Genomic DNA, 222,990 nt, shown 5'->3' with positions numbered 1-222,990 from the left:
CACCTTTCCCCATCTGCCACCTACCTCTGGCTTCCAGGTCTGTGACTTTGCCTCCGTCCTCCCTCAGCCCCCACTTCCAAACACTATCAGCGTGTGATAGGTTCTACCTCTGGGGACAGCTGCCGTTTCTCCCTGCCCCGTGGCCTGGCCACCGCAGCTCATCCCCACTGCTGTGCTCTGAGGGTGGCCTTGCGCCCCGCTTCAGGCTCTCGGGATTTCCCACCACACAGAGGTGGCCTCTGAGCCCTGCTCACCCACCACACCGCTCGGCTCAACGCGGCTCCACACTACCCCAGCCACCAGAGGCCGCTCCCAGGAAGGGCTGCCCTTCACAGCACATAGCTCTCAGCTTAGGGACCTTCTCTGACCCTCCATCCTGATACCACAGCAGGAGTCTCTCTGGGGACCCCTGTCACCCCTTCCCCCAGGCCCCGCCTGCCTTGACTAGTGCCTTCTGTGCCCCTGGCACTGGGAGGGGCACTCAGGTCACCGATGTCGAGAGGAAATGGAAGGCCATCTGGGGCGCCAGCCCCACCCAGGACCCTTCCGAATCCCAGTCCCGTTCGTCGCCTGCCTTCCATTGCCCTTTGCCCTGCGCCAGCTGCATCTCCCCGGAGCCGCTGTGACCAGGTTATGTCCAGCCACAGCTCCTGGCACACACGGCACACGGTCCACATTCAAGGTCACACCTGACCCCATCTCCTCCTAACTGGCCATCCCCCATGCCCTGGTCATCGCTGTCCACCGCCCAGCACATCCCACAGGCATCCCCGTGCTGCCAGCTCGCCCGGTGTGGTGGCAGGAGAGCCGGCTCTGGCAAGTCCTACAGGCGGGCATTCCTGATGCCAGGGCCCAGCAGCGACTCAGTTCCGCAGGCCAGCAGGCCAGGTGCCGGGGAGCCTGTGGCTATATCTGGTGCACCAAGGCTGACCCTTGTTCTCCTCCAGGCGGGGGAGGGAGAGGCTCCAGGCCAGCCGGTTGGGGATGGGAGGCTTTGTGGTCCCTGCTGGGATGGAACACGGGGGAACAGAGCAGGAGCAGCCGGCAAAGGAGGGGCCCAGGCTGGGACGGGGCCGTGGGTGAGGGGAGCACCGGAGAAGGCAGGCCAGGCAGTAGCAAATGCTTCGGATGCGACCCCAGGGTTACGGCCCCTGAGGGAGGGAGCAGCAGGACAAGGGGGCAGGGACAGGACCGGCTGTCACAGGAGTGAACACCAGAGGAACACAGGCAGCCCCGGCCCCTGTCCCGGTATGTGGACACCCTCGGCCAGCCGGCCTTCTCTCTGCCACCAGGGTCTCCTCTGAACCCCTGGCCCAGCCTTGCACACATGCCTGCCCTTCAGCCTCACTGGGAGCTCTCAGTGGAAGCAGCCCTAGGCTTGCTCTACTTCCCTTCCTGTTCAGCCAGAACAGCCCCTCCTGCATGGGACAGCCACCCCTCCACTCCTGGGGACAACGTAGGAGACTGTCCCTGAGCCTGGAAACACTTGATCCAGGCCCGGGCCTGAGGGTCTGCACGTTCATCCCTGGCAAGGCAGAGAGACCCCACAGCAGGTGCTCAGAGCTTGGTAGCCCCTTTGTTATCAGCCTAACGGGAGCCTGTATCACATAGGGAAAGGGAAGGGAGGGCACCCAGGTGTCCCCTCTTTGGGATCTGGGACGGGGTGACCAGACTACCACCTGCCTGGGGAGCCCGTGCTTCATCCCCTCCCTGTCCCAGCACCCTGCCCCGCTTCCGCTCTGCCATTCATCCGTCATGGAAAGGAGCCTTCAGACGTCCAGACTACACGTGAACAGAAGGGCCGGGGCAGCCACCCTCAAAGCCGGAAGGACACCCGCCCATCGCAAAATACAATCCCCCAGAAAAACTGGAGTCTTCCCAAACCCCCAGGCACGGCTCATGGGAGCTATGAGGCATGAGAATGTGTCCCCACCCTCAATGCTTCGTGGGACTTGGGTACCCCTGCAGGCGTTGGATGCCGTGCCAGCCACCACTGTCGGTCGGGGAACGCTCAGCCCTTCGCGAGCTCCGCCCGTGGCCCTCCCACCCACTAGTGGGCTTCCGGGTAAAGGCACCCTCACAGGGAGGACACGGAGCCTCCCTTCCCTGACCGCTGTGTCTGCAGGACCCCCGAGGCTGACCGGGCTCTCTCGGGATGGAGGGGCCCCTGCAAACTCATGTGTGGCCGTGGCCCACAGTCTGTCACCGCCCACCGTGAGGCTATCACACTCATCCCCTGACCAAAAGGGGCATTGTGGGTCCCACCCCTGCACGTGGCGGCACAGACCTCAGGGCCAGAGCACAGGTGCCTGTGCCACCAGCTCAGTAAGGACGAAATGCCCCCGGAAGTGGCCACAGTGTGGGCTCCACGCTCACGGGTCTACAGGAGCCCGCCCCAGCCCCCGCACTGGAGGAGGCCAACCCCGCCCTAGCATGCCCGACCACAAGGGTCTGGAGAGGCCACGTAGAGTCCAGCCATCGGGGATGGCCACCACACACCTTCACAAGGTCGGAGGTCAGATCAGTGGGGGTCATTAGGGAACTAGGAAGAAGCTCAAGACGGCATGCCTATGGAGACCCGAAATATGTTAAAAGCTTTGTACGGCAGGAGGGAGGAGAGGGTCTGGCTGGGTCTGTGTTCTTACCCCCCCCCCCCCGCCCAGAAGTGCAGGCACGCGCCTCATTCCCAAGGACTCCAAGTGCATTACCTTGGACAACCTCCAAATCTGAGGACCATGTTTCTTAGGGACATGGTGACCCTGACCGCCCACCGGGGAGAGCAGGACCCAGATCTCTGAGTCAGAGTCAAAGCAGACGCTGCATGGATCAAGGGAGGGCCACGCCCCCGGCACCTGCAGGCTCAGACAGTCCCTGCTTACGTGGACTCCAATGGCTGAGCCTGCCCGTCTCCGAAGGACCACCGCCCAGGCTCAGCGGGACACCAAGGATGAAGCCCGGCTCTGATGTGGTCCCATAGGTCTGTCTCTTCTTCTCCACCACAACCCAGACAGCCCCGATTCAACCCCAGTGCACGGGGCCCCAGCAACCCCCATCCAGAGACGTCTCAGCAGCCCTCGGTCCAGGACTTGGAATTCCATCATTAAGGGCTCTCCGGGCAGTCGCACGGCAAGAAAGGCAACGGGCTTCCCAACCTGTCTGCGGACACTCAGAAACAAAACCCACCCCAGACCAGGCCCGGCCTCCGCCCGGGGACTGCACAGATGGTCCTCCACGGAGAGGCCGTGCTTCTGCAGAGATCGCCTCAGCCCTGCTGCAAGCCACGGCCCCATGAGGAGCACACCTCCAGCAGCCTGTGCTCAGCCCCAGAACACAGAGCTCGGGCGGGCAGAGAGGAGAGCGAGCCCACCCGGTGCCCGCCCCCTCCCAGTTAGTGGAGCATCTGCCACCACGGCCTGCTCCCTGTCCTCTGCCAGCGGCACATGCCCTGAGCCTGGGGGCAAAGACGCAGGCCCGCACACCCTGGCAGGGACGAAGACGGGCCCAGCTGCCTGCACCAGGAGCTCGGTCGCAGGAGCTCCTTGGCGCTGTGGCATAGCCCACTGTGAGTTTCTCTGGGCTTCCTGAAGGTCACCTTTGCGCTCCCCCAGGGTTCCCTGCAGTGACATCACTTGTGGGCAGGTTTCTAACACTTCACAATGAGAAAGCGAAAGCAGGCTCCCCGAGGTCCCGCAGGGTCCCTGTGGGCCGCCCCGGCTCCAGGCAGCTGACGGAAAAGCCATTTATCATGTCGAGGTCTGAGCCGGAGAGGGACCAGCCACTTCGTCCCGTCCTGCTGAAACGGAGCCGTCTCTCAGCTCCATAGAAATCACATCTCCGCACCCCAGAGTATGGCGGGGTGGCCCTGTGAGCCCGCAGGGAGAGCGCTTGGCAACGACACGAGTGGGGAGGGCATGGTGCACAGAGGGGCGCACACAGCCAGGCTACGGAAAGCTGCAAGGAGCTGGGTGTGATGGGCGGAAAGCTGTCTGCCTTCCGCTCCCCAGAACCCGCTAATTATGTTGCCTACACAGAAAAGGGGCATCCAGCTGGCTGGTCAGGTGACCTTGAGGTGGGTGACAATCTCAGAGAGACAAGGATGGACAGAGAGCAAAGGCCCAGGCAGACTGGCCGCCTCAGAGCAGTGAGCCTCCTGGTGACCTTGGCTTGACTAGGACGAGCTGGGAAGAAACCTGCCGTACTTTCCCCCAGCCACGGGCTGCTGTGCCCCACCCGGGCGTGGAAGTACCCAGACTCCACGCTCCCGCCTGGGGTTCCCTGAGTTAGCAGCGAGCCGGAAGCAAGAGGACGTCTGAAATCCCGCACGGGGCAGAGCTCGGTCCAGGCCCCTGCGTCATGCAACGCAAGCTCGCCTTCTGGATGTTCACAGCCCCGGGCAGAGGGGGTCAGCCAGAGGGATGACCGGTAACCCCCCACGGCCTCGGCTGCCAGAACGAAGGCGTCTCCCCTGCAGCGGCGGGCAGGGGTGCAGTGGCAGAGAGAACCGCCGCACAGGCTCTGAGCTGGGTTCCGAGCCCCTGCCTGGACCACAACCCACTCCAGAAACAGCCAGCGGGGCCTGGGGAGCAGCCAGGAGCTCCAGCTGTGTCCCCGCCCCCCCGACACCAGGGTGGGAAGGAGGACGACACGACCCATGCTGTCTTCAGGTCAGAGTGTGCTCCAGGGAACCCAAGGGAGACCCAGGACCCCCTCTGGGGCTCTGCACGATCCTGGCCCGACCCACTGGGCACGAATATGGTGGCCCCATGGATCCAGGCTGCAGCCCAGCCCGAGGGGGCGGCTGCCGCTCTCCGCCCCGTGCTCGCAGGAAAACACCACAACCGAGGTTTGGTTAAGAAGCTTTTGATGACGGGGCGCCTGGGTGGCTCAGCGGGTTAAAGCCTCTGCCTTCAGCTCAGGTCATGATCCCAGGGTCCTGGGATCGAGTCCCGCTTCGGGCTCTCTGCTCAGCGGGGAGCCTGCTTCCTCCTCTGTCTCTGCCTGCCTCTCTGCCTACTTGTGATCTCTGTCTGTCAAATAAATAAAATCTTTAAAAAAAAAAAAAAAGCTTTTGATGACAAACGGTGAAAATTATTAATTGTATTAAATCTCCACTGTCGGGCACAGGCTTCTTACTGCCCGTGTGATAGACGAGAACACAAGCCACGGCTGCCGTAGGGATGGTGGGGGTGGGGGCATTGAGTCCCGGATGATCCCGGGACCGTCAGCACCTGACAGACCGACAGACGGAGGACAGAGCCAACTTGGGCAGCGGGAAGACGCTTTCAGAACGTGAATGGCTAGCCCGTGGCTCCGAGGAAGACGGTGGACAGCATTTGTGGCATTCAATGAAAATGAGAATTTGGGGACGCTTCCAGCCATCATGGAACAGCTTCTCAATATTTAAAGACTTTCCCGATGCGATGGGGAGAAATACAGATTTCTCCTTTTCTTACGTCGTGAGACGAAGGTGGTTCTTCCTGGGAAGCCCTGGATGTCTCCGTCTTCACGGGGCGTCAGCAGGGGGGCTCAGGGAAAGGATGACGTGCACGTCCAGACCACACATGGCAGGCTCTGGTCCATCCTGATGCTGGGACCCTCACCCAGGAAGAAGACAACCGTCCCTCTCACCCACAGGAACACGGCTGTGGCGGCGCCCAGGCAGCACCGAGGAAGGGTGTGAGTCGTAGCGGACCACTCGCCCGCCGGGAGCCAAGGATCCACACAACTGACCCCCAGCCCGTCACTCTGTGGAAGAGAAAATCAGAGCGTTGGGCGTGACCATCCCACCCACCAGATCATGGGTGCCTCAAGGTGCTGGCGGGCCGCTGAGGAAACCGCTGGGCATGGAGGGACCCTCTAGGCACTCGGCTCCCCCAGAACAGGGCGGCTTCGAGGGACGTGCGGGCAGAGGGCCTCGGGGACTAGAGCCCACAGGAAGGTTCTAGAAGCCTGGAACTCCCTATTCTGCATGGCCCAGGGTCAGGACATCTGGGGATGCCGTGGGGAGAGGACACAGGACCAGAAGTCAGCCTGGACTAGGGGTACTGCCTCCCCTGCCTCTGAGCCCCTCCCCCATGCAGCCCCTTTCCCCAGATGTGTGTCCTAGGACCCAAAGAGCAGATGTATTCGTTCCCAGTTTGGGGGGCCAGAGTCCAAAATCAAGGTGCAGGCAGGACACCCCACCCCGAAGCCTCCAGGGACAGTCTGTTCCAGGCCTCTCCTCCTGATGCTGCCGATGGCCGCCGTGCCTGGTGTCCCTCGGCATGGAGATGTGTCACTCTGCTCTCGGCCTCCCGAGGAAGTCCCCTCTTCTGGGTCCGTCCGTGTCTCCCGTGTCTTTTGTAAGGACACACTCATGGGAGTTCAGGACACCTGGATCGGGGGGACCTCACCGCGATGCTTCATTGCAGACAGATTCCACACAAGGACACATTGGAGGCTCCGTGTGGCCATGAATTTGGGAAGCCACCGTTCTGCCCATTTCACCTGGAGGCCCCGAGGAGGAAGCCGCCTTCCCTGCTCCCCGAGGGGCTTCTGAAAGGGCAGGGCGTCCACCTTCTCTGCCGGTGGTCAGCCTCCAGCCTGTCCCGAGCCCACGGCATGTCCAGGCTGTGAGCAGGATGGTCCTCAGAGACCCTGCGACCACCAACCAGCTGGAAGGCTGGCACTGTGGGGCCATGGGTGCTGACGAGCCCTCCGCCCTGACGCGCGGGCACACAGCCACACTCCCGCCCTAGGGACACGGGAGGAGGTCCCTAGGCTTTTAACCATCCTGGTGGTTTCCAAACTCTGCCCCAGGGCCTTTGAGGTCCATGAGGCACCCCAGGCGGGGGGGGGGGGCGTGGAAAGGGGAGGGAGGCAGCTGCAGCCTCATGGACCAGAACACCGCAGGGTCCCACGGTTTCTTGTCAGGACAGTGTCCCACAGCCACGGAAGGGGAAAATCAGGACACTGGCTGGCCCACCTCCAGTCCACAGAATGAAGGTCACTACATGTCATAAGACCGCATATCATCTGGACCTCACCACGTCGTCCCATCAGCACCCACGGGTCCACAGACACACGGCTGTGGCTGCAGTCCCCGTGCATGTATCTTGGGCATCCTGGCTTCAAATTCAGCCCTCTCTGTGCTTAGCGACCTTGGCCTGCACTCCTGATGGCCCTAACCTAGGGCTCTGGGGCAGCCTCATCCTCCACAGAAAAAGGAGCCCTTGTCCCCACCATGGGGCAAAGAGGGTGGCCTCCCTCCTCCCCTAGCCCATACCCAAGTGACCGGAGTCTACTGCCAGCCATGCTGCACCCCTGGGAGGGAAGGGGCAGGAACAGGGAGAAAGGAGGGAGGAAAAGAGACAGGGAGGAAGAGAGGGGAGAAAGAGGGAGGAAGGGGGGGGATGGCAGAGAAGGAGGGAGAGAGAGGAGGAACGTAGGAGAGAAGGAAGGAAGAAGGGGAAGAGGGAGGGAGGAGGGAGGGGAGAGAGAAGAAGGGAAAGGAGGAGGGAGGGAAGAGGAGGGAGGGGAGAAAGAAGAGGAGGGAGAGGGAGGGGACTTGTGGGGGGAGGGAAGTTTTACGGAGAACCTGCCACCACCCCCCACCACCAGCCCCGCCCACTACTGGAGGTGATGGGTGCAGGGCACCCTGCATGGGGCTGCATGATCATCCCTGGGGGGGGGCAGCCCCCCACCCTCCGGAGCCAGGGTCTCACAGACTGTGCCTCCCCTCCGAGGGGACAGTGAGCCCAAGCTCTGCCCAGTCATGCCCTGGACCACCGGGCACCTCGGGGACCAGGCTCTCCAAAGCCCCGATGTGCGGATCCTCAGCGTCTGAGGACGATGCTGGGAGGCTGGGGCAGCTGGTCCTCCTAGCAGCTACCCTGGGATACCCACTACCTGCCACGCAATCCACCCACGTAAGTGGACCATTCAGTGGCCGTCAACACCCCAAGGAGCCCCTCAGCCGCCACCCCCTGGCCTGTCCCCACCCAGCCCTGGGCCACCTGCGTTCTGACCCTGTGGACCTGCCTGTCATGGGCACCTCACAGACGCGGACCCCATAGCTCACAGCCACCCTCCACGCCGTGGTGCGTGTCAGGGCCTTGCGGGTCTAGAGCTGGACACGACCACATTGTGCGGGTGGACCACATCCCGGGGCTCATCAGGTAACAGACACTGCGGCTGCCGGTGCCGTCTCGCTGTTACCAGTAACGTGGACACAAACACCCACGTGCAAGCATTTGCGTGGACGTGGCTCTGGTTTCACGTGGGTGGACGCACCCATGGGGACGCAACGGTTCCCCCACACAGGACCCGGCAGACGGTCTGGCGCAGCAGCTGGCCCCCCGCCACGTCACTAGCCGCCGTCCTCGTGGGAGGGAGGTGGGTCTCGTGGGGTCCTGACGTGCCTTTCCCCACTGGCCCTTGGCCGTCGTGCAACTTTGGAGAACCACTTGTGCAGACCCTCTGACCATCCCTGCGACCTCTGCGCTCATCCCACGGTGAGAAAACAAGCTGAAGAGCCTCTGAGTCTAGAAATCACAGGAATGACCTCCGGCCTCAGACCCCACGGCTTGTCCCTCCTGGCCCAGTCTTGGGGGGCCCTCCTGCCCACTGCCCCTGCGATCCAGCCACACCGACAGCTGGGCCCCCAGCCCCTCCCTCCCCACCGGGCCCTCTGGGGCCCATCTGAGGGGGTCAGCACTGGGTCTCGGAGCTGGACGCCGGAAGGACATGAGCCCCCAACAGCAGGGTTTCGGGCTTTAGAAAATCACCAGCCACGGAATGACCAGCAACCGCTCTGGGGTCACACAGGCCTGACCTCTTTCTTTCCTGTTTTTCCAGATACCGAATTTAACCACTGGTGAATCATTTCTATGTTTCCTAATAACACATTTTGGCCTCAAAAATGTTAGAAGACAGAACTCAGAACAAAAGACAGTTTTTATAAGAAATTAACTCAACTTTGTGAAACCCCCACTTCCCTTTTCCTCGTTCCGCTGCAGAAACTCCACACGCGGGTCCACGGACCAGGGCTCGGAAACGTCTGCTCCTGCCAGAACGCTTCCAGCCCCCCTCTGTCTCACGGAAGAAGAATCAGAGGGTCCCAGTGACTGAAGGCGCAGGCAGCTTCGGCACCAGCAAGTCCCCCGCCCGCCCCCGCCCAAGAACTGCTGTGACTGTCTCGTGAGACAGAGAAGCAGTGGAGGTTTCAAAATACACTCAAAATACCAGAGAGGAATAAAAGTCCGTTTCTCCGTCCAAAAATAGGTCCCGTGTCAGAGTCCACGGCCCAAAAGCAGTCACCCCGCCGTCTCACGTTCACGGTCACGTCTGAACTACTTGGGCTGATTCTCAAATGCTCAGAACAGCAGAGGCAAGTCGTGTCACCCGTGTTAGCTCGTCAGTAATGCAGTTTTCTCGGAAACGCCCGTTTAAACTGCAGCGAGAACCTCTGCGGTGCTCAGGGGCCTGGGAGGGGCGAGGGGCCCTCAGGGGCCCAGGAAGCCGTCCCTAGAGACCAGGGCTCCCCTGGGGCCGGCCCTGGTCCTGTCCCGTCCTGAGGCCTGCAGGCGGCTCCCCGACCCTGATGGGGACCCTGCTGTCTGGGAAGACATGGGATCCGCTCATGCATCGGACCCCTGCTATGCCCTTGCCTCGCCCTGGAAACACGCGTCCGCGGGCGACCCTTCCGAAGCCCCCACACCTGCTCACTCCCTCCAAGCCAGCTCCGCCCCACCCAAACTCTGCTTCCTCTGTCTCCGCCGTGGGGTACGTCCTGGTTTGGGGTCTCCTGCCCCCAGCACTGTGCATGCCTCCATCCCCCTCCCACCCGGGCCTAGTGCCCCCCAAACTCCACTCTGCCACCAGCATGGGCGAATGCGTTCTGCTCCTACCAGCCCCAGCAGGACAGAAGTCACCCAGGGACCTTGGGGTGGCGTCCCCACTCACATCTCCTCTCGGAACGTCTTGGAGATGAGATGCGACTGTCAAGACATGAGGTCCACACTTCACATGCACGACCCAGCAGCATCTAGCCGTCGGCAGGGACGTGCAACGCCACCTCCCATTCCATCGCCCCCAAGGAGACCCTGTACCCACTGGCGTCACTCCCCTCGTCCCCCCGGCCCCACACCCGCCCTCCGCTCCTCCACCTCCCAGCCTCACGGTTTGCCTGTTCTGGACATTTCGTGCCCATGAGATCAAGCACACGGGGCTTCGGGCCTGGATCCCCTCACTCCCACGCTCCCGGGTCCATCCGAGTCACAGCTCTGCTCTGCCATGTGGATAAGCCACATTTTGATGGAGCCCATCCGTGGACGGGTGTCTGTCCTGTTTTAAATGTGTTCGCAGCCTCTGAGCAGGGATAGCTCTGAGTCACGAGGCTGGGAGGGCTGAACCCTGTCATCTTCCTCAGGGACAGGGGATGCGGCCGGCTATCTGTCCAGGAAGCAGGGGTTCTGATGTGGGATGCCCAGCCCACAGCATCCCCTCAGGGTCTAACTCCTCTTGTGACATGTGACACGTGCTCACAAGCTCTGTCCCAGGAGCCTCACCCTCCCCTCCCCACACCCACCGGCCCACGACGCCCCCCACTCCCCCCACCATAGTGCCCCACACATTCCTGCGTGCTGCCCCCTCTGCCTGGGGGGCCCTTGTAGATCATCTCCACACCCAAATCCTGCCTGCTCCTCAGAAGCCTCATGTGGGGACCGTGGTAGGGTGAACTGTGTCCCCCAGAGTGATATGTCCACGTCCTAACCCCCCTACCTGTGACTGTGACCATTCTGGAAATAGGGTCTGTGCAGGGACCATCAGGTTAAGAGGGGGTCGTGCTGGAGTGGGTGGGCCCTATCCCACCAGGGGGGTCCTAAGAGGACAGACACAGCACCCCATGGGACAACGAGGCAGAGCTGGTGGCCACAAGCCAGGGGACGCCAAGGATGGCCGTACCTGCAGGCGCTGGGGGAGGACAGCACGGCCCCCTCCCCCCTGAACCTCCAGCGGCGGCCTGCCCGTGCCGGGACCGCAGACTCACGGCCACCGGGATGGGAGAGAACCCGGTCCTGAGGTGTCAGGCAGTTGGGGCCCTCTCTCCCCGCAGCTGCAGGAAGCACCTGGGCCCTAACTTTAGACCCAGACCGATCGCTAGTTACGTGCAGATGTTACCTCCCACGTCAGACACAAGCCTCCCTGAAGACAAAACCTGCATTTCCAATTCTTACGCAGGTGGCCAGCCCCCCCGCCAGCCGGTCTCCCGCCCACAGGGCCGTGGGGGAGACTCGCCCTGGCCGGACTGCACCCCGCACACAAGGACCAACCCGGGGAGGCTTGTGGTCCCAACAGCCGTCATCCTATCTTCTACGCTTTTCCCCAAGGCCACTCTTTTCAGCACCGTGAGGGAAGGGGCGCTCGGGCCTGGCCCTCAAAGCCGCTATGGAAAACCAGCTGAGATGGCACGGAAGCCATGGTCTCGCCGTTCAAGGAAGCCACAAGGACTCATCATGTAGGCCGCAGAGTCAGCAGATAGAAAACACTGACAGCCCCCAGCAAGGACAGGAGCAGATGTCCGAACCGGTCACTGGGGCCCCTGGTTAGACCCAGATGCTGTCCCTATAGGAGTATCCTGGGGCTGCTGAGCACCCCCCCCCCATCCCCCGTCCAGGTCAGGCCTCGCCTGGAGGCTCCTCTCGCATGGGTGACGTGATGTCCAGGGTCCCTCGCTCAAGCCTGTGTCCCCTCACGGTGGTGCTAAGGTGACTGAGCAACTGAACAAAGGACTCCCACTTCTGGTTGGTCTGTCCCGTCCTCACTGGATCCAGCTCCCTCTCCTGCTGCCTCTGGCCTCCGTTCCCCTCCTGGGTGGCGCCCATCTGACCCACCCGTGCCTGCTGGCCCCACCGCCTGCACCCCTCCCCACGTTCCTCACCTCCAGCCAGCCCCGATGCCCCACAGCCCCCTTCCCAGCAGCATCTCACTCCCTCCACCTCCTTCTGCAAACACTGACCTTTTTCGTCCTGCTGAATTATGGCTGGACAGAGCATGTCAGCTTTAAGCAGAATTTTGTCTGAATTCCCACTTTTCTGTCCCAGATCTAAATATTCCTCCTCTCTGCGTCCTCCTCCAGGGGCTTTCTCTCTCTCAGCCTCCCGTCTCCCATCTCCCCATGCCCTGGGGCCGCGAAGCTCCTAGGTTTTGCCTGCTAGGTGGGAGGTCAGGGGAGCCCCAGCACGGTCTTACGTATCCCCCGGTGTCCCCAGAGCCCAGGCAGAGGTGCACACAGAGGTCAAGTTAGAGTCTGTGGATACCCGCTGCCTTGTGTCACCACAGCAATACCCCAAGTATCCAGCATCGGCAAAGGAAGCCCAAGGGGCCCCTTGACATGCTTGGGGTAGCTGGCCTTGGTTCGAGAGCAGAGCAGTGACCAAGAGCCCCCCAGAGAGCATCTGACCGGCCCCCCCCTTTCTAAACACCTGTTTGCCGCAGAGAAATGCACGCCGGCCTGACGGCCTTCACCACTGCCAAGCGCACAGCCCCAGGGTGCAAGCGTGCACAGCCACGTCCATCTGGCCACGGAATGTCTCCTTCTTCCCCAGCTCCATCCCCAGGACACCCTAACTCCCCGGCCCCGGCACCCTGTCCTTCGCTGGCTCTGGGGGCGACTCCTCGGGGGACCCTATGCAAGTGGCACCTTGCCGTGTCTGTCTCCGTGACGGGCTGACCTCACAGGGCCTCGTGCCCTCCAGGTCCACCCATGCCGCAGCTGGCGTCCGCATGGCCTTCCCGGCGACGGTGGAGTCCTAGGCCACAGCACGGATAGACCACACTCTGCCCGGTGCCCCATCCAGACATGGACCCTTGCATTGCATCTGCCCTTGGGCTGCTGTGAGCGACGCTCTTGTGATCATGGGGTGCAAAGGGGTCTCCAAGACCCGGCTCCCAGGGCTCACAGGTGCGCACGCGGTCCTGCAGCTGCTGGGTCGTGTGGGAACTTGGCGTTGGTGTTCTTAGGAACGACCGCCCCACACACCGTCTCCCACAGCAGCCACACCTCCTTGCCTCCTCATGGGACATGAAATTCCCAGTCTCTCCACATCCTCACGGCGCTGGGTTTTCTGCCGCCATCGTCAGGGCTGCGGAGGTGTCACGATCATGCATGACGACCATCCCTTCGGAGCTCACTGGCTATCTGCACGTCATCTCCAGGGAAACCTGGAGTCACATCCCTCACCCATTCTACCTCGAGTGTCTGGTTTTGTGGTTGGGTTTTGATCTCTGGTCAGATCGGTGGCTTTCTCCCTTTCTGCAGACCGTGACCTGGGCAGCAGCCTTGACCCAACAGATGCACCTACCAGGCACGCCGTGCATCTGAGCATGGGCAGACTGGGGGCTCGCTCCAGACCAGCTGGGCACTGTGACACAGGCCACTGCCAAGGCGCACATCCAGCCCTGTGGTCCCACCGTGAAGCCCCCCCAGCCCGCGGAGGAGCACACCTCCGTTCACAAAGCACTTGGGGGCAGAACTCACTCCTCTGACCTCACAAGGAGCCCAGGCCTTCCTTCCCGCATGGGTTCTCAGCCCTGTTTCGTGCTAAGAGCTGCCCCTCATGAGGAGCTGCCGTGGGCCAGGCTGCTACCGAGCCCTGTGCAAACAGCGTCTTGCTCTAGGGCACCCAGGGGAGGCTCTGCGTGTAGCCCCGTTTATAGGGAAAGGACAAGAAAGCTCAGAGGGCTCAGGGAGCTGGTCACCGGGCTCAGGAGTGGGGCGCAGGGGCAGCGAATGACTTGGATGTGGGGCCTGGCCTGAGCTAACCACACCACTGGAGGAAGAGACATTAAGGCACAGACACACCCAGAGCCACATGACGTGCACTAAAGGGCCACGGTTCATACTCTTCATCTCTGGCATGGAGCACAGACCGCGGGGTGGCCTCAGACCACAGTCTGGTCTGGTCGTCCACGCTTGCTGTGGTCTGCGGGGGCGCGGCCCATGAAATAGATGCTCGCCCCAGAACCCACAGATGTGACTGGATTTGGAAAAAGGGTGTCTGCTGATGTACGTAAATCAGAGATCTGGACATGCGGCCATGATGCTGGCCGCCCTGGGGGACCCCGTGCCCCTTCACATCACAGGACAGAGGTGGGGGGAGATGAGGCACACATGGAAGCTGGAGGCCGTGGGATGACAGAGGCAGAGACTGGGGTTTGTAGCCACAGCCCAGGGACACCTGGAGCCCCTGGGAGTCCCCCAGGAGCTGGGAGAGGTGGACAGACCGTCCCTGGGGCCTCGGAGGGAGTGTGGCCCTGTGACACTTGAATTTCAACCCAGTGCAACAGATCTCAGACTCAGGTCTCCAGGACAGTGAGGGTCTCCAGCTCTGCTGCTCTGAGCCCCCCCACCCCCTGGCTTGGGGCCCTTTGTCACAGCAGCCCTGAGACAGAGACACCCACACAGTCCTGACCTCAAGGCAAGTTTTGGAGTTGTCCGATCGGTCTGGCGGGAAGGGGGCCTATGTGGATTTGGATTGTCTTGTTGACGCTGGGATGTGGAGCTGGGGATGCCCAGGCCATGGCCAGGGGCACGGCTGAGCCCCCAGGGCGCCTCCCCAGCCTGGCCGCAGTGTCCAGCTCCAGGGACACTCTGGGTTAGGCGGGCTGAGAGGTGGGCAGTGGCGGCCGCCCTTCACCAGCTCGAGAAGGACAAGGTGCCCGGCCTGCTCTCCAGGATGACTGAGCCCACGGCAGATGCCTCTCCATGTCCAGCGAGGACACACACACTGCCACCGAGCCGTGGGAGACACCCCGGGAGCATCCCGGATCTGGGCAAAGCTTTGCTGTGACAGATGCCATCCCAAGAGCACCAGGACCGCTGGGCCTGGACCATGGCCCGTGTACAAACTTCAGCCTGTCCCTTCCTTGCCTGGGGCCTCAGTTTCCCCGCCGTGAAACAAGAGCTGCATTCTGCTTCGTGGTCCTCAGCCTGCGGGCAGGGACCAGGGACCCTGGGCGTCCGGCCATGAGTCGTGCCAGTGCAGTACGACTGGGCTGTGTCTGCGAGACGTGTGCTGAGTGTTTCCGAGTCCAGCACCACTCTCCTGATGCCCCACAGACACTCTTGTTCAACAGCCACATCGGGCAGCGCTCACGGTCGTCTTCTTAAAGCTTCGGAAGCTTTGAAGTGTGGGGAAGGCCCGGAAAGCCGGGGCGTGCGGAGGACACAGGGAGGGCAGAGGGCTCAGAGCCTAGGGCCCTGCTAGGGAACATGGACTTGGGTGTGTAGCTCCGTGACCGTCCTCCCCCACTGCTGTCAGCCCAGCAGCAGCCGTCCTGCCCCCGGGTCATGGCAGCGGACCCCTGAGCACATGGGCCAGGCTCTGTGGGAGCGCTAGCTGGACCGCTCTCATGGTGGGAAACTTAACTCTGATGCCGGGCCACGGCCGGCTGTGGAAGGACTGGCTCAGCCTAGCAGTCTCCAGGCTTGGAGCCACGGGAACAGGCCCTGGGCTCTTTCCCTCCTCCCTCCTCCCGCCAGAACTTCACGTCAGGTGACCCATCCCAGAGTGAACCACGCTGCATCCCAGACCTTTTTAGCCCCCAAGGGAGGCCGTGCCCACCACGGCTCACTCCCTTCCCCTCCCTGGCGCTGGCCACCGCCAGGCTGCTTTGTGCCTCAGTGGAGAGTTTTTCTGAACGTGACCTAGGAATGGCATCACAGGTCACGTGGCGCTCTGGGCCCAGCTTCCGTGGTCCGGCACGTTGTCCGGGCTCCCCCATGCCACATGTGCCCGTGGTCCGTCCCTTCTTATGGCTTAGCAGCCTTCCCCGCACGGCTGATCTCCACACACACCTCGTGAACCCCCTTGGTCACTGACGGGCTACGGCCATGTCCACCTTCTGCGCGGGGACACCTGTTTGAGAGCCTGGTTTCCAGTTTCTCTGGGGGCCACCCCAGAGCAGAGCTGCAGGGCCCCGTGGTGTTCCGTTCCGGGTTCCGAGCGCATCTGTCTGCACCTGTACCACATGTTTCACTCAAGCGAGTGGAAAGCACGCGGAGGAGAGCAGGACACCGCGGGCGCACAACTCAGCCTCCGGAGCCCCTCACGGCACCGCTCCTGGGCAGCCCCATCCGCCACACTGTGCGCTCATCCGCTGCTTTGCTACCAGTGATCAATGCCACTGTTTTGGGGACTTCCCATCATATCACTACAAAACATGAGAAGGAATTCAAGGGGCTCCCCGGGTAGCTGAGTCAGTGAAGTGTCTGCCTTCGGCTCAGGTCATGATCCCGGGGTCCCGCGTCAGGCTCCCTGCTCAGTGGGGAGCCTGCTTCTCCCTCTGCCACTCCCCCTGCTCGTGCTCACTCATAAATAAAATCTTCTTGGCCTTGGCAACCGCACGGTGCGATGTGGTTCGAGATCCTGCCCAGGATCAACCTCACAGCCACGTGCTTGGTCACCCCTGGCACGCTGCGGCGCACATCCACAAGTCCAGTACCGGGGGCAGGAGAAAACAGTTGCCTATTACCCACGTCAGTGGAGTTTGCTGCAAAGAGACAGGCTCATCTCTGGAATTAATTGTTACTACGTATCAAAGGGTTTGGAGAATATCGACTAAGGAAGCATTTTCCTGATTGATGAAAAATTACTCGGTCACGCCCATCTAGCCCTTCTAGAAAGTGACGCAGCATATTAACATGCATACTAAAAACAAAAAAGTAAATAAATAAATAAAATCTTAAGAAAAGTTCAAGACCTAATACCGCTGGTATCTGTCACTGCCTCGGGTAGGACAGTCCCTGGGAAAGCCGTGTCTCCTTCGTGGCGCACGCAGAGCCCTGAGCTCCGTCTGGGGCTGCAGCCACTCTGTCCCCACAGGGCGAAGGTCAGCTTGTGGAAGAGACAAGGCCAATGGTTTTTGGTGTCACAGACCTTGAGGGTTCCCTGGGCCACACTTTGAGGATTGCTAAACATGCACCCACACCCACCCCCCACTGCAGGTCGAGGGTCTGTGCCCTGCTCTGCTGAAGAAGGAAGTGGGGGCTGGGAGACTTGAACGCGGTGCGTGTGGAGCCCGGAGCCCTCGTGCCTCATGAGCTCGGGGGACCCTGGAGCCCCCCATGCCCGTCTCCATGGGCAGGAATCTGGGAAGACCGCCTACCCTACATAGGGCCAGGCAAGGTGGGGGGCAGGGGGACCTCTGAGGCCCCCAACCGCACAAGTTCAGCCCTCCATGCTGACCCCCTTGCCTCTGCTAAGGCCTCCCTTCCAGGTCACTCTCTGGGGCCTGTGTCCCTGCACAGGAAGTGGCCTCCACGGGGCCCTGCCCACGAGTGTGCACTCCAGGACTCTCCTCTCTCATTCTCTCACCCAGAGAGACGAGGCTTGGAGAGGCGCTGGCTGCCCAGCCCTCCTGCTGCCCAGGCGACTCTCACGCCCCCTCCCCCGCCTCGGTCCCTCCAAGCTGTAATTCTGGGAGCTGCCACTGGGGTCAGAAGAGGGCTGGGGGCTCATGTCCTAACCGGCCCCTCTCCCTGGCTCGCCCAGCAGCTGTCTTGCCTTGGGCTGGGAGTAGCCCCTTGACCCCAGGCTCCACCACAGGACAGGTTCAAGTTTGGGCAAGTCCCCAGGCCCTTCTCAGTGGGTGACCGAGGCAGCATCACTGCCCCTGGATGCCAGCTTCCCACCTCCTGGACAATTCCTCTGGAGCCTCCAGATCCCTCTCCTTAAGCCGGATACTCAGAAGCCTAATGGACTCAACCTTGTTCCCTGATAAAGCGCTGGGAACTCCGTGCCCGGGCTGGATGGAGTGCACCCGCGGAGAACCACCCCCTCCTCCTAGGCTGCAGCAGCCGTCCCTCCCCCGCTGCTCCCGAGGCCCGCAGCTTGGCCTGGACCAGGGCCCCCATGCTCCTCATCAGCACCTGGTCCTTGCAGGAGGGGGAAGGAGAGGTCACCCCTGCTAGAAGCAGACGGTGGGTGCAGGGTGACAGGCGCCTTCAGAAAATGCGCACCTGGAATGAACAGCAGGTGCGCCGGGCCGGGGGGGGGGGGGGGGGGGGGGGGCGGCAGAGGGCTCTGAAGCCATCTCAGCTCGTTCTGCCACGGGAGCGCGGGAGGGCGCTGTGGGCAGCTGCTGAGGGCCCAGAATGTTCCTGAACCGAGCAAGGCAGTCGCCGTCCTGCCCACCCCTAGCCGGCTCCCGTGGCGGTCACCGGGCTTCTAGGATGGCATGGGGCCACCTACAGGTGCGCAATATAAGGGGGCTGGGAGCGCATCAGGCTCATCTGCATGTATTACACGTTGTCATTCTGTCTCCCAGATGGACGTCCTGCCCTGCGCTTTTCTCTGGGATTTAATTTGTGGGTTTTCAGGCCCCTTGGACTCCCCAGAACCAGCTCTGTTTACGACACAGGGCATCGAGAAGACCCCAAGGCTTGTTGAGGGCAGGGCCTCACCATGAATGCACTGACCCAGGCCAACGTTGGCCGCGGACCCGGGGCACCGCCACGCCTCAGCAGAGCCCCAAGGAAAGGGGCCTCCCCAGGCCCACCTGACTGCACATGCCGCCCCCGTGAGACCCGGACCCAGCGCGAGGGGACGTTCGTGCCGCCAGCCCCAGAGGCAAGAACTCAAAGGCACGAGCCAACTGCTCATACCCCAGCATTTCAGTCTCGAACAACAGGGAAGCCACGGAAGTCAGCAGCTGGGCCCGAGGTGGAAAGTATCAGGGTCTTCGGAGGGGCGGAGGGGCGCGTCAGGCTGGGAGCTGCCCCCGGGGCTTCCTAGAGGAGGCTCCTAGCATCGCCCTCAGGGGCAACCCCCGTGGCTGCCTGTAAAGTTTCGCGGCCGAGCGCGGTCTCCCCTTGGCCGCACGGGCCTGCCGTCCCCGAAACTGCGGCGAAAACGCTTCACATTTGGACGCGGAGCACGTGAGATCGCAAACCGGCGTCCTACCTCCACACGGGTCCGGCCGCGGGGACGCGTCGTGGCGTCACTGTGCCCCCGGAGGACTTCAGGCGGCTCCACCGCCAATGGCTCCCCCCGGTCCTGAGACCAGCAAACGCTGTGGGAAAACACCGAGACGCCGGTGCCGGCCGAGGAGGCGCAGGCGAGGTGGGCCAAGGGGAGGCGGGAGGAAAAGGGCCGCGGGGCCTGCTGGGAGCTCGGGCTTCGGAGGGGACACACTGGGCACACCTGCCGGCCCCCTGGGCGTCGGGGGCGGGGCGCGAGGAAAGGCCACTGGAGCGCCGCCTGCCTCCAACAGAGCCCCGTGGGCAGACAGGGTGTGGGGGTGCCCAGCTTTGGGGGAGCGGAGGCTGCTTGGAAAGGCACAAGAGGCCAAGAGAGTCTTCAGCTCAGGGACGCCAGACGAAGCAGGAAGCAGACCTTGATTCCAGTCGGGCCGTTGCAATAGGGAGCGCTCTGCGGGGCTGGAGACCTCGTGTCCTGTCAGGGGATTCTGCCCGGGCTCGCAGGGGGAGGAGCAGACGGGGGCAGGGTGGTCCGCGGCTGGGCTGGTCTTGCAGTCGGGGAACCTGGGTCAGGGGCCTCCACGTCTAGCAAGTCTCAGCTCATCAACCGTGAGACCAAGGATGGGGAGCTGCAGGGTCTGGCCTGGCATGGTCCCAGGTGACCCGGGGAGTCTTCTGTGGGTCTCATGGAGCCATGAGGGGTATCCTGTAAGTCGTTAGCGGAAGGGGTTCTCTGCAGCAAGCCGATCCCCAGGGGACTTTGGAAAACGAGAGATTTGTGGAAGTTTCCTCATGGGCCCTGTTTTCGGGCTGCTCGGGCGCAGGTGAAGTTCTCCATTGTCCTAAGAAGCTCAGAGGGGCCCAGCCGGTCCAGCCATCTCCCCGAGGGAGGCCCACGGGTGCCCGAGCCCCACACCGTGCCAGAAAGCATGCAGCCCCTCACACCCCCTCTGTCCTCACAGCTGTCCCCTGGGGGAGAGCAGGTGCAGCCTCTGCCAGGGTCACACGGTCTGTGTGCCTGGGGCCTGTCCCCTCCCCACGTAGGCCACACACTCCCACTGGAGAGCAGAAGGCAGGTGGTGAGCGCCAAGTGACCCTTAACATGTGAGCCCCACGACAGTACGAAGCCTGCCCCAGGCCTCCCCCAGCCTCCGCCGGCCCTGGGGGCTTGCCCTCCCACACTCCCTGGACGCACGTTCTGGGCACGTTCTGGACACACGCTCGCCCTCCCGGTGCCGTGGCCTGACCGCTGTGCCTGCGCCCTGCGGCGGGCGTCATGGGATGCGGGCACCCGGGCTGTAGCGGTGTGGATTTCACGAGAAATCAGAGCTCAGCCCATGTCTGTACGGATTTCACGGCCACCTGTGAACCCTGCTGATGCCTCCACACACCAGCGCTTTTCCACTCTCAGCCACTTGGGGCGGGAAACAGACCCAGAGCATCGTGCCTTGAACCAAGGCCTTGCCTTTTAGCGGGCGCTGGCCGTTTGGGGGTTGGGGGCCAGCCGTCAGCCCACCCCTCCACCCCGCATGCTTCTTAATGCAGGCTGCTGGTCCCAGTCTTCTCCCTCCTGGCGACTGTGGCTCATCGCGGGGGCCACCGAGCAGCTCCCCCTGTCTGTCACAGACGCCCAGGCCTCGGCGCCCCGGCCAGCGCTCTGCATTCCTGACCCAGTCCCCAGGAGACCGCCAGTGATCGCTGTCCTGTTCCCTGCACAGAACCAGCACACAGAAGCCGGGGCACACGAGGGCCTCTGCTCAGAAATGGGGAGGGGCTGGTGCGTGCCGGCTCTGGGGGCCCTGACGGCTGTGTGCGAGACAAAGGCAGGAGCAGGAGCAGGCCACTCCTGGCCGTCATCCTGTTGAGCTCCCAGACGACTGGAAGTCACTTTTTGTTGGCAGGGAAGGGGGGGGGCGGGGCACACCTCCTCCCAACAACTCCGCAGAAATTATTTTTTAACCCACCCCAGAGAAGCCAGGAGGAAAGTGCTCTCCAAAGGAATAGGGACAGGGTCGGGGACACGTGCCCATCTCAGAGGTGGGGACACAGCGGCTTCCTGCCTTAAGGTGTCCAGGGCTCACGCACATAACCGGGACAGTGGGAGTCCCGCTCAGCAGGCTGTTGCTGGGGTGAGGGTGGTGGGCTCGGCCCAGTGCCTAGAGCCTCCCGTCATTGAGGAGCACCCCATGGGGACGGTCCTGCCTCCTCAGGGGCTCCCTGCTCACCCCAGCACCCCCCGCTCCTGCCTAGCTCACTGGGAGGGGCAGGGACATGGCCGTGGGCTAGGGAGGGGGCCAGCCCTGCAGACCCTTCCACGGGGAGATGCTTTCCAGGCTGGGGCACCAGGGCATGGGGGTGGCCCGGCTCCCCTGCCCCATAGAGTATCTCTGGGTGTCAGCGGAGGAAGCTGGGGCCTCCCGATGTGGCCCCGGGCAGCTTCTCTCTGCAGGGAGCAGGTGGTCCTGGGCAGACCCCACACAGCAGAAGACAGTGTTGACAAACACTGGACACTCGGCCTTTAACACCCCCCAGGGCTTTCCCCAGGAAGGATGCTTAACACAGTGCTGGTTTGTAGAAGGTCACACCGTCACCCCCATGAAGGCCGGTGGTCCTCCAGACTCTCCTTCCTGTCTCTCCCCTCCCCTGCTTCCCGAGGAGGGGGAGACCCCACATGGAGTCCAGACTTGAACTTGAAGCACCTGGACCCAGGCCGTCCTGCTGTCCTTGCCCCCTGGGGAGGGAAGCCACAGGGGGCCCGGGAGCTAAAGGGGTGTCTGTGCCTGTCCTGGCCCAGGGCGCGGTAGAGCCCACACAGGAGCAGACAGAGGGAGCAGAGGCAGGGAGGGGCAGGGAGGGGCAGGCGCCGGGCAGGAGGAGCGCTGCCCTCAGACCGCGCTGACCCAGGGCTCCTGCGGGGGATGGCAGTGACCCTGTGGCCTGATGACCCCAGCCCTCACTTCTGGTGGTCTGTGGCTTCTGGGGGGCTCTCGGACCGCACTGTGGCGGGGGGCTGCCCCAATGGACCTCGGCACAGGCACCAGGAGGCCTCACAGAACTTCTGGGACAAAGGCTATAGATTCTGGGGTTGCGGCATTGTCGGCGGAGACACAGGTGTGGCAGGAGAGGAGCACCAGGGGTCCAGGAAGGGCCGGGCCACCAGGGAGTTGTGCAGACCCCATGTGCACAACTCCAGGAACAGTGCACGACCACCACCAGCGTCCTGGTGGCCCATGGGACAGGGGGACAGGCTGGCCGCCAAGCACAGGCCCCAAGAAGGGGCCCGGGCCACTCCCATGGTGGAGCACTGACAAGACTGTTGCTAGCACACCAGCGGGCAGCGTGCCAGGCCCTCCCTGTGCACTGCTAGTGCACGAGGTCACAGGACAGGCTGCCTGGGAGGCTTCCTGGTCACGACCTGCATCCCCAGGGGCACCCTGCCCCCACTCCGCTTGGACTCCCCGCTGCCAAACCCTGATGCTGGGGGCCCCAGCGGCTGCAAGCCCGGGACGGCTCCCCTCTGGGCCAGACCCCCACCCACACCCCACCCCATCCTTCAGTTAAGGGGTGAGTCACAGACCCAGAAAGGCCTGTGGGGGATTTGAAACCCACCCCCGTGCAGCCGAGGACAGTCTGCGGGAGTTGGGTTCATCAGGAAGGGGAAGGGACACCTGTCCAGGCCTCTGGGGGGACTGCTATCAGACTGACCCATGCCGGGAGCCTCCTGAGGGCCCCGGAGCTGAGGGGAGGTCTCCAGGGGCCCCCTCCCTGCTGCCATCTCCAGGGGGAGGGTGTGATGCTGCTGTTTGCCAGGTCGAGTGAGATCCCAGCTCCTGCTGTGTGACCCTGGGCAGCCCCCGGCCCTCTCTGAGCCTCCCTTTCCAGCTTCCAGCTTCAGGATGTCAGCAATTGCCTTCCTGAACTGTGCTGAGGAAGGGGAACCGTGCAGTCATCGCTGGCTTTTGCCCAGGAGGTGCGACCACCTGTGTGTCCAGAGATTTGTCCCTGAGAGTGGACACAGGCCTTGGCCATTGTATGTGCCTGGCTCTGTCTCTCTCCCTCTCTGACTCTGAGCCTGCCCCTCTGTCTCTGTCTGTCTCTCCCCTTGCAAGACTATGGCTCGGTCACAGGTGTCACCTCTGCTCAGTGCTCTCTCTCCCTCCGTGTCTTGGAGTGTGCACCTTCTCAGGCTCCCCGCGTGGGGGACTCCCACTGTCTCGGAGCCCCGTGGCTGCCCCGTCTCCCTGCAGTCAAAGCCATGAGCCCTTGGCCATTCACACTGGCCCCTCCCAGCTCAGGGCGCCAGGCCTGCCTCTACCTCCAGGCGTCTCTCTGCCACCCCTGGCATGTGCTTGGCCCGTCCCCTTGCCAGCTTCAGACCTGTACTCTGCTGTCAGCTCCATGAGGCCTCCCTGCCTGTCCCTGACCCCATCCCATGTCCCGTGTCCCCCAACCGCCACAGACTACACGTGGGTCTTCCCTGTGGTCCCGAGTCCCAACGTCCAGGCAGGGCCCGCAGACACTGGAGGGTGAACAACTCTGCGTCCCGCCCCCATCCCCTCTCTGCCGGGCTCTGCCTTGTGCCTCTCCCTGCCCTCTGCCCGCCAGCCCTTCTCTCCTGCCCTCCAGCTCCCCTCCGGCCACCCCCGTCCAACCCGCCTGGAGACCTCACCCGCTTGCCTCCAGAAGACCTGGGGCCCCCATCTGGCCACCGGGGCTGCTTCTCCTGGGTTCCCCGCTCCCTCCAGGCCTCGCTGCACCCGGCTCCCAGCTTGGGGCAGTGTGCTCCGGAGCAGGACTCTCCCGATGAGCCCATAGAGGACGGCGGCCTCCAGCAGGGGCGTGATGAAGAACAGGGTGAAGGGTGAAGAACAGGGTGAACAGCGGGCCGCTCTGTAGCCACACTGTGGGCCGTGGCTCTCGCTGCCAGGCAGGTCCACCAGGGAGAACCGGAGCAGGCAGTAGACGCATGTGACACCCGGGCAGCTGCCATGACCCGCTGGGCCTGGGATGGTGCACAGGGTCTGTACCCACATCGGGTGGCAGAGGGCAATGTACCTGCAGCCATGGGGTGGCCATGTTGGGGGTCCTGTGTGGGTGTGGGCATGTGTGCGTGAGCGTGCATCGGGGGGGCACGTGCTCATGACCCAGCCTGCTCCTATCACGGGAGGACTGGAGGGCCGAGAAGATCCAGGAGCCAGGAGGCCATGGAGGGCGTGTGGGAAGCACCACTGCAGAGGCCCCCAGGCTCAGCCGTGTCTGCTGCTGGCCCAAGGACCCCAGGGACCTTTCCAAGACCTTTGACCTCTGAGAGAGACCTGGTGGGTTTTTAGTTGCACACCTCCAAAGCTCACCAACCGGGGCAGCCAATGACATCACACACCCCTCACAGCCAGGTTCACAGCCTGGACCCCGGTCCCCACCCTGCCATGTCCAGGCCATGGGGTCAACAAGTATGGGCAGGAGATGGGGGCCGCAGGAGCCCAGACAGCCAAAGCCCAGGAGAACCAGGACCGGGCCAGCGTTTGGATGTCAGAAAGCCTCAATTATGTCCCAATTCTGTGTGGCCCTGGACACGCCACCCAGCCTCTGGGTTCACCTGCCCAAGACCATGCGGGCAGGAAGGGGAAGAGCTGGGTGTGAACCCAATCTGCAAGCTTTGGGGACCACAGGCCTAACTCTGGGCTACACTGCTTCTTAGGACTAAAATCAGAGCGGGGAGAAACCCAAGGGAATGTCCAGTCCAGATGCCTACTTCCCAGGTAGGAAAACCGAGGTCCAGAGATAGAGGATTGCCTTGGCTTCTCAAGGCAAGATAGCCCCAGAGATGAGAGAAGAGCCCTTCTGACCCCTGCTTCCCAGGTCGGGGCTTCTAGGGACCCACCCCACTCCCCTGTCTGGAAAGGGGCCCCGGCCCTCCTGCCCAGCGGAGGCTCAGCTCCCGAGCCCCCCGGCCAGGGAGTCCTGGCTGCCTCACTTTGTGGTGAGGGAGATGCCTGCAGGGCCAGGCTGGGGAGCCCCCAGCTCTCCACCATGAACGCCAGGATGGGGCAGGAGGACACGCTGAGGCCCAGGCACCGCAAGTAGATGATGGCCAGGCAGCCAGCACACCTGTAGACCCAGCCAGGCTGTCGGAGACGTTGGGCAGCCCGGCGGCCACCCTCACAGTGAGGCCAGCCAGGGTCAGGCTGACCAGGTAGCAGTAAGTGGTGGTGTGCTTGTCGAGTGTCGTCAGCACCACTAGGATGGCCATGGCGATGCCCACGACGCCTGCCACACCCACCAGGAGCACCGGGAAGACAGACGGTCTTGTACTCGGTCAGGCCAAGGACGGCCTCTCCACGTCCCCCGCCTGCATGCTAGGCTTTCTGCAGAAAGCATTCCACCAGGTGGGAGGCCGCCACCACTGGCTCCCAGCCCCCAGGAGAAACTTGGAGAACTCGCCCGGTGATGGAGCCTTACCGCCTTCTTTCTTCCAGAGTCGGAGAGAGGGGGCGACAGCCCCAACACCTCAGGCATTCCACGGATGGAGGCTTCTCGCCCTGCAGGCTGCAGTTCGAGGCGAACACGCACCGTGTGCCCACACACAGACGCACGGGGCCCTGCCAACATCTCTCTGCTCCTGCAAGCCCCTCGCCCTCCCCCTGCAGGAGTGACGGCCAACCCAGCCAACCCGCCTGCTGCTAGTGCAGCTTCCCCAGCAGGAGACCCGCTCTGCCATCCCTGCCTCCACTCCCAGGCCAGGGGAAGGGGCTCCCTGGGAGTTTATTAGGCCGAGAAGGACCCTGCCAGCCAGCTGAGCCATTGGCGGGCTAACAGGAGAAGGCGGAAATCCAGGGAGGAGGTGGGGAGGGCACGAACAGGCCCCCTTACCCTGAGAGGCCAGGCTGGGATTAACTGGGAAGCGCTCCAGTGTCTACAGTCTGCAGGCAGCTCTGGTGAGGGGTCCAGCGCTGTGCTATGGAGAGGACGGAATGACTTCGGCGTGTGCCGGGGGAGACTGAGGTGTGGGAGGGGGAACAGCTATCTTGGGCTGAGAGGCAGGTCTAGAGCCTGAGTCCAGGGACTATGGGAAGCAGGGGTGCCCCGGTCCCTTGCTGCAGGGTGCCCCACAAGGGGGCATGTTTGGCACATCTTCTCTTGGCTAGCCCTTGGGAGAAGACCACAAAGGAGCCTGTCCACTGGCCCAGGAAGCACAAGTCCCAGACTGTTTCCCCCATACGGTCAGGGGCCTGGCTCTTCCAAGGCATTTAAGAGGTAGATCTCAGGGGCGCGTGGCTGGCTCAGTCCTGTAGAGCCGCAACTCTTCGTCTCGGGGGCCTGGGGTCATGAGTTCGAGGAGCCACAGGCACAGGCCTCAGAACCAGGGAGGGACAGTTAGTGTGCGAGTTCCTGGCCAGGAATTGAGCAACCAGTGACCCTGCCCTTGAATACGGGTTTTAATAGCCCTCTCCCCAAGAAAGTCCAATGGCCCCACCCCAGGGACTTTCTGTCTTTTACTTTTTCATCTTGAAATGGAATCAGCACAGGAGCAAGTACATCAAACATAAACCGGTGATTGAATGAACAGAAAAGAGCCCCGCCCTCCCCGCCCCTGCCTTCCCTCTGCAGCCCCAAATGCCATTCTTCCTGTCACCTGCCTGGGAGCTCTCTGTAACCAGAACCACACGTAAGGATTTACATCCTGCTTATCCCAGCATCATGGTGAGAGATGCATCCCTGCCGAGTGTGACTATCCCTTACCCATCTCCACGGCTGCGTGAGACAGGGCTGCGGGGCTCCCTGCAGCGTGTCCACACACGATGGGCTGTCAGGGGGCTTTTGGGTGGTCTCCGGTTTGGGGGACTCACAGACGACACAGCTAGAGTGTTCCTGCACACAAGCTCAGCCTGAGCGGCATTTTCATCTGCTTCTTCCCAAAACTGTGATTTCCAGGGTCTGACTGAATTCAGGACCACAGGAGAGAGGCTGATGCGAGGGGATGGACGAAGGGTGGCTGAAGGCCCTTGAACAGAGCTGGCCCCAATCCCTCATGCCCCTAAGCATGGCTGCCGGAACCTCTGGAAAGGCTGTGATCCCGCAAGCCACCATCGTGTGGCAGGGTCATCGTTCCCAGGTGCAGAACACGTGCCCGTCTCCCACCATCCCTGCTGCTTCCACCCCGCGCCCGCACCTCTGCGGCCCTCTTCCAGTGGGGGTCTCCCACCCCCCGCCCCGTGAATTCAGCCCATGGATAGCTCCTGGCGCTGTCCTCCCTCGATGGTGCTGAAGCCACCAGCAGCCTTATCACGCAGCCTTCCAGAAGGAGCCACTGGCACAGTGACCTTGGGAGAGAAAGCGATCAAGTGCCTACAAGCCCATCTCATCCAAGGCCCGTGGACGTGACAACGGAGGTGCAAAGAGGGAAGGCGGCTCGCCCAGCTGTGCAGTTAACAGTAGCAGATGAAATCAGCGGGGGCAGCTACGGTTAGAGGACCCCTTGCTACACCCTGCATGCCGCATTGTTTGTGTGCACGGTGTCTCCGTCGAGCCTGAAGAACAGGACGCCATTGACAGAGGAGAAGCTACATCAGCCTCATGCTGCGCCTTTCTTCTACCCCACCCCCCTTGCCCCTGATCTTGGGGAGTCCTCCTCCTTTCCGGGAACCTCCCAGAACCTGTGTAGAGAGTGCTTTCACCCTGCCCTGAGTTCTCTCAGCCACTAGCCCGCCTGCACTGTAGAGAGACCACATCTCACAGATGCTGTGCCCCTCCCCGACCGTGTGCCCCCGGAGCCCTGCAGCCAGCAACCTCCCAAGAAACCCCCAGTGGCACCTCCTGGTGTTACGGAGCAGTTACATAGCCTTTGTTTGCAAGGAGACCATTCACCGACAGCTTAAATGTCCATTCAGAGTGGAAAGAACTCAATGCTGTGTCCCCACAGCAGAATATCAGTTAAAACCGATGTCATGGGGCGCCTGGGTGGGGAAGCGTCTGCCCTCGGCTCAGGTCATGATCTCAGAGTCCTGGGATCGAGCCCCACTTCAGGTTCCTTGCTCAGTGGGGAGCCTGCTTCTCCCTCTCCCTCTGTGTGTGCTCTCTCGCTCTCTCTCTCTCTCAAATAAATAAATTTTAAAAAGAAAAAAAAAAACCCGATGTCGTAAGAAGTACCAATTGGCATGGCAAGACGTGTGTAACAGAGTGAGCCAAAGCCGTCTGTAAAGAGCTGGTGCGTGTTGTCTCCTACTCGCGAATGGATTCACATCTACCAGCAACCATCCTCCAGGAGCGTGCCATATGCCAGGCCTGGGCATGGCCTGTGGCATCTTTTTTTTTTTTTTAAAGATTTTATTTATTTGTCATAGAGAGAGAAGCGAGAGTGAGCACAGGCAGAGTGGCAGGCAGAGGCAGAGGGAGAAGCAGGCTCCCTGCCAAGCAAGGAGCCCGATGTGGGACTCGATCCCAGGACGCTGGGATCATGACCTGAGCCGAAGGCAGCTGCCCAACCAACTGAGCCACCCAGGCGTCCCGGCCTGTGGCATCTTGTGTGGCTCGTGCAACCATCCCCACATGCTAGCAACTGTTAGTACCACTGTTTTCCAGAAGGGAAAGCAGAGTCTCAGGAAGGCGAGGCTGTAGCAGGCAGAGTAGGGATTTGAACCCAAACCTCTCCTTCTACAAAGTTGTGTCTTTAGCCACAGGGCTGGGCAGCCACTCCTCCCCTGAGACTCTGGAAATGCCTGGATCCTGGTACACACTCAGGGCCCAGATCCCCTTATTTTCTTTAACTGTCTGCCTCTGGAAGGGTGGATTGATTCCGTAATTAGGAAAAATGCCAAAAAGTTTGCCGTCTTCATGGCAGTGTTCCTACATTCGGTCCCAAGGACCAGAGCAGGCGTGGGCTGGAAAGGCCACTTTACCATGCTCTTGGGAGCGAGGATTTGGGGATGAGCCACAGTGAGATTTCCTAGAATGTCGCCTCTCAGTCCTTAGACTTAGGAGGTTGGCAGCTGGTGAAAACCCGCAGCTGGGAGGTGGAGGCTCAGGGAAGGAGGTGTTCCAAACATGTGTTGCAGACGGCACTCCTGGGGCATGCCCCAGTGGACCTGGGGAGGGAGGGTCTGTGTCGGAGTGGGCCCCCAAAGAAGCATGCAGGTATTCTGCTGTGTCAGTGCTAAATGACCACACGACTCCCATACCATCTGTCCATAACCGAGGACCCTCTACCTCAGCCAGCTGGACTCTTCTTGGGGACTTCTGGACCTCTTCCATGGCCCGGAAACTGAAGGGTTCATGTCTGGTCCCACGGCTGTGACCCCTCTGGCTGGTGGACAGTCATGCCGTCCGGCTGTTGACCAGTACTTGGCCGTGGGTTCTGCTGAAGGTACGAGGTGCTCCTGGAAGCTCAGGGGGCTTTCATATAAAAGAGGGTTGGGGGTGGAGGTATGAAGCTGTCGGCATAGAGATGTAGGCAGGCTGGCACCAAGAGAAAGCAAGTCTTATTCTGGTGGTAAAGTCATCACAGGGCTGGGGGGCCGTGTGGGTGCAGAGCCCGGGTCCCAGGTGCGGCAGAGTCCCCGTGGCCTTGGTTTTCTGGGGCTGGGCCCCAAGGACAGGCACTTCCTCATTGTCCACACTGCTGCAGCAGGCTCCCCTGGGTGGTCTTCTGTGTGTGGTGATGGTGGGGCCTCAGGTGTCTTGGGTCAACAACCCAAGGCCAGTGCTTGTGCACCTGCTGTCTCACAAGGAAGACCAGCAGGCTGGGCTAGCTGGGATGGCAAAGCCTGGCCCTCTCCATGCAGCTGTGCCTGTGAAGAAGCCGGAGTTCCTACAGCACCTCAGGGCTCCAAGAGCACACAGTGCCTTCCCCCACCCCTGCCAGCTTAAGCCGTCATGACCCAGCCCAGATCAAGGGACTGCTCCAGAGCACGAGTCCCAGCAGCCAGGGTTCCTCGGGACCATCTTGGAGACTGGCCACCACAGTCTTGTGGTGTCTTCTAGAAAGGGCGTCCCTGACAGCTGGGATGGGGAAACCACGGGCTGCACAGTAGCATGAAACGAGAGTGCTGTGCCCATGCTGTTACTGGGGGAAGAAGTCCTTGCTCTTGGTAAAGGCTGTGAGTTGGGAACTAAACTAACATTCTTTCATGCAATCATTCATTCATTGACTCACTCGGCCACACCAGAGAGGAGGGGGCTGGCAGCCACTGCTCGGCTAGGACCAAGGGTCATCCCTGAACGTCTCCAGGAAAAGAAGGGAAGAGGCTGGCAGAGTCAGTGCTGGGCAGCCCTCAGGAATCAGGGACAAAGCCTGGAGAAGGCAGGGGTCCTGCAGGAGTCAGGGTCTGACACAGAACCAGGGGGCCCTACCTGCAAGCCGCGTCCATAGCTGTCTCCCAGAAGTTAATTCCAAACACATAAAAGAGCTGAAAAGAAATGTGTACTCCATCGATTTTCTCATGAAGCTGAAGAAAGAGCTTCTGGATGAAGACGAAAGGGAATGTGTGTTTGTGCACACATGTGCCCCTCGCCAGGTGGGAATGGATAGCACTGGAACGTCCAGGAGCCTGAGGTCATACAAGAGGCCACCCGGAGAATGAGAAGGGCTGAGGGCCACTGGCAGCCAGAGCAGCACCCATCAGCCCCCACCCCAGGCCTGGGAGCGGAGAACACCGGGGTTGGCGCGCCCTCTGGTGGCATCTTGGGAAAACAGCAGCGGCTCGCACTGGCACTGCTACCTTGAAGAAGTGAGAATGTAGGTCCCACCCGCCCAGGAGCCCCACCCCACGCCCTCCTCTAAAGACAGCTGTAAAACCCGGACGTGCTGAAATACGTGCATGTGCGCATTTGGAGGGCCGCCAACATGCACAGCTGTGCAGCTACCACCCATGAGCAAAGAGAAACAAGGTGAAGCCGGCATCTGCCCTGTGGGAGGCTGGGAGGGAGACAGCTGCACGCACGGCCCTGCTGAGCTGAGTGGACAGAGTCTAAGCCATCTGGAACATGAGGCAAAAGCCTGGAGAAGAGAAGCCCAGCATCCTGAGTGCAAACCCGCGGCGTGGTGGCTGCCCATGCTGGGGAAACCGTGAGAACAGGCAGAGACGTGCAGCTGGGGAGACCGGGAGCTGGAAGGAGGGGCGGCAGCAGCATGAAAGCGGGAGAAGCAGGTTGCAGATCAAGCCTGCGGACACGGAGTTGGTGCGGACAGTGCAGACCGTCCTCTGAGAGTGCAGACGTTCCACTCCCAGAAGTACTGGCGGGCCACACTCTCAGAAACAACCAGCCCTTGCGAATCCTAGAAGCAAAGCTTAACAGGCCCAGTGATCTGCTGAAACCAGCCACTTGTACGAGTAAAGCCTGACCCTCTTTGGGAGCAGATAAGGCCATCCCAGCACCCCATAAAAATGTATCCATTGTGTCTAACATCAATAAGAAGTACAAGGTGTGCTACAAAGCATGACCAGATCACTGAAAACCAAGAGGGAAAGCCACAGACCCCGGGGGCGACTCAGATGTAGGAGCTTCGGATGAAGCTTTAAGATGACCAACATGCCACCTTTCTTCATGTCACTCCCCTGCTCAAGATCTACTGTGCCTCCCCATCACTCCTCAATGGGGCAGTCAATGCCATGCTTGAAACAGCTTCCCAGAGTGGAAAGAAAACAGCACCATCCTTATAGACATCATGTACATGCAGGCGAGACTCATCTGTTGCAATGTGTAACACATTATACAATGTTGCACTCAGCTATAAACATCTGGGCCACTTCTGTTCTCTCCCCTTTGTTCTTTTGGTTATTATCAAGAAATCTCCTGTAAGTATCCTTGCTCATGTTTCCTTGTGGCCACAGGCAAGAGAGTCCAGTCCTGTGGTCTCACCCTCTGTGGGGCATCAGATCCCCAGGTCTGTGAAAACGCAGCCTGCCAGCCCCACAGCCAGAGTTTCTGGCACAGCAGCACAGGGTGGGGCCTGAGAATGTGCATCCCTAGCTGGCCCAGGGATTCTGCTGCCGTCCAAGGGCTCCACTCTGAGCATGCCTGTCTAGGCTTGCCTTGTTTGGTCACAGAGCACTGCTCTCAACGTGCCCGTGGTTTTCCAAAGTGGTTGTCACCTGGGGTAGACTTGTTCAACTCAGACTCGGTGACCCCCATGACAACTGTGCAAACACCTGTCACGGTTTGGGAGAGTCGTACCAGCTATCTTAGCCCGTAAGTGGTGTTCAGGCGGGCCTGTTGGCTTCGACCAACCCCATGACCCCAGCCAGATGGGACCACGCCTGCCAGCACATGGACCATGGAGGTGTGCACGCCTGCCAGTTAGCGTCAGAGCAACAACTAGTGACGGCTGACTCCAAATGACCTGGTTTCCCCAAATAAGAGATTTGTGTTTCACCTTCAGAATGGTCACTGTTCCGGAAGCCGGAAGTCCAGGAATAGGGTCCTGGTATGGTCAGGCTCTGGCGGAAGCCCCCTCTGGGGAAGCAGGTGTCCCCTTCCTGTGCCCCCACCTAGTATGTGGAGGAGGAGGAGGAGGAGAGAGGGAACTCAGTGCTATCTCTTCTTGTAAAGACTTCATTGCTTTATACGACTGAACATATCCTGTTGAACAGATAGACCGTATTTATCTATCATCAGTTGATGAACATGTGGGTCGTCTCCTTCCAGGCTCTTGTGAGTAGAGCTGCTACCAACCCCCGTGGGTGTGCAGGCGTCTGTGCCTGTTCCGTTTCTCGTGTCGGTGAAGAGGGTCATTGCTGGGCCATGTGGTAGCTCTGTACGCGCCCCATTTCTTCCTCTGCTCATTTGTTCCGGTAACACCGGGCGAACCTCTACAAGTTCATGCAACTTCGCTGTCGGCCAGACGCTTAAATTCGTGGCTCAACCGGGGCAGGCGGACCAGGGAGGAGCTCTTCCTGCGGTTTCCTGTGGGCCCTCCGGAGGAGGATGGGCTGCGGGAAGGCCTGCTCTGCCCCGCGTCTCCCAACACCCTTCACCGCACCCAGGACCAGGTACATAATTCGCAGCGTCCAGTGCAAAATGGAAACACGGGCCCCTGTTCAGGAATGATGAAGAACCCAGCCCGTGGGGCGTCTGGAGGGCTCAGTGGGTTAAGCCGCTGCCTTCGGTTCAGGTCATGATCTCAGGGTCCTGGAATCGAGCCCCGCATCGCGCTCTCCGCTCAGCCCCGGACCTTCCCCTACAGAGCCGCGTCCCGCCCCTGCTCTCCCGGGTGTGAGCTGCAGCCCCACGCCGGGGCTCACGTCACTTAAAAATCAAGTATCTTCTCAGAAAGCGCCGTCTGACCCCCCGCCGGCGGCCCCACGCGGAGCGGCTGCGCGGCCCGACCCCCGCGGGATCCCGGACCCGGAGAGCGCGTCGCGGCCGGCCGGAGCCGCTCCGTGAACCTCGCACCCACGACCGAAGCGGCAGCGCGTGGAGCCGACGACCCGCACGAGAGCCGGGACGGTCCCAGCCTCGCTCCGGCGCAGACCCCGACGCTCCACCGGGACCGAGTCTGGGCGGCACCGACCGGAGCCCGCGGAGTGCAGGGGACGCGCCCGGGCTGCCCAGACTGCGTGCGCGGTGCGGGGCGGAAACCACCCGCCGCCGCCGCCGCTCCCACCCGCTGCGCGGGCCCCACGCGGGAACCGGCGGCGCGCGGCGTCACGTGAGCGCGCGGCGCGGCCCGCCTCCCCCCGACCCCCCCCCGCCCGCGGGCGTGGTCAGGAGGCCGGGGGCGCGCGGGCTCGGAGACACACCCTGGGGCGGGGCCTTCGGCGGCGCCTGCGCCGTGGCGGGCTCGGGCGGGCGCGCGGCGCGGGGGCGGGACCGCGCGGAGGCGGCCGCGAGGAGGCCGGAAGGAAGCGGGCGGAGGGCGGGGCGAGCGAGGGAAGCCCGCCGGCCCGCAGGACGACCGTCGCGGCCTGATGACGTCGCACAATGGCCGGCCCCCGCGGGTAGTGGAGCCCGTTTGTTCCGCCCGCGTCGCGCCTCAAGCCGGAGCCTGTGAGGAGCGGAAGGGCCGAGGGACGCCTTCCCCGCGCCGCCCCGACGCCAGCGGAGCCGTGGCCCCCTCCCCGCCCTCGCGCTGAAGTAAGTGGAGGCGGCGGCGGCTGGGAGGCCGGGCCGGCGGGGAGGAGGCCGAGGCGGCCGGGCGGGGAGCGTGGCGGCGGCGCGGAGCCGAGGCCCGGGAGCCCCGGCGCCGCTGCCTCCGGGGAGCGCTCCGGGCTGTGTCCCCGGCCGAGCGTGGCTTTCGGGTCGTGGGCAGGGGTCGCGGAAACAGGCACGATCCCGCGTCCGGTCCGCGGCTCGCCGGCCCGGGCGGCCCTGGAACCTGCTTGGAGCCCGGAGCTCCGCGCCCCGCGGTGGACTCCATTCTCCCGAAGCTGTCATTTCTCTTCCGGGACATCGCGTGGCACATGTTTGCCGCCCACGGCGGGGGTGGGGGGGCGAGGCTCGCAGGGGCATCCTCCCGAGGAGACCGGCCCGGCCTGGGGATGGGCTCCCCGGGAACTTTGAGCTCTCGGGAGCCTCCCGGAACTTGCTCCCTCGTCTTCGGCGCGCACAGGTTGGGTGTGCTGGCCGAGCCCCAGCGCGCGCGCCGCGCTAGGCATGAACTTCTTGCTCCTTCAGCGAGGAGCCCGAAGGATGCCGAGTCCTTTGGATAAGCTGTAGCCATCGTGCCGGGAGAGCCCAGGACTCCGCCTGAGCTCTCTCGAGCACTTTAGGGTAGCGCATTTGCCGCGTAGAGTGGTCGGGCGTCTTCGGAGAGCTCCGGTCCGCAGGCTCTTCTGCGGAGTAGGTCAGTGCTCCATCCGCCGGGGGGATCTGGAAGAAGAGGGTGTCTGGTTCCTGCCGTGCTGCCTGGGGGCCCAGCAGAGTCTCACCATCTCTTCGTTGAGACTCCCCTCCCTCCTGTGCTCGTGGAGTGGAGTTGGAGTCTGCTGGAGAATTTTACAGTCTGAGCACGCATGTGTGTGCCAAACTCCTCGCTGGTTTTGGGTGGGGAACGCCCAGAGTTGTAAGAAAGCTTTGTGGGGTCATTCCAGGGAGCCAGCAGGTAAGCTGTGAGCTTGCTCGTGTGGAAGAAGGGTTTTCACTTTTTCACAGTTGCCTGTCGTCTCGAGGTGAGTGCTGCTTTCCTGGGGAGTTTGGGGTCAAGTTTAGTCCGTTTGGGGTGGAGTCTGTCATCTTCTTTGACATTCCTCCTTTAGATGCTGTAATCCATGAGGTCATGAATCAGAATTTTTTTTTTAAGATCTTATTTATTTATTTGACAGAGATCACAAGCAGGCAGAGAGGCAGGCAGAGAGAGAGGGGGAAGCAGGCTCCCCGCTGAGCAGAGAGCCCGATGCGGGGCTCGATCCCAGGACCCTGGGATCATGACCTGAGCTGAAGGCAGAGGCTTAACCCACTGAGCCACCCAGGCACCCCATGAATCAGAATTTTTAAGCAGAGGTACCAGAACTTAAACATTCAAATGGGGATTGCTCTGTTAAAAGTTGTTGTCCTAAAAGGTTATGCTTACATTTCATGGGTGCTCCTTTGCCTAAACCGCCTTCTAACTTGTGTATCGGCAATAAATACGAAAGCCGTGTGATAAAATTGGTCTCATTAATAGCCGTGCCCCATGTTTAAGCAGCAGTCGTCTTACCTGGCTCAGTAGCGTACCTCATGCACTACCACACCAGGCTCTGAGTGGTTTCCTGTGATTTCTCAAAGTGACCTGCCTTGACAGGAGGGATACCTGCTTCTCCCAGAGCCCCAGGAAAGAACATTGCAGGTTCGAAAGGTCAGTCAAGCAGAGAAGTTCCCCAAATGGTCTGCACTCCAGTATTGTCAGTGGAGTCAGCATGCAGCCTTCCAGAGTGGCTGCTGGGACATGAGGCAGCACCCACTGCGTGTCGAGGTCTGGGCGGTCTTCTAAAACGGGGCACTCACTTCCAGTTTCTTCCTGGGATGCAACAGGTAGTTTATCAAGTAACAAGATTTTGCTACTTACTCAACAAGCATATGTCGACCGTCGTCTGCTGAATGCAGTAGTGGAAACACAGGGACGGACACTTGTCGTTCAGTTCTCTGGGCAAGTTCACCATCTTGTGGGTCAAAGAACCGAAGAGGTAGTTCTAAGGTTCGCCAAGAATCGTCAGTTACAAGGTGATCACGTGAGAAGAACAACTGAGTAAAAACCATGAACTGGGAGTTGATGCAGATGGGACGAGAGGACCCTCCGCGTCATCATCTGCACGCGATAGGCTGCGCGTCCTCCCTAGCGCCGGACCGCACGTGCGTGCTCGGGGTTGCAGGACTGGATTCATCTCAGAACAGGATGTAGAAGCCCAGAGAGAGCGCGAACCAGCCCAGCCCCGGGCCTGACACACAAACCATCCTCTGACCCCCGCTGACACTTCTCTTTTGTGCCACAAGCTGCGACTCAGGTTGTTTCTAATAGGTAGATTCTCGGGCACACTTTTCTCTCCAGAGTGCTCGCCTGCGTGTGGCCTCCTACTGTCAGATCGCAGGGGTTCCATCGGAAGAGAAGAGACGGGACTCTTCAGGAAATTGTCAGCTCCTAAGGGTGATTGTGTTTCCCATTGTGCCTAGGGCAGCCCCTCTTCATGCCTGTTGTAATTGTTTTTTGTTTTTTTAAGATTTTGGGCGCCTGGGTGGCTCAGTGGATTAAGCCGCTGCCTTCGGCTCAGGTCATGATCTCAGGGTCCTGGGATCGAGTCCCACATCGGGCTCTCTGCTCAGCAAGAAGCCTGCTTCCCTCTCTGTCTCTCTCTGCCTGCCTCTCCGTCTACTTGTGATCTCTCTCTGTCAAATAAATAAATAAAATCTTTAAAAAACAAAAAGATTTTATTTATTCGTCAGAGAGAGGGAGGGATACAGGCAGGGGGAGTGGCAGGCGGAGGGAGAAGCCGTCTCCACTCTGAGCAGGGAGCCCGATGCGGGGCTCGATCCTAGGACCCTGGGATCATGACCTGAGGCGAAGGCAGCAGCTTAACCCACTGAGCCGCCTGTTGTAATTGTTAATAGTGACCCCTTTACAGTCTCAGGTGTGACCCAACTTAGACAATAGTTTACATGGAGCACTGCCACCAAGGGCTAGCTGTTCGCTGAGCTTGGGAAACGCAGAGGTGATTCTGAAGCCTTCTACTCAGGTACTTTGTGGAGGGGAGGGATCTGCCGGCCGACTTTTAGACAGTTGTGCGTGGTGTGGTCAGTCTGGATGTGTACTAGAGCGACGTATAATATACTTAGGGCAAGATTCTCAATTTGGGAGTAGTAGGTAAACCTCAGGGGATTTAGAGCTCCTGAAAGTGGGAGCTAAGTTGCATACATTCAGTTTTTTCTAGGGAGAGAAGCCATCCCATCCCCTTCATCAGATTCTCAAAACGACCCGTGCTCCGCTAAGGCTAAGCACCGCCACCTAGAACAGCAGGCCGCCCTCCTAGTAGCAGGTGCGCCCGGGACCTTTTGCCCTGCCCCCTTCTGGTCAGCACTGGAAACTGCCTTTGAGAGTCAGGAAGTTCAGGGCCTTTGTGTCCTTGGCGTGTTGAAGTGATATCCGAAATTTAAACTGTGGGGGATGTACTCAGGACTTCTTAAAATTACTTGTCCTGCCACAGTACACCGGCCTCTCAGGATTGATTCCAGTTGGCATTTCCCGGGGCGCCCGTGTAAAGGTGTGCCCCTCTGTGGTTTCTTTTCTTGGATTCGTGTTTAGTTTACATGCCCAAGAGCCAGACTTCAGACAAGGTTAAAATAAATGACTGATGTCACTAGTCGGCCTCCACGTGTCCGTAGCCGTTCTAACTAATGGACCATGTAAATGGCGCGCTACCTTTTCCACGCGGACGAGCGCGTTCTTGTTTGTGGAGGGTCTGAGAGAACACTGTAGGCGGAGCAACACGAGATGTTAAAAGGGAGAAAAGAAAAACGGGCAGAGTCCACTGGTTCAGTAGAAGTCCCCAGGAATGGGTTCTGTTCCCAAAAAAGAGTTTGTAAGACCAGTTTGAACTCAGGTTCCATTTTCCTGTAGAAACAACAGCAGAAAGCGGGGGCCGGACCCCCAGCGGGGAGCACCAGCTCATTTCACACACAGCGCGAGGCTCCGTACCCAACTGCACGCCCTAGAGGCGGCTCTGATTTGCAGTCCCAGGATACCCGCTCAGTGGCTGTGTGGCCTGGGCTCTCCGCCGAGACAGGGAACATGGCTTATTCGGAAGGCTGACGTGAGAGATTGTTCGGGTGCCTGACACAGGGGTCGTCTCTTAGCAGGTGGTGGTGGCTGCCAGCTTCACTGCAGACGTCCTTGCAATGATAGAGTCTCGCGTGGAGTAGAGAGCTGTTTGTCGAGTGAGGCCGCGAGTGAATTACTCAGGTGCGCCCAGAGACTGGAAATGCGTCTGTCAGGAGCGATAGGGGTCTGGTTCTTAGAAGGTGAGGATTACCTTTGCTGGTCTTCTCACTAATTCAGTTTAAATTCAGATATGTGGAACCCTTGCCAGGCATGTTATCAGGCTTATCTCATCTAATTGTTGCAACAGCCTAGTAAAGTAGATACTGTTGTCCCCGTATCTCAGGGGAAGAGACAGACTGAGGTGTGGCAGGTGCACGTAGTTGGCCCAGGATCCCGAAGCTGGGAAGCAGAGGGGCTGGGGTTCAGCTCTAACACAGAGCCCACGCTGTTGCACCGTCTGCGCACCCCATTACCCTGCAGCACACCAAGGGGTAAACTGCCCGCTGGCCTGGCCCACGTTTTGCACTGGTTCAGGCATTTGAAGTTAGATGCTCTGTTTCTTCCATTTCTTACTCGAGGATTTGATTTCAATTTCACAGAATATAAAAAGCAGTTTGGATCGAATCATGACCCTGACACCGAAGTGCAGACCCATCTGCGTCTGAGCCCCAGCAAAGGGCTGTTCCCAGGCTGGGGGAGCTTGTGGCCGTGAGCAGGGTCAGGTGTTGGGAGGCCGGGAGCAGATTTGTCCTTTGCAGATTTTTAAACTAGTTTGAGAGGACGTGTAATTTGAGATAACATTTGATTGATTTAAGTAAGAAGTCATTTTGTTTTCAGGGTTGCCGTTAGACTAAAAAAGGTGGGAATCAGAATTTGTTGGGGGTCGCCTGGGGGGCCTAGTCGGTTGAGCATGCAGCTCTTGGTTTCAGGTCAGGATCTCAGGGTCGTGAGTTCAAGCCCCGCATCGGGTTAAGATTCTCTCTCTCCCTCTCTCTCTGCCTCTCCCCCCCCTTAAGCAAAAAGAAGAATTTGTCAGGTTTCGAGTAGGATGTCTGAGGCTCAGGGACCAGCTCCAAGTGACTGGCTGCCCGCAGGGTACATGTCTAGATTCAGCAGCTGGGGAGACGAAAGTCGCTGCCGTCCTGCGAGGAAGGTTTCTTATAGATGGTGTGATAAAACTGTGCAAAGACGGGCATAGGACTCATACACAAAGGAAAATCTTACTCCTTAGTAAAGGGGAAGGGGCCCTGAGTGGCTGCCGTGACCCCTTTCCTTCCAGGCCCTGTGCAACAGCTGCGAACAGAAGGCCCTTAGCTTTCGGGCACCTGGCTCATCGTTCCCGTGGCCAGTAGGTGTGCTGTGCACAGGGACAGGCTCTGCCCCGGGGGTAGAGTGCCTCTTGATTTTCAGCAGAGTCTGTCTTTGGAAGACTGACTTTTTTTGAGAGGGAGAGAGTGTGAGCCCTGGGGAGGGGCGGTGGGGGGGCAGATGGAGAGGGAGAATCTCAGGCAGACTCCCGCTGAGTGCAGAGCCCCAGCCCCGTGCCAGGCTCATCCTCACCACCCTCAGATCAGGACCTGAGCCGGAGGCTTAGCTGCCTGAGCCACTCAGGCGCCCCTTGAGGCCTGACTTTTTAACAATCCTCCCCAGTAGTCCTAACTCTGAATAGCGCAGTTAGGAAGACTGAAAAGTGAGTCATTTTTAAAACTGTGGCTGTGAATGGATTGGCTCGTAAATTTCTATTATTGTTAACATTTAGTTGATTTATAAAGTGAATTTTAAGTGATTTGTCTTAATGTGTACTCAATTATAATTTCCATTAACTGTAAAGAAAAGTATTTTTAACTGTAGGTTAAGATATCTATTGGTATATGCATCTTTAAACACAGTTTCTCCTTTTAGAAGTATAAACTTGAAAGATATATATTTAGTTTTTAGTTACATGAATGCGCAAAATAATTCTTTATATTTAAAGTACGTAATTATATGGTGTGTTTCTAGATCTTGCTAAAGTACCAAGCTGCGTATGTGCGACATGCATTATTTTAAATTAAAATTTCGAAGAACCAAGTAAACACTGAGCCCCTCACTGGTCCCATTATTTCCAACTAGTTCCGCAGTGACTCAGACTACACTGGTGAATGCTGACTGTGTGCTCCTGTCCCACTCTCTGTACTTTACGTTTAAACAGATGGAACGATGTCCTGTCACTGGGCATGGGGTGGGAAAACGAAAAATGTCTGATTTATCATGAAGTCTAGGTTAGTAAAAATTGAAGAAAAAGGTCTTCTGAAATGACATTCTTCTAACATACAAAACTACTCAGATACATACAATTTTCAGCCAGAGTTCTTTTCCGTGGCCTAGCTCTGTTAGAATGATGGCTCTCCGCTTTTCCGTGAGGTCATCTCAGCATGCATGAACAGATGCGACTTTCTGGGCATCTGTTGGTGGCCCCAGCATACTGATCTGTGATAAGGCCCAAGGTCTGCGTGTTTGAAGATTCTGATGGGGCAGTTGGGGCCACACTTGGAGACGTGCATTCAGGAACAGGACCTAGCCCGTGACCTGGGGACAAGGCCGGCCAGGGTTTCTGCTCCAGACCCTTGAGCGTGGCTCTAGAAAGATAACAGTGTGCCTTTAGTTTTGTTGCCTCATTCCACAATGCAGCTTTTCTTGAATTTTAAAAAGTAATTTAAGGATCCAGAAAGCTTTCCCTTGCTATGCCTGCCTGTCTCATTGCTCACTCTCTGTTCACCTGCCGGGTGTGCTTGTGGCGAGGAGTGCTCCAGGTCCCAGCCAGATCGCCGAGCTGTGACGCACACACAGCTTGGGGACTGCGTGCAGCAGTGGATGCGTGTGTGCGGGGCCAGCCCATGGCCTCTCTGGCGGGACCGCCAGCAGCAGTGGTCTGTGGAGTGCAGTCTGGGGTTTGGGGGGCGCTGTGGGACCAGGAGAGGTGCAGGTCCTGGTCCCCCCTGCAGGTCGGGGATGAGCACGGGGCCAAGAAAACCAGGCCGAGATTGACTTTCTGTGTTGCTGACTGCTGTGTGTCTGTGTTCTCTTCCTTTTGCAGAACTGTGGGTACCGATGGATGTGGCCGAGAGCCCTGAACGGGACCCTCGCTCTCCAGAGGACGAAGAAGAGGAGCAGCAGGGGCTCTCGGACGATGACATTCTGAGGGAGAGCGGGTCCGACCCGGACTTGGACGGAGCTGGGGGGAGGGCTTCTGATTTGGAGGACGAGGACAACGCCGGCCCGGGACTGAGCCAGGAGGAGGAGGAGAGTCGCTCTGAAGAGGAGGACCAGGACCGGGAGTCCGAGGCCCGGGACCTGAGCAGGGACCCCACGAGCCCCCCGCCTGGGGAGGAGGGGGACGGAGGGGAGGAAGAGCGCACAAGCGACCTGAGGGACGAGGCCTCGTCGGTCACCAGGGACCTGGACGAGCATGAGTTAGACTACGATGAGGAGGTCCCTGAGGAGCCAGCCCCCGCCGGGCAGGAGGACGAGGCCGAGAAGGCTGGACCCGAGGATGACGAGGACAAGGGGGAAGGAGCTCCTGGGGACGAGGGGGCGACAGGCGTTCACAGTATGGAAGACAAGGAGCCCCTGGAGACCGCCAAGGAGAAAAACAAGGAGGATGATGATGGGGAGCTCGACGATGGGGAGCTTGATGTGAGTGCCTGGGCTGGCAGGGGTTGGGGTGGGGCAGGGAATCGGGGGCAGGAGACGTGAAGGCTGGGACGTCAGGACTGCTCTGAGAGCAGTCCCTGTGGTGATTAGGGAGTGCCCGAAACCAGGCAGGACAAGGAGTAGGCTAGAACAGAGAACTTGGGTCTAGCGCTTGGTAGCTGGCAGTTCCGCAGACCCTCCCCTTCACTGCTGCTGGCGGACGGTGTTCAGACGCCTAACCCGGATGTTCTCTTGAGCTCCGGGTTTGTGTGGTGAGTGGAGATCGTTTCTCCTTTTATTTTTGCTATCTTCAGATGATATTCGAGGTCACGTTCAACTAAAACCATCGTGGATTTTCAGGTCTGTTAGGTCCTTGAGACTGATGCGCTCCAAACGACGAGCTCAGAGCTTCCTTTGAGTTCTGTCTGTTCTTCCAGGCTGTCTCTGTCCCTGAGCCCATCCTCTGACAAGGATGCCGGCTGGGCCAAGCATCTCTGGAGGTGTCCCCGGAGAGATCCTTAGGAGTGGATCATAGGGGGCTGTCTCCAAACACCTCAGCCTTTGATCAAGCCATCTCACTTGGTTATAATTGACTTAAATACTCTGCGGTTCAGGTTACAGAGACGGTAATACTAACTTACCCTCTCAGACGCGGATAGGTCGGGTTTTATGATGCATCATCCAGTCGAAGGACTTTAATCGTGGTCTGTTTTTCTTTAATTAGTTCTGGGACAGTTAACGCACAGTGTAGCACCAGTGCCGGGTGCGCACCATAATGATGCAGCCCGTCCACACATCACCCAGTGCCCCCCAAGACAAGCGCACCCCATCATTCTGCCACCTCTTCCACCCGTCCCCCCCCGCCCCGGGGGCCAGGAGTGTGTCCTCTGACGTCACCAGTCTGTTTCTGGGTTTGTCTCTCTTTCTCCCTTTGCTCCTTTGTTCCCTAAATTCCACGTACGAGTGAGATCATATGGTATTTGTCTATTTCTGGTTTCTTTCACTTGGCATTACATTCTCTAGCTCCCTCCACGTTGTCGCAAATAGCAGGATTTCCCTCTTTTTTACGGGTGAGGAGAGTTCCATCGTGTCTACCCCACGTCTTTATCCGTTCATGTATGGACGTGCATGTGGGCTCTTTTTTCCGTGTCTTGGCCCTGGGAAATAGTGCTGCATAAAGCTAGGGGTGCGCGCATCCCTTTGAATTAGCGTTTTGTATTTTGGGGGTTAATGCCCCGTAGCGCGATTTCTGGGTCGTAGGGTGGTTCTATTTTTAACCTTTCGGGGAACCTCCATGCTGTTTCCCAGAGTGGCCGCACCAGCTGGCATTCCCACCAACAGCGCACGAGGGTCCCCCTTTCTCCGCGTCCTCGCCAGCATCTGTCGTTTCCTGACTTGCTAATTGTAGCCGTTCTGACTGGTGTGAGGTGGCGTCTCGTTCTGGATCTGATCTGCATTTCCCTGATGATGAGTGACGTGGAGCATCTTTTTGTGTGTCTGCTGGCCATCTGTGTGTCGTCTTCGGTGAACTGTCTGTTCATGTCTTCTGCCCACTTTTTAACTGGGTTATTTGGGTTTTTGCTGTTGAGTTTTGTAAGTTCTTTATTTTAGATACTAACTCTTTATTGGGCATATCATTGGCAGGTGTCTTCTCCCATTCCACAGGTTGCCTTTTAGTTTTGTCGGCTGTTCCCTTTGTTGTGCAAAGGTTTGTTATTTTGTAAAGTCTCAGTAGTTCATTTTTGCTTCTGTCTCCCTTGCCGCTATGCAGACATATCTAGAAAAACGTTGCTGTAGCCGATGTCAGAGAAATCACCACCTGTGCTCTCCCGTAGGATTTTTATGGGCTCAGGTCTGACATTTAGGTCTTCAGTCCATTTTGAGTTTGTTTCTTGTACATTGTATAAGGAAGTGGCCCAGTGTCACTCTTTTGCGTTTACTGTCCAGTTTTCCCAACACCATTTGTTGAAGAGATTTTTCCCCATATCCTTACCTCTTTAGTAATCATGATTTTTTTAAGATAATTTATGTATTTGAGAGTGAGTGCACACACACGTGCTTGTGGTAGGGGAGGGCCAGAGGGAGAGGGAGAGACAGTCCTAAGTAGACTCCCCACCGAGCATGGAGCCGACAAGGGGCTTGATCTTATAACCCAGGCTGAAACCAAGAGTCGGACACTCAGCTGACTGCGTCACCCAGATGCTTCTTTTGTAATCGCGGTCTTTATTTATTTTTTTTAAGATTTTATTTATTTGTTTGTCAGAGGGAGACAGCCAGAGAGGAAACACAAGCAAGGGAAGCAGGAGAGAGAGAAGCAGGCTTCCTGCCGAGCAGGGAGCCCGATTTGGGGCTCGATCCCAAGACCCTGGGATCACGGCCCAAGCCAAAGGCAGATGCCCAACAACTGAACCATCCAGGTGCCCCTGTATCGTGACCTTTAAAAGTTGAGTTTGGGGGGTGCCTGTGTGGCTCAGTGGGTTAAAGCCTCTGCCTTCGGCTCAGGTCATGATCCCAGGGTCCCGGGATCGAGTCCCACATCAGGCTCTCTGCTCTGCGGGAAGACTCCTCCCTGCCCCACCCTTGCCAGCCTCTCTGCCTACTTGTGATCTCTGTCTGTCAAATAAATAAATAAAATCTTTTTTAAAAAAAGTTGAGTTTGGGCACGGAGCCTGACGTCCTCCTGAGTAATGCTTTTATTCAAAGGAGCTGAGAGAGGGACAGAGCACATTGAAATAATCAGGGTTTTTAAAGTACCCCAGGGGAGGGATGCTGCCTCTCCAGGAGTCGTGGCCGTGGAAGGTGCGTGGAATAGGTCTCCAGAATGTTGTGGTTTAGGGGCGTCCAAGGGGCTCAGTCGGTGAAGCTTCTGCCTTTGGCTCGGGTCACGATCCCATGGTTCTGGGATTGAGCCCCATGTGGGGCTCCCTGCTCGGTGGAGAGCCTGCTTCTCCCTCTCCTGCTGCCTGCTGCTCTACCTACTTGTGCTTTCTGTCTGTCAGTCAAATAAATAAAATCTTTAAAAAAAAAGAAAAAGAAATGCTCTGGTTTAGGGGAGGGAAAAGACTGCTGCTGTGGAAGTACTTAGCCATTGGTTCACAGTAAGCTCCACACTTCGTAGCCAGCTGCTGGTACAACAGGGTTCGGTCCATTTCGAACTGGGGTGGCCAGTGGCTGTGCCTGGTAAGTGTGTGGGGTTTAAACCCTGCCTGTCTGACTTTGGTTCACAAGAACAGAACGGGGGTGGGGGGTTATATGGTTGTAAGCTGAAATCCTAGATCTTTGATCTTCTCACAGCCGGGTGAATCGTTTCCGTTTGGAGCTTCGTTTAAAGGGTATCGTCAGGACGTGATTAGGCAGGCGCCCCTAGGTTTTCGAGCTGCGCTTCCCTTCCGGTTTTGGACAGTGTGCCTCTGCCACAGGGTTACTGAGGAAAGAGATGCTGTGAGACTCAAGGTCGTCAGTTTGTGTGAAATTTTAGGTAAAAGATGAAGTTATTGGTTGAGATTGCGTGTGAATGTGGCTTTTCGGAGTCACGGAGAGAAAAGCCGTGGCTTGCTTCTGTCCTAAGGAAACGAGGTCTCCTGGTGACCAGGACGCTGTGGGTCCTTGGCTGCCTGTTTGCCACTCAGAGACGATCAGGTGCAAGTTCTCCCGTCAGCTGTGGAATAAGTCTTGGGGGAAATTCAGCTCCTTTCCTGCCTTTCCATGGTTCTGTGGGGTCAGGTGTCTCCCTGCAGGTCCTGGAGAACCTTGCTGTCCTTGCGCCAGCAGGCTGGCCACCACTCGGATGTAGTGGTGGGACCTTGGGTTGAACCGAGCCAGCCCTGGAAAGTGTCCATTGCTAGAGATTGGCCAGTTTCCCTAGAGGAAGCATGTGGAATAAAAATCTAGCTTGGCTTTCTTGTCCCCTCAGATCCTACCATTGGCTGGCTGGCTGGCTCTGCCCTCCGTCACACCCTCTTGTCAGGGGCCCCCTGCCGCGCTGGAACAGTGCTGGTGAGGACACCTGAGCGCGGCTTCGTTCCGCCGTGCGGACCCAGTCTCCCCATGCCACAGATGGGACCTCTTGGTCACGGCCCCGGGGGGCCCTGTGTCATGCCAGGGTCACTGCACTGTGCCCGGGGTATGAGCGTGCAGAGCAGGACCCCACCCCCGCCCCCTTGGAGACCAGCAGACCTCAACAAGGGGAGGACAGGCGTCGTGGATGGTGACTCTGACCCTCATAGGAGCGCGGCTGCCTCCAGAGCTTCTCTGCTGATTTCCGCTCTTGGCCTCGCCGGCCTCGCTCCCTGCTGCCCCCCACCCCTTGCCATCAGCGTGAATGTTGCTTCCTTTATGGGGGCTCTGCCTCCTCCCTGGGCTCTGTTACCCCTGGCTGAGGACTCTGTTTACTTCCACACACTCAGGCCACTGGTGTGTTTGTTCCTGTTGCTTCCCCCTCCCCCCACCTCCAAAAATGCAAGTTCCCGAAGACCAGAACCTATCTGGGCGGCTCACATCGGTCTCCCCAGCACGGGCACACTGTAGGCAGCCAGAAACTGCGTGCTGAGCAGATGGCGAGCCCCTGTCACATTAATGTTGAGTGCTGTTGAAGTATGTAGTGGCCGTGGGCAGAAGGGAGGCTTACCCTGGAGAGCTGTTCCCACAGATAGGGCAGCCCAAGTCCTGGGTGCGGGTGGCCAGTGCCGGCCCTCAGCACAGTTGCTGGGGCCCAGGGTGCATGTCTGTCAGTTTGTATGCGGCCTGCTCCGGGGCCCCGGCCCCATCCCGGCCCTTCATCGCTCCCTGACTGATCCCTGCTGCAGTGTTGCCCCGTGTCCCCACCAAGCGGACATTCCATTCCCGGATCTCTCCTTCCCAAGGTGCCCCGTTAGTGTTCTGGCGCCGTGTCCTCCTCCTTGTCCCAGGCCCGTGACCCTGATGGAGAGGGAGCCAGAGGTGTGCGCTTCCTTCTGTAAATAGCCTGTTTTGTCAGTCCTTTCGCTTTGTCCCTTTTACTGAGTGCTTGCGAAGTAGCCTCTGGCCTCATGGAAGGCAAACGTCCCAAAGGGCTTTTCGCTGGTCGCTTTCAAGCCCGCTCATACCTGGCTGCTTTATGAGAGGAATTGGGCAGCTTGGCTTACACCTCAGAAGTGGGCATCCCCTGATGTCCCTGCGAGTTCCTGTGCCCAGCAGGCTCGCTGTCCAGAGCACACCCCCACCTCCCTGCAGCCTCCCGGCCCTGAATTGCCAGACAGCTGAGTACAAGAGTCTGAAAAGTCAAGTGCTTTTCTCCTCTGTCATGACACATCTTCGTGCCTTTTTTCTCCCTTTTAGATTTGGGTCACTAGGATAGGTGACCTGATGTGTGGCCGGGTCACCCCCACCCGCTCCAGCTTTGCTGCCCTCTTAGTATTTTCCCGATGGTGCCATCGATTTGTGCATAAACCCATAAATTTCTTTTTTCTAAACCACACGATTTGTGACTGAGATCTCGAATGACCTTTATATGTGTTCGGTGTCCTGCCGGCACAGCCTCCCGACACAGATGCTTTCTGGAAGTGCCGCATGCTGCCGTGGTCAGGCCGGGAGGGTTTACACACAGCGTTGGCTCGTTTGTGGAGTGGGCGCCGAGGGTCCCTGCCATCCGAGCCCCAGGGAACCTTAGTTAATCCATAGTCCCCCACCTGTTCTGGAAGCCACACTTATCACAGACTCACCTGTGACTTTGTTTCTGCGTCTGCGTCTCGCAGAAGAGTGGAGGGAGCCCGCTGGCCCCACTCCTGCCGCGCAGAGGCCTGTCCTCGCCTGCGCCCGCTGTCTTGCTGGAGCTCTTCCTCCTCCTGCGTGGGAGGAGCCCTCAGATGCGTATGTGTGGGTCTTGATTTTGTGTTTCCCAACTCGGGGCCCCTGTCTGGTGTGTGCATCCTTCCCTTTGTTCGTGTGTTGGCTTTGGTTTTCTTTTTCGTCATTTGGTCAGTAGAACTTGGTGCTGTCCCTTTGGGGAACGGTGGACTGCGTGCTATGTTCCAAGCCTGCGTTCTTCGGTGACTCTCACACTGGTGGGTTGGCCTGTCAGGGACAGCAGGACAGCAGTCCTGAGTGGACAGCCCACCCCTGGCTCCCAGGTGATCGCTCTCGGCCCACCCATGTGAAAACTACTTTAAACATTTTCTTTGCAGGTGGTGTTTTGTATTTTCTCCTGTTCAGATCTGCGTGTTCCTTCTGTGTGTAGATACCTGACATCCTCTACGAAAGGTGTCCCTTTAACACACTCCCTCTGGTGGCTTAGGGTCTCCTCTCCACAAGGGCCTGGCTCCTTCCAGGTGGTGCCCATGGGTCGTTTCTGCTCTTCTCCATGTCACTTCACTCACATGCTTAGCGGCCTTGCTGAAGCCCCGGAGGCAGCCGCCTGCGCGGTCTTTGAGCAAAGAGGGAGTCTGAAGGACTGCCGCCCCCGTGTCCTTTAGTCTGGTCGGCACAGGCTCGCGCGGGCGCACCAGCCGCAGCCCCCGCCCCGAGTGGCAGGAGTCCCAGAGCTCTGAGAACAGAAGGGTTTCCTCGCTCTTCTGGTGGCAGATCTGGCCCCAGTGGACAGCAGGCTGTGTGTCCTCTATTTACCGCTCGTGGGGCTGGTCACGTGTCTCCGCACAGAAGGAGGCCTGTGTCCTTTTCGGGGAGCTGTTGGAGAGCTCTGCTTTACCGCCTTTGTAAAGCCAGAATGTTCCTGAACTCCCGAGACGCGTCCGCCCCCACGGGCTTCAGGTAAGGGACGATGGGTCTGTCCTGGTGCTCCTCCTGCCCACGCAGAAGCCAGGATCTGCCGACGCGGTGGGTGGCCTCGGGGGCCTGTGCCTGTCCGCCGCCCACGTGCCCGGCCGCTGCTGACCCGTCTCCACGCAGGAGCTGCCGCGGTGGAGCCGCTTCGTGTCGGAGCAATAACGTGCGTGTGTGCTTTGTGTTTGCTTGTTTTAGAGGAAAATAAAAACCTGTACGGAGCAGAAAGTAAGGCCAGGCCGCATCGCTTAGACAGTCTTTTGGGCCCTTTCCCGTTAGTCGTGGCCACGTCCCGAGCTCCCGCTGCTAGGGTGCCCCGAGACGCCGCACACGGAGCTCCCTGAGCGGGGCCACCAGTTCTGCTCCAGGGCTCCCCGGCTCGAAGTGGAGGCCCTCGTCCTTGTGCACACTGTCAGGATGCGAGCCCAGGCCTTCCCCCCAGTCCTGTCTCGTAAAGCCATCGGAGTCCAGTGTGCCCCGCGTGTGTTTCCCGGAAGATGCTCTGAGGCCGGCGTGCCAGCCTGGCGTTGCTGAGGCCTGCAGACCCCGGAGAGCCTCGCCCATCCCCCGGGTTCCATGCTCGGGCTGGGTCAGCCTGTCCGGGTGGGGGTCGCGGAGAGCCTCAGGAGCGCTGTCCCGCGTGGACATCCACCAGTTTGCTCTGCCCGACTGCTGGGGCCCCTCCCTGTCCTCCACTCTCTGCTGTCCCTGCCTGCAGCCCCGCGATCGGGCGGTCTGAGAACCCGCGTGCAGGGCGCGCTCGCCGGGCCAGCCGCATGCAGCCGAGCGGTGCGACACGGACTTTAGAGGTCCCGTTTCTTCAGCAGCGTCTGCATGAGACTCTGCAAGGTTTAACGACTTCTTTTAATTTTTCATCACTTGAAAAGCCGTCCTACTAAGGGGTTCGTTGGAAATTTCAGGATATTACACTGCCTCGTGGTTTATTGGTTGTTCTCCTTTGTTTTTTAATTGAAGGGGAGCCCATAACCCAGCCTAGCACCAGGGACAGGCGTCCGTCTCCATTCTGGCGGGTGTGGGGGCTGGCGGGGGCGGCAGCCAGCAGGGATCTCCGGGGGACTTCGTGTCGTGAGTGCTCTGCCGTGCATTGCTAGGTCTGTCACAGAGCGTGTCCCGCGGCTGCGCAGGACTGCTCTCTGGCTCACACGGCCACTCACCAGTCTGGAGACGGGTGGCTGGTTCTCCTTTCTGTTCTGCCAAGTGTTAGAAGTCCCAGCTTTGCAGAAACATCTCCTTAAATCTCACCCAGTGCCCTTGCTGTGAGCTGACTGCGGACCTGCTCTCCTCATCTCCGCTCCTGTGCCTTCATTTCCAAGTGAAGCAGAGAGATTCGAACGGCTTGTAATCTCTCAAAAGAGCTCGCTTTCCTAATGACCGAAGAACCTGCTCTCCGTTTGAGCCTGTGTAAACTGCACAGGAAGGGTTGGCCTAGCAGTCATCTCTGTGAGGACAGTCGTGAAAAGAAGACACTAAGGGCCAGAGGAGAGTGGTGCTCTGTCCCACACGTGAAGGGTGCACGTGCCGTCTGAGACGTGAGGAAATCGTCCTGCGATTGGGAAGTGGGGAGGCGCTGCTGGTGCGCGAAAGGGACGGGCCTCAGCTAGACGACGAGTACGTTCTGGGGACTAAAAAAGTCTTTGAGTAAATTATTTAATCTTTTTCAAAGAAAAGTCATTCTGTTGCTTCTTAAGGGATTTAACTTTCTAGCAGGTGTTCTTTTCACTATAAAATGTTGGGGTTTTTTTTAGATTTACTTAGTAGAGAGTACACACCTGTGCAGTGGGGAGGGGCAGGGGGAGGGAGGAAGAGTCCTCAGGCAGACTCTGCCCTGAGCACGGACCCCCGCACGGGGCTCAGTCTGCCGACCCTGAGACCATGTCCAGAGCCGAAACCAGCAGTTGGACACTTAACCAACTGTGCCACTCGGGCGCCCCTAAATGCTTTTGTAGCAAGTAAACATTTTCAAGGCAGAAATGATACAAATACCTAAGCTTTAAAAATAAGTCATCAGAGGGCGCCTGGGTGGCTCAGTGGGTTGGGGCCTCTGCCTTCGGCTCAAGTCATGATCCCGGGGTCCTGGGATCGAGCCCCGCTTTGGGCTCTCTGCTCAGCGGGGAGCCTGCTTCCTCCTCTCTCTCTCTGCCTGCCTCTCATCTCCGTCTGTCAAATGAATAAATAAAATCTTTAAAAATAAATAAATAAATAAGTCATCAAAAACCCAAGGTTTGACTTCAGTATTTTTTCATTAAACAGATACTTACCATTGGCCCCAAGCCCAATGCTGTGCTTGGACGTGACATAGTCCGGCCTGGGAGAGCTCCTGTTCAGTCGGGCAGGGCCGTGGTAGCCAAGACCTGTCACAAAGGGAGCTGTGGGTAGGGAGCTGAGGGCGGAGACTCACCTGCCATCTGAAAATGAGACGAGCTGTGCGTAAAACAGAAGCGGAGAAGGAGGCTGGGGTCCGAAAGGCCACTGCATGTGGGCAGTCAGGAGAGAGTGGGGCATGAGGCAGGAAGTGGCTCCAGACCGGGTGGAACTGGGCTGTGCTTTGGATGAGCGCGATGCTGCAGGAGAGGGGAGATGCTCCACGAGTCCCACAGCCTGCCCTGTGTGACCCCCTGGGTTGGGTGGCTTGGAACAGGCTCGAACACGGGGGCTCCATCTCAGACCTCCTGACAGAAATGTCGGTGGGGTGGCTGCATACTCGCTCTGGACTGCAGGCGACCCCTGGGGCTGGGGGCTCAGCTGAGGGGCACAGGCGGGTGTCTCTGCAGGTCATTGGGACTGAGGCCCTGGGGTACTGGCAGCTGGCCAGGGCACAGAGCAGTAGTCCGGATTGCGGCTGCTCTTGGGAATCCCTGAGGGCAAGACCCACCCAAGCTCCCGTGTTTTCAAAGCCCCTGCGTCATGTTAAGACTTGACAGCCGAGGTTAGGAGCTCTGGACTACAGAGAGAGGGGCCTGGGTCTGACTGACCTCCCTCTTCCCCAGCCCTAGGCTTTTAAATTAGAGGATGGGGATGTTTAATTTTTTTTTTTTTAAAGGAGCTGCTTTGAAATATACCAGAACATTTTGTTCCTTTTTTTTTTTTTTTTTTTTTAAGGTTTTGTTTATCTGAGTGAGAGAGAGAGAAAGAGAGCACAAGCAGGAGGAGTGGCAGGGAGAGGGAGAGGCAGAAGCAGACTCCCCACAGAGCAGGGAGCCTGACTCTGAACTTGATCCCGGGACCCTGGGATCACGACCTGAGCCAAAGGCAGAGGCTTCACTGATGGAGCCCCCCAGGTGCCCTAGAGTGTTTAGTTTCTTTTTGTTTTGTTTTGTTTTGTTTAAGATTTTATTTATTTGAGTGAGAGGGAGAAACAGGCTCCCCACTGAGCTGGACCCTGAGATCATGACCCAAGCCAAAGGCAGACACGTAACCAGTGGAGCCACCCAGGCGCCCCGACAGTGTTTAGTTTTAAGAACATAAGATATTCTGGGGCACCTGGCTGACGTGGCTGGTTAAGTGTCTGACTCTTGATTTCAGCTCCGTCCGCGATCTCACTTGGGGCTCCACACTCACTGGGGAGTCTGCTTACGGCTCTCTCTCTGTGTCCCTCTCCCCATTGATGCGCTGTCTCTCTCTCACTCTCTTTTTCTCTAAAATAAATGAAAATAAATCTTTAAAAAAGAGCATAAATATTTTGCTCTATAAATCTTGTTGAAATGTTGGGAGTATTAGAAACCTGAAGTGTAACCGTTTTCTGCCCAGCATTGCTAATGACGGGAGCCGTGGTGAAACCCTGCTTCGTCCCTGCCTTGCCCGTGTCCCGGGGTGTTTTTACTTGGAGTTCCTCTTTGTGCCTCGGTCTTGGAGGCGAGCTCGACACAGCCCCATCGGGACGGCTGAGCAATCTGGGTTGGGAAGATGCGCGTGAATTGCCGAGCGGCCAAACACGAGTCTTGAGAAAATGTCTGTTCTGGTCGGGGGAAACCGTGCCTGTTGGCCGATGCCCCTCCCACCTCCTTTCTCTCATTAAGGTGATTCCCTCTTAAGTCCTGTTGTCTCTATTTCAGGATGATGATCTGGAGGAGGGCGAAGTAAAGGACCCCAGTGACAGGAAGGTGAGGCCGCGCCCCACCTGCCGATTCTTCATGAAAGGTAATTGTCCAAGGGGCCTGGTGTGGCCTTGGCTTTTCCCGGGACTCTGGTGGTGGTTCAGCTCTGAAGCTGTGCGAGGCTGTTCTTGGGGCCAGACCATGACCATTGGTGGCAGTGTTGGCATCAGTCCTTCGTGGGTCTTTGCCTCACTTGACTGACTTGGAGGGGGCCAGACTCGCCATTTTCACACTTGTGGTTCCAGGCCCACCTGTTTCTAGAGAACCATAGCTCTCATGGCGACAGTATCATTCCCTTTCCCTAAGGCCAGACGTCCCAGGCACCAGTGCAGACATTTTCTGCATGGAAAGTTGCCACTTTTTTGCTAAATGTATCGAAGCCGAAGTACACCCTTCCTTCGGAATGGAGCGGCTCTGAGTGCAGCACGGCCCGCTCGCTCCGGGAGGGTGCACGGCGCAAGCCAGGTGGCTGGGACAGGCGGCAGAGGTGCGGAGCGGGGCAGACCCGGGAATGGCAGTGCGAACCCCGGTCCGCGAGGGTCGCCGTGCCGAGTGGCAGTAGTTGGGGCGCGGTCCTTATAGTTCCGCGCTGTCTGTGCACAGGTAGGAAGATGCTTGTGTTGGTCCCGCCTCACTCTGGCCCTGGGCACCCTCGCTCGCGGCCCAGCGATTTCACAAGGGCTTCCTGTACTTCTTTTCCAGATGTTGTGGCAGCATTGTCCACTCCTCTTGCACCAGTGTCACATTCCATGCCCTTCAGAGGCCAGGGGACAGGTACAAAGTCTACGATACTCACTCTCTGTTCCGGAGGCCAGACTTCTTTCTCCTGGATCCAGCATTCTGATGTGAAGCCAGAAGGAAGGGGGAGGCTCCGAGGGGCAGAGAGCGGTCGTGGACCGCTGTTCTTAGAGGCACTGGAGGCTCACGGGAGCCTTGCGGATGGCACGGGGAGGGGAGACAGCAGGGGACGGTGGAGTCTCACCTTCCTGAGAGGGCAGGCTCTGCCCTTGAGCGGCCCCTGGAGGGCCCTCTTCCCACACCGAGGATGACGCGGTGCAGAGGAGACGCGGGGACCAGGGAGCCGATGCGCTCAGGACCCGGGTCAGCTCCCTCTTTGGGGCGCGTGCTCCGGGCCTGTGCCGTGTACACGCGGGCTGCGGTTTCTGCGGAGAGGAGACTCCTTGGAGGTAGACGTGCATGTGATGAGCTCCGCTGTGTGGCCACGTGCGTTCTGCCCTCGGGAGAGTGGCTGCCGGTGACGCCGTGGGCAGTGTGGGCACCCTGAGAACGCAAAGTGTGTGGTATGTCTTAGGAAGTCAGTTCTCGATAGTTCTGTAAAATTTTGGTGTTTGAGGGGTGCTTGGGTGGTTCAGTCGGTTAAGTGTCTGACTCTTGATCTCGGCTCAGGCCTCAATCTCAGAGTCATGAGTTCGAAGTGCACCTTGGGCTCCACGCTCGACATGGAGCCTACTTTAAAAAAAGTTTCGGTATTTGAAATGTTAACATTTCAGAAAATTTTAACTTACGCAGAGGACTTCTTTTCCATAATTATGTGGGCATAAATGATGTCAGTGCACCTTTGAAATTTCTGGATGACAGAGGAGACCAGTGCGTACGTGCTCGCATAGGTGTACGTGTGGTGTGGTCAGACTGTGGCTCAGCATCGGGGCTGGCCCATCAGGACTAGCCAGGGGCTCTGCCGGCAGGAGGCAGCGTGCGCCACCCGTCCGTGCCACAGAGGCTGCGGTGCACGGGGCCGCCACACTCAGGTGATTTCCGGAGTCGAGCAGCAGCACGTGACGTTGCTGCTGGGCCTGCAGCTCAGCGTCCTCAGGACTTGCCTCGTGGGCAGGGACCGGGCACCGTCTCCGTAGACCCTATGGTCCCCAGGGCCACTTTGCAGCGGGAGGGAGGTCCCTCCGGAGTCCAGTGAAATGCCCAGCTTGGGTTTCAGAGACAAAGGCCAGCGGCAGGGCTTTCTGCGGGGAAATCCGAGGCTAGCGGCAGCCGGCCTTCTCTGCAGCTCAATTGCGCAGAGTCGGTAACTCGTTTCAGACTTTGCTTCTAAGTATATATTTACCTTTCCTGCCCACACTTGTTCGTTCTGCAGAGTAGTGTGATACAGTACAAAAAGAAATGGTTGATGCTCTGGGGGTTCTAGAACACATCTCTTGCTTCTTTTCTTAGTTATGCGAGTTTTTTTGGGTGAAAATGTTTTTGCTTAACCTTCAGTTTTTAAGCTTGGTATTAAATCGAGATGAGTTCGTGTAAGTTCCGTTTATTAGCAAGAGAAGTCACTTTAAAAATAATACAGAATTTGTTGTGTTAGACGAGATGCGGAGACCTGAAACCTTCACACTGGCGGGAGCGCAGAGCGGTGCAGGCACCGGAGGACAGGCGGCGGCCCCGAGAGCAGGAGAGGGTAGAGCTCTCCGTGACCCAGTCACTTTTGCTTCTGTGTCTCTACCCACGAGACAGGAAAACGTACACCCACCAAAAATCGTATGTGACTGTTCGTAAAAGCAGTGTTCAAAATAGCCAGCAGGTGCAAACAACCCACGTGTCCGCCAGCTCACAAGTGGTCCCACACAGTGCGGTCTGTCCGTACAGCGGGATGCCACGCCAGCCCACAGCTCAGGAAGAGCGGACCCCACCGCGCAGGCGCACTCCGAGGACGCTCTGCCACTTAGAGAAGGCGGACAATAAAGTGTCCCATTTGGGCGTTTCCATCTATGCGAACCGCCCAGAATGGATCTATCGGGGCAGGAACTGGGTTAGTCATTGTCTAAGCTGCAGAGCCTGGGAGGAGAGAGGCCGTAGGAGTGGGCGGTGGGGGTGATGGCCAGGGAGTACTGGGCTTCCTCGCAGGGCAACGGCTGCGCACCTCCTGCGTCCGTACTGAAACTCACTAAATTACGCTCTGTAGATGGAGGTATTTTGTGGTATGTGAAATCTATCTTAATTTGAAAATTCTTTCTAAGAGAATTTGTTAGTTACATTCCTATTAAAAGGTTTCTGCAGATTAATCATTAATTGTCCAAATGGATACATTGGTATTTGTGACCATGGACAATGAAATGTACTTAGAAATAAAAATGGAAACATTTTTTTAAAAGATTTTACTAATTTGACAGAGCACCAGCAAGGGGAGCAGCTGGCAGAGGGAGAGGGGGAAACCAGCTCCTCGCTGAGCAGGGAGCCCGATGCAGGGCTCGATCCCAGGACCCAGAGATCATGACCTGAGCCGAAGGCAGCGGCTTAAACCCACTGAGCCCCCCAGGCACCCCTAAATGGAAACGTTCTTAAGCACCAGTGTTTCGTTTGCGGTGTGTTTCTACCTCTGGTGTATTTATGTTGAACCATCAAGATGTATAAAGTGCTGTAAAGGCCTAAATGACATTTTCTTTAAATTGTGGCCTACTTCGGGTTTCTGACTGAGCCAGTCGTTAATAGTGCCTGCCTGTTCTGTGGGCCAGACCTTGTCCCTGCTCCTTCCTGTTTCCCCCGTTCTCTCCGTCCCTCCACCCCTTCTGTCTCTCTCTCTCTCTCTCTCTCTCACTCTCTCTCTCTCTCTCTCACACACACACACACACACACACACAGAATTTGGTAAAATATGCCTGAGGTGAGGTTTGCCATCTTAACTGTTTCAGAGCATACGTTCGTGGCACGTTCGTGGCATGTTCACTTTGTTGCCGTCGCCCTGTCCGTCTCTAGAACTCTTTCCCTCTTGTAAAACTGAAACTCTGTAGCCATTAACAATCACTTCCTATTCCTCCTTCCCGCAGGCCCTGGCCACCACCATTCTTCTACCTGAATTTGTCTGCTTTAGGTGCCCAGTGTGAGCGGAACGACGCGATTCCTGTTTTTCTGTGACCGCCTTATTTCACTCATCCTGCTGTTCTTGGGGTTCATTTGTGTTTTAGCAGGTGTCAGAGTTCTTTTTTCTTTTTTTAAGATTTTATTTACTTGACAGACACAGTGAGAGGGGGAACACAAGCAGAGGGAGTGGGAGAGGGAGAAGCAGGCTTCCCGCCAAGCAGGGAGCCCGATGTGGGTCTCGATCCCAGGACCGTGAGATCATGAGCTGAGCCGAAGGCAGACGATCAACGCCTGCACCCCCCGGGGCGCTCTTCCTTTCCTGGGTTAGTGGTCCACCGTGCGTACACCGTGGTTTGTGTATCTGTTCATCCAGTGGTAGACACGGGTTGTGTCTGTCTTTCTGCTGCTGTGAACATAGGTGTGCATGTGTCTTCAGGACGCTGCTTGGGAATTTTGGAGCTGTGTGCCCAGCACCGGAACTCCCGGACTGTGCACTCATTCTCTTTGTAATTCCTCGAGGAGCCCCCGTACTCTTTTCCGTGGGAGCAATAGCGCATTGGATCCCCATCCATGGTGTGCAGGGACCCGGGGCCTCCTCACCGACACTTAGTGTGACCTGACTTTTTGGTAGTAAGCATCCTGATGAGAGATGGTATCTCGTGGTGGTTTTGATTTACATTTCCATAGTGATTAGTGATGCTGAGTGTCTAGTCATGAGCCCATTGGCCATTTGAACAGTCTCTTTTCCTCAGAGAAATGTTCATTGCCTTTTTTGAATCCCTGCATCCTCTTTTATGTTTAAAGCAAATCTTCAGATGTGGTCTGCAGACCCCTAGGGGCTCTTAAAATTCTTTGAAGGGACCCTGAGGTCAAAACTACTTCTGTGGTCGTGAGCTGGTAATGGGGCTGACCGCCACACACTCAGCGTTCAGTGACAGCAGTTTCGTGTAATGATGGCTCTAAGAGAACAGTAAGAGTTATAATTAAATTTTACATTTGAGTGCAGGTTTTCTAAAAAAAAAAATTGAGGTATAATATCCATGCCCTAAAACTCATGTTTTAAGCATACAATTTAATAAGTTTTATTAAATTTACCAAGTTGTGTGGCTGTCACCACAGTCCAGTTGTAGAACATGTCCATGGCCCCAGGAAGACCTCGCAGTGCTGGTCTTTCCCACATTCCGCATGACGAGATGGGGGCACCCCCGGAGCCCCTCTTCTGCCCAGGGAGGCACGGCCGCGTCTCCAGGGAGGCCGCGAGACTTGCGCTGTGAGCGGGGACCGCTGCAGTGACACAGAACACAGTGTCCTCTGAAACAAATTGAGCCTGCCACCTGCGGGAGAGCAGCTGCCAGTATCTGTGGCTAAGCAGGAGCTTCGGGCTCTTACGTGAAAGTCAGGATTTTGGAGGGCCTGACTGTCCACCTGCGGTGCTTGGTGACTTTTCCGAGTGACCAGTGTGTGGCGTCACAGAGTCACACCCGCGCAGAAGGCCCGCTCTTGGCGCAAGGTGGACCAGCGGGCATCAGTGCAACGGTCGGAAACATTCAGCGCGAGGTTCCAGGCCCCGCGCCGCCACTAACGGCAGCCCCGCCGCGCCTCGGCGTGAGGCTGGCTTCCCTTCGCCTGCTCCAGCCAAACCAGCCGTCCCGGTGAACTGAAAGCAGAAGGCGACGAGAGCGCCGCTGTCCCGTGTCCCTGTCAGCTGGAGAGGTTTGCAAAAAAGCAGGGAAGGCTGCTTGTGTCACTAAGTATTTGTAAAAGTTTTCACGAGTATTTATGTTACTGCATCGTCAGCGCAAGTTACACGTGGCGCGAGCTGTGTCTTTTTAAACGTTTTCAGTCTTAATGTCTATAGTAGATACCGTTAGGTAGGACCCGTTTGGGACTCTTTGGGCTGCAAAGACTTAAACGTTAAAGAACTTCTGGTTTCAGGTCTACCTCATTTACAGAGAAGCCGCCCGCGCACCATTGGAATTCTTCCCCGGTGCAGTGCAGGGTTTCCTTAGAGAAGTTCCGGTTTTCCCTCAGGTACCACGAGAGGGGACCGGTTGTCTGTGAAATGGGAACGGAATGTGCTCCTTTATGTTCTCTCTTAGGAACTTCCCCGTGATGGTCCGCGGACTTGATGCTCGTTAGGACACGCGTTTGTAGATTCTAGGTTGGTCCTTAATATTGGATGATTACGTTTTTTCATATTCTGCCTCCTTTCAGTGGTGACTTCTTAAAACCATGAAGCACTTTAAACCGCTTGACTTTTATAGTCCCGCTGTTTTCTGTTCTGAGTTACTCAGACTCCCAGAAGTGGGCCCACCGTGTCTTATTTAGAGATAACACTAGCAGACTCCCTCGCGACGCAGCAAGGCCCCGTAAACGGTGCGAGCGCTGCACCGTACTGACCGCCAGGCCGAGCAACAGCGGGACATGTTAACTCTCCTCGTGTGTCTGGACCCAGCACGCGCACATGTGGCTTTCTTCTCCTGACGCTCCACGCTGCAGGAGGAGCCGGTTGGTCCTTGCTCTGTCAGGTGTGTGGTTGTGAGCGGTGGGCTACTGCCGCACACAGACGTGGCTTTGGTGTCCCGTCGTCTCTGGGTGCAGTTCCTCTGGTCGCTGCAGAAGAGCCTATAGATTTTCTGCAAAGGTTGTGCCTGTCTCACTGGTCACAGGTGTGGGTACTGTGCACACAGTTCCTTTTTCATAGATCTGTGATTTAGTGAAGAGAAGCAGGGTCAACACGGCGTGTGGTATAAGCAGGGGAAACTGGGTGGGTTCATCGACTGACTGACGGACCCACCCCCAGCAAATTGCTCACTGTCTCTGGCAGAAGGCCCTGGAAGCATGGAGACTTCGCTGAATCCCTTTTAGAGTATTTGGATGTATTTTTATGTTACTTTTATTTCTTACCTATAAATATTTCATATATTTAAAATAACACTGTCCGCAGTGGCGTACATGATGATAGAAAACAGTAGTTACTAAGATGCCTGCCGTTCAGTTAAGAAACATGATCAGTGCCTTCGAAGCCACGTATATGCCAACATGAAGAATCTTGTCCCCTGTCCTGCCGCTGTGACCACGCTTCCATGTCTCCTTGTTCCCTGCTGGCTTGTGACCAGGTCCCTGCCTGGGGTCCTCACATCGTTAGGAAGCTGTTTCTTCCCCTGGTCAGGGGCACAGTCCACATAAATTCTGTATTTGTGAAGCTTCCTTTGGAAGTAGAAGAACATAGAGTTTTATAGCAAGATTTTCTCTCCATTTTCTAGAGAATATTTTTCCCTAAACAAAATGCTTTCTTAAATTATGAAAGTATTACTGACAGAGAGGATAGTAAAAGATAAAAGTCTTTTTACTATCCAACAGTTTGGGCTGTTTCTTTCCAGGCTTTTTTCTACACAGATAAAAATTCACTTTTTAAAAGGCTAGTGGATGGCTGGCTCTGTCGACAGAGTGTGCAAATCTTGATCTCGGGGTTCTGAGTTGAAGTCCTGCATCAGGTGTAGCGATGACTTAAAAATAAAATCATAAAAAAAAAAATAGGGGCAGCTGGGTGGCTCAGATGGTTAAGCCTCTGCCTTCGGCTCAGGTCATGATCCCAGGGGCCTGGAATCGAGCCCCACATTGGGCTCTCTGCTCAGCAGGGAGCCTGCTTCTCCCTCTCCCTCTGCCATTCCCTCTGCTTGTGCTCTCTGGTTCTCTCTCTGTCAAATAAAATAAATAAAATCTTTAAAATTTAAATAAAATTATAAAAAAAAAACCCAGAAGTCTGCCGGGAGCTCTCACGCTCCCTCGCCTGCGTGTGCCGGGCATCTGTGCTGGTGGTAGGTATTTGAAGACCTTCTGCCCAGAGCACGGCCTTCTTGTGTTTGCTGGCTAGGAGTCACACGTCCAGCCAGGATCTCTGCACACCCAGGCGCACACGGTCCACGAGGCCAAGCTCCTGTCGCCCCACAACGACTCGGGGCACAGGCTGCTTGCCTCTGGCACTCCTGACTGATGTCTTCCCTTCCTCTTTTCTCCCCTGCCTGGTGGACCAAGAAAAGATCTTTTTTGTCTGTAGACTCGTTGGGTGATGTTTTGTTTTCATTTTGAAAATATTTTACATATGGGGCGGCTAGATAGCATCCAGCTCTTGGTTTCAGCTCACATCAATGTCTCAGGGTCGTGAGATCGAGCCCCACACCGGGCTCCACGCTCAGCATGGGGTCTGCTTGGGGGTCTTTCCCCTTCCCCTGCCCCCTGCCCCTCCCCTGCACACTCCCCCTCGCTCTCTCGCTCTCTGAAATAAATAAGTTAAGTCTTTTCAATAAAATATTTTATGTACAAAAAAGAACGGAGATTACCAAATACCCATTTGTCTACCACCCAGGTACGTATGTTAGCTTTAAAAAGTTATGGGAACTCGGGGCTTGGGCTACTAAGACTTTCCTGCACTTGCAGACTTTCTGCAGAAAGTCTCCGTTGGTCTTGTACCTGCCCAGCAGTGAGGGTGCCGGGCGAGCTCTGTGACACTTAGACAGGGAAGGGCTTGGCAGTGTTTGGAATCCCTTATGTACATGCGGGACTGCGTCCAGGGTCTGTTTTCGGTAAAGCTCTCTGCGACTCTGGGACCTGAACTCCTCGTAGTATAATGTTTTCTAACCTCTGACTTAAGTGTGATTTCTCTAGTGCTCTTAAGAATTTTAAGAGTCATTTTTGCATTTCCAGAGAATTAATTTTAAGCATACTTTATTTTGCATTCAATTCAGCTCAGTATGTTATTAGGTTGGTTTTAATCCAAGTTTAAATATTCATGATGCCTAAAAGGTAAATTTAGCCTTTTCCTAAATACCAAATGATTATTTCTCTTTAACTTATATTATACAAGGAAAAATGTGTTTTGTTGATAGAAACATTCAAGTGGACTATTACATTTAGAAGGGAACATATATTAAAAGATGGTTTAAAATTTAACTATGTGTGAACCCCTTGAAATGTTTTAAAAACATTTATTTATGCCATATTTGTGCTTATATGGACATTACACGTTTTAAAAATTAAATTTTATTTTTATTCATGTTTTTATTTATTTATTTTTTGAAGTAATCTCTACACCCACCATGGGGCTCAAACTCCTGACCCTGTGATCAAGGTGACACGCTCCGCGGCCTGAGCAGGAGTCCTCCCCACCATGTGAAATTTTTTGGAAGTGATTCCCTTACCGATTAAATTAAAACTTGGACTTCTTGTCTTCTGTTCTGAGAAGTCAAGTGGATTCCTTGAATAATCTTGATGTTCTGTTACGGAATAATTCTAAAAGGCGACTTCGTAAAATACTTTGTGTGAAGTGTGAACAGACGGGGAGTTACAGTCCTCCGCGTCTTGTGTCTCTCACGCATTTTTAAGCACAGAGATACCCTGGAAGGGTTTGTGAGACTTCCGGTGGGAGAAGTGCCGGTGTACGGAGCCGGTAGAGACGTCCTGAGCAGATGGGCAGGACTCCCGCGGTGACCGAGTGTTGGGGTCAGGATGAGGATCTCGCATGCGCACCTCGGAGCCCTTCTGGGGGTGCCGCGTCCCCTGCACGGGAGACCGCCTCACAGAGCAGGGGCAGCCTGGGATCGTCTGGGGCGCTCTAGGACTTCGCTGTTCTTAGAGGGAGAGGAACTCTTCCCAGAGTGACTTAGGAGCGGGGTCCAGGTTCCTCGACCACACGAGCCCCCCCACTTTTCGGGGGCCCTTAGGAAGTCCTGCTCGTGGAAGCTCCTCAGCCCGGGCTGTGGCTGCACAACTTCCAGGTGGCCTGCGCGGAACTTGTGCGTGTGTGGAGGTGGGACCCGGGCAAGGCTGTGGTGGCTCCGTTCACTGGGAGGAGCGGCCCCGGGCGGCCCGGCTCTGGCTCTGCCGCCACAGCCGCCTGCCTTGGGGCCTGTCCGTGCTCAGGTGCACACAGCCAGTGAGGTGGCGCGGGCTGCAGTGGGAGCCCTGGAGCACCCGCAGGTCCCCCCCGAGGCCCTCCGAGAGCTGCTGCTCCTGACACGGGCCCCAGGCTGCCGCTGCATGCACAGCGGGCAGGAGGCTGACCTGTGCGCCCTGGTTCTCTTCTCCCCTTCCTGACCTGGCTTTTGTCTCCATAGGGAACTGCACGTGGGGAATGAACTGTAGGTTTATACATCCCGGAGTCAACGACAAGGGCAACTATTCCTTAATCACCAAAGCCGAACCTTTCCCGCCTAACGGCGCCCCGCCTCTCGGACCTCACCCGCTGATGCCCGCCAACCCGTGGGTGCGTGAACCCCTTTCTCTAACTGCTAGCGGGTGGGACAGCTAAGCTCTCTGCACCTTCAGCTTGCAGCACGTTAGCAGCTTGTGTGAAAGGCACTTCTGTGACAGCACACAGTCACTGAGTCGCCTTCCAGAGGCTTCCGTGTCTCCATGTGGAGGTAATCGTAGATTCAGGCCAGGCAGCGGGTCGGGCCAGACTGAGGCCGGGGGAGCATGTGCCATGCAGCTAGCTGATGCTCTCGCTGGGCTTTTTGCTCCCATTTCTGTATAAATTTTAAAGTTTTGCTTGCTTTCTCAACTTTTCCCTTCTCATTTTTTAATAGGGTGGGCCAGTAGTTGATGAAATTTTGCCTCCACCCCCTCCAGAGCCCCCCACAGAGAGTGCCTGGGAACGAGGACTCCGGCACGCGAAGGAGGTAACCAGACAGCCCAAGAAGAAAATGCTAGCAGCGGTCCCTTGAGCCAAAGTAACATTTCTTTGATTCAGAGACAAGGATTGAAAACCCAGTAAAGTCTCTGAAGCGAGGGTGTATTTCTGTGATTTCTCTGTAGAGTTGTGAATGGAAACCGACGTCTGTCGATCTCTCCAAGGTGCGCGAGGTCACAGCACAAGCCGCTGCCTTCCTGTGGCTTGGGCAGTAGTGGGCCCCACCCCAGCTAGTGCCGCAGCCCCCGGCCGCCCAGAGCCACTCCCCGGAGACCTAGCACAGGGGGCCCCTGCCTGCGGAGGAGCCGTCCTCTCCCGAGGAGGCCCGGTGCTCACGCACACCCTCCCCTCCTTCCCTGGTCTCTGGCTCCAGGCCATACCTTGGCCCCGGCTGTCCGTCAGCCTTGTGGTCTGTCGGCACCAGGCCTGCTTGCTGAGTCCTCACTTCTCTCGAGTGAGGTGACAGACTAAAAATGCTTTTCCTCCCTCGCTCAGCACACGAGCCCCCGTCCTGCCTTTCCTCTGAGACTGGAACCGCTTCATGTGGCTTTTCTGCCACAAGTGGCCTCCCCTTCCCCTCCACACGTGGGCTTCCTCCCCGAGTGACAGTCTGGGTTCCCCAGCTCAGTGTGAAGACTGTTTCCAGGAGATCCCAGCTCTCTCACCCCTTTCTGGAACATGAGCGAGCTCTAGGGCACTGCCGAGCGGGCCCGTCCCAGCTGCCGGGTGCAGAGACGGCGCGCTCCTGACCTGGAGCAGGGGCGCGTCTCCCCCACCCGGCACGCGCTCGAGGACCACTTCTGCCGTGCTGGCCGGAGCTCCGTGGGTCACATCAGGACAGGCTGCCCTTTGCTTTTCCTGACAGTACCGGCATTAATGTCTTCCTTCTTATAATGGTAGGTTTTAAAAAAAGCAACCATTCGAAAAGAACAGGAGCCTGATTTTGAAGAGAAAAGGTTTACAGTGACCATTGGCGAAGACGAACGGGAGTTTGACAAGGAGAATGAAGTTTTCCGAGATTGGAATTACCGGATCACCAGAGATGTCCGAGACACAGTGTAAGGACCAGTTCTGCGTCTTCCTTTCCTTTCGATAGAGTATGCGCTGCTGCCAGCTGTGTGAGCCCCGGGCTCTGGAGAGCGGCAACACATTGGTTCCCTCAGGCATCGGGGGCCCATGTGTGTCCCTGTCCTGGACTGAGAATGGCATCCCCAAGATCCTTTCGGACTCTTTGTATCAACTTTACTTGGTTTTTTGCTCTGGGAAGGAGGTGTGTCAGCCCAGGCAGGGCTCCCTGCGCGCTCTATGAGCTCCGAGAACTTCTGCACCCGTTCGTGGAGCCCTGTCGGTCTGCCTCTGCCCACCCTCCTCCCAGCACCCGTGAGATTGTCACCAGAGTCCAGGAACTGGGCAGGTGTGACCCTTTTCATTTTCTCCTCCCCAATGTTCCACTGCTGGGCTCAGAGACTCCTTCCCAAGGCGCACATGGTTGAAAACCCCGAGTCGGAATTTTAGGAATCGTGTAGCGTTAGGTAAAGCGCTCATCCGCCCGCGTTCCAGTTCCTGGGGGAAGGCCGGCTGTATCAGAGCCGCAGGGTGGGCCCAGCTCCCAGGCACGGTGTGGCATCCGGCTTCAGCCTCCTTGTCAGGCTTGTAGTGACGTGCATTCCCGTGTGCTGCTGGCAAGGGCCGGTTGCCGGGGTCTGGCTGGGCCGGCGGTGGTGGAGGCGGTGCAGAGGGGAGGGGCTCCTACGCCACTCGTGCTTCGGGACCCCGCCGCCCTGCCCTGCACCCACCAGGCTGTCTCAGGGCCCTCCTGTCACATATGCAGAAAGAAAGGGGAGGAAGCTCTTCCGTCCTGCCTGTCATGGTCAGTGGGTAGAGGTTGAAAGATGGAGCTCAGACCTCTGTGTTCCTAATTCTGGGTATGGAGGCACCTTGATCCCGGACAGGAACACAGGAGTCGGGAGCGGTCTGCCAGGGCACGCGGCCCACGTCCTGTCCTAAGCCCTCACGTTCTCCTTGTGTCGAAGGCAGGTGAGGATCTTGCCCTGCAGGGAGTGGGGGGAGGGGAGAGCCCTGGGAGCTCACGCGTGTGTACAGGGCACGGGACGAGCACGGAGCAGAGGGTGCACCCTCGGTGTGGTCATCTGGGCACTGGAAGAAGAGCTCTAGAACCTCAAGGTTCACCCCGACCCTGTTTCCCAGCCCTGGCTGGGGCGAGGGGCTTCACCATGTGCCTGCTGGGGAGCAGTGGTGGCAGATCTGGTTCTGTAGCCGCGCTCGGCCCCACCCTGGGCTGGGGACGGTCCCCGCTGCAGGGCCTTCAGCCTCTACAGCCTCTGAAGAGGGGCCTTCAAGCCCAGTGCTCACCGGTGTTGGCCATCTGGACATCAGTGCCTTAGCATGAACTGGGGGCTTCTGTGACACGCGTGTGCTGGGCCCTGACCAGACCTTGTCAGTGAGGACCTCTGGGAACGGTTCTGGTGTGGGTCAGGTGGGAAGCCACCTCTGCTGTGTCAGCTGGGGTCCACTAAGCAGAGGAGATGCCCCCCACCGGGTATTTTAATGGAACGACCGGCCGTCCAGGAAGCCTGGACGCAGCGTCCCCACCCCTGCAGGGAGGGAGGGGAGAGGCTGGAGGAGGCACTAGGACTCCGGTCACTGAGGAGGGGACGCTGGCCAGCCACACTGACGTCTCTGGGGTGGGCGAGGAGGCTGGGCTGCAGGAGTGGTGCGGGCAGTGGGCAGGGTGAGGACGCAGAGGGCCCTTCTCCACCGCGGCCTCCCCAGCCCCCGTGGCACGTGCCGGGCTCTCACGGAGCAGAACAGAAGGCACTTGACAGCGAGCGCGTGGGGCGGCGGGGACACCAGGCAGGTGATTCACGGCAGTTCAAGGACATCCATGGAGAACTCAAAAAGCCCAGCATGACCGGCTCTCCTTTTCTGGGCGCCCGTGGCTGAGGTGCTCCTCAGCCAGCAGCACAACAGCCCCGTGACCAAGGTCCCTACGCGTGCCAGGCAGGGAAGGTGGGAACAGGGCCGAGGGCTGAGCTCGGGGGTGGCCACGGGACCAGCAGCGCACCGGGGCGGGGGTTGTCAGAAACGCCCATGTCAGAGTGCCTGGGCCTGGGGGTGTCCCGCCGGCTCCTGCCAAGCCTTGCGGCTGATTCTGCCGCCCTCCCCCGAGCTCCCAGGCCATGGACGCCCATTCCCGGGGCCTGGGATGCCCGGCCCGCCGCTGGCTATGTGCGTGGAGAGTTGAGTTGCGGTCACCTGGGGGCGCCGGTGGCCTCAGTGCGGGCGGCTCCGGCCCCGCGGGGGTGCGCACCGGGAGGAAGCTCTGAGGCAGTGGAAAGGGCAGGAAACGGGTGTTTTCTTCACGCTGGTATCGGAATGAATGTGCCTAGCAGGGTCGTTTGGTAAAAATAGCACTTTCCTAGACAGACCCCGAGTGGTGACGGGACGAGTTTCTTCCCACCGCTGCGGCGCTGGGTTCTGACGCCAGCCAGCCTGCAGGACCTCGCACAGCCGACGGAAGGCCTGTCCCCTCCGCCCGGGAGCCCCTGTCTTCATCTCAGCATCGGGGGGTCAGGCCCCACGGCGGGCATGGAGGCTGTTTCAGAAAGGAGCCAGGGAGGCCAGAGGAGCGTCTCTGCCCTGCAGCTGGGCCAGCGGGGAGCAGGGGTGCGGTGCCGGGCCCACCAGAGGCGGGGGCTGGCACACGGGCCCAGGGTTCCGCCGCGAGGAAACGGGTCCTTGGCAGGAGCTGGTGGCCGCAGAACCGCTCAGCAGTCAGGGGCCTGGGCTGGAGCCCTTCCCAGGATGCGTCCTCCGAGCCGCTATCGCCCGCGGACCGGAGCCCTGATGGCCTGCCCCTCCGGCACCGAGCAGTCCCACAGGACCGGGGCCACGTGCACGCTGCTGACCCTGCTTTCCGAACACGAATCGGCCAGAACAGCCCTCCTTAGAGAGCACGCGCACCCTCACGTCCGCTCGGGGATGTACTCGCTAGGACCTCAGCCGGCTGCGATGGGGCTGTCACCGCGGGGCCTGCGTCCCGGCCTTGGCCGCGCCCAACTCTCATCTTCAATCTGACCTGGGTCACGTGCGGCTTAGGCGCTTTGGAAGACGTCTGGCTGCTTGCAACGAAAGAGCTTCGTCACCCGCAGAGCCAGCCTTGGGGGCGTCTGCTGGGTCCCAGGGAGCCGGGGGAGAGGCCTCCCAGAAAGCAGCCTACTCGCTGGAGGCCATCAAGCAGAGGCCTTGAGGGCTACCCCGAGTGGCAGGTCTCTGGGTTGCAGGTGCCTCAGTTTCCCCCGCCACCTTACTCAAAGGGGAGAGTTGGCCTGGAGCCAAGAAATCCCTGGCAGAACGTCCATCTGTTGCTGGGTTTACATTTCCTCATTCCTCCATTGGGGTCCCAGGCACCCCAGAGCAGGTCCTCTGGGTCTGTGGGTAGTAAGGTGGTGGTCTCCTCACCCTCCCAGTGGTTAGCAGTGGTCCCTTCCCCATCGATGACAAGTCTGCCTCGTCCCTGTGGGAGGCTCTTTTATCCTCCCTGCTGGGGTCTGTCTCTGGGCTTCCTGTCTCATTCCCGTGGGCCATTCCTTTCCTCCCCAGAAAGGCCTCCTAACATAGTGTCCCAGAGGGCGCGTGTTTCTTGGCTAATCTCCCTGGCCTGTCTCGCAGCGCACCCGGGTCAGCTCGTCTAGCTCACGCAGCGGCTCGCTGCTATGTGTACTGGGAGGGCCCTGCGTCTGGGAATTAACCGACAGGTAGCTCACTTCTGGGCAGTGTCTAGTCGTCCCGCCGAACGCAGGGAACATCGTCTCATTTATTCACACGTGTTTTTGTGTCTTTCCAGTGTTTTCTGTGTGCATTTGTTTTAATTTTAGGTAGTTAACATACAGTGCAATATTGATTTCTGGAGGAAAAATCAGTGATTTGTCCCTTCCATACAACACCCAGCACTCACCCTAACAGACGCCCTCCTCAGTGCCCGTTCCCCGCCCACCCCAGCCTCCCCAAACCACCCTCTGTCTTCCTCAGCTTGTTCCCTGTTAAGAGTCTCTCATGGTTTGTGTCCCTCTCCAATGTCATCTTACATTATTTAGCCCTGCCTTCCCTTTGATCCTCTGTCTCGTTTCTTAAATTCCCCATGCAAGTGAAATCATCCACATGAGTGAGGTCGTATGACAATTGTCTTTCTCCGACTTACTTCACTTAGCATAATAGCCTCTAGTTCCGTTCTCATCATTGCAAATGGCAAGATTTTGTTTCGCAACGGCTGAGTAACATTCCTTTGTGTGTATACCCCACATCTTCTGTATCCGTTCGTCTGCCAATGGACACCTGGGCTATTCCCATAGTTTGGTTGTTGTCGATAAAGCTGCTGTAAACATTAGGGTGCACGTGTCCCCTGGAATCTGTATCTCTGTATCCTTTGGGTGAATAGCGGTTAGTGCAGGTGCCGGGTCATTGGGGAGCTCTAGTGTCAACATCGTGAGGACCCTCCACGCTGTATCCCAGAGCGGCTGCCCCAGCTCGCACTCCCACCAACAGTGCAAGATGCCGGTGGTGTTTTGGTACGGATTGCATGGACCGTGTAGGTATTGTATTTATTTGTTTATTTTTAAGATTTTATTTATTTGAGAGAGAGAGAAAGAGTGAGAGAGCGCACAAGCGGGGTGCCGAGAGAGGGAGAAGCAGGCTCCCCGCTGAGCAGGGAGCCTGATGCATCCCTGGACCTCAGGATCATGACCTGAGCCAAAGGCAGACGCTTCAGCGACTGGGCGACCTGGGCTCTCCGTATGTGTACATATTTTAACTGTGTTTGCTCTTCCAATCCGTGAGCATGGGGCATTTTTCCATTTATGTGCTCTCGAGAGTGTTGTGAAGTTTTCCTGAAACACGTTCAGCTCGTTTCCGGTTACCATGCTTTGTCCCGCGGTACCGTCCGTCTCGCTGACTGTCGTAAACACAGACTGCTCTGCTCGGTCTCCCGGGCGGTGATGATCTGGTCTCGGTCTGCCTCACTGGGCTCCTCTGGCTGCTTGCGTTGGCTTTACTGTGTCTCAGTTTCCGGGTGTGGATCCTTCTCCTTCTTGCCGGGTCTGCCGCCTCCTGGTTGCGGCGGCCGGGCCCCTGTCCCGCCGGTGGGTGCTCAGGAAGGCCGTGGCCTGGCCTTAGAGAAGTGCCCGTCTGTTCCCGTTGAGTGAGAGGTTGCTTGAGTCCACGGTGGACACGTGTGTGCAGCCATGCCCGGGAAGCGCCACCGCCGCTTCCTTTCGGGACTGCCACTGGGGCTGGGCCCTCTCGTCCCAGACGCTGCCGCCAGCCGTCGTTGCCGTCCTGTGGTTTTTCTCTCTCAGCCTGTCGCGATGTGTGGTATGGGCAGGAATTTCCTCGTGTTCACTCAGCCTCGCACTCCTGGAATAAATGCCCTGAGTCACGGCCCGTTCCCTTTACGTGGTGTCGGATTCCGTTCGCCGACATTTTATGTCGTGTTCTGGCGTTCATATTCCCAAGTGGTGAGGTTTGTTTTCTGGGCTGTTTTCAGACTCGAGCCTTACGCGGACCCATATTACGACTACGACATCGAGCGCTTCTGGCGCGGCGGGCACTACGAGAACTTCCGGGTGCAGTACACGGAGACGGAGCCGTACCATAACTACCGGGTGAGTGGGCCGCGCGGCTCCTCGGCGAGCCCTCCGCGCTGCGTGGGACTTCGGACGGGCCTGGTCGTGCTGGCCCAGTGGACCAGCTTCAAGCCCAGATTAACTCTGGAGAAGCAGTTCAGATCCAGAGATTAAATGGGAGGTGGTCTGCAGACAGACTTCCTTTAGTTTGTGTTCCTGCTGTGGTGTGAAATTTTAAATTTTGGAAATTAGGTTTGTGGATAGGGTTATTCATGTTAATATAAGCCGGCATGGGGGTGTGTTCCATGCTCCCGAACAAATTCCTCCTTCAGGCTCCTTAATAGTACCGTTTGTAACTGTGCTGTCCTCCTCCGTTGGCGTAACCTGGGCCTCTCCCCAGCTGTGCCATGGTGGTCTCCTGGAGGACCATTCTGTGTTGGTATTTTTCGATGGATGACGTTTCAGTCTTTGAGTCCCTCATGTTTTCAGAGTGATGGGACAGCTGCTGCTTAGCAGAGGTCAGGAGGGAGCAGTAGGCTGGTCTTTGTGATGGAGTTTTGAGGACAAAGGGTGGTGACTTCCTGGGAATCCACAGATGGTGGGACCGTGGTCGACCATCCTGTGCTGCTGTCCCTGGTAGCGTGTCCGTGGGGCCAGGCTGCCGGGGTACAGTGTGCATGCCAGGCAGGGCAGCCTGAAAGGTCGGTAAGTCCTGTTAGAGTCCCTTTCCGCCTCCTCTCTCCCTTACCATGTCCATGATTCGGGCCAGGAAAAGGGCAGACACGTGCTTCATTTCCTCCCACAGCCTCCTGGAGCCTGAAACCCATCTTCCTGCTGTGATTCGGGCATTATCGTTTTAACTTTGACTATTAGCGCAAGTGGATGGATGAGTGCAGACTGCTAGTTCAGAAAGGCGTTGAAGGGTTGTGCTTAGGAAAGCAAGGGCCAGGGCCCCACTTTGGGGCACCCCCTCTGTACCAGACTCCCCTGAGAAGAATGCTTCCGGCCGAGCCCACCGGAGGCCTTGCTGGGTCATGTCCAGCCCTCGCTGGAAGGGCTGAGGCAGGAGGCAGGTAGTGTTGAGCCGCCAGCTTGGGGCCCAAGCTGGAATCCAGCTCCCCGCGTAACTCTGTGTTTTAAGGAGAAACGGGAACGGAGTGAGCACTTGAGGTCGATCCCCTCGGCCTCAGTGCCAGGCACCACCCAGCACGTGCATTTGGCTTTAGGACCGGGAGCGTGAGCGGGAGCGCGAGAACCGACAGCGGGAGCGAGAGCGGGAGCGGGAGCGGGACCGAGAGCGGGAGCGCCGGCAGCGGGAGCGAGAGCGGGAGCGCGAGCGGGAACGGGACAAGGAGCGGCAGCGGAGGAAGGAGGAGTGGGAGAGAGAGCGGGCCAAGCGGGACGAGAAGGACCGGCAGCACAGAGACCGTGACCGCGAGAAGGAACGCGAGAAGGAGAAGGAGAAGCCGAAGCCCCGTTCCCCGCAGCCGCCAAGGTAGGCCATCTGCCCCCTGGGCTCTGGGTTCATGGCCCCGGGCCCGGAGAGGAGGGGGCTCGCCAGCTGCTCACGGGTCCTATCTGCTGGCTGTAGCCCTGCGCCCACAATCGTTGCTAAGAAATGCTGGTGTGTTTTGAGGGGCGGGTGCCGCCCCCTCCCGGAACGGGTGTGTTACGGTGGGAGCGCACGCCAGGTGCTCCTTCTCGTTGCCCTAAATCGGGAAAGTTGTGAATTCCCAGTGCCCCTGCTCTGGCAGCAAGGGTAGGAGGTTGCTGGCCACCGTGTGGGCTCTCGTGTCCGCCGGTGGAGGGCAGGCTCCGGGCAGCCCTTCTCTGGGTGCTCGCCTCGGTGCTCTGCGCCAGGAGAGCTGCCAGGGTGACCGCAGGGTGGGCGCCGACGGCACGCAGCACAGCAGCGGCCCGAGAGGCTGGGCAAGTTCTGGGCCTTCATACAGCCCTTGTTTAAAATACACACGGGGGCACCAGGGTGTCCGTTGTCGTCGGCTGGTGATTGCGGCTCAGGTCGTGGTCTCGCAGTCTTGGAATCAAGCGCCACGTTGGGCTCTGTGTTCAGTGTCTGCTTCAGAGTCTGCTTGAGGTTTTTCTCTCTCCCTCTGCCCCTCCCACTACTTGCTCCCTCTTTCTTTCTTTTTCTCTTTAAAATAAATATATCTTTGAAAAATAAATAAAATACGTGCGTATGTATATTTGAGTACTAGAGCGGGTCAGGTGATCCTCAGAAGATCATGGAACTGGAGAAGTTTTGTCTGTGTTGCGGCCTCATGAGAGGACGTGTGCACGCCCCGCGGCACGTCTCTTGGACGCGGGCAAGGTCAGCGGCGTGTAGGACACTCGGCACGGAGGCGCTGCGCTCATTCCCCCCAGACGCCGTCCGCCCCAGCAGCAGCCCACTTCCTGTCCGTAGGTTTGCTGCTGCTGCTCACTGCACACAGACGGGATCACACGTGAGGGCTTCTGTGATTGGCTCCTTTCACTTGGCAAGACGCTTTCCAAGGTTCACGTACCCTTACTCTGCTCCCTTTTGTGGCTGGCTGCTACTCTGTGGTGTGGATGTGTGCGCACGGCCGTGTGTTTGCCGCTTGGCCGCGGACGGACACTTAATTGTTCCTGCCTTTCGGCTGTCGTGAACGTGAGCGTTCGCGTGCAAGTGTGCGTGTGGGGATTGTTCTCGCTTCCCTTGGGTATACAGCTCGGAGTGGAGCTGCTGGATCATATGATCACTGTGTTTAACCTTCTGAGGAATCTCTAGAGTCTTCCTAGATAGCCACACCAGTTGACATTCCCACCGGGAACGCGTGAGGGTTCCAGGTTCCTCCAGATGATTCATTATCGTCGCCTTCGTTGTGGTGGTGGTGGCTGTCCTGCGGGTGTGACCTGGTAGCTCACTGTGGCTTCATTTTCATTTTCCTGAGCCTCTTTCCATGTGCTTCTTGGTGTATGTTCTTTAGAGAAACGTCTATTCAGATCCTTTTCCCCACTTCCTTATTTTATTATTTGCTCACTGTCTTTATTTCTGAGTTGGATGTGTTCTGGGCACAAACCCCTTGTCCAGCACCCTCTTGCGCGTGTGCGCCGCTCACCGTACTTTGCATTCTAAGTTTTGCCTTCTTGATGATGTGCATTTTTTCTTTTCTTTTCTTTTCTTTTTTTTTTTTGAAGGAAAGCCTCTTTTTTTACATTTTTTCCAACTTTATTAGGCGCAGTTAACATGTGTTGACATGTGACATTGCACAAACTTAAAATACACGGTGTGATGCGTGGCCCTGCCTCCGTGCTGCAGAACGGCCTCCGTTGTCCGTCAGCACCGGCACCGCTGCCGTGCGTGGGGAGAACACGTCAGATCTACCCTCGTGGCAGCTTTCACGTGCACAAGACAGAATCCCTCGCTGCAGCCCCTGTGCTGCAGGAGATCCCCAGACTCACTCCTCTTCTGACTGGAAGTGGGAGCAGCTCCCCATGTCCGGCAGCCCAGCCCATGGCACCCGTCCTTCTGCTGTCGGTCTCCGTGAGCTCGGCTCTGTTAGGCTCCTCACAGAAGGGGCGCCTGGGTGTCTCCGTCATTCAGCACCTGCCCACGGATCGGGTTGCGATCCCAGCGTCTTGGGATCAAGCATTGGGCTCCCTGATCGACAGGAAGCCTGCTTCTCCCTCTCCCATTCCCCTGCTTTCTCCCCTCTCCTATTCTCTCTCTCTCTCTGTGAAATAAATAAATAAGTACTCTTTAAGAAAAAAAAAAAAGGATTCCACGTGTAAGTGAGCAGCACAGTGAGAACAGAGAGGCTTTCTTTGTCTGACTTACTCAGCCCACTTCTCGGTCGCCATCGGAGTCCTCACCAAGGGCGGGACAGCCTCATTTCCATGGCTGAGCCGTACCCCTCATGCGGTCCGTCCACATTTCCTTGATCCGTGTGTCCAGCCGCGGGCTCCTGTTGAGAAGATTGCTGAGGTGAGCGGGCGAGTGCAGACGTCTCTTTCTGTTCTCGTTTCCTTTGGACGTTTAGCTAGAAGTGGTGGTTCGGTCATGCCGGCTCTCCTTTCCGTCACCCTCACTGACATGGTGACCAGCTCTGCTTTGGGTTTCGGCCGCTGGAAGAGGTGGGGCGTGACACCTCATTGTGGGTTTGACCTGCGCGTCCCTGGTAATTAGAGGTGTTGAGCATGTTTTCACGGACCTGTTAGCCATCTGATGTCCTCTTTTACAGAATGTCTGGTCAGGAAATTGCCCATTTTAAGTCAGATTTCTTTTGGCTGTTGAGTTGTACGAATTTCTTGCATAGTTTGTGTGTTAATCCCTTATCTGGTAGATGGTTTGTACATATTTTTTCTCATTCTTGTAGGTTGTCTTTTCATTTTATTATTTTTCCTGTGCAAAAGCTTTTTAGTTGAGTGTGGTCCTGCTTATTTTTTAATTTATTTTCCATCTTCAGATATATACTTTTTATTTAAGTTCCATTAATTAACGCATATTGTATTACTAGTTTCGGGGGAGGGGGCAGTGATCACACTTACTTATGTTTTATCCTGTTTCCTGTGCTGCAGATGTCCTGATCAGACAGACATTACTGAGAGGCGTATCAAGGAGCTTTGGTTCCTGTGTTTTCTTCTAGGAACTTCATGGTTTTGGGTCGTCTCACCATTTTGAGTCTTTAATCCACCTGGAGTTATTTGTGGCACAGTGTGAGATGGGGGTCCAGTTTCATTCTGCCTGTGGCTGTCCAGTGTCCCCAACACCATTCGTTAAAGGGACCGCCCTTACCCGTTGCATGTTCTTGCCTTCTGTGTCGTGATGGGCTGTGTACGTGTGGGTTTCTTTCTGGGCTTTCATTTCTGTTCCATTGCCCTGTGTCTGTTCTTGTTTTTTAGTTTTTGGGGTTTTGTACATAACCTCTACACCCAGCATGGGGCTTGAACTCACGACTCTGAGACCAAGAGTCCTGCACTCTGTGGGCTGAGCCCGCTAGGCGCCCTGATCTGTGACAGTTTTTATGCGATACCGTGCAGTTGGGATGACTCAGACTTAGTGATGCAGTCTGAGATCGGGAAGCCTGACGCCTCCAGCTTTGTTCTTGCTCTGGCTCTTTGGCTCTTTGGGGTCTTTGTGGTTCCATATAAATTGTACGACTGTTGCTTCTGTTTCTAAAGAAAAGTATCATTGGAATTTTGATAGGGATTGCATTGGATCTGTAGATGGCTTTGGGTACTAGGGAACATTTTTATAGTATCCTTTCTCCCAGTCCATGAACATGGGATATATGTCCCTTTATCTCTGTGGTCTTCAGTTTCTTCCGTTAATGTCTTGTAATTTTCAGTATCTATCTCTTTTACCCCCTTGGCTCAATTTATTTCTGTGTACTTTTTTTTTTAAGATTTTTATGTATTTTTCAGATTTTTATGCCAAGAGCATGAGTAGGGAGGGGAGGGGCAGAGGGAGAGGGAGAAGCAGACTTCCACTGAGCAGAGAGCCTGATGCAGGGCTTGATCTCAGGACCCTGGGGATCAGGACCTGAGTGGAAGGCAGACGCTTAACCATCTCAGCCACTCAGGCACCCCCAGTGTATTTTTTTTTTTTTAAGATTTTATTTGTTGGGGCGCCTGGGTGGCTCAGCAAGTTAAAACCTCTGCCTTCAACTCAGATCATGATCCCAGAGTCCTGGGATCGAGCCCCACATCAGGCTCTCTGCTCTGTGGGGAGCCTGCTTACCCCCTGTCTCTGCCAGCCTCTCTGCCTACTTGTGATCTCTGTCAAATAAATAAATAAAATCTTAAAAAAAAAAAAGATTTTATTTGTCATAGCACTGGCAGGCAGAGGCAGAGGGAGAAGCAGCCTCCCTGCCGAGCAAGGAGCCTAATGTGGGACTCGATCCCAGGATGCTGGGATCATGACCCAAGCTGAAGGCAGCCGCTTAAGGGACTGAGCGGCCCAGGTGTCCCCCAGTGTACTTTTATGAGGTTGTTAATGAGATTGTTTCCTTTGTTGTTTTTTTTCAGGTTGTTAGTGTATAAGAATGCAACAGATTTTTTTTTTTTTTTTTTGTAACGTTGACTTTGTATCCTTTGTTTCCTTTGTACTGAATTCATTTATTAGTTACAGTTTTTTGGTGGATGAAGCCAGGCTCCTGTTCTCTCTGCTCAGACCAGCCCCTTTCTTGTGCAGCTGTGTTTCTGGCAGGAAGCCGCAGGGTGCTTAGTCTTTGTGAGCACCGGTTTTCACTCTTCTCTTCCTCCGGATCGCGATAAATTGTCCTCAGTAATTTGCTGTATTTTCTCATACTTTCCTAACATTGGGCAAAATCATGTTTTTAAAGAACATTCAGCGTGATCTCATATTCTGGATGCACTGAGACCGCTCCATCTTCCAACAGCTTTATGACCCTCGGGCTGTGGCGGCCGCTCTTTGCGCTGTCCTGAAGGTGTGACCGTGTGCGAATGACGGCGCTTGATCTCGCCTTCCTGGCGTTGGGCCGTTGAAGCCCCGTTTTGATAGAAGCCCTTTTCCCCAAGATGCGCAGGACAAGTCCCGTGAGGGCTCCACAGTGGGGCTGTGTCCGCTCTGGGAGCGCTGCTGGAGCCGGAGGCCCGGCTTCCTCTGCTCACACCACCGACTTTGCTGGTCATGCGGCCTGTGCCCCGGCCGTCCCCTGCCCCTGCCGTCCCTCCGTGTCTCCAGGACGTGGCTCACATCTTGCTGCTCGGAGGGGCCTCCCTGCCTGCTCCCTCTCCGCTAGATAGTTCGTCATGGCTTTTAGCACTCCCTGATGTCACGTTACTGTTGACGGATGTGTTATCACCTGTTGCCTTCTTCAGCGCAGTCCCCTGCAGGCCGCCACGGCATCGGCCCCCCGTCACGGCCCAGCCCAGAGCTGGAGCCCGCAGACACGTGATGGTGCTATAAGTAAGTTTTGGGTTTGGTAGTAGCCCCCCCTTTTACTTCATCTGTCATAGCAAACATCGTAGGACTGATGAAATTGCAGATGGAGTTCTGCTCTCCAGACGCCTAAAAGCTGTTTTCATGTGTATCCAGATGCCTGGTCTGGAAAGGAGAGACACAGGGAAGATGGGCAGAGGATGTCGAGGCTGTCACTCTGCCCCGTCACTCTGTGGCGTCTTGGATGGCTTTCGAGCGCGTTTCCTCCTATGTACTGTGGACCGTCGCCCCCACCCCCTCACATGTCCTGCTTGTGTCCAAGAAGCCAGGTAGCTCCGTGTCTGTGTGTCCATCTCAGGGACATTTTTATACACCTGAGTGTACTTTTAGCACCTCTTCGAGGGAGGACAGCTGCACAAGGCTGTGTCCGTCTCTGCCTGTTGCTAACTCGTGGGACAGATGCCCTCTAGCCCTCGTGTTCTCAGTGCTGCCTGGCCCCCTCCAGGGGGTGTCCATGTGAATCCAAAAAGACTGCTCAGAGGGCACTAGCATGTACTGGCTTAGCCCCCAAGCACCAGATCCCTGTGAAGACCAGCCTCGAGCCCTACATTTGCACAGCCTCGGGCCTTCGGGTGAAGGGCAGGGTCAGTGGGAGCACCGCTGAGCCGGCGGGGCGGGTTCAGGAGGCAGCACTACGTGGATTCTTCCTAAAATGAGATGCAGCTTTCTCACCAAACCAGGCAGACCTGCTCTCCCCTGGTGTCTGCTTCCTTTTGCTAGGCTCACATCCCCCTCCTTTTCCTTCCCTAGACCCTCACTCATGCTCCTGTGGGCAGAGGCAGGTGCGCCCTGTTCCTTGGTCTGGATTCAGCCTCTCATTGCTGCTGGGGAGTCTTGAACCCCGTCTTTGATCACCCTGGCTGGAACCCCGCCAGCCCTGTGCCAGCACGAAGGGCTAGGGTTTCCCCAGAGCAGAATTTCCAGCACGGCCCTCCTGTTTCCTTTCCCTTTGAGCACCGGAGCTGGCGTGACCGCTTTCGGAGGCGGCTGAATTTCCCTGCGTAGTGTGTTTGTGTCGGCTCCTTTTCTAGATCAGTTTACCTAGCTACCTAGGACAGGGTGGGAATTTTACATCCACAGCTGGATGGAAAGCACTTTTCTCGCCTCAAGTAGGAGACAGTCATGACTGCATTCAGAGCGGAGTGGGAAGCTTTCGCCTTTGCTGGTGCTCGAGGACTCTGCAGGGGGTCGGACCGGCCCCAGGACTGCTCTTTGCGGAGTCCAGTGGGCACACATGGCAGTTGGCAAGGATAGACTCGGTGCGGTCTGTCCGCGGCCAGCGAGAGCTCTCGCAACCCAGATGCCCGTGGCCCGGCAGTGGGGCACAGCCTCAGCCCCGGGGGGTGAGGCGTGGCGAGGACCATGTGCCGGCAGACTGCCTGGCTCCCTGGGCCTTAGCCCCCCAGCACCCCGCCCCCCACTGCTGTCCGCCGTCTCGCCTGCCCTTCTCCCGCCTGCCCTGCCCGAGCCAGGCTGTTCCCACGGGGCTGCTTGGCAAGTGTTTTCTGTGGAACATCTCCCTCCAGGGGTTCTGACGAGCTATCCTCTAGATAGCCAAGGCTCGGGGCCGCGGTCTCTCGCCCCCTTTAGGGTTCCTGTCTGGAATTAGGCCTTGAGCAGAGCCTTGTAAGCAGTTCTGTGGAATGCATCTATGTAAATAGAGGGAAATCCCTTTCGTGAAACCTTCTGATCTTTACAGCCGAGCCAGAGGGCGTGCCGCCCCGGGCGGAGCTGGGTGGTAATTAGGGTGCTCTTTGGCATACGCAAATTAATTTCATTCTAGATAAAGGTAGTAATTGGGATCTTCCTGGAGGGATTGCCGGGACTGCTTAAAGATGTCCGCTCATGTTCAGAGGCACGTGTGAGGTTTGGTGCCCGTTGGGGCCAAGAGGGCAGGCTCCTCACTTCCTGGGAGCTCTCCTCCGTCCTCTCGAGGGAGCCTTGTTCCTGCCCGCCGCCTCCGCCGAGGGCTTCTCGTCTCAGGGTGCCAGGGGCCTGCATCCAGTGTGAGGCCCCCAGGGGCCCAGGGTGGGTTGGCGGTGGGCAGGCGTTCACACCCGTCTCCACGGGGCTCCCAGAGCCCCTCCCAGAGGCCCCCACTGCTCCGGACTCCCCTCGGAGGCCAGAAGCACCAAAGCAAGGGAGGTTGGTTGTAGCCACGTGGGCTGCGCCGAAACCGCTGCCCTGTGTGTCACGTCTGAGGCCGCACGGCCATCTGCCGCCCTAGAGAGAAGGTGACCCTCGCTCCGGTCTGCTGTATTTTTTGCAAAAACTACACATCAGGTTTCCCCTCTGCATTGGGTGACTCTCCCGGTTGTCTGAGCGCCGCTCTCCCCTCCAGCTGCCCGTCACCCTCGCCGCAGCATCGTGGCTCCTCAGCCCCCCTCACGCAACGCTGCGGCTTGTCGGCATCGGGAACCTGAACGTGGCAAGTTGTGCTCGCTCACGCGGCCCTAGACCAGCGTGCTGGTGTCCCGCCGTTTGCTGCCCCTGTGTGTGTCCGACAACCACACCCAGACGGCTCTCGGGAGCCCCGCGGGGTGTGCGTGGCCCCACGGAAGCGGGTAGGCCTTGTCCCGAGGCCGTGGGCCGGCAGGTCGCCCCAGCCTCCCACTCGGCTCCCCGCTGCGTGGCGTCTCATGCTTCCTGATGAGCCGGGCGCTGGAGATTGCTCCGAGCTGCTCTCGGGCCTGGCGTCAGACGGTCAGTTATCTTTGGTTGGGGCAAAGGCACTCGTCTGGAGATGCAGTGAGCCTTAGCTCACTGTCCTGACCTCTCGTCCGTCCTGGGCACGGCTGAACTGCTTGCCTCCGAGAAGGTCGTTGTGCCCGGGGCGTAAGCCACTGAATGCTCCGGAAGTTGCCCGACTGCCGAAGACGAAAAGGCAGACGGTCGCGTTCCCCCGTGTATTCGCGTCTGAGGCCGCACATGTGCTGTCAGCAGGAGTTGGAGAAATGCCCGCGGACACGGATGCAGCCGTGAGGCAGAAGGACGGGCCGCTGAGCCGCCTCAAGCGTGACCCGCCCCCAGGGGGAGCTTTGGGGGGGCAGGAGCCGTGAGGAGCCTCGGGCAACGTCATGGGCCTTGCAGCGGTCAGGAGACGGACGGGAATGCCGCTTCCCCTCCGCCTGAAACAGGAGGCTTCTTTCTGCTCAGCAGAAGTTAAAGTGGAAGTGGGTGGGAACGTGCCTGTCCCCTCTGCTGGCAGTCACGTTTCTCTCAGGTTTACTTGTTCCTGATGAAGCTCAGGGATGTTTTCATAGTTAGAGAGTGAACGTGGTGGGTCTGTCACCGGACGCCCTCTCACTCGGGAAAAGCTATCTGTCCTGCCCCCCCCACTTGCCCCGGGAGAACCGTCCACAGCAGTGACCCGCCCTTGGGCCCCTCCAGTCAGGACCCGGCTTCGGCCCCTGGAAATGTCAGGTTCCGGGGTGCTGCTGTGCGCCTCCCTGATGGGGCGTGCGTCGGCCGGCGTTGCAGGCTTCCGTCAGGGCCTGGGGGGCACCAGAATGAGAACCGCGAGCAGCCGGTCTAAGTTCTCTCGCGTCTTACTGTGTGTCTGTTGCGAGAGGGACCCATGGCCTGGCCAAGGCTGGAAGAGGGCTTGTAGCGCACTGGGGTGGGTCGTAAAAACTCAGCAGAGTCCGAGACAAGGAAGAAGTGGGATTTCCACGCAAGGTGAGCATCCCAAAGGGAGGGGTGCCTTGCCAGCCCCTGGAGTCTCTTCCCTGGCGGGCGTCCCCCAGGCGTGCTGCTCAGCAGGGTGCGCTGGGGGCCCACCCAGAAGTCCCATGGAGGGGTGTGGCAGCCCCCAGCCACATGGACCCCCGTTGGGGGTTTCTGCCCAGGGGCTAGGGGAGGTGATCACAGCACAGGCTTTCCTCGAAAGCCCCAGAATGCAGGCTCCCAGAATGCAGTCGCGGCCAAGCTCTCCCGTGAGAGGTGCTGTGACAGGAGTGTGAAGAGTTCAGTCACTTCTAAGTCCCTTTTCTTGGACCTTTATTGGATGCCTAGGCCTTTCGATTTTAGAAGAACACCTTTATGTTTTCTCTCGTTTCGTCTTTGCAGACTTGGCTGCTGCTCTGTTCAGAGTTTCCAGACACCTTGATGTCGCGGCCTCATGTCGCTGACGTCTCACGCCTCTGACCCCTGATGTGACGTGCAAGGCGTGTTGGGAGTGTCGGGCCGGGGTTGTGCTGTGTTGTGACGTCTGTGTTTGGCAGGCCTTGCAGCTGACCTTTGCTCCCCGGAGTCCCTCTCCAAGCCTTGAGCGGAGCGTTAGAGCCTGGAAGATAAGAGTGTGCGGTCACAGGGCTGGGGAAGGCCCCTTCCTTGGGCAGAGCGAGGCCTGTTTTCCCTCTCTGTGGAGCAGGGTTTATGCAAATGCTGGCCCGCTGCCCCTGCTGACCACGGCCCTTCCCGCCGCCTCTCCCGCCCCTGCGTCTTCAGACTGCTGATCAGCTGACCTGCCCACGGGGTTTCCGATTCAGTTTGGTGCGGCGTTTGTCAGTTGGTCGGACTCCGGGGCCGGGTACCCGCATGACACCAGCCGCACCACCACCGGGTCCTAGGCTCCAGGGCAGGGGTGCGGCCCTCCGGGGCTTCAGAGCACAGCCGCACCAGCCCTGCTGCCTTACCGACGGGTCACGTTCAGCTTATGGACCTGCGAGGGGCGTCTTCTCTCCCGTCCCTGCCGGTGTGCGGCCGAGAGGCCGCTGAGGGTTGGCGGCCACGGCCGTAAGAGCTACTTGGCCCTGCGGTGGCGCCGGTCGGAGCCCGGGAGCCTCTTCCTTCTGCGGGGAGGTCCTGTGAGAGAGGAGAACGCGTCACTAGGACCAAGAATTAGTAAAACTCCTGGGCCTGTGTGCCAGTCAGCATAGCAGAAAATAACATTTGGGGGTTTTCTGTGATAGACAGGAAACAGGATGGGGTAGAAAAGTGTGGAGAACTTTGTAAAGAACAAAGAAAACAGTGAAGAAGGACAGACAGCCTGGTCGTGTGGCTGCCATCACCCCGGCCCACATGCCAGCCCACGTGGCCACCCACGTGGAAGTCCGAGGGCGTGCCTCCTGCCTCCGCCGGCCCTCCCCAGTGCCCGGGCGTGCTTCCCCCCGGGGTTTCCCAGGAGCTCTTTATTGGGTGTCCATTCAGTTGTTTCGCCAAAACGCCTGCCGTTAACGTGGACGGTTCCGGTTCTGTGTCCAAGCCGGAAGCTGTTGCTCTCTGGCCTGGGTCCCCAGATCTGTGGCCCGGCTCAGCAGTGTTTGGGTCTGGTGGTCTGCAGAAGGGCCCCTCCCTCAGCTGCTCCCTAAACCGCTTCATTCTTGTGCTGCCAGCATGGTTTTCTGTATCCAGGGCCTACGGACACGGTTTATATTTTTTGTTATTTTTACTTTTTAGTGTTAAATACATCTTAAGAAGAAATTACATCATTTTCATAAAACAAGCCAAACCATTTGTCCTAGTGAGTAACTGCAGAAATGAAGTAAAAAATGAAAATGGTTGTCTGTGTACAAATTAATTAAAATCAGGACCCCATTTGCCCCCCTTTGGGGGTCTGTTGTTTTGCGGGGTCACTACCAGGCCTGGTACCGGCCCTCAGAGGGAAGGAGGCACGGGCTGGTGGCTCGGTGTGTGTGGGCTGGCGGCCCTTCCGGGGGGAAGGGCAGCTCACCACGAAGCCCATAGTGTTCCCCCCAGAGTGCATGCGAGAGTCTCCCTGGGGAGATGTTGACTCTCAGAGACGACGGTGGCCTGCTTTGGCCAGCACTACACCCTCGGTGGATTTCTTTTCCAGGCTGTGAAGGGGACGGGCAGTGGCACTCTGTCCTTTCTCCCCCTCCCTGCGACCGAAGCTCCCAGTACAGTTAATGGTGAGAAGAGGAGTCTGTCCCTCGCTTTCTGTCTGCCCTGCTGCCGTGTCAGAGGGCTGCAGACCGGCCGAGCTGGGCCACCGTGGTGACTGAGGAAGAACCCCACACCAGCGTTCTTAGGACGAGAGTAGCACAGGATGTAGGGGGTGACGGCAGCCCCGGGCTGGCCTGGGACAGGCTGGAATTGACAGGTTTCACTTCCTTCCACGATTACTTTTCCAGTAATACAAGCTTGTGAGCTTATATGGCAAACACTCTTGGGGTTTAGGGCCAATATAACAGGGATTTTATGCTTCAGTTTAATGCGTCCTTAGGGTGTTTTTAAAATGTTTTATTTAAATTCAGTTAGCCAGCGTGTGGTACATGATTAGTTTCAGATATAGTATTCAGTCGTCTAGCATTTGCATAGAACAGGTGCTCATCACATCATGTGCCCTCCTGAATGCCCATCCCCCGTTACCCATCCCCCACCCCCACCCTTCCAGCAACCCTCAGTTTGTTTCTAGAGTTAAGATTCTCTTACAGTTTGCTTTGTTCTATTTTTCCCCTCTTTCTTTATGTTCGTGGGTTTTGTTCCTTAGATTCTACATATGAGTGAAACCATATGATAATTGTCTTTCTCTGATTGACTTACTTCGCTCAGCATAATACCCTCTAGTTCCATCCACGTCATCGCAAACAGCAAGATTTCATTTCTTTTGATGGCTGCATAGTATTCCATTGTGTATATATACCACATCCTCTTTATCCATTCATCTGTTGATGGACATCTAGGTTCTCTCCATAGTTTGGCTATTGTGGACGTTGCTGCTATAAACATTCGGGTGCACGTGCCCCTTCGGATCACTACGTTTGTATCTTTAGGGTAAATACCCAGTAGTGCGATTGCTGGGTCATAGGGTAGCTCTATTTTCAACATTTTGAGGAACCTCCATGCTGTTTTCCAGAGTGGTTGCACCAGCTTGCATTCCCACCAAGAGTGTAGGAGGGTTCCCCTTTCTCCGCATCCTCGCCAGCATCTGTCATTTCCTGACTTGTTAATTTTAGCCATTCTGACTGGTGTCAGGTGGTATCTCATGGTGGTTTTGATTTGTATTTCCCTGATGCCGAGTGATATGGAGCACTTTTTCATGTGTCTGTTGGCCATCTGGATGTCTTCTTTGCAGAAATGTCTGTTCATGTCCTCTGCCCATTTCTTGATTGGATTCTTTGTTCTTTGGGTGTTGAGTTTGCTAAGTTCTTTATAGATTTTGGACACTAGCCCTTTATCTGATAGGTCATTTGCAAATATCTTCTCCCATTCTGTCAGTTGTCTTTTGGTTTTGTTGACTGTTTCCTTTGCTGTGCAAAAGCTTTTGATCCTGATGAAGTCCCAATAGTTCATTTTTGCCCTTGCTTCCCTTGCCTTTGGCGATGTTTCTAGGAAGAAGTTGCTGCAGCTGAGGTCAAAGAGGTTGCTGCCTGTGTTCTCCTCAAGGATTTTGATGGATTCCTGCCTCACATTGAGGTCCTTCATCCATTTTGAGTCTATTTTCATGTGTGGTGTAAGGAAATGGTCCAGTTTCAATCTTCTGTGTGTGGCTGTCCCACGTTCCCAGCACTACTTGTGTAGGAGACTGGTTTTTTTCCATTGAGTGTTCTTTTCTCGTTTGTCAAAGATGAGCTGGCCATAAGTGGAGGGCAACAAGTAATTTATTGCCTTTAAACGAAGAATTTGTTTTGCACCTGCTGTGCCGGCTCTAGAGAGAACATGGTAGACAAGGCCACCCCGTCCTTCCCAGAGTTTGCAGTATGGTGGGGAATTCTGTAAGTCGTTACACCCAAAAAAGTGAGTCCCAGTGTGGTTAGTTTCTGTGAAGGAGAAAGACATGTTCCTCCAGGAAGGACACGTGTGTGGAGACCGTCCGTGGTGTGAGCTCTACTTGTCATGCTGGCAGTGAGCTCTGTGGCCCCGGTGGGTGACCCGTTACTTGTCAGGCCCCCCTGAAGCAGGCACTTATGCCGCCGTCCTGCCTCTCAGTTTCCTTCCCCGAGCGGCATTGCTGTCACAGGGGACGGTCCCAGAGTGGCTGACACCTCTGATTCTAGCCGTCAAGCTGAGCCACCAAAGAAGGAGGCCGCCGCTGCAGGACCGCAGGTGAAGCGAGCGGATGAGTGGAAGGACCCTTGGCGCCGGTCCAAGTCTCCCAAGAAGAAACTCGGGGTGTCCGTCTCCCCTAGCCGGGCACGAAGGCGCCGGAAAACATCAGCCTCGTCGGCCTCTGCCTCTAATTCCTCCAGGTAAGGGAGCTGGCCAGTCACAGTGACGGTGCATGGACGCTGCCGGAGGGCTGCACCACGCCGGCCGGAGGACAGTCAGCCTATTTGTCTAGAAGAGATTCACTGAGTAACTGGGGTGCTGGGGCGTTAGCGGCAGACAGAACTGAGGCTTACAACTTCCGTAAGGCTTCACACCCCCAAAAGGAACGGTTGACCTCAGCCAGGATGCTGGCAACCCAGAACAGAGACCCGGTGAGGGGGCCAGCGAGGCGGGGAGAGCTCACACAGTCCCTCTGGAAGAGACCCCGCGAGGCAGAAGGCCAGGACGGCATGAGCCCGGTCACGGAGGCAGCCCCTCTCTTCCTCCTGTGGTGTGCGCTGCAGCGTGACTGGGCGTGAACAAGCGGGCAGGCCTGTGGCGGGGGGAGGCCGGCAGGAGCCCGCCGTGCTAGACAGGGACTGGGGAGGTCCGTGCCGACCCAGGGCTTTCATTATGTACCCAGATGGGTAGAGAGGAATCCATGTGTGACCGCGCCGGGGGCTGTGTCCAGCCAGGGCCTGGAAGCTGTCCGCCAGCAGTAGTGAGCACACACCGACCCACGTCTTGCTTTCTAAACATTATTCCACCAGAAAGGGGATTGGACTGCAGCACGCCCACAGAGGGGTCCAGAGGGCAGGTGGGAGTAGCTGTGTGGCCAGGTGGCCGGGTGTGCGCAGGCAGGGATGGAGGACGTGGGGGGTGCGGGAGCAGGTGGGCATGTGGCCACGTCACCTGGGTCTGCACCTGAGGACAGCAGGTCAGCGGCAGCCAGGCTAGAGGTGGAGGAAGACCGGCCCCTCCCCCAGCCCTGTCCTTGGACGCTCTAGGTCATCGTCACGGTCGTCCTCATACTCCGGCTCCGGCTCGTCCCGCTCGCGCTCCCGCTCGTCCTCCTACAGCTCCTACTCCAGCCGGTCTTCCAGACGCAGCTCGTTCTCAGGCAGCCGGTCCAGGTACGTGCGCCGCCGGCCACTGCGGGCAGCGGGGGCGCGTCTGGGCACGGCCGCGCTGTGCACCGGCATCCCGCCGGGCACCCGGCTGTTCTCAGAATGGCCTGAGCCGCGTTTCGAGGTCACTTCCGAGGAGCGTGTGAAGTGTGTGCAGGTGGCCAGATAACAAGCTCAGGCGCTGAGGGCTCGGCGCAGGGGCCTGTCGGGAGGCGGTTGGAAGCGGCCCCCACGGCCTGTGTTGTGCGTGCGCTGAAGTCAGAAGACCAGCCACTGTGTGGCCACGTCCTGTGGACCTGCACCGTCCACTGAGCCACTAGCCACATTCTCATTCAGTTACGACTTCAAAGTGTGCGCACCCCGACTGCAGGGCTCCGAGGGCGTTTCCGTCTTCTGTCTCCTGTGGACGCCTCTTTAGAAGGGTCAGACCACACGTGTGTTTTTCGCACTGAAGAGACACTGGCGTTTTTAGAGGATTCTCCGTTGTCGTCTGTGTAGGGACAGTCATCGGTTAACGTAACAACAGGCCTATTCAGGCTCTGTGTCTGCTGCTTCTGTCTTTCCAGCCGTTCAGGTGGCTTGCGCTGCACGCGCACCCACGTGTCCCGCCTCCAGGGCACACCTGCGTGGGGAGACCCCCGGCCCCCTCTCCTTTCCCTTCCCCCCATTCAGGGTTTAGTCAGGAGAGGAGAAGGGCGAGGCCAGAGGACAGTGAGGAGTGGAGGACGGCCCGTGTGGGGGCCTCCATGCGGTTACCCCCCCGCAGCTCCACCATCTCCATAGGCACCGCAGCTGCCCAGGAAGGCCACAGTGGGGATGAGACGAGAGACCCCGTTGTCGCAGGCGGTGCCCAGGCCACACGGACACACTGTGGCACAGGGTTGTGTGCTCCGGCTCCAAGCTCCTGGCAGTTAGCGGGGCGCGTCTGTCTCCTGTCCCCTGGGGGCAAACCCCAGCCCAGCCAAGGAGCATCAGGAGGGGGGACCCAGGCACTTCCTCCGCACCCCTCTGTCTCTAAAACCTCAGGGTGTGTGATTTCAGGGGCCCCGCCTTATTTTACCGGTGCCGTTGCTTGGTGGAAAATGGGGCCTTGTGCGTGACAGTTTCTAAGTAGGAAGAAAACGCCAGCGCAGGGGCCTTTCGGAAGCCTGCCTCCCGTGGGGTGCAGTGCTGGATCCCGGGACAGCAGAATCGTGGCCTCGCCAGGCCAGTCTCCAGAACTTCCCACCAGCGTCTCCGTCCTGGGGCTCTCCGTCCTTGCCGCTGACACATGAACCTGGAGCCCATCTCCGTTTCCTTCCACGGGCGCAGCGCCCGGGCTTGGCCGTCCCTCCCTCATGCTGCTCGCCCCCGCCCTCCCCACCCCACTTTCCAGCCCCCTGGACCTCAGGGCTCCGCTCCCCTGCTCGGCCCTCCGTCCTGCCTGTGTCACCGAGTCCGTGCTGGACTTCGCAGCAGCGCTGAGTGTGTGGCCTTCCCACCCCGTCCTCGTGGCTGCCGGGCCTCCTGCAGGATCCATCACTGCTTCGCCATCTCATGTGCTGCAGGGGAGCTGCAGGGGAGGACCGAGAGCTGCCCGAAAGCCGTTTCGGACGTGCGGCAGCTGAGGAGAGCCTGGCAGTAGCGTTCTCTGTGGAGCTGGGTGACCTCCCCGGCGTGCTCCCATGCAGACGGGCACTGCGCTGCTCCCTCCTCATGCGTCTGCTTCCTCCTAGGTCCCGCTCCTTCTCCTCATCTCCCTCCCCGTCTCCAACGCCGTCCCCACACAGACCTTCTGTTAGAACCAAGGGGGAGCCTGCTCCGCCACCTGGGAAAGCAGGGTAAGTGCCCTGTGGGGCAGGCTCGCCCTCTCTCTCTCCCCCACCCCCGTTGCCTCTGAGGACGTCCCAGTGAGAACCCTTGCAGGTGGACAGAGGTGTCGGGGGATCAGGCTTGGGGGCCACAGGCCACAGACGTAGCCGCTCTCTCTTCCTGGCCTGTGAACTTCAAGGCCGCGCTCACCTCGGCCCGCCTACAGCCCTGCGTGGACCGTGCTGACGGCTGTTCTCCTTCGGGGCAGACCGCTGCGTCTGCCAGGAGCAGGCCCTGCTGTTTCTTCCAGCGGGCAGGAGGGAGGTGGTTCCCGTCGTGCTTCCAGGGCCGCGTCCGGGGTGTGCGGAGAGGGGCGGCCTGCCAGACCGGCCTCGTTCACGCGCGCTGCTGCAGGAGGGGGTCCCACTGGTCCTCGTCAACAGATGTGACTGGTGTGGCCGGTTAGAAGCACCTGGAGCTTGCCGTCGGGTTACAGCCCCTAACAGGCGTGTCTCGGGTTGCAGCCATGCCCACGTCCCCCCCAAAGGGAAAGAGCAGAGCACTGAAAGGCAGCCAGTGGTGGCGTTGACCCTGCGGGCGAGGCCGGTGCCCGTGTGTGGCGCCAGCGCCCCCCCTGCTTTGTCCCTGGTCCTCACCTGTGCGACTCACTTAGCGGCCAGTAGCCTGGTGCTCGCCAGGTGGACGGCGCTGAAACTCTCCGCACTGCCGATGGGCACCCGGAGCCGCCCACGCCCGCGGAGGGAACGGTGTGCAGGCATGACTGGCACCCGGGCTCGCAGCCGTCTGGACCGGGCCGTGTGATGGGGCCTGGCGAACACGGGAGGGCGGCGTGTGTGCGCGTCTTGGCCGCCCCTGTCGCTGTGCTAACCGGCTCGCCTTTGCCCACGACGCGGATCCCTGCGATTGCACGGCGCCGGGACGGTCAGCGGGGTCCTCGCCCCACACTGACAGCGCAGGAAAGCTCTTGGGGTTGTTCATTATATTGCAGTGTGGGTCCCACACGTGAGGGGTCCTGGCGGCCGTGAAGGTTTGCCCCATGAGTGGGGCCGGCGGCCGGTGGGGGGCACGTTCCTGAGGAAGTGCCGGCTCCGTGGTTCTCGGGGCTTCCTCACGTGGACCTGTCCTCCGCCCATGGGGCCGGCTCTGACCCGCCCCCATCTCCCGTCACAGAGAAAAGTCAGTGAAGAAGCCAGCCCCACCTCCAGCCCCACCTCAGGCCCCCAAAACCGCTGCTTCAGCCCCCGAGCCCGCCAAGCCAGGAGACCCGCGGGAAGCCAGGAGGAGGGAGCGGCAAGCTAGGACCCCCCCCAGGAGGTGAGCAAACGGGCTTCAAGCTGGTCACCCGGGGCAAGCAGCTGAGGCTGGGGCCTGACGGTCCCTGTCCTGTGTGGCTCTCCCGTCACGTCACCTCCCCGAGTCTCAGTTTCCCCCGATCATGACAACAGAGATGTGGTTGTGCGGGACGCAGGCGCCCCTCGACACCGAGGTCTCCCCCAGAACGGGCAGTGCTGCTGTGGGACACCGAGGAGAAGGCCAGTGTCTTTCTTTGGAGGAGAAATCGCACTTAGAAGCGCGCAGAGCCCCACGCACTGTGAGCCGGCCGGTCGGGGGTCGCGGCAGCCACACGGCGGGCTTCTCTGTGTTGCAGGCGGACGGTCAGCGGCAGCGGCAGCGGCAGCAGCTACAGCGGCTCCAGCTCCAGATCCAGGTCATTGTCAGCACCTCCCTGGCCCCCTGAACCCTGGCCGCCTCCCCCTCGGGCCCGCACACGGGAGCCCTCCCGCCGGCCCGCCTGTCGTGCTCCAGGCGCCCAGGGGATGGCCAGTCAAGTAGGAAAGAACGCGGCGCCTGAGCTGTCGGAAGAGAAGACGCCTCCTCCAGTGCTTAGATTCCCGGAGCGGACGCGCTCCTTCGTTTCTGCGCAGCCCAGATCTTCCTCCGAGAGGTTCAGAGACCCGGTCTCTAAACAGAACTGGGCCCTGGCTTTCTCCCCCGGGCCTTCCAGTGTTTTCTGAGCGTGCAGGACTCAGCGGCCTGCCAAGTGGCACGTCCTCATCACAGCGGGAGCCGTGGTCACAGTGCCTGCGAGCCGGCCGCCATCCCCGTGTTTCCCAGAGCCGCGGGCTGGGCCAGGGCAGCCTCCGCTCCAGGGTCTGGTGTGGCCGCAGGGCAAAGCCTCCCCTTCTCGGGCCTCATAACCTGGGCCCTGGGCCCTTGGCCCTGTCATCACCGGCCTCACTCCCATTTAGTCACTCGTCATATGTCCCTGCCCGGCAAACAGGGTGGCTGCTCATTCGTGCGAGGGCCCTCAACTTCTTGACGGGGCGTCCCTTCACCCTGGGGCACCTTGAATCCCCCCACCGTACTCCCTGGAGTCTCCAGTGTGCTGGTACTTGTTCTCAAAACCGGAGGCTGGGGACCGTAGACGTGGACACCCACGACCAGCCCCCCGTGGCCTCTGGCCCCTGGCCGTCTCGCCTTCGGGGCCGCGTGGGTGCAGACGTACTTGTGTGTGTCCAGGTCCCTGAGCGTGAGCAGCGTCTCCTCGGTGTCCAGCGCCACGTCAAGTAGTAGCTCGGTGCACAGCGTGGACTCAGACGACATGTACGCAGACCTGGCCAGCCCCGTGTCCTCAGCAAGTTCGCGGTCCCCCACCCCAGCCCAGACCAAGAAGGAGAAAGGTACAGGGGGTCCTCGTGTCCTGGGCATTGTGGCTGCAGAGGCGGGCGGCCCTTCGTGGAAAGAGGGTGTGCGCACTGCCTCACTTGGTTGAACAGGAAAGCGCAGGAACCTCCCGGCTCCGTCCCACGGCCACGTGGCCTGGCTGAGAGCACGTCCCCCTCAGGAGGCCCACAGGAGACCGCCCTGCCGGGATGGCGACTGTGACTTAGCATTTGTTGTTGGCAGGAAAGTCTAAAAAAGAAGATGGGGTCAAAGAGGACAAGCGGAAAAGGGACTCGTCCGCACAGCTGCCCAAGTCCTCGAGGCCCTCTGCCGGCGGTAAACCCCAGCAGCCCACAGCCCCCCAGCAGGCGCCCCCCGGGCAGCCCCAGCAGGGCACGTTCGTCGCCCATAAGGAGATCAAACTGACGCTGTTGAACAAGGTGAGGCCACGGCACTGCTGGTGGCAGCTCCGGGAGCCCAGTCCCCAGGGGTGTCCGACTTCCTGGGGCCAGTGAGCGGCGGCTGGACACAGCCCATTTGTCCTGCTGCTCTGATGGGGGAAACAAAGCCCAGTAGCATGTCCTGGGAGATGAGAGTGTCCGGGAGTGGTGGCTGCTCTCCCCAGCCCTTCTCCGTGTGGCTGGGCCTGTGTGAGCTGACGTCCCCAAGGCTCCCTCGACTCTGAGGGCGAGATGCTGAGTTCCCTGGGGTCCTCTCCAGTGCTGGTGGCCCCCAGGGAACAGTGTCTGCGGTACCTTCGCTGCAGAGAATGAAGGCCTGAAATCCTGGCCTTGCCTCCCTCGAGGCCCCGTCAGCACCCAGAGGTGGGCGTGGGACCGGCTCCGCTGTGCTCCCTGCTTCCCGCGGGGGCTGGTGCCACTCGGTGGCCAGCCTGTCAGGCCCGCCATCCTCACCGTGTTGCCTCTGGCGTTCCAGGCGGCCGATAAAGGGAGCAGGAAGCGCTATGAACCGTCCGACAAAGACCGGCAAAGTCCTCCTCCAGCCAAGCGGGCTAACTTATCCCCAGACCGAGGTGAGCGTCCTGCCTCCGCGGGGCTCCGCAGGGCAGAGGGCCGGGGCCCGTGCGCTTGTCAGGACGGGCTCGTGTGGGTCCGTCCATCGATATTAAGGTGTTAGACGTTAAAACTTGGGAGAAAGTGTCAACATTTATTAATGTTAAGGTAATAGTAACAAAGTATTATATTTTTAAACAAATAACATTTTTTATGAAAAATAACTACATTTCCATAAACAAAAAACAAGTGTCCTTGATTTTTCCTCTCTGAAAATGCCTTCTGACGGGCGGTGGCTCCAGTCCTCCTCTTTGCGATGGCACGGGGCACGCGCACTCTGGGGGGCGGCAGAGGGCAGGCGGGGAGCTCGGCACTGCAGTCCGACCCCGGCTGTCCACGGGCCATCTGCCCGGCCGGCTTTGATCGCTGGTGCAGAGCCGTCCTTCCTCCCTAAGCAAGGGCAGGGGGCCTGTCAGGAGCAGGAGGGGGCACCCTTCGCCTTTGCCGCCGCACCACGCCTGCTGCCCAGGCGGGCCTCCCCGCTCACCTGACAGCGGGATGGCAAACACCCCCGGCTTCTTGGTTTTACTTCTCTTTCCTACCCTCTCTGACCTGTTTGTTCCCAGTTCACAGGTGTGAGTGATGAGGGTCTTTGTGTCGGGTAAGTGGGGGCTCGGTGGCCTGTCCGGGACTCAGCCTCCATGGGCTCCCGGAGCTTCACTTTGCAGCATGACTGGCGCTGCTCTGTCCCTTCTTTCTGACCGACTCCGCCCTTTGCCTCTTCCTGTGAGAGCGCACAGGCCATACTGAGCTGCAGCGACGCTGGCGTCCGTCCGGGCTGTCCCAGTCCTGTCCATGCACACCAGCCCACTCCCAGCTGGGACCATGGTCTTACCTCGCCCGTGTCGTCCAGGTTCTCGGGACCGGAAGTCCGGCGGGAGACTCGGCTCCCCAAAGCCAGAGCGGCAGAGAGGCCAGAATTCTAAGGTGCCCGCGGCCCCACCAGACAGGTGAGCGCCCCACCCATGCCCTGAGCGGACCCCATGGGCACCGGGGCTGGCCAGCCAGAGCATTCCTGCCCCGCAGCAGGTCTTAGAACATGGGCCCTTGGCACCAGGCTTCCTGGTGCTCCCAGCTTCTCCCGCCTTCCCCATCGGCCCCGGAAGCAGGGCGGAGAGTTCCTCCTCACAGGAGGTCATCTGGGAGGCCCTTCCCCGCCACCCCACTGCTCAGGGTCATGGGCCAGATGGGTCCCGGACTCTCCTATCCCTGGAGCCCCCACACACCCCAGCTCTCAGGGCCGCTCCTGGGTCAGCAGTGTGGGGTTTCTCCCCGTCGCAGGGGGAGGCCGCAGAGGGACCAGAAGCAGGAGGGACGGGTCAGCAGGGCGCCAGCTGAGCCCTGGACGCCGTGCCCCGTTCGCTCTCCACAGCCGAGGGCCGGGGGTGCGGGGGGTGCATGCCAGCAAGGCCGGTCGGAGCTGCTGTTGTCCGGTGTCCTCGCCCCGCGGGAGGCGCCTGGTGGACCCTCTGACGGCCTCCCTTCCCCCACGCAGGAAGCGCCAGCTGTCACCCCAGTCCAAGAGCTCCAGTAAGGTCACAAGCGTCCCCGGCAAAGCCTCTGACGCCGGCCCCGCCAGCTCCGCGTCTGCCGGCACGAAGTCTGGGAAGGCCAGCACGCTGTCGAGGCGCGAGGAGCTGCTGAAGCAGCTCAAGGCCGTGGAGGACGCGATCGCGCGTAAACGCGCCAAGATCCCCGGGAAGGTGTAGGCCCCGCCGGCACGCCCCGCCGCGGGCGCTCGTGTGTTTGGGACTAGCGCGAGCACAGCCGTCTGGGATTTGAAGTTAATGTCTCATTTTGGCTGTGAATCTTTTTAAAAATTAAAAAAGAAAAAAACAGTTTCTCAGCTGGAAAAGAAGCCACCGTGATGAAGATGATGCCGTATCCCGGTCTCCTCCCAACCTGGCCGGACTGGCGCGGCCCGTCCTGGAGCAGAGGTCCCGCCGGACAGAGGCAGGCCGGCCGGCCGCGGCAGGAGCCGGGCTGGGTGTCAGGGTCATGTAAATGAGCAGTCCCGGGCCCCAGGGCCGCCTGCCCGGCTTCCCTCCCCCCTGCCAGCCAGCCTGCCCCGCCGTCCTGCCCTCTGCGTGCGCTCCTCCCCGTCCCGGAGCACCTCGAGCTCCTGAGGGGCCGCCGCCCCACCCCTGCCCGGCCCAGGTCAGAAAATAGATCTATATTCTTGACTGAAGTCCGATCGGGAAATACTTCCTGTCTTTTATTTTAAGCCTCAGATTGTTTTAGTTGATTTAAAAAGGAAAAAAAAAAATACAGAAAAGACCAAAAAAAAAAAAAAAAAAAAAAGCTGAGGGTGTTGTTGGGCGTCTGTCTAATGTGGAGGGTCTTTTTTCGAGGGGTCTCCTAAAATAAAGTATTTTGATAAGCACCGTCTTGCCCTGGTGGTGGTGATTCCCTGGGCCTGGGCCCCCCCGGCATGTTAGCCGCCCCTCTCACGTCGGCTCATGGAGGCTGAGGATGCGGGCGCCCTGGAGGCCCTAAGGAGATGCCCTTGGCGCCTCTCTGCCCCTCGGCCCCCGTGGGCGGGCACCTGGTGTGCTCGTGGTGGCCCTGGGCCTGGCGGGGCATCCTGAACACCGGAGCCCCCCTTGCTCGCGCCGGTGACCTGTTTTGCCTCGAATGGGTCCCGGAGCAGAGGAGCCAGGAAAGGCGGTTGTCGGGCTAGGCTGGCCCCCGGCCCCAAAGCTGGTGTGCACACAGTCGTTGTCCCCCCCCTTCCCCCGCCATGTGCACGCAGGCAGGCTTGATAGGTCCTGGGCCCAGGACCACCCTGGGGTTCTGCCACTGTGAGGAGCTTTGAGTGGGGCTGTCCTGCCCGCCGCAGTCCCTGCTCCCCCTGGAGAGCCCCATCCCACCAAGACCAATGAGGAGGAACCCTGGTGCTCACCGCAGCCCCATCTTGGAGGAGTGAGCTCGCCAAGGGCACCAAGGCCTCGGGGGGCCCCCACATGGTCTGGGGGTGTCAGCACCCCTCCGCACTCAGATGGCTTTAAAACAAGTTCTGTAAGTGCTGGCGGACAGAACGCCCCCTGGGGCCCGTGCCACCCCCCCACCCCGGTTCTGGGGAGGCGGCTGCCCTGGGCCAGGTCAGCGGGCAGCAGCCCCAGGGCTTCTCTCCTGCACCGGAGACCCGCTGAGCTGCACTCAGGCACTCTGCCCAAGCTGGGTGGCCGGTGGAGCTTGGGGGCCTGCGGGTGGACAGCATTCCATGTGGCCACCAAGTCCTGCAGGGTGTCTGGGCCCTCCTATGCCAGTGGCCTTGCTCCTGGGTCTTAGCAGGTTTTCAAGGCTTATCTGAACTGCCTTTGGGTCAAAGCTGGGTACAAAAGGAACTCCCATTCTCTGAGTGGGAGGCCTTCGAGGACACAGAGCCAGAAGCCAGGGCACGTCGGGGGCCATCTGACCCCTGTGCTCTGTACTCCCGGGCCGCTGCACCCCACAAGCCGGCTGGGAGCCCACAGGTGAGCCCATCACATGTCCCTGTCTGTGCATAGCTCTCCTTGCCCCACTGACCTGGCCTGGGCCTCTGACACCAAGGCTGGAGCCATGGCCCTGGTTCCCTCAGCCCAGCCCAGTGTAATGAGCATGAGGCATCTGGGCCCATGGCTCCTCTGGGCCAGACTCAGTAGTACCTGTCCTGGGAAGGGTAAGGGCCACAGCCTGAGCCAACCCTCCCCCTGCCCAGTCTGGTACCAAGAACATTCGTGGAAAGAACATTCCAGGCCAGGCATCTGGAAAAAGGAAGCCCTATTATGTAATGGATCCTCAGACATGTTTGCGCTCCAGGGAGCATGATGGCTGAGATCCTGGCTGTGGTTAACATGTAAGAGTCTCATGCTCTACCGACTGAGCTAGCCCGGGCGCCTTGGTTAACATGTAAATAGTGGGCATAATTAAGGGCCGTCCCTCCAGTTCCATGTCTGTCCACCAGACTGACCCCTGTGTCCAGGTCCAGCCTTCACAGCTAGAGCAGCCCTGCCACATTACACATGCTGACCACCTGCTTGCCATTCCTCCCACCCCAGGGCCTTTGCACGTGCTCTTTCCTGTTCCTGGAACTCTGACCTGACTAACTCCTCACACTAACTCTCGTGGCCCCAGCCTGCGCGGCCTGTCCCCCCCCAGGCCTTCCTACACTCCTTCCCTAACCACCTGGCTCCTGCTAATACCCCCCCAACCCCCACTGCAGCCTCTCTCCTCGTCTTTCTTGAGTGGATAAAGAAAAAAAAAACAGAAGGGGTTTTTATTTCTTAATTTTGTCACTCAAATGTGAGACACAGTCTCCAAGGTCGTGAGTGAACACGCCCGGCTCACTGGGCTGCTCGTTGGCTGAAAGTGCCGTTTCTGTGGGTTTTCTCTCTGGTCATTCACAGCAGCTGCCAGGGCGCCTGGGCCTCCTCCCCCGCCCTCCCCAATGCGCCCAGCCCCCCAGCTCTCCCCAGCAACAGTTGTCAACTGCCCCCCCAGGGCGGCTGGCAGCTTCACTCAGCAGGAGACTGAAGGAGGCCGTCCAAGGGGCATGGTTGGAGGGCGGGGCCTTCTGGGACATCGCCTCCGGGACGCCCTCCAGTCTTCCTCTGGTGGCGCCTTTCCAGTCTTGCCCAACCCCGGACTTCCGCGCTTGCCTCAGCCACCCACAGGAATGAGGTGCCGCCCAGGCCCCCGCCCTGCACCCTTCCGGCCTCAGTGCTGCCGGCCAGGACCCCCAACCCCTGGGCTCTGGCCCTCGTCCCCTAGGGCAGCTCCCCCCTGCCACCCCCTTGTGGACCGGCTGTCAGGACCACTTGGAGGCACCCCTGGTGGTGGCACCATGAAGCGGGTCAGGTGCGCAGCCTGGTCCCAGCGCTCCTCCTCCCAGCACGGTGCCCACCCAGGAGCTGTTCTGGAAAGGCACAGAAAATGCGGAAACTCCCCCCGCCCATGGGGGGCTGGTGGGGGGGGCAAAGCTGGGGCGTGTGTGCCCTGTGCAGCCTGTGGTGCCCCCACGAGAGCGCACCCGCCAGGCAGTGGCTGCAGAAGGGACCATCTTACTTTTCATTTCATAAATGACACCCATGTGCATGTGAGCAGACCCCCCACACACACAAAGGAAGGTGAGGCCACGGCACAGTGGGCGTCCCCCTTCCAGCACCCCGCAACTGGGGCACTGTCACCCCATGTTACTCCAGGGGAACCAGGCTCGTCCCCCTCTTCCCCTTGCTCCGATGTACTTATGGAAGCCCGAGGCGCTGGGCACAGCTCTATGCCAGGGCGGCCATGGGACCACTCCACCGCGTCTGCCCTCAAGGGGCTCACACTGCCTCCTGGGGGGACACGAGGGGGACTAGAACTCTCCTGAGACAGGAGGTAGGAGTGGTCAGTGGTCAGCCCCTCCGGAGGGGTGTCCTGGAAAGCTGGCCTGTGCCGGTGCACCGAGCAAGCCCCCAGCATCCACCCTGGAGAGGGGGTCCTGGGTTCTTCTGTGTACCCCCCCCCAAGAGACATTGACGTCCTGGCCCCCGTCCCTGGGACAAATGAGGGGTCTTGGTTCTTCAGATCTTTCTGAATGAGGGTAACGTCCTTGCGCAGGAGAGACACAGACCCAGGGGAGAGCCACATGAGGAGGAGGCTGGGGTTGCAATGATGTGGCCACAAGCCAAGGGACTCTCAGAATTACCAGCAGACCCAGAAGCTCCAAGAGGTGGGAGCAGTCCTCCCTCGGAGACCCCGGAAGGAACGGGCCCTGCCCACAATTTGATTTCCGTTATTGTATAAACTAATGCAGGAGAGGTAGTGATCTCCCCATTGCAGAAAGTATGCGAGCAGAGTGCTGATGACCAGGGACCAGGACACTGTAGGCAGGAGCAGCCCTGGGAACTCAGTGCATCTATCCAGCCATCTGGTGGGAAGGAGCATTTCATCCGGGCCAGCGAGGGGCAGGGTCTCCCCTGACCATGTCCTGCTCCCCGGGAGGGCAAGGGCCACAGGGCAGCCCCCTTGCAGGTGCAGACGCCTGTGAGGACCAGGAGGGCAGGTCTGGGCTCCCCTAGGGCGTCTTTGTGTCCTTGGAGACTTAGGGAACGGCGCTTGCCTGGTGCCCAGCCTAGCCACTCCCCTGCCCTCAGACCCTGCTAAGCTGGGGGACGCTTCGGGGTGGCCGTGGGACCCAGGGAGTGACGGCCAAAGCTGTGCGAGATCGCCTCCAGCTGTCCCTTTCTGGATAACCAAGGGGCCTGGATGGTGGTCAGGCAGCCCCCTCCCCACCAACCGCAGCCGCAGCCTTGGTTGGGGGGGGGTGGGGGGCAACCTCCTCAAATGCACCTTCTTTGAGGTTTCCAAGGCATCCTCCCCTCATCCCTGGCTTCTGGAGGAGGTTTCGTTGAGTAAATCCGCAGAAAGCCAGCCCAGAACCTGAAGCGCTGGCTGGTCCCCAGCCCCCGGAGCCTATTCTGGACCCTCCCACCGGCCCCGCTGGAGGTGGACACGGGGCCCCTCCTGGACCATCTCAGAGAAAAAAACGGGACCAACTGCTTGTCCCCAGCCTGGGGAACGAGCCCTAGATGAGTCCAAGCTGTCCCAGCATGCCACTCACGGCAGGGCCAAGGGGCAGGTACAGCCCAGTCCTAAAACGTGCTTCTCAGCCCCTTTGGCAAGGCAGGGTCCCTCTGGGTGGGGGAGGGAGAGGAGTGGGGTGGGAGGAGGGCACAGTGGGGACCCGGGAGTGGAGGAGGAAGCGTAGCTGGGCACTGCCCCAGGAGGAAGCGGCTCCGGATTTTCCCCAGGTGTGGCTGGAGGTATAAAGGGCACCTGGAGCCGGGCAGCCTCCAGGTCCGCAGCCTCCAGGCCCGCAGCCAAGTGCACCTGCCTCTCTCAGCCCAGCGCCACGGCTGCCATGGTGAGCCTGGTGAGCCGCTGCTCTCCCCACGCCCCCACCTGCACTGTGCCTCCAGCCCCCAAGCAGAGGATGTTGGCACGGGGTCCAGGAAAACCCCAAATCCAGGGACACGAGGGGGCCAGGACCCAGCAGCTCTGCTGCTCTGGGGAGCCTGGCCTGAGGGCTAAGTTTCCCTCTGGGTCTCAGTTTCCCTAACTGTAGAGGGAGGGCCGCACCCCATCTAGGGCAAGCTAGGAGGCCAGGGAGGTACCGCCTTCCCTGGGCACCACCCTGACCTGACCATCCAATGCCTGTCCACCAGCTCCTTCCCGGCCTCTTGCTTCTGCTCTGGCTGCCCGCCAGCCCAGCCCGCCATGGCCCCCAGCTCTGGGGGGGAGCCCACCCCCACGGGACCCCACGCTGCTATTCGGCCGAGGAGCTGCCCCTGGGCCAGGCCCCACCACACCTGCTGGCTCGAGCCGCCAAGTGGGAACAGGCTCTGCCCGTAGCCCTGGTGGCCAGCCTGGAGGCGGAGGGCCGCAGAAGGCGGCATGACAGGCCCCCAGCTGGGACCCAGTGCCCGGTGCTGCGGCCTGAGGAGGTATTGGAAGCCGACATTCACCAGCGCTCCATCTCGCCCTGGAGATACCGGTGAGGGCCACGGGGGACCGGGGTCCCTGCCCTGCAGGGTTGGGCCAGTCCCTCCCCTCTCCAAGCCTCAGTGTCTTCGCAGCTAGAGGAGCTGTCACCCCCCAGTGGGAGGGCAGGACCCATCACACGAGCCCTGGGCAGGACTGCCGGGAGCCTCCATCTCCCGGGTCCCCTGGGACAATTCCGCGGTAAACGCTGGAGCCCCCGCAGAGGTGGCTGGGCCCGGGGCTGGGGGTCGGGGAACTGGCCGGGTGGGAAGAGGGCCCCATGCCACCTGCCCTGCAGCCTGGTTTCCTCAGCCCGCGTCGGGCCAGAGGCACCCTGAGCGCCAGGCACAGCCGGGGGTGGCGGGCAGGGTCCTCACCCCGTCTGTCCCCCCAGCGTGGACACCGACGAGAGCCGCTACCCACAGAAGCTGGCCTTCGCCCAGTGCCTGTGCCGGGGCTGCATCAGCGCCAAGACGGGCCGAGAGACGGCCGCGCTCAACTCCGTGCCGCTGCAGCAGACGCTGCTGGTGCTCCGGCGCCGGCCCTGCTCGCGGGACGCCACGGGGTCGCCCACGCCCGGGGCCTTCTCTTTCCACGCAGAGTTCATCCGCGTGCCCGTGGGCTGCACCTGCGTCCTGCCCAGGTCGGCACAGTGACCGGAGGCCTTGGCTGTCTTGGGTGGCATCGGGGGGGGCCGTGGGTCGCCCCCCCACGACTGGACAGTTGGGGTCTCTGTGAAGAGGGTCCCTACTATTTATGGGTATTTATTGGTTATTTATTTGCCCCCTGGGGTTCCCCGGGGAGGTTCCGAGGCTCCAGGCACTGAAGAGCTGTGTCCCTGGGCCTATGGGGTCACCCTGCGCCGGTCAGGCCCATCTCGAGACTCGGTTTACCCTTTCTGCAAAAACATTTGGCCTAGAAGGAATCATTTTATTCTTCTAGAGCTTCTTAAACAAAATGTGTTCTCATGTCCCCTCCTTGTCGGTGGTTCCCCGGGCTCCCCTCACACCTTCACCAGCCTCAAGCTGGTCCCGGCCCCCAAGCTTCCCCTTCCCAGCCCTCCCCAGGAACAAGTACCCTTGTATTTCTAAAACAATTATTTATTCTAAGTGTAAGTGTGTTTTTAATTGACAAACGCCCCCAGAGCACAGCGTCGGAGGCAGGGGCAGTGGCTGAATCATTCTCCTCACCCTCACCCCTGCCTGGCCTGAGGCCCAGCTGGTCCTCCAGGGCAGTCGCTGGCCCTGGATCCTGCGTCCTTCCAGAAATGTCTGTGCGTGAACCCTGAGGGTGGCCGGTGTGCGAAACGTGTGGGCCCTGAGGGCCCCAGTGGTTTCACCTGCCGACACCTCCGGCCGTGGCTCCCGGGGAGGGTTCTGCTCCCGGTCTGGCCACGCTTATGCAGGCCCTCCTCCATCAAGGGCACCCAGCCCCCTGCCCCATGGCCGGGGGTGTCAGCTCAGGGGGACATGCCTGTGCAGCCCACCTTCCCCTCCAAGTGTCTGAGTCTCTTCTCCAGCCCCACCAGAGACCCAGACAAATCCGAAAGCCCGTCTCGCTGCCCAGATGCCCCCTGCGGGCTTCTGCCCCCACCCCTGCAGTGACCTGGCCAGCCAGGGACAGCCCCTAGGCCAGGCCCCCCTGCCTCTGGACCCGGGATCAGAGTTCCGGCGAGGCGATGACCTGCCCCCTTGGAGACTCGGTTTCCCCAGCCCATCTGAGGGGTGTTTCCGGCACCTCCCTGCCCGTCCAGCCATTTTCACCCCTGAAGAAGGCCTACGGTGTGCGAACGAGCGCCCAGCTGGGGAGGAGGGACCTTTGTCTGGGGTCTGAAGGACGCTTTGGTCAGCACATGACTGAGTTTCCACCACGTGGCTGGCTCTGAGAGCAGAGCCCCATGGGCCACGGACACCACAGAACCAGCGGCGACACCATCTGTTGGTGAAGGAACGATGGCTGGGCACGGGGTGTGGGGGGAGGACCTTCCAAACCGAAGAGGCCACGGACCAGGGGCATCTCTGTGGCGGCAGTGACCAGCGTGCTGCAGGTGGCATCTGTCCTGGGCTGCGGGAGCCTGGCGGTTTGGCCGTGGCCCGATGGGACGGGCAGGCAGGGAGGCAGAGGGGGCGAGAAGCAGCCCATCCGGGATTTATGCAGGAGGAGCCTGGATTGGGAGTGGGGTGCACACGGAGTCAGGAGCCTGCCCTCCTTGGTTTATTTTGGAGGCTACTTGGGGGACAAATGGAGACACGGGTCACACGACCTCGTCGATCACCGGGACTGGGTTTTCCTGGGGGCCGCCGGAAACCCCTGCCACCCCTGCAGCCTCCTCTTCCCCAGGCTTCTTTCGGGCCTCGGCTGGGGGCCGGGGCGGGGGGTTGCTGGGCGGCTGTTTGATGGTGCCCCCGACTTGCGGCCGCTCCTTGGGCTTGGGCTCGATGGGGACCCACTGCTCTCCACGGACGGCCGCCTGCGGGATACAGAGGAGCTGGGTGGATAGGGCCTCCCGGAGGCCAACTCCGCTCCCACCACCAGCCCCCGGGAGCTGGGCGGGACCCGCGTCTGAACCCACTAATTCCAGAGTGACAGCCGGGCCCCCAGACTCCGGCTGCCTCATTCTCCAGGCAGGACCCCACAGTGGGGAGGGCAACCTGGACGCCCTTCACGCTGACGCTCCAGCCGCGGGGCGGGAGTGGCCGGGGGGGAGCCGGGGAGGGCAGGAGGCTTCGTGGGGGCACAAGCCATGGCGGCTGAGGAAAGAGAATGGGCTCCTGCTGGCCGCAGAGCCCTCAGCAGGCCAGGAGGGCTTGGAACGTGTGCTTTTCATTTGTGCCCCACCGTCCTTGAGAGAAAAACTGTGACAGGACGTCACTTAGGAAGCAGAAGAATGAATGGGCACCGGGGCCCCGCCTCCCGAGGTGAATCCCAGCATGTCTGCCCTGAAAAGGAAAACTCCGGATCCAGGGAGGGCAGAGACGCAGGGAAGGGCGTCTGTGGAAGGCACAGACCAAAACTCTCGTCCCGCCCAGGGAAGGATGTCACACCAACGTTAACACACCCCTCACCGAGGCAGAGAAAGTATTCAGGGTCTGAAATTCACGCACGGAACACTCACACTGAAACATAACGTGGGATTCCTGCGAGTTAATCAGGAAAAGACAAAAGCCCCCTCAAAAAATGGGCGGTTCTAAGCAACAGCTCAGACACACGTCTGGCCCAGAGCCTGTGCCCGGCAGAGCTTCCCCCAACGCCATCCTCCCCTGAGCCCACCGGCCCTTCTGGGAAGACCGGGTGACGTGCAGCCCTACCTCAGGGCCTTTGCACGTGTCCCAACCCTGGGCAGGCCCCATGGGGCAGCTTTGGAAAACATCCCCGTGGCATCTGTACCGTTAACAGGCTCCCCGGGAAGTGCTCCCAATAGCACCCCAAGTTAGCAAGGACGGGTGAGATGAGAAAAGTATGGTTGGGCCGTGGCTGGCCGTGTGACCCTGGGCCACCCACGTCACCTCAGCTCTGACTTTCTACTTCTTGGTCTGCAAAGCAGGGCCAAGGCCCAGAAAAAGGAGCTAGCGCACACTACACGTCCAGTGACTGGTGGCCACGGACCCACTGACCCCGCCACGGCACGAGTGAGGACTCAGGCTGCAGAGCTGGCTTTGGGGACCGAGGTGGTGAGGGCCCGTGGGGCGAGCCACAGACGATAGCACTCACCAGCAGATAGATGCTGCTCGCGATGGCCAGGCAGGCTGTCCCCAGGATGGTGGCAAGCAGGAAGCCGGCAGGTACTGACAGCCTGGGGAGGCGGGGAGCGGGAGGAAGGTGGTCAGGAGGAGTCTGCACCCCAGGACCCTCAGGACCAGGCAGACCATAGCATGTGGCCCCCAGGAGCCCGGCTGGAGGACGCGCCCAGTCCTGCCGAAGGTTGGGCTTCCACGCTTGGGCCCTTGGAGCTGTCCTCTGCTTTCATCTGAGCCTTAACAACTCTTGGGGTGCTGGGGCTGGGCCCCCACCCACCACACCAGGAGGACGCCCACATGGCCGTCAAGGCCCCAGGGCGTTGGGGTCTCCTTGGCAGGAAGCCCCAGTTCCAGGTCTGGAAGCCTATCTGGGCCGGGATGGGGCTGACTTGAGCTGGTGGGGAGGGGTTTACTCCAGGGCCATACTGGTCCCCGGGGGAGGGGGGAGGCGGGAGGAGGCTCACCCCAGGTGCAGGAAGGCCCGGACATAGTAGTTCCTGGTGAGAGGCCCGAACACCTTCAGCACTTTGGTCATGTACTTCTGTCCACTAGGCGGAGGGCGAGAGACAGACTGTATCTTGCTCAGCAGCCAACCCCCCGCCCCCCCCAGCACCCCGCTTCCTCCCTCCCAGAGACCGAGGGGCCACAGCAGCAGGGCGGGCTCTGGCCTGTTTGCCCAGGAGGGTGTTTGCGGCCTCAGAAGGCGTGTCCTCCCTTGTGGGGTGGCCCAGCCCCAGGGACGCCCCCCAGCGCAGGGATGGGAGCTCACCATCTCTCCATGGTGGATCCCTTCCTCCTCTTCCCCCGGGGGTACTCCAACAGGCAGACGAACACGCCTGCGCCACTGAACGTGCCGTGAAGGAACAGTGGGCTCAGAAAACAGACGGGGTGCAGCTGCCTGCTGGCGGGAGACAGCCGGGCAGCTTCCAACGGGTCTGGCCACTTGGGTGCCTGCTGGCCCGTCCCAACTGGGCCAGAGGGGCTCAGCCCACCGCCGACAGATCCCAGGCCGGCCCAGCTGGACAGCTGATAGAAGGGGGGCACAGAGGGGCTCCCCAGAGTTCCTGAGGCCTCAGTACTGGTCTCGGGGCTGCTGACACCTCTCGCCAGGCCACGGGCCTCCTGGCCTCATGCCAGTCACTCCCCTGCTCCCAGCCTCGGCTTCCCAAACTGCAACTGAGCCCTGTCCTGCGTTCCCCACGTCTGCAGGGGCCCAAGGAAACTGTGACATGCCCGTGGCCCCAGGGGCAGCCGCGTCTGCACCCGGAGCCCCGCACCACTGCACCCCGCACCCCGTCCCATGATCTGCACAGGCAGGATACATGGAGTATGCGCCGAAGTACCACTTGGTGAACTGGCCAGCCGTGGCCACGACGCCCCCCATGATGAGGACTGCGGAGAGAGGAGAAGCAGGTTAACAGGAGTCCCCCTCCCCAGCTCTCCCCGTGCGCTCCCCCTCCCTTGGCGAGGCCAGCAGTCGCCCACAGATGCTCTGCGGTGGGACAACACACTGGCCCGTGCAGGGGACACGGCAGGTGGGGTGGGGCAGGGAGTAGCCCATGAGCTGGGCACGGGGCCAGAGCCGGGCCGACAGAGCACTGTGCGTGAGCGGAACAGGTCCCCATCCCAGCAGCTGCTCAGAGCCCGGGGAGCGCTGGCCGGACTGGTCCTCACCCAGGCCCCCGCGCTGCAGGGCTCCACGACGCCTGGCCATTTTGTGTTAGCTTTCCGTGCTTCGAGATGACATTGTTATTTGTGTGTGTCTGTGGATGGACAACCTCTCCCGGGCGCACGGCGCTCCCGCCGTCGCACCTGGACTGCAGTGGCCAGGGGCTGATACCCCAGCCTGCGTGGGGCTGCCTCCCCCAGCTGGCGGCGACATACGGCTGGACCTTTCCTCCCCAGAAACTATTTTGTTACAACCTGTTCACGTATCTGCAACACGAAATGTTCCACTGTAGCCATTTTAGAGGCAGAGACCTAAGTCCTCGCACACCCGCGTGCACAACCCCAGAATTTCCAGCGGTTTCTCCCGCTACAAGCACGGGAGCTCGTGCCTCTGGGAGGCGGCGCTCTTGCACGATTACGGATGACTGGGTCCAGCTGCACTGTGCGACGGCGCTGGTGTCACCTTCCCACCGCCAGCTAACGCGCTCCAACTTGAAATCGCACGTTTCTCTTCCCAGATCACACGTGGACGTCAGCTTCCCCTCAGCCTCACCCCCCAGCTGCGTAGGCAGCTTCATGATTTACCATCGGTGCTCATGCCCCGAGGCCCCCTCCTCGCCGCCAGCCCTGCTGCAGGACCCCACGCCCCCCGCTGACCGGTGTCCCTCAGGGGTCCCCCTGGGGAGGCCTGGGAGCAGCCCTCTGAGTGAGTCTACCTGGGGCTTGAACACACCCTCCCCTCTGCACCCAAGATCTCATTCCCTTGTCTTCTGGCGGCCCTCCTGGAGAAGTCTGCCATCAGTCTGACTCTCAAAGCCACTCTTCCTCTCTGGTAAATTTTAAGATTTTTCTTTAATGGTTTACAATTTCATTACCTTGTGTCCAAAAAGGGATTTGTTTTTCTTTATTCTGTAAAGGACTCTGCTTTCTTTCAGTCTGAGATTTCTCCATTTCTGGAAAATGCTCGCCCGTTACCCTTTCGTGCTGCCTCCCAGCATTCACCCTACAGGGCCCTGATTCTCACCTCTGCACCTGCTGCTGCCCACGGGGAGGGTCTCTCCCACCCATTGACCATGGGGAGGGTCTTCCCTGCACTCCCACTGCCCCCACGCGGCAGGTTCCCTCCCTCCACTGCTGCCCACCCTGCACCCCCACCCCTGCACCCCTGCACGGGCTCAGCTTCTCCTCAGTAACCCCGTCTCTGGTGTGCGCGGCATGCTGCGAGGCTCCCTGAGTCCCATCGTCCATTCCACGAGCCCTCTTATCTTTACAGTGCATCCAGCTCACCCATGAACCGTTAATGAATTTTCTTTCTTGACGTTCTGCATTAGTTCACTTTTTGTCCTGTTTCATTGTACCCTCTGCTCTATTCTCCCCTTGAGAGTCTGGAACATACTGGTGGGCATCAAGGCGTCCTCACGTCCTCAGGTCTTCCAGGCCCAGGCGGCTCGGCTCCCTGGCTCTGCCGCAGTGTCAGCGGGCCCACCCTGGGCCACGTGCTTCCTCCACGGGCTGGGCAGGGGGTGGGGGGGTGGGGCAGGCGGCTGGCAGTGCCCAGCTTCCTGTGGCGGTCTCCTGCGCCCCCGGGAGCAAACAGCCTTGCAGACAGCTTTCACGTTGCCTCTGCCGGGGGCTTCGGGGTTTCTCCAGGCCTGGGCCCAGTGCATGGCAATCTCTTGGTCTGGCCCAGGGGAGAAAACATTCAGCCCTTCCCCACACATAGCACAGGCCTGAGTTTGCACGGCTGCATGGTCCCGGGCTTCTTCAAGCCAGCCCTGGCTGCAGGTCCCAAGCATCCTCGAAGGGGACTGTTCCTGACTCTGTTTCTTATGCACGTGGCCCTCCCCAGCCAGGTCTAGCCGTGCAGCCCAGATTCACCTGTTTCCACACAGAGGCCCCCAAATCCCACCAGGTAAGAGCCTGAACCCCTGAGAGTCCCTATTCCCCCGGCACCCCTTCCTTCAGCCCGGATACACCACCTTGAAACCTCACTCTGCTTCCTGCCAGCAGATTTCCTACCAGTGGTGCTGCTGAGCTCTAGTACATATTAACTTTTTTTGTTGGCTGGTCAGCATCTGGGGGAGCCGGGAGAGGGAAGAGCGCTGTTCCGCATTCAGCCAGCTTACTTGTGTTTGGGTGTGTGACGTCCCCCTCCCGAGCGGTGGTGTGGCTGCCTGCCCTCGGCGAGAGGAGGGCAAAGACACCACTGACTCACCAGGAAGGAGGGAGGACTGCTGCACCACTCCCAAACGCCAAGAGAACCCTGCTCCGCGCAGCACCCAGCAGAGGCAAGGACAGATGAGGCCTCGGCTCGTGTCAGGGGAACAGAAATAAATGTCGAAACTAGAAGAGGGGGACGGGGTGGAATGTCTGGGGCTCCTTTCTGCCTGGTACCCCGGAAAGTCTGCTACAGGCAGGTGGCATCGTGAGCTGAGAAACGAGTGCAGAAGCCAGCCAGCCACAGACACTTCAGCTCACCAACGGCCCTGGGGTCAGCTCAGAGGATCCGGGCACAGAACAGAAGGCTGTGCACGAGTCCCGGAGAGGGCAAGGTTCTGGACACTCAGGGATTGGAGCAGCCAGAATCTGGCTTTTGGTGTGTGTACTAGAAAACCCCAGGAAGGCTTTTAGTAGCAGGTGCCACCATCGGGTCAGATGGGACTTCCCACAATAGAAAAATCTGTGGGCTGTGACTGTGTGTAGTCAGGGTCTCACCAGGCTGGAGCAGTCGCTGGAGGCTACAGTTCACACCCAGAAGAGAAGTCAGCAAGGGAGGAACCAGAGCAGGCCCTGGGGGACCTTCTGACAAGCACGCTTATTTGACGATGGAGAAGGCTGAGCCCACCCCCGACTTTGCCATCTGTGCAGCGGACATGAGAGAAGCGTGGGCCCCACGGCCTCGCAGGCGGTAGCCAAGGCCAGGACGCCGGCCTGCTCACAGTGAGCCTCCAAAGAACCAGAGGCTGGTCGCAGTGGACAGCCTGGGGACCGTGACAGCACCATGCGACCGACCCACTGAGTTCTCAGCTGCTGGAGAGGCCCACATCAAGTGGGACCTGCCTGCACGTACAGCACACCCTAGGCCCCACGCTCTAAAATGTGATCTGACAGTGTGGGGCGGGGAGACGTCCTCAGCCTCTGCTCCTCCCTCCCCGGGTGCAGGAGGCTGGGGGTGGGGTGCGGTCCAGGGGGAATGGTGTGCGGCTAAGACGCCCCCTGTCTGCGTGTTCCACACTGGGCGCACAGGCCCTTCCTGGGACTGGCAGGTCACTGGAGGGAGGCAGGCAGAGCCTCTGGGGCCCCTCTTGACTCAGCTTTGCCCCACACAGTCCAGAGAGGTTCCTGCTTGTGAGTACAGAGCTGGGGTGCACACCCCACTGCTCCCTTACCAGAGCTCTTGCGCACACAGGGCATGGTGCCTGGGGGCCCTGCCCCCACCCCAGAAGCAGTCTCTCTGGGAGTTGAGCTGAACAGGGTCACTCTCGGGGGTTTCCAGCTCCCTTATGAAATCCTAGAAGCCCTTCTGTGCAACTGGGGGTGGGGCCCCACATGCTGAGCACCTGCCCCCCAGGACCCAGGACAAGAGGAAGCCCCTCTCCACGGCTGGGCCAAAGCCCCCCAGCCCTGCGCAGCAGGGGCATGGGCTGTCCACTTGCTGTGTTTACCCAATCCCAGGGGGCAGTGACTCCCCGGAAACCACCAGGGACGAAACGCCTCTTCCCCTGGTTGCAACTTCCTCTCTCCGAGTAGAGGTCCGGGCCAGGGTGGGGGAGTAGAGGGGACAGCTGGAGGGTGGGCAGGAGCCGGGGCTTTTTGATGTCCAAACCTCCTCCACAGGCCAAGGTCCCTGACGGCCCCGCTGGTCGCAGCCCACCCCGGGCCCGCCCCGCAGCTGCAGGCCCCCAGCCCTGCCTTCAGTCCCCACTCCCAGCCCGCAGCCCGGGGTCTCAGCGCCCGCTCTGGCCCAGCCTGACCCGCAGCCCGAGGGCTCGACGCGCACTCACTCAGGCCGGACGCCAGCGCCTGTTCGTTGGCCCACATGGCCCACTCGATCTGCCCCATGGTGGCGGAGACGACCGCAACTCGGCGGGATCCCTGCGACACTGCGGGCCGCGCTGCCGCCGCCGGCCCAGCCCGAAGGCCGGCCCCGCCCCCGCCCCGCCCCCGAGGCGGCCCCAACCCGCTCTCTCTGAGAGCAGGGACCCAGCGTGGGGGGGGCCCTGCTGGAGCTGGGCCTCCCTCCCAGGCAGGGTTCCCTGCGGCCCCAGCCAGCCCACCTCCGTCCAGGTCCAGGCCTCGGCCTCGGCCTCCTTCCTCCCCCGGCTCCTTCCAGGTGCCGGAGGAGGGGCCACCACTGCCCCCTTAGGCACCATCAGCTCCACTTCCCAAGCATCGCCTGGCCTCTTGGGACCAAGGTGATCCCTGGCAGGCTGGGCCACAGGGGGAGCACGCTGTGGGGTGGAGGCACCTGCCTAAGAGGGCAGAAAGCTCAGTTTCTTGGACCTTCTGGTCAGAGGATCCCACAGGCGGCAACAGGGGTTTCTCCCAAAAGAGGTGTGGGCAGGCTGGTTCCTAGAAGGTTTTCAAGGCCTAGAACCTTCACCGCAGCCACACCACGGGTGCCCCACAAGGGAGCCAGGCGCCAGTCCTCACCAGGGGGGACAGTGGCAGGCCCAGCCCCCACTTCCTCATCAGCCGTGCTGCAGCTCAGGTCTGGTTAGACCACAGGCAACCCTCTGCTCGCAGGAGAGCCGGACCTGCCAAGCTTCTGGGGAAATCCAGAGGGCAGGAATGGTCCTTGCCATCTCCCTGCATCTCCCCTTCAGGATCACAGCCCAGCAGGTGCATTAGCCGCCCCCACAGCCCCAGACCCAGCCCTGACCCTGGTGCAGGAGGGATGGAGGTTTGGCCCCGGGGTCCACTCCTCCCAGAAGCCCACCCTGCCCTGCACTGATGTTTCAGAAACAGGGAGGGGCGGCACCCCTGTGGTTTCAGAGCCCAGAAACTTCTGGGCTGAGGGGAAATGAGTCCTTAACCAGCACTCCCACCAATAAACCCACTTCCCACCTTCCTGCGTGGACAGGGACTTACAGCCAGACCCGAACCACATTTCACACCCATCAGAGCCTCAGAGACCGTGTCAGCCACCGGACGTGGCTCGCGGCCACATGCTGAATGTCCACCGTGTGGCCGGCAGCCGACAGGCAAGTGAAAGACACGCAAGGCAGCTTTCTGCGCACTCCGTCCATGCCCTCCCAGCCTCGCAACGCAGGGGCCCCAGAGTGCCAGGGTCGGAACCATGATAAAACACGTCTGCCCCAGTCAGCACCGATGGCTTTATTCCCAGCAGCCCACAGGCTCCCGTGTAACGCACCCACCTTGGCGCTGCTCTCCCATCTCCCGCTAGAGGCACACCAGGGGTCTTTCTACAAAGAAACGTTCCATTTGTTCCGCAGGGCATGAGTCCGGCCGAGGATTTGTGGGGGGCTAGCTGAGGCTTGAAGCTTTTGTGGGGGGTCCCTGAGGTCTGTGGCGGTGACCTGTCATCCGGCTCTGAGGAGGGGTGCCGACTCCCTTTCACGTCCAGCAGAGCTGCCGTTTGGGGCAGTGGGAGTGGCCTCAGAGAGTGAGTCTAGGGGGCCCCTTGAAGGGATGCCAGCCACTCCACACCATCCCACTCTGCGCCCAGAATCGGATCCCTGGTGCTTGTACCCGCTCTCTTCTCAGCAAAGCACTAGGTGAGGCACTTGGCGGGGGCAGAGGTGGGAGTGTTTCCCCAACGGCTTGATCACTCCACTGACCCGACTCGGCCACAGTGTGGGGTCTGGCCTGGAGCCCCAACAAGCACAGACCCCCCAGTCGCCACCCCCAGCGCCCCCGTTCCCACTGAAGCAGCCTTCTTCCAGGGACGGCCGGAGCTCCCCTCAGGGAAGGCGGTCAAGCAGCCGGCTTCGGCAGGCCGTCCGGGCCCAGGAGGTGAGCGCGAGGGTCCTCCAGGATTTGAGGCCCGGGTCCCACCTGTCCGATGGGGAGGCAGGAAGTACAGGTCAGAAGCTAACGACCCACGCAGCAGCGTCCTGCCCCACAGCGGGCCTCCGTCACTTGGCCCCATCACCCAGGTGTGGGGCGGACAGCACGTCCCCAGTGCAAGGTAGAGACTGTGGGCCTGGGGGCTCAGGTCACAGGAATCAGGATCAGACCAGTCTTGGTGAAATGCAGGCTCAGGCCTTCAAACAGGGGTTGTGACCCGCTCCTGTGGGGTGAGCCGGGAAGGCCCCGAGGACCCCAGCACCTGTGTCTCCCTAAGTCCCCCCTCAGCACGGGGAACACTGCCCCACAACGCCGGGGGTCCTTATACACCCACTTGGAGGGTGATTGAGCGAAGGGTCAAGCCAGACGGTACCAAACTCTGAAAACCCAAAGGCCACGTCACTGTGTCTCAGCGTGCCAGCCACGACAGACGGCGGCTGAAGGGCGCCCCTTCACCTGGTGGCAGGCAGGGGCTGAGCCCGTGGGGCTGGATGCGCCCCCTCGGTCAGCCGAGCCCTGGGCCTCACCTGGGTGGCAATGATGTACTTGACGCCGCCGGGGGTGGGGTCCACGTCCAGCGCCGCTTTAAGCTCGTCTGAGAGTGGGACGGGCGGCACGGGCAGCCCCTTGAGAAACCTGGAGAAAGAGGGGCGGCAGGTCCTGAGGCCACAGATGGAGGCCGCAGGTGCGAGACAGGAAGCGGACTGGCAGCTGGCGTGGGGTGGGGGTCCCTTCCGGGGAAATGCAGAAGCTCCGGCACCAGGTGGCAGTGCTGCTCGCACAGCAGCATGGGGACAGCCACGGGACGCACCCTCCCAGGCTGTGGAAGGGGTGACGGCTCCGTGGTGTGTATCTGACTCGCGCACGATGCCCAGCACGAGCGAGCGCGCGCCTGCTGGGGTCACCAGGAGTGGGGGCTCTGGTTTCCACCTTCCACTCCTCACCTGCGGCTCCTGCTTGGCCGGGTGGGACGAAGGTCAGAAAGGGAACACCTCGTGGGGGGCCCGCATGGCTCGGGGTGCCAAGCAAACAAATCTCGGTTTTGGTTCAGGTCACGATCCCAGGGTCCTGGGTCCAAGCCCGTGTCAGGCTGCGCACGCGGGGGGGGGGGGGGGGGGGCGCCTGCTTCTCCCTCTCCCTCTGCTCTTCTCCCCACTCAAGCTCTCTCTCTCTCAAATACACAGAGTCTTTGAGAAACGAAGCAGCAGCACCTCAGTCCGAGTGGGAGCCCCCACTCCCCAGGATGCGCAAACCCACAAGCCGCCCACGGGGTGACAGGAGCGATTAGTTCAGTTTCCTGCCGGCTGCCTCGGGGGCTGTCCCTGGTCATGGGGTCTGTCCACCTGGTGAGGAAGCCAGCCCTCCAGCCCTCACACACTACAGGTCAGTGTCCCCCCAATGACGGTGACACATTCCCCACACCCCAAGCAGTGAGGTGTCCCTGCACCAAGACGACTGGAAGGGACACGGGCTCCAGCCCCAGACACCATGATGCTGCTCGCACCTACACGTGTGGCTACCAGGCTGTGATGCGTGATGGTCACAGGGAGGCGCCATTGGTGACACACCACTTGGGGTCCCTGCAGAGACTGAGACTCCCATGGGACCCCCCACTTAGCACCACGGCCTCGGGGGCCACCGTCCCAGATCTCAGCAGGTGACTCTGCTCCTCCCCCTATGCCTCCTAAACGTGGGGGACCCCCAACTCACTTGTCTCCGTTTGACTCGGGGGGGAAGCAGTGCCTCACGGCAGCCACAAACTCAGGCACGGTGTCGTGCAGGGCAAAGACCACGGCATTGGGGCCCGCGTCAAACGTGTATGCCACCTGGAAGCCCAGGGGCCCGCGTGAGTGTCTGCAGGGCGGCTGGCCCAGCTCCCACCTCTCCTTGGCCCCAGAGACCCCGCACTGCCTGGAGGGAAGCCGCCGCCCCTCTGCCCACCGGCTCAGGACCCGCGCCTTCAAGTGCCAAGTGGGGGCCGCGCACCCACACGCAGGCCAAGAGACTAAGTGCCCACCGACGGCCAGGTCCAGTGGGGCCGCGAAGCCCAGGTCTCGGACAGCTGTGTGGCAGCTCTGGGCCCGAGGGCCGGCGCAGGGAGCACGCCGCGGGTCTGGGGAGCCGGCAGGAGCGGCCTGGCCTTGCCTTGGTCTGCCCGTGGTGGGCGTTGAAGCGGTGCACCAGATGCACGATGCGCCAGGACGTGTCGCTGAGGTAAGAGATGGGCGGGAAGGTGTCCAGGCAGGTGGCGTGGAACTGGTTGCTGTCCTTCATGGTCAGCTGGGCGAAGCCCGGGAAGTCCCGCTCCTGCACGCAGCGGGCCATCTCTGCCATGCGCGCGGGCACCACCGACTCAGCCCGGAACTGCAAGGCACGGTCCCGTGAGGCGCCGGCCGCCCCCCAGGTCAGAGTCCCGGCTCGGCAGGGCGGCCGGCAGCAACACTGGGGGACTGAGCCGGGCAGACCAGCAGGGCTTTGAGGGACGCGGGTGGAGCCCACCGTGTGCCGGGAGGTATGGGACGTGCCCTGGGCCATCCCGGCACCAGCCTTACCCTGAGCAGGGGGCTGGTGTCCACGCTGGTCCGCATGCCCGTGGTGCTGCCCGTCGGCTTCTTCTCCGTGCTCACCTGCCGGGAGAACTGGCCTGGACCCCACGCTGCTGCCCCAGCCTAAAACACGGCTGCGTCCCATCCATCGCCCCCCGCCTGGAAACAGCAGCCCCTTTGCCGCGGGGAGTCACTCGGAGCTGGGGCAGGTGCTTCAGTCACCCGGCGAGCCCACAGGCCCGGAGGAGCTGCCCCCCCAGCCTCACTCACCACAAGCATAAGAACTCGGAGTTCCGGCCAGTGTGACTCTGGGGCCACCTGCCGGGCGATGCTGTCCTTCCCATCGGCCCGCTCCCCCATCTGCCACTCCACGAAGCCACCGTACAGGCTCCGGCAGGCGCTGCCCGAGCCCCGGCGTGCCACTTCCGAGAGGTCACTCTCAACCCCGTAGACCCGGGCCAGGGTATAGGCTGAAGGCACAGGGGGAAGGGCACAGGGGGCTCAGATGGGTGCGGTGGGGATGAAGACTTTCAAAAGCATGTGGCGCAGAGACTAATGCAGAGAGACCTGAAAAGCGGCATGAGGATGGCAGCTGGCAGTGCGGGCCACCAGGAAGCAGGGCTGGTCTGGCCAAGCGGCTGACACCAGGATACAGAGCTGGGGGCCCATGAGGGGAGCTCTCTGCCCCCAGCACTGGGTGTCCTCCTGGCCTTGCCAGTCATCGAGGGCGTCTCAGGCAGTGGCATGTGAGCTGGCTGAGCTGGGTTTTGGCCAGGCCACACACGGTGAGCCTGCCGCCTGCCACGTGGTGCCTAGCTTTGCCCCAGGTGGGGAGGGCCTACTAGAGAGTAAGCCAGCATACAGGGAAGCCAAGCAGGGGTTTGGAGGGAGGGAGACAAGTTGCCAAGGAATCTGTGGGAGCACCTGGAGCCAGCTGCACCTGAAGCCAGCTAAGCCAAGAAACTGCTCCTATCTTAGGCTTAAGCCAGTTCGAGACAGGTTTCTGACACAAATAACCCAGAGGATTCTACACACACAGCCCCAGGAAGAGTTGGGCACCCAGATCCCTGGAGGCCACAAGCAAGCGGTGCCGCTTGCCACAGCACACCCCCTAGGGGCCCTGGGCTCCCGTGGGCACCCACCTAGGCAGGCGTAACCCGCTGCTGAGGAGGCCAGGCCCGCAGCCGTGGGGAAGTTGTTCACGGATGCGATGTGAACCTTGTAGCTGAGGCTGAGGGCCGCTGGGTCCTCGTCACTGGCGCTCCTCCGCTTCCGGGCCAGGCGGCGGACTGAAGGGACGGGGGAGATGGTCACAGGCAGAGTGGCCCCGACCTGTTCCCGACATCTCACCCGCCATGGGTCAGGAAGGGGCAGTGGCACAGCTGAAGCCAGGCCTCTGCCCCAGACTTGGTGCAGGCCTCCTGCTCGGTGCAAAGCCCCAGACCCCAGCCCCCGCCCCACACCTGCTCCGGCTGTGCTGACAGGCGTCCCCCTTTCCCCGAGGGGCTGGGCTGTGGTGGGAAGTCGGGGGAGCTAAGAGGCAGCAGCACCTTCTGTGCACTGAGACCCAAACCGGAGTGAAGAAGGGATGGCGGAGTGAGGAACCACTGGGGCCCGGCCCCAGCGCCGCATGCGCCCCTCCCGCAAGCCCACTCACTCTCCCTCAGACAGGCCTGGAGGCGGGGCTGCCCCACGTCCTCCTCCAGGCCGTTCAGCCAGATCCGGTCCTCGGTGAAGTCCTTGCTAATGACGGCTGTGGTGGTGGTTCTCAGCTGGGAAAGAACACACAGGCCACCTCAGGGCGGGGCCCGGCTAAGCGCCCCTGGCCGCTGGGGAGGGCCTTCCTACATGGCCCTTCCCGGTCACCCACTGAGGGGAAGGATGGCCTCCCTGGAGAATAGAGCTGTTGAGGCCGAGGCAGCCAGGCCAGGCAGTGAGGAAGGCCTCAAGCCGTGCGGCAGGCTTGGCACCCAGCCCGGCTCGGGCTCGCAAGGTGCAGCCCACACTTTCCTGGGCCACAGCGGAGCCACTGGGCGTGGCTCCAGGAGGAAGGGACAGGAACCTCTAGAGACCAGGGAGGAGGGGAGTGCATGGGAAGAGCAGTCCTAACAGGGGTGGGTGAGGCTGGCACCGGCTGGAGAGTTGTGCGACCCATCGTCACACACGAGCGCGACAGAAGTTTGGTGATTATTTGCTTTGGTGTTTAGTGCTGACCCGTACTAACCTGGTCCTGGTGCAAAGTGACACTCAGAGAGGAGTTGATGGGCAGGACCAGATCCTCATCTCGCTTTCCCCCTGGAACAGACAACCGACGGCCAGGCTGGTCCATTTCCCAGCCCTGCAAACCAGCACACTGCTGCCCTCACTCCTCCAACCAGTGCTCCCCAGTTACCCTCACTCCCATCCCACTGCTCCCCCATCTGCCAGGACTGTGCTCTCTCATGGCATCAGATACGTCCTCTTCCTGCTGGGCCCTCACCTTCGGGAAGTCTTCCTGGATTGCTCCCCCACTTCGCTGGCCTCCCACTCCCAGAGCAGAGCTGGAGGCCAGTCCGTGCCCCTAGCTCATCCACATGCTTTATCTTGTTTCATCCATTCAACTAATTGCCTTGGAGCGGCTTTCCAGGCCCTGAGCACTCAGATGGTAAGGCTCTCGCCCCCCACGCAGGAGTGCCCTGGTTACTGAAACTCCTGCAAGCTCTGTGCGCTTAGGCCCTGGAGACACGTGGGACCGCCTCCACTCCCCGCGCACCAGACGAGGGAATCGTCCCCACGTGGGAAGTCGCGGAGCTCTCTCTCTGTGAAGCACACACAGTGCATGCGGTGTCGGGAGTGGGGCAGTTACAGGCGGTGGTAATGACTACGCCTGGCAGGTGATCCATGACAGCCCAGACAGGGACCTGCACAAACATGCCCAGCTCGTCTCTGAGAAAGCGCAGAAGCGCCGCAAAGGGGAGGGGCGGCCTTCTCAGCACATGCTGCCCGACACCCGGACATCCATGGCCAGACACCGACCGCGACCCGACTCTCACACCTCACGCAGAGAAACAAGTCAAGGTGGAGACTTCAATTTAAAACGCGAAGCTAGGGACGCCTGGGTGGCTCAGTTGGTTGGACGACTGCCTTCGGCTCAGGTCATGATCCCGGAATCCTGGGATCGAGTCCCACATCAGGCTCACAGCTCCATGGGGAGTCTGCTTCTCCCTCTGACCTTCTCCTAGCTCATGCTCTCTCTCACTGTCTCTCTCTCAAATAAATAAATAAAATCTTTAAAAAATAAATAAATAAATAATAAATCTTAAATAAATAAATAAATAAATAAATAAATAAATAAAACGCGAAGCTATGGGGCGCCTGGGTGGCTCAGTGGGTTAAGCCGCTGCCTTCGGCTCAGGTCATGATCCCAGGTCCTGGGTTCAAGCCCCACATCGGGCTTTCTGCTCAGCAGGGAGCCTGCTTCCTCCTCTCTCTCTGCCTGCCTCTCTGCCTACTTGTCATCTTGGTCTGTCAAATAAATAAATAAAATCTTTTAAAAAAATAAATAAATAAAATGCGAAGCTACAAAACTTTTAGAAAAACACACGGGAGAAAACCTTTCAGTGTAGGATCAGGCAGAGGAGTCTCACTCCACACCTAAAGCATGATCTAGTCACGGAAAACCTGATACACTGGACTTCGGCAAAACTCTCAAAACTTTGAAAGACCCTGTTAGGAGGATGAAAGGACAAGCTAAGGGGTGGAAGAAGATGCTGGTACATGTCCAACAGAGGGTTAGAGCCTCGACTAGACTGCGGACTCTCAAATCCCCACGGGGAGAAAGCACACAGTCCGAGCAGGACGTGGCCAGGGGATGCGAGCAGACACTGCCCAGAGAGGACACACGGGTCGCAGGTGAGCACCAGGCCAGGGGTTCAGGATCCCTGGGTGGAAACCCACAACCAGATGTCACCCCACTGGTCAGAAAAGCTCAAATGAAAACCAGTGATGACACCAGCAACGCCTGAAGACCGGGATCACACAGACGATGCTGGTGGAAACACAAAGTGGTCTGGGGCGTATCTGGTTTTTTTAAGATTTTATTTATTTGCCTGATAAAATCAGAGAACCTTGTGGGGGAATGAGAGATGGAGAGGCGAAGCAGGGACCCCTGTGGGGCTCACATGGCGGAGCATCTGCCTTCAGCTCAGGTCATGATCCCGGGACTCCGGGATGGAGTCCCGAGTGGGGCTCCTGCTTAGTGGGGAGACTGCTTCTCCCTCTTCCGCTTGCCCTTTCCCCCATTGTCCATGCACGCTCTCTCTCAAATAAATAAAATCTTTAAAAAAATTTTTTTAAATAAAAAACTGAAATACAACCACCTTGTGACCCAGCATTCGCCCCCGAGGAGGGACGACTTGTGTTCCCGGTGGTGCGGAGGCTTTATCCACAACATGGCTCAGCCTGGAACAGCCCAGCTGCTGAGGCTCCGGGTGGGACGGCCCCACCAGGGAACAGGACTCAGCACTAGAAGGACCAGTAATGACGTGAGCAGCCTCCCGTGGGAGTCTCCGGAACCAGGCAAGTGACAAGGGCCACTCCTCAAAGCTACTCGCGCAGTGACTGCGCTCACAGCATTCTGCAGAGGAGAGCGGGCCCCAGGGGGCCGGCTGCAGGAGACAGTGGGTCCCCAGCCCCTGCGGTGGCCCTCCGTGTGGACACTGTCTCCCCCCTCCCATCCCGCGTGGACACTGTCACACACCAACCCCCTCCCGTCCCGCCCTGTGGGGCTGGGCATCTGCGTGGACACTGTCACCCACCCTCACTCCGCCCCCGCGGGACTCGCCATCTGCGTGGACACTGCCACCCTCCCCCGTCTCGCCCCTGTGAGACTCGCCGTCTGTGTGGACACTGTTACCCGCCCTCATCCCGCCCCCGCGGGGACAGTCACCCGACCCCGTCTCGCCCCAGCGGGGACATTGTCACCCACCCCATCCCGCCCCCGCGGGGCTGGCCGTCCGCGTGGACACTGTCACCCTCCCCCGTCTCGCCCCAGCGTGGACACTGTCACCCGCCCTCATCCCGCCCCCGCAGGGACAGTCACCCGACCCCGTCTCGCCCCAGCGTGGACACTGTCCCCCACCCCATCCCGTCCGCGTGGACACTGTAACCCTCCCCCGTCTCGCCCCTGCGAGACTCGCCGTCCGCGTGGACACTGTCACCCGCCCTCATCCCGCCCCCGCGGGGATAGTCACCCTCCCCCGTCTCGCCCCAGCGTGGACACTGTCACCCACCCCATCCCGCCCCCGCGGGGACAGTCACCCTCCCCCGTTTCGCCCCCGCGGGGACACTGTCCCCCACCTCATCCCGCCCCCGCGGGGCTCGCCGTCCGCGTGGACACTGTCGCCAACCCCGTCCCGACCCCCCGGGGGTGGACGTCCCGCGTGGGCCGTGTCCGGCGCCCCGGGCCGCGCACTCACAGTACTTGATGACCGCGATGTTGACCGGCGCGGTGCAGGTCACCGCCACCACCGTCTTCTCAGAGGCCATGGCCAAGAAACCGCAATTCAGCCTTCAGCCGCCTGCCGGACCCTGCTCACACCTCACCCGCCCTGCGATTGGCTCGCAGGTACCCTTTGTTTCGCACGCCGCCCAATCAGCGGTGGGCCCCGCCACCGCTCCATTTCTCAGCCAATGAAGGGGATCGAACGATGGCCTGCCGACTCTGGGCCCGCCCCCGTTGGCGGGCCCTCACACGCAGGCTCTGCGCAAGCGCGGAGATCTGTCCAGGTATTTCCCCCCCGCCCCCCTCCACGCAGGCGCAGGGCTCTGCGTAGGAGCTGGGACCGCGCAGGCGCAGGGGTATGCGCAGGCGCGTGGCGTCGGACTTCCTCGGAGCGACTCTGGATTGCGGCTGAGGGGAAAGGTTCCCGCGGCCGGACGCGGTGGGGACCGCACGCCGAGGGCCTGTCCTGCCCGGCTGGGCTTAGGGGGACCAGGCGCCCAGACGCCCTCAGCAGCTCCGGACTTACAGACGGGGTGACCGCGCTGGGCGTCCCGGCGGAGCCAAAGGGCCAGCCCCGGAGTCTCGGGCGCCGCGGGGCGCACCCCCACGCCTGACCGTCGGGGTCCCCGTTCCCGCGGGGCGCACAGGTCTCCGCACTCCTGACCGTCGGGGTCCCCGTGCCCATAGTGCCCATAGGTCTTCCCCTCGTCTGAAGATCGTGGAGTCCCCTGCGCCCCAGCGGTGTGGGTCACTGTGGGGTCCGCATCCCTACCCCGAGCTGTGCTGGGTTGGGCGGGCACCAGGGACGTGGCTTCAGACAGTCTCTCTCAAACCTCAGGCCCCGCAGTTTCTAACAGACTTACTTAGACGGGGGAGGGGAGGAGGCAGACAATCTCCCGCGGGTCGGCTGAGTGTGGAGGCCGATGCGGGGGGCGGGGTGAGCCCACCTGAGGTCATGACCTGAACAGAAGCCCCGAGGTGCAGTTTAACCCCTCAGCCACCCAGGAGCCCCACTCACCCCCTCTTCTTAAAGCTCGGGTAAGCGGGGACCTTTTTCCCGCTGTTAAGAGGGGTCGGTACCCACGGGCGCTGAGTTACCGTGTAAAACCCGTTTCACTGTTCTCCAGTGTGTGGTTCTGTGGCCCGAGTCGGTTCCCCTTTGACAGCCACGACCGCCCTGAGGCCACGGACCTCTTCCTTGAAAACCGGAGCTCGCAGCCTTGCAGCATCAGCTCCCGATGTCCCCCGCCCTTTACCAGCAGCCACTGTTGCCCTTGCCGTGGCCGAGATGCCGGCCAGGTTGGGAGACGCGGAGCAAACCCGGCCGCCCCAGCCCTCCTCTCCCCAGAGGTGCCAGTGCTCGTGTTTTGTGTCCGGTTCCCTCAGCGTTCACGCGTGATACCCACGTGCCAACACCTTTTCCCACGTAGGTGCTTCTTGGGGTCACGCCCGCTCCGTGCAGGAGTGCGCCCCGTTCTGTTGTCTGGACGTGCCGCCTTCTTCCCAGCTCACCGCCTGCTGCTGGGCCGGTAGGCGTCACCGGTTCTTCTTAACAGTGTGAGCGGCTTCTCAGGTAGCACGTCCTGTGTCGGCGCTCGTGTCCCTTAGAAGGTTCCTCAGTGGGGATCACAGGCCACGCGGACTGTGTGGGGCAGTTCTGAGAGCTGTCGGCAGGTTCCCGGAAGGCAGCGGGATCGGTTGTGGGAACCCGGCCACCGCGGCGCGCGGCCCCCGTCTCCGTCTGATGTGAACATGGTGCTTGTTAGTTTAAGCTGCTCTTGACATCGTGTTCCTGCTTCATGCAAAGCCGCTACGGCCTGTTTTGAAAGGTTGATGATAGACCGTCTGGGCCCCCCTAGGGGGTGTTCTCTGTAGCCGGGTCACCTGTGAGCCTCAGGAATGTACGTTCTGCTGTAGTAGTGGTGGAAAGATCAGCACGGACCTGTATGAAGTTCTCCCAGCTCCTGTCATGAACCCCCAGTGTGACGGTGCCCGGCGGGGCCGGTGGGAGGCCGTGAGGTCAGCAGGCGGAGCCTCGTGATGGGGTTAGAGCCCTTGCAGCAGAGGCCCCGAGCCCGCGCTCTCCCCGCTTCTGCCCCGTGAGGACGCGGCCTCCTGAACCGGGACTGGGTCCTCCGCAGACGGGGCATCTGCCAGGACCTTGGTCTTGGACCGTGAGACACCAGTGGGGCTTGTAAGCCCCCCAGGCTGGGGTCCTTTGTTATAGCAGCCTGAACAGCTTAAGGTAATGTGGTACACGCGTGATTTTAAAACGTAGTTACTGGACCCGTGCCGGCATACTTACCACCTCCAGGTTTTGGCTTCCCAAAGGCAGCCACTCTTTCTTTATTTTTAGATTCATTTTAGTCGAGAGAGACAGGAGCGCTGCTGGAGCAGGGAGAGGGAGAGAGAATCTCAAGCAGCGTCCACACTGAGCACCAGGCCCAAAGTGGGGCTCGGTTCCCGGACTTTAGGTCATGACCTGAGCTGAGAGCAGGAGTCAGGTGCATAAGCAGCTGCGCTACCCAAGTACCCCGAAGGTGGCCACTGTTCAAATCTGTTGTTTTTCTCCATTTTTCTTTCTCTTTTTAAGATTTTATTTACTTGTAAGCACAACCAGGGGAAGCTGCAGGCAGAGGGAGAAGCAGGCTCCCCGCGGAGCAGGAGCCCGATGCGGGGCTCGATCCCACGACCCCAGGAGTATGACCCGAGCTGAAGGCAGACGCTTTCCGACGGAGCTGCTCAGGTGGCCCTTCCTCCGTATTTCTAAATAACCCGCTCGTATTCTTTCTAATTTCTCTGATCCCTTTTTTCAGTTTTGAATAGCATCTGTTGGTTACCACTGAGTAGGAAGAAGGGGTTCTGTTCTACCCCAACAATGTCCCTTCCTCCCCATCGTCCCCGTGTAGTGAAATGGGTATTCCTTTGTTTTTGTTATTATCATGATGTAGACCGTACTCTGTTCCGGCAAGTGGGCCTAAATGCCTGAGCACATGCTAGTGGGCCAAGCCTCCCTTATTGAACAGAGAACCTTGAACGGACAAGCCCTATAGAAGGGGCGGGGCCCAGTTCCCACACCGACACCCTCAGCCCAGCACCTACCCACATGTGTAAAGTCAACCCCTCATAGGGCCTCTTGGGTAAGTTATGTTTTTCCCACTCTCAGCTTTTGGTTATATGGGCTGTGGGGCTAATGCCTGTTAACCCCACAGAGGCCTCATTATTCTGATTTTTCTGTCTGTTCCCTTCATGTGTTTCAAAGGTATGTGGAAAACAGGGAGTAAAGCTTGACATTTCAAGGCCAAGTACCAAGAATGAAGAGCAGAGTGTACTTCGGTAAGCCTAAAGCATCTCCCACAGTCCCCCCCAGATTCTTTTATTTTAAAGCATTTTTTAAAAATTGCGCTGAAATATACATAGCCCAGGGGCACGTGGGTGGTGAGCGTGCGACTCCTGGTTTCAGCTCGGGTGGTGATCTGGGTCACGGGACTGAGCCCCGTGTGGGGCTCTGTGCTCCGCGCAGCCTGAGGTCCGCTCTCCCTGCCCCTCCCCTCCTGCTGTGCGCGCTCTCTCTCTCGCCCCCACTCTCTAAAGTAAACAAATAGATCTTAAAAATAAATATACATATAGCCTAAAATTTACCGTCTTAGCCGGTTTTGGATCAGCTCGGGGGTGTGCAGCGCACTCACCGTAACGCAGACGCCGCCACTCGTGCACAGAACGCGCCCGTCTTCTGCAGCTCGAGCTCGGTCCCCATTAAACCGACTCCCTGTCCTGTACCAAGCCCCTGGCACCCCCCTCTTCTGTACGGATCCGACTCTCCCAGGGACCGCCTGTGAGTGGGATGGTACAGTGTTTGTCCTGTGGTGTCTGGCTTTTCTCACTCAGTGTAATACCCCCCCCACCCCGGGCCCATCCATACGGTGTAGCAGGTGTCATGACCTTTCCTAAGGCCGAGTGCTACCGTCCCCTGCAGGGCCAGGCCACATCGTGCTTTTCCGGTCGTCCTCCGAGGGATGCTTTGCTTGCTTCCGCCTTCCGGCCGTTGTGAGCGACGCCGCTGTGAACACAGCTGTCCCGGTGTCCGTGCAGGTCCCTGCTCTTAGTGCTTTGGGGCAGATACTCAGAGATGGACTTGCTGGGTCTTACGGGAATTCTCTGTTTTTTGAGGAGCTGCTGTGGTGTTCTCCTGTGACAGCCGTGTCCTAGGTGTCCACCAGCGGTGCACAAAGAGCCCAGTTGCTCCACACCCCTTCTTTTCTTTCTTTTCTTTTTAAATATTTTTTATTTAGCGGGGAGAAGCAAACTCCCCACTGAGCCCAGAGTCCGACACAGGGCTCGGTCCCACGACCCAAGCTGAAACCAAGAGTTGACACTCAACCGACTACACCCCCCGGGCGCCCCAGTGCTTATTTTCTTTTTCGTCTTTGTTTTTAATAACCGCGGTCCTAATGGGTGTGAAGTTGCTTCTCGTCGTGGTTCCGGTCTGCATTCCGAGACGGCCCTTTATTCCAGGTCGTCTCCCAGTGTTGATGAGACGGAGTCTCGGCAGTGTTTCTCCAGTGTTAACGTGCACACGAGTCCTCTCGGGAGCTTGTGGAGATCCTGGTTCGGGAGGTCTGGAGTGCGGCCTCTGCATTTCTAGCAAGCACCAGGGGGTGCCAGTGACGAAAGCGGCTGGTCCGAAGGCCATGCCGTGAGTCGCAAAGACAGATGAGAAGAAGTGTGTTGGCTCCGGAGTCGGGCAGACCTGACTCGGGTACGTATGTAGGTTTCTTCGCTGCGGTGGCCCCAGTGTCTTCCTTTGTGGTCCAAGAGCATTGTCTCTACTGCCAACCGCCAAGTGCAGGGCTCGGACACAGGAGAAAGGACGACTGTCCTCACTGGCTGCTGCTCAGCCCGTCCCTGCTCCACGAGCCGCCTGAGGCAGAACTGAAGACATGGGGTCCTCGTGTGCTATCTGCGGGGACCATATGCACGGTGGGGCATTAGGGCCAAGGTCACCTCCTGGCCACAGGCTCCAGGGCCTGACCTTCCCTGAGCACTTGGCGTTTCAGGAAAGCACGAAGGGCCTCGTTGGTCATTCAGTCACCGTCCATCAGGGATCTGCCCTGCGTCACAGTGCTGTGCCAGGTGCTGGTGTGGGAGTGTGGTCAGCAGAAGCGGGTGATCACAGCCTGGCATGGGAATTGGGGCCTGGGCACTGTCGTCCTGTGGCCCTTCCCTCCTGCTTGGGGACCAGAGGGGGACCAGAGCTCAGCACTCCTGGGTCTCCTGCGTGACGATTCTCAGGGGTCTTCAGCTGCCTGGCCTGCCCATCTCCAGGCACTTTGCTCCTGCCTGCATACTGGGGACAGAGTCCTTACATGAATTGTTTCATTTATGCTCATGATAGACTTGTCTTGAACACCAGCTGCTAGGCAGCTCAGTGAGGCGTTCTCGTACCCTTTAATTACCCTGGGGACCTGCCACAGCTCACCAGCAGTCCCATCTAGAGAAATGGATGTGAGGCAGAGTGGCCGGAGCTGCGGGCTTGCTGGGACAGATCTGGCACACCCGTTCCTGGCATCCTGGAGACCTTCAGGAGCCCGTGTTCAGGGGAGAAGGGGTGGGACCTTGCCCCGTGATTGCTCCAGGAAGCACCGGCCCCCCTTCCTGACGTCTCTTTTTTCTCCCAGAGCCACTATTCCTTTGTAAAGTTTTCCTGTTTATTAAGGAGTATTTGATGCACAGAGCACAGGTCCTGTGGTCCCTTAAGGCATCAAAATATGACTCCCCAGCCTCTACCACTCATTCTGGGACCCTGGCCCGGGCTCTGAACTCCTTGGGGCTACCGTCCCTCTCGGGTCTGCGCGCCAGAATGCAGGCTGGTGGGTGGGCCCTGCTTCTCTTGCTGTCCTGTTGTGCGGGCACTGTGTGGCTTCTGAGCCTGCCTCTGCTCACACGGTTATGTCCTAAAGGTCCTGCTCTCTCCTTTACAGGGAGGATTCAGAGTCGTGGATCCAGGGCCTCCTTGGCTAGAGCCGAGCACTTTCAGATTCCTGGCACCTGCCGACATCGTGGGAAGGTGAGAGGTAGCAGGGCTCGGGGCAGAGATGGAACAAGAAGCATTTAAAGAGTGGGTGTGCCCTGGCCTGGCACGAGGTCACCCCCAGCCACCTTTTCCAGCTTCCCAAACTGTCCTTCATTCTGTCCCCGCAGGAAGCAGCTGGGTGACTTTCTCGTCGCCACAGAATGCAGGCTGTAAAGCCTGTGACTCTCTTCTAAGCTCTGCTGAAGTTCACACGTGTGCCTCTCTGTTCATCCGTGAAGCCTTTCTAGGGACCCTCCAGCAGCGCACGGTGCCAGGTGAGGCCGGGGGAGTCCTGTCCTCGGGAGGGTCACAGCCTCCCTGCAGAGGTGAGACAAGTGCTGGAGTGAGCAGGACACAGCAGAGACGGTGGCGTGCTGCCGGAGGTGCTGGGAATGCTCAGGCCCCACAGACCGCGAGAAAGGTCTGGCTTTCGGTCTGGGGAACGACACGATTGTAACTGTATCTCGAGCAAAGCTCGTTGGTCGCAGGGGTGAGCTGGAGCACGGAGACCCCTGCTCACCAGGGTCAGTGACCTCCACTGTGTGCTGCAGCCTAGACAGCAACATCTGTCATCTACAGCTGTGGTGGTCTGCGCCTGCTGTTTATAGACTCTGAGAGTCTGTCATCTGTCGACCATGACGGTCCATGTCGTCTGTCGTCTCTGGACCATGATGGTCTGTGTCGTCTGTCTTCTCTGGACCGTAGCAGTCTGCATCGTCTGTCATTTCTGTCCCATGATGGTCCATGTCGTCTGTCATCTGTAGACCGTGACAGGTCCATGTCGTCTGTCATCTCTAGACCGTGACGGTCAGTGTCATCTGTCTTCTCCAGACCGTGATGGTCCAGGTCATCTGTTGTCTGTAGACCAGGACAGCCTGTTTCTTCTGTCATCTCTAGTCTGTGACAGTTCGTGTCATCTGTAGTTCAGGACAGTCCCTGCCATTTGTCGTCTCTAGTCCTGATGGTCCATGTTGTCTGTAGACAGGATGGTCTGTGTTGTCTGTAGTCCGTGATGGCCTTTGTCATCTGTCATCTCTAGTCCGTGATGGTCCATGTCCTCTGTCATGTGTAGACCAGGACGGTCCTCGTCATCTGTCATCTCCAGTCTGTGAAGGTCCATGTCATCTGCAGACCAGGATGGTCTGTGTTGTCTGTCATCTGTAGACCAGGACAGTCCCTGTCGTCTGTTGTCGGCAGTCCGCAATGGCCTATGTCGTCTGTTGTCTCTAGTCTGTGATGGTCCATGTTCTCTGTTGTCTGTAGACCAGGACGGTCCATGTCATTTGTCATCTAGACTATGATAGTCTATATCCTCTGTCTGTAGACGTGGTCTGTGACATCTGTCGTCTCTTAAAATGCAGACCAAGGTGGTCTATAATGAAAGTTCTGGACCAGCATTGGAGGGTCAGCAAAGGGAATCTCAGGCCTTGAGAAGTCTGGGAAGAAAACGTGTCATGTGTTGAGGCCTTGGGGTTGGGACTGAGGTGTGCAAACAGTCATGGCAGGTCCCACTGTTAAGAATTCAAGAAAGTGCCAGCAGCCTTTGTGTGACAGAAGGCAGCTGCATGGTTGCCTGGAGAAGGGCTGAGGTAGGGGAGACAGACGAGGGCAGGAGGAGACTGGCTAGGTGTGTCTGTCCCATGGAGCAGACCGGGGCTTCACAGGTGTGCACAGGTGTCCTGACCCATCAGCCCCCACACCTCATGTCTGTGCATATGGCCATAGGCCAGTCACTGCTCTCTGTGGCTGCCTAGTGATGCCCCGATTTCGTGTGTGTGAGCTACCAGGTGGGTGGTTATGAACTGAGGGGTCTGGTGACTGGCTTAGACCGACGGAGCTCAGTGGGTTCTCAGAGCGTCAGAAGACAGCTACCGTGTCTGTCGTGTCAGGGTCACACTGTCTTTGCTGCCTGCGTCGGAAACATTTGCCCTTCGACTGCTGAACCCAGCTGAGCTCTTTGAACCAGACGTAAACCCAGAGTCCGATGCGGTGAAGGCAGCACGGTGTGCGGCTCCGCGGGCGACAGAGCCCCAGTGATAGTGGGGGGCGGGGGAGCATGTCAAGTAAAGGAAGCGGGAGCTCTGGGCGCCCTCCGTCTGGAGTCACCCAGTCATGCGTGCACTCTTCACCTGTCCTCAGTACAGGACCAGCCAATGTCACTGAGGGCTCTGTAAAGCCGAGAGTGTGGGTCCCCTGTCGAAAAGCGGAGAGTTTGAGATGAGCCCAGCAGAGCAGCCCGTGAGCACGGCGCCCCCCCATGCCGCACCCGCACCAGGGTCTGTCCCCCCGACAGGAAGGCTCGGGATGAATGGTGTCTGTGTGCGCCGTGGCCTGAGCTTCTTCCTGTCTGTCTGCACGGTCCTGGCTCAGCCCTTTTGAGACTGTTGGCATTTTTCTCAAAACTGGGGGACTCTGCTCACAGTGGCTCATGTCCACCAGACGCAGGCAGAGGCGTCTAGGTTTGCATCTCTGCTTTTCCTCTGGCCACTGGGGCTCCCGTTTCCTCCCGAGCCCTGTTCCTCGGGGCCGCTGAGGGGGCTGTGCCGGGCACGAAGCAGATGCTCCCTGCTCTTCTCCGTCAGCAGAGCACAAGACAGGACTTTGTGTACAGGTTTTTGAGATCTTATTTTAGAGAGAGAGAGATGGAGAGAATAAGTGGAAGGAGCGACAGGCAGAGGGAGAAGCAGGCTTCCCGCTGAGCAGGGAGCCTGACTCGGGGCTCGATCTCAGGACCTCGGGATAGGACCTGGGAGCCGAAGGCAGCTTCACCCACTGAGCCACCAGGTGCCCACGTGTACAGGTTTTAGTCCGTGTTTTATTTATGCTTTGGGCTTAGTCTGGGGGATGTGTGAGACGCATCATGAGGCACGTGTGCAGGGGCAACTGGGGAAGGTGGCAAGGACAAGGAGCGGGGACGCGTGGGTCCCTGAGCCAGTCCCAGGGAAGGCCAGCAGCTCCCGGTTCTCACGTGGGAGAGAGCAAGGCGCTTGCCTGACCTGAGGCCCTTGGGTCCCTGCAGGGCTACTTTCCAGCAGGGGCGGGGCCTGAGGATTCTGGGGTCCGGGGGAGGCTGCCTGGTTCCCATCCTGGTCCCATGTGTTGTGGCCGGGAGCCTCCGAGCAGTTCAGTCCACCTCTGTGCCACCCACCCTGAACGGGGGCGGGGACAGCACCCACCTCGGAGCCCCAGAGTCTGACTCCAGGGAGGGCTGCTCGTGGCGCACTGGTGCCGGGGCGGGGGCACGCTGGCGTTTCTCTGTTGATAGAAGATCCGTGGTTTCGGAAGGGAGCTCTCGGGCTGAGTTGCCCTCTGCAAGTGTATGTTGACATCTTGACGCCCAGGACCTCATGATGTGCCTGTGTTTGGAGAGAGCATCTTTAAAGAGCTGATCGAGTTACAGTGAGGTCAGTAGGGCAGACCCAGATCCCAGGGCTTGGGGGACACAAGGAAATCAGGCACAGGCAGGCGCCGAGGGAGGACCACACGAGGACGTAGGGAGAAGACACCAGTCTGCAGGCCACGCAGAGAGGGACCAGCCTGCCCACACCTTTGTCTGGAACCAGCAGCCCCAGGACAAGGAGAGAGAGTCTTGGAGCTCTCAGTCCCACCTGTGGAGTGTGTAAGGGCGGCCCCAGCGTCCTGGAGTTAGGATGCGTTGTCGTCCCCAGACACTGGGGAAGAGGGCGTTTTGCAGGCCAGTCTGTGTGTACTCCAGTAGACGGTGGCCGGGGCCTCCCACTGGCCCCACGCACACGTGCTCCTGCAAGTGTCTGGCTGGTCTTGGGAGGTGCCAGCCGGCCCTGCCTGCTCTGCCTCGCTGCTGGTCTTTTCCTGAAAGGTCTGTGTTGTGGCAGGGACAGTTTAAGGTGTCATTGTGAACCAGGACCTGAGCTGGGAGTCCCAGAGTGTGGAGGCCAGATATCAGGCACCTGCTGGGTGCCCGGTGCTGTGGTGGGCAGGTCACCTGCTACCTGTTTGGTCCCCAAGCCCAGCTGTGCGTGGCAGCGTCCCACCCGGCTCAGGGGAAATCCTTCCTGAATCTGCCTTCGGACTCCTGGAATCCTGGCCACTGTCCTTCGACCTCCACCCTCTTTGGTCTTCCTGGCCTTTCTGTCCTGTTTCTCTCTTTTTTTTTTTTTTTTTTTTTTTTTAAGATTTTTATTTATTTATTTGACAGACAGAGATCACAAGTAGGCAGAGAGGCAGGCAGAGAGAGAGGAAGGGAAGCAGGCTCCCCACTGAGCAGAGAGCCCGATGCGGGGCTCGATCCCAGGACCCTGGGATCATGACCTGAGCCGAAGGCAGCGGCTTAACCCACTGAGCCACCCAGGCGCCCCTGTCCTGTTTCTCAAAGCCTGGTCAGAGGTGCCTGGGGGGCTCAGTCATTAAGCGTCTGCCTTCGGCTCAGGTCATGGTCTCAGGGTCCCGGGATCGAGCCCTGCCCCGCGGAGCAGGGATCCTCTTTCCCCTCTCCCACTCCCCCTGCTTGTGTTCCCTCTCTCGCTGTGTCTCTGTCTGTCAAATAAATAAATAAAATCTTAAAAACAAAAAAAGAGGCCTGGTCAGCTCGGTGAAATTTTGAGCATCCCACTGTCCTTACGTGGTTTTCCGGTGCTGCCCCGCCCCTCCCCCACTGCTGCTTATGGCCCTTTGTTTTCCCCTGGGCAGGTGTTAAGAGAACCCCACTTTCCACGCTCGAGCCCCAGACCCGTCAGGGAGGTGTTTTCCTCCAGGCCCCAGGGCAGCTCCCCTCCTGCACGTGCCCAGCCACCCTCCAGCCATCTCTGCACACCCGGGCCTGCCCTTTCTAGAACTTCTGCCTCCTGATCTCCCCCGTTTCTGGGGTCTGATTTGCAAGGGAAGAGCTCAGAGTGTCTTGCTGAGCGGCAACATGGTTGAGTAGCTGAGATCACAGACTCTGAAGCCAGAGTGTGAAGGTGTCAATGGCAGCCGCCACCCAACACACCGCGTGACCTCTCTGGTGGAGAAGGGCCTGCCAGTGTCACGTCCACGGCGGTCCATGGTGAGTACTGGCTGTTATTGGCCCCAGAATCGCACAGGGCAGTGCTGCCTCCTTCCAGAAGAAACAGTGTCGGGCGTTTAAATCAGTGAGTGGCATGGCTGCTTCTGTGGCCTCTGCTCCGAAGTGAGCTCATGTGTGTCCTCGCTCCGTGCGCGCACCCGGCCAGAAGCCTTGTCAGCTGGAGCCGGCCGGCGGGCGTCCCCACACCGCATGCACCCTGGCGTCCCCTGTCCACGCCGCTGACAGTGGGGATGGTCTCCGCCGTCGCCTTCACCGCCCGCCCGCTTGCCGGCGCCCGCACGCCGTGTCTGCAGCCCGGCCGGCCCGCAGGAGCTCAGCAGGCTGCTCACCCGCCCCGGGGCCTGATGGTGCTCCTCGCACTTGTGCCGTGGCCAGCAGCTTCCTTTCTAAGGATGAGGAAAGGCCACGGCTGTGAGATTGGTCCCGCAAATGGACTGAAGAAAACAGAAATAAAGGCTGGTTTAGACGGAGCCTTGCCCTGTCCCCCGCCTGTTCCTTTATTCCCCCCCTTTTTTAAGATTTTATTTGAGAGAGAGCATGAATGGGGGGAGCGGCAGAGGCAGAAGCAGACTCCCCGCTGACCAGGGAGCCCGACGCGGGACTCCATCCGAGGACGCTTTGATCACGACCTGAGCCAGCCAGGTGCCCTTTCGTTCATTCCCTTGGGTTTGCCAAGCGCCTGTCCCGATCAGATACAGGCCCGGCACACGGAGGGTTTAGGGTGAAGGTGGCCTCCCACAGGACGCCACGGGTCGTGGTCTTGAATGTGAGGTTGCCAGGGCGCTGCGCTGGGCGTGGGGGAGGCAGGTGTGGAGGGAAGGTGGGAGCAGGGCCCAGGAGGAGCTCTCGCTGGTCGGGCTGGGAGCGCAGGGCTTGAGCTGAGGCGGTGGCGGCAGGACAGAGAAGATGAGCCTGGCGCCTGCGGGTGCGTGCACGGCCCGGGAAGCAGGAGGCCCCCGTGGAGCAGCGATGGGCGTCTCTCGCATCTCGCCGTGCCCGGTGCGAGCTTCTCTCCCAGCGCCCGGCTGGGCGGCATCCGTGCACCCCCACAAGCTCCTGCTCCCACCCTGGGCGCGCGGTTCTCCGGCTGGCTGTCCGAGTGTGCCCACGCCCCAGGCTCAGCACCGAGAGCTGTGCACACGGTGCCTGTACACTGCCCGGTGTTGGGAGTTCAGTTGATGTAACGATGCGCAAACCACGTTCATTCAGAATCATCGGTAAGAAACCCACCACGCGCTGACACATCTGTGTGAACGGGAACTGTTTCCCACAGCAGTTTTAGGACAGTGACATGGTTTGGCATTGTTGCGAATCTGGGTGTCTGGGGTCCTGGCTGGAGCGGCCAGACTGTCCCGTCTTCCCGACCCCACAGACGGGACAGAAACGCACTCCAGCTCCTCCAGATGCCTGCGGCTTGTCTGTGGTGACACCGCCTCCCAGCGAGCTGCGACCGGGAATCTGACCTCTTGGTGAACGCCTCCCGCACTCCGATCCACAGAAATCTGCCCCATCCTTGGGGTCTCCGGCCTGGGTGGGGTGTCGCAGTGTCCGCATCGGTCGTTGGGAAAACAATGGTTCATTCTTTTATCTGGAACGTCCATATATTGACGTTTCATTTCATAATTTAAAAAAATCATTTTCAGGGATGGGAGGTTGGGGGAGCCTGGATGTGGGTATTAGGGAGGGTACGCATTGCATGGAGCACTGGGTGTGGTGCATAAACAATGAATTCTGTTACACTGAAAAGAAATTAAATTTAAAAAAAAGAAAAAGAAATCATTTTCTCATCAGAAAAGTCTTTGAGCCTGAAAGCTGCCAAGAGATAGAAAGCTTCCGAAATGGTCATTTTCTCTTAAATGTGTAGGTGTTATGGGCGAGAAGTCCTGTTCATTCTCCTGGAAGAGACAGGCTCCCTTAGTTCTTTTCTGACAAGATGCCTGCAGGTGCACAGGCCTGCGTCTCCGTGGCACGTGCCCTCCTCGGAGACGACCCGCGCGCCCCGTGACGGGCTCCGCACACCTCCCATGCCTTCGCTCGGAACACGGCAGAGGCCGGCACCCAGGCTTGAGGTTGAGTACAACTCAGGACGTCCTTAGGCTGCATCTGATTTCCACGAGTGCGTGGTGGGGAGGTGCCAGGGCCCTGGGGCAGTGGGCTGGCGGGCCCGTGTGAAGACGCCGGCGCCGACCCCTGCAGCTCCTACGCACCGTCAGCTCGTGCCCTCATGGCAAGGGGCCTCCCTCGTAGCCGCCATCACGGGGGGGGTTCTGTGAGGGGGCAGACACAGCCGCCACCAAGGTCGCCAGAGCCACAGGGACAGCGGCTGCACCTCATCTCACACTCAGTGGAGGGGCTGGCGGCGGGATCAGGGCTCAGACTGTCCCTAACCCAGCCTCTTTTTGGCCGAGTCAGAACACTTGCAGGCTTCAGTCCCCTGTGGCTCCAGGATCCCTGTGGCTTCCTTACATACTCTCATTTCCGAGTCACTGTGTCACTCTGGAGCCTAGGCCTGCTCCCAGGGGAGGGAAGGGGACTGGTATCTTAAGCTAGATGGGCCGAGTGATTCCACGTCCTCCTGAAGGACCCGTGACTGGTGGATCTTCACAGGAAGACAGAAGAGGCCCCGAAGGACAGAGGTGTGGGGAGACTGTTGGCGGGGGGTGGAGGATGCCCTCAGGTCAGCCTGGGGGTTGGGGGCACAGCACAGGTGGACGATGGGGGACACAGCCCTGACCTTCTGCACGTACCAGAGATGTACGTGCCCAGCTGCTGAGACGGGCTCCGACCTCTGCCCCTCAGCAGCCCCCTTGGCCCCACTGTGACCTTGAGCCCCTGCCCCGTGTGTGCGGGGCCCCGAGGACGCTCCCAGCAGCTCAGTGAGCTGGGCAGGCAGCTGGGAGGGGAGAGCGGGAGCCAGAACTTGCTGGCCGGGAGGCGCATGCAGACTCTAAGAGGAGGGAAGGGTTTCTCTGAAGTTAGCTGTTTGGTTTTATTTGAGGAATCTTGAGTGTCTTTTTCCTTTCTTTCTTTCTTTCTTTCTTTCTTTTTTTTTTTTTTTTGCTATTACATGTATTTGGTCCTCCCCTGAATTCTGAAACTGAGTTTAGCATGGTTTCCTTTTTTTACAGAAGCGGAAGCCAAGGCCTTACAGTGGGACTGACTCAGCTAGGATCAGAACTCCTCCCTTGGGGACCGAGCCAGGACACCCTGATTGCCGGTGAGTCCCACAGACGCCCTCGCTCGGGGGCGCCCTTCTGTCCCGGCCTCCTTGGACCCCCTCTGAGTCTTGGCTGCATCCTCCCTGGAATGTCATGCTGTGCGCAAGTGACAGAGGTCTGGAAACTTTTGTTCCATTGAACCTTGCCAGCGAGCTATACTTAGCCCCCAAGTGGAGGCCGGGAGTGGGTTCTCTGAGTATAGATAGTAACAAGCAGGCTATTTTCAAACTTCTAGAGAACCCCCCGAATATTCCGGGCCAAAATGATATTTATGGAACCCTCTGGACTTTTGGAAGGGAAGGCATAACCCTAGTGTGTCTGTAGCTTCAGGAGAGTGGTTTCCTTGAATGGGGGATGGAGCAGGGGACCCGGCCACCGAGACACTGGGTGTCCCTCTTGCACCTGTTTCCAGGACCTGAGCCCGAGGAGGCCAGGAGCTGGCATCTGAGTCCAAGAACAGTGGTTTTCCTGGCTGGGTATCTGATGCTGACCCTGTCCGTCACCCTCACACCACCATCCAGGGACTCCTCTCTTGTTGAAAGATGGGGTCCCCGAGCTTGGAGGGCTTATTACATGGTTTTCCTCTTGTCCAGAATCCCCCCTGATCTCTTAGCCTTCTGCTTTCTGCTGGATGGAACTGGTGGAGCGTCTACCGGACGGGCTATGGCCACAGCACCGGCTCCCAGCTCCTCGGCCCTAGGGCCTCTGGCCCCCGCTCCACTTGCTCTTGCCTCGGAGGGAGGAGATCCAAAGGCCTTCTTCAGGGTGAAGAGGGGACATGTGTTCAGCAAAGTCTGGCAGGAAAAAGAAAGCCTTTGGGTGGAGGGACCCAAAGAGCAGCTCCCACAGAAAGCCCAGCCGTGCCCACGCCACTGGGACAGACGCGAACGAGGTCTCGCCCCCTTTCCTGGTTCCCACTCTGTAGGTGTCGGGATGGGGGCTCCAGAAAGCCAACTTTGTAATGGGTGTCCTAGGTGAATTCTGATAACCAAAGTGACAAGGAAAGGCAGGGGACACGGGGAGGGGGAGCTGCCAGCCGCTTGGGCCGGGCCGCGTGGCCTCCCCGTGATCTGACCCCAGTTGACGCTCTCCCGGTGGGCCTGTCTCCCCCATTCATCCTCCGCTGGCTTCCCAGCAGGCTCTCAGGCCTTTCCTCACCCCTTCTGCCAAGCCAGCCTCCACCGCCCTGCCCTCTGCCAGTCCAGATATAAATGTAGGAGCATTTTCCATGGGCCGGTACAGAAGGGCAAGCATTCGACTTTATTTTAGAGCCGCGAAATTCCCTCCCTTCATATCCAACAGGTGCATCGCCTCATTTAGACATCGGGACCCAGAAATAGAACACAATCTACAATATAGCTTCCTTCAGGCATCTGGATGCCATTTAAAAAGAAAAAAAAAAGAAAGGCCTTCTGTGAGATGGCGGGACACAGGCTGATCGCCGGCTTGACCCGCTCAGCAGAGGAGCCCAGCGCTCTGGGAGACTGCTGGGAGGGACGGCCGCCCTGTGAGCGCAGGGCCCCTGCTCAGGACGATGGACAGGCGTGGGAATGAGCACAGGAAGTGTTTCCAGTAAATCCATCAGTTAAATCGACTGCACCCACCCACCAAACTTTTGTGGACTAAGGACAGAGGAGTTGACCCCAGGTGTCTCTTGGCAAACTCTGCTCATGTCAGCTGTTGGGGGTGGATGGTGTTGAAATCCTGACCCACAGGACCTCAGAATGTCGCCCCATTTGGAACCAGGGTCTTTGGAGTTGATCCAGTTAAGATGATGTCATCAGGGGGGGTCCTAACCCAGTAGGCCGCGTGTCCTCAGGAAAAGGGGGATTTGCACACAGAGACAGACGCACAGGCAGGAAGACGCCACGTGGGATGGAGGCAGACATGGGTGACGGGTCTACCAGCCGAGGACGTGGAAGACGCCGGCAAGCCAGCAGGGGCTGAGAGAGGGGCCCCACGAGGAACCGGCCATGTTGGCACCTGGGTCTCAGACGTGCGGCCTCCAGACTGGGGGGGAGTGGACGTCTGTGGTTCAAGCCGGCCGGTGTGGGGAACTTGGTTACGCAGCCCCAGGACTCGGATATATTAGCTAAGCCTCCCGCTCACACTGTCTGTCCCTCAGGGCGCGGCTGATCCCTGCAGAGGGAAGGCAGCGGTGCAGCCCGGGAATGTGAGGAAGGCTTTCCCAGAGGGCGTCTTCCTTCCACCTGCTGATACAGTCTGGTACTTGCTGGAGCCGCGGGCTCCTGGGTGGCCAGTTTCGTCAAGGTCACCCTTGGTCCTGAGAAGCCCAAGATAACAGTCAAGTTTCCTCTGGGGTGTTCCCAAGGCTCCTCCAATGGCCGTCGTCCAAGCAGCCCCAGAGGAGCCTCCAGCGGAATCTGCAGGTGCCGTGTGGCCAGGGTGGGCCTGGTGGACGTTCCTCAGCAGGGCCACAGGGCTTGGGGCTGAGACGGGGACCTCTGCCACTTGCCCTACGGCCCCATTCTGGGCCAGGACCAAGGTGCCTGTCTTTGTCCCTCAGCCTGGGCCAGAAGCGGCGTTGCTGACAGCTGGCCAGCCCTCCTGCAGAGAGGAGCAGGTGTCCCCTCCGGGTGTCAAGAACTCAATCAGTCTCCGTGAGACGCAGGCCGCCCTCCTGGGGCCAGCCGGAGACCCCAAGATGTGCTGGCAGGAGGGAGGACCGGCCCAGCAGGTGACCGCCCGGTGGTTGGAGGTGGGAAGAGGCTGCCCCGTGGGGGCAGGAGGCTGGGGAGGGGTCTCTTGTTGGCATCTGAGTCTGTTTGAGAGGCCTGTCTTGGACAGGGTCAAGGTCTGCCCCTCTCTCAGCTGGTGGACACCTGCGACTTCAGGAAAGGGCAGACAGAGGGGAGGTGACGGTGCCACGGACACAGTCCCTGGGCGATGTGGTGGCCTCCGTAGAGACGTGTGCAGACCCAGACTAGATGGCCTTCTGAGCGCCCTGCCAGTGCGGGCACGCGCAGCCCACGGCTGCCTCTTCCCTGGGCCTTGATTTCCCAGCTCTGCTCACACCCTCTCCCCAGCACGTCCACACCCCGTGGCTGCTCTCCCTCCCGGTTTAATGCTGTTCCCATTTCTGGTCTCTTTCTTCCGAAGACGGTGCCTCCTGCTTGTACTGGCGTCACGGCCTCCCACCAGTCCTGCCCTTCATCCCTCCGTCCCACGGCTCCACGCCCTCGCCGTCCCTCCCCCACTCTGCGGCCAGAGGGCCACGTCACCCACCTGCAGCCCCTCGAGGACAGTTCCACGCTCAGCCTCCGCCGTTGACTCAGAGCCTCAGAGGACACGTGGTTGTCCTCTGCCCTGTGGTTGTAGGGGGGCCCTCGCTCTGTCCGGGGCTGCCTGGGGAGGAGGGCGGGGGCGGCGTGCGGCATCCCTGACGGGACGCAGCTGAGCCCGGAGTCCAGACCAGCGACAGGCGGAGGGGAGCCCTGAGGCAGCTCTCCCCACAAAGGCCAGCGGAATGGCAGGCACGGGCCACGCTGGCAGCTGTCCCCCACCGGCCTTTAACTCTGGGATAACAGAAGCAGAAACCAGAGCAAGTCAAACATAGGACAGTCCTTGGTCACTGTCTTCGCTCACTCACCCTAACAGCCCTCCAGGCTTCTCCCGTTCGGGATGGGGTTGGGCAGCGGCAGGCAGAGAGGAGAAACACCGAACAGGCGAGTGTGGGGCCGGGCAGCACGGCAGGCCAGCCGTCAGCTCCTGGGGTGACGTCCTGTCCCTCCTACCTGCACTGAGCCCACCCTCCTCAGGGGCCGGGGCAGCAGCTGGACTCCTGGTGACGCGCCAGGAGCGACGTGCGGGAGAAGGTCTTGGCACAGGTCTTGCACTGGTACTTCTTGGTGTCAGAGTGTGTCTGCAGGTGGGCCCGGAGATTGGAGCGGTCGGCGAAGGCCCTGCTACAGTGAGAACAGGTGTAGGGCTTCTCACCTGGGGGAGGAAGGGGAGCGTGGGTCAGGGTCCCTCTGCCTGGTCATGGGAGCTGGCCCCGGGTTCATGGGTCGTGTTTACAAACGAACAAGCTTCAGGGTGCCTGGGTGCTCCCCTGGTGAGCACCTGCCTCTGGATTTCAGCCCAGGTCATGGTCCCAGGGCTGTGGGGTGGGGCCCCGGCTCAGGCTTTGCTCAGCGGGGAGTCCCTCTCCCTCTGCTCCCCCCCAATAAATAAGTAAAATCTTTAAAATAAAAAAATAAATGAATAAGAATAACATTCTCCAAATGTTCGTGCCCGTTCTAATGCATTCTCTTCCTTCAGCGCCCTTCCCCAGCACTCATGGAGGGGGCCTCAGCCCGGCTCCAGGAGGAAACCCTAGGACCAACAGGCCCACATACACAGTCAAGGTCAGAGCCTCTTGGGAACAGGATGGACGGTCACATCCGGCCAGGACTACAGCATCTAAGACCCTAAGAGGAAAGGTCTAGCGTGGGTCTTTGCTGTAATCACCACAGTCACCAGATCCTTCTCTGTTTCTGCCAGAGCCCTCCGGGGGGCCTTCTGGCCACTGTTCCTGCCGTGGAAGGACAGAGTGGCAAGCGGTGCCACTCCCGGATCGGCCGTGAAGGCGGGCTGAGAGGACTGAGCCCCGGCCCCTGCAGTGGACGCAGGCATTTAGGAACGTCTTAGGAACCTTGTGTCCTCCAAAGCACCTCCAATCAGGGTGCTTGGGGATTTGCGCAAAGTCCTTCCGTTGGGAGCTGGGCCCCCTGGATAGCCCTAACAAGTGTAAGAGGACCACTGGGGCTCATCTGTCCTCTGCCCGTGTGGAGTGACTCCCAGCCCTCCGCCCTGCGGAGCCCCGAGAGGCACCAGACTGCAGTCCACACGGCCCCTGAGCATCTCTCCCTGCTGCTCAAAGCCCGGACACCCTCCAGCCCGGTCAGTCTCCTGTGGGGCCTCCCACCCTCTGGGCTCCCAGACCCAGAGCGCTGAGTGCCTGAGAGTGTGGGGTGGGGTACTCAGGGACATCTCTGCGGGGGGAGCTGAGGAAAACCAAATGGAATTTCAGCCCAGACAGTGGCTCCTGCAAGACTCTGCTTTCGAGCCTCTGCCCAGCTGGGACTCCAAGAGTCCTAGTTACAGAGACTCGGGCACGGAGGCTCCGGGGATGGGAGGCATGCGTGGCAGCTGGGGCCTTGGCCCGCAAGTCTCGTTCCTGGCCTTCTGTCTGTGCCTCCCTCTGCCTCTCCTGGTGGGCCTGGGGTGCGGTGTGGTCCTACCTCCTGCCCTCAGAGTTGAAGTGCTGAGGCCTCTGGGCCTCAGGTCTGGGCACATGCCCCTCTCTTTCGTCGGCTCGTCTGTCTCTGTCTGCCCGCAGCTGCCCTCCTCTCCCTTCCTGTGTTCGGGCCTCCTCTTCCCCAGGATGGGTTTGCTCCTGGGCCCTCATCAAGCCCCAGCTGTCGTCTGTGCCATTCAGGCAGTCTGTGTCCCCCATGCTTGCCACCCGTCTTTCTCCGTCCCCCACTCCTCCTGCTCCAGAGTTCCGGAAGGCCGCGGAAGGTGACAAGTCAGACCCACAGAAGCCGGGACATCCTGTGCTTTGCCAGGTGTTGTGGGGTGAATTGTGTGTCTCAAAACAGGTGTGTTTGTGTCATAACCTCCAGTGCCTGTGGACGTGACCTGACCTGGAACCCAGGGCCCCTGCAGATGGGACCAGATTAGGGTGGGGTCACCCTGGGTATGTGGACCCTGGCCCCCTATACTGGTGTCCTCACAACAGAGGCAATATGGACGCAAATATGCGTAGGGGAGAGGCCACATGAGGATGGGGGCAGGGGCGAGGGACATGGCCACCGTGGAGGGACACCCGGGCCTCCCTGGCGCTAGACGAGGCAGGAAGGACCCTCCCCGGAGCCTCTGGAGGGAGCCCGGCCATGTTGGCCACTTGTTTGCAAACTCTCCCCTCTGGTCCTGTCTGGGGCCAGGCCTGAACCCCGCCCCCCAGGGCCTCCCACCAACCCACCTGTGTGGGTGCGCATGTGGCCCTGGAGCAGCCAGGGCCGGGAGAAGGCCTTGCCGCAGACGGCGCAGGGGCAAGGCAGCGTGTGCGTGCGCAGGTGCATCTTGAGGGCGCCCAAGCTGCCGTACTCCTTGTCGCAGTGTTTGCAGGAAAAGCAGCGCCGTGCCCGCAGCTGGCAGTGCAGCTCCCGGTGCCTGGCCAGCCCGGCCGGCGTGTGGTAGGGCTTGCCGCAGTGCACGCACTGAAAGCCTCCGGGGGCCCATGCCGCACCCAGCCGGCCATCTGCGGCGGGGTCCCCAGCGGGGCCCGGGATCGGGGGCCACCGTGTGGGCAGCACCAGCAGCGGGGGCAGGTTAAGCTGGTTCAGGCTATCTTTGAGGGGTACGCTGGGGGCCTGACTGGCCCAAAGGTGCACCGGGCCAACTTGCAGGGGGTCTGGCCCGGGGGCCCCCTGCGCTTCCTCGTGGCGGGGAAGGGGCAGGGAGATGCGGGTGATGACAGAGGTGCGCTCCCAGGGCCGGGGAGGGTCAGCAGGTGTGGGAGAGGCCGACTTATCTGGGAGGAGGACGGGCACCACCAGGCCCCTGCAGGCAGAACGGGCACCATTGACTTCTGGAAGGGAGGACGGAGAGAGAAGGTACAGGTGAACATGAGCCCCCATACTCTGTCCTCAGACTTGCACTGCTTGGTCCGACCCCGGGCCTCCTCTAGGTCATCGCAGTTCATTTTGCAGGGGAAGGACTGACGAGGCGGGGTGTCAGCTCAGGACGTGACCACAGGGTCTACGGGAGAGATCTCAGTGCTCTAAAAACAAAGGAAGAGAAGTCCCCAACAGGCTCCCAGAAGAGCCCTCATGGGGCCGAGGGAGGTTCCCCCATGACCCAGGCCAGGCAGGCCTCCCTGACCCCCGTTCCACCTCAGGGCCAGCTCAGAGCCACGGCGCCAGGCTCCCACACAGCGCTGATTCAGAGCGAACACTTGGCAGTCAGCTACAATGTATAAGACAACTAATTAGCCTCCAGTCACCCCCGATCACCCCTCACCCATGGTGACGGAGGTGCGCACAGCCTCCCGCCAACGCTGCCAGGTTGACAGCTGTGCTCGGTGGTACCAACAGCCTCCTGGGGCAGCTGGTCCCCAGGCTGCCGCACCCGAACTTGGGGGCCGGCATGCCCACACTTGACCAGATGGGAGCAGCGGGAGCCCCCAGAGTCAACAGGTGAGTGGGTAGTTACATCCCTCATTTCCCCCAAACCCAAATCCCCGAACAACCCCTGTCCCACTTCGTGCTCCAGATGTGATGGAATAAATCTCTGGTCTCGTTTCTGCCTTCATGCAAGGCTTTGGGTCGAGAAAGACAACCCACAGCTGGGGAGAAAATATTTGCAAATCACATCCGGTAAGTCACTAGCATCCAGAATATACAAAGAACTCTTGCAATGCAGCAATGAGAGATAAATAATAGAATTTTAAAACGGGTAAAGGATCTGAATAAACGTTTCTCCAAACAAGATCTACAAATGGCAGGGTGCCTGGTGGGCTCAGTTTGTAGGTCATCTGACTCTTAACCTCAGGGTTGTGAGTTCAAGCCCCATACTGGGCGTGGAGCTTACTTTAAAAAAAAAAAAAAAAAAAAAAAAAAAAAAAAAAACGAGAGAGATACAAATGGCTCACAAGCCCAGGAAAAGGTGCTTGCCCTCATTGGCCATCAAGGAAATGCAAATTGAAGCCACAACCAGATAACATATGCCCACTAGGATGGCTAGAATTTAAAAACAGCCAATTGCGGGGCGCCTGGGTGGCTCAGTGGGTTAAGCCTCTGCATTTGGCTCAGGCCATGATCTTGGGGTCCTGGGATCGAGCCCTGCGTCGGGGAGCCTGCTTTCCCCTCTCTCTCTGCCTGCCTCTCTGCCTACTTGTGATTTCTCTCTCTGTCAAATAAATAAAATCTTAAAAAAAAAAAAAAAAAACAGTTGCAAGTGTCGGTGAGGTTGTAGAGAAATGAGGACCTTTAAGGAAGGTTCCCACCCTCCACTCTGCCCTGATTTCACCCCTAATCCTCCAATTATAAAATAGCACACCAAATTTCTGTCCTCCAGAGAGAGTAGCAACGGCAAGCTAAGAGACAAAGGCCAAGGAAGTTCTGGAAAGATAGCCCTGGGATGCCGGAGAGGCTAAAACGCCACAGAAGCGCCACGAGGGGCCTTTCTACTGGGGAAAAAGAGCACCCTTCCTGTCTCTGGGATGCAGCCACCACCCTGGCCCCAGGTATCTCAGAGCCAAACCCTGTTTGGGGGCCCCAGAGGGAGGGCAGGGGAGAGAGGCAGCCAAGCTAGTGGCACTGCCCCACACCTCTGCTGGTCCTTTAAATGCTTTCCATACTTCCTGGGGCTGCTGGATGTTTTTACTGGTCCTGGGACTCAAATTCCTGGGAGAAGAGACTTTTAAGTTCCTTCTGGTTTTAGACATTCCCTGGGGGAGGCCTGAAAAGGCACTTAGTTAAAATCAGAGAGTGAGGGGCCCCAGACAACACCCTAGCAGGAGGAGGCTCACAGTGGTCACCTAGCTCTCCTCAGGCAGGAGGGGTGACAGGAGGAGGAAGGAGGATGGGAGCTGGCTGAGTCTGACCCTTGTCACTGGCTGCCCTGGTCTGCACGTCTGCACAAAGGGTAAAGCCAGGTGCGTGCTAAGGCCGGGCTCTAGACAACAGGTTTGAAACACTACTATGGCCCGTGTCAGTTCCATTTCTCATCATAGACACACATATATCTGAAGCACAGGTTTCCTTCCCCTGAGCCCTGCACTCTGATGGTTTCTGTTCTGTTTCATTTTATGAAAACCACTGGTGGTGACTCATTAAACTGATTTCAAAATGCAGAGTTCAGGAGCCCAGTCCTAGGAGGCCCCCCTGGTGGCAGCGGGCCCCAGGATGGATCCATGCGGAGGCCTCCGCTCGCAGGCCTCCACAGTGTCCCTCCTCCCCTCTTTGTCTGAGTCACCAAGCAGTTTCCCCGGGGAGGGGTCTTCACCCCCCAAGAAGCAGCTGAGCTGTGGGGAACGGCTCTGATCACTCTGGGGAGACCTTTGTCCCGGAACCTTCTTGCAGGGAATGGGGTACATACAGTCCTGGGTCCTGGACGCGCCTCTCCCCGCTGAGCCACCCTTGGGGTTGGGAGACGCACTGCAGCCCCTAAGTGCCCCCCACAGCCTGCTCTGAGGAACTGTCACGGGGATGAAGGGAGGCCCGAGGGAAGGTGACCCCCATAAGAGGTTTGAGGAAGCCCAGGAGGGGCCGGGAGGGGCGCTGCAGGAGTTGGGCTTAGGCACACAGAGCCCATGGGTCACTCTTCTGGGCTCCTCTGGATGCTCTGGGGGAGCACTTGGACCGCATCCCCAAGTTCTCCCAGTCTCTCTCCCCACCAGTCCCCGGGACCCCATCACCCACGCACCCAAACCTCCTGCCCCAGGGAAGATGGCTCCGGGGCTCCCTTAGCTGCGATGGGTTCTCCAGGCCCCAGGCGGAGAGCCCCAAAGTGACTGGGGGCCTTGAAACCTCTCTCGGTGGGGAGGGAGTCCGCGCCTGTCCAGCCCGACGCGGGGCCGAGGCCCCCAGCAGCGGACGAGCGCCCGCAGGCCACCCACGCACCCGGGGTCTCGCTGCCCCTCTGCCGGCAAGATGCCCCCTTCCTCCCACCTGGGACGAAGTCCGAGGAGCCCGGCAGCCCCTACCTCTCTGCGGCTCCAGCTGCCTGTAGTTGGGAGCCCTGTGGCTGGAGTGCGCTCTCACCAGGAAGGAGCGTGGCATGGTCCCCCCCTGCGGACGCGGGTGCCCCGACGCGTCCACCCCGCGCCCGCGGGCAGCGCGGCAGGCAGGTGGCGGGAGGGCTGGTTCATTAGCATAGCGCGCCGCCTGGGCCAACCAGCGCGAGGCGCGGCCGGGGCGGGGTCGCGGGGCGGGGCTTCAGGGCCACGCCCAGGACAGGTGCGCGGGCCGCGGGGGAGGGAGCGCGTGGCCGCCGAGTCCTCCCCACAGGACTGCGCTGGCGCGCGCCGCCAGTCACACCGACCCCTGGGGCCTGGCGCACCCACTCACCGTGGACTAAAGGGCGGAGGTCAGGGCTGGGCGGAAGCCGAGCCGGGCTCCCGTCCAGCCGGCGGTGGAGGCGGGCGCTGAACCCCTGCTCCGGCGGGGCGCACCCGCCCCGCCTCCCGCGCAGACCCGCCGCGGTAGGATCCGCGAGCGCAGGCGCTGGACTCCAAAGCTGGCCCAGCTGGCCGGCCGTGGTGGCGGCGGGGGTCAGCCGCCGGGGGGAGAGAGACCTTTCCCAGGGCGTGAAAGCCGGGGAGCGCTCCTTCCCTCCGAGGAAAAGGCTTTAGGGATTGGGCCGCGCTGCAGAGGCTCCTTTCCTGGGGAGAACGGACACAGCCTGGGATTCTGGGATTCCGAGGGGATCTGAGCTGCGGTTATGGGAAATTCTCTCCAAGAGGGGAAGCGGGGGCACTGCGCGCAGACCAGTCTGTGGCCCTGGGCGGCCGTGTCCCTCCTTCAGTGCCAGGAAGAGCGGGGTGAGCCGCGTCTGAGTGTCTGGTCCCTTTTGATGTGGACGTTTCAGGACTTTGGGGGTCAGACGGGGCGTTCTCTGGGTGAGGGGACACAGCACCAAGCCTGCCCCGACAGCCGTGGGGTTTTCCCGTGGCCTTGCAGCAGGCCTGCCTGCCTTGGAGGCCTGGGTGCCAGGTGATGGCGGGTGCTCTATGCCGGCTCTGGGCTTGGGGGGTAGAGGGTAGAGGGCCGGTAGAGGGACCTCCGGAGAAGCGGGGAGGGAAGGCCATGTCCCCCAGGGTCTTACGTTCATGCAGTGTTGCAGGTGAGAGAGGCTCTGAGAGGTTAGCCAGTGGGGGGTAGGGACCCAGGCGTACACGAGGCGTGTGCTCCCCTGTCTGTGGCTTGGTGAGAGCAAGGAGGGGCAGGTGCCACACGGACAGAAGGCCTTTCTCCTGCAGGCCACAACCTGGCCCTGTGCAGTTGTGCGTGTGGATTTCAGAGGACACGTGGCTGCTCTCTGCTTATTCACCTGTTCTGTGGCCTCGCGACCCTTCTATTTATACCCTTTCTCCCTTCTTCCTCCTCCCAGATGAAGAGAAGGCTTGCAGGTGCCTGCTAGCCCTCCACCCACACTGCCCCTCCTCACCCGGTCATCCACTGTGGGCCATCAGCCGAGGTGACGTCCCTCATCCCCAGAGAGAGGCCCACACTACTTAGGGAAACGAGTGTTCCCCATCTCATCCTGGAAATGGCCCCTGGGATCCCACAACAAAAGACCCACACCCACTTCTCAGCCCTTGCTGGGGTCATGCAGACTCACTGGCTGTGGCTTGCAGGGTCGTGTCTGGCTGGACCCAAGAAGGACCCTCAGAGGAAGACGTGGGCATCTTCTTGTCCACATGTGTGCAGGGCCAGGGAGGGGATGCCGCTGTCCCTTTGCTCTTGCTCCGTGTCCTTTTATCCTCATTATGGCTGCTTTACCTGGCAATTAGGCCTCACACCCACCCACTTCCCTCCAGTCTCCTGAAACTGCCCCTCTTTCAACCAGAGCAGGGACCAGAGTCCGGGAGAAATCACAGCAGTCTTACCTTGACACCTAAGACCCTGGGGAGGACAGCGGGCTGGGAGCTGGGGCTTGGGCCCCGCCCATCTGCCTCTATCAGGTGCCTGAGCCTTGCTTGGCCATTAGGGTAGGCATCTGGGAGCCATTGCAGTAGTTCTGGTTGGATAGTTTTTCTTCTCATGTGAATGTGTTTTTATAGTCTTTTTTCGTGCCTTACAAAGAGTAAGACAGGTTGTGCTTGACTCTGCGTGCGTCTGTACACATGCATCCCCAGTGCGTGCTCCCTTCTTAACCGGTTGGGTTCCACGACCCAATCGGGGGGCCCTGCTCCTCATCACACTGCATCCCGATGGGGGCCCAGCCGGGAGCCAGCCCTCACTCCTGCGCAGTGCCTGCGTGTGCACAGAGGGGTCCAGCAGCGCTTGCTGGGTGAGACGGAAGGGCCTTGTGAACCCCCAGACAGTGTGGCCCCGGGCATGCACACCCCTGGGGCTTGGAGGAGAGGTGAGCTTCTGGGGAGGGGACCCCAAGAGTCCCGGGACCGAGACTCTTGGAACAGTGCTCAGAGCTGGACCTCATAGCTGGGGCTCAGCTGTCCCAGGACTCCAGAGGGGTGGCCCCTCACACTGGGGGCGCCAGCCGCAGGGACGAAGAGCCCCTGCCCCGGCATAGGGCGTATTTGTTGGGGTATGGCTGTGGCTGCATATCCTGACTTGGGGCAACCTGTGGCTGTACGAGGTCATGGGCTTGTGGAAATGGAGACCCAATGTTCCAGCTCCCAACATCTGGTCAGATTGGTGGCCGATGTGTGCTTGGTGACTCCCAGAGAAGAGGAGCTCATTCCATTTTGAGGTCTCTTACAGCTGATGCTGGTTCTTAACCTGGGGTCTGGAGACATGTCCTGTGTGAGACAGGGAGAGTCATTGTCCCTTCGCACACAGCTTATTCACACAGCATGCAGGAGAGTCCTAGACATGGTGTCCTAGGCATGTTGGGGAGCACAGTGTTGGGCCCTGAGAAGGGTTTCTAGGGGCGGCAGGGGAAGAAAGCAGTGGGGGGCTGAGCGGGGGTGCGCGCACGTGCGGGGCTGTGGCCTACCACGTGCACACATGACACATGTGTGTGCCCACATGTGTTTGTAAGGCCGCAGGCGCTGTTCCCGAGTGATATGGGTGTCAGGCATCGGCAGGACGCCCAGGGCTTCAAGAAGAGGGGTCTCTTGGGTCCACAGCAGAATTCCCCACTCAGCACCTCACTGCCTCCTCCCTGCACCGTGGAGCTGATCCCCCTTTCCCAGCAGGTTGTTGGGAGAAGGGAGGGCCACCTGTCATGCTGCTGTCTGTCACCAGCAGGGGCTGGAGTCCCCATCTCGCAGACCAGCCCCCAGCCAAGCCCACAGCACGCACTGTGCTTCTCGCACCAGCCACCGGGGGGCAGAGGCCAGCAAGCAAGGCCTGTCCTTGGAGGCTCTTAGGAGAGGTGTCTCTGGCAGCTCAATTCTCTGTTGCAACTTCCATGTAAGGTGCGCGGCAGGGGTGTGTGTGTGTGGGGGGGTGTGCACCGGCCAGGCCAGACAGGAACCTCCTGGGTCCCAGGTCCGGGGTCCCTAGCTTCTGGAAGCCACTGACTGCAGGGCCTGGAGTGTCCTCCAGCCCGGAAGGAGTCCGCAGCTGGCCTCTTGGGTCCAGAGCGCCTCCTCTGCGGCCTGGGTGGCTGCCCGCACAGTCAGCAGGAGGCCCCCATGGGAGCCCTACTGGCTGTGCCCCTGGCTAGGTCAGGCAGTGGGCCAGACTCACAGGCGTTCAGCTCCCACAGGTCCCCCGGATGAGGACGGCACCAGTGCTCCGGGGCCTGGGGGTGGCGAGGGCTGTGTGCTCCGGGGGTCCTGCTTGCCTGGCCTGGTGCTATCGTAGGAGGCTGTAGGTACCTGAGATCCAGACGTGCTTTCTTTCTTTCTTTCTTTTCTTTTTTTTTTTTAAACAGAGATCAGAAGCAGGCAGAGAGGCAGGCAGAGAGAGAGAGGAGGAAGCAGGCTCCCCGCTGACCAGAGAGCCCAATGCAGGGCTCGATCCCAGGACCCCGGGATCACGACCTGAGCCGAAGACAGAGGCTCAACCTACTGAGCCACCCAGGCGCCCCAAGGTGTGTTTTCTAGGCCGCAGATGCGCGTGGACTCCACTGGGGAAGGGAAGTGTGCCCTCCGGGTGGGGCACCGGGACGCACCACTGTCTGGCTTTGTGTGGCCGTGCAGGAGAAGCGTGTGCATGTGTGCGCGTGAGTGTGCGCGTGTGCGCGCACGTGGCAGGAAGCCCTGGAGGCGGCCCTGTGGATTGAGGGGGAGGCCTGGCAGGACAGCCCCACCGTCGCCAGGATTCCTTAGAAGTAAAAGGGAGGTTCTTTGTGCTGTGGCTTTCAGCCAGAGCGTCCCCACCCTGACGCCGTGGGGTCTGCTGAGATCCAGCTCACCCGCACTCCCCACGCTGTGTTGGGGTTCACTCAATGCCCTCCCCCCGGGTAGACTGCCCTGGACTCCGAGTCACTGGGCCTGAGGTGTTGGGGATGAAAGGTCCTGTGTGGACACTACCCTGTGGCTCTCGCCCCGTGGTTCTATGGAGAGGGCAGAGCTGCACAGGTGTCCTCGGGTGGCAGCAGGGACCCGCCACCACACCGGCTCCCTCGACCAGTGAGGCTGAAGGGGGGAGGGTGGGACTGGAGGCCCCTAATGAAGGGGGTCCTAAGAGGGTGACCAGCCCGTCACTGCTCTCCTGAGCGGCTGCTTGTGGGACCGGTTTACCTGGCTCTGCCGTGGCTTCAAGCTCAGGGGTCCCACCTGCCTTGAGGAACGGCCTGGAGAGTAGCCCTGCCTGGGGAAGCCACTCTGGCAGCCCAGAGCACCACCTCTGGCTGGATGTCCCACATTTAAAGACTTTTAAGTAATTTTAAATATTTTAAGTAATCTCTACACCGAACATGGGGCTGGAACTTAGAACCCCAAGACCAGGAGCACACGCTCTAAGCCAGCCAGACGCCCCGGACATCTCCTGTTTGAATGGTTCCTTCTGCCTACCAGCCTCCACGTGAGGCTGGGGAGCCGAGGTCACATGCTGGGGCACCAGGAGGATGCCCGGGGAGCTGTCCAGCAGCAAGAACCAGCCATGGGGAGAGGGGCTGCTGCTCAGAGACTCAGGACTTTACTCTGAGGGTGTCCCAAAGGTGGCCCTCCAGCCACCGTGGCCACCTCCGGCCCCCAGAGCAGGCCTCACTGAGTCCAGTGTGCTGGCCTCGGGCGACCCCATCTCCTGACAAGGAAGGAGGTGACAACCGCCCCCCTGGCACACTTTTGCCAAGATGTGTCACCAGCAAACTGTTGTGGTTCGAGAGAGGATGTGTTCTGGGGGAGCCTGGGGCTGAGGGCAGCCTGGGGAGGCGCCATGCTCACAGGGAGGGGCCTGGGCTGGTGGGCGGCACTGTCCCCCCCGCAGTGCTGGAGCTGCCTGGGGGCAGACACGCCTGCAGACTTCAAGCAAAGGGAAGTCACGGTGCGCCCCAGCGGTCAAGGTCACTACAGATGCTTTGAGATGTTTTATTGAAGTTTTTCTAAAAGAGCAATAACTTATGCCGCGAACCGATAGAGCAAGACTGCGTCTTCCATCCCCAGCTGTCGTCCCCAGGGGCGGCCTACGGACAGCGCTTGGGGTCCACCTGGGGATAAGACAGCAGGGCCAGGGCTGGGGCCAGGACCCCAGTGGGAGGAGGCCGGCGCTGCTGGGGCAACCGCGGAGTCAGGAGCCGCTGCGAGCAGCTGGGGGCCCCGGGGTTCCTCCTGGCAGTTGGGAAGGGGAACCCAGCAGAGCAGCGCCAGGATCTGTCTGAGCAAAGCCCCGGGGTGCGCTCTGGCTCTGGCGTCGGCGCCTTTCGCTCCCCCGCGCAGACCCCACAACTGTTTATTTTTGATTGTTTTTTTAAAAAATATAATTTTGTAAATGTTCCATAAAAATACTATTGTCTAGTCAAACACGGGTATTGCAGTACGAGCAGTAACTGCTCGGTCTTTGCTCTATAAAATGTGGAAAGATCATCACGCTGAATAGTATAGAAAAATGCCAGAATTCTAAGTATCACAAAAGCCAGTCCCGAGCGGGTGAACTGGAAGCGCCCCCCCCCCCATGGTGGGCGGGGCTCCCCTGGCGCTTCCTGCTCCGCATAGGCCTGCGGGACCCCGCTGGGGTGCACCGAGTCGGACGAGGACAGCATGGCTTGGAGACAGACCGCCCCCGCTCTCGGGCCCAGCGAGGGCCACCTGCTCAGCCCGAAGCACCGAGGGAGCCAGCCGCGCTTGGCCGGGAGCACTGGTGTCCACCTTCCAAGGACCACGGCCCTGGCGGGCTCGGGGACCACCTGTCCTGCAACACAGGAGGCTCCGCTTGTCCTGCGCAGGCGCAGGAGGCCCAGTCCCTGGAGGTGGCCCAGTCTCCCGAGGCCGGAGGGGTCAGGTCCAGGGGCTGGGCTGTGCCTTCAGTTCTCGGACAGAGACAGGGCCAGGGCAGCCTGGAAGGCGGCTTCCTCGTCGATGCTGTAATCCTGGAGGGCAGGAAGGGAAGGGGAGAGATGCGCGGGTGCCTCTCAGGGCCAGACCCCCCGCCCCCCGCCGCGGGACAGCACAGTGCTGTCACGCCATGGCCATGGGGTGGTGGGACGGGCTGCCCACGCCTGGGATCCACAGCTGGGTCCTCCCCGAGGGCACCGCCCGGCTGACTCCCGCCTGGGTCTGGGAGGAGGGGGCTCCTTCGCCTCGGGCCACACCACCCGGAGTCTGAGATGGACAGAGGACCAACTAGGGCGGGGGGCGATAGGGCCAGGTGCGGCGGGTCTGTAGGGTGGGGGGCAGGGAGGTATGGTTTCTGGGCCACCGGCCTCGGGGCGGGGCCCCGGAGGGGGCGGAGGCAGGGGCGGGGCCCGGGATGGCAGGGGCGGGGCGGGGCACGTACCACGAAGGTGTCGTAGGAGAACTTGTGCCGGTGCAGCAGGTGCTGCAGGAAGTTGGCACTCTTGTAGCTGGGGTCCCCCCAGGGCATTGCCGAGCAGATGGGGCACACCTGCAACACGGGGCGCGGGCTGAAGCGACGCTGGGGGGAGCCAGCCCTGCTCCCCGCCCCCGCCCCGGGGCCGGCCACTCACCACGCGGTTGGGGTCGCTGCGGTGGTTGTCCACACAGTGCTTGAGCAGCTCCTGCTGGTCCAGGTTGCGGGCGCCGCAGTAGGGGCAGGTGAAGGTGGACCTGTTGGGGACGGCGCTGGGGCGGTGGCAGGAGGTGAGTGGGGGCCGCACTGCCCACGCCCCCCACCTGCGGTGTGGCTGATGGGCTCCCCCCAATGCTCTGGGTCCCATCCCTTCCCCCCACAGTCCCCTGCTGCGAGGTGACTCAGTGACCTGTACGGGCCCTCCTTGGGGTCCCCTTCGTGCAGGGCAGTGAGGCTGGGACATAAGAGCCTCCTCCAGGGACAGCAGCACAGGCAGAAGCCGCCCCTACAAGGAACCGAGGCTCTGAGCACGGGGGTGGGGAGGCCTACCTGGGGATGGGCTGGGACGTGGGCAACACGGGGACGAACTTGGGACAGTTGGCCATTTGCTCCTGGACCTTCATGCAGGAGGAGACGTGCACCCTCATCTTGGCCAGCGTCACCTAGGAAGAGAGAGGCAGAGGTGGCATCGGGGTCAGGCTGCAGAGGATGAGAGGACCACCAGGAAGCAGGCCGGTCCCCACCCCTGACGTTCACGGCCGCGGTGCCGCATAAGCGGGGGCCTTGCAGCCCTGCCAGGAAAGAGGCGCCAAGGGAAGGCGACGCAGACTCCGCACACCTGTCGGCAGGTGCATCTGGTCACCAGCTACGGGACTGGAGCGTACCTTAGCTGGGGTCCCTGGGGGGCTGCAGAGGGGCTGGGCAGTCCTCGAGGAAACAAGAAGAGATGTATCGGGAGAAAGCCTGTGTGCCAGGGAAGGAGGCCAGAGGCCTCACTGCAGAGCCCAGGGTAGCCCCAGGATGTCCAGACCCTGAGCTTTAGAACACAGCAACCAGGGGTCACCTTCTATGGTGTTGTTCGCATTGAGCGGAGGGATGGCAGTCAAAATCAGCTCCTGGGGCTGGGCCGTTGTGAGGGGCTCCAGGCAGGGTGGAGAGACGAGCCAGGTGGGTGGTAGCGGTCAGCGCTAGAGGGCCCCCAATTCTGCCTGGCACCCTGCCTCCCTCCCCGCCCACCCCTCCCATTGGCAGGACTGAGGCTCAGTTCCCGTGTTCCCAAATTAGGCCCACAACAACCTAAGAGCCAGAGCCCAGGCCAGGGCGGGGGTGATGGGAGTGGGAAGGCCCTGGGGAAGGGGTGGACCCTGGGGAGGGGCAGAGCACAGGTTCCGCTCTCGGGAGAGGTCTGAGCCTGAGAGCTGAGCGGGTTCGTCTCCCTGCAGCTGCAGACCATCGCCCCTGCCCCAGGAGGGCCCCGGGGTGGGGTACCTTCTTGCTGCAGCCTCTGCAAGGTGCCTTGTAGGACGAGAGCTGCTTCTCCACATGCGCAGCCTTGTCCACCTTCTTGGGGTCGAAGGGCAGGCGGCACAGCGGGCAGAGGGGGGACGGCACCTGGAGGCAGGGCTGGAGGCACTCCCCGCAGAACCTGCAGGGGGACGGGACACGGGCCTGAGGGCTGCTGGCTGCTTTGAACCTCACAGGGCAGCTCCCCTCTGCTGTTTCTGGGAAGTGTCATTCCTGCTCCTCTGGCTAAACGACAACCTCAGGTCCCCTCCGGGCTGCGGGTTTCTGGGGCCTGCTGCCGTGCGCAGGAGGCTGGTGGAGCTGTGGCTGGGGCTCTCCAGGAGCCGTGCTGGCCCCGCGGCCCTGGGCCCAGCCCGAGGCTCAGCCTGCCCATCTTATGGCCGTGCGGTGATGCCAGCGGCCCAGGTGCTCTGGGGACACGGGGGACACGGGAGGCCTCCGGAGACCCTATATGCACAAAGCTTTGGAGAATAAGATCACCAACAGTGCTGGGAGAGGAAACCAAAGAGCTCCAGGCTGAGTGTCACCAGCCTCGGGACAGTGCCAGAGCAGAGGCGTGATGATGGCAGTGGGCTTGCTTGGGCCCTTGACTGCTGAGCGGGGACACCCATGGCCCCAGGGGCCTGAGGCTCTTGCCGTCCCTGGAGAGGCCATATCAAGAGGCTGGCCAGCGGACACAGACGTGCCTGGACCACAGGAGCAAGCCCCCCTCACTCCGAGTCCCACCCCCAGTGCCTCAGGGAAACGAGTGGCGTTCAGTCCGTGCGGACACCAGGCTAGAGAGCACCCAGCAGGCAGCAAGTGGGAACCTGAGCCCAGGACCCACTCGGTCCAGCTCTTAGGAAGTGCTGTGGGGGCCGCTCAGCATCGCTCGGCTAAGTGGCCGGCGTTCTCCACCGCCAGGAAAGCTGCCGCCCAGGCCCTCCACCTCCCTCTGGCCCCCGGCGCACCCCCATCTGCTTGTCACCAGTTGCAAGCACGTGCGCACGGGAGAAGGCCCAGCTTGGCATGAAGCCCCTCGGAAGAGCCTCTGTCCTCCAGGGGAAGGAGGATGGGCCACTAGTCACGTCCTCACCTGGGGAGGGCCCGCAGGGCACCCCGGCAGGCGTGGGACAGAGGTGCTCCGGCACCCACCCCACGGCGCTCTGACAAGCGTTCCAGGACGCCTCTCCTGCCGTCCCAAGGGTCTGACCAGCCTATCGGCCAACGCTGGCCTCTCACTTCGTCAGTCAGGGGGAGAGTGTGCTGCTGTCCCGCAGGTGCGCACGGCAGTGCCACTGCAGGAGCTACGGGTAAAGGACACATGGATGCGGCCTGTCCCCAGCACGAGAGAGCTACTGCCAGACACGGCCAATGGGGCCTCGGGACCACCAAGCTAAGGTCGTGCGCTGACATGGAAAATCCAGAACAGACCCGTCCACGGACGGAGCGCAGGTCCATCTGCGATGGGGATGCCTGCTCGACAGCAGACACTCAGTGGACGCCGCCGTGCGTGCTTCAAACGAGGCGGGTCCGTCTCCACAAAGCTGTACAACACACACGCAGAAGGCACTGCCCAGGAGCGCTCAGGGGACGGGCTACCATGTCGTCAGTGTTGGCCTCAGGACCACATCTCCGACAAAGGCACAGGTCAAGGCAAAGGGCACCTCTTTGCCAGCTGGAGGGGGCCACGGAGGTGGGGGTCTTGGGAAGGTGCATGCAGACTCCCTTCTGCACCCGGAAGCACCTGCCCGCAGCCCTGCGGGTCTGTGTGTCTGGCCATCAAGGTTCAGCGGTCCCCAGGGTCACTGCTGCAAGGGCACTTGCGGGGGGAGGTGGGGGCTCAGAGACCAGCCTGCCCGACTGCCAGAGCTCCAGCTCCGGTTTTGCTGGGACCCCTGGAAACGTGGCCTCTTGTGCAAAAGAAATAGTGACAGCATCTACCTGACCGGGCAGAGGCACACTGAGCACACAGGACACACCTGTCCTCCTCATTCCCTACATTCCCCCCCAGACGTGAGTGCTCTGATTTCTCTGTGATCTCTGCTCACTGACCGCATGTGGGGACACGGACACGGAAGGCCCCGTGGGACAGCGCTGATGAGAGAGCATGAAAGGAGAACAGAAGCCAGGGGAGCCCAAGGCTGAGCCGGCCCCAACACACACAGGCCCTCAGGGGAAGGTCCACCAGAGGGTCATCCATAGCCACGCAGCTTCTGCTTCCAGATGTCCCCCGAAGATGAGAAATGATCGCCCTCCTCTGGGGCTCCAGGGCAGCTCTTGGGGGCTCTTCCACAAGCCCCACTGACGGCCTTCTGACTGAAAACCCCCCACCACACCCTCTCTCCTCTTCTGTCCAGTGCTGCCCACGCACGGCCACTCGCACCACCAGAAACTGTCTCGTGGAGGCAGACTGTTTACGGTTAGGTGGCTACCTGGGACCAACACCACCACCGCCAGGGGCTCTTTTAAGGAAAAGTGCGAGCCCTTAAGTCCTCTGTGCCTGTGCGCGTGTGCCTTTAGGACATCAGACGAGACACTGGGGAAGAGTAAGAAACAGGGACAGAAGAGAGAGCTGGGAAGGAGGATGCTGTGGGGGAGCTCCTTGTGGGACCAGCCTCAGAAACAAGACAGATCCGGTTCTGCCAAGAGAAACATGGTGGGGAAAGGGTTGAGAGAGCATGGCGCTTTCACAACAATTCTGTGCGGTGCTGTGGTCTAACGACCACATTTTAAGAAGATACTTATCTGGAAAAAAAAAAACCTGTACAGATCTGTACACACCCGGAGGCTGGAAATGCTGTGGCCCAGGGCTGGGTAAGTGTTGGTGCCAAGGGGAGGCCATCGGAAAACCAGGAAAGGCTTTCTGAAGTTGGGTCAAGCCTCACAGTTCTCCCAGTGATGGACTGAAGACAGCAGAGCACACCCGAGCACGCCCACGAGTGCGAGCTTCCAAGAAAGGAGTCCCGTTCAGAGGCTGCCCCTGACAAGATGTCAGCAGCAGCGTGAGGCACAGGGCCCCTCCTGACATGGGCTGTGTTCCCCTGGTGTGGGCAGGTGCCTGTGCTGGCTGACCTGGGAGGAGGAGGGAGCGCCGTCCCCGCTGAGGAGCAGGCACACACCTACCCAGCCCCCCCTTTCTATCCGGAGCCTCCCAAGTCAGCTGCTGCTCTTTGAAAGATTTTCTAGGGGCACCTACCCGCCCCCTCAGGAGCCCAGCTTGCTGGCACCGGACCCTCCTGACCTCGCTTCCCACCCTGCTCATTGCATTCAAGCCCTGTACTGCTCTGCCAGGAGCGGCCGGAGAGCAGACACTGATCTCGGCTCCCAGAAGACTCAAGGGCAGCTCTCTGCTGGGAGAAGAGCCACATCCTCAGGCTTCTGTGGCTGAAACACCACTGTTTCAGAGGACCCCCCTGGAGGCTCCGGTGCAGCTAGAAACCCTCGCAGGGTGCGCGGTGTCCGGTCCCCAGGGCCAGCCCGCCTGGCTGCTCAATGACGGGTATGACTCAAGGTCTCGCCATCAAAACAAACAGCAGCGGACTCCAGACAAGTCTCTCTCCTAACTTCAGGGAACTCCTCTCCTCTCCGGCCAAGACAAGCGGACAGCGGGTCCGAGGAAGAGCTGAGAGCAAGAGCCACGAGGGGTTTATTTACAAACGCCCACCCTGGTCTCCAGGGGACCGCACGGAAGGCGGCGGCGCAGAGGTCGCCTGCCAGCCCGGGTACCCGGCTAGGCCCGCCGAAGCCCTCCGCAGATCCCAGGGGGCCCGGGGCCAGACTGGGCTGCAGGTCGCCCGCAGCGCCCACGGGGTGCTGGGCTCGCCCAGGACTGCCGGGCGGGAGGCTGGGCCGAGGCGGAGGAACGCGCCCAGAGGACAGGGCCGGGGCGGCGCAGGGAGCCCCGCGCCCCCGCCCGAGTCCTCCGCGCGCCTGGCTCCGAGGCAGCGTCGGGCGCTCGCGGGCCTCGGGCCCCTTCCGGGGCGGGCGCGGACCCCTCCCCGCAGCGGTGTCTCGGGCCCGTGGCCTCCCGGAGGCCGGCGCACTCACGTGTGGCCGCAGCTGCCGATGGCCACAGGCCGGTGGTACACCTCCAGGCAGATTGGGCAGCTGTACTGCGCCTCCAAGCCGCTGTCGCCGCCCGCCGGCCCGCCCGGCGGCTGTCGCTGCTGAGCCGAAGCCACCAGGCTGCGGAACATCGCCATCCCGGGACCGGGCCTGCCGCCGCCGCCGCCGCCGCCGCCGCCGATGCCCCTGTTCCGGCCCAGGCCGGGCCAGGTCCGCGCGTTCACGAAACCGCGAACGGCCGCCGCCCTGACGTCATTAACCGAGGAGCGCCCCGCCCCGCTCGTCTCGGCCGCGGTGCCGCGATGCTGACGTCATCAAGCGCGCTCTCACCCCCAACCGTGCCGGGAGCGACGGCGTCCCGCTGACGTTATTAAAGCGCGTCTCGCCGCCGCCGCCGCCGCCGGCCGCCGACTGCTCCCGTGCGACTTCCGCGCAGTCATGTGCCAGGTTGGCGAGGACTACGGGGACGCAGCGCCCGAGGGGCTGCCGCTACCGCGGCCTGGGTAAGAGCTGGGCGTCCGCACCCGCCCCTCACGCCCCGGCGCTCCGGGCCGGCGGCACAGCCCTGTTCCGAGGGCCCGGCGCCGCGCTGCGGAAGCCGGAGGCCGCCGAGCCCGGGACCCAGAAGCCCGGGGTCCCGGTGGGGGCTGCACCCTGCTCCGCAGCCCCGGGGGTTTGCCTGTCCGGCCGGGGCGAGCACCCCAGGGAGGGGCCGCCTCTGTGCGCCGCCGCTTGTCATTCTGGCAGGCTGTGCCCTCCGTCGAGGAGGAAGTCGGCCTCCCGGTGGCTTGCTCCGGCCGATGCGCACGGAGCGAGTTGTCCGTCCGGCCTGGCGTCCGCTGAGGGCCTGAGAGGTGGCCGTTCTGTGCTTCGGAGCTGGCTTGAGCCGACTCAGATCCCCCCGCGGCCCGTGTCTTTCCTCATACCGGGGGTTCGGGGGTGTGCGCCAGCTGCGGCGAGAGCGGTGGTGCCCCCTCCCCAGGGTCCCCCGGAGGGAGGTCTGCAGTCCGTGTTTCTGTCCTCCCCTGTCTCCACAGCCGTGAGCTGAAGTGTGTGAAGTGCAAGGAAGGCCCGCCGGTGGTGGTGATCCGAGCGGGAGACGCCTTCTGCAGGTGAGACCGGGAGGTGCGCAGGAGGCAGGTGCCTCTGGCCCAGCAGCCGGGTGTGCCTCGTGTCTGTGGTTTTATCTCCTGCTTTAGGAAGCATTTACTTCTAACATCAATCCCAGTGACTCTGGTGCATGTGTGGGGTCCTGGTTTTCTGCGTGGGTGCAGAAATTCTCCCATGGTCCCGCTGTGGATCTGGTGGCAGGAGGGTATCTGGCACTTAGGGGAAAGTGCCAGAGTGAGAGTGCGGTGAGGCATGGGCAGGATGAGCATTTCGGGGCAACTGGAACCCGTCTGGGAGCAGATTTGAGCATTTGGAGATCTTGGGCAGGTGCTCTGGGGACGGTTTGTCATTGTTGTTGTTTTAAGATTTTGTTTATTAGAGAGAGCTTGAGAAGGGGGAGGGTCAGAGGGAGAAGCAGACCCCCTGCCGAGCAGGGAGCCCGATGTGGGACTCGATCCCAGGACTCCAGGAGCAGAAGGCACTTGCTTAACCAACGGATAACCAGCCAACCACCCAGGTGCCCCATTTTTTTTTTTAAGATTTTATTTATTTATTTGAGAGAACGAGAGAACGCAAAAGCAGGACGGGGAGAGGGAGAAGCAGGCTCCCCACTCAGCAGGGAGCCTGATGCAGGGCTCAATCTTAGGACCCCAGGATCGTGACCTGATCCAAAGGCAGACGCTTCACCGACTGAGCCACCCAGGGGTCCCCCCCCTTTTTTAAGATTTTATTTATTTATTTAATAGAGTGAGTGGGGGAAGGAGCAGAGGGGGAGGCGGGAAAGACTCTCGAACAGGTTCTGCGCTGAGTGCGGAGCCCAGTGCGGGACTCTGTCCCACGACCCCAAGATCATGACCTGAGCCGAAACCAAGAGTCAGACGCTGAACCGACTGAGCCACCCAGGTGCCCCCCAGCTCGTGTTTTATAGATAGTCTCCGTGAGTCTTGGTACTACCCAGAGTGTTCCCAAAGAGAAACTAAAGGGCCTGAGGTTTTTTCCCCCAAGCTTTCTCCTCCCCAGCCATCTTTCGGGAGCCCGGTAGCCTGGTGTGTGCCGCTAGAGTGAAGGTCGTAAGCGGGGCAGCCCGTGGCTTTCATCTCTTAGAGCATCGGCAGTGATGAGTGTCCCGGAGAAGAGGCTGAGGCTGCGGCAGCTCCTCCTGGGCTCAGAGCTCCCTGTGCCCATGGGCAGCCACAGGCTTCTCTTATGCCCCACGCAAGCTTCCTGTGTTTTAGGGGCCTTCTCACTCCCTGATGGTGAGTGAGTTCTTGGGGCTCCCTTCCTGAGGCTAGTGACCTGGAGCGTGGGCATTTTATTAAATACCGCATTGAGCTACTGACCACAAGGATATGGGGTGCTTGGTTGACCCCTCATAGTGCTGCCTCTTCAGTGGGGAGCAGGGGGAATTGCTGTGTCTTTTTTTTTTTCCTTTCAAAGAGTGATTTAGGGGTGCAGCTGCCAGTGTGGGACAGCTCTCAGGGAGCCGCATTTCTCCCCTGGTTCAGGGCGTGTCCTCGACCCTGACCTCCCTGCTGGGGTTGCCCGGAAGCTTTGAATTGCAGATGTCTGGGCCTCACTCTGGTGCATTCCATCTGCTGTATTTGGCCTGAGTGATTTTAACCTGTAGTCGAGCCTGAGAATCAGGTGAAAGGGTTTTCAGGAATGCAGATTCTCGGGGCTCGTCCTGGAAGTTCTCATTCTGTGGGTCTGGGGAAGAAGCCAGGACTGCCTTTGCATGAACTTCCCAGGCATTTCTGGTTAACATGGTATCAGCTCGGTCAGCCAGGCTGGCGCTCTGGGGCACGGGGTATCCCCTGCTGCCTGCTCAGTGCTTCCCCCTTCACCCCGAGAGAGAGAGTACTCCTTGTGGGAGTTTTGGAAGGGCCTTCCATGGTGCTTAGGGAGGGTCAGGCTGGCCTTGCCTTGCACTTTCCTGTGTCTATCCATTCTGCCTGGTGGGCCTTCCTGGGTGTTTGGAGGTGCAGGTGGCACAGGGGCTCTGGGCACCTCAGACATCAGGTCATGCTAGTAAGGGTTGTTGGGGACCAGGCGGGGGGACTCCCTGTGCAGCACGGGGCTGGTCCTGGGGCAGACACGGCTGGTAAAATGCCTCGACCTTGGCTTCAGATTTGCCAGTTTCTGGGCAGAGCCTCTGTCGAGATGCTGCTTTAAAGATGGAAGTTGGTAAGAGAAGGAAGATGGAACCCGCAGCATCTCCGGCCGCGTCCCCATTGGGGTGGCACAGCCACAGCTGCCGGTTGTCTGTTGCAGGGGCTGTTTTAGGGCCTTCTACGTCCACAAGTTTAGAGCCGTGCTTGGGAAGAATCGGTTGATCTTTCCGGGTGAGAAGGTAGTGTGTTGGGGTGACTCCTCTGCATGGTCCCCAGCTGGGAAGCCCAACCCCCCAGACCCTGGCTCTCGCCCTCTCCCCCATCCCGGTGTGTGTGCGGGCGGTGGTGGTGGGGAGGGTGTGCTCGCTCATGGGGGTGATGCGGCGCTCTGCAGCTACGTTTCTTCTCCCGTAGGTGCTCCTGGCGTGGTCAGGGGGGGCCTTCATCCAGCTCCATGGTCTGGCAGGTCCTTGAGGTTCGTCTCCCCAGCGTCTTCCAGGGCCCTGGCTGCTGTCCTGCTAAGTTGCAGGCTTGGGGGCCCAGCACTGAGAGGGCCTCTTGCCTGCAGCTAGTGAGAGCAGCTCACTCCCCACTGGGATGGCTTGGAGGGTTGTCGGATGTGTGTACGGCTGTGTAGTGTACAAACCGGAGGCAGAGTCTGGGGCACCCAGCTGCGCCCGAGACCAGCGCTGTTGGCTTACTGCCTAGAATCCTAGTCACTGCGAACGTGTTGGTGGCACGATGGAGGGCTACTTGAGGTGTCTCCGAGTTCATGGGCCTCCCCCTGGTCCTGGGTCCAGCACAAAACCATGCAATACCAGCAGGTGCCTTGGGGAGCCCAAGAGGGGTCTGTCCTGGCTGGGATCAGGCAGCTTCCTCGAGAAGTTCAAGGGGGAGACCCAGATGAGCAGTGGGGCTGCCAGGAGACGTGAGGTTAGGTGGGGAGGGGGCTGTATGGGAGGGGCTGCTCGCTGGGGAGCTGGCTCCCGGCAGTCGGCGGCCCGCTCACACTGTCCGTCAGCGGGTCGGAGGACGCTAGGCTTCTCCTGAGGGCCCCGGCTGCCAGGGAGGCCTTGACCTGGGGCCGGGACACGCGCAGACCCTCTGCATTCTGAGCGAGGGGCACAGATTCGAGGGTGGTCTGTCCTGGGGGCTCTGGTGTGTTGCTGTCCTGACCTCACTTTCGTGGCCCCCGAAGGCTGGGCTGGTGTGAGTACCCATTCCCTCGGCCAGAGCCATTTCCTGGGACCGGGGGCGCTGATGGGTCTGTTGTTCTCTTGCACTGTTAGCGGCCAGACGTGCTCAGGCAGGCCGCTTCTCACTGGTCGGTGGGGGACAGACTGAGGAGCAGGTGTCACTGGGGCCGTGAAGACGCCCAGGCGGCCACCTTGGCCCTGTCGGGCTGTGGAGCCCACGGGGCCTGCTCAGCGCCTGGTCTGGACGGGCGGTCTGTTCTGGGTGGGGAGCACCCCCCATCCCCCACCAAGGGCCTCAGTTCGGACGGAGAGTGGCTTGTGCTGGGAGAGTGTCCTCTGGCTTCTGACTCGGGCTGAGTCCTGTCCCTCCTCTCTCCAGGGCCTGAGTCGAGATTCTGCCAAAAGACTGCGTTTTGTGCCAGGGCTCGTGTATGTGGATGGTATGTGCAGCCGTCGCCTCCCTGGCCACTCGGGACAAGCCCACTGACGCAGCGGACGCTGTGACCTTAATGAGGCCCGGGTGGGGGCGCTTCTGGGAGACAACACATGGGGCCAGCAACAGAAGGACCGTTGTTCTCGCAGGGCTTTGTGGGAGTCAGGCTGTCTAGCTTCCACGGGTCAGGGGCCCCCGTGCTCGCATGCCTGCACCTTGGTCCCTGAGATAGGCCCCCATGTGGGTCTGGGGCCCCTGTGGTCCGTGACGCCTCCCCCCACCCCTCTCCTGTGCTGCTGGAGAAGACCCACTTCTCACTCTGACAGCGCTGCACTTCCTGAGAGCAGGCTCGCCCCTGCGGCTTCCACCGAAGAGCTTCGTGGACTTGCTCATAGGACTTTGGCCTTGTCCCACCTTGGGCGCTTCTGCCGTCATGACTCCTTGCCTGCATTTTTCAGAGGGAGCAGCTTGTGGCCAGAGCCGGGAGGACAGAGCAAAAACCCTGACCGACGTGAGGCAGATCCTACAGACCCTCGGCTTCCCGTGGCACATTGTCACCTTGGAAGAGGTGGGTGGGCCTCTCTCTGAGGCCAGGCCGCCGGGTGCACGAGGGGCCCATGCCTACTTGGTGAGGTCAGCCCCAGGCCTCCTCCTTGGCCTCTGCTCCCGGCATGTAGTAGGGGGCCCTGGGCCTTATGCTGTCTCCCTGCCCTGCAGGTGTTTGCCCTGCCACCATCTGTGCTGCGCTGCTCTGCCCAGGACCCAGTGGGGACCGTGGGGACCTACAAGGTGGCTGTGGACAGTTTTCTGCAACAGCAACGTACGCTGGCGGCTGAGGGGGTCAGGGGCAGCCCCAGCTCAGCCCAGGGGGAGGAACAGCCGAGCCAGCCCTGCACCCAGGACCCCCAGGACCCGGTTGGGCCACCGCCAGCGGCCCAGACCGAGGCTTTGTCCCAACTCTTTGACTCTGTGAAGACGTTGACGGCCAAAGAGGAGCTTCTGCAGACCCTGCGGTGAGCCTGCCGCCCCACCCTGGGGGCTTGGCCCTGCCTCAGCTGGCCCCCTGAGACCCTATGCTCTGCTCTCCAGGACCCACCTGATTCTGCATGTGGCCCGGACCCATGGCTACTCCAAGGTGATGACAGGAGACAGCTGTACGCGCTTGGCTATCAAGCTCATGACCAGCCTGGCACTGGGGAGAGGGGCCTTTCTCGCCTGGGACACGGTACGTGCATACAGGTCTTCAGGGACACCCTCGGGCCTCTGTCACGTGGAAGTCACGTCGAGAGTCTGTGGCAGGGTCTCCTTCGTAGTGCGGGGGAGGCAGGGCTGTGAGCCCATCTGCTGGGTGCGGTGACAAAGGTGCCCCCACCGCAGGGCTTCTCGGACGAGCGGCACGGCGACGTGGTGGTGGTGCGGCCCATGCGTGAGCACACGCTGAAGGAGGTCGCCTTCTACAACCGCCTGTTTGCTGTTCCCTCTGTCTTCACGCCAGCTATCGACACCAAGGTGAGCCAAGGGTCTGCGGCAGGTGGCCTACTCCGGCGTGGGGTCAGAGGGGCTGGCACCCCCTCGGTGGCCAGAGCTGCTGGAGCACAGTCATGCCCCCGCCAAGGCAGGCAGGCTGGGAGCCTCAGCCGAAGGGACTGGCAGGGAGGGTGTAGCAGCAGCTGTGTTCCGGGATGGGGAACCTCCGACGAGGGAGAGCTCTGGCCCACTCCAGCCCCTACTCGGTGCTCCGGGGCTGATGGTGTGAAGCTGTGGCCCCCACACCAGGTGGCCTCTGGGCCCAGCCTGGGAGTGCCACTCCCGGAGCCTCCATCTGATTCTCCCCAGGCCTCCGAAAAGGCCAGCATCCACCGGCTGATGGAGGGCTTCCTGCTCCGGCTACAGGCCCAGTTCCCCTCTACGGTCAGCACCGTGTACAGGTGCGTGTGTGCCCGCACCCGCACCCACGGTGGGGTGGAGGGGGTGAGTGCTGCGCCTACCCCCTACCACTTGGGCAGGAAGAAAGCCTGGCCTCAGGCTGCCTTTGGGCCCTGTCTCCCACCTCCTCAGGACCAGTGAGAAGCTGGTCAAGGCCCCAAGGGATGGCTGTGCCGCTGGCCCCCGCTGCCTGCTCTGTATGTGCTCGCTGGACGTTGACAGTGCTGGTGCGTATGGAGGGGGAGGGGCACTGGGGAGTGGGAGTTGGGGGTCCCACCCCCAGAGGACCTTCAGCCTATCTCTGCCTACAGATAGTGCCACAGCTTTTGGGGCTCAGACCCAGGATTTCTCGCAGACGCCGGCCCCCACTCCACGGGCTGAGGCTGGGGCACCCGCAGGGCCCTGCTGTGCTGCGGGGCCAGGCGGGGCCCCGAACTGTTGGCAGGGGACCAGGCCCTGCGGGAGGTGAGTCCCTTCCTGATCCGATGCTGCCCCATGGTTGGCCCCATGCCACTGGCCAGGGCAGGTGTGTCCCCTGGGGCCCTGAGCAGGTACTCAAGCACCGCTCTGCTCCCACAGGGAGGGCTCCCGAGCCCATGTCATTGAGCAGCTGTGCTACGCCTGCCGCGTGAACATGAAGGATGTGGTGAGTCATTCCTAGCCTCTGGTCGTGACGGGGGAGGCCCCCCCAGAGGCTCGGTGCCACACAGCCCCTCGCCCACGGCTGTTCTCTGTTGCAGCCCTGTTTGGACCCCCTGCCCCCTTACATCTTGGCCGAGGCCCAGCTTCGAAGCCAGAGGTACGGCCCAGCCCCACAGGTGGGGGGGGCACCAGCCCCCACAGGGCAGGTTCCCAGTATATGGCTTCCCACAGGCCCTCAGCGGAGATCCAGGAGTATCTGGTGGAGAACAGTGACGATGAGGCACCCGCCAGCGGGAGTGGAGCCCTGGGCCCCCCGGAGCAGGAGGGCAAGGAGGCGCGGGCAGTATGTGATTGTATAAATAAAAACTTCTTTAATTAGAAAACCCTACAGTACGCGTGGGGAAGGGCAGGCTGGAGCCCCTGGCCCAGGATGCCGGCGGTATGGGCCCCACGCCAGGCCGGGCCCCCAGCTTCCTTCTGGCAGCAGCATCAGGGCGTGGTGGCTGGGGACGGGGGTCTGCACCCAGCAGCGGGCTGGGCGGCTCCGTCACACAAGGATGGAGGAGCCCGGCTCCTACTCCTTCTCACGGGTCCACTTGATCATGGTCTCCGGCGAGCGGTACAGGAAGATGAGCTTGGCGTACAGCTCCTCCTCCAGCTCCAGCTCCCGTGTCTCGCGCACCAGGAAGATGTCCTGGCACAGCTTCAGGATGCGGTCCACGCACGGCAGCTCCTCAAACATGATGGAGTGTGAGATCTCGCTGAAGAAACCGCGCACGAACTTGCCGATGACCAGCACGATGGACACGTAGAGCCCCATGATCCTGCGGGGCAGGGGCGGGGTGAGGTGGGGCTGGAGCTGGGCCCCGCCCACCCAACCGGCTCCAGAGGGCCGTGTACTCACCCGTAGCCGGCCAGGAAGCCCAGGCTGGGCGGGCTGACTTTGTCGTTGAAGATGACCATGGGCAGCAGGTTGCACTGGGCCTGGCAGTCTTCCAGCTCGATGACCCACCACTCCAGGAAGCCGGCGGCCCCCACGCCCCCACGCTCCCTCCGCAGCTGGATGCGCACACCCAGGTAGTCGGCCTCCTCATCTGGGACAGCGGTGGGGTCGGTCAGGGCCGCCCCCCCCCCCAGCCCCCCGCCCGCCCCGGTCACACACACACTCACTGGGCTGGAGCTGCTTCACAGGGTTGGCTTCAGGCCCATTGGGGGCCCGGATGTACTTGGGGAAGAGGTTGTGGATAACCCTGCACAGAAGAGGCCAGCAGTCAGGCCCGGCTCTCCCTCCTGCTGCCTCCTCCCCCAGGCCCCCACTCACACAGACTGGTCCGAGGTGCCCTCCAGCAGGCTGGCCAGCTGCCGCCGCTCGCTGCTGTTGGGGGCCAGGTCGAGGGTGTGTTTCTCGTTGGTGTACTCCACGGTGCCGCCCTTGGCCAGGTCCCTAGGCGCCCGGGCACAGCGTGAGCCCCAGCGGCGGCACTCCCCCACACAGCCCTGCCCCGACCTGGCACGCACCTCTGGAAGTTCCAGGTGAAGCGCAGGGTGATGTCGGCCGTGCCGTTGTACAGCTCCCGCTTCATCTGGGCGCGGCTCGGTGGGCTGATGCGCCACAGGGCCCCGGAGCTGCCCTCGATCTGTGCCGTGACGATGTCCTCGGGGCTGTACTGGCTGATGAACTGCATGGCCAGCTGGGCCCCGGACAGCCCCTGAGTCAGGAGCCCCTGGACACCTCCGGCTCAGCCCAGCCCGGCCCCCCACTGCGGCCAGGTGGGGCCCACTCACCGGGTTCGGGTCAAACTGTCTGGACAGCTCTTCGTAGGCCTGCTGCGTGAAGGGCACGATGGAGGGCTGCTGGGCGCTCATGGTGAACAGTGGCTGCGGGGGGAGGGGTGGGGACTGCGACAGGGCAGGGAGCCTCTCCGTGCCCCCGGCCGGCTACCCACCCATGTGGAAGGCCCTCTCCTGTGCCCCAGCTGGCACGCACGGCTGCCTCACCTCGTAGCCGCCCAGCTTGAGGGTGACAGTGACGTCGACGGGCTGATTGACGACGCCGACCACAGAGCGCACCAGGGACATGAAGAGCAGCGGGAACCAGATGATGGCCACGAGGAAGAGGATGATGAGGCCGCCCATGCCGTACTTGACGACCTTCTTCTTCTTCTGCCCCTTCGGCTGCGGGTACTTCTGCGGGGTGGGGCGTGGCTCAGAGCCTCAGCTCTGCCCACCCTCCCCCAGCTGAAGGCAAGCATGGTGCCGGACCCCCACCCTGCTGCTCCACAGCCTCACCCAGAGGCCCGTGCAGCCAGACCTCACAGTGTCACACCTGGCTGCAAAGCTATAGCACCGGGGCCGGCGCAGGTCCAAGAGCAAGGCCCAGAACCAAGAACCCAGAAACAGGCCCGCCGCTCAGTGGCACCCAGATAATTCCACCGGGGGGAAGACCGTCTCCAGCAATGGTGGTGGGACAAATGGCCACCACACGCCAGGGCAGTGGGACCCCAGACCTCCATCTGGGTCTGACGGGAAATTCTCAGATGCAACAAGGAAGCGTAGGTTATAAGAAAGGAGACGATGAGATGCTAGCAAGGAAGTGAGATGGGGTGGCTCCGTGGGGCTCACATCGCGAGGTCAAGCCCTGCCTCAGGCTCTGTGCTCCACAGGGAGTCTGCATGAGAGTCCCGCTGCCCCCACCCCTGCTCCTGGCTCTATGTCTCTCTCAAACCTGTAAAAAGAAAAATCTTAAAGCTGAGACAACACAGACAACAAAGAAGCTAGAAATCCTGTGATAAGGGTCTACCGTCCAGAGCGCAGAAAGAATTCTTAGACTCAACAAGAGGACAAACAGCCCAAGGACAAAAGGGGCAAAGCAGATGGCCCACAAGCTCAGGAAACCCAAATCAGCCCCCGACCGCCCCTGCCGAGTCAGGGGTGCTGGCAGGGATGGCGGAGGGGTCGGCTGCCAGGGACAGTTAGGACATCCCCACCAGGTGACACCCAGAGCTACCCCCTGACGCAGCCAGCCTGCTGCAGGGTGTGCCCCTGAGGGCAACAGAAGCTCCCATCCAGGGCAGCGCCTGCCGCAGTGAAGAGAAAGGAGGAGCCGACCTGCCGGCCCGGGCTGCTTGGAACAGCTGGATAATCGCAGGGTAGCACCATCACAGGAAGGAAAGCTCCTCAGTGAGAAAACCCCCAATTCTGACACCGACCATACAGACTAGCCTTGACACTGCAGAACCAAGGAGCGAGATGCGGGCCACACAGTGTGGACACCCAACCGTCCATAACGGACGAGTCTGTGGAATCGGTGGGAATGGGGTCTTGAGGGCGCACAAGCCCTCGGCCTGCCTACTGACCGTGACCAGCTCTGACCATGCTACGGGTCTGAACCCGCCACCTGCCCCGGGGACCCTGTTCCTATTACCTGCCCCCGCAGCCGCCCACACCCAACAGCACTCAGCGGACGTTTGGTGCCCCAGTGGCTGGCCCTCATGCCTGAGAGCCAAGCGGTCAGGCCCACTCTGCCGGCAGCCTCGCCCAGGTGACCATCCCCCTAGCACCACCCCCGGCCTGTGCCCGGGCACCTTCTCTGTCTCGCGGCTGCACTTGATGATGAAGATGTTGGCGTAGATGTCCTCCACGCACATCCAGCTGGACAGGGACAGCGTGGTGTCCGTCCACACCCAGTCCATCACGGCCCGCAGCTCCACCAGGAATGGCACAAGGCGGAACCTGCGAGAGGCAGGGCGGCCATCAGGAAGGCTCAGGTGCGGCAGCCTGGCTCCCAGCCCCCGGGCCCGCCCGCACTCACCCCTGGAAGAGGAAGAGGTTCAGGTGGTTGTACTTCTTGGTGAGGAAGTTGCCCAGGATGCGGGTCGGGTAGCCGCAGCGGATCTGGTAGGCGGAAAGGGCGAAGTAGATGCACTTGACGAAGTACCATAGCTGCGCCACTGCGTTCTGGCTGAACATCCTGGGGGGACAGGAGCGCCGGCTCAGGGCACCCTGCCCAAGGCCAGAGCCCCGCGCCCCCAGGCCGACGCCCACCTCTCGGTGACAGCGGGCAGAATGAAGAACATCCACAGGTGGACGGCCAGCACCAGCACGACCTGGAAGGCCAGCTTGCCCAGCACGGTCTTGCGGAGGTAGAGGGCGCGGTCAACGACCATGGTGCCGAACTGGATAAGCAGCATGACCAGGAAGGCCTCAGGCACCTGGTCGTCCGACAGTGAGGACGTGATGTCCGTGGCCGCCGAGTGTTTCTGTGCAGGGAAAGCAGAGGTCAGGGGGCGGCCGGGGGCAGGCAGCGGGGTGGCCTCTGGGCTCTGCACTCACCCCAAAGGCCCAGAAGCCGAAGATGATGATGATGAAGTCGACCACGTCTGCCAGAAACATGAGCGCATAGACATCGGTGGCTGCACGGTACTTGGTGTGGAGGATATCGTGGAAGAAGCACCGCAGGGGCTGGTACACGCTCTGGGCCCTGTGGGTGAGGCCGGGCGGGCAGGGGCTCAGTGCCGGTCCCGGGGGTCCCCCCAGCCCCCGCCCGGGAGCAGCCCGCACACGCACACAGCCAGGCATGAGCTCCGCAGTCGCAGCCCCAGTGCTGTCACTCTCTCCCGGGGGCGACTCCACTTCTTCTCGCTCCCAGAGGCCGTCACTCCTTCTGGGGTTGGGGGGGGGGCACTGCTGACCAGAGCCCACGCAGGGCTGGGTCCAGCCCGAGACCCCCTCCCGCCCAGGGCTGGCCTCCCCTGTCGCACAGACCGGCAGGTCCCCGGCAGTGGGCTGTCCTACCAGCGACGGTGGGGTCTGCAGGCTCCGTGCTCTCCCTCCTTTTCTTTCGGAACCGCAGGCTGATGTGCTTCGCGTCTCGGGGCTTGAGCTCCACAGGAGGCTCTGTGGGCCTGTCCCCAACTTCTGCCTGGATGTGGTCCTGGGTGAGGGCCCTGGCTACCACCGACTCCCCCTGGGGCCCCGTGGCCGCCTCAGTCTGGGATCCCGGGGGTACCCGCTCCTCAGCTCCCTTCTTCCCACCGCCCCTGTCATGCTCCTTGGCGAGCTGGTCCTCTTCGTGGTCCCAGAGGCCGTAGCACTGCAGAGAGAGGGAGGGAAGGATGGAGGTGAGGAGGCTGGTGGAGACAGCCAAGCCCACGCTGGGACCCTCCGCGGACGACCGGAGGGCGGGCCGTGTGCCGGGAGGGGCCTGCCTGCCCGCCCGCCGGCCCAGGCACGGGGACTCACCAGCAGCTGCGCGCGGTGGAAGAACAGGGCCATGAGCTGCAGCAGGTCGAACTTGACGTAGCTCTCCGTCTTCTCCAAGCCCAGGATGCGCGGCGGGAAGTATGGCTTGTTCTCGTAGCGCCGCAGCACGGCGTGCGTGTTCCAGGGGAAGAAGCCAAACTGGAACAGGTACTTGGTGACCACGGACACCTGTGGGGCAGGGGCTCAGCGTGGGGGGGCCGGGCCCCACCCCCTCCCACCAGGGCCGCGGCCCACCTCGGTGAAGACGATGGCCACCATCCAGAAGCGCTTGCTGGGCCTTGGGATGGACAGCATGGCCCATAGGAAGACGAGCACAGGCAGCACCAGGGACGTGGCCGAGGCAGTGACCATGTGGTTGAGGATGATGACGAAGTAGCACAGCAGCTCCGAGTGAGCCGCCACGCACTGGTACGCAGCCCGCAGCAGCCGCAGGGCCCGGCCCTGCCCGGCCTCGAACCGCGCGGCCTCCTCCAGCTCCTCAATGCGCAGCTGCCTGTGGGGAGCCGGGCCCAGCCCCCTTTCAGCTCCAGACCCGGCTCCGAGGGCACAGCGCCCCGCCCCGCACGCCCGCCACCCCCTGACCTGTGCAGCAGCTCGCTGGCTGTGCGCGTCCGGGCCACGGCGCCTGCAGGAAGCTCCCGGGAGCCACGCAGGGAAGCCCCAGGCTCGGTGGCCACCTCCTCACTGCTGTTGCTGCGCGTGTGGTACCCTGTGCTCAGCGGGCTGCCTGTGTCCCCCGTTGCTGTGCTCAGCGGCTCCTCGGCCCCCAGCCCGCTGCGGGAGGTAGAGCAGGTCACCGAGGCTGCCTGCCCTCCGCTCTGCCCCTAGGGCCCAAGGGGACTCGTGGTCCCCAGTACACAAGGGCCCAGCAGGCCACACACCTCCTGGTCTGCATAACCCCAAGCACACCGGCTCTGGCCAGGTGGGGTGGGTCCCAGCTGCCCCCCCACCCCCGTGCCCCGCCGGCCAGCACCGACCTTGATGCCGTACTCGGTGCGTCTCGGGCCCCCAAGCAGCCTGGAGGTGTGGCCTCGGCCTCGCTGAGGTACAGTTGGTCCACCAAGCTGCGGCGCACCTGTCTGCCCTGTTGGGGGTGAGGGAGCTGCTCAGAGCAGTGGTTTCGGGGGGCAGAGCCCCAGGGGTTGAGGGGGGCACAGGCTCTCACCTCAAGCAGCTCCTGCGTGTACAGGTACCGCTCGGCGCGCAGCACGTCGCTCATGGCGCGGTGGTGGCGCGTGAAGGTCAGCAGCCAGTCCGTCAGGCCGTCCACCAGCGCCCCCGCCAGCACCCACAGAAACTGCACGGTGCTCAGCATGCGCTGCATCACGTGGCCGCGGCCTGCGGGGCGGGACGCTGCAGCGGCCGCCAGCTCCAGCCCCCCAGCCCCATAGCTCCCAGCCCCGTAGCCCCAGCCCCAGGGTGCACGTACCAGCTGCCGTGGCCTCTTCTGGGCCGGCCGCTGGCTCCGCCCCCCGGCCCGGGCCGTCTCCTGCGCACAGGGGTGCTGGTCAGCCCCCGCCCGCGTGCACCCCGTCCCCCGCCACGCACCTGGCCGCACGCACCTGTGGGCGGCTGTCCTGGCCCGTCCCGCCTCGCCTGCTCCTCCCGCCGGCGCCTCAGCACCGTCTGCGCGTTGGTCACCCACGCCTGATACGCCATCTGCGGACCAGGCCCTCGGCTCAGCGCCCCGCAGCTGGGACGGCAGACGCCGTCGGCCCACCTGTGAGCGCCCGAGGAGGAGGCGGGCGTCCGGCCGCCACTGGGGCCCTCCAGCCAGCATCCTGCTCCGGGGCAGGAAGGGCCCCGAGGGGCCGGGGCGCAAAGGCAGCTGGCACAGCCCTCCAGCGCAGACGGCCATCACTCCCCACGAACTAAGGGCCCAGAGACAGGCAAGAAGCCCTCGGCCCGGCCTTCCGGCAGACGTGCGTAACCCTTCCCTGAGGCAGGGCCACCGGTGGCCACCGAGGCCTAGATGGTCAGAGTGGTGAGCTCAGGAGGCCGGGGACAGAGGGGCACACAGCGGCCCGCGACCTGTGCCTCCCACAGCCTGCTTGCCCATCTGACTGGTGGGCTCTGGGGGTCTGAATGGTTCTAGGCAGGCCAGCCAGGGAGCGGGTGTCCTCCCCACGCCGCGCTGTGCAGCCCCAGGAGCCCATGCACAGGGGAAGGCAGGGGACCCTCCCACCTCACCTGGAAGGCGCTCTGTGCCGATGGCCTGGGCTCCTCAGGCAGGGTCTCCTCCTCCTCACTGTCCGACTCAAACAGGAAGTAGTCCCCCGAGTGGATGACTGCAGGCAGGGTGGGGCTGAGGACTGTCCCCCCAACCCCAGGGCACTGGGCCCTACACCCCCACCCGCCTCTCAGCTTCATTTCAGGGCAGACCCAGTGACAGGCGTGTGAGTGCCCTCGGCATCCCGAGACCCATGGGCAGAGGCCCGCGTGTCCCTCCCCCACAAGGGACAGCCTGTACGGGCTGGGGTCAGCCGACTGGGGGACAAGCGAGAGCAGTGACACGTGAACACCAGACAGGACAAGAGGGACACGAGGGCGGGGCTGGGGACCAGCTCTTCCGGGTCTGGGTGTCGGAACGAGGGGAGGCGAGACAGAGCCTGCTGTGGGGCCCCGGTGGACTGCAGGCCCGGCCCTGTCTATTGCAAGGCTGGGGTGAGGCCTAGGCAGAAGGCCCAGGGACACAGCCAGACGGGGCCACAGAGCAAGTCCCCTCGTCCAGAAGGCATGCAGCAGCTGAGAAAGCAGCGCCCAGGCACGGCAGGCCAGGCTAAGGTGGTACCTGTGGCGTGGTCCAGCCAGGGCCGCCACCACTGACTCCGTGGGGAGGAGCCCCCTGGACTGCCAGGCCCTGTGGAGGGGCGGGGCGGACATGAGCCGGCAGGGAGAGGCGCGGGAGGGCGAGGGCAGCGCCGACGCCCACCGCCTCTGCGAATGGAGAAGCCTCACGGTGCCATGGGGCGTGGAGGGCGGCCCGCAATGCAGACAGACTGTGGTGGGCTGGCCATGTGGCCTGTAGGGACACAGTGACCACACGGCACGGGACAGACGGGCGGGAAGGCCTACGGACAGCACGTGGCACAGACGCGCTGAAACACGGGGGCCCCTCCAGCCCACGTGCTCACCTGGCTTCTGGGCGGGGTCTGCGGGGTCCTGGGGCTGGCTGGGGCCCGCCCGGCTCTGCCGGTGCTTCTCTTGCTTGGCGCGGATACGCTCCATCCTGGGGTCGGAGGCGGCTCTGAGCACTGAGGGGACGAGGACAGCCCGGGTGCCCCCCGCCCCTGAGGGCACCTACTGCCTTTTCAGCTGGGCCAGGGACTTCTCCTCGGCCTTGCGGTGGAGGTCGATGCTTTTGAGGTTGGCGGCATTGTACAGCGCAAAGCCCCTGTGGGGAGACGGTGTCACCCTGGGGACACCGAGCTCTGGCTGCACGGCTCCCGCACCTCTGGGTTCGGCCCCAGCTCAACACCCCCCTATCGTGTGCTAGGGTGGGGGGGGGTCAGCGCGGGGGGGTCGTCCTGTGGCTGCGCCCCTCCAGCCAGCACCAGAGCGGGGGGCCAGGGTCGGGAGGCGCCCTGAGTACCGTGTGGTGACAGAGCAGGGACGCGCGGCCCAGAGGGACCCGTGGTCTGGGCTGACCTGGAGGCCTGCAGGGCGGTGGCCTGGAGCTCGGCGCGGACATGCAGGAAGTAGCGGCTGAGGAAGACGCGACGCTGCAGCAGCAGGAACAGGAAGCACACGCTGTCCCAGAGCACGCCGGCCTCCTCCACGGGCAGCAGGCAGTCCCGGTCCCTGCTCAGCATCTCCTTGGCTGCGGGACATGCCGGGCTCAGGGCAGGGGGCCCCGGCCACAGGGCGTGTCCCCCAGCCCGGCCCACAGCACGCCCCCGGCCCACTCACGGTCGTAGTAGCCTTTGACGGTGCACACGAGGCTGAAGAGCTGGACGACCCAGCAGAAGCTGCTCTGCATCTGCTCCACGAAGACGCACGACAGGAGCTGGGGTGGGAGGGAGGTCAGCCCCGGCGGCCGGGCGGGGCGGCCAGGCAGGCGGGGCGGGGGGTGCGGGGCGGGCACCAGGCTCACCGAGAGCATGCTCTTGGAGATGATGACGGTGACGTTGTACAGAATGAGGCAGTCCCACAGCACGAGGCGGGTGCGTGCGCACCCCTGCAGCAGGCCGGTGCCGAAGAGCAGCAGGTAGAAGCAGGCCAGCAGGTAGCCCAGCCCGAAGACGCTGACGCGCGTGGCCCCCGTGACGAACACCACCACCAGCACCAGCCAGAAGAGGTAGCGGAAGACGGCCACCTTCAGCATGTCGAGGTAGGACCTGCCGGACAGGGCATCACCACAGCAGCTGGGCCACCCCGCCCCCTGCCCAGCGGCCTCGGACCCGGGGCGCTTGTGGGACGCGCCCCCTGTGCCGCTGTGAGCCCAGGCCCCGCGCAGGCACTGCTAGAGGGCGGGGCGGACGCACCTGCAGTAGAGGAAGTTGGGGACGTTGCTGGACTCGCCCAGTGGCAGCTCCAGGCGGTCGGTGTTGACGCCAGCCACGAGCTGCCACTCCTCCGTGCGCTCGGCGCAGAACACCTGCCACTGCTGGGAGGCGCAGAGCAGCAGCAGGAAGTCGCCTGCGGGCACACGGGAGACCGCTGGCTGCGCGGGGCATAGTGCACAGCCGGCCGGAAGCCCACGTGATTGTCTGCGGGGGCTCACGGGGGAGCGCGATGTCCACGCGTTAGCATGGACACCGGGGGACATGCCCGTTGGCGGTACCTGTCCCCACGCCACAGAGGCATCGGCGCCCGCACCCACCCTGCCCCCACCCCCACGGCGCAGGTCTGTGTGGCGGGGCGTACATGGAGGAGGGGAGCCTGTCTCAGGAGATGTCCCCGGAGGACAGGGCACTGTCGTGGGGCACGGCCCCTCCGGAGACCCACAGGGCTGTTGGCCAGCCAGGAAGGCCTAGATGCCGTGCGCCTGGCAGGCGAAGGCGGGGCTCAGCTCAAGGCCTGCCCGTGCAGAACCTCCATGCCCTCCTGTGGGGCTGGCAGGCAGCCCGTGGGCCCGAGGCGTGGGCACTCACTGATGAGGCCGGTGGAGTCGGGGGCTCGGAGGAAGTCGGGCAGGTACAGCCACTTGATGAGCGCCGAGTTGATGGGGACAGCCTGGCTCCAGCGCCATGGGTAGTCTGCAGGCGCAGGGAACGCGTGAGGACCCCAGCGCAGGCCCGCGGGCCTCACTCCCACCCACACTGTCGCGCCTCAGTCTCCAAACACCCGCTCTCCTGCTCGCAGCACACAACAGACTCAAGCGCCTTCCTCAGGCATCTGCTGGCCCAGGCCCCAGGGAGGGGACCTGCAGGGAGCCAGCCGGGGAGTCCCAGGCAGGCCTGCCAGGTGGTGGAGGGGACACGGAGGGTCCCCGAGGTGGCTTTGGTACACGCCTCCCGGAGTGGCCAAGACAAAACATAGGGTCACCACAACCATCGGCGAGAACGCAGAGAAACCAGGTCCCACATCCACCCCTGGCAGGGACGTCCGTGGCCGCACCGCACGGACGCCCCCGACAAGGTCCCCGCAGAAAGCACATGCCGGCAACACCTGCACCTGCCAGGGCCCAGAGGACACGGCTCCGTCCGTCCCGCACGGACAGGGTTTGGCACCGGGAACGGCGTGGGACACCGGCCCCCACGGCCGTCCAGATGCACCCCGGCTGCGTCTGCCGAGCGTAACAAGCCAGCACTGAGGCACCCTGGGGCACGATCCTAACTCCGTGACATGGGGGACGGACATCCGTGGTTGCCCAGTCTGGGAAGGGCCCACATGACCCCAAGCTCGGGGTGTCGGGGAGGCCTTAGGGAACCGCCATGCACCTGTCAGAACCCAGCGAATGAAGGTGACCACGTTATGAGCTCCAGAAAATGCCCTGGATGCTGGGGACACAGGATGGGTCCACCCGGACAACCCGTGTGTGACAGATGCCTGGGAACGGGGAACAGAGGAGCCACCTGAGCACCTGGAAACAGTGTTTTGCCTGAAAAAAACTCCCCAAGCATCAAGCACCCTGGGGGGGCCCGGATCTCGTTTCTCCGCTTCGGCCTGAGGGACAGGAAGGGGCGCGCCACGGGGCAGAGAGGGCTCCCAGCTGGATGGAGGGCGCGGGCAGGGCAGGGCCATGTGCAGGCACAGACAGGATGTGCTGGGAAGGCGGCGGGCTCACCACAGTTGCCCGGGGCTCCCAGGACCAACGACAAAGCAGCAGCACCCAGTGTCCCCACAGGCAAGAGCAAGTGGACTCATCAGGGACAGAGGACACGTCAGCAGGGATGGAGGACACACCAGAGGAGGCAGAGGACACATCAGAAGGGCTGGAGAACATGCCAGAGAACATGAAGGACCCGTAACCGCAGAAGCAGAAAGTCGTCAGTATTAAATCCAGCGAGTGACCACCCAGGCGGCTCCGCCGACGGAGGCTGCAGTCAGCCCGGGGGTCCAGGAGGAACAGGACGTGCACAGAGCCTCGGGGGAACCCGCAGTCAGCACTGCCCCCAAGGGACAGGGAACGGCCCCCAAGAGGACACACACCAGCCCGCGGAGCCAGACACTTCTCGGCTGTGGTGGGCCCGCCTGAAGGGTATCATCGCCTGGTCTGACAGACACGCCACAAAGTCCAGTTCCGGCCCCTCGAAGGCTCCAAGGCCCTAACAGGCACACTGCGGGGCTGAGCCAGCACAGAGGAGAGAACACGCCGCCTAGGACAGCCACCCTGGCGAAGGGCACTTGGGAAGGTTCTACTGTACCGATCCTGTGTGCCTGGTTCTAAACCAGCACACGAAACAGGGGCGAAGGACAGACCCAAAGACACGTAGTCTCAAATGCGTTTGGCTGACGAGCCTGATGCAAGGTGACGTGCTGCAGCATCACTCCTACGACATCCTGGACAAAGACGCAGTGGACACTGTCCCCTCAGCGTCTGCCGTGTGGGGCAGGGATGTGGGGTGCGAACAACCCCGTCTGGCCTGCCTGGGCCCACGGGGAGGCCACAATGGGCCTTTCAGAGCCGCGGACGGAGCGCGGCAGTGGTGGAAGGCACCGGAAGTGGGAAGAAAGCCGCGCACCTTTCCATGGACCAGCTGGCTGACAAGTGCACCGGGACAGCGAGAACGTCCACGGCCCGCCCAGGAGTCAGCGGACGTGGACACAGCACATGCGGACGGCACAGGGGGCAGTGGCCCCTGCACTGGGGGACTGGGGACCCGGGAGCACCCAATGGATGACTGCATTCCTTGGTGCAGGCCGTGCCAGGGACACTGTACCGCCATGCGCTGCGCCGGCCCCAGCGGGAGCAGCCGGCAAACCCAGGGCCCAGAAACCACCCAGAGCAGAGGGGACAAGAGCAGAGCACGGCCAGGTGCAGAACACCACCACGGCCCCCCAGAGGATGAGGCCAGGTCCGGGGCCGAGCAGGATGGACGGCCGCACCGGCCCCCACCCAGGCACCCACCCTCAGGGTGCGGGGCTCACAGACCCTTGTGTGGCCCTGACGAGGGCACGGCCGCCCCTTGCGTGCCACCTCCAACTTCCCTGACTGCTTTGCATCGTTCCCAATAGAATGCCGGGAAAAAACAAACACCGGACACCAAGGGACGTGAAGGGGGCCAGCCCTTCCACCCTCCCGGGGATACCGTAGCCGCCGCCCGGCACGCCAGCCCCCTCTGTGCTGGCCGCCCGCTCACCGAGGCACAGGGCCGGGGGGATGCCCAGACACAGCAGGTACTGGTACAGCAGGAACAGTGCCAGGAAGAGGCAGTAGTTGGGCCAGAGGCGGGCGATGGCGGCCCGGTGCCGGCGGGTGAGCAGAGCCACCAGCCAGCAGCCGTGCAGGATCACCATGAAGTTCATGCGCTGTCCGATCACGGTCACGGCCATCAGGAAGCAGATCTGGGGGTGGCGGGGGACGGGGGCGCACAGTGAGCTGCTGGGGTTGTAGGACGTCCGCTCCCCACTTCTGGGCAGACTGGGGGGTGGAGTGGGGGCAGCCGCCCGCAGCCCACACCGTCCTGGTGCAGGTACCACCTCCACCATGCAGGGCCAGGGCGGGGTGGGGAGGAACCACGGCTCAGGAAGTCCCAAGCCCATTGGAGACACCTGACGCAGCGTCCAGCCGAGGTCCCAGACCCCCACCCCTTACTCTGCGAGGGCAGGTCCGGCCTCTGGGAGGTCCTTCCCCCGTGCCCCCCGCAACCCCAAGGTGGGCCTGGAGGGCCTGCACGTCACAGATGTCCAGCAAAGCCCACACAGAGGGCGCCACAGGCCCCCGGTCCTGCCCAGGGAGGGGTGGGGGTCGACACGGGGCCTCACCTCTAACCCAAATTTGTAGAAGAAGAAGTTGACGAAGTACTTGAAACAGCTAAGCAGGTCCTTGTCCAGCCGCTGGTGGGTGCCGTCGGCGCAGACGGCCTGGGCAGGCAGCGGGCCCAGCTGGTGCTGCCGGCGGTGGTGCTCCTGGCGCCGGTAGACGACGGCCTCGAACACCAGCAGCAGTAGGACCTGCAGGTGGTTCTGGGGGGGGGCGGGGTCACGCTCCACCCGGCCCCCCGACCCCCGGCCCCATGACCCCGCGGCCCCTGGCTCACCTGGATGTAGCCTAGGTTGGGGAAGCCCTTCCGCACTCCAAACCAGTTGGCAGGGTCGACGGGCCCCCGGTACAGCAGGGACTGCCTGATCTCCGTCTTCTGCAGGTTGGTGCTGTTGAGGAGGGGCTGGGGGAGGGGAGAGTCAGCACCTGCTCCCCACACCCCGGGAGCTAGACAGTGACCCCAGGACGGCCCACCCTACCCGGCCCCCAGTGAACATCAGCCACAACTCCGGACAGGTCCAGGCCAGACCCTGGTGACCCCCACCAGAGACATAGGTGGGCCGTCAGCCTGTGGCCAACCTTAATAGGGAAGGGGACAGCATGTCTGGGGACAAGGTGGCCCAGGCAGGGGCTGGCGGGGGAACAGAGGGAGAAGCCCCCTCCCCACCTCGGTCCCCACCAGCTTGAGCTCAAGGGCCGTCCCTGGGGAGCCTGGAGGCCCAGGAGGTGGGGGCGCGCTGTGGCTGCACCTCAGAGCAGTTGCTGGAGTACTCGTGGGGGCTGACGACCTTCAGCTGGTACAGCATCTTGCACACGATGATGACGCAGGTCCACACAGTGCACAGGCAGGAGGCCATGGGCCGGAAGCGCGGGTAGGGCAGGGCGAAGGCCCAGAGCACAACCAGCAGCAGGTTCATCACCGACACCTGGGAGGAGGCGGGCAGGCTGGGGTGGGCGCGGCAGCACCCCCAGGGAGGCCCCCACACCGTGCTCCAAAGGGGGGGGGGGTGTCCAGCCCGACCTTACCTCCTTCAGGGCCACCCACACGGTGTACAGGGCCACCAGCTTGAAGACGTGCAGCTCCAGCAGGCGGCGCAGCAGCACCTGCACGCGGGCGAGGACGTCCGAGAAGCCGGAGGCCAGGTCCAGCAGCCGCTCGGCCACCAGGCCCCACTTGCTGGCTGCGACCAGGGGGTGAGGCTGTGAGCTAGGGGGGCCCACAGGGGTCGGGGCAGAGGGACCCCAGGCCTGCCCGTGGGACTCACCTTCCGGGCCCTGCACGGCCGGGCAGGGGCCCGCCGGGCTCATCGGCCCCTCCTCCCCAGCGTCCTCCTGCAGCAGCAACGGGGTCCCACTGACCGGGTCCTGCCTAGGGTGGGCCCCAAAGCATCACTTTCTACCCCAGATGCCACGCTCGTCCCCACGGGCCCCTCCAGTTCCGCCTGGGAGCGGAGGGTGGTGTGTGCCGGGGGAAGAAAGCCCTCCCCGCACCCCACCTCCCCGCTCTGTCCCCCCATCCGCTGGCCGCACGGTGGGAACCCACCGGCCTCCTTCCCTTCCCCCGTGCCAAGATGGGGGGCATCCTGCAGGCCCCCCGCCCCCGCCGTGCGCCTGGGGCACCGTCCGCACCCAGGGGGCCGCGCACCTGTGGGCCCAGCGCGGGAGGCGGCGGCCGGGCGGGGGCACGCGCTCCAGGTCAGTGAGCCGCATGAACGGCCGGTGGAAGCAGTGCAGCTGCAGGATGCAGGCGAGCAGGAAGAAGCCGGGGACCAGGATGCTGGAGAAGAGCTCCGACACGCCGAACTGCTCCAGGCCCAGGTCCCCCAGCCTGGCGTGGGGCGCACGGCGGTCAGACGCGCCCGCCGCAGCACCTACCCGACCGCCCGCCCCCGACAGCCCCCGCCGGGCCCCCGCTCACTGCTCGTCGGTGAGGCCCGTCAGGTTGCGCCAGTACGCGGGGAAGTCCTGGAACTGGAAGGTGTAGACGGCGATGAGCACCAGCATGGTGTAGGCCACCACCAGCCACCAGAACAGCTTCAGCAGCTTCCTCCAGAGACTGTAGTAGACCTGGGGGGGCCGGCGAGACCGGGGGGCACGGTGAGACCCGGGGGCGCAGGGGCCGTGCCCGCCGCCCCGCCACCCGCCCGCCGCACCTGGAAGAGGGTGAGGCAGAGCAGGAAGAGCAGCATGTACACAATCTTGTAGACGACCAGGCGGCCGGCGAAGCTGACCACCACGAACATGCCAGCGCACACGTAGATCCAGTACTTGGCGTACAGCCCGCTCACCAGCTCCCCCAGGCTCTGCAGCAGCGTCCGCGCCCGCCTGGGCTCTGCGGGTCAAGCCGGGGGGCAGCGGGGTCATGGCTTTCGGCAGGCAGGAGGGTGCCGCCGCTGCCACCCCCCCAGCGGCCCCAGCTCTCACCTGCGTCCCCCACGGTGACCTCCGTCGGCGCGGCAGGGGTGTTCGCCTTCCTCAGCAGCTTCTCCTTGACGAACTGACGCAGCAGGAGCCAGAAGGTCAGCAGATACAGCAGCTGGGACGGGGCAGGGGCCAGTCACCGGGGGCGGCTGGACCCCCCACGAACATGCGGGCCGGGGACAGCGCCGGGCACCTGCCTCCCTGTGGGCCCAGACCGACCCCCCAGAACCTGGGGAGATGGAATCCGGCTGACCCCACCCGCCCGGCGGGGGCACAGACGTCCAGACACAGTGGCGCCCCGTATACGCCACCCTCACACCGGGACATGAGCTCCACGGAGACGCAGGCGCGGCGTGGGACCCAGTGGCGGCCGTGTCAGGGACGCAGGGACAGCACCCCCGAGGACACAAGGTCATCATTCACTCATCTACGCAGCCGCTGTTCTGTACTGGCTGCATGGGACCCCACGGGACAGCAGACAGGCCCTGCCCTCCCGGAGGTGCCATGTCCATGGGGGAGCTGGCAAGGGAGCCGACAGCCCCATCAGGGACACTCACCCCAGGAGGGGGACGTTGGGGGAGGGGGACTCTCACCATGGCGCCAAGGTCCAGGCATGGGTAGTGGGTGTGCTCCAGCCCCAGCTGCCTCAGGCTGACGGGGCCCAGGGTGGTGGGCAGCTCGGGACGCAGGTCCATGGCCCACACGTAGCGCAGGCCACAGAGCGCCAGCCCATAGAGCAGGATGAAGGGCGAGCAGAGCATGGCCAGCTGGTGGCGGCTGCGCACAGTCCAGATGAGGCAGGCCCAGAGCAGCAGCACGAAGGTCAGCCAGCTGTGGTATGTGATGCTCCACACCTGGCGGGCCAGGGCTGGTGGGCGGGGCTGCATGGCCTGGCTTGCCCACACCCAGCCCTGCTCCGTTGGCCCTGCTCCCTGGGGACTGCTCCCCGAGCCGTGCCCTGTGACGGCGCACATGCACGCCGTGCACACATACCCATGCACACACGCGTACACACACGCCCATGCACGCACACATACGCGCGCACACACACAGGCACACGCACGCCACCCAGCTCGCAGCCCATCAGGACATAGCTCCGTTTTTGACCACCAGGCACCGGGCTCTGCAAGACGTGGCCACCAGCCACCTCCCAGGACATCCCGAGAGAACCAGCATGAGGGGCCCCCCACAGCTGCCCAGGCCGGCTGCTCCTTACCATCATGGCGATGAGGGCACACACGTAGCTCTGGTTCATGATGAGGTGACCCAGGCTGTGTAGCGGAGATGTCTCTCGAGGCTCTGCCAGCCCGGGCTGCACTGAGGGGGGAGGTGACAGAGGTCACCAGGGAGCTGGACCCTAGCTGGGAAGCTCCACCATCAACAGGGGGAGCCCCTCGGCCACCACAAACTCTGCCCTCAAGGGCAGCGGCCAGTGTGGAGCAGAGGGTGCTAGGGGCAGAAAATGCCAGCAAAGGGCTGGGCTCCTGTTTGACGCTGGTCCCTGGCCGTCCCTAGTCCCATTCACCATCTTGGTTTCCAAGACTAAGAAAGGACAGGTCGGACAAGACAGCCCTGACCTCTTCCAGCCCCAGGCACGGGCAAGTCCCCAGAGCACCAGCAACTCCATTTCTTGATTCATGCAAAATGGAAACCGAGCCTTAAGGGAAAAAGAGAAGTGCCCAGGAAAATGCCCGGCCCTCTCCATGGGGCTGCTGTGGACACACAGCTCCCCCGAAGACAGCTGGCAGCCCTGGGTCCTGGGCCAGCCCAAGAGGCAGCAGGTGCAGAGGGGTAGGAGACCTGGGGCCTCCAGCAGGGTCTTGGGTAGGCAGCCTGACCCCATGCTCCCTGGGTGGCCCCTGGATGGCCCCCAAACCTCGCAGCTGGAGGTCAGTGGAGCAAGACCACCCCAGGCCACCAGGGGGCAGCACCAGTGCACCTGCAGAAGGCGGTGTCCCTGGGCAGCCCGGGACATACTACGGCACTCACAGGGGCACTGGCGGACGGGGCTGTGGCCGGTCAGGTCATGCACGGTGCAGCTGTCGGTGCCCCCGTCTGAGCCCGTGGTCGGGGGCAGCATGTGCTGCAGAGGCAAGATGAGACCCCGTGAGCCAGGCCCTCGGCAGGCAGGCTCCAGTGCCGCAGCCCAGGCCGGGCTCCTCACCTGGGCAGCCCCGTCCTCCTTGGTGGCTGCAGCCCTGGCCTGGCCCCGGGGCCATTGGTCCACCTGAGCCAGCTCCACCTCCTGCTCCTTGTCGCTCCCAGCCGCCTCCTTCCTCTGCAGAGACCAGCTGACGCTCAGCTCCCACCCCCGACGGGATGCGTCCGGGCAGAGGGCACTGGCCCCCAGCACTCACCTGGTCCAGGGGCTGGTGCGGGCGCAGCTTGAGGAGGGAGGCCACGGTGTAGTAGAGAAGCAGCAGGACACCGGGGCTCACGTAGATGGGCCAGTCGTGGCTCGGATCGAGGACCAGCGCGTTGGAGCAGTTGCCGTGGGCCACGAAGGCCTTGAGACCGAACACCCTGCCAGGGAGGGTGAGCCGCTGCGTGCCGGCCGAGGGGGACCCGGGGACCGGGCAGCCAGGGCCCGGGGCGGAGGTGGGGGGATGGGGCCTGTGTGGGGAGCCTCACCTGGCCCAGATGCCGGCAGGGGGGAGCATGGCTTGGGCGAAGGGCGTCTGGTAGCAGTAGACGCAGACGAGGTGGCCAGCACAGAAGCAGCCAACGGTGACACAGAGCGCGCTGAAGCCCAGGGGGCTAATGGGAAAATGGCAGGCCCACCAGGTGCAGGTGGCCAGAAAGACGAGGAAGTAGACGCTGGAGAAGGCGGAGGGGTGGGCGATGCCTGCGGGGCGGGGTGGAGGCAGTGGGGTCTCCGTGGCCCGAGGGAGCTCGGCGGGCTGCTGAGACCCTCCCCACATGGCAGATGCTGCTGGGGTCCCTGTCCCTGGCCCCGCGGGTACCTGCTAGCGCGAGCAGCACAATGGCCAGGGTCCGCCCCGCGGCCACCAGCAGCCAGTGTGCTGTGATCTGGAACCGGGTGGCCAGCCGTGACCTCCGTGTGGGGGCCGGCGCAGGGGCTCCCTGAGGCCCCACTGGGGAGCCACCGTCCACTTCCCTGTCATCATCATCCTGCCAAGGTCATGAGAAGGGGCAGAGATCAGGGACATGGCACTGGGGCCGCCCAGTGGGGAGGGGATGGGCTGCTGGCTGGGCATGGGCCACGCCGTGCTCTGTACCCAGAGGTCTGCCCGCCACCAGGCTTCCCAGAGGCTGCCCGCCTCAACCCCAAGACGCTCCCGCCAGGCCCGGCACGCGAGACCACTGACCCCTGCAGACAGGCCTCACACTACTCCAGAACCCCACAAGGGCCTCTTCTTTATCTTTCCCTCTAGCCGGGGGGCCCCCAGGTTCCCACATGTGTCCTCAGAACCCTGGCTCCAGAGGCCGCGAGTGGGGGCTGTGAGGAAGAAGGCAGCGCGCACACGGCAGCCCCGCACTCCAGTTCACGGAGCGCCGTTCCGTCCACGCCCCTCGGTCCCAGGGCTGACAGGAGCATTTTCCTCTTACACAGAAATGGGGGTGCGGAGGAGACCCCGAAGCCACCCAGTGTGACCCTGCTCCCTTTCTGCTGCCTGTGGGGTCCTTGGACAGCAAGGGGCGGGCGGCCTGCCAGGCCTCACCAAGGTCAGGGCCTCCCTCCCTGGCCCGCCTTCAAGGTTTCCCAGAGCGAAGCTGTTTCCCTGGGCGCCCAGCGCCCCCCCCCCCCCCGCCCCAGTTCCCGCCTGTTAAACAGGCGCCATGCCCGTGCCCTTCCCAGAGGATGGTACCCCACACCTAGCCTGCGCTCACAGGAGCCAGACGACCTGCTCCCACCCCGGCTCGCGCCTCCTAGCTGTCCGGCCCTGGGCAAGTCCCCTAACCTCTCTGTTGTGCCTCTGTCCCGTGGGGGTGGGGACCAGACGGGTCCTGCCCTCACAGAGCCTGGGGGGTGGAGACCTCAGGGAGAAGCCCTTAAGCAGAGCCTGGAAGGAGGGAAAGGAGGGAAAGGGGCAGGCAAGGGAAAGAGGGGAGCAGGACAGCAGCCAGGCCTGAGCTCACCCCACCCACAGCTGGCCGTGGCCCTGGGAAGGCATCTGAGCGCCTGTGGAAAGTCAGTGTCCGTGGGAACAGCGGAGGCAGCTGCTAGGCAGGAAGACAGGTGCTCGGGGGTGTCCCGCCGCCAGGCCCAGCCCCAGCCCCGGCCCCGCAGTTCCCTCCGGAGCCACAGGGGCCTTGGCGGGAGCTTCTGCTCTCCTTCCCTCCCCATCCCCCTGCAGCCCATCAGACCCCAAAAGCATGCCTGTCCGTGCATGTGACAGGCAACTCTGTGCACACACTGTCCCACGTGGGGCGTCATGTGTGTGCACACATGGCTCTGGGCTTTAAAACCCACACCTGTGGAGGGTCCCCCGCCCCCAACCTCACTCTGAGATTGTCTACACCAGCCACCCCGGGTCAACACGACGGTGCAGGCTCTCATTAGCCACTGAGGACAGAGACAAAGTGACCTGTCCCAGTCACGGGGCAGACCAGGGTCCAGCCCCCAACGCCAGCAAGGCAGTTCTGGGCTGTGAGGGCCACATGCAGCGGCTGTCCCTTCCTGTCCCCTCCTGTCCCCCCCCCCCAGATCTCAGACGGAGCCAGCCCCTTCGTGGCGGAGCTGTTCTGGGAAGCCCTGGTTCCACGAATAGGGAAACCAGAGGCAGCCATAGCTTGAGCAGCCCACACGCCCTCCCCAGGGAGAGGACGGGGGCCACTGGGGGGAGGGGCCACGGGGGAGGAGGGCACCCCAAGGGACGGCAGCAACCTGAGCCCCTCAGAAAGTGGGGTGCCAGCCTTGCCCGGTAGGCTGGGGACAGGGACAGGCAGGACAGCAGGCGGGGACAGGGGCACACTGAGTTGCCCCCAACATGGAGGGGCGCTCCCTGACAGCCAGCAGGTCACTCCCTGCAGTGATGAGTCCCTCCTTCCCTGTGGCCTGGAAGGACCCCCTGGAACAGTTGCTGAAGGCACAGACATGACTTGGGGTCCCCAAAGTCCCCCGAGATGGACCCCTGCTAGGACCAAGTCTCAAAGGCACACCGGTGGCACCACGTCCCAGAGAGGGGACACACACCTCCCATGCCTCATCTCTTCACAGCAAGCACACACTCTTTCAACGAAAAGTCCACATTTGTGTCAAGAAAAAGTCAAATTGTCCTCTGACGGCCAGAGCCCGGAACAGCGTCCTCCAGCACACGAGCCCCGCCCGCCTCCAGCCCTCACCAGCTCCTGGGTGCGCTGCCTCCGCTGTGTTTCCCAGGCGAGGCGCCCACAGAGGCCGAGGCACACAGAGGAGACCACCAGGACACCGAAGTCAGGGGCCACCAGCCGGACAGCATTGGGGATGTCCTTCAGGTCCAGCCTGGGAAGGGCAGGGAGAGCCCACGGGTGGGTCGGGGAAGGCAGGTGCCAGGCAGGGGAGGAGGATGGGGGACCCAGGGGAGGCAAGAAGCATGCTTACCTCGTGACCCCCACGTGCCGGGAGAGGCTCTCCCAGGGGCTGCCTGTGGGGAGAGACACAGAGCAGGGTCAGGCAGTGAGCACCAAGCAGCCGTACTCCCTGCCACCAAGAGGCCCTGGGAGCCCCACGGTCACAGGACATGGCTGGGCTCGGGGCAGCGCGCGGAGGGCTGCCTTCACTTGTAGGGAACTAAGGCCCAGCCAAGGAGAGCCAGAGGCATCGAAGGCCCGTGCGTCCTGCCTGGCACAACGGGGACTCCCAGCCGCGAGATGAGGCCTAAGTCGTGGGGGCCGGAATGGGGAGGCCTATGAGGGAACCACCGGGGCCAGGGCACCCCCGAGGCGCCTGGCTTCTCTCCGTGGCCCAGCTTCTAAACAGCAGGATGGGCACCGTCCCCACAGAATGGAAGCAGGAGCCCGGGCGGGGCAGCGTCGGGGAGCGATGCTAGGCAGGACCCAGGCTGTGCGGGGCTGAGGTCGAGCCCGCCTGGAGCTGGGAGGGCGGGCACCAGCGGCAGACACTGTCCACAGGATGCAGGGCACAGGGCAGAGGGCTGGGCTGTGCGGGGCGCGGAGGGCCACCGGTGCCCCAGCTGGTCTCTTCGCTGCAGAGACAGATGCTGGTAGATTCTGGGGTCTGGAATGAGGACCAGCCGACACGAACCTGGGCCACGTGGGGTGAACGGGAACTGTAGACGGGCACTCAGGGCCTTCCCCAGGACTGCAGTCCCCCCTGTCTCCCCAGGCTCCTGGCTAGCTCAGGAAGGCCATCCCGACCCAGGGTCACTCACAGCTGGGTCCCAGAAGCTGGTCCAGGCGGGGCACAGTGTGGAGGCATATCTGGAAGATCAGGTGGGCTGCCAGGAAGAGGAGGCTGAAAACCAGCAGGGCCTGGAGGAGGCGGCCAGTGTGGCCTGCGGGCAGAGCGGGCAGGTGTGATGCTGGGACAGGGCCCTTGTTTCATCATCCTGGGGGTCCCAAGTTCCTCCAGAGCCCACTGGGGGGGGGACCGATTCCAGGAGCTGGGCCCCGGGCACAGGCGGCCCCAAACAACGGCCCCGTGTGCCTTGGCCATGAGCGGGGAGGCTGTGGCTGCAGGGAGAGGTCTGCACACCCGGCCCGCGCATGGGGGCCCACGGAGTCCTGTCGCCGCCACAGCTCTGAGCGGGCGGGCGACTCACGCCCCGTGCAGGAAGCTGACCCCGACGCCCACGCCGAGCTCTGGAACCTGCCATCAGGACTCGGGCCGCGGACGCTTTCCTGGCCGCCGGGCACTCCCCCACCCCGGGCTCGGGGACAGGTGTCACACTTGCTCCCGCCTGAAGCTGCAAGGCTGCAGGGCTCGGGGTCCCTGCTCCACCCCGTCTCCCAGGAGGGCCCAGCAGGGGAGATCCCGCGAGTGCTGGGCCTTCACCCCCTGCCCCCCGGCCTTGCAGAGGGAAGCCAGGCTCAGAGAGGGCAAGGGAGCCCCAGCAGCCCAGGCAGCTCTCAGATGACCTCACGGCTGCTCCTTTCTCGGTCCCTCCCCGCCTCCGCCCCTGGGGGCAGGGGTGAGGGAAGGGGAGAGCAGGGTGGGGCGGGCAGAGCACTGGAAAGGACTGACGGAAAATGAACAGAACGTCTGGCGTTCGGCCCTGGCTGGGCAGCTCTGCTCCGAGCACCAGGCCAAGAGCAGGGGGAGGCTGAGGCCTCCCAACTGGGGGGGCGGGGGGCTACCTGCAGGGGGTGGGGCAGGGCTCAGCCACTCCCGCAGACCCAGGAAGCCCCAGCAGGGCGGTGCGGTGGGAGCACATGGCCCACCAGAGGCACCCCTGCTCGCCCCCACAGTCGCACCATGCTCCGGGGCCACAGATGCCTGGGGACACCCTGGGGTCCGCCTCGCGGTACTGCTGGGCCCGAGGCCCCAAGTGCCAGGCTGCCGGGCTCCTCGTACACTCGGAAACCGGTGGGTCCGGGAGGGGCCCTCGGCAGGATGGGGTCCCACCTGACTCCCCTCTGACCGGCTTCCTCTCAGACACCATGCAGCAAAGTGTCAGACATCACCACGTCCCCACTGTCCTCTCCTTCTCACCCCAAGCTCCCTCCTTGGGTGGCCACACAGTGTCCTGGACCACGAGCCACCACCAAGCCCAGAGCACTGGCCTCGTGGTTCCAGCTCCCTGCCGGGCAGGGCTGGGTGAGCGTGACAGGGGAGAGGCAGGAGGCCGGGAAATCCATGCCTGACCTAGCCTGCTGACCCCACTAACCAACGCTGGGGGCTGTCCCACACTGCCCCCCTGAACTCCATTGCGACCTCAGGGAGGCAGGCTGGCCCCCCGGATCCACTCATGAAGGGCGGCCCGGAGGGTGGGGGGAGGTCTGGCAGGGGAGGGGGCGCCAGGGCACAGAGCAGCGGCTCCGGCTCTGGGGGGGGTCCAGGCAGCCCGCGCCCCTTGTTGGCATCGCTGGGGCCCAGAAACGACCCCTCCTGCAGGAACAGGGACAAGAACTCAGGCCCTCGGGGGAACAGGAATGGGGCTAGTAGGCTGGGGACCCCAGGAGCAGAAATCCTGGAGACCCCCAAAACCAGCCTGACAGTCCCCTCCGCAGGGACCCCTGTTCCCAGCCACAGCTCAGGGACCACCGTCCTTCCACCTCTGGGCCTTCCCACGCTGCCCCCTCCACCCTGGCCCAGCCAGCAAACTGCCGTCCCCACGGGCCTTGCTCACACGGCCTCCCCTTCAGGCCAGGCGTGGTGTCTACACCAGCCGTCTGCAGACCTCACCCCCCGCACGCCGACAGGAGCCTGGCTCCCGGGGTGCACACGGGGCCTCGGGAGGACGTGCTCTGGGACGCTGGGGAGGGGTGCTGCAGCCGCAGCAAGAAGGCTCTTGGGGGGTGCGGTGGAGGAAAGGGACAGGGCAGAGCCTGGGTTGTGAGCTCTCCCCACAGGCCCAAGATCGCAGGATGCTTGTGTCCCAACGGACGAGCAGTCACACATGGGGACCCACACCCCTCCCCGCGACACACACCAGGGACCCTCACGATGCCGCCTGCTCACAGAGCTGAGCACATGGGTCCTCCCCATCAGGCCACAGGGAGAGCCGCAGCCACCAGCTCCTGGGGGGCTGGGAAGCCTGGGGGGCAGGGTTCTAAGGCAGAGACGGGGTCTTAAGTCCCTAAGTGTTAAGGGGACAGCTGGTACTGACCCCAGAGGACAGAGCTGGAGCAGCCCCAAGGTGACCCACGCCTCCTCAGGCACAGGCCGCTGTGTTCCCCGCGGACGCCCCGGTAGGGACGTGGGACGGGGCCAGGGGTCAGCACCCTCGGGGCCCAGGCAGCGTCAGACTTTCCACCAGACGCCACTTAGGCCCGGCCTCCACACACCCTACGCTCGAGGGCAGGGTCCCAGGCACGGGCAGGTCTCCCAGTTCCCCTCTTCCACCCGGAAAAACCAGGCAGCCTCCCTGTTCCTGAAGGGCCTCCAAGGGCGGACAGACAGAGGTCAGGCGGGGAGTCTCCCCACCCGGCCCCCACCCCAGCCAGGGCCCACCTGCCCCCACAGCCCATGGCAGGAGAGGGGCGCTGGCTCCGGGAAGGGAAGGGGAGGGCCCTGTGGGAGGTGGGCCCTGGCGCCTGAGCTGGGAACCGTGGACAGCTGCAGAGAGCTGGCCTGGGTGAGGGGCTGGCCTGGGGCCCCGGCGGCTCTCAGCCCTGCCCCCGCCGAAGCCCCGGCAGTCCTCTGCTCCCAGAATTCCACCTACACTGCCAGACCGGCACCCAGGCAAGGAGGGAGCCTGATGGGGACCAGAGTCAGAGGCACAAGGTGACACTTGACGGTCCGTTGCTGGCTGGGACGACGGAGGAAGGGGCCATGGGTGCCTCCAGGACCCCAGAAAGACGAGGAAACGGACCCTCCCCTGGAGCCTCCAGAAGGAAGCAGCCCTGTGACGCTGTGAGCCTGGCCCAGGAGCCTGAGCGGGGGAGGGGTGCTGCTCCGGCCCCCAAGACCCCGAGGCAGCCGGCCAGCGGCACCCGCATCTCCTGGAGGCCGTGTCTGCGGGCCTGTCTTGCTCACGGGTCCTCAGCTGACGTGGCCAAGCCGGTGCTCGGCTCTGCTGGGCTACGTCCCCACACGCCTCCGCCAGCACTGGCTCTCCTGCTGTGGACAGCCGGCTTCGCTCAGGGACCCCTGTTCGAGCCTGGGTACCTCTCTTCCCCATCCAACCCGGAGGGGGCCTTCCCGCCTACAGAGGGCAGAGCAGCCTTTGGAGACGTGCCCCTGCGCACTCCCCTCCCCAAAAGCCGGGGAACCGGACCCTGAAGCACGGAGCGGGCAGGCGGCAGGAGCCCAGACTGGAGGGTCCTTTCAGCACCTCTGGACCCCATCCACCCGTCTCACCTGTCCACACCTGTTCACGGGGGCCTGCCTGCACCACGGGGCAGGGAGCGGGGCACAGCCCCATCCCCTCCGGCCCGGGGGCCCCTGAGCTGGCCTCTCTGCTCCCGGCCCTTCTTGGACAGCTCCCTGCCACAAGCCCACGTTCAGCACCTCCTGGGGGTGCAGTCCCTGAAGGTGTCCCCCATCTGTTCGTCTGGTGAACAGAGGAGACTGAGATGGTGCCCACCGTGGTTACAGAGAAACCCCGCAGAGCTCAAGCAAACACGGGAGGAGCCTGACCTGGCGGTGGGGGGCGGGGTGCGGGTCAGGGGAGCGAAGCTGCAGCCGGAAGTAAGGGGTCGGCCGGAGCCTCGCCAGGCACGGGGTGGGGAACGGGAGAGGGAGCCCGCAGGGAGACAGGCCGCCCTGGGAACAAGGGGGATCGGTCCAATGACCCCCCACTACCTCCAGCATGCCCCTGTGACACGCAGTCAGGAAGGAGACGCTGAAACTAGTCCGGGGCTGGCAAAGGAAAAATGAAACCTGGGGCCACTCGTCCTTCACCCTGCCCACTAAACCGCCCAGGACTTCTGCGGAGAGCACATGCACCCCACACCCCCCCATGTCCGGCCAGTCCTTGTGGACAAAGAGCTCCAAGGCCCCCGTGCCCCCACCTGGCAGGAGCCAGCGCCCAAGCCCTTTACCTGGGATGCCGTGTCGACAGGGGCCCGGAAACCAGGGCAGCAGCAGCAGGAACAGCAGGTAAACCAGAGAGAGGGCGTTGAAGCGGGCCAGGCAGGCTGCGGGGAGGAGACGGCAGTTAGCACGGCCACAGCGGGGGGTGGGGCAGACCCCAGACGTCACCCCTGATCGTCCCCAACGCCGCCCCTACCATCACCCCCGGGACATCACCCCCTGATCGTCCTCAACACCTTCCCCCACCAGCATCACCTGCTGATCACCCCCAACACTGCCCCCCAGCATCACCCCTAAAATCACCACCTGATCACCCCTAACATCGCCCCCCACATCACCCCGACATCACGTCCCCAACACTGCCCCCAGCATCACCCCCAGACATTAGTCCCTGATCATCCCCATCACCACCCCCAAAATTACCCCCAGAAATTACCCCGATCGTCCCCAACACCGCCCCCCAGCATCACCCCCTAAATATCACCTGATCACCCCCAACATCGCCCCCAGACATCAAGCCCCCCAGTGGTCCCCAGCCCACTGGACATCACTGCCAACCATCATTCTAACATGCTGCCCTTGGCATTGTCCCCAACACTGCCCCCCAGTTACCTCTCATCTCCCGCCCGGATGCCGGCTCCCTGCGGCCAGAGCAACCCCGCTAACCTGTGACCTGTCACGTCTCAGGATTCACACGCTGTCTACGGCGTCCCGACAAACACTTGTCACCTGCACTCAGAGCCATAGCTCATGCTGCCGCGTGTGACTCAGGCACATGCCGCCCCGCCTCTGCCCCTCGGGCAGACAGGGACGAGCTGGCTGACTTTGCTAACTTACTTTTCCTCTTTTTTTAAACATTTCATAGTTTCAGGGGCACCTGCGAGGCTGTCGGTGAAGCGTCCGACTCGGTTTCAGCTCAGGTCACGATCTCAGGGTCGTGAGATCGAGTTCCGCGTGAGGCTCCGCGCTCAGCAGAGTCTGCGGGACACTCTCTCCTCCTGCCCCTCCCGCTCGGGCTGTCTCTCCCTAAAACAAATGAATCTTCAAAAAATGAGTAAAATAAAATCTTACGGCTTCAGCGGACACACAATGCCGCTGGCTGTCGAGTGAGCCCCGCAGCCGCACGTCGCCCTTGAGTGGAACCCATGGGGCTCGTGGATGTCAGCCGGGCTCCTGGCCGACCCGTGACAGCTGCCCGCGTGCCCACAGCCTGCTCCCGCCTTTTCTCTCGACCCGCTGTGTCTCCACCAGAACCCAGGCCGTGGAGTCCCCCGCAACCCCACCAACACCCTGCCCCATGTCCAGGCCCGGGGTCACAGCAGGGCTGTGCACACCTCTGCCTGTGTGTCCCCTGTCCCCACCTGGCCCCGACCAGGCACTGGGGTGTGGCAGAGAAGCTGAGAGGAGGGGACAGCAGGAGCCCCAGCGAGGGAGGCAGACCCCTGACCCTGCAGCCTGCATGGACACCGTGCCCCAGGCCTCAGTTTCCATGTCGGTACAATGGGGTTCACACGACCCGCCTGAGGGCTCGGCGGAAGGGTGAGGCGAGGGGCAGAGCTCAGGGCTGGGGCACTGGTGACCAAGCCCCCGACTGGATGGGGCCTCCTCCTTCCACCACGCGCAGGTTGCAACCAGCTCACCAGAAGTAAGTTTCACAGCAACTGCGGATTTTCCTTTAAAAAAAATCCATCTGATCCAGCCCCAGAGCGGGAGGGAAAAGCATTTAAGGCAAAGGCTTCTAAAGTCCCTTCCAGTGCTGCACTCTCCAGGCCCAGGTTCGGCCTCTCCCCACCCCACAGCGCTGGCCCTGGCCTGTCCCCAGAGAGGGTGGCACCCCACCCTCGTACCAGCCAGGCGGCGTCTGTCCTCCCCATGGCCCAGCTAGCCAGCCACGCATCTGTATGTCCATTAGTCCTTCGTCCACCCAACTAACCTGCCCCGAGGATGGACCTGCCAGGCCCCGTGACACTCTGGGAACACCCACGGGGGGGGGGGGGGGGCTACGCATGGCGGGGGAGGGGGGAGCACACCAGGAGGGCAACTGCTGTTCGGCACCGCACAGCCTGGAGGGAGGACAGGATTCCTTCCTTCACATTCCCTGGGCCTGACTTGGGAGCAGCCCAAGGCTGGGCGGGGGTAGGGCTTCAGACGTGACGTTCTGGGGACGGGTGGCAGAGCCGGCTGTGCCGTACTGAGAAAGCCCTTCGTGGCTGAACCATGCTCTTGAACGTGGGGAAGATGGGGATGCCTGGGCGGTCGGTCAGGGAAGCGTCTGCCTTTGGCTCAGGTCATGATCCCCGGGTCCTGGGATGGAGCCCCGCACTGGCCTCCCTGCTCAGTGGGGAGCCCGCTTCCCCCTCTGCCCCACCCCCAGCTCCCGCTCTCACTCTCGAAAAATAAAATTTTTTAAAAAAATGGTTAAGATGTTCAATTTTATACTCTGTATCTTTTTTTTTTTTTTTTTTCATTTTTAAGTGCTCTCTACACCCCACCTGGGGCCTGAACTTACAACCCCGAGATCCAGGCTCACATGCCTGCTGCTGGGCTGGCTCAGGGGAAGTGCGTGTGACTCTTGACCTCAGGGTTGTGAGCTCAGGCCCACATCGGGTGTAGGGATTACTCCAGAATAAATAAATAAAATTTAATAAATTTTATATATATATATAAAATAAATATATAAATAAATAAATAAAAGAGTTGTGTGTCCTACCGACTGAGCCAGCCAGGCGCCCCATGTTTTATGTGTTTTACCAAAATAAACATAAACAAACAACCAGCAAGGACATCAGAAACTCAAATCCGAGAGGCAGGGGCTGCCTGAGCCCGTCTGCTGCTACCGGTGGAGCCCAAGGCATGCGGCCCCGTCCTCTCCCCACACCCTGGCCCAGAAGGAGAGCATCTCGGAGAAGCTCATGTGCCCAAAGCAGGAGGTCAGAGATGAAGAGTTGGGTCAGCAGGGTCAGAGGTCAGAGGGCCGGGGCATGGCCGGCGGGGGCAGGGACAGCCAGGTGACCCCCACCCTGCAGCCCGGAGCCTCTCACTCCTTCCTTCACTCACGCACCCAACACGCATGACCTGCCCAGCTCCGCAGATGGGGACACAGCAAGAAAGGGAGGGTCTGTGCGTGCCCCAGGGGGTGGGTCTCCAGCTCCCCGAGGCACCCCAGGATGTCTGGGGGGCGGCCCGCCCGGCCCACACATAGAAGGCCTGTGAGCCGTCCCTGACTGCTCTGCCTTCATCGGCCCAGCCAGGAAGCTGGTACCAAGTAGGCGGGTGGCGCCCACACAGCCCTCCTGGACGCTGGCCCGGGGTGGGGGCGTGAGCGGGGAACCGTGGCCCGCTGGCTCCCAGCGCTGGCAGGGCAGAGGTGCGGCTGGTGGAGCAGAAGGGGCTTGGGTCCTATTCCCAGCCGACAGCCCTCCCCCTGCTAGCAGGGGCTGGGGACAGGCCGGGGAGCAGGGGCAGCCCGCTCAGCTGTCCCCCTGTCCAGATGCGGATGGGGAATGTCTCAGAGGGGAACGGCTCCCGTGGAGGTCCAGGCAGGACTTAGGTCCAGGCTCCTGGCTCTGCAGCCAGCGTCCAGGGCTCCTGGTACGCGCCACGCAGCCATGGAGGCTGCCGGTGAAGTGCCTGTCCCTGCAGAGAAGGCCCCGGCATTAGAGCGCTGCCTGGAGGCGGCAGCCTCTCCTCTGGCCTTGAAGACCAGCTAAGACTGGGAGGAGGTGAGAGGAGGTGCTGGTCACCCCCAGGCTAGAGCAGAGAAGGAAGGCTCGGAGCTGGAGGGGAGGGGAGCAGCTGCCCAGGAAGCTCCCACCTCCCCACCAGAGCGGCCAGTGACCTCATGGGGGAAATATGCCTTTTCCTGCGCCAGGAACAATAGGTTGGGGGTGGGGAGAGACAGCCCTGCTGGGCAGGAAAGGGCTCCCTCCTGCCAGGACCCCTCACCCAGAGCACATGCTTAACCCTTTAAAGACCCTCGGGGAGCATGCCAGAGCCCGGGGAAGGCCCATCCAGCAAGCGCTCCACTGGACCTTTGTCCTGTAGGCGAAGGAACTGGGGTCTGGACAGGCGAGACACAGACCCCTGGGCTCAGCCACTGCCAGGTCAGGAAGGGGAGGCGGAGGGCCAGCAAGCCTACGGGACCCCACACAGCCCAGCGGGGACATTCCCTGCAGAGGGCTAGACCCCATGGCCCCCAGGGAGACAGCACACACCCCACTCGGCACACAGTTCCTGGAACGTGTTCCCTGAGGCTGGCCTGTGGGTCAGGGGGCCCAGACCTTCCCCACCCCAGCCCTCCTGTGGGAGCCTGAGTTCTGAGCCTCAATTCCCCTATCTGTAAAGCAAGCTGGACATAGCACGCACAGCAGGAAGGACTGTGGGGGTGGCGGGCGGGCACTTCCCAGGCCAGCAGGGTCCTCAGGCAGGCAGGTGTCTCCAGGCCCATGCGAAGGGAGGCTCCAGGAAACATGTGGCCGGGGAAGCGCACTGCCCGCGGGACACACAGGCCAGCACTGCCCCCCAGGGAGCAGCAGCAGAGTGGAATGGCTCTGGGCAAAGGCTGGTATGGGCTCAGGGACCCCAGGGGCTCACAAGGGCCCCAGCTGACATGGGGCAGTGGCCCTGATGTCACGCCATGGCCCCTAACGGTGTGGAAGCTGAAAGGACAGCGTCCCCGGGAGAGGCCAGGAGGCCTGGATGGCGGAAGGCACACAGTGGTCAGCACTGTCCCGGGGCCCCTAAGAGGGGAGGATGGCTGCCTTGACACGCAAATGAGGAAACTAAGTCCGGGACCGGGGCTCCCACCCCCGCCCCTCAGGAACGGTGCAGTTCCAGGGGACCAAGACAGGACAGGCTGCAGGAGACATGCGGGGCGGGGACAGTTGGTCGGGGACAGTTGGTCGGGACTAGCTGGGTCTGTGAGGGCAGCCATCAGTGGCCAGGGTTGGGGGCGCCAGGCCGGGGCAGAGCTGCCCCCTACCCCGCAGCCCCTCCCAGCAGAGGCAGGGCCCCGAGGGAGGCCGGGCACTTCCTTCCACTGGGGTGAGGCCCTGAGCACCCGGCCTGGACCCCTGGGTCCCAGGGATGCGGGCTGAGGCCAAGGACTAGGTGGTCTGGAGGGAGGTGGGCTGCAGACCAGCAAACTGGTCTCACCCCCCTCTGGGCTTCCATGAAACCAGGGAGCCCAAGGACCGGAGTCTGGTCCGCTGGTTCCATCTCTGCTCTGCCTACTTCCTCAGCTGGGGACGGGGACCCCAACAGTGCAGGGACCATGGCCATGGGAACAGCGCCTGGCGTGGGGCAGGAGAGGGCGACTGTGGGCCCGGCCCTGGGGCACCCAGAACCCACACCCACACAGGAAGATTCCTCACGTGTCAAACAGAAACAGAAGCAGGATTCGCGCCCCAAAGTGTACAAGAGGTTCCGGAAGGTTCTCTCCCCAGTTGCTGCCAGCATCCGCCTGTGCAGAAGGGCCGCTGCGTCTGGCCGTAAGGCCCCCTCTCCCGTCAGGAGAATGTTCTCATGTGTCCCCACTTGGTCACGACTGAACTGACCCCAAAGACGGACGACTGAGAGGAACACACACAGAAGGGCTCACACATGTGGGCCGGGCTCCTTCACACAGGGCCTGCAGGCAGCGGGGGGGTCACCCACGTCCCCACGTCCCCAGGGCAGTGGCAGGAAGAGACTTAGCCTCTCCTGACCTGGGCGGGCACCTTTCTGGCCTGCCTTCTGCTGCCAGCAGGTAGAGCCCCGAGGAGGCCAGGTGGCCCAGGGAAAGGAGGTCAGAGTCCCAGGTGAAAGGAGGTCAGAGTCCCAGGTGACAGCTGCTGGAGTGGGGGTGAGGTGTCCTGGTCCAAGTCTTATGGCCTCCCCCGCCCGCTGGGTGTCCGGGGAGCGCGCTCGCTCTGCCTCGCTTGGCTTGGAGAAGAAACCCAGGAACACCCCTGCTAGCTTCTGCCAGTGGGTAGGGGCGGTGTGGGGGGAGAAATGTGGCAGAGGGGCTGTCTGTTGCCCTCCACCATAGCTGTCCCAGCAGCAGAGCCTCCTGACCCCACAGCACTTGGGTGGCCACACTTCCCCAAGCCCAGATATAGACACGGACCCCAGACCCTGATCCAGAGGTTCCCACAGGTTTGGATCTTCCCCACCTTTCTGGAAGACAACGACCAGCAGGTCGGCCCGGGTCACGGGAGTGAGCGGCCCCAAGCCCAGCGTCCCCCACCTTCTGGACACAAGGTCAGTGGTCACGGAAGGCGAGGACAGGAAGGCAGGACATGGCAGAGCCCCCGTGGGCAGGTGGGCACCCTGGGGGCAGGAGCAGAAGGTAGAGGGTGGGAAAGGGATCTGGGGGCCGCACCGGCCACACTGGCAGCCAGAGCAAGGCCCACAGGCCCTCAGGGAACCCGAGGCTCCTTGCCACCCCTGCTCCGTGCCCCGTGAAGCACCTTCCAGCACACACCCCCGGGACTGTGTCCCCACCGGCCGCACCTGCCCAGAGAGCCAACCCGGGTCCCCTCTCTGTCCCCCGAGCAAGTCCAGCATTGGCCACACACCGGCCTTGGGGCTTCCTGCCCACAGCACGCCCCGCAGTCCCAGGGGCCGGGGGGGTACACGGCACAGCCTCGGGGTGGAGAGCTCCAGGTCCGTGGGAGGAACAGCGCTGAAGCCCTTCCCAGTTCATAAAGCTCTACAACTCAGGCCCCTTCCGAGGACCCTCTCCTCTCCCAGCAAGGCAGCAGACCCGGAGTCAGCAGAGGATAGGGCTGGAGAACCCGCACGGCCCTGTGGGGGGGTCCAGGACACAGCGGGGGCCCCGGCAGCAACGCCAAGGACACTGTGTTACCTACTGGGAGCCCAGCCAAGAGCCCCGGGCCCTGCGCTGCTGGCCGAAGGTTTAATTAGCAGGGGGCCCGGGCGTTTGGTTTTCTGGCTCGAGGACTTGCCAGGGCCGGCGCAGTCAGCCAGGCCCTCCCCATACCGCCAGCTCCGTGAAGCTGCACCGAGGCCCGGGGGGGGGGGGCTGGTGGCCACAAGGGGGACGAGGAGCCTGTGGGCACCAGCCACAGACCTGCCCCTCGGTCCACACCTGTCGGGGGAGCCCCTAACCGCTTATGGCCCTGCGGCCCCTCCCAGCCACACCCAGTCCCAGATGGCTTCCGAGAAGGGAGGAGGGCGCGGCAGAGGGATGGCGCTGCCCTCTTGTCGGCGTGGCTGGGGGCGTGACCTCGTGGGGGTCCAGGGATCTGGGGACCCAGTGGATGGCATGGCCCCCCCTGCCCCGGTAGGTTGGGCGCCTGGAAGCAGGCCAGTGGGTGAGGAGCACGGGCAGCCTGGCCTCGGGGACTGTTTGCAGACCTACTGACCCCAAAGTGTCCCGAGTGGGGTCACCCTTGGATCCCGCTGCAGGCCCGTCCTCGCTGGCTGGGCAGAGGCATCAGGAAGGCTCAGCATCTCTGTGCTCTCCCCTGGGAGGCTGCTCGGACGCCGCACCACGCGCTCAGATGGCGAAGACCCCAGGCACAAGCACGAAGCCCGCCCTGCCAGCAACGGCTCCTTCACGGCAGCCCCAGGACCCGCCCGGCTTCCCAGGGAAGCAGCAGGGCCTGGGGCCGTCACGTGGGCGTCGCGGGCTGTCCCCGGGAAGGGTCCGCGCCCGGCCGCCCTGCCGGACCGGCCACCGCCAGAGCGCTCTGCACAGAGGGCCAGGCCCGGCTCCGGTCTTGGGTGGGGCCCACATCCCGTGGGGAGCTCTGACCTGGGGCAGCCACAGGTAAACAAGAAGGGGCGGGTGTCCAGGAGGGACGTCTCTGGACCCGGCCCCACATGGTGCCCCCACCCACGTCTGCCAGGACATGGTTTGGCAGCACCCCTCACTCTGGGCCACCTAGAGCTGGGCCTGGCCGAGGAAGGGACGACAGGGAGGGGGAGCTCACACTACGGTGTCCCCAAGGCCAGCAACCCGCAAAGGAAGCCCCTACCAGACCGGGGCACGGGGCCCAGGGGGCTAGAGCCCTCTGGGTCTTCACCTGGGTCAGACCTGTCCAGGACGCTCACCAGGTCACAGCTCTCCCGAGTCCTTCCTAGGGACGGGCTGGCCTCCTTTAGCCACAAGGAATGGGGCTCCCCGTAGAGCGGCACCCCAGACAGTGACGGGCCGACCAGGCCAGCCAGTGTGGAGACCTGCCCCTCATGGCTGTGCCCACCTATTCCTCCCTGGACGACAATGCCCGGCCCACGAGTCCGGTCACAGGACAGTCAGCTCCAGACAGGGACATGCTGACACGCTGAGCCCTGGGCAGCGTGAGGACGTGCACAGAGCCGGGAGCGGGAGCAGCAGCTCAGGCTGGTGCCAGGTGCCAGTCGGAGCCCCAGGTGAGGACACCGGCGTGCCCAGTGACACCCTCCCTCCTCGTGGGAGAGAGCACTCAGAGGTGCGGGAGGGGCCGGGCTGGCTGGGTGGGGGGCACGAATCCCCTGGGACAGCAGCTACAGGCCTGCCCTTGCCGGCGACCGAGGACCTAGGGCACGGACACGGCAGCGGGTCAGCTCTGGAGGGGGAGGGGGAGGGGAGGGGGCTCTCTAGAGCATCACGGGCTTCAAGAGGAGAGGGGTGCCTGTGGCCAGTCGGTTAGAGGAGCGACGCTCGACTTCAGCTCAGGCCACGACCTCAGGGTCCTGGGATCGAGTCCCGCCTCAGCTCTGCGCACAGAATCGGCCACAGATTCTCTCCTCTGCCCCTCCCCCACTCACACGCTCTCGAAAACGAGATTCAGACGAAACGATCCACAGAATGGAAGCACGTGTCCCACGTGCCCCCTCGTCACCCAGGCCTGGGGGCTTCGGAGCGTGCGGTGAGGCCCCAGGTCGCAGACAAGCCCTCAAGCTGACACGAGTCCAGAGCCCTCGAGAGCCAAGCTGATCAGAGCAGACGAACGGACGGATAGACGGACGGAGGGAAGTTGTGAGTAAACACAGACGCTGCAGCCACACCACCCCCTACCCCGAATTCCAGGCTAATTGACAGGAATGATGTGTCACAAGGCCACAGCACATGGGGCCTCTCTGTCTGAGCCGGGCACCCCATCCCCACAGGTGCAGGCCACCCAGCCCCTCATGCAGGGATAAACCCCACCGTCCAACACTGGGGGGGCCACCGTCCCTCATCCTCGACAGCGGCCCCACGGGCAGCCGCTGGGACCCCGGGGTGAGCACCAGCAGCCGGGCAGGGAGTCAGAACGAGGGTCCACACACAGCCCACACACAGTGCGAGGCTCAGGCTCAGGGACGGAGATGAGGGCGTGCCCCCTCCGGGTGCACGTTCTCCTGGGGGCAGTGGAGGACAGCTGCGGAGCACACAGAGACACGGGTCGAGAAGGAACCGGTCAGTGCAAACAAGCCAGCAGGACAGCCTCCCGGAAGCCCTTCCCTTGGGGGCAGATGGAATCTGAGCCCAGAGATCCCTCAGAGGATGGTCCAGTTGCAAAGGCCCTGGGGTGGAAATGCTCTTGGGAGACCGAGGAAGGCGGCGTGCCACCCAGGCTGAGTCTCAGCCGCAGGAGCCTGGGCCCTCCCCAGGCCGGCTGGCTGCAGTGTTCTCCGTCACGTTCTTCACTGCACCAAAACTGACCATAACCCGTGGTGTCCAGCCACGGCCTTTAAAGCGGGTTCCCAGGCCAGGCCACCGGCATCACCCGGGAATTTCTCCAGCTCTACGAGGACAGGAATGCGCCTGATGGACTCAGAACCCACGCTCCAGAAGATTCCCTCGAGACCCGAAGGGTGCAGTGCATCCTCCTTCCAGCTCAGAAGCAAGACCATGACCATTCTTCTCGACCAATTCGCCGCACCTGTCTCTGGCTTTTTATAAAGATTTACTTAGGGGTGCCTGGGTGGCTCAGTGGGTTAAGCCTCTGCCTTCGGCTCAGGTCATGATCCCAGGGTCCTGGGATTGAGCCCCGCATCGTCTGCTTCCTCCTCTCTCTCTCTGCCTACTTGTGACCTCTGTCTGTCAAATAAATAAATGAAATCCTTAAAAAAAAGATTTATTTACTGTAGAGACAGCGTGCCAGTGTGGATGAGGGGAGGAGCAGAGGGAGAGAAGCAGACTCTGGGCATGTCAAGGAGCCCCACGCAGGGCTCGATGCCATGACCCCAAGATCATGACCTGAGCTAAAACCGAGCATCACTCGTCTAACCGACTGAGCCCCCCAGCGCCCCCATGCCACTCTTCTGACGCATGCGTCCACCTTGACAGTGTGACCTGGGATGCCCCCTTCAATGGCAACGGCCTTCTGTTCCCCGCATGGCAGGGTCCCCTTATCCTCTGGCTCAGCTTCCTTCCTGCGAGCACCTTCTCCCGGGGCCCAGGACAGAGTCAGCGTCCAGTGGGGTCACTGGGGCGGCCCAGCTGTGGGGCAGCTTCTGGGTCATTCCACACCTTCTCACGGTTCCCCCCTCAGGGCCAGGGCTGTCCTTCCAAACGTGGGGGTCCACCCCAGGCTCACCAGGGGCCACATCTCCCCAGATCTAGGCCTGGGACTCAGGGTTGGGGTGCTGACTCAGAGCCTCTCCCTGTGACTCAGCTGGCCCACAGCACCCCGAGTCCCAGCCTGTCCAGTCCGGCTTGGGCCCGGTTGGCCCTGCTTTCTGGGGGCCCTTCCCAGCAGGACAGAGGAATGCCACCTAGCCACCTCCTGCTGTGGGTGGGGCCACTGGCCAGGTGGGGGAGGGTACGCTCCGGGGCTGAGGGAGGATGGTTGTCCAGTAGGAGCCTGACTCAAGTCCTGGCCCCACCTTCCCCATGCTGGGCCTTGGTCTCCCTCTTAGTGAAATGGGACAACGGGCAAAGGCCCCACGACCACCTTTCTCCCCAGCAGACCCCCCCCCCCCGCCTCAAGTGTGGAGCCTGTCCCCAGAGCGCAGGCCATGGAGGAGGGCACGAGCCCTTGTGAGGCCAGTGTGAGGACCAGAAACAGGTCACATGGTGGGGGGACCTGAGACGTCCTCTCCAGGCTGCGTCACAAGGCAGGAGGTCAGGGGACTGGCAGAAAGCCCAGGGGTGTGCTGAGAGCCGCGTCCTGTGCCGGCTCAGGACAGGCGTGTGTAACGGGCGCTGGGGCTGGGTGTGGCGGCTTCTGCTGCGACCTGGGGAAGTGGGTCGCGCTGAAAAGAGCAGACTGTGAGCAAAGAGACGATCGTCCCGGAGCCACCTGGATGCAAGCCCCCAGGGCTGAGGGGAGGCCCCTGGGAGAGAAGGAGTTCTCTGGGGCGGCCTGTGGAAAGTGGGCTCAGGACTGCGACACCCCCACCCCGGCCCGCGGGGCCCCGCCACGCCGTCTCTCCTGCGCGTGTACGACCGCGCTGCCCGGGGAGGGCATCCTATCCGTCCCCGTCCTGCCAGTCCTGCCGCTTGGGCGGGCCCGCCCGGGGTCACGTTCCACACGGCGACAGCAGGCCGGCCCGCCAGGCTCCGCCACCCAGGCCCAGACGGCTGCGGGCTCGGGGGACGGGCCCCGCGTGCTCTCTGGAAACGCAGCCCCTCAAGAAGCCACCCAGGGAAGAGTCAGCACTGTCCTCTCCCGACAACCAGCCGCTGCAGCAGGGGCCCAGCCCACCCTGCCCTAAGCATCCAGGCTCTGCCCCCTGCGTGTGACCTGTCCCCACCGGCCCACCCGACACCCCCGACCCCTCGTCCGCAAGGAGCTTTGGACATAGAGTAGCGCAGAGAGCGTGGAGCACAGGAGTCCGTGCCCCGGGCCAGCATGTGCTCTGCCGCGGGGGTTCCTGTGGTGCGGGTGACGCTTAGCTGCCCTCTGTCCCTCTCCCTCCTCCAGGAGAAACACTCGTGGGTTTCAGGACAGCCCCAGAAAGAGCCCCTGCTGAGCTCCGGGACTCCATCCCGGGTCACTCGCAGGCAGGCGCTCAGGCCGCAGCTGTCGTCTGGGACAGGAACAAGGAGGCTCCAAGCTTGGGGGCGGCGGGGTCCTGCGAGCCCATGGCGGCCAAGCTTGAGTTCCTGAGGGACCAGAAGCCAGAGCCCCGGCCGCCTGCCCTCCTGCTGCCTGAGGCGGGAAGCCCGAGCCTGCAGTGGGGACGGGAAGCCACGGGCTTCGCTGGAAACCCCCCGCCCCCCACATCTCAGATCCCCGACACGCCACGCACTGGGGCCGAGCCGCGCTAATACATCCCTGGTGGAGGGGGGGGGCCCCGACGAGAAGTCACAGACTACGGCCACTCAGCCAGTGAGCGACAGCGTCAGGCTGGACCGTCACCACCCAGCCCCCGACGCCAATCTGCAGGGCGGCTTGGGCCTCCGTCCCCACAGCAAGCGCCACTGTCATGCCCCCTGCCCAGCCCGTCACGGCCTCCTTAGTCCATCGGACCCACCAGACCAAGGTCTGCAGAGCAGGACCCGCAGCCTGAAGGTCGATGTGGTCTCAGGCCAGGGCCCAGGACCGCCCCCCATCGCAGCCCAGCCAAGCCAGGGCCCAGGGGCAGCATTGGCTCCTGGGCTTCGAGGAAGCGCCCCAGAGCCCTGGGCGAGAGCAGAGCGGAGATCCCCACGCCCTGGGGGTGATGGCAGGCGGGGACAGGGCTGGCCTGGCCCGAGCTATATGTTCAGTTCCTGGAAAAAGAGGGACACGCTGCCGGCTCACCCACTGCATCCTGTTTTTATGGAAACTAATCTAATTCCTAACCACGCAGCCAGTGGCAGACGCCCGAGGGGGTCCTGAGAGGCCACGGAGAAGGGGCGCCTGGGAGGCAGGAGGGCTCACTCGGCCTGGCGGCTGGGGACAGCTGCAGCCCAGCTCCACTTCCGAGGGTCAGAGCCTCGGTCCCAGGGGAGGCCCGGGGATGACGGGCCTTCCCGGCAGGGAGGAGCTGGCCGGCTCGTGTCCACCGCAGCCTCAGCTGGACCCTGAGCCAGGAGCGTCCGGGGGCAGCCATCACCCTCAATGGGCTGGTCAGAAAATGCCAGGGCTGCCACGGCCTTCAAGGACCTATCCCTGACCTGGCGGCCTGGGAACGGGTGCCAGCCCCACCTACCCCAGAGGCCGCTGAGGGGTCTGACACCTGTCCAGTTTGCTCTGTGAATGAGAAGCATGCTGGCTGATGCCCCTTGGGGCCTGTGGGAGCCCCAGAGTGACGGCAGGTCTGGGAGACTCGGCCACCTGTCCAGTGCCGGGAAGTCCTGGGCCAGAACCAGGCCTTACTGCCCCCCCCCTGCTCACCACCACTGCTCCAAGCCCTTCCTGCTCCTAAAGGGGGTGGGGCAGGAGGGAGGAGGACTCTGCGGCATCAGGCCAGCCCTGCCCCAGGCTGCCACATCCCCAGAGTGCGGGCTAACACACAGACACACAGAAGGGCCATGGGGCTCAGGTTCATCTCCTCCCTCGGCCGCGGCTGACAGCGAGAAACCATTGAGGTCTGGGGAGAATGGGTCGGGGGCCAGGCAGGCCTGCAGAAACCTCTCCATGCCTCCCCCATGCTGTTTCCATCTAGGGGGGCCTGAGGACAGGGACATCTCCACCCATAAGCAGACATGGTATCCGCTGGGGGGCTCCCTCCCCCCACACTCTGCCGGCCACACCACCCAAGTCCATCCTCACAGCCTGGGTCTGGCGGGACCCTGCGAGAGCCCGACAGGCACCTGCCATGGGCACCGCCCGCCGCCCATCCCCGCCAAACCAGCCCCCAGTCCCTGGTGCCCCGAGGCCAGCCCCACACCATGCTCCCTGACAGGCCCCAGAGCCCCGGAGCTGACTTCCAGGCACCGTCTTTCCAGCCGTGGGACTTGGAACGTGCTTGTCCTCTTCAAGCTGATTCTTCGGTTGCTACCTCAGAGGACAGCGAGCACGGCAGGCATGCGGCGGGTGGAGCGGGCGGCCAGCCTCACGGGGCGCTGCTGTCTCGCTCCTCCCATCACCAGCTCTGAACCCCATCCGAGAGCAGGGAGTTGTCTCGCAAGGCCAAGCCCTCTGTCCTAGAGCTTCCCGGCCAAGACTGGAAATGGTCCCCAGTGTACGGGGCCAGGCATCCTCCTTCTGTGAGGGCACCCGAAAACTCCCCAGCTGTCAGGGGCACCCACCACCCCAAGCGAGGGCTCTATGCGTGGAGAGAGACATGCCCGCCCCGCCCACTCCCTCCCTCCCTGGGCCACACACACCCCGGGCTGGGAAGGACCATCCTGCCAGCGGCCCATAACGTCAGCCACGACATGGCCTTGCTGTTGTCCCGTGGGAGCGCCCAGCAGCCGTGACTCAGCCAGATCCGGCAGGTTCCACTGCCCTGCCCAGGGGGGGCCTGAAGCTGGGCGTCTTCACCCTACCAGCTGCCACCTGGGCTCTGGAACGTCACCAAGCTGCCCCAGATTCCTGCCCAGTGAGAGCACGGACGTGCTTGGAGGGCCCTGGTGAAGAGCGTCCTAATTAGAGCTGGGCCCTGTGAGACGCGGGCGCAGCCCCCCCAGCCCCCCCAGCGCGGGACCGCCCGCAGGGGTGAGTCACGGACTCCTCAGTGCACAAGCAGCTTGAGGCGGTGAGGGCTTGCGGGAGGCGGCACCCTCCTCGCCTCCCAGGTCAACTTCACAAGGCTCCCCTGCTTCTCACACCTGGTGGGTCACCCGGAGGGCCACGAGGCCAAGTGGGGCAGGTGCTCAGCTCGCAGCTGGGGCACAGGGAGGCCCTGGACGGAGGGGCGGCTGCTGGTGCTGAGCGCCTGCACCCATCAAGCAGGTACGCCCCACTCCCGAGGAGAGGCATTCGCGGCCCAGAGAGGCTGTGTCCCTCGTCCCAGGGCACCCAGCAGCAGAGCCAGATTCGGAGCCGGGTCCAATAGGGCCTACGTGGAGGAGCTTCCACTGGCTTCACAGGTGGCGTCACAAACCATGGGTCTGAGAACACGCACGGCAGACACGAGTGAGCCTGAGTCCTTGCGTGGCTGCTCCCGGGAGCCCCCCAGTGACAGCGTCCAGGACAGGGCAGAAGTCAGCTGAGGTCCCAAGGCTTCCCCCCGGGGGCCCCCACTCTCCACCTGCACATATGGGGCCACAGGGCGGGGCTATGGCAGGACACGGATCCACAGAAGTGCCACAAGCCATGACAGACACGTTGCTGTCCCGGGGCCATCCTGGAGGGAGGCTTTACTCCCCACAAGGCCACTGGCGTGACCAAACCGCCACTGTCAAGACTCTGGGGTCTGGCACCTTGAGGCTCCAGGGCTGACAGCCACGCCTGTGGTCAGAACTGGGAAGAGGGGGTAGGAGTCCCGGACCCTAGCACGGGGTGGCCAGCGAGGTTGCTGGAGCCATGTCCCCTCGCCTGGCATCCCGGACAGCCGCGTGAGCTCCTGCTGCCCAGCCTCCGGCCAGCATCACCACGAACACCAGACGAGGAAATCGGCCTCCAGTGACAGGGACCGCCAGACAGGCCGCAAGCCCCGTGTCCCCAGAAGCCGTGCCCGGACCTCGAGGCCTCTGCCAGAGGGAGCCCACAGGCTGCAGAGCTCTGGCTCCTCCCCCGTCAGCGGGTCCCGGGGCCCCCGCAGCCGCCTCCTTCCCTCCAGGATGACCCGCAGCTCTGCCCGCGGCCTCAAGTCACCCTGGGCAAAGGCAGGAGCTCCTGAGGCCACTAACTGGGACATGCCTGCTCCTGGCTGGCCCCCTTGGCCTCACCGCCCTCCCCACAGGGGCCACAGGGCCCTGCTCCCAGCCCCTGCAGACACGAAGGGGGGCGCAGTGGCTCCTGGCCCCTCAGGATGCCAGGAGCCTCTCTCAGTCACAGTCCGACCCATCGGGCCCACAGCCTGACAGGCCTCTCCGCCCCCAGTGAGCCCTCCGAGGAGCGTGTCCCCCTCTGGCATGTGACTCAGCTTCCCCTCCACACAGGGAGCCTGGGAGTACAGACGGTGGCCCTGACGGTGGAGGACGGGGAACCGCGGGGCACGAGCTCTGCACACTCAGTTCTCAGTTAGGGCAACGGGCGGCGGGGGGCGAGGAGAGGAGCCTCCGTCCCAGGATAGGAGCAGCAGTTGTGAGGGAGCAGAGTGCAGACTCCCTCCCCCAGGGGCCACTCCACCACCACAAAGCCAGGCTCACTCTGGAAGGACTAAGGGCGGCCCCCACCCCCGGGGTGTCTCCCCCTGCAATCTCAGAGGGTAGGACAGATGGGTGGGTGCTGGGTCTTCAGGGAAGGAGGGCCTGGCGTCCTCCCTGTTTCCTCAGGCACAGGACCCAGGGACACAGGACCCATGGCTCTCCACCCACCCCCAATGTCCAGGATCCCGCGTGGAACCACCAGGCCAGACAAGGCGCCCACCCGTGGCTTCCACGCTGGCTAGAATCATTCTCAGCAGGTCACACTTGCCCGTCGCCAGGATGAGGACAGTGACCTTACCAAGGTCAGAGCGACAAGCTTGCTGCCCACTGCGGAAGGTCCCCACGGGGCCCCCAGGACACGGTCCCTGGATCACCACACCCCCCTGCGCTGGCCCCCCACTGGCCCCTGCTCCTGACCCTCAGAGATTACCGCCCACCCCGCCCACCGCCCCCTGGGCCGGCAAGGTGCGCCCGCCGATAAGGTCTGGGACACGGTTCAGGGAGGACAGGAAGTGTCAGCGCACAGGGCTCCGGAGCCAGTGGGTAGGTGTGACCCCCGCCACCAGGGGCATCTGAGGGCACCCTCAAACGGCACCCATCTGACCGGTCTCCGGCGGCTCTGCTCACACACCCCTGCCTGCAGGCCTGTGCCGGTTCAGGAGGCCCAAGAGAAGGCCGGAGCCCAGGAAGCCTTGGGCAAGGACTCCCCCGCCAACAGGCGCTGGGAGCGTGAGGAGCTCGTGGGGGGGGCAGGAGGCAGGAGGACTGAAGGGCGTGTGCTGTGAGCAGCGTCGCAGGCCCCGGGTCGCCCTGTCCTGGACTCAGAACCGGACTCCAGAGACGCTATCCCTGGGGAGAGTCGGGAGGAGGAACAACAGGCTATGCACAAAGGCAGCGTCTGTGGGACGGGGGAGGCCTGCCCGGTCACAGCAGTGTCCCTTTCCAGCCGCCAAAGGACACACCCGGCATCCACCAGGCAGCCCCGGGGAGGCCAGGTAACCCTGAGGCCCAGCCATGCGGGCCGCTCCGGGGACTGGACACCACGGACCCCGCCCTCAGCGGCCGCCCGTCAAAGGGTTGGAACCGGCACAGCCGTAGGCAGGACAACCCTGCAGCGCGTCCAGCTGACGAAGAGCCTAGAGTCTAGACCCCGAAAGCACGCCCGCGCGTCAGAGATAAGACACGCACCCCAGTGTCTTTAAGCAGGCGACTTTTCAAGGCACATCCCAAGAGGAGACCCTGAAGGGGACAAGGGTCACCTGGTGTCAGGGTGACACAGACTGAAGCCACGGGACACACGTCACAGCCACGGATGGGCGACCGCAGGAGCGCGCACAGCCAAACCCAGGAAGACGAGCAGAGGTTGTCTCGGGGCGGGGCGGGGGGGGGCGGGGGGAGGCACATGAGTCAGAGACTCGGTGCAGGCCTCTGTGCCTAAGGGACCCGCCAGCAGGAGGGGCGGCCGGAGCGAGGTCTGGGGCCGCAGGTGCAGTTCACTAGGGACCGGGCAGCTGCTGCCCCAGGGCATTTGCTCTCGTGGAACCGCAGCTAGACTAAAATCACGAGGGCACAGGGGTGAGCTGCTCCTCTGTGGGACAGCGCGAGTGCACACCACGGCCTGGGGACACAGACCCAACCCGTCCCGGCACAAAGCCTGGCCCCCTGGAGTGCCCTCAAGGATCCGGGCCCCAGGCCACCGCACACACAAAGGGAAAAGCAGAGACCAGCTAGGCCGGGCACCGCAATGGCCCATTTCTTTTCCCTTTAAAAGCTCCCTTAGGTGCGCCTGGGTGGCTCCGGCTGTGGCTGGTGGGGATCTCAGGGTCCCGGATGGGGCTCCGGCCCAGCGGGGAGTCTGCTGGATTCCGTCCCTCTGTCCCTCCCCCACCGGAGCCTTGCACTCCTGCCAGCATGCGCGGGCTCTCAAATAAATAAATAAATAACCCTAAAAGAAAAAGGTCTCCCTCTCATGTGGTTACAGTGATGCATTTAGACGGCGTGCCAGCCGTGAAGAGAAATCAGATCCGTGAGCGAGGGGGACAGGGGCTGGTGGAAAATTTGCACAGGGGAAGGAGAGGCTGCCTGTCACAGGCCCTGCTGGGTCCAGCGGGCGAGGGATCCAGACCTGGGCCATTGAGGCTCCTCTTGGGGGCCACCTGCCCGGGGACCCCCCATCTGGCCTCTGGTGGCTCCCACAAGCCTGAATAGTGTGCCCCATTTTCTGAGCTGGGGAGGGATGAGCGAGCTCCCACTGGGGCCCCACAGGGCCAGGCTGGCCGGGTAGGGAGCGCTGCAGGGATGAGCCCCGTACAGAGCCAAGGGGCGGTCCCCCCCACTGGGAGGCCCCAGTCCCCCAGCGCAGCCGGCTGGCTCTAGGGCCGGTTCAGCCGCCCTTCGCTGGCAGAGGAAACCACAGGGGTGGCTGAGGCAGCTGGTCCCTCTTTAGCCTGAGCCCAAGGAAGGACAAGTGACCCTGACTATATATACTTACCGAAGAAAACAGCGCGCACGCAGAGCCCGGTAAACAGCTAGCCCGTTAGGGGGAACCTAAAAATATTCCCTATAATTATGTCATTAAAACACACCAGAAAAATTGACCCACCCCACTCAGCAAAGTCCCCGCGAGACGGCTGCAGGGAGGCAGGAGGCCACGCACGTCGGCCTGAGGGTGCCCTGGCGTCATCCAGGGGCCGGTGTGGCCGGGACCGCGGCCCCAGCACGCGGGGTGGCTCTCACATCCCTGAGTGGGTGGCTTCCCCCCAGGGCCGAGGGCTGCCGCCTGATCGCAGCCTCACCGGCTCCCGGACAGAAAGGGAAGCTCCTTGGCTTCCATCTCCAAGAGGGGCTCTCCAGGACAGCGCGGGTGTGGTTCCCCAGAGTGGAGAGACACCCATACGCCCCATAATCAGGGGCCACAGGAACCAAGGGCCTCCTTCGCAGGGAGGGACGGAGGGGACACGGAACCACGGGGTGCGGACCCCCAGGGCACATCTGTTATGCCTGGAAGGGGGAACACCACACACGGCCAGCCGAGGGAGGCTTCCTTCCAAAGCACCTGGGGGAGACAGGCTCAGGGCTAGGGAGGGAGCTTTGCCTTATCTGATGGAAATGTCACCATTCCACGGAAAGTCATGTAGGATTTGTGTAATTAAAAGCAAACAGAAAATCAAAACGGGAAGCCTACACCCTGACTGTCCCCCACCCCTACCTCCTACCTGCCACCATCAAGGGATGAGAGCCTAGAAAGGATGCAGCCCCCCACCCCTGCAGCACCCCCATCTGCCAGGCCACTGCTGGCTGCTCAGTTCCTTCCAGACAGGGGACCACCTCCCCAGCCTGGCTGCCAACTTCCCTCCTCCTCAGGTCCTGGGCACCCCCAGCCCTGCCCAGCCCCTGCTCAGCCCAGGGCTTGGACTCTGTTTCCTAAGGTGTAGCTTCTGGCTCCATCTCCCTCCCCTCTGTGCTTAACCCAACAAGCCACTGGGAGGACCCCCAGATGACCCCTGACAGCCAAGGAAAGCACAGACTCCTTAGAAGCAGAGATTGAGCCCTGCCCCCCCCCCCGCCACAGATCTTGGGCTCCTGGCTCCTGCCCAGAGCTCAGTCCCCCGAGACCCGCACGAGGGAACGCTTGAATGAATTTGGGAAACGCTCCAGAACCGGTGCAGGTGGGCACCGCACGGTGGCTGGGGGCAAGCCTGCCCAGGACACCGCACCCCCCCCTTCCTGGGAACCGCCCGCGGCTGGTGGGGCAGCCCCAGGGTGGGTGGCCCTTTCACACAGCTCCCCAGACCCCCGAGCGGGCTGCTGACCGCCAGCACTCAGGCATGGCGTGCGGCACATGTGGGAAAGCGCTCTGGGGCTCTTGGCCCATGAGGACTGTGTGTGGGAGGCCTGCCACCAACGCCCCCCCCAGAGCCCGAGACACCACAGAGATCAGAGACTCTCTGGGAGCCGCCTTCCAGCTTTTATTATCTAGTTTACAGGGAGGAAGCTGGAGCCCAGAGAGTGGTGAGGGCTGGCAGGTTCGGAGCAGGACACAGACCCATCCTGCAAAGTCAGATCCGCCTCCCAGAGACACCCCCCACCCCGCCCGGCCCCGCCCCGCCCCCGAGGGACCAGCGCACCAGCAGGTGTGGCGCTCACCTGCTCCGGGACAGAAGACGTTTCTTGCCCAGCTTCCTCCTATCCTACCTGCAAGATTTCAGGTGAGTGAATGAGCCCCCCCACCCCGCCCCCATCAAGAAAACAACTCAGGGAAGTTCAAAAGTCTAGAGCTCAGGTGCGGAGCAGGTGGTCCTGCCAGGCCCCACCCACCGCCCCGACAGCAACGCCCACACGTCCCCCGTCCCCCACTGCGGTGTGCTGCCGCGGTAATCGCTTCTGGAAGCCTGAGGTGCCTGCCGCCAGGAAGTCCGGACGGGCTTTGCAAACCAGAAGGAAAAAGAGCTCCGTTAAAGCGACGTGGGGCCGCCCGGGTGGCTCAGTCAGCTGAACGTCCGCCTCTGGGTTTCGGATCTTGGGATCCTGGGATCCAGCCGCCCCCCCCACCTCCCAGGGCTCTGCGCTTGCGGGGGGGTCTGCTTGTCCCTCGGCCCCTCGGCCCCTCGTGCTCGCTCGCTCTCTTCCAAAAAAATAGAACGTTAAAAAAATATAAAGAATCTACATAAACAACGTTTACGTATTTCTAAAATAGGTAACCCAGGAAAGACCGGCATTTTGTTGAATTCTAAGGCAAAGGGGGGTCTCTGAGAACCAGAGTGGCTGGGGGAGGCTTCCTGCGGGCGGACGCTCCCCCTGAGCCCCGAGGTGGCAGTGGTGAAGGGGCTTCGGCGCCCTCTGGGGGGCCGGCCCATTTTAGGACCCCACCCCAGAAGGCGGCCGCTGCAGCAGCTCCGGGACCCAGCAAGGTAGAGTCAGGAAGACCCGCCCTTCCTTCTTTCCGCCTTTGAGCACCAGCAGCAAATTTAGTGCTGGGTCAGAACAGGAGACGCCCAGGAAGCAGCCCTCGGGGCCAGGATCTGAGCCGGGGACTCCTCCCACCCCCAGAGAAGACACTTCCTCTGCAGGACCCTACCGGGCCAGCGTGGGGCTCTCCATGTCTCCCTACCTGGGGGGTGACCACGGGTGACCCCGCCCCATCCTCAACACGCACACAGGTGCACGCACACACCTGAGGTCCCGTTCACCGGCCCGCTCAGACCAGCTGACTCATTGCCCTGTCCCCACCGTCGCCCCCAGCTCCACGGCCACCCAGCTCTAGGCACCTGCAGAGCCGGGCCACGGAACGGGACGAGCTCCATGGTGACCGCCCCGCAACCCCATCCTCTCACAGCCTCGCTGCCTGATCACAAGGGTGTGCAGACGGTCATGATGAAAAGAAGGAAGTGTCCCCTTTCTGAGCGTTTCTCAGTGACAGTGTGGCACAGGTGACGCCCTAGGGTGCAGTGGGAGTCCGAGAGAGAAAAGCCATATTGCCCCACCGCAGGGTTTCCCGGAGTCGGTGGCAGTTACCTCGCTCTACCACCTGCCTTTCAGACCACGGTGGCAGTTTCTGGTCGCCCCCGTTAGGTCAGGAGGCAGGAGGCGTGGCCCAGTCTAAGGCAGTCACAAGACGTCCTGCCATCTCCCTAGAAGCTCCCAGCTCAGGGTCCTCTGCCCCCAGGGCTGCGCGGACAACAGGGGAGCCCCGAGAGGCCGCCGTCCCTGCCGGGGAGCTGGGGGGGTCTCCAGCATGGGTCAGAGGCAGGCAGGCTATCTGGGGAGTGGCGTGGGGTGAGCAGGGGGCACTCCAGGATGACTCACACCCTCACCACGGCCACGGCGGGAACTGGCCCAGGGCACTCATGACTAACAGCCCGATGCCTTCTCCAGCATCCACACACTCACACTCAAAACACAGTGGAACTACCCATTTCCAGCCAAAGCCCATCACGGGATGAGGAGGGGCACGGAGATCGGCAGAGTCGATGGCTCCCTGCCCATCAGGGGGACAGCAGGACGGTCCCAGGGAGCTGCCGACACCCAGGACGGGAGAGCCGGCCTCGGTCAGTACCGCACTGACCTCCCCCCCCAGCTTAAGAAAAAGCCCTGAAGCCAAACTCCACACCCGGACACAGAACCACGCGGGACACGGCCTGGGTCAGTAACTGCAAGAGACTCTCCGAGGGCACTTTTGTGCTAACAGAGAAACGGAGGACAGGATATAGTGAACTAGTCACCCACAGTTGAAAAGCTCCCCAGCTGCCTTGGGTAGGGCCCACAAGCAGCCAGAGAAGAGGGCACCCCCCGGCACCCACATGGGCACCAGCTGGGGGCCAGAGAGCCCAGGAGCCCCGACTAATGATCAGGCCAATACACCCAGGCCCCAGGGCCACCTCCGCTCCACCGCCTGTCCTGGTACAGCCCGCAGGCCAGTTGTGGCTTTTACGTGTTTGCACGGCTGGAAACAATATCAGAAGAGTTTGTGATATGAAAATATTTACTCTGTGCCCCATGACAGGAAGAGCTTACCATCGTGCAGCAGGGGTCTCCACCACCTCCACACGGCCTGCCCTGGCCTCTCGGGTTCCCGTAGGGCAAGGCCAGGCTAAGGCGGCCACAGGTGCACTGCGGGGCAGAGGGGAAGCTGCCCTTTGAGAAGCTTACTGTTCCCCCCCCCCAGCGAGGTCCAGTCTGCTTGTCCGTCTGTCTGGCTGTCTAGAGGCAGGAGGAACAAAGCCAGCCAGCACGGAGAACGGGCCAGGTGACCCTGTGCTCTCCCCTGAGCTGACCCCGGGCCGCCCTGTCCACACACCGCTGACTCAAACTCTCCTCTCCGACCTCAATGCTTGCCATTGATTCCTGTCCCGAAAAGTCCCCCGTTTCACCGTCTTTCACTGCTACAAATCAAAACACAGTCTGTTTGGGAGCCCAAGTGCAGGCCGCTCCGGAGCCCTGGCCCCCAGGGAGGCCAGCTCCCACCTAGCCCCGAGGCTGGCAGAGGCCCACCTGGAGGGAGTTCAGAGGCCCTGGAAGGGCTTCCAGAAAAGAAACACCCCCCCCCACGCTCTGATGGACTTCCACACAAGGAGGGACGTCCACAAGGCAAACCATGCCCTGTTCCCCCAGTGCCTTGACTCAGACTGCTTTCCAGCTCCCAGCTGGCAGACACGGCCCCACGTGGAGGGGCTGAGGGCGGGAGACCAGGGGAAGGGTGGAAGGCCTTCTCGGGCATTCTGCCCTGGGCACTGACGAGGCAGGAGGGCCGCGGGGGATGGGGCTTAAGAGCCCGGGGAACCCAGGGACGCTCCCGCCCACCGCAAGCGGGGAACTGTGGTGCCAGGGTTGGGGGTCGTGGGCTCTAATGCCCGGAGCCTTCTGGGGGCTGCTCCTCCCCCAGCGCCAGGCAGGCCCTGTGGACTGAGCCAGGGCAAGGGAAGGCCAGGGAGGAGCCTGCAGTACCCTTCCCGCAGCACAGGCCAGCCCCAGGCCGCGGGGGTGGGGCCGGGCCGGGGCGCGGAGGGACGGACGGACGTTAGTTCTGCTCCCGAGCCTCCAGATTAAACAGCTCCAGGCAGGAAGCCCGCCTTCTCCCAGATTGGTCAGGAAGTCATGATGCAAGTTTGCGCTTTTCTTTTTTTTTTAACACGAAAGAGGGAAAGAGATTCGTGCCCCCCTCCTCGGCGTTCCAGCCTCCCCCAAGAGCACAGCGGCCCCTCCGGCGCCCCGACACCCCCGCGTCCCTGCCGAGGCCCCGGCCGCTCTCCGCGCGCTCGCCGGCCCGCACCCGAGGGCACCCGGTGCCACCTCACCCCCGCCCCGCCGCCGCCCTCCCGGCCTCCCCGGCGCGCTCATGCTTCTGGAATGCGGGCGCCGCGGGCCGCGCGTCCCGGCCCGGGAAGTCGGGAGCTGGGACGCAGCCCTCGTCCAGCCCGGAGACCCCCGCGCCCGCGCCCACTCACCGGCCAGGAGCGCGAGGGGCAGCAGCAGCCAGTAGAGCGCGGCGCCGAGCACGTGCCGCTCCATGCCCGGGGGGCCCGCGGGGCCGGCCGGGGGTCGCTCTGCCGCCGCGGCGCTAGGGGGACATGGCGCGCAGGGCGGGTCGTCGCACGTGCCGCGCCCCTCGGCCAGGACCCTCGGCTGGGCGGCGGCGACCCGAGCGCCTCCGCGGCCGCCGCCGCCGCCTTCTCCTCCTCCTCGGCCCGGGGCTCGCCGACCCCGCTCCGGTGCCAGCCGTGCCCCGCGGTGGAGCGCAGCGCGCGGCTCTCGGGGCTCGCGGAAGCCTAGCAGGGCCGGACGGCTGCTGGGCGCTGCGCTCCCGCCCCTCGGCCCGCGGGCCTTTATAGGCTCGGCCCCCCGCTCGCCCGCCCTCCGCGGCGTGCCCGCCTCCGCGCTCCTCCGACGGCCCGCGCGCCCGCTGCGCTCGGCGCCTCCGCGCGCCCCGCCGGCCCTCCACGCCCGGGAGCCCCGCGCGCACACGCCCCGGGAAGGGCTTGGTCCCGCCGCTCGCGGTGCGCGCACGAGGGGCTGCCCAGCGCCGGGGCTTCCCGCGCGGCACCCCACGCCCCACTGCGCCCCGCGTGGCCCGAGCGACTTTCGCTTTGCTCCCGCACACGTGAGCGCGCAGCGCCCCCTGGGGACCGTGGCGAGGGGTCGGGGCTGCAGAACCGGGGCCCCCACCAGCGGCTTTGCGCTGCCGATCCCTTTGCTGTAGGAGGACAGTGACCCCAGCGGGAGCCCCGCCTGGGCCTGGCGTCCCCTGGGGTAGAAGATAGGGTCTGAGTCCGGGCTGTGCCGGTCACCAGACCCTCCGTTTGGCCTTTGCCACCGTCGAGGTGAGCTTGGGGAGGAGAAAGGGGAGGGCCCCATGGTGTAAGTGGCAGAACCCACGTGAGTGTGGTCCTAGGCCCCAGCCTGGGCCGTACCAGGGCATCAGTGAAGTTGGTGGGTGTGGTTGGGGCCCCGGGAGCCTGGGGAGCCTGCGGAGCCTGCGGCCAACACCGACCCACCCCACACCCGCCTCCGCCTCCTGGTGACAGCCCCAACTCAGACCCAGACCCTCCACTCTTCAAAGGCCAGAAATGCTGGGGTATCTGGTGGCAGAGTCCGTTAAGCCTCTGACTCTTGGTTTGGGCTCAAGTCCTGATCTCAGGGTCATGGGATGGAGCCCCACCTGGGGCTTGGCACTCAGCCCAGAGTCGGCTTAAGACCCTCTTTCCCGGGGCGCCTGGGTGGCTCAGTGGGTTAAAGCCTCTGCCTTCAGCTCAGGTCATGATCCCAGGGTCCTAGGATCGAGTCCTGCATCGGGCTCTCTGCTCAGCAGGAAGCCTGCTTCCTCCTCTCTCTCTCTCTGCCTGCCTCTGCCTGCTTGTGATCTCTGTCAAATAAATAAATAAAATCTTAAAAAAAAAAAAAAAAAGACCTTCTTTCCCTCTCCCTCTGCCCCTCTTCACTGCTCACTTGCTCACTCTCAAATAAATAAACCTTTAAAAAATAAATAACCCTTTTTTTAAAAAGATTGTATTTATTTATTTGAGAGAGAGAGAGCACAGGGGAGGGAGAGTCAGAGGGAGAAGCAGACTTCTTGCTGAGCAGGGAGCCTGATGCGGGGCTCAATCCCAGGACCCCGGGATCACAACCTGAGCCGAAGGCAAATGCTTCACCAACTGAGCCCCCCAGGCGCCCCAGAAATAAACCTTAAAAAAGAAAAGAAAAAGCGAGAAATACAGACTTTCAGAAGTCTGGTGTTCGATGCTGACCGGTTTTTCTCCCTTCCTCTTCTGCCTGCTTGTTCACACGTTAATTCCTGCTGGCCCTGTGTCTGACCCTGGCTGTTTTTTAGAACCTATTTTCTAGAACCTTGGGGTTCTTCCCCAAGGCCCGAGCCCCAAGGAGGCTGGGGACATAAGGTCCAGCTGTGTGGGAGGCCCAGGACCCACCTGCAAATCCTGGCTAGTCCCAGCCTCTAGGAGAGGCTGTCTCCTCTAGGAGACAGCTGGTGCCAACCTTAAGGGAAGCCAGCTAGGGCCATCCCTTGGCAAGGGTTGGGGCCAAGGTCTCTGAGCAGCAGCAGCAGCAACATCAACAGAAAGGACTAAACCGCCCACGTTGGTGCTGCCAGCTGCTGGCTACATGACCCCAGGAGGCCTCCCTCCTCTCTGTGCCTCACAGAGCATCTGTGACATGGGGTTGTGGCCCCGAGCAGCAGGGGTGTGGAGATTTCAGAGCCACAGAGAAATAGACTGAGAAGGAAGGACTATTGTCTGTCCCCTCAGTTCCCTCACCGGGCCACGGGCTGGAGCGAGGAGTGCAGATGGAGAGGAAGGCCCTCTCAGAACACGATGGAAATGGGCAGAACAGACACGAGCTGGAATGAGGCCTCCCCTTACTCTTTCCTCCGCCTGGCCTGCCTTTGGGAGTGATCGTAGGGGTCCCCACACTCAAGACACTGATGTCTACCTGCATAGGCCACCAAGGGACGCTCTGTAGGTCTGCCGGCCTCGTCCCCAACCACCCAGCTCTCCCGCAGCTTCTCAGAGGGCTCCTGCCCCAGCACACCACCTTCACGGTGTCAGAAGGCAGACCCCCTAAAGCGGACAGGTCGGCACCCCCAGCCCATGAGTCCTGGCTCACCCCTGCCCTTCTCTGGGGTCTGCCCTCAAGGGAGCAGTAAGACAACTGAGGTCAATAAGGTGTGAGGGCAGGCTCTCCACTCAGACATGAGAGGGGTCTAGGCGTACTTTAAACTGGGGATTTTGGAGTCTGTGCCTAGGAAGGAAGACCAGGGTGGGCCCTTCTCCCCCTTCTAGTGCTTCAGAGGGATCAGCTGTTTCCCATATGGGGGGCATGAGATAACCTTGTTTATATAAAGAGTTTAAATGCAAACAAGAAAGGAGGGGCTGGCTCACTCGATAAGCATCTGCCTTCGGCTCAGGTCATGGTCCCAGGGTCCTGGGATCAAGCCCCGCATCGGGCTCTCTGCTCAGCCAGAAGCCTGCTTCTCCCTCTCCCACTCCCCCCCCCCATTTGTGTTCCCTCCTCCTCTCCCTCCCTCCCTCTCTCTCTCTCTGAGTCGAATAAATAAAGTCTTTAAAAAAGTTCAAAAACTGCTCCTTTACTAAGTCCTCCAAAGGCTTAGGATACGAGGCTTCTGACCATTTCCCAAGAGCAGCCTCTGAGGCCTGGAAGCAGGACACAGAGAATGAGGGTCAGGGGAGGGGAGTTCCAGAGTAGGCAGTCCCAAAGCCCCCACCCAGCTTCGGGGACCAGCTCCCCGTGCTCCTCCCCTCCCGTTCAGCTTCCACACAGGGCTGCAGAGAAGGGGAGGCCAGACAACTTGTCCAGCAGGTGTGCTCCCTGGGGAACAGAATGCCCGAGTCCCAGGACTGGGAGCAGGAAAGACTGGGCAGAACCGGACTCCTCGCTCACAGGAGTCGGGAGAGAAATTATAGTGTATCCTGCAGGAGAGTTGCAACTCTGTATCAGTGAGCATCTAAGATACAGTATTACAGCTAAGAAAGCCCCTGGAGGGCACAGGAAGCCGGCGAGCCCGAGAGAGAGACACAGGGAGAGGATGAGAGAGGGAGAGGGTCGGGGTAGAGACACAGAGGGAGGAGAGGCAGGAGGGAGAAGGTGGGGGTGGGGAGAGACAGCACAGGCGCGAGGCCGCACGGTCAGGATGGGAAGAAACATAATGGTCACTGGCACTACTTAGATTTTTTGCTATATGCATGTAATACCACCTTTCACAAAATAAATTTAAATTGAGCATACCAGGGACGGCTTTTCAGAAAAAACTTTTTAAGATTTTATTTATTTATTCGACAGAGAGAGATCATAAGTAGGCAGAGAGGCAGGCAGAGAGAGAGAGAGAGGGAGAAGCAGGCTCTCCACCAAGCAGAGAGCCCGATGCGGGGCTCGATCCCAGGACCCTGAGACCATGACCCGAGCCGAAGGCAGAGGCTTTAACTCACTGAGCCACCCAGGCACCCCAGAAAAAGAACTTCTGACCTGCCTCCTTGCTGGGCAGGGGAGCAGGGAGTGAAGCTTCTGGCCACACCACTGTCACCTGCAGGTGAGGACAGAGGGGCTGGGGCCCGGGTTGGTTGTCATCTGGCACAGAACACGCCAGGCTCTGAGTCCAGCCTTCCTGAAGTCCCACCACCCCACAACTCAGTCCTACTAAGGTCACTGTTCTTTGTGAAATTCATAACCTTGTCTTAAAAGAGCAAGAGCGGTCAGCTCCCCAAGGGACAAAGGACCAGGGCGCGGGCCATCACGGGGCCTTGACCCCTCAGGATTCACTCTTCCCCAGGGATAATACAGGCGTTGTTATCTGCCCACGCTCAAACATGAACTCAGGAGGACACCACCCATGTGTCCACAAACAGATGAACAGATCCCGGGAAGGTTACCCAGCCATAACCAGGAGCGAGGGCTGGCCCACCCCCCAGCTGATGACCCATGAACACACCGTCCCAAGCGAAGATGTCAGACACCATGTGATCCTGTTCGCTCGCAACGGCTGGGATAGGCCAACGACACGGCAACTAGACGATAAGGCCCCCGGCCCGAGGGAGGGACTGGGGAGTTATTACTTAACGGGGCCAGAGTTTCTGTTGGGTTGATGAGAAAGCTTGGGAAATGGTGGTGGGTTGTGCAACCGCGTGACTGTGCTCTGCGGTGCCGAGCAGCAGCTCCGGAGGGCGAATACGGTAAGTCTTCCACTGCATGTTTTTAGCCCAGAAGCAGCTCACTGAGGACACATACTCCAGGTTAAGATGGTTTCTCAGCAGCGCACCCCGAGTCTTCCTCCCCCGACCCCTGGAGGCTCCCCAGACCAACCACATTCTCTCCTTCTGCCAAACGTTGTTTTCCTGACGGCTGGCCAAGGACTTGACGGGCTTTTGCGGAGCTATTTCCCCGAGTACATTCCCTTGCAGTCCCCTCTTTCCTGGAAGCGAAGAACGGGAACCGGTCCGGGGAGAGTCAGGGCCCACCCAGCTGCCGCACAGAGCCAGCCTCGAGGAACTGTCCCCTCTGTCCCCCCTGCCCACCCAGAACTGGCCTGGTGAGCCTGCGTCCTTGCTGCCATTCAGCTTTGTCCTTGGTCAGGTCGTGACCGGACCAGAGTCAGCAGTGACAACAGGTCGGGTCTGGAAACCACCTGCTGGCCTCACGGACCGGCCGAATTGGAGCCCATGATGCAGAGAAGCCCACAGGTGTGTGCAGCCAAGAGCCCTTCACAAACTTCTACCAAGAATCAAGTAGGTCCTGAAACCCACACCTGTGGCTGGTGACCCTCATCTGATGAATAACTGGCATTTTCCACGTGAACCTGACCTTTAGAGCTCTGTCAGCAGTTTCCTTACCCCCACCTCAGCCGCAAAACTGCCCGCAGCTGGACGGAATGATGGGGGGAACTAAGATCGAGAAAGGGGGCCGATGGCCTGGACCTGAGCAGCAATGAGTCTGACCAGTGCCTGGTGTCCCCTGGGGCTGGCAGGTCCCCAGGCAGGCACAAGCGAGAGGCCTTAGAGAAGTGACTGATGGCTCTGCTTAGACCCCTGAAGCCTGTCCCATGACAGGATCTGGTGTCTCTTCTGTCTGCCTGCGGGAAGGACTGTCCCCGGGAGCAGTGGGGACAGGGCCAAGCAGAGGGGGCGGCAAGGAGTGGCAGAGACCAATGCTGCATTGAAGACGGTGGGCTCACCGCGGGGACCATGTTCCCACCCCATGACGTGGGATCATTTCCACCACCCAGCCGGTTTTTAGGGCGGGAAGAGCGGCTGTGAGAGATACCTCCCATCAGGGCGCCCCGGGGGTGCTCAGGGGGTGAAGCCGCTGCCTCCGGCTTGGGTCATGGTCCCAGGGTCCTGGGATTGAGCCCCGCATCAGGCTCTCTGCTCGGTGGGGAGCCTGCTCCCCCCCCCCCGCCCTCTCTGCCTCTGCCTACTTGTGATCTCTGTTTGTCAAATAAATAAATAAAATCTTAAAAAACAAACAAACAAACTGAGCCCAGGGAAGAGTAGTGCCTGACTCTGCGGCAGACCTTCCCATCTTTGTGGGGTCCGGGGAAGCCCCTCACAGCAGGGAGGCCAGGCCAATGCGAGGCCTCTCTGGGCAGGAGCTTCATTCCTTCAAGGGACATGCTCCATCACACCGAGCTTGGAGGGAAGGCAGAGAAGACAGTTTCTCCACAGCTAGCAAGCTGCCCAGCTCCTAAACTCTCCACCTTGCCCTGCTCCTGGTGGAAATTTTGAGACCTGACTGCCCCCAGCGACACAGAGCAGGAAGCCAGGGACAGCAAACCCAGGGGGGCTGCACAGGGCAGGCACAGCAGTGCACTTTCCAAACCCGGGCAAGGTGGGCCGTGGGTGGGGGGAGCAGCAGGAGGTCCTGGCCCCAGTCACAGGGGTTGTCCAGCCCTCCCTCAGCACTCGACCCTCCCTTGGCACTCGCCAGTGCCACTAGCCCTGCCGACTCTCGAGCCCTCCTATGGGGGTTCCCGAGCCCTCCTATGGGGCCATGGCTCTCCTGGGAGCCTGGTGGGAGCTGGAGGAGGAGGGCCTGGCCCGTGTGCAGACTTGGCTGCCCCTACACTTGGCCCTTTCCCTGCCTGCACTTCTGGGTTCGAGACCGCTGGGGCAGGTCGAGGGTGGAGGAGGAGCTGGGCGCAGCCTGTGCCTTCCCCCTTTGCAGGAAACTTCCCAAAGCAGGTTCAGCCGAGGAGATCCCTGGCCCTTCTGGCCCTGGTGCTTTCCAGCTTCCTGCCAGTCCTGCTCTGGCCCAGTTGCTGCTGGTTTTCTTTACTGTCACTGGAATGGAACTGACCAAGGGCCCCTGGCGGAGGGGGGGGCGCTGTCCCCACCCCGGGGGTGATCGAGGTCCCCCACCAGCTTGCTCAGGGACAGGGAAGGGGTCAGCCATCCCCTTCCCTGTGACGAGTGGACAGTGGGCAGCGGGGCCCCGGCTGAGTGGTGTCCTCTCACACTGGTGGGCGCTGGCTGGGAGCAGAGGAAGGAGACTGGAGGTCCTGAGCACAGGGAGCCTGACCATGTCACTCTTCTAAGGATCCTGGGTCCTGCAGGGTTTCTGGGCATCCTGTCCCAGGGCTGGGGGCACAGGCCACATCACCCCACTGTCTGTAACCCTGTGCAAAACACACAGGGCCGCATGGGTCCCCCAAATGCCTTGCTCTCTGCCACACCTCTGCTTGGTTGTGGACACCTGTCCCACACCTCTCCTTTCCCCCCTGGACGGTCCTCAGGTGTGATCTACTTGGCCTTTGTGGCTGTACCAACAACTCTGAGGACATATGGGTCTTCCACGGGCGCCCTTCATCCCCTCTGTTGTCCTGTTCTCACAAGCTCCCTGCAGGGCCCATCATCCAAAGTGGCGCATGAGGCTTTGCCTTGGGCCCTGATTTCTGTCAATCCAGGTGAAAAGGGTCTTGATCTGACAATGGCACGGACCCCGCCCCTGTTCCCACTCCCACCTTCCAGACACTTTGGGGTGGGGCTGTGTGGTCAGGGCTTGCCTGGCTGACAGCACCCCTCACTGGTCGAAGCAGAGAGCCTCCATGGGACCCGGGATCTGCCCTTTCCCTCTCTTGTCCTGAGGCCCCCACCTCCTTACCATGGGCCAGAGACACTCAAGGCTCTGTGTGGTCACTTGGCGGCCCCGCTGGGCTGCACTCAGTCCTTCCTCCTTGCCCGCATCTGTCCTCTCTCAGCAGTGGGGCTGCCATAGCCTCCTGACCCTCACCTGCCCTCCACAGTGACCGACGGGGCTACTGTCCACACAGTTCGGGTCGCTGCTTCCTTCCCCGTCTGCCCTAGCAGGAAGTTCAAACTCCTCTGTGGTGCCCCGGCTAGGGGTGGTCTGCGGGCCATTCCTGCCGGGCCACACAGCCATGTGGTCCCTCCCATCCCCACCTGCAGCCTGGGGTCCTTCCCTGTCCTGATCTTGGGCGCCACCCGCCCGCTGCTGTTTCTCAGAACCATCCCACGCAAGCCTGCTACAGGGACTGGCCACGGCCCTGGTGATACTGTGTCGCTGGAATGTGCAGCCGTGAGCCTATGACCACACACACAGGTTGGCGGACGGGCTGGCATCTGACCTGATCTTCAGCCCACCTCTTCTTTTTTTTTTTAAAGATTTTTTAAAAATGTATTTATTTGTGAGAGAATGAGTGAGAGAGAGCATGAGAGAGGAGAAGGTCAGAGAGAGAAGCAGACTCCCCAAGGAGCTGGGAGCCCGATGCGGGACTCGATCCCAGAAGTCCGGGGTCATGACCTGAGCCGAAGGCAGTCGCTCAACCAACGGAGCCACCCAGGCGCCCCCAGCCCACCTCTTCTAAACCAAAGTCAGAGAACTTTTTTTTTTTAAGATTCTATGTTTAAGTAATCTCTATACCCAATGTGGGGCTCGAACTCACAGCCTTGAGATGACAAGTCTCACGCTCCATGGACTGAGCCAGGCAGACGCCCCCAGAGTCACGGGTGTCTGCCCAAGTGACGGCCTCCGCCTGCCTCTGGCTCCCACCCCTCAGGCTTCCATCTGGGTGAAACCTGGTCTCCCCACTCCTGAGTAGAGGCTTCCATGGCCCTAAGACCAAAGTGCTCTGTGAGGCCAAAGAAACCTTGTGTGCCCTCTCCTGTCAGCACAGGCCCTCACTGCCAGGCGGCAGGAACGGGGCCCAGGTCCCCGTGGAAACGTCACTCCCACGCAGCCTACCTCTGCGGGAAAGGCTGGCCGGGGGGAGCTGACTTCCCCGCCCCTGTTTACAGACCTGGGCGAGGTGTGCGGCGTCAGACCCGAAAGAGGGGTGGACTGGGGAATAAAAATGCACTGCCGTGTGGGACAAACGAGCTGTGGAAAAACCACCGGCGAGTGTGAGGAACCGAGGGGAGACACGCTTTTTTGAGGAGGGAAAGGGTAGGTCCAGAGCGCTGTCATGAGCTGGAAGTCCGGCGGGGTGACCGGGGACTGGAGTGGGCGGCTTCCCACTGCTGGAGGGAGCCGGTGTGCTTATGGGGGGGGACAGGTGATGATCGAGCGTCCCTTCCGCAGGCCCCAGGAGCAGAGCAGTGTCCACGTGCAAGGTCAAGTCCCGCTTCCTGATGGGTCTGCAACGGACAGGCGGGGGCGCGGCGGGAGCGCTCCCCCTGCCCACCTGCCCGCCCCCCTCTGATGGGTTTCCCTTGACTCAGTTTCACTTGCGTCAGTGGGTACTGGCACGTCCCCCGGCCCTCGCGCAGTGCCCAGCACCAGGGCGAGCGCAACGGACGCCGCCGAACGGGCCTCCCTCACTGCAGAGTGCGCTCCTGAGCTCCGGGGGAGCCTTCGGTCCACAGGGCCGAGCCCTCGGGGTGCAGGGCAGATGCCTTCCGCTCTGCAGCGCGGAGCACCCGCACCCCCAGCGCAGGGCTGAGCCGCCGGCGCGCACGGCACGGCCAACCCACCTGGATCGGGAGTGGCTTGTCGCAAGCCCCCAAAGTCCTCAGGCGAGGGACATTCACAGGCCTCCCGGCGGGGGTCCGGGGCCACGGCGCGGGGAGGAGGGCGGCGAGCTCGGCCGGGAGCAAGGCCCTGGGTTCCGGCCTGACCGCTCCGCAGGTGAGCGCTCCGTGGGCTCCTACCTTCCCACGAGGACAGGGCAGCGGGGGTGAGAACAGGAGCCTTTAGGACCCTCGGGCTGAGAAGACCCAGGCGACCCCGACGGCCCCACTCACGGGCGCCGCAGCGGGCCCGCCCCTCGCGGGGTGGAGGAACACAGGGCCCAGCCTGACCTCCGGCCACGCCCCCACCGGCGGCCCCTCCCCCGGCGCCACGCCGAACCGGCCAGGCCACGCCCCCTC

The 222,990-nt window shown here is 61.5% G+C and overlaps 9 protein-coding genes, 2 long non-coding RNA genes and 1 pseudogene across 26 annotated transcripts; 6 read left to right on the top strand and 6 right to left on the bottom strand.

Moving 5' to 3' along the window:
- The first annotated feature begins 16,394 nt into the window (after nt 1-16,394).
- On the top strand, nt 16,395-16,636 carry LOC125089297 (NADH dehydrogenase [ubiquinone] 1 alpha subcomplex subunit 1-like; annotated as a pseudogene).
- A 17,206-nt stretch (nt 16,637-33,842) lies between these two features.
- On the top strand, nt 33,843-93,874 carry ZC3H18 (zinc finger CCCH-type containing 18). 2 transcript variants are annotated; one of them, XM_047710077.1, is made up of 19 exons: nt 33,843-34,030; nt 41,260-41,858; nt 52,685-52,769; nt 53,429-53,500; nt 62,665-62,813; nt 63,136-63,228; nt 64,140-64,297; nt 69,802-69,919; nt 71,107-71,375; nt 84,785-84,976; nt 85,823-85,948; nt 87,658-87,762; nt 88,925-89,068; nt 89,403-89,462; nt 90,275-90,435; nt 90,662-90,858; nt 91,355-91,451; nt 92,345-92,441; nt 92,987-93,874. In XM_047710077.1, the coding sequence occupies exons 2-19, from the start codon at nt 41,274-41,276 to the stop codon at nt 93,198-93,200; spliced, it is 2,922 nt and encodes a 973-aa protein (XP_047566033.1). In that variant the 5' UTR covers nt 33,843-34,030; nt 41,260-41,273; the 3' UTR covers nt 93,201-93,874. The 2 variants fall into 2 exon arrangements, with proteins under 2 accessions (XP_047566033.1, XP_047566034.1); XM_047710078.1 differs by lacking the exon at nt 53,429-53,500 and having other exon boundaries at nt 33,845-34,030.
- A 4,386-nt stretch (nt 93,875-98,260) lies between these two features.
- IL17C (interleukin 17C) lies at nt 98,261-100,168 on the top strand. Its single transcript, XM_047710156.1, has 2 exons — nt 98,261-99,010; nt 99,392-100,168. Exons 1-2 carry the CDS (start codon nt 98,667-98,669, stop codon nt 99,651-99,653), a joined length of 606 nt encoding a protein of 201 aa, XP_047566112.1. The 5' UTR covers nt 98,261-98,666; the 3' UTR covers nt 99,654-100,168.
- Nucleotides 100,169-101,189: 1,021 nt separating this feature from the next.
- On the bottom strand, nt 101,190-108,551 carry LOC125088746 (cytochrome b-245 light chain). The gene is made up of 6 exons (XM_047710157.1): nt 108,407-108,551; nt 104,057-104,126; nt 103,504-103,578; nt 103,199-103,282; nt 102,709-102,790; nt 101,190-101,467 (listed from the first exon to the last, which is right to left on the bottom strand). The coding sequence occupies exons 1-6, from the start codon at nt 108,462-108,464 to the stop codon at nt 101,252-101,254; spliced, it is 585 nt and encodes a 194-aa protein (XP_047566113.1). The 5' UTR covers nt 108,465-108,551; the 3' UTR covers nt 101,190-101,251.
- A 1,168-nt stretch (nt 108,552-109,719) lies between these two features.
- MVD (mevalonate diphosphate decarboxylase) lies at nt 109,720-118,588 on the bottom strand. 2 transcript variants are annotated; one of them, XM_047710135.1, is made up of 10 exons: nt 118,435-118,588; nt 115,203-115,273; nt 114,636-114,750; nt 114,121-114,267; nt 113,249-113,448; nt 112,985-113,059; nt 112,578-112,796; nt 112,143-112,258; nt 110,960-111,068; nt 109,720-110,420 (listed from the first exon to the last, which is right to left on the bottom strand). In XM_047710135.1, exons 1-10 carry the CDS (start codon nt 118,502-118,504, stop codon nt 110,340-110,342), a joined length of 1,203 nt encoding a protein of 400 aa, XP_047566091.1. In that variant the 5' UTR covers nt 118,505-118,588; the 3' UTR covers nt 109,720-110,339. The 2 variants fall into 2 exon arrangements, with proteins under 2 accessions (XP_047566091.1, XP_047566092.1); XM_047710136.1 differs by lacking the exons at nt 109,720-110,420; nt 110,960-111,068 and adding an exon at nt 111,564-111,619.
- A 212-nt stretch (nt 118,589-118,800) lies between these two features.
- LOC125088751 (uncharacterized) lies at nt 118,801-138,787 on the top strand. Its single transcript, XR_007123774.1, has 11 exons — nt 118,801-119,498; nt 119,891-120,033; nt 120,378-120,705; nt 122,976-123,219; nt 124,442-124,527; nt 124,662-127,937; nt 129,202-132,213; nt 132,706-132,794; nt 133,208-133,687; nt 134,098-137,162; nt 137,299-138,787. It is a non-coding gene; the product is annotated as an uncharacterized LOC125088751 (long non-coding RNA).
- On the bottom strand, nt 134,035-142,656 carry SNAI3 (snail family transcriptional repressor 3). 2 transcript variants are annotated; one of them, XM_047710154.1, is made up of 4 exons: nt 142,508-142,656; nt 138,782-139,390; nt 136,551-136,752; nt 134,035-136,331 (listed from the first exon to the last, which is right to left on the bottom strand). In XM_047710154.1, exons 1-3 carry the CDS (start codon nt 142,581-142,583, stop codon nt 136,571-136,573), a joined length of 867 nt encoding a protein of 288 aa, XP_047566110.1. In that variant the 5' UTR covers nt 142,584-142,656; the 3' UTR covers nt 134,035-136,331; nt 136,551-136,570. The 2 variants fall into 2 exon arrangements, with proteins under 2 accessions (XP_047566110.1, XP_047566108.1); XM_047710152.1 differs by having other exon boundaries at nt 134,035-136,752.
- A 176-nt stretch (nt 142,657-142,832) lies between these two features.
- Nucleotides 142,833-148,203, top strand: LOC125088756 (uncharacterized). Its single transcript, XR_007123780.1, has 2 exons — nt 142,833-143,344; nt 146,371-148,203. It is a non-coding gene; the product is annotated as an uncharacterized LOC125088756 (long non-coding RNA).
- RNF166 (ring finger protein 166) lies at nt 147,955-155,211 on the bottom strand. Of its 7 annotated transcripts, none has more exons than XM_047710147.1 (6): nt 154,962-155,211; nt 150,897-151,053; nt 149,958-150,070; nt 149,566-149,680; nt 149,376-149,483; nt 147,955-148,968 (listed from the first exon to the last, which is right to left on the bottom strand). In XM_047710147.1, exons 1-6 carry the CDS (start codon nt 155,114-155,116, stop codon nt 148,903-148,905), a joined length of 714 nt encoding a protein of 237 aa, XP_047566103.1. In that variant the 5' UTR covers nt 155,117-155,211; the 3' UTR covers nt 147,955-148,902. The 7 variants fall into 7 exon arrangements, with proteins under 7 accessions (XP_047566103.1, XP_047566101.1, XP_047566106.1 ...); XM_047710145.1 differs by lacking the exon at nt 154,962-155,211 and adding an exon at nt 152,008-154,906; XM_047710150.1 differs by lacking the exon at nt 154,962-155,211 and adding an exon at nt 150,247-150,335 and having other exon boundaries at nt 150,897-151,034.
- Nucleotides 155,212-155,322: 111 nt separating this feature from the next.
- On the top strand, nt 155,323-162,780 carry CTU2 (cytosolic thiouridylase subunit 2). Of its 2 annotated transcripts, none has more exons than XM_047710128.1 (15): nt 155,323-155,482; nt 156,017-156,091; nt 158,361-158,439; nt 158,615-158,675; nt 159,776-159,836; nt 160,288-160,397; nt 160,547-160,842; nt 160,919-161,054; nt 161,207-161,338; nt 161,666-161,757; nt 161,888-161,982; nt 162,067-162,220; nt 162,335-162,401; nt 162,496-162,554; nt 162,629-162,780. In XM_047710128.1, exons 4-15 carry the CDS (start codon nt 158,655-158,657, stop codon nt 162,774-162,776), a joined length of 1,371 nt encoding a protein of 456 aa, XP_047566084.1. In that variant the 5' UTR covers nt 155,323-155,482; nt 156,017-156,091; nt 158,361-158,439; nt 158,615-158,654; the 3' UTR covers nt 162,777-162,780. The 2 variants fall into 2 exon arrangements, with proteins under 2 accessions (XP_047566084.1, XP_047566085.1); XM_047710129.1 differs by having other exon boundaries at nt 158,361-158,444.
- On the bottom strand, nt 162,749-214,012 carry PIEZO1 (piezo type mechanosensitive ion channel component 1). 5 transcript variants are annotated; one of them, XM_047710054.1, is made up of 52 exons: nt 213,091-214,012; nt 189,057-189,152; nt 184,784-184,906; nt 183,994-184,036; nt 183,756-183,894; nt 182,550-182,609; nt 181,412-181,580; nt 181,080-181,293; nt 180,806-180,971; nt 180,613-180,726; nt 180,438-180,531; nt 179,665-179,765; nt 179,042-179,302; nt 178,452-178,563; nt 178,181-178,359; nt 177,946-178,094; nt 177,673-177,855; nt 177,293-177,396; nt 177,054-177,208; nt 176,777-176,953; nt 176,305-176,430; nt 176,030-176,230; nt 175,405-175,609; nt 172,753-172,857; nt 172,144-172,297; nt 171,753-171,996; nt 171,569-171,665; nt 171,308-171,479; nt 170,964-171,053; nt 170,794-170,888; nt 170,451-170,519; nt 169,850-169,947; nt 169,222-169,318; nt 169,089-169,148; nt 168,825-168,997; nt 168,637-168,743; nt 168,242-168,433; nt 167,894-168,152; nt 167,639-167,827; nt 167,192-167,489; nt 166,964-167,060; nt 166,730-166,877; nt 166,442-166,656; nt 166,209-166,367; nt 165,982-166,129; nt 164,396-164,584; nt 164,183-164,275; nt 163,916-164,088; nt 163,719-163,841; nt 163,568-163,647; nt 163,302-163,491; nt 162,749-163,221 (listed from the first exon to the last, which is right to left on the bottom strand). In XM_047710054.1, the coding sequence occupies exons 1-52, from the start codon at nt 213,995-213,997 to the stop codon at nt 162,972-162,974; spliced, it is 8,442 nt and encodes a 2,813-aa protein (XP_047566010.1). In that variant the 5' UTR covers nt 213,998-214,012; the 3' UTR covers nt 162,749-162,971. The 5 variants fall into 5 exon arrangements, with proteins under 5 accessions (XP_047566010.1, XP_047566011.1, XP_047566013.1 ...); XM_047710055.1 differs by having other exon boundaries at nt 166,964-167,057; XM_047710057.1 differs by lacking the exon at nt 170,451-170,519.
- Nucleotides 191,841-195,450, bottom strand: LOC125088741 (uncharacterized). Of its 2 annotated transcripts, none has more exons than XM_047710141.1 (2): nt 194,754-195,450; nt 191,841-194,509 (listed from the first exon to the last, which is right to left on the bottom strand). In XM_047710141.1, the coding sequence occupies exon 2, from the start codon at nt 193,979-193,981 to the stop codon at nt 193,007-193,009; it is 975 nt and encodes a 324-aa protein (XP_047566097.1). In that variant the 5' UTR covers nt 193,982-194,509; nt 194,754-195,450; the 3' UTR covers nt 191,841-193,006. The 2 variants fall into 2 exon arrangements, with proteins under 2 accessions (XP_047566097.1, XP_047566100.1); XM_047710144.1 differs by having other exon boundaries at nt 191,841-194,970; nt 195,201-195,450.
- Nucleotides 214,013-222,990: the final 8,978 nt, after the last annotated feature.

The sequence above is a fragment of the Lutra lutra genome, chromosome 17 (assembly GCF_902655055.1).
Source record: "Lutra lutra chromosome 17, mLutLut1.2, whole genome shotgun sequence".
NCBI classification, from domain to species: domain Eukaryota; kingdom Metazoa; phylum Chordata; class Mammalia; order Carnivora; family Mustelidae; genus Lutra; species Lutra lutra.
Note: the sequence above shows the minus strand (reverse complement) of the source record. Positions and strands in the feature narration are given on the sequence as shown.

Coding starts and splice junctions, on each gene's coding strand:
- ZC3H18 (XM_047710077.1), top strand. CDS start 41,274: ATGGATGTGGCCGAGAGCCCTGAACGGGACCCTCGCTCTCCAGAGGAC. Junction 87,763..88,924: donor CCGCCACCTGGGAAAGCAGG/GTAAGTGCCCTG, acceptor CTCCCGTCACAG/AGAAAAGTCAGTGAAGAAGC. Junction 89,069..89,402: donor GCTAGGACCCCCCCCAGGAG/GTGAGCAAACGG, acceptor TCTGTGTTGCAG/GCGGACGGTCAGCGGCAGCG.
- IL17C (XM_047710156.1), top strand. CDS start 98,667: ATGCCTGTCCACCAGCTCCTTCCCGGCCTCTTGCTTCTGCTCTGGCTG. Junction 99,011..99,391: donor ATCTCGCCCTGGAGATACCG/GTGAGGGCCACG, acceptor CTGTCCCCCCAG/CGTGGACACCGACGAGAGCC.
- LOC125088746 (XM_047710157.1), bottom strand. CDS start 108,464: ATGGGGCAGATCGAGTGGGCCATGTGGGCCAACGAACAGGCGCTGGCG. Junction 103,579..104,056: donor TACTTCGGCGCATACTCCAT/GTATCCTGCCTG, acceptor CGGCACGTTCAG/TGGCGCAGGCGTGTTCGTCT. Junction 101,468..102,708: donor CGAGCAGCATCTATCTGCTG/GTGAGTGCTATC, acceptor TGTATCCCGCAG/GCGGCCGTCCGTGGAGAGCA.
- MVD (XM_047710135.1), bottom strand. CDS start 118,504: ATGGCCTCTGAGAAGACGGTGGTGGCGGTGACCTGCACCGCGCCGGTC. Junction 112,259..112,577: donor CCCACCACGGGCAGACCAAG/GCAAGGCCAGGC, acceptor CTGGGCTTCCAG/GTGGCATACACGTTTGACGC. Junction 111,069..112,142: donor CCCGAGTCAAACGGAGACAA/GTGAGTTGGGGG, acceptor CTCTTTCTCCAG/GTTTCTCAAGGGGCTGCCCG.
- SNAI3 (XM_047710152.1), bottom strand. CDS start 142,583: ATGCCACGCTCCTTCCTGGTGAGAGCGCACTCCAGCCACAGGGCTCCC. Junction 139,391..142,507: donor GCAGCTGGAGCCGCAGAGAG/GTAGGGGCTGCC, acceptor CCTCCCTTCCAG/AAGTCAATGGTGCCCGTTCT. Junction 136,753..138,781: donor CCACATGCGCACCCACACAG/GTGGGTTGGTGG, acceptor TTCCTCCCCCAG/GTGAGAAGCCCTACACCTGT.
- RNF166 (XM_047710145.1), bottom strand. CDS start 152,372: ATGGACCTGCGCTCCGTCCGTGGACGGGTCTGTTCTGGATTTTCCATG. Junction 150,071..150,896: donor GCAGAGGCTGCAGCAAGAAG/GTACCCCACCCC, acceptor CTCTCTTCCTAG/GTGACGCTGGCCAAGATGAG. Junction 148,969..149,375: donor TCTCCTACGACACCTTCGTG/GTACGTGCCCCG, acceptor CCTGCCCTCCAG/GATTACAGCATCGACGAGGA.
- CTU2 (XM_047710129.1), top strand. CDS start 155,418: ATGTGCCAGGTTGGCGAGGACTACGGGGACGCAGCGCCCGAGGGGCTG. Junction 161,339..161,665: donor CGCCAGCTATCGACACCAAG/GTGAGCCAAGGG, acceptor GATTCTCCCCAG/GCCTCCGAAAAGGCCAGCAT. Junction 162,555..162,628: donor GCCCAGCTTCGAAGCCAGAG/GTACGGCCCAGC, acceptor GGCTTCCCACAG/GCCCTCAGCGGAGATCCAGG.
- LOC125088741 (XM_047710141.1), bottom strand. CDS start 193,981: ATGGCTGCCCTCACAGACCCAGCTAGTCCCGACCAACTGTCCCCGACC.
- PIEZO1 (XM_047710054.1), bottom strand. CDS start 213,997: ATGGGGCCCTCCCCTTTCTCCTCCCCAAGCTCACCTCGACGGTGGCAA. Junction 184,037..184,783: donor CCAGCTTCTGGGACCCAGCT/GTGAGTGACCCT, acceptor CTCTCCCCACAG/GCAGCCCCTGGGAGAGCCTC. Junction 163,842..163,915: donor TTCACCTGGAACTTCCAGAG/GTGCGTGCCAGG, acceptor CCGGGCGCCTAG/GGACCTGGCCAAGGGCGGCA.